At 41.6% G+C, this 243,793-nt stretch overlaps 1 protein-coding gene and 2 long non-coding RNA genes across 52 annotated transcripts; 2 read left to right on the forward strand and 1 right to left on the reverse strand.

The window, feature by feature from the left end:
* On the reverse strand, positions 26,861-243,275 carry LOC100624559 (myomegalin). 50 transcript variants are annotated; one of them, XM_021090649.1, is made up of 48 exons: positions 242,731-243,275; positions 201,317-201,372; positions 196,755-196,900; positions 175,302-175,412; positions 138,815-138,891; positions 135,414-135,537; positions 135,069-135,244; positions 131,272-131,389; positions 101,872-102,009; positions 101,033-101,152; positions 100,713-100,805; positions 100,375-100,587; positions 99,340-99,498; positions 98,110-98,223; positions 97,783-97,920; positions 96,929-97,108; positions 95,618-95,812; positions 92,590-92,757; positions 92,338-92,419; positions 87,728-87,819; positions 86,052-86,168; positions 85,589-85,726; positions 84,679-84,791; positions 83,413-83,540; positions 74,092-74,180; positions 68,671-68,903; positions 65,095-65,530; positions 64,064-64,256; positions 63,069-63,185; positions 61,409-61,937; positions 59,305-59,540; positions 58,251-58,302; positions 56,944-57,167; positions 56,203-56,355; positions 54,468-54,653; positions 50,890-51,141; positions 49,497-49,628; positions 48,676-48,795; positions 45,776-45,965; positions 44,776-44,900; positions 41,088-41,327; positions 32,882-32,998; positions 32,079-32,311; positions 31,078-31,221; positions 29,868-30,006; positions 29,513-29,559; positions 28,597-28,648; positions 26,864-27,854 (listed from the first exon to the last, which is right to left on the reverse strand). In XM_021090649.1, exons 1-48 carry the CDS (start codon positions 242,964-242,966, stop codon positions 27,670-27,672), a joined length of 7,656 nt encoding a protein of 2,551 aa, XP_020946308.1. In that variant the 5' UTR covers positions 242,967-243,275; the 3' UTR covers positions 26,864-27,669. The 50 variants fall into 50 exon arrangements, 44 of the variants coding, with proteins under 44 accessions (XP_020946320.1, XP_020946340.1, XP_020946341.1 ...); XM_021090652.1 differs by having other exon boundaries at positions 26,864-27,910; XM_021090648.1 differs by having other exon boundaries at positions 26,873-27,854; positions 45,776-45,968; positions 242,731-243,270.
* Positions 29,174-48,622, forward strand: LOC110260431. The gene is made up of 4 exons (XR_002343717.1): positions 29,174-29,312; positions 41,620-41,770; positions 44,461-44,538; positions 48,608-48,622. It is a non-coding gene; the product is annotated as an uncharacterized LOC110260431 (long non-coding RNA).
* On the forward strand, positions 48,745-53,244 carry LOC110260432. Its single transcript, XR_002343718.1, has 4 exons — positions 48,745-48,830; positions 49,380-49,657; positions 50,196-50,431; positions 52,578-53,244. It is a non-coding gene; the product is annotated as an uncharacterized LOC110260432 (long non-coding RNA).

Genomic DNA, 243,793 nt, shown 5'->3' on the forward strand with positions numbered 1-243,793 from the left:
TGTGAGGAATCTCCATACTGCTTTCCACAGTGGCTGCACCAATTTACAATCCCACCAAGAGTGTACTAGGGTTCCTTTTTCTCCTCACCCTCTCCAGCACTTACTGTTTGTAGACTTTTTGATGATGGCCATTCTGGCTGGTATAAGGTGGTACCTCAGAGTGGTTTTGATTTGCATTTCTCTAATAATGAGTGAGGTTGAACATCTTTTCATGTGATTTTTGGCCATCAGTATGTCTTCTTTGGGGAACTGTCTGTTTAGATCTTCTGCCCATTTTTGGATGGGGTTGTTTGTTTTTTTGGTATTGAGCTGGAAGGTGTTTATAAATTTTGGAGATTAATCCCTTGTCAGTCGATTCACTTGCAAAGATTTTCTCCAACTCTGTGGGTTGTCTTTTCCTGTTGTTTAGGGTTTCCTTTGCTGTGCAGAAACTTTTAATTTTAATTAGGTCCCATTTGTTTCTTTTAGTTTTTATTGTCAATACTCTAAGAGGTGGATTTGAGAAGATGTTGCTGTCGTTTTTGTCGGAGAGTGTTTGGCCTATGTTTTCCTTGATGAGGTTTATAGTATCTGGTCTTATATCTAGGTCTTTAATCTATGTTGAGTTTATTGTTGTGTGTGGTGTTAGGGAGTGTTACAATTTCGTTCTTTTCCATGTGGCTGTCTGGTTTTCCCAGCATCACTTATTGAACAAGCTGTCCTTTCTCTATTGTATATCCTTGCCTCCTTTGTCATAGATGAGGTGGCTGTAGGTGCGTGGGTTTAATTCTGGGCTTTCTATCCTGTTCCACTGATCTACATTTCTGTCTTTGTGCCAGTACCATGCAGTTTTGAGGATTGTTGCTTTGTAGTATAGTCTTGAGTCCAGGAGCCTGATTCCTCCAGTTCCATGTTTCTTTTTCAGGATGTCTTTGGCAATTCTGGGTCTTTTGTGCTTCCACACAAACATGAAAATATTTTGTTTGAGTTCTGTGAAAAATGTCCTTGGTACTTTGATAGGGATTGCATTGACTCTGTAGATTGCCTTAGGTAGTATATTCATTTTGATAATATTAACTCTTCCAATCCCCAAGCATGGTATATCTTTCCATCTATTTGTGTCATCTTTGATTTCTTTCATAGTGTCTTATAGTTTTCAGAGTACAGGTCAGGTCTTTTGTCTCTTTAGGTAGGTTTCCTCCTGGGTATTTTATTCCTTTGGATGCAATGGTAAAGGGCATTGCTTCCCTAAATTCTTTTTCTGCTCCTTCATTGTTAGTGTATAGAAATGCTGTTGATTTCTGTGTATTAATTTTGTATCCTGCGAGTTTGCCAAATTCCTGGATGAGCTCTAACAGTTTTCTGGTGGAGTGTTTAGGATTCTGTAGGTAATGTATCATGTCCTCTGCAAATAGGGATAGTTTTACATCTCCCTTTCCAGTTTGGATTCCTTGTATTTCTTTTACCTCTCTGATTGCCGTACCTAGGACTTGTAACACTATGTTGAAGAGCAGTGGGGAGAGCAGACATCCTTGTCTCCTTCCTGATCTCAGTGGGAATTCTTTCAGCTTTTCACCATTGAGAATGATGTCCGCTGTGTTTTTGTCATATGTGGCCTTTCTGATGTTGAGGTAGTTCCCTCTATGCCACTTTCTGAAGGGTTTTTATCAGACATGGGTGTTGGATTTTGTCAAAGGCTTTTTCTGTGTCAATTGAGAGGATCATATGGTTTTTATTCTTCAGTTTGTTAAAGGGGTGTATCACACTGATGGATTTGTGGCTATTGAAGAACCCTTGCATCCCTGGGATGAATCCCACTTGATCATGATGTATGATCCTTTTAATGTATTGTTGGGTGCAGTTTGCTAGTATTTTGTTGAGGATTTTTGCATCGATGTTCATCAGTGAAATTGGCCTGTAGTTTTCTTTTTTTGTGGTATCGTTGTCTGGTTTTGGTATCAGGGTAATGGTGGCCTCATCAAATGAGTTTGGGAGTGTCCCTTTCTCTGGGATTTTTTGCAATAGTTTCATAAGGATAGGTGTTAGCTCTTCTCTAAATGTTTGGTAGAATTCGATGTGAAGCTATCTGGTCCTGGACTTCTGTTTGTTGGAAGTTTCTTAATCACAGTTTCAGTTCTTGTGATGGGTCCATTCGTCTTTTCTATTTCATCACAATGGAGATCTTAAGCCTCATCATCCAAGGCCCTCTGAGCTCTGACTGGGATCCTGAGGGAGCTGGGTCTCTGAGGAAAAAGTGCTGAGCTCAAAGCCATACTTGCATTCTCCTGGGCACCTGCAAAGCTACTCCTCAGAGTGTGAAGAATGCAGCCTCTCTGGGGCTGAAGTCCTCCATTTCCCTTTTGCGACCAGCCTCACCTCTCATTTTCTGCCCAAGTTTCCCTGAGCCTGGGCAAGTTGCACAGAAGAAGGATTCCAACAGGTTGTTTCCTCTCTTGGCACCTTTAGGGGAGGGTTCCACAGGGCACAACCTTGAGGCTGTTCACCATGCAGCCCTGGGCTGGAGCAGACCTGGCACCCAGCAGGCACCCAGGAAATGCTCTCCAAAGGATGCACTTGGCCTCAACGTCTGGGGGTGGTGGTTAGACCAAGAATTCTTATGCCACCTCAGTGTTGTAGTCCTAGAGGAACCTTGATATTCTGACCAAGTCTTCTTCCACACTTTTAGCAGCTGATTTAGAACCCGAGAAGAAATTTCTATAGAGGCCAAGATACATGATAGACAGAAATGAGATGCATTTCTGTATGTTACCAATGAGCAATCTGAAGAAAAAAATGTAAGAAAATCCATTCATGGAGTTTCTGTCAAGGTGCAGTGGCTAACGAATCCGACTAGGAACCATGAGGTTGCAGGTTGCATCCTGGGCTCTCTCAGTGGGTTAAGGATCCAGCATAGCTGTGAACTGTGGTGTAGGTTGTAGACTTGTTTGGGATCCTGCATTGCTGTGGCTGTGGCGTAGGCCAGGAGCTACAGCTCCAATTAGACCCCTAGCCTGGGATCCTCCATGTGCCATGGGTTTGGCCTTAAAAAAGACCAAAAAAAAAAAAAAAAAAAAAAAAAGAAAAGAAAAGAAAAGAAGAAAAGAACGAAAGAAAATCAATTCAATTTCCAGTAGCACCACAAAGGAGAAATTATTTGCAAATTAATATACTCAAGGAGGTGAAAGATTGTAGAGTAAAAACTACAAAATACTGCTGAGGACATGGAGAGACAGCCTCCAGGGATTGGAAGAGTCAGTGTAGTTGAGATGCCAGCAGTACGTGAGGTGATGTGCAGAGTCAATACAGTTCCTGTCAAAATGTTTTCTTCTGCACGTTCTAATCACACACCCTTGATCCCTTGCAGTACATTTCCTCCCAGATGTTGTGGTTTTCCTGGCTTCAAGTTTGATTGGGTGTTTTTATTTGTTGTATTTTTTAATCATTCCCATGTGTCCGAGTAACTGTTTGAAGTGATAGAATACCGTTGGAAGGAATGTTTTCATTTTCTTCTCCAGTGATCCTCACATCTGTGTGAGCTCGGGGTCCCTTGCAAATGACGGACCTGTCACCTCATGACAGGACCTTTCTGCTGCCTCTTTGGATACCTCGGGATCTCTTGAGGGAGTGCCAGGCACTGTGAATTTTACCTTGTTGGAGGCTGGATAGTTTTGTGTTCCTGTTCTTGCTGGGCTTTGTTCAGGGATGCATTTGAGTTCTTTGCAAACCATTTGATCCTGTCAGGTCTTGCTTTTATGATGCGCTCCGTGGTCTGGGGTTAATTAGGTTCTGCTGCTGAGGGAGGATCCTCCTGACTACTCCACCACATGCCCTCATGACCTAGCAGGTTGTTTATTTCTATGGCATTGCCCATGGTCGGGGCCAAGCACTGTCTGTGTGAGTGCCAGGCACGGTACTCTCTGATCCTTCCAAAGATCTCCCCCTGACCTTGGGGAGTTTCCTCCCAGGGCTGCAGATACCAGTACTATGTGGAAGGCTGGGGGTGGGGGAAGAAGGGCGGTCTCTGCAGAGCTGCTCCGTCTGTCCAGACTCTTCTTCAGTGTCTTCTGACTTGATAATAAACTGGGACCTTTGTTTCTCCCTCTTCATACTCATCATTCTCATGATTGTATCCCAGGGATCCTGTTTTTCTTTCCTCACCATGCAGAATACAAGAAACGAAGATTCTGAAAAAGAGATGCTGCCTAGAAGAAGGGCTGGCAAGGTGACCTGTTTCCCTTAAGAGTGGGAACTTGGATTGCTTGTTTGTTTGTGTCATTTTCTATCACAGACTGGGGGAGAGCAGAGGTCAGGGGGAGGCTGGAGAAGGCAGCAGGCTTGTGTTTTCCGACCAGAGAGCAAGGAGTGGACTAGCTTGATCCTTGAGAGTGCCTCTGGGCTGAGGGGGAAGCTGACTCTTGAGGGGAAGCATGGAGCTGACAGCAGATGAACAGAGGAGCCCCCAGCTAACTTCCAGGGGGGCACCTCCCTTTCATCTTCTCTTCTCCCCCTTTCCTCCTCCTTTCTCTCTATGCAACATTCAGAAGTAGACACGGAAATCTACTAAGTCTTTGGAAATGTACTTAATTGAGGGGATAGTAAGAGCTCAGAGAATCTCCAGGAAATGTGAGAACCAGGCTGTACAGACAGGAATAAGAAAGGCCAATCAGAGGGAGCACACAGACGGAGCCACACTGTAGCACTACCTGGGAAGGACACCACTGTCCCCTGCTGAGTGGCAACCCCTGTCACTTTGCACAGGTGACACTACCGGCTCTGCACAGGCGACACACCGCCAGTGGCTCCAGTGACTTCTGCCGCACCTGGTCAGTCTTAAACTAGGGCTCTGTAGGTGAATGACACCCGGGGCCTCCTCCTTGAGTCTCTCAACTCACATTTCTCTCAAAAGCTGGAGTCCTTGTGACTGCTGGGGACTGGCCAGCCCTTGGTACTAGACCCACATCTGAGTCCCGAGGAAAACCAAGAAAGCAAGTATGTGACCCAGAGTGTGGGAAGCTCCTCATACATGGGAAGGGGGTTCAGATGCTAGACAGCCTGGCGATGACCGAAGACCAGGCTGTGCCCAGCACCATGCAGCCAGCCTTGTGGAGAATGCCATAATTCCAGTGCCCAAGCCCTCCCCCAGCCCTGTCCCAAACGAACACCCAAACACACGTCCACACCCCAACCTCGGAGTGTGCTAGAGGTTTATCCCTGAGCCCAGCATGATGTTCTGTCATCCAGCGTTACTGAAGTCCTGTCCACTGAGGATGGAAAGGTTTGAAAGTTCTCCTTTCTGGGGATAGAGTAGCTGTTCTAAAGCCATGGTAACAAATAGCCACCAGAGCAGGGTTTAAATCCTCTCTATCCACCAGCGACCACTGTAGGAGTGTCCTGTGGTTACTGTGCCATGTGCTTAGTGGCTTAAAACAATACACATTTATCATCTCAGGGTTCTGGCGATGAGAAATGCAAGATGCAGCTCACTGAGGTAAAGTCAGTGTGCCAGCAGGGTTGAGGTTGCTTGTGAGGGCTGCAGGGCAGACACTGTTGCTTTGCCTTTTCCAGTGTCTGGAAGATGCCCAGGCTCTTGGCTCACAGCCCCCTCCCATCCTCACAGGCCGTCATGGCTGATCAAGTGATTCTCACATCAGGTTGTTCTGACAGCGACTCTCCTTCCTCCCTCTTTCACCTCAGTGTCTGGACCCTTGGGATTCCTTTGGGCCCTCCAGGACCATCTCCCCATCTCAAGGTCCTTAATTTCATGGCACCTGCAACGTCTCTTGGGCCACGTCACATGACATAGTCTCGCGATCCAGGGATTCGGCCGTGGACGTCTGTGGGCAAGCCTTCTTCTGCTAGCACAGCCACTCTCCTGAGTGGACACACCTCTGCAAGCCTGTGGGTCGGCGCCAGCCCCTCCCTGCTGAAAGCCAGCCAGGGGAAAGCCTCTCCCTGCACTGCTTGTGAGGCCCTGCCAGTCCACAGCTGTGCCCGTGCTGGGGCATTTGAGTCGGGGCGAGAGGAGGAGACAAGTCTGTGGGGAGAGGCATCTGAGGCCCCAGGGCCTGGGAGGGTCCCAGGCACCAGAGCTCTGAGCTGCCAAGACCTTCCTGGGGGGAGGGGGCGAGGAGCTGGGGAGGGTGTTGTGAGCTGAGTGTGTGTATCCGACCCCCCACCCCCAGCTCCTATCTTGGACCCTCATTCCCAGTGGGGCTGTCGTTGGAGATGGGGCCTTTGAGGGAGTCCCGTAGACTAAGGTAGATCACAGGCTTGAGGCCCCGATCTGATAGGGTTAGTGTCCTTATGAGCCGAGGCACCGGAGAGCTTGGGCTCCTGCCCTAGCCCAGCTCAAGCCAGGAGAAGCGGCCATGTCAGGACACATGAGGCGATGGCCATGTGCAAGCCAGGAAGGGAGCTGTCACCAGGAAGTGAGTTAGGGGACCCGCCAACCTTGATCTTGGACTTCCAGCCTCCAGAACATGGAGAAAGCACATTTCTGCCAAAGTTACCCAGTCTATGGTATTTCTTTCTTTTTTTTTTTTTTTTTTTTTTTTTGCTATTTCTAGGGCCGCTCCCGGGCATATGGAGGTTCCCAGGCTAGGGGTCGAATCGAAGCTGTAGCTACCAGCCTACGCCAGAGCCACAGCAACGTGGGATCCGAGCCGTGTCGGCGACCTACACCACAGCTCATGGCAAGGCCGTATCCTTAACCCACTAAGGAAGGGCAGGGACCAAACCCGCAACCTCATGGTTTCTAGTCGGATTCGTTAACCACTGGGCCACTACGGGAACTCCCTCTTTTTCTTTTTTAATGGCAGCCTGAGCTGACTAATACAGTGGATTGCTAAGCCAGTGGCGTTACGTAGCTTTTCTACCTGGGCCTTTCTGTAATGGGCCCAGGTTTCGTTCATTTCCTCTACTTCTTCCCTACAGCCCTGCTTTGCCCTTGTTAAGACTCCTCTGTGACTTTGGAGTGGGGAGTGATCATGGGGCTGAGGATTCCATAGGATGATGTGCGACATGCAAGAATGACCTGCACCAAGGTTCTGCTTTCTTTCTTTTGAGCACGTTTGACATCTTCACAAAAATCAGCCTACTGTGAACTGGGACCACTGGATTCAGATTCTGCAGTGACCCTATGACCCCCGTGGCCTGTGCTTCCTCCTCTCCTGGGAGATTTCTGTGCCTTGAACTCCCCAGAAGCACAGAGAAGGGTTTGGAATCTGGAGGGAAGTGTGTGCCTAGCTGTAGGGACAAAGGAAAGACTCCCCAGAGTCAAGGTATGGGAGGGGGTGGGGGAAGATGAGAGGCTGCTCTTGTGGGAATAGAGGAGGCTGGAGGAGGAGATGGAGCCTGGGGTGTGTGTGTGTGTGTGTGTGTGTGTGTGTGTGTCCAGCCTGAGGTCAGGGGAGGTTGAAGAGAGAGCCGAGGCCCTTCTGGGCCCAGAGAGCTGGTGAGGGTGACATTCAAGCTCTGGCCATCCTCCTTTGTCTGCTTCCCCCTCTCCCTCCCCCTCCCCCACCTCCTCTGTCTTCCAACCAGCCTTTTATTGTTTCTAGGTCTCCTTGTCCCTGCTCCTCTCCAGCCCCTCACCCATCCCTGCCAGTCACACACCCAACAGGCCAGGGAAGGATGGGGCTTCCCCAGTGTGAGACGATGATGGAAAATTTTTCCCCACGAAGTAACATGCAGGAAAACCTTCATCTCTGGTCAGGTCCTGTTTAGAGGAGAGAGAATAAGATGGCTGTGCCTGAGGAGCTCAGCCTCCACGGCCAAGCTCGGCAGCACTGGGCTTAGGCCAACCCCCGGGATGTGTGACCAAAAGTCAGGAACCTCTGCCCAGGGACCAGAACATCTGGTTCACAAGATCCCAGGCAGCTCAGTCCTTTGGTGCCTGTTTCTTTAAGGGGTACATTTCAAGGCAAGGGCCTTGGCACTCCTTGATGGCCCCCTTGGGGAAGGCACATGGCATCCCTGTGTTCACAGAAGGGTGGGTTTGAAGACAGCCAGCCCATCTGACCCTTTCTGAGGAACTGAAAGGTCATAGTCAAAGGGTAGTGGTGACCCAGCTGCACCCAGCCCGCCCCCCATTCACATTCTCCACCCTGCTTTTCTGTCTGGGATGCGATACCTACCATCAAGGTCAGGCTACGGTCTGGGGAAGATAAGCCCACAACATATAGAAACAAAAAACCCATCATTGAAAGACACTAGTTCTTGCACAATTTTATGGTCATCATAAGGAAACCTCTAGGGTGTTAATTTGGCTTTGTGTTGATTGGCTTTTTTAGAGTGTGTACTCTGATATGTCCCAATGGTACTAAACTTTTTTGAAATCAGAGGAGTTATTTTTTTCTTTATTCCTATGTTAGTTGGCACCTGAGTCAATCGTGTTGTCATTGGCAGAATAATGGAGCCCCTAGGATGTCTCTGTTGCCTAAACCTGTGCATATGTTCCATCACAAATTGAAAGAAACTGTGCAGATGAGAGTAGATTAAAGACCTTGCCATGCAGAGATTATCCTAGACTATCTGGCAGGGCCTCATGTCATTAAACCGGGCCTTAAAACTAGGAGGCGGAAAAGAAGGTGCGAATGATCCAGGGTGAGAGGGACTCTCCCTGCTGTTGCTGGTTTTGAAGCTGGAGGAAGGGGCCACAAGCCAAGGAATGCGTGTTAGGAAAGGGAAGAGAACCAGTGATACGCTAGAGCCTCCAGCAGGGAAGACAGGCCTCTTGAACCCTTGTTTTTTTAATTTGTTTTTCTTGATTTTTTTTTATTACTCAAATGAATTTATCATATCGGTAGTTGTATAATGATCATAACAATCTGATTTCACAGGATTTCCATCCCACAGCCCAAGCACATCCCCACCCCCCAAACTGTCTCCTCCGGAGATCATAAGTTTTTCAATGTCTGTGAGTCAGTATCTGTTCTGCAAAGAAGTTCAGTCTATCCTTTTTCCACATGTCAGTGAAAGCATTTGATGTTGGTGTCTCATTGTATGGCTGACTTCACTTAGCGTGATAGTTTCTAGGTCCATCTTTGTTGCTAAAAATGCTGGTATTTCTTTCCTTTTGATGGCTGAGTCATATTCCATTGTATATATGTACCACATCTTCTTGATCCACTCCTCTGTCGATGGATGTTTAGGTTGTTTCCATGTTTTGGCTATTGTAAATAGTGCTGCAATGAACATTGGACTACATGTGTCTTTGCGAGTCATGGTTTTCTCTGGATGGATGCCCAGGAGTGGGATTGCTGGATCAAATGGTAGTTCTATTTTCACTTTTGTGAGGAATCTCCATACTGCTTTCCACAGTGGCTGCACCAATTTACAATCCCACCAAGAGTGTACTAGGGTTCCTTTTTCTCCTCACCCTCTCCAGCACTTACTGTTTGTAGACTTTTTGATGATGGCCATTCTGGCTGGTATAAGGTGGTACCTCAGAGTGGTTTTGATTTGCATTTCTCTAATAATGAGTGAGGTTGAACATCTTTTCATGTGATTTTTGGCCATCAGTATGTCTTCTTTGGGGAACTGTCTGTTTAGATCTTCTGCCCATTTTTGGATGGGGTTGTTTGTTTTTTTGGTATTGAGCTGGAAGGTGTTTATAAATTTTGGAGATTAATCCCTTGTCAGTCGATTCACTTGCAAAGATTTTCTCCCACTCTGTGGGTTGTCTTTTCCTGTTGTTTAGGGTTTCCTTTGCTGTGCAGAAACTTTTAATTTTAATTAGGTCCCATTTGTTTCTTTTAGTTTTTATTGTCAATACTCTAAGAGGTGGATTTGAGAAGATGTTGCTGTCGTTTTTGTCGGAGAGTGTTTGGCCTATGTTTTCCTTGATGAGGTTTATAGTATCTGGTCTTATATCTAGGTCTTTAATCTATGTTGAGTTTATTGTTGTGTGTGGTGTTAGGGAGTGTTACAATTTCGTTCTTTTCCATGTGGCTGTCTGGTTTTCCCAGCATCACTTATTGAACAAGCTGTCCTTTCTCTATTGTATATCCTTGCCTCCTTTGTCATAGATGAGGTGGCTGTAGGTGCGTGGGTTTAATTCTGGGCTTTCTATCCTGTTCCACTGATCTACATTTCTGTCTTTGTGCCAGTACCATGCAGTTTTGAGGATTGTTGCTTTGTAGTATAGTCTTGAGTCCAGGAGCCTGATTCCTCCAGTTCCATGTTTCTTTTTCAGGATGTCTTTGGCAATTCTGGGTCTTTTGTGCTTCCACACAAACATGAAAATATTTTGTTTGAGTTCTGTGAAAAATGTCCTTGGTACTTTGATAGGGATTGCATTGACTCTGTAGATTGCCTTAGGTAGTATATTCATTTTGATAATATTAACTCTTCCAATCCCCAAGCATGGTATATCTTTCCATCTATTTGTGTCATCTTTGATTTCTTTCATAGTGTCTTATAGTTTTCAGAGTACAGGTCAGGTCTTTTGTCTCTTTAGGTAGGTTTCCTCCTGGGTATTTTATTCCTTTGGATGCAATGGTAAAGGGCATTGCTTCCCTAAATTCTTTTTCTGCTCCTTCATTGTTAGTGTATAGAAATGCTGTTGATTTCTGTGTATTAATTTTGTATCCTGCGAGTTTGCCAAATTCCTGGATGAGCTCTAACAGTTTTCTGGTGGAGTGTTTAGGATTCTGTAGGTAATGTATCATGTCCTCTGCAAATAGGGATAGTTTTACATCTCCCTTTCCAGTTTGGATTCCTTGTATTTCTTTTACCTCTCTGATTGCCGTACCTAGGACTTGTAACACTATGTTGAAGAGCAGTGGGGAGAGCAGACATCCTTGTCTCCTTCCTGATCTCAGTGGGAATTCTTTCAGCTTTTCACCATTGAGAATGATGTCCGCTGTGTTTTTGTCATATGTGGCCTTTCTGATGTTGAGGTAGTTCCCTCTATGCCACTTTCTGAAGGGTTTTTATCAGACATGGGTGTTGGATTTTGTCAAAGGCTTTTTCTGTGTCAATTGAGAGGATCATATGGTTTTTATTCTTCAGTTTGTTAAAGGGGTGTATCACACTGATGGATTTGTGGCTATTGAAGAACCCTTGCATCCCTGGGATGAATCCCACTTGATCATGATGTATGATCCTTTTAATGTATTGTTGGGTGCAGTTTGCTAGTATTTTGTTGAGGATTTTTGCATCGATGTTCATCAGTGAAATTGGCCTGTAGTTTTCTTTTTTTGTGGTATCGTTGTCTGGTTTTGGTATCAGGGTAATGGTGGCCTCATCAAATGAGTTTGGGAGTGTCCCTTTCTCTGGGATTTTTTGCAATAGTTTCATAAGGATAGGTGTTAGCTCTTCTCTAAATGTTTGGTAGAATTCGATGTGAAGCTATCTGGTCCTGGACTTCTGTTTGTTGGAAGTTTCTTAATCACAGTTTCAGTTCTTGTGATGGGTCCATTCGTCTTTTATATTTCATCTTGGTTTAGTCTTGGAAGATGGTACTTTTCTAAGAATTTGTCCATTTGTTCTAAGTTTTCCATTTTGTTGGCATATAGTTGCATATAGTCGTCTCTTATGATCCTTATGACCTTACAGCAATTGACAGATCAGTCTTGTATTTCTGTGATGTCCGTTGTTACTTCTCCTTTTTCATTTCTAATTTTATTGATTTGAGTCCTCTCTCTTTTTTGCTTGCTAAGTCTGGCTAGGGGTTTATCAATTTTGTTGATCTTTTCAAAGAACCAGCTTTTCGTTTCATTGATCTTTTCTATGGTTTTCTTTGTTTCTATTTCATTGATTTCTGCTCTGATCTTTATGATTTCTTTCCTTCTACTACCTTTAGGTCTTGTCTGTTCTTCTCGCTCAATCTGCTTTAGATGTAAAGATAGCTTGTTTATTTGAGCTTGTTCTTGTTTCCTGAGGTGGGCTTATACTGCTATAAATGTTCCGCTTAGAATGGCTTTTGCTGCATCCCATCAGTTTTGGAGTGTCATATCTTTGTTATCCTTTGCTGCCAGGTATTTTTTAATTTCCTCTTTGATATCTTCAGTGATCCATTGGTTGTTTAGTAGCATGTTGTTTAGTCTACACGTGTTTGTGTTTTTTGCCGTTTTTTTCTTGTTGTTGATTTCCAGTTGTATAGCATTGTGGTTGGAAAAGATGATTGATATGACTTCAGTTTTCTTAAAGTTACTGAGATTGGATTTGTAGCCCAGGATATGATCAATCTTAGAGAATGTTCCATGTGCTCTTGAGAAGAATGTGTATTCTGTTGCTTTTGGATGGAATGTCCTATAAATATCTATTAAGTCCATCTGGTTTAATGCTTCATTCAGGGCCTGTGTTTCCTTATTGATTTTCTGTCTGGTTGATCTGTCCATTGCTGTAAGTGGGGTGTTAAAGTCCCCCACTATGATTGTGTTATTGTAGATTTGTCCTTTTAAGGTTGCTAGCAGTTGCCTTATATATGGTGGTGAACCTGTGTTGGGTGTGTAGATATTTAAAATTGTTATATCATCTTCTTGGATTGATCCTTTGATGATTATGTAATGTCCTTCTTTGTCCCTGAAAATATTCTTCATTTTAATATCTATTTGGTCTGATATGACTATTTCTACTCCAGCTTTCTTTTGATCCCCGTTTGCATGAAATATTTTCTTCCATCCTCTCCCTTTCAATTTGTATGTGTCCCTAGAAGTGAAGTGGGTCTCTTGAAGACAGTAGATATATGGGTCTTGTTTTGTATCCATTTTGTTTGGGGTGTTTAGTTCATTAACATTTAAGGTAATTATTGATATGTATGTTCTTATTGCCATTTTATTAATTGCTTTGGATTTGTTTTTGCTGCTCTTTTTCCTTTCCTTCTTCTCTTGTTCTTTTCTGCCTAGAGAAGTTCCTTTCGTATTTGTTGTAAGGCTGGTTTAGTGTTGCTGAATTCTCTCAGCTTTTGCTTATCTGTGAAGGTTTTGATTTCTCCTTCACATCTGAATGAGAGCCTTGGTGGGTAGTGTAATCTTGGTTGGAGGTGTTTTCCTTTCATCACATTAAGTATATCATGCCACTCCCTTCTGGCCTTCAGAGTTTCTGCTGAAAAACGTGGTGATAGCCTTATCAGGGTTCCCTTGTATGTGATTTGTTTCTTTTCCCTAGCTGCTTTCAGGATTTTCTCTTTGTCTTTAATATTGGACTGTTAGATTAGTATGTGTCTTGGGGTGCTCCTCCTTGGGTTTATTTTATGTGGTACTCGTACTTCCTGGATTTGAGTGAGTGATTCCTTCCCATGTTAGGGAAGTGTTCGGCTAGTATCTCTTGGAATATTTTTTCTGTCCCCTTCTCTCTCTCTTCTCCTTCTGGCACCCCTATAATACGGATGTTGGTGCGTTTCACGTTGTCCCAGAGTTCTCTGAGACTCTCTTCATTTGTTTTCAATCTTTTTTCTCTTTTCTGTTCTGCATCCGTAATTTCTACTAATCTGTCCTCCACCTCGCTTATTTGTTCTTCTGCCTCGTGTGTTCTGCTGTTAGCTGCTTCTAGTGAAGTTTTTTTTTAGTTGTTGTATTTTGCATCTCTTCTTGTTGAAGTTTTATATCTTGTATCTCTTTGGTCAGTGTTTCCTGGAAGTTATCCATCTTTGCCTCCAGTTTATTTCCAATGTCTTGCATCTTCTTCAGCATCAACAGTCTAAAGTCTTTTTCCTGGAGGCTGAGAATCTCCTCCTTGCTTAGCTGATTTTCTGGGGTTTTTCCTTTCTCCCTCATCTGAGTTATAGTCCTCTGTCTTTTCATTTTTATAGGTTTTTGATGTGGTGACCATTTAGAGATAATAGAGTTGTAGTCTCTCGTCCTTCTGGTGTGTGCCCCCCTTGTGGCCAAAGTCTGTGTGGGGGCTTAGTGTAGGCTTCCTGATGGGAGCAGCTAATGCCTGCCCACTGGTAGGTGGAGCTGATTTAATCCCTCTGGTGGGTGGGGCTTAGTCTCTGGATGGGAGTAGAGGCAGCTGTGTGCCTGAGGGGTCTTTAGGTAGCCTGTTTACTGAGGGGTGGGGCTGTGACCCCACCTGGGTTGTTGTTTGCCCTGGGGCTTCTCAGCAGCTGGCTGATGGGTGGGGCCAGATTTTCCCAAAATGGCCACCTCCAGAGAAGGGCACTGCTGCCGAATATTCCCAAGAGCTTTGCTTTCAATGTCCTTCCCTCACAACAAGCCACATTCACCCCTGTTTTCCCAGGATGTCCTCCAAGAACTGCAGTGAGATTTGACCCAGATTCCCATGGAGACTTTGCTTTGCCCTGGGACCCAGTGTACATGAACGTCTGTGTGTGCCTTTTAAGAATGGGGTCTCCATTTCCCCCAGTCCAGTGGCGCTCCTGTGCACAAGCCCCACTGGCCTTCAATGCCAGATGCTCCGGGGCTCTTTCTCCCCGTGCCAGATCCCGACACGTGAGAGTTTGATGTGTGGCTCAGAACTCTCACTCCTGTAGGTGAGTCTCTGTGAAGCAGTTAGTTTCCAGTCTGTTTGGCTTTCCCCCCGGTGGGGTATGGGGTTGTTTATATCGTGAAATCACCCCTCCTACCTCTTGATGTGTCCTCCTCTTTTTCTTCTGGAGTAGGATATCTTTTTTAAGGTTTCTGGTCCATTTGGGTGAAGAGTGCTCAGTCTTTAAGTTGTGAATTTTGTTGTTTTTAGGAGAGAAGTTGAGCTCCAGTCCTTCTATTCTGCCATCTTAACTCTGTCTCCATCTTCTTTATTTTAAATTGTATTTTGTCTGATAGGAGGATTGCTACTCTTGCTTTTCTATAATTCCTTTCTTTCTTTCTTTCTTTCTTTCTTTCTTTCTTTCTTTCTTTCTTTCTTTCTTTCTTTCTTCCTTCCTTCCTTCCTTCCTTCCTTCCTTCCTTCCTTCCTATCTTTCTATCTTTCTATCTTTCTTTCTTTCTTTCTTTTGTGTCTTTTTGCTTTTTCTAGGGCCACTCCCAGGTCATATGGAGGTTCCCAGGCTAAGGGTCTAATTGGAGCTGTAACCGCCAGCCTACACCAGAGCCACAGCAATGTGGGTTCCAAGCCGCATCTGTGACCTACACCACAGCTCATGGCGACACCGGATCCTTAACCCACTGAGCAAGGTCAGGGATTGAACCCACAACCTCATGGTTCCTAGTCAGATTCATTAACCACTGAGTCACGATGGGAACGCCTGCTTTTCTGTCATTTCCATTTGCATGTAATATTTTCTTCCATCCCCTCACCTTACGTCTGTATATGTCCTGAGATCTGAGGTGGGTCTCTGGTAGATAGCATATACATGGGTGTTTTGCATCAATTCAGTAGCCTTTTTCTTTTAGTTCGAGCATTTCATCCTTTTACATTTAGTGTAATTAAGGATAAGTATATACTTATTGTTGCTTTATTAATTTTTTTTGGATTACTATTTCACATCTTTTTTCTTCCCTTCCTCTCTTTGTTGTCTTGTCTTTTTTCTTTTTTCTTTTTTTTTCTAGGGCCGCACCCGCAGCATATGGAGGTTCCCAGGCTAGGGGTCTCATTGGAGCTGTAGCTGCTGGCCTACACCAGAGCCACAGCAATGTGGGATCCGAGCTGCATCTGCGACCTACGCTACAGCTCACAGCAATGCTGGATCCTTACCCCACTGATCAAGGCCAGGGATTGAACCTGCCACCTCCTGGTTCCTAGTCACATTCTTTAACCACTGAGCCATGATGGGCACTCCTTTGTTGTCTTTTCTTGTGATTTGGTGACCATCTTAACGTTATGCTTGGCTTGTTTTTTCTTTTTTATGTGTGTGACCATTGTAGTTATTTGACTAGTGGTTCCCCTTATATTTTGATATATCATCTATATGTGTGCAGAGTTGTTTCTGCTTGCTGGTCTCCTTACTTTCAAATGCATTTTCAGTGTTCTTCATTTGTCCTCTCCTCTTCACATGCTTGCTAGATTAGGTATCATATTTGTCAAGGAGTGATATCCTCCTTTTAAAGTATCTTTGCCTTTACCAGTGAGCTTTTTCATTTGTAATATTCTTGTTTCTAATTGTAGCTTTTCCTTTTCTGCTTAGAGAAGTTCCTTTGGTAGTTGAAGTAGCGCTGGTTTGGAGGTGCTGAATTCTCTTAGCTTTTGCTTGTATGTGAAGCTTTTGATGTCTCCATCAAATCTGAAGGAAGGCTTGGATGTGTAGAGTATTCTTGGTTCTAGGTTCCTCCTGTTTGTCACCTCAAATATATTTTGCCACAGGCTTCTGGCTTGTAGAGTTCTGGTGAGAGATCAGCTGTTATCCTTATGGGAATTCCCTTATATGGAATTTGTTGCTTCTTCCTTATGGCGTATAATATTTTTCTTTGAATTTAATTTTTGCTAATTTGATTAGTTATGTGTCTTGATGTATTTCTTCTGGGGTTTATTTTGTATGGTATTCTCAGTGCTTCCACTTGAGAGAGTGTTTCCTTTCCCATATTTGGAAACTTTTTGGTTCCAATCTCTTCACATATTTTCTCTGGCCCTTTCTCTCTCTCTTCTCCTTCTGGAAACCCTGTGATGCATATGTTGGTATATTTAATGTTGTCCCAGAGGTCTCCTAGACTCTCAGTTTTTTCATTCTTTTTTCTTTATTTTTTTCGGTAGCAGTGATTTCCACGCTCTGTCTTCCACCTCACTTACTCCTTCTTCTGCTTCCATTAACTTGCCATTGGTTCCATCTTCATTATTTTTCATTTCCGCTATTGCACTATTCATTTTGTTCTTTAACTTCTCTAGCTCTTTGTTAAACATTTCTTTTAAGTTTTCAATCTGTGTCTCCATTTTTTTCCCCAAGATCTTGGATCATCTTTACTATCATCACTCTGAATTTTTTTTCAGGTAAATTGCCTGTCTCATCATTTAGTGGTTTTTGTGTGTACCTTTGTCTTAAAGCTGCTGTTTTGTCATCTCAGAGCGTCTACCATTCTGTTTCTCGTCCCCTTGACAGTTGGTATGTAGATGTTGAAGCAGGTGCCTAGTCCTGGAGTTCTGAAGGGTGGTAGTGTACCCAGAGCATGTGTTGGGAGTAACAGTATCATGCCTCTTCTCCTGTAGCTGGAGGCTAGGTTTGTGGAGGACTGTTTCCTTTTTAACTGCTTCAGACTATTTGGCTAGAGTTTGTCCTCCATTTTTGGCTGATCTCGTTGCAGGTGGGGAACTTCCCAGGGTGCAGGAGTTATTCCTCTTTCCAGCTCCCTCCTGGTTGAGCAGGTCCCTTTCCTTTTCTTTTTCTCGTGTTCTTCTCTCTTATGTCCTGTCTGGTTTTGTACTGTTTTACTTGTTCTATCATAAGCTTGAAGTCTTTTGTCAGTTTTTCACAAATTTTCTGCATGAATAGTTCCACATGGCATTCCTGTCCTGGCACAGTGGTTAACGAATCTGACTAGGAACCATGAGGTTGTGGGTTCGATCCCTGGCCTTGCTCAGTGGGTTGAGGATCCGGTGTTGCTGTGAGCTGTGGTGTAGGTTGCATGCGTGGCTCAGATCCCGAGTTGCTGTGGCTCTGGTATAGGCCAGTGGCTGCAGCTCTATTGGATCCCTAGCCTGGGAACTTCCATGTGCCGTGGGAGTGGCTCTGGAGGGGGCAGGAGGACAAGAAAAAAAAAAAAAGTAGTTCCACATGTAGTTGTATTTGTGGGAGTAGATGAGCCTTATGTCCTGCTACTCCACCATCTTAGACCTCCTCTGATAGCTTTATTATGATGTTGGAAGCAAAAGTACATAACCGAGAGCTTTTCCCAAGGAATGTTTAAAGATCTTTATGTAAATATTTATGTTGTGACTTATATATTTTTCAATTAAAGATCCTTAATTCAAGGGAAAAAAATGTACTTCATTTTTTTCATTGTTATTGAATTATGTGTTTTAGGAGTTCCTCCTGTGGCACAGTGGGTTAAGGATCAGGCATTGTCACTGTTGCAGCTTGGGTCACTGAGGTGGTATGGGTTTGATTCCCTGGCCCTGGAACTTTCACATGCCCTAGGCATGGCCAGAAACATAAAAGTAAAAATAGATCTGTATGTTTTAAACTGTGGTTTGCAACCCAACTGCATCAGAATCTCCTGGGGGTGTTTATGTGAAATATGGCAGCTTGTAGGGACGCACACCCATTAAATCTCTTAAGACTGGATCTCAGGAGGTAGTTTCTATAATTTTCACAGCTGATTCCAAGGCACCTTAAATTTAAAAGCCACTGTTGGAGTTCTCGTTTTGGCGCAGTGGTTAACGAATCTGAGTAGGAACCATGAGGTTAGAGGTTCCATCCCTGGCCTTGCTCAGTGGTTAAGGATTCAGCGTTGCCATGAGTTGTGGTGTAGGTTGCAGATGCAGCTCAGAACCTGCATTGCTGTGGCTCTGTCATAGGCCAGTGGCTACAGTTCCGATTCGACCCCAAGTGTGGGAACCTCTATGTGCCACAGGAGCGGCCCTAGAAAATGCAAAAAAACAAGAAATAAATAAATAAAAGCCACTTTTATATTTTTAGACTGGAGATTCTGACAAAATGACACTAGAGTAAACATTCTTTTAAACTTCAAGCATTAGACCCTGAGCTTTTTTTTCATTCTGTTAGTTTTATTCTTTGTTCTATTTCCACCCTTTAAAAAAATCAAAAGTTACTATCTATCATATGATTATTGCTCCAAACCTTTTGTAGTTAAAGGAGAGATATTGCTCTGAAAGTCAACCAGTGAGTGATTAAAACATCATTCTCATTAGAAGCATATTTATTTTTCCTAACCAAATTACCTGATAATTGTCAACGTGCTCCTTTCAAAAAACAGTTCCTAGTATTTTCCCACAAATTATATGAAGTTATTCCTATGTGATAATAACATTATATAAAAATTTTCAGGTCTTGGGTACTTAATATGCTATGAGATACATTTGGTTATTTGGGATTAGGGATGCAAAGAACATGTCTTATTCACCCTTCTTGACTCCCTAGAGTCTAAAAGAGTGCTGAAATAATAACAGGTGCATAAGTAGCACTTGTTTTCCCTTGTCACCTCCTTTCTTTTATCAGTATGGAGTTGGAACACAGAGATTGACTATATGTATGATAAGTTGACCCTTTGATCTCAAAATGTTGCCTATATTTTCTCACTGAGCCTACTTCCAGTGTTGAAGTTGTTTTTTACAGTTCCCCTGTAGTAGAAAGCAAGTGATATATATTAAGAGCTGCAGGGTGTTAGATATCTTGACAAGCTTTTTTTGTTTTTTTCTGTTTATAGGTGCACCTGCAGCATATGGACGTTCCCAGGCTAGGGGTCAAATCAGAGCCGCAGCTGCCAGCCTGCTCCACAGCAACACCCGATCTGATCCACATCTGTGACCTGTGCCACAGCTTGTAGCAGTGCCGGATCCTTAACCCACTGAGTGAGGCCAGAGGTTGAACCCACATCCTCACCGACACTCTATAGGGTTCTTAACCCGCTGAACCACAAAGAGCCCCCTTGAAAGGCTCTTTACGAATGTTATATCATTCTTTCCTCCTAGCAGTGCTTTTTAAAAAATACAATTTACAATATTGTGTTAGTTTCAGGTGTACAACAGAGTGAATATATACGTATTTTTTCAGATTATTTTCCACTATAGGTTATTACAGTATATCAAATATAGTTCCCTATGCTATGGTGTAAATCCTTCTTGCTTATCTATTTTATTGATGCTAGTTTGCATTTGTTAATCCTATACTCCTTATTTATTCTTCCCCTCCTCCCTATTCTTTTTTCTAACCATAAGTTTCCTTTCTGTGTATGTGAATCTGTCTCTGTTTTGTAAATAGATTCATTTGTATAATTTTTTAGATTCCACATCTAAGTGATATACTATTTGTCCTTCTCTGACATATTGCACTAAGTGTAATATTCTCTAGGCCAATCCATGTTGCTGTAAATGGCAATGTTTCATTCATTCTTTCACACAGTAATATTCCACTGTGTGTATGTGAGGGCATATATATAATATAGAACAATCTTCTTAAGTCAGTCATCTGTTGATGGGCACTTGGGTCGTTTCCATGTCTTAGCTCTTGTAAATAGTAGTGCTGTGAACATTGGGGTGCTTGTATCTTTTCAAATTAGTTTTCGTCTTTCCTGAATTTACATGCAGCAGTAGGATTGCTGGATCATATGGTAGCTCTATTTTATTTTCTAAGGAACCTCCATACTCTTCCCCACGGTGGTCATACCAATTTACATTCCCTCCAACAGTTTAGGAGGGCTCCTTTTTCTCCACACTCCCTAGCATGTTTTATTTGTCGACTTTTTGTTGATAGCCATTCTGATACCTCATTGTACTTCTGATTTGCATTTCTTTAATAATTAGTGATGAGCAGCTTTTCATGTGCTTCTTGGCCATTTATATCTGCTTTGGAAAAAAATGTCTATTTAGATATTCTGCCCATTTTTTGATTGGGTCATCAATTTTTCAATATTGAGTTGTAGAAGCTGTTGGTGTATTTTGGATATTAACTCCTTGTCAGTTGCATCATTTGTAAGTATTTTCTCCCGTTTTGAGGATTGTGTTTCATTTTGTTCATGGTTTCCTTTGCTATGCGAAAGCTTTTTAAGTTTAATTAGGTCGCATTTGTCTATTTTTCCTTTTATTTATTTTGCCTCGGGAGACTGAACTAAGAAAATATGGCCATGATTGACATCCAAGAAAGTTTTGCTTATTGTATCTTCTAGGAATGTTACGGTATCATGACTTAAATTTAGGTCCTGAGTCTATTTGAGTTTACTTTTGTGTATGACATGGGAGAGTATCCTAACTTCCCTGATCTACATGGAGCTGTCCAGCTTTCCCAGCCACATTTATTGAAGAGATATATCCTACATTGTGTAGTCTAGCCTCCTCTGTTGAAGATTGACTGTAGGTGTGTGGGTTTTTTTCTGGGTTCTCTGTTCTGTTCCATTGATCTATATGTTTGTTTTTGTGCCAGTACCATGCATTGTTGATTACTGTAGCTTAGGAGTACTCTCTGAACTCTGGGAGGGTTATGCCTCCTCCTTTTTTCTTGTTCCCTCCAAATTGCTGTGGCAATTCTAGGTCTTTTGTGTTCCATATACATTTTAGGGTTATTTGTTCTAGTTATGTTTAAAATTGCATGGGTTTGCATTAAATCTGTAGATTGCTTTGGGTGGTGTGAGGATTTTTAAAATAGTAATTCTTCCAACTTAAGAGCATGGACTAGCTTTCCATTTCTTTGAATCATCTCCCATTTCCTTCATCAGTGTTTATAGTTTTCAGCACATAGGTCTTTCACTGCCTTGGATAAGTCTTTATTCATAAGCTTTTGTAGGGTGTTTTTAAAACAGGATTTTAAATAAGATTTTTTCTTTTCTTTCTGCTGTTTTATTGTTAAAAAAGAAATGAACAGATTTCTGTATGCTTTGTATCCTTCTACCTTGCTGAATTCATTAATTAGTTCTAATAGTTTTTGTGTGGAGTCTTTAGGGATCTCTATATAGACATCTTCTAGTTTTACCTCTTCCCTTTAAATCTGGATACGTTTATTTCTTTTCCTTGGCTACTTGCTGTAGCTATGACTTCTGAATACTATGCTGAATAAAGGTGGTGAGAATGTGCATCTTTGTCTTGTCTGAATTTAGTGGGAAGTGTTTTAGCTTTTCCCTGTTCAGTATTATGTTGGCTGTGGGTTTGTCATAAAGCTTTTATTATGTTGAGATACATTCCCTCTATACCCACTTTGGTGAGTTTCTATCATGAATGGATGTTGAATTTTGTCAAATGATTTTTCTGCATCTGTTGAGATGATTGTGTTTTTGTCTTTCCTTTTGTTAAAGTGGTGTATCATATTGATAGATTTGTATATATTGGACCATGCTTGTGACCGTGGAATGAATCCAACGTGATCGTAGTGAATGATCTTTTTCATGTGTTGATGGATTTGGTTTGCTATTATTTTTCTTCTTTTTTTGTTGCCACAGAACGCATGTGGAAGTTCCCAGGCCAGGGTTCAAACCCATGCCACAGCAGTGATGACACCAGATCCTTAAGCTGCTGTGCCAACTGGGAACTCCAGATTTGCTCATATTTTGTTGAGGCTTTTCTCATCTACATTTAGCAAAGATATTGGCCTGTAATTTTTTTTTCCTTTTTTGGCCACTCCAAGGCTTATGGAGTCCCCAGGCCAGCTACCAGATGTGAGCCACAGTTGTGACCCATACCTCAGCTGCAACAACGCTGGATCCTTTAACCAGCTGTGTTGGGCTGTGGATCTGACCTGCACCCTGGTGCTGCAGAGACGCCACTGATGCTGTGGCACGAAAGCAGGAACTCCTGGCCTGTGATTTTCTTTTTTGGTATTATCTTTGACTGGTCTTGGTATTAGGGTGATGCTGGCTTCATAGAATGAATTTCGATGTGTTCCTTCTTCTTCAATCTTTTGGAATAGTGTGAGAATAGTTATACATTTTTCCTTGGACATTTGGTAGAATACCCCAGTGAAGTTGTTTGGTTTTGCACTTTTGTTTGAAGGAGTTTTTTTGTTTTTTAAATTACAGATACCGTATCACCTCTAGTGATTTGTCTCTTCAAATAATGGTTTTTCTTGACTCAGTTTTGTCAGTCTCTGTGTTTCTAGAAATGTGTCTATTTCTTCTCAGTTGTCGGATTTGTTAGCATACAATTCTTCATAGTATTATAATTTTTTGGATTTCTGTGCTACCAATTATTATTTTTCCTGTTTAATTCCTATTTTTTTTTTTTTGGCTTTTTTAGGGCAGCACTTGTGGCATATGGAGGTTCCCAGCCTAGGGGGCTCATTGGAGCAGCAGCTGCTGGCCTAGGCCACAACCAGAGCACTGCCAGATCCAAGCCCTGTCTGCGACCTGCACCACAGCTCATGTTAGTGCTGGATCCGTAAACCACTGAGCAAGGCCAGGGATTGAACCTGCATCCTCATGGATACTAGTCAGATTTGTTTTTGCAGAGCCATGATGGGAACTCCTAATTCCTAATTTTTATTTGGGTCTTTTTTCTTCTTGGTGAGCGTAGCTAGATATATGTTGATTTTGTTTATCTTTTCAAAAAACTAGCTCTTAAGTTTTATTGAGCTTTTCCACTGATTTTTGAATCATTATTTTATTTCCTCTCTGATCTTTATTATGTCCTTCCTTCTGCTGACTTTAGGTTGTATGTGTTCGTTCTCTCTTTCTTTTAAATGTTAGGTTAGGTTGTTTGAGATTTTTCCATGTTTCTTGAGTAAGGGCCTGTATCAGTATAAGTTTCCCTCTTAGAATTGCATTTGCTGTATCCCATAGATTTTTGAAAGGTTTTGCTTTCATTTTCATTTTTCTTGAGGTTATTTTATTGTTTTAATTTCATCATTCATCCATTGGGTTTTTCATAATGCTGTTTTGTCTCCATGTGTTCATTGTTTTTCCACTTTTCTTCCTGTGACTTATTTCTGGTTTCATACCATTGTGGTCAGAAAAGATGCTTGAAATAATTTCTGTGCTTTTATGTTTGTTGAGGCTTGTTTTGTGACGTAGTATGTAGTCATCCTAGAGAGCATTCCATGCAAGGTTGGAGGGAATGTGTATTCTGGAGGTTTTTGGGATGTAGCATCCTATAGATATTAAGTTCCACTGGTCTATTGTATCACTTAGGACACTTTCTATCTGAAGATCTGTGCCTTGATGTGAGTGAGGTGTTAAAGTCTCCTACTGTTACTGTATTCATGGCAACTTCTCTCTTATGTCTGGTACTGTTTATTTTATGTATTTGGGTACTCCTTATATTGAGTGCATATATGTTAAAGAGTGTAACATATGCACCCAATCCCTTCATTATTAGTGTCCTTCTTTATCTTTCTTTATAGCCTTTGTTTTAAAGTCTATCGTGTCTGATTTGGGCATTGCTATCCCTACTCTCTTTTTTCTTTTCTTTTCTTTCTTTCTTGCTTTCTTTTTTTTTTTTTTTTTTTTTTTTTTTTTGCTGCAGCTGGGGCATGTGGAAGTTCCCAGGCTAGGGGTCGAAATGGAGCTGCAGCTGCCAGCCTACACCACAGCCACAGCAATGCCAGATCTGAGCCATGTCTGCTCATGGCAACACCAGATCCTTAACTCACTGAGTAAAGCCAGGAATTGCACTCACATCCTCATGGTTGCTAGTTGGGTTTGTTACCAGTGAGCCATGATGGGAACTCCCTATCCCCACTTTCTTGTTGTTTCCATTTGCATGAAATATCTTTTTCCATTCCCTACTTTTAGTCTCTTATCATTTGCCCTGAAATTGGTCTCTTGTAGGCAGCATATTGTAGGTTCTTTTTTTAAAAAAAAATCTAATCTTCCACTCTATCTTTGGATCAGAGATTTTCATCCATTGACATGTAATTATTAATAGGTATGTACTTACTGCCGTTTTAATCCACGTTTTCCAGTTGCTTTTCTAGTTCTTCTTTGTTCACTTCTTCTGTTTTTCCTTTGTGGTTTGATGATTTATAGTATGCTTGAGTTCCTTTCTTAGTGGTTTTAGTGAATCTGTTGTGTATTTTTTATTTGTGGTTACTACCCTGGCTTTCAGGTGTGTTGATCTATAACTATATCTACTTGTTTAAACTGGAAGTCATACTACTTCAGGCACATCCTAAAGGATATACATTTTTATACTCCCCTCCCCCACATCTTGTGATTTTGGTGTCCTATTTTACACCTTCATGCTTATCCTCTGTTATTTGTGTTTATACTTGCTTTTACAGTTTTTATTGTTTTATTTATTTAAAAAATGTTTTCTCAGCACATTGAAGTTACCCGGTTAGGAGTCGAATTAGAGCTGTATTTGCTGGCCTGCACCATCTGATCCGCATCTGCAACCAACAGCACAGCTCATGGCAACGCCGGATCCTTAAACCACTAAGCAAGGTGAGGGATTGAACCCGCATCCTCATAGATAGTGGTTGGGTTCATTAACCACTGAGCCACGACAGGAACCCCCACTTTTTATTTATTTATTTTTTATCTCCACTGGCTTATAAGTGATCGATTCTTTTATTATGATTTTCTGTTCCCATAGATTCTTGCTTCTTTTCTATTTATAGAAGACCCTTCAGTATTTCTTTAGGGGCAGGTTTAGCCTTGCTGAATTCTTCCAGTTTTTACTTCCTTGAGAAATTCCTTTTTTCTCCTTCTATTCTAAATGATAATTTTGCTGAGTAGAGTATCCTAGGTTGCAGGGATTTCCCTTTCAAACTTCAAATAGCTGATGCTGCTCCTTTGGCCTGCAAAGTTATATATAGTGGTGTGTATACATATATTCCTTTTCAGGTTCTTTTCCCATACGGATTATTACACAGTGTTGCGTGAACTTCCCTGTGCTATACAGTAGGTTCTTGTTACCTGCTGTCTCTTTTATATATAGTAGTGTGTGTATATTACTCCCAACACCCTGATTTATCCCTCGCTCCATGTTTCCCCTTTGGTAACCATAAGTTTGGTTTTGAGATCTCTGAATCTGTTTCTGTTTTGTGATTTTATTGTGTCCATTCTATTAGATTCTACATATTAGTGAACTCATATGATATTTGTCTTTTGTCTGACTTACTTCATTTAGTATGATAATTTCTAGGTCTATCCCTGTTGCTAAAAAGAGAATCATTTCATTCTTTTTCATGGCTAATGCTCCACTGTGTGTATGTACCACATCTTCTTTATCCAGTCTTCTGTTGATGGACATTTAGTTTGCGTCCATTGTAAATAGTGCTGCAATGAACATTCGGGTGCATGTATCTTTTTGAATTATGGTGTTTGCTGGCTATATGCCCAGGAATGGGATTGCTAGATCATATGGCAGCTCTATATTTATTTTTTTAAGGAACCTCCATACTGTTCTCCACAGTGGTCATACCAACTTACATTGCCACCAGAGTATAGGAGGGTTCCCTCTTCTCTATACCCACTCCATCATTTCTTGTTTGTAGATTTTTTCTTTTTAGGACTGCCCCTGTGGCATATGGAAGTTCCTGGGCTAAGGGTCGAATTGGAGCTGCAGCTGCTGGCCCGTGCTACAGCTATAGCAATGCCAGATCCGAGCCACATCTGCAACGTATGCCACAGCTTGCTGCAACACCAGATTGAAATGGATACTAGTCGGGTTCTTAACCTGCTGAACCACATTGGAGACTCCTGTAGACTTTTTGATGATGGCTATTCTGACTGGTGTGAGGTGATACCGCATTATAGTTTTGATTTACCTTTCTCTAATAATTAGTGCTGTTGAGCATCTTTTCATGTGCTTTTTGGCCATCTGTCTGTCTTCTTTGGAGAAATGACTGTTTAGATCTCCTGACCAATGTTTAATTGGGTTGCTTGTTTATTTGATATAAAGATGTGTGAGATGTTTATATATTTTGGAGCTCAATCACCTTTTGGTCACGTTGTTTGCAAATATTTTCTCCCATTCTGTGGGTTGTCTTTTAATTTGGTAATGGCTTGCTTTGCTGTGCCAAGACTTTTAGGTTTAACTAGGTCCCATTTGTTTGTTTTTATTTTCATTGTCTAGGAGGAAGACAAAGAAAAGATATTGTTGAGATTTATGTCAAAGAGTGTTCCAACTATGTTTTTCTCCAGGACTTTTATAGTATCTGGTCTAATATTTAGGCGTTTAATCCATTTTGAGTTTAATTTTTGTGAACAGTTTTAGAGGGTGTTCTAATTTCATTCTTTTACATGTAGCTGTCTAGTTTTCCCAGCACCGCTAATTGAAGAGACCATATCGTTTGAAGTCAGGGAGCCTGAATCCCTTCAGATTCGTTTTTCTTTATCAAGATTGCTTTGGTTATTCAGAGATCTTGAGGTTTTTAATGACAGTTTGTCTTTTCTGTTTTTACATCCTCACTGTGGTGACTGGAGCAGAAACTGGAAACTAAGCAAAGAAATTTTATTTCTGTATACATATTTTCCTTTAATAGCCACCAACAAGACGTTTTCATTTTCTCTCCCTGACCCTGTCCACCAGTTATGTTAGCTTACACACATACTGCTATAGCAACATATATAAATATGTATGATACATTTATACACACATACAGACATTCTAAAGCACTGTAAAGATACAGACTATGCTTTAGCACAATTGGGGCCCTCAGATATATCACTTAAAATGATCACTGGTTTGCTTTACACAAGACTTTCGGTGGGCTTGGTGTGGCCATCAGTCCCCAGTTCCAGAGAGAAGGTAGGAGGACAAAATGGGACAGTATCTTCAGAGTGAGGTCAGAACACTTTTTTGGAGATCACGAAGGAATAGAAACAGGAGGTACAGGCTGAGCATGAGATGGCATCTCGGAGTCACCTCTCACCACATGGATTCAAATAACTCAGGTGCTGCAGTGTAGACTGATGCCCAGCCTGATTGTGACTCAGCTGTGCTGGCCCCCAGTTAGGTCGTAGGGCCCAGGCCACACTGTCCAGCAGGGCACTGCTGCTCAGTCCTGTGCTTTTAGATCTGCCCAGGAGCTCCAGTGTCGGGACCTCATGTCCCATTCCTAGGAGGCAGGCCCTCCTCCCCCCGAGTTGACCTGCTGAGGATGGGTGCTGAGGTGAGAAATGTGCTGTTGCTGGTTCCCATGCCTTAGGCGTGTTCAGAAGCAGTGTCACGAGGTCCTCTACAAGCTATGCATGTTTTGCTTAGCGCTGGGCCAAGTGGGCCAGGTTATTCCGCAACTGCGGCTGGTTATGCCACAAGTACAGGGAAGGCCCTCTGCCTTTCGCCCTGCCCCACCAGGCTACATCTCTGACTTCTTTCATCAGGTGTAGAGGAGGGGACCCTGGTCCTCCTCAGCAGACAGGGAGCTGTGCAAAAGGCGGGCAGGCCCATCCTTCCTGCTGTTTTGAGTGGCTTCGAGTCTTGTATGGCTCCTGAAAGGCAAGGGTCACGGGACTGGAGTGCATGGCAGAGCCCTTAGGGATTTCACCTGGAGACCAAAATAACACAAAGTAAGAGCCCATTATCAGGCCCTGCTGGTGGCTGACTGAGGCTGGAGAGAGAGCTGAGTGGCGACAGCTCCTGAGGCTGGAGAGAGAGCTGAGTGCTGACATGAGCCAGGAGCACAGTGAGAGGCTGTTAAGACGATGAGCTAAGGGGATGTGCTGAGGTCTGGAGGAGCGCCTGGTGCCACAGGTCAGAGGAAAAGCTTCCCACCGCCTCCTGTGGCGATACCTCTGCTCAAAGCCACTGCACATCAGGTGGCTGGATGCTATGCTCCCCCTTCAGGGACCAGGTCACTCTCCAATTCACTTTGGAGAAAAAGGATGGCTTTTGTGATCTCCCAGGACAAGACGTGCTTGGTATGAAACATGCACATGTACAAACAGCCTGTTGTAGGAAGAAGAGGACAGGGAGGTCCTCCTATTCAGTTTTTGTTTCATTTACTTGATGAGAAAAGGGGCGGGGGGCGAGTCAGCATCATCTAAGTCTAGTCCCACCTCCTACAGATGAGGGGCAGCAGGATCACCGAGACTGGGGCCAGCCAAAGCCACACAGCCAGTTAGTGACAAGCCTGGAATTAGAAACCAGGCTTTGGGCCCTTCCCAATGCCTAGGGGAAGTAGAGAGGAATTCTAAACTGGGGAGCCAGCAGTAAGAGAGGCAGTTGGGTTACCTTTGCTGGGACAGGAATAAGGCTTTATGGAGGCAATCTTGTAAGTGTTCTTCTAAAGAGGCTCAGGAAAGAAAGGAATTCATCAGAGAAAAACAAAAGGAATTATCAAAAAAAAAAAAAAAAGATAAATCATGGCCCAACCCATTTTCATACTGTAGGGTCACCATTCTCTTAGATTATAATTTAGGAACATTCCTAGGAATGCGCTCAATTGCTTATGGCAAAGCTTTAAAGTCCATGGTAAAAGATTTAGTTTCTGTTTTTTAAGCCATTTCTACACCTCAAGTTTTTCTTCAAAGTGGTTGCTAGGCAGTGTGTTAGTGTTTCAAATAAACAGAGAAATGAGCTCTTTCCCTTTAAGGTTCAGTTTTTACTTATTACCAAATTCTCCTTTAGATCAACAGGCCCAATGACCTTCTTTCATGTTGTTGCTTAAAGAAAAAGATAAGTCAAAATCAAATTGCTATTCTTAACCCAGTGGTATGCAGTGAAATCAACTAATTAGGCTGCATCTTACTGTTATTTTCCCCTATATTTGTATAGGAAAGCCCAGAGCATATGACGGGCTTCAGGACCCCTTTACTGGAAGCTCATCAGAAGCAGACCCTATGACCTCTGGCCTTGACAATCAACTGAACCACATTTGTCCTTGGCACAATGGAGAGAGAACTGGAATCAAGAGAGAAGATGATGACAGAGTGAGAGTGAGCCACGAGGTAGAGAAGGTTAATTGGGGTGGGAGGCTGATGGGGACAGAGATAGAGGGATGCTCGTTGAGGCCCTGTGCTCCCACTAGTGGACCAGTAATCTCCTGGAAGGTCAGAGCAGTTCAGGGATTACCTGCAGACTCTGATGACAGCTGGTGATGGGTTTGGGATGAGCTCTATGGCTCTGACTGGTCTAGTAGTTTCCTTACCTCCAAGTTAGTCCTTGCCTTCTTCAAAACATCATGAGTCCTGGTCACTGAAACAACAAAACGGCCCCCAAAGGCAGCAGTTACCAGCAGGGCATTGCCTTGGGTATATGTTCTAAAGGCCGTCCTTTCTGGACACTCGGCTCGGGTCCCCTAAGGTGTCTGTGATATTAGTCTGGAGTTTGTCCCCCACGCCCTCCCTCTGCCTCCCTGATTGCTGATGGCACAGGAGGTTCAGGAATGTCACATCAGTCTCCCCTGTCCCTGAGCCTCTCTGGTCACTGTCCATCCACCGCGCAAGTGGGGAATCTGCCCACCCTCCATTTCCTGTCGCATTCCCCGGCTGGGGGTTACCCACACTGGCTGAAGATGAACTGCTCCATGCTCTCCTTCTGCTGGTTGGCAGTCTTTAGACGCTCGGTCGTGCTTTGAAGTAGACTCTCCTGTTTGGATAGTTTGGTTTTCAGTTCCAGAAGCTCCCTTTTCACGGACTCTCCCTGGGGAGAAAAAGACTGTCAGTGGTCAGAAGGCCTAAAGCACCCTGTGCCTTGTGGCTCTTTACAACCCCAAACAGGATTTTACAATTTTTCCAACTATTTCTGGACTGGGTTCCCCTCATTAAAGCCCTCCAGGTGATGATGGCTCTGAACGGGCCGTTAGGTGGGAACACTGAGGACCTGGCAGCCCCGGTGCAGCTTAGCACAGACGACGCTCCTGTTGTTGCAGAGAATCTGACTCCAGGCCACACGGACATTCCCGGCTATGAACAAGAGCTCAGATTTGGTGCTGACATAGTTAACTCACTTTGGCATCCCAAGTAAGACTTGGCTATTTTAGGAGTATTATGTCTGGGGAGACAGAGCTGGCTGAGAGAGTCAGCAAGTTTGTACATATTTGGGCCAGCCTTAAGATGGCAAAACAACCCCTTCTATGAAATTAGCATCGTTGGGTCCCCTAAGGTGTCAGTGATATTAGTCTGGAGTTTGCACCCTTTTGCAGGGATCCTGAAAGCTGTGTATCCGAGATCACCAACCAGAGAGCCAGCCTGAGATATGAAAGCCCCTGGGGGAGGCGGACTCTCCCTAGGACTGACCCAGAGAAGCTGATTTAAGTGATTTTTCTGGGATTCCAGTGGGTGGCTAAAAGAGGCCAGTTGACTTCTGGTGACATTCTGTGATCCTGCCTGACTATGTGGACCTGGGGGTAAGGTGGGGATGGGAAAGGAAGTATTGATGTTTCAACATGGCCAAGAACTTCAGCTCAGCTAAACTTTGGAAAAGTGAAGAAACCAAAGGTTTATGGGTTACCCGGGCTCTCATGTCTGCCTATTCCATATCTTTTCCTTTTTCTCTTTGATTACTTGTTTGAGGGGTTGTGGGTGGGAGGCGAAGAGATACAGTCAGAGATAGACTGAAATCGGCCATCATGGGGAAGTCTCCCTCCAGGGACACTCCCATCAGCTCCCTCTGTCCCAACTGACCATTTGGCTCCCAAACTTCAGGATGTGCAGACCAAGGAGGCAGAAGGATATCTGGGGGCAGGACCTGTAGACGATGCTGGTTTCTTACCACTTTGCCAGCCAGTGCAGGGCCTTGGGAGCTTGGCAAGGCTGCTCGCCAGAACATGGTGAGGAGGGAGGTCGACTCCTCCAGCCGCTGGTGCAGAGTGTTGGTGCTGCTCAGGAGCTCATGGACACCTTTGCTGCCCATCTCCTGGGAAAAGGGGGAGGTAGCCATGGGTATCCCTGGGGCTGAGAAATCACTTCTTTTTTCCTGAGCATAAGCCTCAGCTTCTTTTGTGAGTGAGGCGCAGACGTGGTCTACTTGACCCTGTGAAATTCTGATCTCAGCAGGAACACCCTATGGCAGGAATTCATTTGATTCCAGCTTCCCCCATACTCTTTAACTTCTAGCCCTGCTTTGTGCTTTAGAATCTGAGGTCCTTAGTTTTTGCACTGGCCCCATCTTGCCCTTCCCTAAATCACAGCTTATGCATCAGATGAGCTGCACTGCTTGTAGGACTGAGGTGCCACTCCCTTTGTCTGGTATTTCTACTCCCCAAAGAACTTATGCACCCCCTGTGGACCTGTTACTTTCCCTGCTTGGGATAACAGCTGACTCTGGGTTCATGCTGTCACTCCCACAGCACGTCCGATATCACGCCTGCCCATATGGATTCAAATTCTCAATTCCTAGCCAACTGACATATTTTTTTTTTCTTTTCTGCCTACAGATGGTCATGTGCAAGCATGGCTTCAGTAGATAATAAGCAAATAAAAGGTACTCAGTACAGCACCACATGTATGTTGACACTTAACATGCTCTACTGATGAGGATGGCAATGAGGATGGCAGTGCTGTAAAAGCTTTTCTGTGGTTCTGAGGGGGATATATCAAGTCAGCTACATATAGAACAGAGCAGAGCTTATAGTGAACTTAGCAGATGAAAATGGAAGATTGGAGCTGGCTTCAGATCTGGAGCATGAAAAGAAATAGCAGGAGAAGGAGCTAAAATCAGAAGAAGAAAGGCCCTGAGGAAAAAGGTGCACCTGAGAGCTATGATATGATTACCTCTGGGCCTGGAGCTTCAAGGCCAGGAAAGTTGCAGGTTGATCTCATGAGAGATGCTATCTTCTTGACCAGCAGTCTGCTCTCCTCAATCTGCTGTCTTAGGGCACTGTAGTCATCAATGTGTCCAATGACATGGCGGCCATGCTTATTGGCAAAGCAGCCGTCAGTAGCATCACCTTCCAGCTTGGGAGGGTGAGGGTTCTTCTTCACTGGAGAAGCATCCAAACCCAGCTCTGAGGAATAATACCACAACACAACAGAATCCACTGTTATTCATAAGCATATTCTCAGTTCAATCCAAAAAGGACATCAAGTAGTGAGAGAGGCCAGAAACAAGAAATCTTGACAGTCTTGGAAAGCACAAGTGTGAAGTCCATAGGTACTCTGGGTTTTATATTCTATAATCTTTCTTATATCACCTCATGATGATAGACTGCCAGGAGGCAGCTTTTATCCTTATCGACCAATAAAGTATTCAGGGCAGATATAATTAATAAAAACTTTTAAATTTGGGGGTTGAGAAGACACAGACAAGGAAATTAAGTTGGATAGAGAGCACTTTTAAGAAGGCAGAGATTATAGTGCAATGAGGCAGTACCAGAGCAATAGGAAAGCCATAGGAGAAAGAAAAATGACAAAAAAAGGCAGCCACAGAAGGTGCAATAAGTAGGGCTAAGGGCCTTGGGACATGCAGAAAAAATCTCTCTAAATTCAGATAATGTACATATAGAGAACCAACTATTAGTTGCATCAATAACTTTCCATCATCACTAGACCCTGAGCCCTGTAGTTGTGCTGTTTACCATTTGTCCTATTGAAGGTTGTGGTCTCTGAGCCAGGAGGAGCAGAAGAAGAGCTGGGGAAGACCAGAGCTGGAGAATTCATGCCCACATCCCGAACTGGAGGGGAGGCAACTGAATCTAGCAAGTAAAGATAATCACAGCTTTAGGAACCCTGGAAAATGCTGCTCCCCAAATGCATGCACAGCTTAGGCTTTGCCATTGGAAATCTAAGGTAACATGACGCTCTTCTTACCTAATCGTCATCCATGTACCCACAGTCAAAACCAATGGCAAATAAATCACTTATTTTGCAAAAGTAAGATGTTCCTATAATTGAAGGGTGTTCCATGAGAAAGTGACTTCCAGTTTGAAAAATGATTAGGTATGTTTTTCTAACCCCAGATTTGAATATAATTTTGTATGTGGTATGTCTTTTACCATGCTTTATAACTAAATAGAAATATACCTAGATATATACACTATGTATATATATATATATATATATAAATATTTCATCAAAGAATGAATGGGTTTATGTGTGATTAAACTCAGCACTCTAATCTCCATTTTGATGAGTGAAATATAGAGTAGTATGAGAAGAATAGGAGATAGAAGCCCTGGTAAGTTTGAGATGCCCTACTGGAGCCCAGGCAGCAAACCTCCAGGGAGGAATTGGAAAATCCCACCAGGAGACTGAAATAATCCTGGTCAAGCAAATGTGGCTTAGAGCCTGCTTTCCAGCTCAGGTCTCTATGCTGGAGGAGAAGGAGGAGTGACTGGGCCAATGGGGCTGAGTCCTGGCTGGTGTCGTGGGGAGGCAGTCAGAAGGGAAAGCCTGGTTAGAGGAAAGATGAGCAGTACTGAGACAGAGCATAGTGAGGTGGAAGGAACAGAGACTGGAAATCAAAACTTCTGCTTTGAATTCTGGGTTGGCCTCTAACTCCAGGAAACTTAGAATGTCTTTTAATTGTCTCAATGCTGAAGTTTTCTCATGTGAAATACAGAGGCAATAAAACCTGTCCTATCTCTGATGAAATTATTTGAAAAAGCACTTGAAAACGTGGTGAATGTTAAAGTACCCTGCACACATAAGGAATAGACATTAGGGAGAGGAGAGAAGATGACAGAGTCAAAGAACTTGAGCTTGCCTCCTCTCAAAAAAACACCAAATCACAACTAACTGCTGAATGCCTGGATCGTACAAAAAAAGATATCCTACATCCAAAGCCAAAAAAGAAGCCACAAAGAGTCAGTAGGAGGGGCAATTTCACAATATCAAATCTCATACCATGTGGGTGCACCACAAACTGGCAAATAATTATATTGCAGAGATTCTCCCACAGTAGTGAGAGGTCTGAGCTCCACACCAGACTGCCCAGCCTTGGGGTCTGGCATTGGGAAGAAGAGCTGCCAGAGGACTTGGCTTTGAAGGCCGGTGGGGCTTGAGTGTGGGAGCACCACAGGACTGAGGCAAACAGAAACTCCACCCTTGGAGGACACACACAAGTTTTATGTGCACTGGGAACCAGGGCACAACTATGACTCCACAGGAGCTCGGGCAGGACCTACCTGCTGGTCTTGGTGTGTCTCCTGGGGAGTTGGGGGGTGGCTGTGGCTCACTGTGGGGGCAGGATACTGGTGGCAGAGGCACCAGGAAATGTTCATCAGTGTGAGTTCTCCCAGGGGTCATCATGTAGCACCAAGACCTGGTCCCACCCAATAGCCTACAGACTTCAGTTTTGGGACGTCTGAGGACCAAAAGCCAACAGGGTGGGAACACAGACCCACCCATCAGCAGACAGCTGCCTAAAGTTATCTTGAGCCCATAGCTGACTCTAAACACACCACTTGACACAGCTCTGGCCATCAGAGGGAAAAGATCCAGTTCCCCCCACTGGTGGGTAGGCAAAAGTCCTCCCACTAGACTGCCTGCACAAGCCCTTAGACCAACCTCACCCACCATGAGACAGACACAAGAAGGAGAATTACAGTCCTGCAGCCTGCAGAATGGAGACCACAAATGCAGAAAGTTAGAAACAATAAAATGGTAGAGAAATACATTCCAGCAGAAGGAACAAGATACCCCCCAGGAAAACCACTAATTGAAGTGGAAGTGGGCAGTCTGCCTGAAAGAGAATTCAGAGTAATGATGATCGAAGATCTCAGAAAGACAAAGGAGGCAGAGACCAAGAAGATGCATGAAATATTTAACAAAGAACTAGAAGATTTAAAGAACAGAGAGGTGCAAATACATTAACTGAAACGAAAAATCAATAACCGAATAAATGAGGCGAAAAAACTAAAAAGTGAGCCTGAAGACAGATTGGTCCAAATCACTGCCATGGAGCAGAATGAAGAAAAGAAAGAGCATGAAAAGAAATAAGAACAATCTAAGAGAACTTTGGTACATGTTTCAGTGCAGAACATTCATACCATGGGGGTCACAGAAGGAGAAGAGAGAAAGGGCTGTAGACTATATTTGAAGAGATAACAGAAAACTTCGCTAACATTGGAAAGGAACCACAAGTCCAGGAAGCACACAGAGTCTTAAAATATGGGATAAACCCAGGGAGGAACATTGCTGAGACAGATATTAATCAAACTGACAAAACTTAAAGACAAAAGAAAATATTAAAATCAACAAGAGTGTGTATATCTATGTGTAACTGAATCACTTTGCTGTAGAGCAGAAATTAACACAACATTGTATATCAATTATACTCCAATAAAAATAAAAGCAACACAGGAAAAGCAGTGAATAACATGCAAAGGAATCCCCATAAGTTATCTATCAGCTGATTTTTAAGCAGAAACTCTGCAGGCCAGAAATGAGTGGCATGATATGTTTATCAAGTGACGAAAGGGGAAAAGCTACAGCCATGAACTCTACCCAGCAAGGCTCTCATTCATATTCAGTAGTGAAATCAAAAGCTTTACAGGAGTACCCTGGTGGCCTATTGGTTAAGCATCTGGCATTGCCACTGCTGTAGCTCATGTCACTGCTGTGGCGTGGGTGTGATCCCTGGCCCAGGAACTTCCAGATGCCACAGGCACAGCCAAAAAAAAATAGTTTTACAGACAAGCAAAAGCTAAGAGGTTTCAGCACCACCAAACTAGCTTTACAACAAATGCTAAAGGAACTCCGGTAGGGGGAAAAGAAAAGGCCATGAGTAGAAACTAGAATATGATAGATGAGAAAGCTTACTCGTAAAAGGCAAACACATAGTGAAGGTAGGAAATCATCTACACACAAATATGATATCAAACTGGAAATCGTCCAAAGAGGAGAGTACAAGTGTAGGATATTGAAAATGCATTTGAAATTGAGGGACAAGTAACTTAAAACAATCGTGTAATATGTACACACACACACACACACACACACACACGTACATAGAGAGAGAGAGACAGAGAAGGGAGACTGCTATATCAAAACCATGCAGTAACCACAAACAAATCTATACTAGATGCACACACATGCACAAAAGGAAAAGCAATCCAAACACAACATTGAAAATAGTTATTGAAGAAGAGAAGAAACCAAGAGGAAGAAAAGAAAAAAGGCCTATGAAACAAACCCAAAGCAATTTAAAAAGTGGCAAGAAAAGTATAGATATCTTTAATTCCCTTAAATATAAATTGATTAAATGCTCCAACCAAAAGATACAGATTGGTTGAATGGATGCAAAAACAAGAACTATATATATGCTGTCTAAAACAGACCCCCTTAGATCTAAGGACACATACAGACTGAAAGTGAAGGGGTAGAAAAAGGTAATTCATGCACACGGAAACCAAAAGAAATCTGGGGCGTTCCCATCATGGCTCAGCAGTAATGAACCTGACTAGTATATCCATGAGGATGTTGATTTGATCCCTGGCCTCACTCAGTGGGTTAAGGATCCAGTGTTGCTGTGAACTGTGGTATAGGTCACAGACATGCTCAGATCCCTCGTTGCTGTTGCTGTGGTGTAGGCTGGTAGCTGCAGTTCCGATTTGAACCCTAGATTGGGAACGTCCATATGCTGTGGGTGCAGCCCTAAAAAAAAAGAACAAAGAAATCTGGAGTAGCAATACTCTCATTAGACAAATAGACTTTAGAATAAAGATGGTTAAAAAAAGCAAAGAAGGATGCTACATATGACAATTCAATGATCAAAGGATCAATCCAAGAAGAAGTATAACAATTGTAAATATATATATATATATATAGGTCTTTTTTAGGACCACACCCACAGCATACGGAAGTTCCCAGCCTAGGGGTCTAATCACAGCTGTTGCTGCCAGCCTACACCAGAGCCACAGCAATGCCAGATCCGAGCTGCGTCTGTGACCTACACCATGGCTCATGGCAATGCCGGATCCTTAACCCTCAGAGTGGGGCCAGGGATCAAACCTGCAACCTCATGCTTCCTAGTCGGATTCATCTCCTCTGTGCCATGACAGGAACTCCAACAATTATAAATATTGCACCCAACACAGGAGCACTTCAATATATAAGGCAAATGCTAACACCTGTAAAAGGAGAAACTGACAGTGGACGATTAACACGATAATAGTGGACGATTAACTCTCCACTTACACCAATGGAAAAATCAGCTAGACAGAAAATCATAAGGAAACACAGGCCTTAAAAGACACATTATACCACAGCAGTCAGAGAAGAAAAAGAAATAAAAGGAATCCAAATGGAAAAGAAGATGTAAAACTGTCATTGTTTGCAGACGGCATGATACTATACATAGAAAATACTAAAGATACTACTAGAAAACTACTAGAGCACATCGATGAATTTGATAAAATTTCAGGATTCAAAATTAATACACAGAAATCTCTTGAATTTCTTTTTTGGTAACAAAAAGAAATCTCTTGCATTTCTATACACTACCAACAAAAGATCAGAGAGAGGAGTTAAGGAAATAGTCCCACTTACCATCACATCAAAGGGTATCAAAAACCTAGGAGTAAAACTGCATAACGAGGCAACAGATCTGTACTCTGAAAACTGTAAGACACTGATGTTGGAAAGCAGTGACACAAACAGGTGGAAAGATATACCGTGTTCTTGGACTGGAAGAATCAACATTATCAAAATGACCATACTACCCAAGGCAATTTATAGATTCAGTGCAATTCCTATCAAACTACCAATGGCATTTTTCACAGAAATAGAACAAATATTTTAGAAATTTTTATGGAAACACGAAGACCTCAAATAGCCAAAGCGATCTTGAGAAAGAAAAACAGCTGGAGGAATCAGGCTCACAGACTTCATACTTCACTACAAAACTAGAGTCATCAAAACAGTATGGTATGGGCACAAAAACCAAAATATAGATCAGTAGAACAGCATAGAAAGACAAGAACTAAACCCAGGCACCTGTGGTTAATTAGTCTATGACAAAGGAGGCAAGAATATATAAGGGAGAAAAGACAGTCTCTTCAGTAAGTGGTGCTGAGACAACTAGACAGCTACATGTAGAAGAACGAAATCTAACATCATACACAAAAATAAATTCAAAATGGATTAAAGACCTAAAAATAAGACTGGATACTATAAAACTCCTAGAGGAAAACATAGCCAGAGTACTCTTTGACATAACCTCAGCAATATCTTTTTTGGTCTACTTCCTAGAGTAATAAAGATAAAAACAAAAAACAAACAAATGGGACCTAATCGAACTTGAAATCTTTTGCACAGCAAAGAAAACTCTAAACAAAACAAAAAGACAACCCACAGAATGGGAGAAAATATTTGCAAATGAAGTGACCAATAAGGGATTAATCTCTTAAATATACAAACATCTCATACAGCTTTACGCAAAAAAAAAAAAAAAAAAAAAAAAAAAACCAAACAACCCAATTAAAAATTGATCAGAAGATCTTAACAGACATTCTTCCAAAGAAGACAGACAGTGGCCAAAAAAATACATGAAAAGATTCTCAACATGACTAATTATCAGAGAATTGCAAGTCAAAACTACACTGAGGTATTACCTCACACCAGTCAGAATGGCCATCATCAAAAAGTCTACAGACAATAAATGCTGGAGAAGGTGTGGAGAATAGGGAACACTCCTACACTGCTGGTGTGAATACAAGCTGCTACAACCACTATGGAGATTAGTATGGAAGTTCCTTAAAAAACTAATAAAGAACTCTCATATGACCCAGAAATCGCATTCCTGGGCACATATCCAGAGAAAACCATAATTTGAAAGGCTACTTGCAACCCAGTGTTCATCACAGCCCTGTTTACAACAGCCAAGATATGGAAGCAACCTAAATGTCCTTTAAGAAAGGATTAGATAAAGAAGTTATGGTACATATATACAATGGAATGTTACTTAGTCATAAAAAGCATCACATAATGCCTTTTGTAGCAATATGTATGGACCTAGACATTCCCATACTAAGTCAGAGAAAGACAGGTATCATATAAGATCACTAACATGTGGAATCTAATAAAAATAATAATACAAAAGGACTTACAAAACAGAAACAGGCTCAAAGATTTTGAAACCAAATGTATGGTTACCAAAGGGCAAATTCGGGGAGGGGGGGAGTGATAAATTAGGGGGTTGGGATTGACATATAGATACTACTGTATATAGAATAGGTAAGTACTGAGCTACTGTGTAGCATAGAGAAATCTACACAATACTTGGAGTACTGAGTATTCCTATATGGGAAAAGAACTGAAAAGGAATGGATCTATGTAAATGCATAACTGATTGACTTTGCTGTACACCTGAAACTAACGCAACTTTGTAAGTCAACTATACTCCAATAAAATTTATTTTAGAAAGGTGAATAGCAAAAAATGGGCATAAGAGCTAAACAGACATTTCTCCAAAGAAGACGTACAGATGGCCACATGCACATGAAAAAATGCTCAACTTCGCTAATTATTAGAGAATTTCAAATGAAGACTACAGTGGGGTACCACCTCACACCAGCCAGAATGGCCATCATCGAAAGTCTACAAACAATGAATGCTGGAGAAGGGGTGGAGAATAGGGAACCTCCTACACTGTTGGTGGGAATGTAAACTGGCACAGCCACTACGGAGACCAGTGTAGAGACTTCTTAAAAAACTAAAAATTGAACTACCATAGGATACAGCAATCTCACTCCTGGGCAAATATCGGGAGAAAGCCATAATTTGAAGAGATACATGCATCCCCAACATTCACTGTAACACTATTTACCATAGCCAAAATATGGAAGCAACCTAAATGTCCATCAACAGAGAAATGGCTAACGAAGATGTAGTGTATCTTCTAAGGTACACTGGAATATTACTCAGCCATAAAAAAGGATGAAATAATGCCATTTGCAGCAATATGGATAGACCTAAGTTTATGATACTAAATGAAGTCAGGCAGAGAAAGATAAATACCGTATGATATCCCATATGTGGAATCTAAAAAAAATTATACAAATGAACATATTTACAAAATGGAAAACAAACTTATGGTTACAAAAGGGGACAGGTGGAGGAGGGATAAACTAGGAGTTTGGGTTTAACATATACACACTACTGTATATAAAATAGATAATCAACAAGGACATACTGTATAGCACAAGGAAGTCTACTCAATATTCTGTAATAACCAGTATGGGAAAATAATCTGAAAAGGAGTGGACATGTGTATATGTATAACTGATTCACTTTGCTGTATGCCTGAAACGAATACAACATTGCAAATCAAGTATACTTCAATATAAAATAAAAATTAAAAAATTTTTAAAGGAATAGCCATTAAAATATGCAGCTGTTAATTGTTGAGCACTTTTTTAAAAATTAAATATACTCGATTTACAATATTGTGCCAATTCCTGCTATGACCCAGTCATATGTATATATGCATTCCCTTTCTTGTATTTTTACTGTATCAGGCACCTGTAAATTATTTCATTTAATGTTCCACATTATATACAACTATGCACAGTATATATTATTACTGTCTTCATCATTTAGATGAGGGAACTAAGGCTTAAATACTTGAGGAGATTAAACACTTTGCCCAAGTAGCAAACTCAGAATCTGGAGCCAGATCTGCCCCTAAATCCTGTGCTCTTACTCGAGGCACTATTCTGAGGCATCTCTGATTTCACCCAGACCTTAAGGAGTGTGGAAGAAGCAAGACTGTCCCTTCCATGACAGACATCCTGGGGACCTCCCCACTGGCTGAGGGCTTCCTGATTCCCTTTTCCTTCCTACCTTGGAAGAGTGGCTGCTTGCTTCCAGAGTCAGTGTTGGCAGGGAAGTTCTGGTTGACGGAGGAGAGGCTGAGGCTGGCTTTCCTGGAGCCACCATCCAACTGCTGTTCAAGCTGCAGTCGCAGGCAGTTGTTCCCCTGAATGCTCTGCTCCAGCTGGCCTCTCAAAGCTCGGATCTCTGCCACCAGGTGGCTCAAGTCACTGCTTAAAGTGACTTGGTGACAGGCATCCCAGGTGTAAGCTGAAAGGAGAGAGGAAGGGTCTGTTTGCATTGATCCCGGTATTTCCAGGCATTTGTCATAACACTCCCATGTCATTCCTTTCTGCCAGGGACCCCACTGTAATCTCAGGGTCCCAAGCAACACACCTGTGACAGAGATGTCTCTCTCCTGGGCAGGGCCTGGCATACACTGAGGTAGCACACACTCCAGTCTGGACCTTTCCCTGAGGCTCAGATGACCCTTGTGTATCAGGGAGGCATGCGATTGGCAAATGAAGTCAAACCTGGTATTCCATCTCCTTGTTAACCCTAGTCCTGCAGGCTAGAGAGCAGGGTCTTCAAGACAGGAGGTCAGAACTGAACTCAAGAAGGGCCGAGGCTGAGGGAGGAGGAGATATGATGACCTCCACACTCAGGGATCAAAGAGGGGAGGAGGAAGACGCCATCAGCTCTTTAGGCAGCAGGTAAGAATGGGAGTGGGGTACCAAAGACCAGAGGTCATGACTAATCTGACTTCTCAGCATCTTGTTTTTTTATCTCCACTCATGAGCCATGGTCCGTTTCTATATACTGGGGAAGAAAAGATCTAAGAAATATTCTACAAAACCACAGTTTCTCATCTAAAAACTCGGACACCAAATGTATTTTTTTAAGCCAAATGTATTTTAAAAGGTAGAACTTGTTTTGTTTTTTAGTATGGCAAGAGGATGCATATGCCATATTAAACATGTGCCCAGGCGTATCTGGGCCACAAGCCTTAACCAGACACATTAGTACTGCTGCAGTGAACTATGTGAATATTCCCACTAAATGGGATAAACGAAGACTATGAATGCTGTATTGTCTCAGTTCGGTTTTGTCACCCAATGAGCGTAAAAAGATTTGAGTTCTTAGTGGATTATGGAGTTAAGGATAAGGGATTATGGCGCTGTAATGGTGGGAACTTTGAGATGAATCCAAAAAGACCTACTAAAAGGGAGAAAGACATGAAAGGGGAGGGTAGTTCAGGATAAAGTTAGTTTCTAGAGACTAGCCCCAAAGTTCCATGATGCTCCTCCATCTCACTTTTTCTAGAAATCCAAATTCTCACAATGTTGCTGTTGTTTGGCTGCACCTGTGCATGCAGACATTCCCGACCAGGGACTGAACCCGAGCCACAGCAGTGGCAGTGCCGACTCCTTAACTGCTAGGCCACCAAGAGAACTCCTAACAAAGTTTTGCTCATTAGTTGAAACTTCTTTCATCTATCCATTCCCCATTCCCCTTTAACTTCTGATTGCATCTTATATTAGAAACTCATCACTTGATGCCCAGAAGAGTATCACTACACCTATTCAGTAAGTTTCCCTGATTGTAATATCTTCCAACTCCAGTATGTGCAACCTGTCTTACCATCTTAAAATTGTGTCCATCATACACATGTTTTACTTGGAATAGACACACTCTTTTCTATTGCCTACTATACAGAATGTAAACTGTCATCCTACTGCGGAGGCCTTCTACATATGGCAGCTCTTCTTTCCACTAACCTGACTTCTCACGCCCTCTGATACAAAGCCCTCCTCTAGGCAGGCTGGTCTCCCCCAGAACCGCTACTTCCACAACTTTGTAGGTGAGCTATTCTACAGCCTGCTGTGCTGCTTTAATCCTTCAAGTTAGAACTTGACGTTCACCTTCTCATCAGAAAATTGTAAAACTCATGGAGTTCCCGTCATAGCATAGTGGTTAACGAATCTGACTAGGAACCATGAGGTTGCGGGTTCGATCCCTTGCTCAGTGGGTTAACCATCCGACGTTGCCTTGCTCAGTGGGTTAACGATCCGACGTTGCCATGAGCTGGGGTGTAGGTCGCAGACGTGGCTCGGAAACTGCATTGCTGTGGCTCTGGTGTCCGCCAGTGGCTACAGCTCCGATTCGACCCCTAGCCTGGGAACCTCATATACCATAGGAGTGGCCCTGGAAAAGTCAAAAAAAAAAAAGATAAAACTCAATCACATTTTATGAATATTGAAATTTGGCTGAATAGTAAAACTTAATAAACCATATCACTTAAGAACTTTTAAATATATGTATAAAAAAACTTAAGAGTTGAGATGTTCAGGGAGTCAACATCACATCCAAAGCAAGAACTGCTTCAGTAGAATCCTAGACAAATCATCCCTTTCTATTTCAAGAGGACTGACTCCTTCACAAATCAGCTGTTCCATCACCAGAAGGCTCGGGTGGGAAGGAAAGCCTTCCTTATGCAGATCCTGATTCCATTGCCCTTCATCCTTTGGCCCTTGTTCAGCCTTTGGGAGGGAAGGGATACAAAACACATCAGCTCTTCTCCACCTGACCGTTGAAGCCAGTTCTTATATTCTTTTTTTTTTTTTTTTTGAAGGAGAAAAAGATAGCTTTATTACTTTTCCAGGCAAAGGGTGCCGCAGCAGGCTAATGCCTTAAAGACTGTGCCCCGCAGTTCTTATATTCTTATGATCTTTTCCAAGCCTAAATTATTTTAGTTTCTTCAATCAGTTTGAGATTTCTGTTCCCTCAACATTGTGGTCTCTGTCTTTATTATGTCCCTTGTTTGTCAATGTCCCTTTTATAAGATGGTGTCCCACTGTCTAACAATATTTCTACCGTGGTCGCTCCATACGGACAGCACAGCTACACTACAGTGGTCTCAGGTTAAGTTAGCTTTTCTAGCAATCTTGGCCTACAGCTTCCTTGTGTACATGCGTTTCTACCTCACTCTCCCATCCTCAAGCCCATGAGGGGCTACAGAGCCAGGTCTCCCCATCTGGTATATCTACACTGATTTTTTAAACCACAGTCAGGGTTTTTTTTTTTTTTTTTTAATCTTTGCTAAATTTCATCACACGGGTGTTAGTCCTCTGCTCCAGCCTGCCTGGCTTAACAATGCTTAGAATGCCTTTTCCCACTGGAAGAAGAATGAGGAAGGATCACAAGATTCTCAAATACTAGAGGGAGCAAATGTCTTCAACAAAAGGTTTAAAATTTAAATCCAGGCTGGATATGTGGGTTCTATACTGTTATTTCTATGATTTAATTTTTTTTTTAATCACTGGGGAACAGTCATGATGGGAGCAGGTTGCCTGCAATACTGGCTGTATGGGTGGAGAATTCATGACATGCGGTATGTTTTCAGATGATGACATGACCAGGACCGTTCTTTGCACTTCTTTGTGAAAAAAAAAATTATTGCATGATCTGGACTTTCATCCAGGTAGGTGAAATCTGACTCTCATGGCCTATGTTTAAGGCTGTCTAAGCAGATCTTGCTCATGTCACCAAGCCCTGTGCTTTGTGTGTGAGCTCCCCTGTCTTCTTATTGAGATCTCCAGTGACTGAGACAGAACTCTGTAGGTTTCCAGCATCTCCACAGATCCCAAGGTAACGACTTTACCAGGATCCTTAGCAAGAGCAGGAAGCTCACAGGGTGCGGGGAGGAGGAAAAACATACCTTTCAGCCCCTTCTTGGAATTTCCATAAAGTGCCTCGTAGATCTGTAGCTCTGACTGGAGGGACTGGAAGAGCTGGTGTTTCTCTTCACACTGTTGCTGCAAGAGGGCCAGCTTATGCTGCAGCCTGTCAGGAGAGAAGCAAGCCTGCAGAGCTGGTGGGGCCACACCAGGGCAAGAGGCTGTGACCCAACTTTTGCATCACAGAATCTTAGACCTAGGTGTAAACTCAGGGGTCCTGGGGACCATCGCTTTTGTTTTGCAGATGTGGCACCAGAGGCTTGGTGAGGTCAAGTAATTTTGCTTGGAGCTATGCCATTAGCTACCATACTTAGGACACACCACCTGATATTCTTACTGCCTCTACAGTGCTCTTTTCCTGTTGACAAGCAGCTGTAGGGTTTCTGCTAGGGACTAGCCTCACAGCTGGTATGTAAGCTCCCTAGGTTATGATAAGACTAATACCCTAAAACTAACGGGAAGCACAAGAACGTATTCTGTCCACAATGTGGTATGCTGAGGCCCTCTCTACAGGGTTTTGCTCTCTCAGCTTTAGAGTAGAAAAGGCATTCTCAGAGAAGTCCTTCCTTCTGCCCAGTCACATGTAAATCTAGAATAGCAGAGGGGATATTGAGGTTTTCAAAAAGGACTCTTAATTGTCTTGCCAATATCCTTTCTCGGGAGTTCCTGTTGTGGCTCAGCAGTAATAAGCCTGACTAGTATCCATGAGGATGCCGGTTCGATCCCTGGCCTTGCTCAGTGGGTTAAGGACCTAGTGTTGCCATGAGCTGTGGTGTAGGTTGCAGATGTGGCTTGGTTCCCGTGTTGCTGTGGCTGTGGTGTAGGCTGGCAGCTGCAGCTCCAGTTCAACCCCTAGCCTGGGAACTTCCCTATGCCAGCAGGTATGGCCCTAAAATGGAACAGCAAAAAAAAAAAAAAAAAAATCCCTTCTCCTAAATCTGAGAACAAGGCTGCCTTCCCTATCAATGGGCTCCCTCTAACCTGGAGTCTTTCTCCTGGAGAGACAGTCGTTCCTCCTGGAAATGCAAGATCTCCTGCTGCTTCTCCTTCAAGTCTTCCAAAAGCTGCTGCCGTTCCACCTTCTGGTGCTCCAGCTCCATCTCCAGTTCTTGAAGCCGGGATTGAGAGGTCAACAGAGCCTCCCTCAGGCATTCTGTTTCCTGGGAGTGCTCTGCTGAGCAAAACACAGGAGTATTTATGCTGTAGGGCAAAGTTCAGAAGGAAGATGAGCCCCAACACAGCCATCCTGATAAAGTGAACTAAGAGGAGCTTATGCTGTAGCTTCCGGGGGAGGCAAAGCAAGTGTCTGCTCACTTTACCTACAAATGCCAATGAATGGGGAACTTCTTTCTTGGCAATGCTTTTGATCCTGCTTTTTTTTTTTTTTTTTTTGGTCTTTTCATGGCCACACCCACAGCATATGGAGGTTCCCAGGCTAGGAGTCCAGTCAGAGCTGTAGCTGCCAGCCTATGCCACAGCAGTGCCAGATCCAAGCTGCATCTGTGACCTACAGCACAGCTCACGACAACACGGGATCCTCAACCCACTGAGCGAGGCCAAGAATCAAACCCGAGTCCTCATGGGTACTAGTTGTGTTTGTTAACTGTTGGAGACCACTGAACTGCTGAACTCTGCAGAAAGCAAACTTGGAATGTGCAAAAGCACGATAAGCCAAGGAATGCTCCTGGTGGCAAAAGCCAGATAAGCATGTCTGCCGACCCAGCCTTCTAAAGTACAGGGTCTCCTGTCAAAATAAAATAAGGGGCTTATATGTTAACTATGTTGTTCTTTAGGCAGCTGCACTACATACACCCTGGATGTATAGGCCTGTGACTTTTATTGCTAGTAGTCTCCCTAAATCTAAGAGATGGCTTAGCCACTCCCCATGCCTATTCTTGCTCACTAATCTAAACAGGTCACTTTCCCTAATAAAAGTCTTGTGGGCTAAAGCCTAGGGGCCTTTGTTCTGTGGAATAGAGTGCCTCCTGGTCCCCGCCCCCTTTTAAAATGCAAAAGAGTCTTCTGTGTTTTTTAGGCCTCACCTTCCCTCTTTCAGGATCTCCTGTTGCCCTGAAGCACAGGACACAGCAGTTGACCACTGAGCTACAAGGGGACTCCCAATCCTCTGATTTAATAGAGCCTGTCTTGCATTTAGAGAAAACATTCTGGTTTCTAATGCTATCTTCTGAGTGCTCACACACCCTCTATGAAATACTCCATTCTTGAGTTTTGCCAAAGATCAACATCAGCAGTACTAGTATATATCATTTTCATCATATTGAAAATCAGGGGTACCTGTTGTCTTGGAACATCTTTCTGATCTTCATGATTCTCAAGGACTATTAATAAGAACTCTGAAAAGAAAGCTCTGGTGCTGTCAGTTGTCTGGGGTGGCATCACCTGGGCCTGGCAGATTGACCTCTTTAAATCTTACTGTAATCTCAGCTGTGAGGACTGTGCTGGTCTTGCCGTGCATACAGTGGTAGTTTAGTAGTTCTGCCTTTTCCCTTGTCTGTATGGCTTCTGTTATTTTCCCGAGCAGTGACCTTTCCTCTGACATTTTTTTACTTATTACTAAAAAAAATTTACTTATTTTTTATTTTACTGAATTTCTTTTTAGGAGTTCCCATTGTGATGCAGCAGAAGCAATTCTGACTAGGAACCATGAGGTTGCAGGTTCTATTCCTGGCCTCGCTCAGTGGGTTAAAGATCCAGTGTTGCCCTGAGCTGTGGTGTAGGTCACAGACACAGCTCAGATCTGGCTTTCTGTGGCTCTGGCGTAGGCAGGCAGCTACAGCTCCTTTTAGACCCCTAGCCTGGGAATTTCCATGTGCCTCTATAAGCCATATGCCATTAAATTAGAAATTTTTTTTTTGCTTTTTAGAGCCACACCTGCAGCATATTGAGGTGCCCAGGCTAGGAGTCAAATCAGAGCTGCAGCTGCTGGCCACGGCCACAGCCACACAGGATCCAAACTGCGTCTGTGACAAATATCACAGCTCATGGCAATGTGGGATCCTTAACCAACTGAGCGAGGCCAGGGATTGAACATGTGGCCTCATGGACACTAATTGGGTTCATTACCACTAAGCCACAGTGACAACTCCAGAGGGAGCTAATTTAGAGATATCTCTTGATAACTTTATCCTTTCCCACAAGCATTCTTTCATTCTGGGTGTAATCCTCTTAGCCACTATTCTTTATGTCTTCTGGCTATTGAACAAATATTTGTAAATAAAAATAAGTTCTAATCAAAAATATATTGGTTTCATTAAGTCAATTAACACTAAGGTCAGCTGCCCACCAGGCCACACTGAAAATGATGCCCATGTACTGATGCCCAATAAATAGTAAGATTTAAAGAGGTCAGTCTGCCAGGACATATTTGTATCACCTCCAGACACAGTCATGAGAATCAGTGACCTAACAGGAGCCTGAGTGTATGAGTAGGCAGTGGAGAGGAGACATGGGGAGAGCAGACCAGCTCAAGGAGGGACACACAGAGCTGCAACAGAGCTTGGAGAACCCGGAGAGGGTGTCTGGGCCCTCAGGCCCCTTCCTTGCCTGGTTCCAGAGTAGCTGTGGGTGGTGGGCAGGTAGAACAGACACTAAGTGGTGGCCAGTTGGCTAGCTAATGACTGAGTATGTGTGGGGAGGTTTGCCCAGAAGGGGTGGGTTTCCTAGAGCTCCTTGTCCCTGAGGGCCCGTGGTTGGGACGTGTTGGGTCCTTTGGAGGCTGAGAAGACCTCTGGGAGTTTGGGCAGTGAGTCTGGGAAGCACTGTCCTCTCCATCTTGTCTCTTTGCTTCCCCAGAGGGGACTGGCATGGCCAGGCAAGAAGGGGCCCAACACTGAACACTCTTGGCAGCTATTGACACTCACCTCTGGAAACGTGACCCAGCTGAGCCCGAAGGCTCTGGTTTTCTTCCCTCAGGACTCTGTTCTCATTGTAGAGCTGAGGTGTGGACTCCAGGCCCGGACTGGAGAAGGTCGAGGGGGATCCTGACCCAGAACATGCAAGAAGGCAGGTTACACAGGTGGGTAAGAGAGGCTCAATGCTGTTGCCCATTCTGCACCTCAAAGATCCTGTCCCAGCCAGCAGAAAACCCCGAGGACTCGAGGCCTGGGCCTGGAGCCTGAGGGGCCGAATGCCTGGCTTGGCTGTGCCTCCTCTCAGAGGGCTCTTTGCCTGCCTGATCTCCTGCCCTGGCTGCAGCTGCTCCGGAGGCTCTTTCCCCTAAATAGCTGCTGCTGTGCTGTGGGCAGGACCCAGGCAGGTGGGAGGGATGCCTGCAAGGGTCAGCAGCCTGGGGGAGAGGGAGGGGAGGAAGCCAGCAGGGGCAGGGGAGAGGCTGGGGGAGGCCCCTGCAGACCTGGCTCTGCCACTAGCCAAGCACAAGACAAGGGTACAGAGAGGTCAGCAGGCAGCCTGTGAGCAGATTAAGGAGGGTGGAGAAGTCAGAGGATTCTGGGGACCAGGCCTGGTTAGTTCTGGCTTGAGGAGAGTTACCTCTCAGCTCAGATGTGTCTACAAAGGAGGAGAATGGTCCTTTCCCCTCCCGCCTTGCTGACTGTCTGTGTGTTAGGAGCAAGTGGAGGAAAGCAGACCTCAGTGCTCTGCCATCTGTGAAGCTCAGCCTAAGGGTGACCTTCAGGAGCCCCCTCATTGTGACCAGGAGTGGGAAGCCCTGGGCCTCTTCTACCTCTTCCACGGGCAGTGGAGCTGAGCCTGTGTTGCAGCTGCTCCCTCAGGCGGTCATTAATACAGATGGACTCCTCCAGGCGCTGGCGAAGATTCCGGATTTCACCAAGATGCTCTTCCAGCAAGTCAGCCCCTGCAGCCATCGCGCCAAGACAGGAGGAGGTGGGAGATGGAGGATTCTGGTCACATGTGGGGCCACGTGGGGGGTGTGGCTTCTCCCTGGCCTCTCAGCAGCTTCCCTGAGCATCACCCTCCTCTCACCTGGGCACCCAGGAGCTGAGCTGACTCTGTTTAAAGAGCCAATTGGCTTCAGATGCAGGACAGTGGGTGCTAAGGCAGCCCCATGGGCCTCTTCCCGTACAGGGGTACCTGAAAGGGAGCTGTCAGTGTAGGTGTACAGTTGCCAGGTGTTGCCCAGGGTTTAGAAAAGCAGCTGAGGACCGTGGAGCTCAGCCTAGGCCCTGGAAAGGGGTGGCCCTTTCCTGAGTTGACCATGAGTGTGGTAGGGAAGGCCTGACCTTAGGATCCTACCTTTGCTCTTACTGCCCCTTGAATGGATGTTCTTTAGCAAGAGACAAGCCCTTCCTTCACCCTTGGAGAAAAGACCTAAGGTAAAGGCTAGTCCATTGTCAGCTCATCCTACCTACGTGGTTAATGACTGGTACTGAACGCTCCCCTCAAATTTATTTTAATATGGAAGGAACAAAGGAGAGTCTACACTGATTCAGGCATCTGAAGCCTGAGGAGAAGGGAGAAAAACACCCCCAAGGAAAGAAGAAAAGATTCAGAGAAGATCACTGGGAGGGATGGTAATGACAGACCACAGCCCGGTGCCTCACTTTGCTCTGGATGCAGCCTTGTCCTGAAAATCACAGTTCTCTTCCTGTTGGACCTTAGCAGCATCCCAGCATTACCTGCAGAGTCACCCCACTCCAGGTGGGAAGATGACCTGACTAGGAGAGCTAGGAGGGAGAGGGGGAGTGTGAACTGGGATTTATTTGTGGGTGGGGAGGTGTGTAGAAACAGCCCCCCTTTCTGTCACAACTCCTGGCTGATGGAGGAATGTTCTGTGAAGGCCCGTGCCTGGCATTCTGGAAGGTCTGAGAGGGAGCAGTGAGGGTATCAGGATGTGGGGAGAGAGAGGCCGTGAAAGTGAGAGCACAGAGGTGGCCCCTGACTTTCTCACACCTCCCACTCTGCACCAAGGGCCTAGGCAGGGAGCATGAAGGATGCACTTCGAAAGGACTAATCATTGATGGGGCCCTTTCATTTTATCTCCTGTCCGTGAGCCAGAGACTAGGGGAGAAATGAAAAATGCCACCTAGGTAGGCAAAGGGTGGATCCTACCTGAGATTTCATTGAGCAATCTGACCCTTCTGGGCTTTGTGCTTTACCTGTGGGTTTGGAGTTGAGCTGATACATGGAGAAACATGAGGACAGGTCCCCATTTATGCTCCCTTTCTGAGGCCTCATCAGGTCCCACTGGCCACTGCTGCCCAGGTGTCCAGGCTCCAGTATTCCACCCAGTTCTGTGGTGCCCCTTGGAGGAGACAGGGGCTGGGCAGGTTTGAGGTAGTGGGAAGAGGTGGCTTCTAAGTGGCTGTTTGGCAGCGTAGCTGGGGAAGCAGTAGGAACAGTGCTTGCACCTGCACAGAAAAACATATGAATGAGAAGCAGTGTATCAGAAGAGAGGGCTCAGCAAGGCAGCATGTGCATGCTAAGAACAGACACTAAAGGGGACTCGTCGGCTAGCAGAGATCCCAGTCCACTGCACAAGGCCAATCAGATGAGGGCTCACAACCCAGAGGCTACAACTCCCACCCCATATACTTGCTAGCAGAAGACACCAGGTGGTAGGGGGTGAGCCACATCTTGGAAAGTCAGCAGTGGACACGGAGAAAAGTCCAGTGGCCCTGTCCTGGCTCCTATGATAACTCCTCATGATAGAGTCCAGGGAAGCTCCAGAAGTAGAACCCACCGGAGAGACAGGGCTTGAGGCTGTGACGGGCTATAGCATTGAGCACACCTGTGACGAGGAATATGTTTCCTTCCCTGTGAGTCTTGCTGTCCCCAGAAGCTAAGTGCCAAGTTTTGCAGTTTTCCCCTGGAGCCGTCAGAGGAGAAAGGGGTCATAAATCCAGCTACCTGTGGTGGCCCCAGTTAGCCCAGACCAGGAGCTCTTTGCTGAGGCTGGGGGAGCGTCTCTGTTAGGAAAGGGGTTATTTGGACTTAATCCACTGTGATTCAAGGAACTGAAATATGTTATCACTCGTGTCTAAAGAGTCATGAACACCCTTCCATGGAGAGAGGGAGGACCTTTCCTTTCATAGGCTGTTGCTTTCATAGGTCCTATGAGATCATGGACCTTCCCTTGAGCCCATCATGTCTGCTTCTCTGTAAAAAGAAGCCCAGCTTGGGGGTGAGAGGAAAGAGGTGGGCAGGGTGGTGGTTTAGGATTTCACATTCAGAAGACTGCTTTTTTCCAGGGCTTATCAGCATGGGCAGCAGAGTAAACAGGTAGCTCCACCTAAGAAATAGGAGTGAGGTCATCATGTCTTCCAACCAAGTGCCCGCCCTACCCCGAGGGATTAATGTGAGTGGCACCTGCCAGGTTGGATCCTCCTCTGTAACTTCCTTGGATTTGCTACAAACTAGAATCATCTGAGACACTGTGAAAACACGTGCTGATGCCTGAGTCCCCAGAGCGTTTGCTTTGGTTGGTGTGGGCTACAGCTTGGGCGCTGGATGTTTAAAATCATCCCAGCTTATTCTAATAAGCAGGAAAGTTTGATAGATATTGTCATGGGCCTCTCCCTCACCAGTTTGCAAAATACTAGGTATTTACTGGGATCACTGGGAATTTAAGAGGGTGATGAAAGATGTAAACATCTAAATTACAGTCAGGATTTTGAAGAGATATGGCCCCCTTACTCCTTCACACCCTCTTCAGGCGCAACCCCATGCAAGACAAAGGGGGAAATGGGTGGTTGTTGACAGTCAGCTTGCTTTCTCAACAGGGTCAGCTTACTTTCCAAGTCTGTCAGTAACAGTGATCAGAATCCTCATTTTCCTGTCTCCTCAGACACACAGTGCAGAGCACATGCCCTGAAACCATGCAGAGATACCACACAGACTCTTACACAAGAGGGTTTTAGCCCCTAGTGGCCTGAGAAGTTGCCATGCACCACTCTCCACTTCGAAGCTTGGTTTAAAGCAAAGGAGGAGCCCTGGTAAGTGATGATTGCTTGGAGAACGCTGTGCTTCCTCAGGCAAAAGAAACAGCTACAAGCCTCCTCACCAAGGCTGGGACCATCCAAACTCTGGTCAGTGACACAGACTGGCTATGACTCCCATTTAGCCCCCATCATCAGACCCTTTCTCATGCACAGTGCTCTCCTTCTGTATTTCCCTCTGGGCCAAGACCAACTGACACTGTGGGAAGATGAAGGAAAAAGAGGGAAGGAAAAGAAAAGTGACCTAGAGAACATTCTTGCCTTTTGTCATGGAACAGATTTGTTATCCATCAACTGTTGGTTCCGGAACTGCTGTAGTGGCAAGTTCTAGGTCGGAGTGAACTGCGTCTTTCTCTCATCTTTAAAGAGAGAGAAAAGGTTGTTGCAAGGGGACCCCAGAATGTCTTCACGAGCTAGAAGCTCTATGCTCTGAGCAAGATGGTAACAAAACCATCCTAGATAGCAAAGGTATAATGGCAACATGGAAGTGGGACTCGAAGACCAAGGTTCAGGCCTACTTCTCTCCCTTACTAGTGGCCTTGAACAAGGAGCTGCACTTCCCGGAGCCTTGGTCCCCTGCTGTGGCTCTGCCTGTCATACAAGGCGAGAACAGGTTGCTAGGTAAGCTTAGCTTGCTGTACCTGCATAACACTGATACCAGAAGGTAACCTCTTAGACATCACTGTCTGCTGAAAGGAAGATGTACAAGCTCTTAGTCTAGCTGGTTCTAGAAATCAAAAGGTGTCAGAGTAGACAGTTTATCCATTCTCATGGCTTATAAATAGAGCGGTCCAAATGACAGTCAGGCCTTCAGGTACACACATTCTCAGCTGTGGTCTTCGGTCACTGGACACCCTTTGCATGGTAACCTGCCATCAATCTCTGGCACACCGAGCTTCTTTACAGGTACAGAGTGTAGTCTGTGGTAATTTCAAACTGATACTAGTTTTTAAAGCACAACTAAAGAGTGAATCCATTATGCAAAGTTCTTTCCTTATTTTAGGCTATAAATGATCACACACATTTTTATGACGGGGCATCCAGCCCATATGTACATCAAACCTTTCTCTAAAAGATGACTGTACACAGTCTATGAATTCTGTGACTTCATAACATAAAAGAACTTTGAGGAAGTTGACAGAATTCACCATCAGATATCACAGCCTGTGCTTCTGGCTCTAGCTGCCCATGTGTTACCTGTGTAGATGTGAAAATTAACCTTGTGCAAGGGGAAGTGGGGTTTGGCACCCTTTTGAATCCCTCTTCTTCTATCCTTTTCCCCCTATCCTGATGATGTCAGGATTTGAAACTTATTAAAAGCATTTCATGGCAGGAGGATATAATGGTGACAGAAAGGATCCTACTGAATGTGGCCATCTTTTTCCAGCCACTTCATCCTGCATAGGCAATGCACAAAACCTCTCGTGCCCTGCCAGTGAACATGTCGCCAGTGTGTCAGGGCTTCAGCACACCTGGTGGAAGGTACCCCCACTGTCAGCTGTGGGAGAGCACAGTTCTAGGACCTGATGAACATATATACCTACGAGATGCACACACGAGAAAGATAACAGTGAATACATTTCCAAAAACAGCAAGCATAGTTCCCCTTCAATCATCCACTGATAATGCATACCCCCGTGTTATTTTTTAACACTCTGCCATCCAGCCAAAGCCATGCAAAAAAAACACAGTGTGGGTCCATCATTCACAAGCACATGAATGCGGCAGGAAGTGCTCACTTTCTCCCAGCTGCTTCTGCAGCATCTGCAGCTCCTGCTGAGCCTCGGCCAAGGAGACCATGGGTGTCTCACAGCAGCCAAGCAGGGGAGGGCCAGCAGAGCTGACAGGCAGGAAGCTGGGTGGAGCTGAGGGCAGTGGTGCCTGGGGAAGGCTAACCCGCGAGGGTATGGATTGGAAATGAAGGCCTAGAAACAGAAAGTTAGGGAGAAAGGAGATACATCATTAGAGAGAAAGGGAGGGAAAAATGGGTGAAAGATTGAGAAGATGAAACCTATTCCCTGACCAGATGTCTCTGTGGGGAGTGTCTATCATTCAACATGGTGATGACTGAGATGGCCAAGGAGAGGCACTGCTACCCAAGAGGCTGGCCTGGCTGACCCGCTCCTCCTCCTTCCCTGCCAGGACTATCCTGCATAAACATACTCATCTTGAAAACACTTAGCTACAGAAGGCAAGGGGGCATTACTGTAACCCAGGCACCTGTGGGCCCCATCTTGCCATCTGGACTTGGAGAGTCTACTGGAACTCTCCCAAAAGCCCTACTAGGGTGCTGCTGCTCACATGTGCTGGTCCTGGCCCCCATGACAAGACCCTCCCTACATCTAGAACTCTTCTGAAAGCAACAAGACTCACCCTCAGTAGGGGAGGAGTATTCTAGGAGGTGTGTGTGTGGGGGGGGATTTGCATTACTAATCCGTGTGGTTCAAGACTGATGGGAACAAATGCCAGAATCCCAAATCAGCGTGTTCATTCACCAAAGGAAAATAAAGGCCTTGGCAAAGGAGCTTAGACGCAATGGCTTGCAAATCTGTCTGCACATTTGAATGATTTGGGAAAAATTCTTAATAGTGCTAGCTGAATAGTTTTCCCTCATGATTTCCTGGTGTAGCTGCTTCTCACTCCTGCCAGAAACTTTGAGCCTCGGCTCAGAAAAAAACTGGACACATTCTTAAGATTTTGGTTCACTTTTCCTCAAGAGAGACAACAGCAGCAGAAGGAAAGTGCTGTTCTTTAGGCACCTCTACACAAGTCCACCCTCACCACAACCACGCAGAAGGCAGCCAGCTGGTCTTGTTGGGGAGAAGGAGAGGAGAACAAGGTTTGCCCTTTCTCTGCCATCACTGGTGTGGAGCTCTCACTGAACAACACACCCCTGGTAACAAGCAGAGGCAGATCAATGAAATGTACAACTCTAACTAGTCTGAGATACACACCATGTACGTATCAAAGACTACCAACCCATTCATGAATCCATGAATGATAATGTAACATGAACAGAGTCTTGTCTGGGGACCCTGAAGCATCCTTAGCTATGAAGTAAGCAGCCCCACCTACTGCAGAGGCTCCTCGACAGATAAAATGGGCAGCACATACAGGGGAGCAGTAGATGGGAATTTCTCTTTGTTCTTTGGCTACAATGATCCTGGGAGAAATATTTTGCGTCTTTGCTTTCCAGGGTGAAATGAGATCAAGAAATGAACATGCTTATTTTAAAATGATTAGCCAACTACTGGTGAAAATTGGTATGCAGTCTGTTGTGGATTATTTATTTTTCTCAAATATTTAAAACAAAGAGTAGCCAAACACAATTAGTAAATTCAGATAGTTTCTTGATTTCATCTAGGATTTGATGCATTTAAGCCCCTGATGGTGCTTTTTATGTCCCTGAAGAAACGTCAAACAGGCAGTCGGAGGAGAGGAGATGAAACCCCTGCCCCGCTGGCTGCTGCATACCTGGATGGGCCTGGCTGGCCTCCTGGGGGGGATTCGGGGGAGCAGGCAAGCTGATGGGATTGCTGCTGGGTTCGGCCTTAACCCCCTGAGATGCACTGGTTGCTGATGGTTTAGAAGACAGTACGGCAGAATGACTTGAGTGATGGATGGAATCTACAAAACCCATGAATGAAAGAATATGTTTGGTGGTCTACAAAGAACTGGAATCTGGCTTTATATTTAACCAGGGGGACCTGGGCTGAGCCTTACTTTCAGGGAAAGCACTAAGCACAAGCCTGTGAGCGGCGTTCATTCCTTCCTTGCAGATATAGCTCCTTCAGTGAGGAAAGCCACCTTAGAGGTGGTAGTGGGTCTCAGAGCCTGAAACCATGAAGATGGCACCTCCAAAAATACCAGGCAAGACACCCACGGATAGTCAGGGGACATGGTTCAGGAACTGCAGCTGGCTGGAGGGATAAGCTACCCCATCGTAAGGAAGGAGCTCAGTCAGATAGATTGTATGCTCAAGAGGCAGTCCTTCTCCCCACTGTGGTTCACCTGGCCCCACAGCATACATATGCTGGTGGAGGCCCAGCCACAGGGGTAACTTGTCGAGCAGGAGCAAAGCAAAGATTCTGACCCACTGGGACCTGTGCTTGGCATGGTTCGGCCCGATACACACCAAGGTGCATCTATAAGGCTTGGCTCTGGAGGTCTCCTCTTGGCCTGTAAAGGTGGTGCCACCCAGAAAGTAGAGGTTACCTGAGTGACCAGGTGAAGCTTTCTTCTCTTCATAGTGTGTGTATTCGCTGCCTATGTCCATGTCAGAGCAGACTTCCAGCTCATCAGACAGGAAGGAGGAGCTGCTGGGAGAGCGGTGGGAGTCAGACAAAGCATGGCTGCTGGAGGGCGTTAGGGACCGGGCGTCCAGCTTGGCCTGTAGGACTTCAATCACTTTCTCCTTCTCCTGCAGCTCCCTGCTGAGCCTAGTGGAATGAAGGAGGATAATGGTGAAACCAAGGTCACTGGACCAGCTGGTCCTGACTCAGGCACATGGGTAAAGCCACATAAGTCAAGGGGACCGTTCCTGCAAAGAGTAACCCACCTGCAACTATGAGTGGAGAGTGGGGCGGGCGCAGAGAGAGGGGAGGCCATAGCTACCGAGTTCACTGGCCACATGCTACACTGAGGACTAGCAAGGAGGCTCTTTAGCCCTCTAAGGCACTGCTGCTTAAAATGTGGTCCCAGTACAGCTGGGTCTGAGAACTGTTGGTTCCCAGTCTCCATCAAGATAAGTTCAGAAATGGAAGGTAAGTATTGAGAAACCCAGAGCAGTGTGGGACTCCCACAATATCCAAGAGTATGGTAAGCAGAGGCAGAGTCATCGGGTTGACTGAGGTACAGACCATGTGTGCCTGTGATGGATTAGAGATGCAAACAAAAACAAAATACTTTGTCCTTCACCACAGATATTTTGAGAAGCACTAAGTGGCCTAAAGCACTCACAATACTGAACTAGTGACTACAAAGGACTCTGAGCCCATATTTTATTGCATATTATAAGATAATACGCAGTGACTCACTGACAGCTGGTTCCTCAGGCGTCGCAGCCTCCCAGTACCTGCCATGTCCAGGCCTTTTTCACTAGGAACTGTAAGGTGATTCTTCCCCCGCCCCCCACCCAAGGAAATCAGGTCGCTATTAAACCAGCTGCCAACTCAACTCAGGGTAAACTGAGTCAGCAAAAAAAAGCACACCCTGGTCTTACACACACAGAGGGGAAGCAGAGGAGATCCTTGGGGGTGCCAAACTAGCTCCCCCGGTTAGTTTACTTTAAGGTCAGACTGGTTGTAGGTTACTAAGCCTGGAGAATAAATATACAAATAGAAATCAACAGAACTTTATCAAAAGAGAGTAAAGAATTAGCTTAAAACAACAGTAAGGTGTTCCACAAATAAATGAATTAATTACAAACAGTTTCCCTCCCCCTCCCCGACTTGTGAAGCTGCAGGTACCCTTGACCCCTTGGGCCGGTTCCTGATTCTTTTACCAGATCTTATTTGAATTACCTCAGGGCCAGCGGCTCAAGTCCAGCTTGATCTTTCTCACTTTTATGATCCTCTGCAAATCAAATTCAGAAAGAAACAGTAAGAAATTAAACAGGTCTCAGTTCACACATTATAAATGCAGGAGCCTATTTGGGAGCAGAATAGTGACGCTCTATGGGTGTCCAGGCTGTGTGGGAGAATGATGCTGGGAGAACTCAGACTGCTTCTTTAGAGAAGAGACCTGCAGGCTCTCCTAAGCTCACCAAGCTGACCTTCCATGATCACCGTCATGACTTTCTCTGCCCTAAATTAATAATACAAAAAAAATTTTCTAAGGCACTTAGCAGCTTCCTCTGGAACATTCCAGCCTCCAAGCCTAGCACAGACTCCCAGATGTACGGCTCTGTGTCCCATCACAGCATTCAAGTAGAACCTACTCCTGCTCTTAGGGGCTGGTAAGCAGCCCTGTTCCACCTCTGCACCTGTGCCCCCGGATGTGGGATGGGTGACCCCCAAAACTGACTCTGCTGTACTCCTCCAGGTGCTCTCAGGAAATTCTAAGTAAAGGATTTAAATAGTTAACAATATTCCTAGCCCTTGTACTATGACATTCAGTGCCTAAACCAAAATGGCATGGTGCTTTGTGTTCAAATTACATTCGTGTATGATACCACAATAACTGAGGAAACAGATACCATGAGGTAAAGTCACTGGCCCACAACAGCTTAATGGCAGCCTTGAGGCTAGAATTTGGGTCTTATAATTCTCAGTTCAGGGCTCTTTCTGCTACAGCGAGGTCCTGTGATCTCTTCTCCCTTTCTTCCTCTTAGCACTGGATGGACTCAGCCTCCTTCCCTAGAGGTCACATTCCATGAATGATGGCATTTTTACATAGTAAAACCCTATGGTTCCTCCTTAGTGTTTCCCACTGGCCAGTCCTGATCCTGCAATGGCTCCTGGAAATAAAGTAGAAGCAGGACCTGGGGAAAAAGGCTGTGGTGGAGGCATGGCAGCCACCAGGGCCTGGAACTGTGGGAGGGACCGAGAATGTCCCAAAGCCCTGTGGCCAACTTACTGGTGCTGAGTTTGCTGGTAAGCCTCTCTGTCAGCTGGCTTCCTTGGGCAAGTTGTTCCCGGAAGCTCTGCCCCAGGTAGTAGTCAATGTCATTGCTCCTTAGGAGGTCCTCAAAAGACTTTACTGTGTCTTTCGCATGCTGGGTAAGAAGATAACAGATACCTCTCCCTTCTCGTATTTTCTGGCGTAGGTAAGAGAGTTCTCGGGCCTGGTCCTGAATCAGGGAATCATATTTCCTAAAGCACAAAAGCAGAGGAAAGAATAAGAATGGGAAAAAGTGAAAATTAAGTTATGAGGCCTTCTGTTGAGATTTTTGAGACCATCTCTAAGGGACTCTGCCACGCTGAATTCTGAACCAAAAGAGGTATTTAAGAGTAAATACTATTCTGACAAACTACTGCATCAAACGACTTGGTGTGCCATTCTTTCTCCACTGTTTCATATATGTTAGTCATGGGTCCAAAAATGAAAAAGCAGTTGTGTGGGGGTAAATACAGTGCCATGTTTTACATCCCGGATAGCTTTAATATAGTGTAGTGCAGACTCACAATTGATACTCAATAAATACTGAGTAGAGACTTAATAAATACTAAAAATCTGAACAGATCTTTCACGTCTTCTATTTCAAAGGCCATCTGTATTTTGGCAGACTGTACTTTGCAAAGATGCCCATTACTCAGGCTTCCCTTCCACATTTTCTGCAAGGTAGGAGTGCCCTTCTTTCATCATCAGGCAGACGTTATTTTCTCCATCTCCTTAAATCTGGGTGGGCTCTGTGACCACCTTGATCAAGATAATACAATGGAAGGAACAGTGTGCCAAGTCCAGGGGTTGCTCTTAATTTGCCTGACAACTTTCACTTCCCTGCTCTTGGAAGCCAGCTACTATGTCGAAATGAAACTACCCTGAGACCACCATACTACATGAGTGAAGAAGCTGGGTCCAGCCAAACATTTCAGTGACTCCAGCCCCAGCCACCGTCTGGTGGCAGCCCACCTGAGAGACTCCTAAGCAAGACCTACCCCAGATAAGCCCAGTCAACCCACATAACTTATTGTTTGAAGCCACTAAGCTTTGGGTGGTTTGTTACTCAGCAGAGACAACCCAAACAGATATTGTGGTGGACATCTACCCAGTGTTTTTCAACACAAAGCATCAATAGCAGTAATGATTATGGCAAATAGTGTTGAAAACTTTAATATATGCTAGGCATTCTTATAAGCACTTATATCAATTCATTTAAACCCAATAACCACCCTTTGAGATAGGTTTTCTCAAGAGTTATAATTTTTTAATTTAATTTCATTGGAGTATAGTTAACTTCCAGTGGTGTGTTAAGGGTACAGCAAAGTGAACCAGTCATACATATAAATAAACCCATTCTTTTTTCCCATATAGGTTATTACAAACTATTGAGTAAATTTTCCTGTGCTCTTTGTACAGTAGCTTCATCTCTTTCTACAGTAGTGTATGTATGTTATTCCCACCCTCCCAATTCTCTCCTCTCCCCAGTGGTCTCACCTATGGTCACCATAAGATTGGTTTTCAAATGATTTTGTTTCTGTTTTATAAATCAGTTTTGTATCATTTTTATTAGATTCCACATATAAATTATATGATATTTGTCTTTGTCTGACTTAACTTCACTCAGTATGATAATCTCTAGGTCCATCCGTGTTACTGCAAATGGCATTATTTCATGCTTTTTTATGGAGGAGTAATATGTGCCATTGTATATATTCCATTGTTTATATAGGTTTTCTTATTATCCTCATTTAATAGGTAAAGAAATAGGCTCAGAAAGACTAAGTAGGTTGTGAAGCTGGTTAGGGACCAGAGCTGGATTCAAACGCAGGAAGTCTGACTCCAGTCTTACTACTTATACTATATATCCTATTGCTTTACTAATACAAGCCTAAGAGGAAATCCCAGGGACCTGGTATCTCCCAGCAAGGGCCACATGTCCCTTCTTCAGACCCAGAGCTACCATTTAAATAGGTGCTCTTCAGAATAATTCTCTCTTTTACCTGCCTGGGCTACCCTACTTCAAACATAAACTTAGACATGATCAATCAAGTAATGGTCCAAAGACTGGCCTCCTTACCCAGGCCACGAGGCTGATCTCAGCTCCTCAGCCAGCTTCCCTTCTGTTCCAGTTTTTGGAAGCTGGGCTTCCAGCTGGGATACCCTCTGGATCAGACTCTCCAGATCCTTTTTAGCCTGAAGCCCTGGGGGGTAGAAAGCCCCTGTGCCATCAGACAGCCACCCTTCGTCCTCATCAGTGACACTGTGCGGTGAAGATCCCTCAAGGGTACCAGCAGCCTTCAGCTTCCGGGGTCTCTCCAGACTAGATGAATAATCGCTTGTAACTGAGAGGGACCGGACCCGGCTCTTCAGGTTTTGAATGACCTTGTTGGCATTCTGCAGCTGGGCCTTCAGGTCTTTGATGTCCTTACGTAGGACACATATGTCTTCTGACTTTCCATATGCCTGGAACTCCTCCGGCTTCCCCTGCTGGTTCTCCAAAGGCTTCTTGCCAGGGGGGCTGGCCAGTGTGGAGCCCAGGTGTCCTTGCTCAGAACACAGCCCCTCCATTAGGACTGTTTTCCTGAGGCTGTCATGCTCCTCACACTCTGAGAAAAAACAAAGACATCCTCCTGAAAAGTCTGGCATGCTGCTGTAGCCACTCCCTTCAAGGGAAGGCAAGTTGGTCATGAGGAAAGTACTTACTAGAGCAAAAGTTGAAGCAGTACTTTATTCAGTTCTGGCACTGTACTAGCACTGAAATATAATATTTCTTTTTTTTTCCTTTCTTTTTATGTTTTTTAGGGAGTAAATCAGAGCTTTAGCCAATGGCCTACACCACAGCCTTTGCAGCATGGGATCTGAGCCATGTCTGAGACCTACACCACAGCTCACAGCAATGCTGGGTCCTTAGCCCCCTGAGCGAGGCCAGAGATCAAACCCACATCCTCATGGACACTATGTTGGGTTCGCAACATAGTGCTGAGCCACAACAGAAACTCTAAACACATTATTTCTTATCCTCACAAGAGCCCTGCAAGTCAGGTGTGGTCACCTTCTTTTCTACTCGATGTTTTTCCTCCTTGATTTCAAGTTGGCAGTTGTCCCTATAGTCATACTGCTTTTTATAATGGAAAAACAATTGTTTAAAACTTAAGGTTTGCAGGAGTTCCCATCATGGCTCAGTGGTTAATAAATCTGACTAGGAACTATGAGGTTGCAGGTTCCATCTCTGGCCTCGCTCAGTGGGTTAAGGATCCGGTGTAGCCAGTGAGCTGTGGTGTAGGTTGCAGACGCGGCTCGGATCCCACGTTGCTGTGTCTCTGGCGTAGGCAGGGGGCTACAGCTCCGATTCGACCCCTAGCCTGGGAATCTCCATATGCCACGGGAGTGGCCCTAGAAAAGGCAAAGAGAAAAAAAAAAAAAAAAAAACTTAAGGTTTGCATATTCCCCTCAAAGCTCATCTGGTTTTGTCATTAATAAATAGACCTTTGTATTTTTTCTTTAATAATTAGTTAGATAGAACATATATAAAAAAACAACATTATGCTGAAAACAAATTGTAGATTTTCAGAGCCTCATTTTGCCCAAACTTCCCATCCCTCTCTGGTCCTGTGTCCCCTTCAGTCTCGAATACTCCCTCACCCCTCCTCCTCATCGGATGTGGGACTGGCCAACAGCAGCCAAATGTGAAGACTGACTCCAGGGAGGGAAGGTGGACCCCACACTCATGCTCTTACCAGGACTGGTGCTCTCCTCCCGTTCAGCCTCATTCTCACTTCGGCCACAAGTCTCATAGCCCAGGTCCTGGAGGTCTACTTGCACCTGCTTGCTGTCCTGCTTCACCAGGGATTCACCTTCTCAGGAAGAGACAGAGGTTATTGCAAGGTATCTGAATTTTCCACATACATGCTCATTCTCAGTGGCACCCCTTAGGGGGCAGGGAGGTCAGATCCAGAGGGGAATAGATGCTTCTTTGTACTTAGATGGGAGGAGAGACCACCTGCTCCAGGCAGCAGGACTTCCCTTTGCCGTGGATGATGTCACCTAAGATAACCTGGGCTTAGCTGGGAGCAGTCATAGTTAAGTCAGGCAATGCATATGATCATCTCTGGAAGCCCCAGGGAAACTAGCAAATGCTTCGTTCACAGGCAACATATTTGAATGGAGCTGAACTAATTCAGAGTTTCAAGACATCTAGATCTGCACTATTCCATAAGGTAGCTACTAGCCACATGTGACTATTTTAATATTAAACTGGTTAAAATCAAACATAAAATTCCAAATTGAATTAGCTACATTTCATGCTCTCCATAACTACATGTGATGTTGATACAGAACATTTCTGTCACTGCTAAAGTTCTTTTAGAAAGCGCTGATTCTAGATCAACAGTGATGATATATTTTTGAAGAATCTGATGTGGTACAAAGAGGAACAGAAGAGAAACAACTAATGTTTGTTGAGAGAGGTAAGGCAGTTTGTCGTTGGTACCAGCAGTCAGCAGATCTAGGTGTTAGCCCATTTCCTCTCTATAGTCTACTGCAAATGTGCTATATTCATTAATTCTTCTCCACCATCTGCAAATTGAAGTTAAGTATCCATTTCCACAGTTCTGGGGTCATGGTCAGGATTAAATTTGTTTTGAGGTTGGGGGAGAAAAGTGAAGTCTGCAAAGCATACACCTTCCCAGGGAGAAGACAGACACTTTGGTGATGCTGAACTTCAAAGACTTACTCAGCATGACTCTGTATTTCTCCAGCTGGTTAGCTTGGGCAAAGACAGTGGCTTCTGATATCAGCAGCTTCTCCTGGAGATCTTGATAGCGTTGTCTGCATTGTGCCAACTGGGAGCGCAGGTGCTTGGTGGATCCCAGGAGGCTAAATTCTGACTGAGGCCCAGGGTCACAGGCCTGGGGCCCGTTATCCAGCTGTGAAAAGAGCCAGCACAGGGGTCAAGGCAGTCTGAGCTCATCCCCGATGCAGGGGTGGCTGCTTCCCCTTGCGAACCCTGTAGACTTTATTCATGTGTCTGTCACAGTATTCCTCCTGCCATTTGGTAGTTTCTGGCTTTCCAGACTGTGCTCCTGGAGATCTGGGGTCATGTTTTATGCACCTCGGTATCTACAGCACAGAGCAAGCTGCCAACTGAATCTACAAAGAGATCTCAGTAAAACTTTGTTGAAGGTTGAAAAGAATCCATCTCTCCCTGGATTCCTGCCCAGTTGTCCTCTCAGAACCCTCTGCTTTCTCCATTTTATTTAATCCTCAACAAAGCCCCCTCCCCGAAGAGGATCCTGAGAACCCCTTCTCAGGCTCAGGAACAGACAGCTGTGATGAGCTGTGGTGAAAATGGCAGTGATAAGGAAGAGATGTCATTATACACCACTCATCTGGCTGCCTTAAATCCCCATGCACCCCTATACTGCATCCTATTGAAGTGATCTGGTTTGGGGCCATTTCCCCCGACCATAATGAGTACCTGAAAGGCAGAGACAAAGTCTTGTCGCCTGCTGCCAATGTTTCATGTGTTATCTGGAAAGTACTCAAATATTTATGGAAAATTACTCATGTAGTATTTAGGAGATAATGCTGTAACGAACCTTTCTAAAGGCCGATTGTGTGAGGAATATTATCACCACTACTTGTGGTGCAAAGGTGCCCCTCCCTTGGTACCTCCTGACCCATAGGGGAGAACTGGTTAAGGTAAAAACTGACATTTACAGCCCTGCTCCAAGGGTCTTTCATTCTGCCTAACCTCACACTCACTTGGTGGGCATCCTCTGTGAGGGCAGTCCCCAGGTCAAGGCTCTGGGGCCTGGGGCAGGACCTCATGGTTACATCCTCCTCTTCTTGGCATCGGTGCTTTCCAGGAGCGCAAACCAGCCCCGTGTTCATCCTGTCGATTTCCCTGGCCAGGTGCACAAGGAGCTCGCGACTAAGTTGACTATTCCCTTCCTTGCTGCTCAGCACCAGCTGTTCTTTGAGGAGGCTGATGATATTGTGGGCGTTCTTCAGTTTTCCCTGGAGCTTTCTGAATTCAGCCTGAAGGCTGTTCTCATTCAGACCCCCTTTGGCAACCACAGTCTCCACCATCACCTCGCCCTTCTCCTTGTCTTCCTCCATCTCCCATCCATCAGACATTGCTTCTCCCATCTGCTCTTTCAGCTCTGCATTCTCAAGGCAAAGGCTCAGCATGGTGTTCCTATAGGAAACATACACAATCAGGGGCCAGGTCCTGGCCTAAGTTCCTAAGAGCTCCCTTTACCCCCAGATCAGTCTATCAGGAACTGAGAGACACCCCAGAGCATGAAATGTTCTCAGGGACCTACAGCAGGACCCTTATTTGATACACAAGGAAACCAAGGCTCAGGAAGAGTTAGAAGTTGCCCACACTCCACAGCTACTTGATGGCAGCATCATCACTAAAAATCTTGGACTCAAGGCACTCAGTCTAGCTGTCCCTTTTTTTTTTTTTTTTGGCCATACCCAACCATGTGGAAGTTCCTGGGCCAGGTGAGCCCACACCATGGTAGCGACCGAGCCACTGCAGTGAAAATGCCGGATCCTTAACCTGCTATACCACCAAGGAACTCCACCTGGTCTGGCTGTCTTTACCTGTGCTTGCAGTCTCATGTTCTTGTTTTCAGTGGTCTCTGGAATAAACAAGGGTACTTATACCGTTAAGAAAATAGTAAAAAGGACACTGCCTGGGACAAGTGTATTATTATTGATTCTATAGTTCTATTAATTACCATCGGTCATTTTTCAATCATTGGATGAGAAATTGGGACCTAGGAACACAGAAGGAATAAATAACACTCATCAGAACTATTCTCAAATATACATAATTATTTGCTTTACATCTGGAGATCATCTTCATGAGGGCAGGGATTCTGCCTGTCTTGTTCACCCTGTATCCTGAGAGCCTCCACAGTGCCTGCTGCATGAAATGTTCATATTTGCTGAGGAAAGAGAATGGACTAAACAACTAATTTTGACCAAGATAGTCTAGATGCAGCCTTTCTGCCCACCAATTCTTTCACTAGGATTGGGTGGAAGCAATAAAAAATATGACAATTTACTTAAAAAGGCAATTCACTTTACCTCTAACACTGACCTAGTGGAGTTACTGGATATCTACATGAAATTACATATGTGGTATGGTTAGCTCAGGTTCTGCAACAGGAAGTCATTTAATTCTGCTTGTACTAGCCACAGACCTGAAGAATACTAACATTAGAAGCATGCTAAACTGAGAACTGCTGCCTAGTAGAGGCAAAGGAAGTAACTAATCCACAGCCTGAAGGACCTGCTGTTGGCTCTGCCCCTAGACTCCGTTTCTCAGAATCCTCGAGTTTTAGAACAGGGCAGGACTTGTCTAGTGCGAATCAAGGATGAAAAGTACTTTAGGACACGGGAAGCAGAGACACTTCCTGGGAGTGTTCCACAATGGAGAAAAGGAGGGCAGGTATTTTGCCAAAACTGCGGTGTAAAGGGGGAAAGAAAGGGGCACGTGTGTGGTATAAAGAAGAATATTTAATATTCAATACTATGTCATACCTCTATATTTGGAGAAAAACCCTGCTATTTCACAATACAAACTAATGAAAGCAATGCTCAGCAAAATCTTCTCAAAAGAGGGGCTGTTAATTACATAGAGTCTATCTTCTACAGTATCAGTGTTTCTTCACGTTGGAGGGAGAGTTAAATCAGTTTCGGGTGAGTAACTCTGGGGAAAAAAAAAAATAATCCATGAGGGCACTACATCGGGTTGGACTGTATATTCAACTGTAGGATCAGAGATGTGCTCTCTGCCTCACAACAGCACAACCCAGTGTACAGGACTTAAGAAATATGATAATGTAGAGTAAAAGAACCTGCATGATTACAAGAGTACTTCAGCAATGAGATCCTACTGTAGAGTACAGGGAAATGTGTCCTGTCTCTTGGGATAGAACATGATGGGAGGGGGGGGGGAATGACATGAGAGAAAGAATGTATAAATATGTGTGACTGGCTCACTTTGCCACTTTTTTAGCAGAAATTGGCACATCACCATAATTTTTAAAAATACAAAAAAATCAATGTCATAGCAATAAATAAAACAAGAGTATTTAAAAAACTGTTTGACAAAGTACATAGTATAGAGGAAAAAGCTTGGAATGTAATCATTGGGAACCAGGGATCTAGCCATAGGCCATTATGCAACTTTGAGCAAGTTACCTGAACTTTTTAGGCCTGAGTTTCCTCAACATGAAATAGGACATTATGATGGATGCCAATGCCCTCTTCAGGGCGAATATTATTCTGTGGTTCAGAGACATTGAAGTGGCACATAATAGGCAGAGAAACAACAGGGTAGGAATTAGAAGTCACGTGTGTGCACAGCTGTGTTCTAAACAGCAGCCCCTGATGATTCTGACCCTCGGAGAGGAATGACTAAGTGGATTAGTCCTGCATTAGCGGCAGCTTCCCCAAACATCTTTTGTGGGTAAGGGGAAGCCATTAACAAGAGTGGGGCCACTCCAGTCAGTGAATAAGCTACTTGCCACTTTTGCAAAGTCAATAAAACAGAAGGGATTATTAAAATTGCTCTTCCATGATTTACGATTCATGCTGCTGAGACAGCTGAGTGGAGATGGAAGGGCCTCTGCACAAATCCTCCTCCTCATGGACCGTTCTGGCTCTGCACACAGCAATGAAGCATCGTGGGGAACAGAAGACTCCCTATGTGTTCCAGTCAATTCAAAAAAAGCAATACTAGTCAGATAACTAGGAGATTGCCACTCATGACAGCCATAGGCATGGCTATTAATGGGCATTTTTATGTTGAATTAAGACCACTTTAGGAGTTCCCATCACAGCTTGGTGGAAACGAACCTCACTTAGTATCCATGAGGATGTGGGTTTGATCCCTGGCCTCACTCAGTGGGTTAAGGATCACAGCATTGCTGCAAGCTACGGTGTAGGTCTAGGGTGCAGTCCTGGGCTTGGATCTGGCATTACTGTGTCTGTGGCATAGGCTGGCAGCTGCAGCTCCCATTCGACCCCTAGCCTGGGAACTTCCATATGCCATACCTGCGACCCTAATAAAAATAAAAAACCTAAACAAACGAACAAAAAACCAATTTATTTGAATAATTTGAAAGATAATTATTGATGATCACCATTGTCCAATATTACTGACTTTTCTAAGAATCTATAGAATTATTAACACATGGAGCCTGGGATGTGGACCAAGAACAATGTGGCAGCACTGATGCCTTGGCTGCAGCAAGGTGAGTCCCTTGGCTACAGTGGCCCCTTGATCGGCAGGCTCCCCTTCTGTGGGGCACGTCCTACCTGATGTGGGCCACAGAGGAGAATCCTGCTTCCTCAATTTGAGCCTTTAGCTCCTTCAGCTCCCCCTCAGCTTTCCTCTTCTCCTCTAAGTGCTGGTGGACCTCAGCCCTCAGGTGGAGCATTTCCTCCTGAAGACCCCTGTTACTGTCCCCTCCTGCCGGGAAAGGGGGTGTGAGAGATGCGCTCTGGGTCTCCGCAGCTGCCAGGCTTTTCTCCAAAGCCACCTTGATGAGCTGAAAGAAAATCGTGGTTTAAAGAAGTTAGGTCACAGAAGAGGATCTAAGAGGAACCTCAGATCACAAAGGCAGCCTTTAATGAGACCGAAAAAGGCAGACATAACATGAACTCCCTGCAAGGATGTCCTCAGCCGTAAAGGGCCCTGGAGACTGGTCTGGGTGGGAGGACACAGCATGCAGGCAGGGAGAACTGCTGCCAGAGGCAGGAAGGGAGATTGCAGAGGTGACTGGGGAAAGGCCACGAGCAAACAACAGATTTAAAACAAATGCAAACAGATGAGGTAAACAGGACTGGAGGGTGTGGATGTTGTGGTTCTTCTCTTCCTGAGGGGTCCTGAGGAGAGTCCCTGGGAGTCTCCTCACAAGTCAGGAAGCATCATTGGCACCACAACACATGAGCTCTTGACTGCAAGAATCACAGCTGAGATCAAAGCCTGAGGTTGTGTGGTAACCCAGACTCCTAGAAGGATGATTACAAGGAAGGGCTCTGGGCGCTGGGAATCGAGAGTCAGAGAATTTAGTATATAGGTGGAGCTACAGGTCAGACAAAGCAAGCTTAATTCCACTGGCAGCAGGAGAACCACAGTTGACAACTGCTGAGAGGTTAAAGTGAGGCCACCTGCCTGGCAGCCAGTTTCACTGGTTGGTTATCAGCCTGTGCTGAGGCTACCAGCCAAACTCTCTCTACAGACCCAAGCACATGGGCAGAAAGCAGAAAGCAGGCAGAAAAAATTTCCCTTTTTTTTTTTTTTTTTTTGAATATACTCTTGAAGTTACTCCTAATGTTTCAACTAAAGCAGATCATGTGGTTTTTTTCCTCAAATAAGTTTTTTTTTTTTTTTTGTCTTTTGTCTTGTTGTTGTTGTTGTTGTTGCTATTTCTTGGGCCGCTCCCACGGCATATGGAGGTTCCCAGGCTAGGGGTTGAATCGGAGCTGTAGCCACCGGCCTACGCCAGAGCCACAGCAACGCGGGATCCGAGCCGCGTCTGCAACCTACACCACAGCTCACGGCAACGCCGGATCCTTAACCCACTGAGCAAGGCCAGGGACCGAACCCGCAACCTCATGGTTCCTAGTCAGATTCGTTAACCACTGCGCCACGACGGGAACTCCTCAAATAAGTTTTTTAACTTTTAGATTTTCTTGTTGTTCGTCTTGGTTTCCTCCCCAGTTTTTCCCATGCTTTTAAAAGTGTAGAAACCAAAACCTGAGTACGATCATCTACACAGTATATGACTAATTATGTTAGTATATGAATTCCTTGCTTATCTAGTCAATATTAATCTTATACCCCAATGTTATATTGGCTTCTTCTTCTGCTCAGTGGCAGCAGTTTGGGGTTTTACTTAACTTCAGGTCAATTTTGACGTCCCAGTTTTCCACCTTTCCCCTCAGCTATTTCTGAGTCATGCTGTTTTCTTTTATCTATGAATATAGTGGCTTGTACTTGTCACAAGTTCATTTTAGCTACACAGAAACATTTCCCAATTATCAAAATCAAAAAAAAGTATTTATGTGCATCTCCAGAAATCATTTGGTGGCCACCTGATTAGGGATGATTTGCAGAATTAAATAAATGCTTTATTCCTTCATGAGGTCAGAAATATATTGAACAACACAGGGCTCAGAAGAGCTTAAATGGATCAGTGATTAAGAGAGCTGCCTGGCTTGGCACAAAGCTACAGACCTTTGGTTTGGACCTGGTAACAATGTGGTAAAATCCAGGCTTCAGGAACGTGGTGGGTCGCTTCATTCATGGCACAGCAGATGAAGCTGTAAAGAGCTGTACAAGATATGCATCCACGTCCAAGAAGAAAGAACTGCAGGACACCAGTGCTCATTTCCTAGGCATCCAGTCCCACTGGGATTGTAAGCCTGAGATTCGGGAGGCTCCTGGGAATGTCCCATCTCTCTGGCTCTGTTGCCAGGCTTAGACTGCTGGCGATCCCTGCATGTGTCACAAAGCACTTGGGACCAACTGAAGGCAGACTGGATGAAACCACTTTTAAGTTTATAACCTCTCTCGTCATTTAAATTATGTGACAATGTCTTTCTATAAAAACCCTGTGCAACTTACTAAACTAAAATAAACATTGCCATCAGGTTTGGATATGGACACATCTTTTCTAAAGCTTAAGGGTTCCTACTGCTTAAAAACAATGTCTAACTTTAATGATACCATCTATTTTTAAAGTGCCTTCTGGATATATGTTATCTTCTTCAATTGATTTAAATGTACATACTTTCTTTAAAAAGAAAAAAATAAGGCCCATGGATTGTTAATACCAGAAAGGACCTTAAGATTGATCTGGTATGTTTTTTTTTACTTTAGAGAAAATAGAGATCAGATTTGTTCTCACACTAATTTTTCATATTTCCATGTCCAAGGGAGCTTACTTTGGCTAACCTATCTTTAAAATTTAAATATAAATGCATGAAAAGTGACTCAGGATCTATCCTTTTATTATTTTTTCCTTTATCATCTATGGAAAATAGTTCTATTGTTTTTCCTCAAAACCGCAGGGCTTCCAGTACACATGGTGGTAGTATGAATCCTTTAGGTCTGCTGTTAATTATGTCTCTTACAGGTTGGTTGTTGTAGCTGTCGTTTTTCAGATTTCCTAATTCATCTATTCTAGTGCTTCCACGGAATATAAGTCAACTTTTTTACGGCTTGTGTTTCCATTTGCTCCACAGAGGACCATGTGCATATCTGATCTCTTATTTGAATAGAGTGGTTTTGTTTTAGCTCTGCTGCTTCCTATCTCCCACGCTATACTTCGTACTCAGACAGCACCGGGGTATTAAAAAATGATCCTTTTTCAAGTTCATCACTGACTTTCTCGCCTTTGCACTTGAATCTTGATTGTTGATTAACTTTTTTTCTGTTGCAAAAGTTCAAATGAAGAAAGGCAATGATTGATTACCCTAGTTTCTTTCACAGAAATTTCTTAGGCATTTATTATAGATCTTACATTTGACTGAGAGTAGAATTTTGTGAGAGATACCTTGGGGGATATTACCATCATGGCCAGATCTGAGAATTCTTGAGGAGGGTGAAACCAAAAATAAAAATGGAGCAATTTGCTTTGGCAAGTTATGTGTTCCTTAAAAAGAAAACAAAGTTGGATGTGTTTGTTAGGGGAAGTGCATGCTTGAGGTAGGAAGGGAGCTTAGTGTTGAGAATAAAGTCTACCTCCTAAGAACACAGCTGGCAGAAGCTGAGAGCTTAGTCTTAAGAGGCCAGTTCCCTGGAGACATGCAAACACATTTCTGAGAACCTGGACACAAAATGGTTATGGCAAAACAAGCTTTATTTAATTGGTAGCAGGAGGGTCACACCCTCGAACTTCAGAAAAGTTGAAGTAAATTGACAATGATTTCATAACCTCCTTCCCCAAACTGAAGACTGATTTTTCAAGGAAAGGTGATACAAAGAAAAATGGTGCTTACCCAAGATATTCTTCATCCAGCAAGTATACACTTTGTCTAATTTATTAAGTATTGCCTACCTATGCCAAGTAACAGGGAAGACATTGCAAGGGAAATATAAACACCCCAATGTAAGGGTTCATTCCAGGGTTGGACTGACTTCAAAATGTGGTCTGGTCATTTCCTCACACTAGGCTATAGGAAAGAAGAGTGAGGAAGAACTGGCTTTATAGAGCAGTTTCCCTGGAACTGAGAATGGGAGTGAAGAATCCCCACAGTCAGGATGTTTTGGACCACATCTGCGGGAAGGTGGCTCTCTTCTTATCTGCATCTCCTGTTTGTTTACTCTGAAGTTAATGCTGTCCCACAGCAGCAGTAACCATCAGTGATCTGCTGATGTTCCAATCTTGTTCTGCCTTAGAGCAGACACTTGCTCAACCTGCAGATCACTCTCTCTTACCAAAGATCTTCAATGCCATCAGGGAGTGAGAGGTGAGGGATCTGTCCAGAGGGGCAGTGGTACACATAATTAAAGCTACAAACATCAGTTAGGAGGACTCAGAAGAAGCTGTTCAAGCAAAAAGAGAAGTGGTACTCATGCAGGAACTCAAGGGAGAAATTAGGGTCATGTGTGTCTAGAGTGACAAAGGGGATCTTGGTGGAAGGTAAAGAAACTGTGATGAGGATGTGAGGTATTGCAGACAAATGCTCATGTCCTCAAGAGCCAAAGACTGTACCAAGCCCTGTGAGATTTAGGGATTGCTCACTTGAGCTCTTTTTGTTGGTTTATTAAGATGTCTCCTTTTTTTCTTATACAGGAACTGAAGAGGTAGACCCAGAAAGCTTCATTTCTCCTACAGTTTTCCCAATAGTTCCAAGGAAGCTATCACTGGAAAAGCCCAGCTGCTTCTGCAGAAGGGCAGACACCAATGATCCATTTTCTTCTTACAAATCAGAGAGTCACATGCCTGGTCCTTTTAGGACATAAAATAGCTCAATGTCACTGGGAAATGTAGAGACACATAGGAGTTCTACTGATGCTATGGCATTACCATCGGTGACTTAGTCTCTGAGGTCCAGGACATTCTACTCTTGAGCTCAAGAACATGCCGGTTCTGATGGTCGGTGAGAACAGTGCTTCAGCCTTGGGTACCAAGTTCTGAGGTTTGACAGGGGCTTGTTTTTGAAGCGTCATCTGCTGGTCACTGAAATGTCACAATCTGGATAGGCTGTCAGGTTGCCCAACAAAGTTCTCTTTCATAAAATGAGACATCATCAAGAATGATTCCTGCTTTGGAATCATTCCAATTCTCTTGGAATTTCTCAGAGAACATTCTCCTAAAGCAGGTCCTAGGCCTGCACCTCCCCAAGCAGCCCTTCGATGACTCCCTGTCTTCTGTGACGTGTTTCAGTTACAAAAGCCCAAGAGGGTAAGTGTCCACGGTCTTGTAAGCAAAAATTCTTCTGAAGCTATAGCTATAGATGGTACATAGGGCAAAGGTGGGGGGTGGGGGCAGGGAGCAGGAGCACAAGATAGAAGAAGTAAAACGGGTGGATTGGAAAGAAAAATGGAGTGCAGGTAGGAGTTGGCGAGGTGGCTGGGGAGCTTGGGGAGGACAGGAAGAAGACTGAGAAGTGGTTTGTGTAAAAAGATAGCTTCTTGCTCCAGGTCCACAAGGACTTCAGGAGACCCCCAGACCCCGAATGCTATGAGCCTTCCACCCCGGGGCCCCAGACCTGACTTGGACTTACCTGCTGGTGGCTATTGTGCGCAGCCTCCTCCTCAATACTGTCGGTGAACTCTGTGCTCGCGTCCTCCGTGTCGTCCCCCGCAGCTGCACCTACAAGACGACCCAGAAGAGAAAGCTGACTCCCTTCACAGATGCCTTCCAGACAGCAGCTAAAATTAGTCTTTTTGCCGTCTACCTCTGATTTCTTCCTTTCCCCACATGCATGGCCCCCTAGCTGGCAGGACTGACAAGCAAGATGGCACCAGTGTGCCAAACCTGTAGAAAAGCCTTCCCACCTTCTCATCCATACTCTTGTACAACACTCAAGCTTAAACCTCAAAACATAAGCCAGCTTGGCCACAGAGACCTGTACGTAAGGAGCAGCTGTCAGAGTGGTTTCCCCTCGGACTTGTTTTGCACTTGTATTCTTTCCTTGCCACTGTCTGGCTATGTAACAACTTTCCCTACTGTGAAATGGGCCCAATGTGACAGCTTTTTTCCCATCGCTTAGTGCTGAGAGGGTCCCTGATTTCCTTGGGATTAGGGCAGTCCTTCTCCTCTCACACTTTTCTACTATTGGAGTCAGTTTTGCGTGGGTGATAACCTCAAGAGGAACTAAGGGTCCTGTGTCCTACAGAAGCTCAGGTCTAGTCAAGACCAATGGCTCAGGATGGTTCAGCTGTTTCCTAACCCCTTCCTCTAAACTCCCCAGCTCCCTCAAGCTCTTGTCCAATGCCAGCATCCTGTTCCTGAAGTGCTTCTTGCACTGCTGTGTGCAGATGGAATTGAATCCACTTTCTTTCCCCAAAGATGAACGCAGTCTCTCTGGGGCACAGGCTTCTCTGACCTGCACTAAGGGACAACCAGCCACAGTTCATCGTCTAGGTAAAAGTCTAGGTCAGCGCCGATCAATAGAACTTTCTGCAATTTTATGCCTCCACTGTTCAGTTCAGTAGATGCCAGTCACATGTGGCTATTGAGCACTTGAAATTTGGCTAGCATGACTGAAGAATTGATTTTTTAATTTAATTCAAATAGCCACACATGGTGGTAGCTACCATATCAGCACAAATCTAGAGCATTTCTTCTCCACATCTGCTAAAATAGCACTTTATCACATTTTAGATTAAGACCTGTGGCCCAGATTACTAATTTCTTCAGAGAGTGTAGGGATTTATAATGGTTAATTCATTTGGACACCAAAGAAAATATACTGTGACGCTCCCTGGGTCTTAAAGAACCCACCCAAGTTAGAGAACCTTGAGATCTAGTTCTGACCCTGCCCTCAGTAACCAACCTGTTAAAACTCTTCTGACCACTGGGTAACTTGGGCCTCCAAGAGATTAGGTGGTTTGACCAAGGTTACATGGCTACTCCTAGAAAAGAGCTGTGCCAAATTGGCAAGTCTTTGGACTTTCAGACAGAGACCACTCACTGTTCCTTCTGGTGACAAATTAGATCTGCTTCCTCTTCCAAGAGCAAACACCCTGCTCCTGATCTCAGATGTCCGTGAATGAAAGGCTCTGAATGAAAAATGAGCTTTTACTACCCTCTGCAGGTAAAGTGAACAGGGCCCGTTCACATCTACATGCCATCTCTTGGCATCTGCAAGTTCATGCCAGGGTATTTGCAATGGCCCAGGCCCACCTCATTAAAGTACTAAAAGCATGTTGCCCTAACAGTTTAATCTTATGTCTTGTTGCCTGATCTTCATCATGAATGGTGGACCAAGACAGCATCCTATTCAATAAAGCCTAGCTCACAAGGAGGCACCTTTACTACTCAGCACCTTTAGACATCTGTGGCAGACTGTGTATAGGAGGGATTTCCAATACTTACTTTTTCAAACCACCCCAGAACCATATCAGTCAGGATACTGGTAGTGTAGAGGTGAATGAACACAATTCCTAAGCTTTGACTGTTCTGGAAACTCACTGAACCCAGGACGCTAATTCACTTGAGGACACCCGTATCCCATATGGTATTAAGCTTACTTTGGAAAATCTTTCCCTGTACAACAATAAACATCAGAACCTTTTTTCATTCTCTGCAAATAAATTGCATTGTCTGAGTTCCCGTCATGGGTTAACAATAATGAATCCTATTAGTGTCCATGAGGACACAGGTTCAACCCTGGGCTCACTCAATGGGTTAAGGATCCAGCGTTGCCTTGAGCTGTGGTGTAGGTCGCAGACAATGCTCAGATCCCACGTTGCAGTGGCTGTGGTGTAGGCCAGCAGCTATAACTCTGATTCAACCCCTAGCCTGGGAACTTCCATATTCCATGGGTGTGGCCCTAAAAAGACAAAAAAAAAAAAAAAAAAAAAAAAAAAGGCATCACCCCATTCAGTGATAGATTAAGAAAACATACTTTTAATGTTGTTTCCCTTTAGAGTGTTGTACTAGAGAATAAGCCTGTGGTTGAAGAAAGTTCAGCTCTGTGAGGTCTGGACCCTCACCCCAAACCATGCTCAGCCCACATTCCACGATGATTCCTGTGCTAGGTTCCAGAAGTAAGGTAAGTGGGGATTTGAAAGGGTGATTGTCACTGGCCTTGAAGGCTTCTGTCTAACCCTTTCTGCCCTCTACTTACCTTTGCAGACCTTTCTGCTGCCACATCTGCATTTCTAGATAATGTTCTCTTCTTAACTCACTCTGGGGCAGGACACCATGATTTTGACTTCATTGGAAGTTGAATGGAGACAAGTCTAAAATGCCCATTTCATCTGGACACTCTACCTCATGGGAGTTTTGTCTTCCTTATTCATTTTTTTTTTTTAGGTAGCTTGCAGTCTGCTATGCGTCCTTCAGGGCAGCTTTAAGGGTCGCTCAGCCCTTTGCCAATTTGAATCAGAATGCTGAAACCTTTTTTGTGTTTGAGGAGTAAAATTTTTTAAATTACAGAAAATATTGGAATAAATTATCCCACATGAGGTCTGAGCTATACATTTACATTAGACATCCCTTTTTCTGTTACCTTTTAAATGATAATAAAAAAATAAAATGGCAATGAAGAACTTCTCTTTTGTGGGGAATACACTTTTCTAGGCTTTTACCAGACAACAAACACTATCTTCAGAACTACGTTGGAGTAGTACTTTAAGTTTCTAATTTAAAGGCACTACATATGGATGAATTTACTGCTTACTTTCGATAAATATGAAAGAAGATGGTTTGCCATCTTTAGAATTTCAGAAAGCTAAGAATCTATCATTCAAATTTAACTTGCTTCTCCAGGTTTTATCTCCAGGACTAAGTCTTACATGCTAGACTAGAAATTTTATTTAAACCTTTTGTTTCAGGCTTTGAAGTTTCTTCTCAAGTTGTTCTTCCAAGTTTCTAGGCTCTCAACCACATGTAATGTAAGTAGTACTAAAACCTCCCTTTCTTAGATTTAGAAAATCATTTTCTACCAACTCTCTGACTCTATAAAGTACACAGAAACAAACTTTTAAAACATAATACTATAGGAGTTCCCATCGTGGTACAGCAGAACAAATCTAAGAACCATGAGATTCCTGGCATCAATCAGTGGATTAAGGATTTGGCGTTGCTGTGAGCTGTGGTGTAGGTCACAGACGCGGCTCGGATCCAGTGTTGCTGTGGCTCTGGCATAGGCCAGCAGCTGTAGCTCCAATTAGACCCCTAGCCTAGAAACCTCCATGTGCCATAGGTGTGGGCTTAAAAAAAAAAAAAAAAAGCAAAAAATAAATTAAAAAAATAAGATACTATAAAATTCTTGGATGAAAATTTACATGGTATACAAACATAAGGCCTTTTTTTAGCATTGAGGCTAACATTCATATTTTGTGCTTTTTAAGTTGAGAATGGCATAATTATGGAGAACATGGATTCTGGAGCCAGACTGTCTTAGATTCCGCTTCTGTCACTAGTTATATGACTGACTTCCGGCAAATGACCTTTCCATAACTCAGTTCCCTCATCAGTTAGTTAATAGTAACATCCACCGCACACACTTGTCAGCTATAAAGGGTTTGCTGCTTTTGAAGTACTTAGAACAGTGCTTGGCATATACTGTGTCCTCAATAGATGTTGCCTTATTATTTTTGTTGTATATTATTGTTGGTAAACTAATCTGTGGGCTGAGGAGCTGAGCGTTGAAAAATGCCATAGAACCTAAGTGTACTCAGCAGAAGAAAAATTTTATACCTAATGTTGTCACTGAATGATCTTGACTGAGTCTACCTGTACTTCTTCACTGGGGAAATATCTGTCTCCCCAACAGGGGGTTTCTGCACTTCGCAGGACAGTTGAAAGAACAGAGAGCTGTCGGAAGAGTACCGTGAACTCTTTGCTCAGGTGCTTTACAAATAGGATTCCCCATCATTAAATAACAACTGCCTTCAAACTCCACTCTGCACAAATAAGCCTTGAGGGGAAGTCATGAAGTATTATTTTGATTCTTCAGTAGTGAGTCCCAACTGGGCGGCAACAAGACCAGTTCCTCCAAATTCTACTCTGTGGTTGTTTCCTTTTTAAGCCATTTATAGGCAGCCAACAGCAAAGGAGTACTATTTCCCCATAAAGTCACTCAGAACATATTTGACTAATTTTGGAAGCGGATTCAAAGAGCTACAAACGAGTTTGCAATGCTAAGAGCCCGGCCATTTTTCCCTTGGTGCCAGGCTCTTACGTCATGTCCTCTGGGCCCATCTCACTTTCACCCCTAGGCATTCTGCCTTCTGCTCATTATGAGAACTCGCACGTGTTTATGTCATGAACCAACTATTGCTGACTTAAATATTATGGCACTACATGAGGTGATCAAAGAAAAAAGGTTCTATCAAACTGCAATTTTACCTGCATCCATTCCTGTCTGGATCATTAGATAACTTTAATATTTCATATAGTCTTCTAGAAACTTCTCCAAGAAATAAAATTCTTTAGCAAGATAGATTCTGATATTGGGACAGAAGTAGCTGGAAAACTGTTGTCTGGAATCAAGCTCCTTTATGGTGTATCATTGTCTTTAAATTGCAACATCTCTTAGGTAACCTTCTAGCTTGTACTTAATTCAGAAAGCAACTATTTTCAGTGATTTAAAATTCTGTAATGTCAAGGAATTCTTCCTGCTAATGATCTTTTTTCTTCAAAAAACACAGGAAGTAGGCCTTTCCAGGATCATATACAGGGATAGCACCACCCACCATAACAACAGGCTTCTCAAATTTCAATCTCTTTCTATTACTGTCCTTCAGCCAAGAGAGCAAGAAAGGGTTTTTAAGGTAAAGGAGTCCATTGCACACTTCTGGGGAAGTGTAATGATGTTACTTCTCGAAAGCAGAAAAATTCAGGTTTCTTCTTCTTCCGAATTTAGTTAAATAAATACAAAGGCATTCACTCATTCCAGAGCCTTATTTGACCTGGAATTTTAGTACAATAATCAATCGACTGATTCTCTTATAAGGGGGAAAAAAAAGATAGGTGCTTTCTCTACTTTTCTCATAAATCTTTTAAGAATGAAACCAAATAGTTACTGTTTAGCCTTTGATACTTTTATTGGATCAGGAACAATTTTTTGTGTCTCCACTAAAGTAGCTGAAATTCTAACAATTTATATATATATATATATTTTTAAAAAACATGCTCCATTCAGCACAAATGTTAACACAGTTTAACACGACACAGTGCTAAGAGGAAACGAACTTCCAGAGAAAAATATACAGCTTGTTTGGGTGGGGAAATAGTCCTAGAATAATCTAGTGCCAGTTACTGGGTCATTTAACATGTCACTTCCTTCTTCATTTAAATTGTTATGAATCAATTGTTTTCAAAAGCCCTACGATCAAATTTTTAAGCAAAAAAAGTAAACCTGCTTTTATTATTGAATTGATAATACTTAATGAAAACAGAAATTCATGGTTTATAAAACATTCTTGTATATACACGCCTCTAAAATTTACAGATTGAGAGAGAGATGGGTATTTCAGAGCAATGATTCTGATAATTGCAAAAGGAAGCACTGTATACTCATGTTATATACTATAAACAAACCTACCTGCATTTGCTATACAATTATGAAGTTCTCAGAATAAGGAAGATGATTTGGTCCATGTACTTAATTAACACCCCTACTCTTCATATTATTTTTAGACCAAACATTTTCTGGTATTACTGAACTTTCTATTTTAGCCTTCTAGCTTTAGCAAGAAGAAAACAGTACAATAAAGATGTTTATTTCTGGAATTTGACTTTAAACAACAAAAAGGGAAAGTAATGCAAAAAGAATTACTGTTACTTTATAAGCTTCATTATTCTTATTTGACATTTGATAAGATTAGTATTGTTAGCTCTACAGTTTTATATTTGCCTTCCACTTCCCATCCTTTATAGGAAGCAAATTATAAATGCTAATTTTTTATTTGGGAAATTCATCCTGGCTCATGTGATTATATAGAAAGAAACTGAGGACTTACCTTCCATCAATACCCAAACTACTTAAAAGCAACATGGTTGTATTTTAATCATAATAAAAAGGTTTAACAAGGATAATGCTCCAAATATCTAGCAGGAGGGTGGCTTAAATCCATATTCCAAAATGCAGTAAGATGCAGAAACTATTACCCCTCAGAAATAAGTCTCAAGTACTGTCCTAGTGACTCAAAATTTAGTTCAGCAAGCTCCCTCCAGTAAGCAGTTTGCAAGCCTCATTCCAGCTATTAAGACCAGAAATCAGTACCAGATTTCAGTCACATCCATGGTACCAAGATCAAACTTTTAATTTCTTCTTTGCCACTAAATCTAAATGTTTTCTAAGGACCAATATCAAAAGTGAATAACTATAGCCTAAGTTACTCTATCTTTTCAGGATCCAAAAGAGGATCAAAATTCACTTACTTTCTCCCCAAATCTATATATTTTGTCAATTTTTCAGTAGGGAGTTGGGTTTCTTATTATTTATGCAATTACCTTAATATTTCTAACACTTAGCAACTGTCCAGACACCTGGGGAAATTCCTACTCTCATCAAAGGATGCTAGAAACAGAAGTGGTAGTTTACATAAATTACTGTAATCATTATGAGCCACTAGAACCCAAATATCACCCATAGTTCAACCTTAACTGGAAACTTATCAATCATACTGGTCTATTAGTAAAATCAAGGGAAGAAATTTCCTAAATGCTTTGTAGTCTTTGATGGGTTGACATTTCTACAGCTCAATTACCCACATCTTAACTTCTACTTTTTTTTTTTTTTTTTTTTGCTTTTTAGGGCCGCATCTGCAGCATATGTAGTTTCTCAGGCTAGGGGTCTAATCAGAGCCTCAGCTGCCAGCCTACCCCACAGCAATGCCAGATCCATGTCTGTGACCTACACCACAGCTCATGGCAACGCTGGATCCTTAATTCACTGAGCAAGGCCAGGGATAGAATCCACAGCCTCATGGTTCCTAGTCGGATTTGTTTCCATTATGCCACAACGGTAACTCTACCCCACCTCTTTACTTCTATAAAGTTACAAAAAGCATTGTGCAGGAATGGGTCACTAAAGATTGGAAGCCTAAGAAAAATAGATGATTCTTCTTATATTTCTCATCTCCTTTCTTAAATGACCTCTTCTCCCTGCAAAGTCCATTAAAACTGGAAAGTATCTCTATAAGAGGAAGACTATCAGTCTTTTGCGAACTACTTAATCAGAGAATTCCAGGGTGTTTCTCCGTATAATATTTTCTTCTCTGTCCATTTTAGAGTGACTGATGCTCTATTCATTACAGGCATGGCTAAGGTTACAGAAACTTGAACAGAATTTAGAACGTAAGCAAACCATGTCAACACATGAAAGTGAAAGAAATAAAAGTTCCATAAAAAAAATGGAGGAAAAAAAAATCACTGTGCTCTGCCTTAGAAAGGGTACTCGATCACATTTATGGTGCTGAAGAGCCTCAATCCCTATGCACCCAATTCCATGTTTGAAAACTGAAATCTCAGCTTCTAATCTAGGAAATTTATATCCAGAAGCAATAACAAACCTCATGGATGAACAATGCTCCAGAGTAATCTTGGTTACTTTTTATATTCTTGACATTTAAGATACCAGAAATGTAATCTCAAGGACCCCTTCCTTACATCTATCTGTCATGCTGCAGTAAGAAAGCACTGAGAAAATGACCAAAACCCACAAAGATCCATGAGATTTCTTTCTAAACTATTCAAACACTTCGAAGCCAGAAGCCTATTTTAATATAGAGAAATGCAAAAGCACTACGAAGTGAAAAATACAGGACTCCATCTAGTGCCGCTACCAAATAAAAAAAAAATATATGAGATAGTCTCCTTTGGCTACAATGAGTTATTTGGAGAAATAATGAATTTGAAGGGGAACATTACATTTGAAATCATCCTTTTATAAAAAGAATTCTGACTCTGGAAGACCTGGGATATTTCTTAAAATTGTGTTCTAACTAAATAGGATGCCCTTGGTTTAAAGGAAAAAAAAATCTAATGTAATTGAATTTGCACTGAATCTAATCTCACTGTCACTCAATAATCAAATCTGAAACAATCTTAGAGATGATGGGTTACTATAAACACTATAATAATCTTCGCCTCTGCTCTTTAATTTGGCCCTCCCAATGCTTGCTGTCTACTATTGCAAGACGTGGATTTGGTTACCTTCTGATAATGATTATACCACTTTCGCAAAATCATTCTTATAGACTCTCCATCTCTCTCATATTGAAACTTGCATTTGATTAAAAAAAAAAACTACTGTCAGGAGTTCCCTTGTGGAGTAGTGGGTTAAGGATCCAGCATCATCACTGCAGCGTCTTGGGTTGCTGCTGTGACGTGGGTTCCATCCCTGGTCTGGAAATTTCCACTTGCCATGGGTGTGGCCAAAAAAACAACACAAAACAAACTACTTTCAAAGAGCAGGAGTTGACTCAATGGCAAAAATAATACACACGCATGCATTTATGACATGATATGGAACATATGAAATGGATTGTGAAAGTGGGGGAGGAGTAAACTTTATTGGCCCATAGGAGGGATGAGGGAAAAGAAGGAAGGGCTGGGAAAAAGAATGAATATGGCTGGGAAAACTAAAATGGAATGATTTGAAATGTGCAAATATACTTCGTAACCTCCACCATTCAACTTAGTTATGTGCAGTGAAATACAGGCAGACTAAAGTGAGTTTCCCTTTGTAGGTGATGCTACTTGTACCAGTTCTATCGTTAGTAAGTCACCATTTAGTTCTGCCAAAGTCAGACAAGGCTCTCTGGTTAGTGCAAACAAGGGTCTCCATCCTGGGCTGCAGTCTGACCCGCCAGTGCTCAGAAGGCATGCTTGTGACGAATTTGCACACTTTCCAGTTCCCCACCTCCAATGGCGGCCAGGGTCTCCAGCCTGCTTAAGCGCTCCAGGCTTCTTCCAAGGACTTCTTCTAGCCGACTGCGTAACACCTGGGCCCCTTCTAGTTCCACCTGCAGAGTTCGGTCTCTCTCAGAGCTGATTAAACATGCCACATGGAAGGAAAATGGATTAGCCAGCAATGTAATGAGTCCACAGATGCTTCCAAAGAGCCATCGGTGCCACTCTGAGCCATGTGACTTTTGAAGTAATTGTTCTCTAGGACACACTAAATGGATGTCGTCTTTGTTGTGGCACTTGTGTTCATGGCTGGTAGATTAGCAAGGCCTGCTTTCTTTAAAGCGTGTCCCTTTATCCTAGATCCTGGACCTATTTGACGTAGAATTACAGTTCTTAATATTTACCTTCCATCCTTACAGTCCACTAAGAGGAATTCCTTTTCTTTTTACTAAAAGGGTTAGTTTCTCAAAACTAAAAACCCAAGAAAAACTAAATGCAAACAGAATCAATATTAAGCCAAGTAGGGTTGCTACTGAAGAGATATGTTTTCTCATTTGTCAACCAAACTTGACAGTGCTCTGAAAAGGAATCCAGTTCACAAAGACCAGGAGATTCTTTAAAAAGTAACACAAATGATCCTATTGTATCCTTCCTCTGCCTTCATTTTCTTCAAGGGGGAAAGGAAAAAAAAAAAACTTTTTAAGTCAACAGTAAATTAGAAAAAACTGAATGGTAAAAGAATAAAAATTAGGAAAAAGGGGTTAGGAGGTAAGGCAAAATGAGAAACAAAAATAAGAGGAATATAAAATGATATAAAATACATGGCCCAAAACCAGGAGGTACAGGAAAATATATTCATCATGGTGGCTGCCAGTGATCCTGGGGTGATATTAGCCATGATGGCAAATACATTTTCTCCGGTGATAGTCAATGAACATCAGTGCCCTTATAGTCCTACTCTTATAATGAAGGAGCCCTTAATAGGCTATAGAACAGAGAAAGGAAACACACATACACTGAGTGATTACTATATTCAAGGCATTATTTCAGAAACCTGACAAGTTTTCTGGTTTGATCTTTGTAACAGCTACATGAAATAGGCACTATTCCCGACTTAAGGGTTAGACACTGAGGCTCAGAGCAGTCAACCCACACAACAAATGACAGACTGGGGAGTCCCAGTAATTGTCCACTTTCTTTTTCTCCACCCTTGTAAATTGTAAGCATCTGCATTTAACGCGGAATTAAAGGAAAAACATTGCTGTCACCCTCTCACCTCTCTGGATGTGCATGGAACTTCACCAGACTGCTATAGAGCTGTCTCTCTGCTTGTAGGGCTTCATTGAGTCGACTCCGTTCATCTACCAGTCCTTCCAGCATCAGCAACAACTGAGGGAAAAAGAATAGAAGCAATATATAAATGGAGACATGAAGCCACAGTTAATCCTGAGAAAGAGGACAAAAGAATGCAGTAGTGTGGACTAAAACTCAAAAAACTATCTCGCTACTGACTTAACCTTTCTATAGTATGTTAGTGTTCAAACCAATGCCACATTATCTTTTATCTTTAAAGCTCTAAAAGGCAGAATTGAAACATGGGAGCAAGAAGAAGAAAGGAGAAAGAAGCCACAAGCACAGGGAAAGAAGCTAAGACACTGGAGTGGGATAAATGGGGAAAGGCAAGAGAGAAACCTACAACAGGACTTCCTAGTATCGTTCATTCATTCGATAAACATTTACTGAGCACCTTCTATGTGCCAGTCTCTGTTCTAGGAATAAACTTACTATCTAGTGTGTGGGGGGAGACATTCATCAGTCACAGATACATGTCATTGTGAGCTATAATAAGTGCTTAAAAAGATGAGCTATGATGTGCATAACCAGCAGAGATGTTTATGTGAACTGGTCGAGATAAGAGCCAGACTGGGGTGAGATGAGTGGTCAGTGAGAGAGATGAAAATGGAGACTGGGAGGACCGCAGGCAAACAAGGTCTTTTTAGAAAGTTTGATATTAAAGAAAGGTCAGATATGAGGTAGTAGTTATACAGGAACTAGACATTAGAAAGGAGCATCTGAGGCTGCTACTGACCAGGTTCTCTATGAAATTCCATCAGCAGAAACATTCCTAAGTAACTGAAATTGACAGCTTTTTCAGTAAAAATAAGGTTTTTATCCCAATAACTTACTTGTTGTCTTCGGTTTCCAGAAGTTTCCTGACCCTGTGATTCCACTGAAGCAACTTTTTCCCGAAGGAGTAAGACTTCTTGGGTCAGGCGTTCCATAGCCGGGATGTCTTCAGGATCAACCAGCTGCATCTGCAGGTCCTAAAAGTAAAAAAACAAGTATAGTAATAAAAATAGTAATAAAAACTGTTCAGCAGAGGAACAACGGAACAAATGCTCCTATAAAAGCATGCCATACTGTGAGTGGGATATTAATACACCATGTGAAGGTAATAATATTAACTCCTTTATGAAATCTTAGCAAGTCTGATATGAGTCAAAGAGAACATGGCAACATCAAGAGGTTCAAACAGTGCATCAAGAAAATAAGCACTGGCAAGGGACTCAATGTATCCAAGTGTGAAGATGCCCTACAGATGTTTGAGCTGTAATGGTTTCCAATAGTCTTTAAAAAGCTTCAAAAGACCTTTATGAGGTCTTCTTTAATCTGTATGTTCCTGGTCAAAGACTCCAGATCAGCAGCCTGCACTTGCAGCTCTTCCTCTTGCACGGCCATCATGGACTGGAGGGCAGAAAGCTCCATCTGTGGAAAAAGAAATCCTGAAGTCAGTGGACAATTTAACACAGAAGTCAATTACATTTTAACACTGAAGCAATTGTTTTTCCATATCATGTCCCTATCAGCCAGGAGTGCACAGGAAAACTAGAATGCTGAGTATTGGGCTAATGGGTCAGATCAATACACCACACTGTGGTACCAAAGGATGTTTTGCGGGAAGTTGTAATGTGGTTTAATGACATCTTCTACTTTTGTTAGCACTACAAAACATACTAAATTTGTTTAATTAATGCTACTTTTAAAAAATGGGGGGGAGCTCCCATCGTGGCGAAGTGGAAACGAATCTGACTAGGAACCATGAGGTGGTGGGTTTGATCCCTGGCCTTGCTCAGTGGATTGGGGATCCGGCGTTGCTGTGAGCTGTGGTGTAGGTCACAGACAATGCTCAGATCCCATGTTGCTGTGGCTGTGGTGTAGGCCAGTAGCTGTAGCTCCAATTAGACCCCTAGCCTGGGAACTTCCATGTGCCACATGTGTGGCCCTAAAAAAAGCAAAAAGAAAGTCACCATTAGCAATGCAAGAATAGATTTTTTTTTTAAATCTAAGTATTTAACTAGTAGATGAAAAATGACAGAATATCTCCATCTTTGCAACCCTTAATGAACCAATGGATATAGGCATCGACTACCAACAGCTGCTAACATCACAGGAGATCACCAAACATTACATACCTCCTGATGGAAGAACACAGCACCACCCAACTCCCACCCAAAGTTAACAACACTGCAAGGCCTAAACTTCCAATGCTGTATCTTCTATCTCTCCTCACTAGAAAGTGACAGCCAAATATTTTATTATGGCAAATTTCACTAAAAATCATAATTACCACAGCTGCTAATATTTGTTAGGTGCTTACTATGGTCTACCCCATATAATAAATGCTTTGCATATAGTTAATCCTTTTAACAAACATAGTGACTCAGCTTCTGCCTACTTTTCCAACATCAAAACCTACCATTTTTTACCTCATTCATGATTTTCTAGACACACTGGACTTTTTCTGCTAGGAATATCAGACTTTCTCTCAACTCAGGGCCATTGCACCTACTATTCCAGCTCTGCCCGAAATATCTTCCCCAGAGTTGCCTTCTTCTCATCCTTGAGTTCTAGCTTACATGTCATCTGCTCAGAGAGTCTTTCTCCAGCCACTTTATCTCAAGAGGTCCCATTCAAGCTACTTTCAATTATTTCCCACATATCACTTATGACAATCTATAGCTATATATTATTTATTGTCTGTATTTCTCCAGTAGAAATTAAATAGGGCCAGGGACTTTGTTGATCTTTATTTTTGGGAGGCCACACCCACAGCATGTGGAAGTTCCTGGGCCAGGGCTAGAACCTGCGCCACAGCAGCGACCCGAGCTGCAGTGACAACACTGGATATTTAACCCACTGTGCCACCAGGGAACTCCTGTTGATCTTGTTCCCTACTCCTCCCCACCACTGGCTCTGGCTTAGAGAAGGTACCCATATAGCTGATGAATAGTAATTTAGAAATTAGGCTTGACTAGAAAACTCACCCGACTTTCTCTCTCTTTTTTAGCCATGAGCTCAAGTTCCTCTTTGGCACTGCTCAGTTCTTTTTCTAGCCCTGTGACTGTATCCAAGTCTCCTAAAAATGAATGCATAGTACAAATTATGATCAGCATTAACCCAATGTGATCTTTGCTGCCTTGCTTCTGAGGAATTTATTCTAAGATATGATCCAACAACAAAACATATATGCACAAGTTATTTGCAATATTATTTTTAATAGCAAAATACTTCAATCAACCTACATGCCTAATAAATAGAATGAATAAAGCATAATATATCCACACAATGAAGTAGTATATATGTAGCCATAAAAAAGAATGAGGAATATCTTTATGAACTGATAATGGAGTGATTTCCAAGATATATCATTAAACACAAGATAGGAAGCTACGTACATCTAGTGAAATATGTTTTATATTAGGAAGAGGAGGAAATAAGAACATACACGTCACAGGAGATTAATCCACTTATTTTTGCAGAAAGAAACACGGGAAGGATAACTCAGAAAAGAAATGGGCTGCCTTAATGGGATGAGTGGAAACAGTAGAGAAAGGATAGGGAAGTAAATGGGACTTCTGAGTATACTTTTATATATTTTTGACTTTGAACCATGTTAATGTTTTATTATTAATGTGTGAAGTTAGTTCAACAATAATGGGAAAAAAAAACCCTAAAATTGAATACAAATAAAAATAAATGGGAGTTCCCGTCGTGGCGCAGTGGTTAACGAATCCGACTAGGAACCATGAGGTTGTGGGTTCGGTCCCTGCCCTTGCTCAGTGGGTTAACGATCTGGCGTTGCCATGAGCTGTGGTGTAGGTTGCAGACGCGGCTCGGATCCCGCGTTGCTGTGGCTCTGGCGTAGGCCGGTGGCTACAGCTCCAATTCAACCCCTAGCCTGGGAACCTCCATATGCCGCAGGAGCGGCCCAAGAAATAGCAATAGCAACAACAACAACAACAACAACAACAACAACAAAAAGACAAAAAAGACCAAAAAAATAAAAATAAAAAAAATTAAAAAAAATAAATGAACCAACGTAGTAAATAGATAATTAACCTAGAGAATTTTTTTTTTTTTTTTTGTCTTTTTGCCTTTTCTAGGGCCGCTCTCATGGCATATGGAGATTCCCAGGCTAGGGGTCGAATCGAAGCTGTAGCCACCAGCCTACGCCAGAGCCACAGCAACACGGGATCCGAGCCGTGTCTGCGACCTACACCACAGCTCACAGCAACGCCGGATCCTTAACCCACTGAGCAAGGCCAGGGATCAAACCCGCAACCTCATGGTTCCTAATTGGATTCGTTAACCACTGTACCATGACAGGAACTCTACCCCAAAGATATTTTAAAAAATTAATCCGAATAATATTTGAACTCAGTATTCTAACTGTATACGCTCAGTGGGAAATATTCTGAGGATAAAAAGAATTATAAAGAAATTTTAAACATTATATAACAGATTTACTGTTTATAGTGGTATTCATGTAGCCATTCTGAAACTATTTTTATGTACTGCACAACTGTATACATAAAGAGATGTTATTATAGGTAATCAGTTTTCTCAATGTTGGGAGAAGGGGATACAAATATGAAACAAGGAGGAGAAAGAACTTGTGCTGTTACGGTGGAATTAGAGGAATCAGTATCAAATGGAGACTGTACACACACACACACACACACATACACACACATCCCCATCCTCAGCTGTGTTCACTTAAAAGGCCTAGAAGCAAATGACATACCTGTAGCTGTAAACCTATCTTACGCCCAGCTATTAGTATATAAATGTCATTACTCACTAGAAGGAACCAGAAAGCTCCTTGAAATAATGAATTATTTCAGGGCTGAGGCAAGTAAAGTAAAAGGTGATCATAGATCATCTTATTATGCCAGAAAGTATGGAACTGCTCACAAACTGATGGGGAAATATCAAAAGGACAGAGGAATAGCTTGAAGGGGCTCCAACTGGCCTAATATGGGATAATCTGGTTGTCTAATGGAATAATGACAGAAATCAATGATAAGATGATTTTTTTAAAGCATCCCCTAGTCCACAGTGATATAAACAAACAAAAGGAGTAGGAAGGGGAGGGAAAGGGCATCTCTTTTTGAGGGGAAGGGTACACCCAGGGCATGCGGAAGTTCCCAGGCCACGGGTTGAACCTGCACCACAGCAGTGACAATGCCGAGTCCTTAACCCGTAGGGCACCAGGGAACCCCAAGAGCATCTCTTCTTTATAAAAGAATAAATACGGGTTCCCATTGTGGCGTAGCAGAAACTAATCTGACTAGGAATCATGAGGTTGTGGGTTCGACCCCTGGCCTCGCTCAGTGGGTGAAGGATCCGGTGTTGCCCTGAGCTGTGGTGTAGGTCACAGATGCAGCTCAAATTTGGCATTGCTGTGGCTGTGGCATAGGCCAGCAGCTGTAGCTCTGATTCAACCCCTAGCCTGGGAATCCCTGTATGCTGCAGGAGTGGCCCTAAAAAGCAAAAAAGATTAAAAAAATAAAATAAAAAATAAAAGAATATACACTACTAAGTAAAGAGGGAAGTTTAGAAACAGAAAATCACTTTTTTAAACTACCAAAGTAATAGTTGGTCCAAGTAGGCTTAAAGGATGCTAAAACCACTAGGTGAATAACTGTGGGAAAGCAGAACTGTCAACATCTCAAGGTATTTGCTGACAGATGACTTATAAATCACAAAGGGGAAAATGAACCTTTACAGAGGAGAGATCTGGCAGGTGCAAGCTTGACCAAATGACTAAAAAATGTCATAGAACTAAATACAAACTGATACCATGTGCTCCTGACACCATGCACTAAGACATCACCCATGTAGTACTCTTGCCAAAAACGTTTAACTTGAATCTAATCATGAGGAAACAATCAAAGCCAAATTGAGGGCCATTAGCTGGTCCAGAATTTTAAAAAATGCCAATGTCAAAAAAGACAAAAAAGCCAGAAAACTGTTCTAGGTTAAAGGAAGCTAAAGAACTATGACAAGTAAGTACAATACATGATCTTTTAGTGGGAAAACCACCAGCTAACAAGAACATTATTGGGAAGTTCCCATCGTGGCTCAGTGGTTTACAAGTCCAACTAGTATCCATGAGGATGCAGGTTCGATCCCTGGCCTTGCTCAGTGGGTTAAGGATCCGGTGTTGCTGTGAGCTATGGTGTAGGCCAGCAGCTGTAGCTCCAATTGGACCCATAGCCTGGAAATCTCCACAGGCCACAGATGTGGCTCTAGAAAGACAAAAGGGAAAAAAAAAAGAACATTACTGGGACAATGGGAACTCCTAATACAGACTGCACATTAGATACTAGGACCATATTAAAGCTAAATTTCTTCTCTTTCTTTCCTTCTTTTGTTTTTTTTCCCTGTCTCTTTCAGGCCACACCTGTGGGCATATGGAAGCTTCCAGGCTAGGGGTCAAATCGGGGCTACAGCTGCTGGCCTATGCCACAGCTCATGGATACTAGCTGGGTTCGTTACTGCTGAGCCACGGCAGGAACTCCAAAGCTAAATTTCTTGAGTGTGATAATTATATTGTAGTTATGGAGGAGAATGCCCTTGCTCTTAAGGAATACATAATGAAGTATTTAGGGATGAAGTGTCATGATGTCTCTAATTTTTAAATGGTTCAGAAAAAAACATGTGTGTATGTGTGTGCACACATGCAAGAAATAATGCAAAAGTGGCAAAATGTTAATAACTGGTGAATCTTAATAAAAGTGTATATGGGTATTCACTGTATTATTTTTGCCACTTTTCTATAGGTTTGAAATTTTGCAAAATAAAAAATTGGGAGAAAGTGCTTTCTAAAAATAAATAAATAAATAATGACTACCTGCTTGACTTATCTATGGGATTCCATAACACCCTACACTATAACACAGACACAAAGTTTTTATATTCTTAAAATCATTAAAAAATGATTCAGAAGTTAATTCTCCAAGTCCACAATGCTTCGTATCATAGCACTGTAATCACCAAGTTACTAACCATGGCGAGCCTCTATTTCTGGAACTCACTGGGTTAATAGATTCTTTGAAGCTTCCCTAGATCCCAACCTTTTGATCTGTGAAATCAAAAGGAGACGCTAATCCAAGGCGCCCATTTGAGTTTTGCTCCCACCATGCAGAGAATTCGGTTTCTTGGGAGTTCAAGGTCTTTGACTATCCCTTGGATGGAACAGAGCTTGGCAAATGAGTCAACGTACACTGCCTACCCCTCCCAACACTGCAGTGGGGGTTATGTCAAGTTACAGTGACATCTGCTTAAGATACCCGGGAGAAGGTGCCAGCTCCATGGTTCTGCTGTGCAGGTCCATATTCCTAAATCTCTGCAAAGCTGTCTGTAAAGAAGAATAAGGATGCGCCAAATTGTGTAGCCAGAGCGATAGCTTTAATTCAATACAAGGTAAGGCCAGTTCTCCCTAGAATAGGTATGTCTTCAGCCTTTCAGTGGAATCCAAAATTATTTTTTCCATTAAAGTAGAAAGAAGAGTATTTTGGCCAAACTATTCGCAGAGGGCTACAGAAAGAAAGACAAAAGGCTCCTTAATGAAACGGAATTTGATACTTACCTCCTGAGGACCTGGGTATGCTGGCATCCCCTTTGGCAGTCAATGAAGTGCTATCATCTCTGGAGGGTATATGCATCAAACCCTAAAATTTGAAGAACCAGGAGATTTAGGAAGACGCGAGAACCATAATCACAATGACAAGGACTTGGGACATTCTCATACAACTTAGTATTAAAATGATCACACTTATGCCTCAGATATAAAAAGAGAATGCAGTTGGCATAAACGTCTATACATGTCTACAGTTCTTACTTGATCAGTCTGCTCTCCAAGATGGGGGCTGATGGAGGTAACTTCGGCTGGTCGGTTAGAGATGAGTGCTTGGGACATTGTGAAATCTTTCCCTCCCAGATACTGGCGCAGGGCCTGTAATTCTGAATTTCTTTCCATTAGGGCTTGTACCATCTTTTCTGCAGCAGCCTGGTAAGGAAATCATACATAACATTAGAAAGATATTTTAATAAAACAAAATTTGTGTTCTGATGTCATTTGTTAGAAGACAACCATATAAGAAAAGCCAGTGGGGCCCTAAGAAATAGTCTTTGCTTTCATTTTACAGGAAGAAAACATAGCCAATGACTGGTAAGAAAGTCTTTCATAGGCAGAATATTAGAAAAATGGAATATTACACATCTATTATAGTGGAAATAATCTGAAATTGGTTCTGCTAGAACTATTGGGCTAAGGTATTAAGATTCTGGTTTGAATGGGGTAATAGATGTTTTTCTTTACTGTGGATACATCTGCCTTTGGCCTGGATGTTCTTTGCCCAAACATTTGGTTTGTTCCATTAAGGTCTTCCTTCTAGCATTGTTGTGGCTCTGGCGTAGGCCAGCAGCTACAGCTCCGATTGGACCCCTAGCCTGGGAATATCCATATGCCACGGGTACGGCCCTAAAAAGGACAAAAAAAAAAAAAAAGGGTCTTTCTTCAAAGGGCAAGCACCATGTTTTGTTTAGTTCTGAGTCCCAGGTACCCAGAACAATGTCTGGCACATAGAAGGCACTCAATATACAGGCATTCAAGACATACTTATTGAATGACTCAGTTACACAGAAACATTTTTATCAAACCACATGATCAGGAGAATCTGAACCTCAAAATCACCAAACCCATTTTATTTCACTTCAAACCCCACAATTTTCTAAGACAGATGATGACACAATAAGGAAAAGATTTAAAACTTTTTTTGTGACCATTAACACATAGAAAGTCTGCATTTAATCAGAAAATCTAGAAATAATTAACTAAGACTAAAATTATTAATGGTAGGAGTTCCCTCATAGCTCAGTGGGTTAAGGATAAACATTGTCACTACTTTGACTGTGTTTACAGCTATGGCATGGGTTTGATCCCTGACCAGGGAACTTCTGCATGCAGGTGATACTGACAAAAAAAAAAAAAAAAAAAAAAAATACTGAGGTATAAGATGATGAATATATTAGCTATATTAGCTATGTTACAGCATCAATTGTCTCTGGGGAGAATTACTACTGTTTTAAACATGAAGTTGAGCTCCTGTCATAATTTCTAAGGGAAATAAAAGAATAACCTTCTAGTTTTAGTGTAAAGTTCAGGCTCTTTAGGGATTTGGACATAACCATCTTAGAGGTAACAGTTTACTTTAATAAATATTTTATTTTATTTTATTTTATTTTTTTGGTCTCTCTTTTTTTTGTTGTTGTTGTTGTTGCTTTTTCTTGGGCCGCTCCCGCGGCATATGGAGGTTCCCAGGCTAGGGGTCGAATCGGAGCTGTAGCCACCGGCCTACGCCAGAGCCACAGCAACTCAGGATCCGAGCCGCGTCTGCGACCTACACCACAGCTCACGGCAACACCGGATCCTTAACCCACTGAGCAAGGGCAGGGACCGAACCCGCAACCTCATGGTTCCTAGTCGGATTCGTTAACCACTGCGCCACAACGGGAACTCCTACTTTAATAAATATTAATTTGCCTTTATAAAAATCTCTGAAAATTACTATAGGCAGAAACAGAGTAAATAATACACAAGATATCTTGTGTCCTATGTATGATCTACCTGGCTTGGTATTCTTTTTCTAGTAGTGCTGTTTTTAGCATTGATCCTACAAGTGTGGTTCATGGATCAATAGCATCTCCATCATCCGGAAGCTTGCAAGAAATGCAAATTCTTGAGTCCTACCTATACCTTTTAATTTCTACCTCTGGGTAGGAGCTTGGGCATCTATGTTTTTAAAAAGATATTCAAGGGATTTGAGAAGAGGATCTAGAAGCGTACAACCATTACTTTTTCTTGAGTTGAATATCTTTTGTAATTTCAGTCATCTCCCAGATTCCATTATTTTATTACCAGTGGTATAGTAAGTATAATGAAACTATTTCTTTCAAATCACAAAGGGGTTAAAAAGAAAACTCAAAGACTTTTTAGCCTCTTGCCAAAGACTTATATAATTCACAATGATTTTCTTAGAACTACCTAGAAGCAATTTCTGCAGCACACAGCAGCATGTTTCTGACAAAATGTATATTTACTTTGGTGGGCCTAAGAATTGGATGAGTGGAATATAACCATCCCATAATATACGGATACATTAGAGAATATTATAGTCAAATAACACAGGCATATGATAAGAATCTAGTTCTGAGAACTGACTAGGGGAATTCCAAGTGACTGGTCCCTGAAATGTAGAACAAGTCAACTATATCAGTCTCTAGCCTTTAAGAGAAAGATATATGGAAATGAGGATAAATTAAGAATTTGTTTTGAAATATCTGTGTACCATTATTTGGAGATTACTATATTTATATTACTATGAGTTGTTTATTCTCATCAGGGCCTTTGAAAAGAACACAATCTTCTTTCCCTCTTAAGATAACTCAGATTTTATACGCATTAAGAGAAAAAATATAAAGTGTACGTTTTCCCCTATCCTGACTGGAAACACAAAATATCACCAAAGTCTTGATATTTTAGAATAAAAACCAAAACATTCCAGAATCCCATATTCCTTTCTGTCAAAATTAACAGAACATTAAGGAAAAGAAAATGCACATGATGAAGTCAACGGCTGGGTACATGTATTATTTAGGCACCTTTCCAAATGAAAAGTGTTCTAGAAATATTTCATACTTTAATGACTGATGCAAAACTATACTCTAGTTAATAAGCTGAAGGAAAAACACTAACAGAATGGACTGTAAAATGACATAAATACACACGTATGAGGTTCATAGGCTTCCTGTTTGCAGACTATAAATGCACTGAGCGATACTTTTCTGGAGTGTGTGTTGATTCTTACTTGGCTCTCCTGCTCCCTGGTGCTCATGGACTGAAGCAGGCCCTGAATCTCCATTTCATATTCCACTGCTTGTTTGTTTCGATCGCTTAGAAGGTCCTGCAGCATCCTCTCCTTTCGCTGTAGACGCTGGCACAGCTCCTCAGCTATCTCACTCTGCCCTGGTCCGAGTTTGCAGAGCAACGTTGCACTAAGATCCTAATACAGAAGGAACAGCATAAGTTTTGGAGGAAAGAATTCCCTCTACTACATATCAAAAAGCTTATAAAAATCTACCATAGAAGAGAGAGCAAGTATGATGTTTTATTCATTTTTGTTCCCCTAGATCTAGCACAGTCCTGGTACATAAAAGACTGTCAATACATGCTCAGTGAAGCAACATTAACCGTAAAGAAAAAACATGGTTCCCATTGTGGCTGAGTTACAAACTTGACTAGTATCCATGAGGATATGGTTTCAATCCCTAGCCTCGCTCAGTGGGTTAAGGATCTAGTGTTGCTGTGAGCTGCGGTGTAGGTCACAGATGTGGTTCAGGTCCCACATTGCTGTGGCTGTGGTGTAGGCCAGCAGCTGCTGCTCCAATTCAACCTAAGCCTGGGAACTTCCATATGCTGCAGGTATGGCCCTAAAAGGAAAAAAAGAAGGGAAAAAAATACTTAGAAGGACAACTTACAAATTGTTTTCTGAAATAAGTCCTTTCCCTACATGCTCAGGCCATGTAAAATCAGATGAGGATAAATGGACACAGTTCATTTATTTCACTTATTTTCTCCCCAGTTTAACTTTAGAGGGGGAACACAAAATGATAAGCTGAAAAAATAACAGGCACTATATTTATTAGCATGGTGATGAAATTCCTATTTTACACTGAGGTAATGTGTGGTGGTTAAATCTGTGGAGCCACACCGCCTGGGTTGTATGGTGGCATCACCACTCTGCTCCTTTGCACAAGTTACTTCACTTCAGAAGTCTGTGTCCTTGTGTGTAAAAGAGGAATAATAGTATGTACCTCCTAGATGTATGAGGATTCAATGAATTCATGTCCATTAAACTCTTAAAACAGTGCCTGACACAGCAATGAGCACCAAAACAAAGGTTAGCTATCTTATTCTAGGTGCACTGCTTACATCTCATTAATTCTCGCATAACTGCTTGAATAAAGATAATTGTTCTCTTGAGTTTATAGGTGTATGAAAAAAAGTCCTTATGGAAGCCGATGACCTGCCCAGGCATAGGCTCAGGTCACAGGTCTCTCAGACCTAATCCAAGACTTAATCACTAAACCAGTTGCCTATAAATTAACTAAAGTCTTGCCTCCACTTCTTTGTTCCTGTCATGCAGAGATGTCTGCAACTGCTGAATGATACTTTCTTGCTCCTTTTGCCAATGGCTAAATTTGGTTTCCATTTCTTCTCTCAGCCATTGGAGGTTCTGACAGGTAGCAGATAACTGTTCCACTTCCAGGCCTTTGGCCCTCAGGAGACTCTCCATACTCTACAGTCACAAAAAAAGCACCTGTAAGTCAGAGCACCACTCCACACTCCTCGGGATAAACAGGAAACCTGACTCACCTTTAAATTATTTCCTAAATTATCCATCAATTTAGCATCTAATCTAACAATGCCATACTAGTCTTTCTTTTGTTTTTAGAAACTCTCATCTAGTTTGTAGAGAGATAAACACAATGTATATGATAAATGAAGTATTCTGGAGGAGTGAAGAACTTCTTTAAGAAGTGGCAGATGGTTAGATAGTCAAGTTCTAAAATAAATACACCAAAATAGCCCAGAGTAAATATTGATATACAAGTGTTCTGATTGTGGCTATAAACAGATATGTACATAATATTAATTAGAAAAACACAATATAGCAGTTGCACTCGAGGAATGTTTATATAAAAGTATATAATACTGACAAGGATTGGAAATAAATTAGAACTATGTATAAAAATTCTCATCCACTGCCGTCACCTACAAAGTTCATAGCAGAAGTGCTAAAACTTTACACTCCCTCATGACAGAACTAATAACTGCTGATTTTGTTTGTGCATTTTTTTTTCTTATAAAGCAAATACCTTAGTTTTTAGAAAGTAATGAAAGGAATTGCCACTTCAGGTTTAGAATGCAGGTGGGAGAGGGATGCCAAGTCCTGACGGATTTTGCTCTTACCTGGATAGTAGCTTCATTAGAGGAGAGAACACCTCGCAGTCTCTCTAAGTCATGATCTCGCTCCCTCACAGCAAGGTGAAGTTGGCGTAGTTCCTTTTCTTTTTCTTCTAGACTGGAGAACTTCTCGTCTATAGCCCGCTGCAAGCAAAGTAAGCATTCCAGAGCTCCATAAGAGTCACTCTTCTCATCACTCTTATTCAGTAATATTCCAAATATAAAGGAAGGGAAAACCAACTCCAAAAAGCAGCTGATTAAGTGAACACCCATATCTCCAGTCTCCCTCCCGGCGGGCGGGATGATTCACAGCATGGTGAGCAAGGTACATACCTCTAGAGCAACATCTCTATCTTGGATTCTTTGCCGAAGTTTCTCAAGCAACATTTCATTCGCATCAAGGGTTTTGTCCGAGTTATCTCGGTACTGCAGGAGTTCCCGAAATTCCTAACAAAACCAAAAAATATTTTCCTTTATTCATTTATTCAGTGTTAACTGAATTCCTACACTTTGTCAATAAATTTGTTAGTGATTCAGGATAAAACAAATAAAATGTGATCACCCCCAAGGGGAACACAGTTTAGCAGAGATAAGAGATATCCATCATCATATGTACATGTGAATGTGTAGCTACCAGGGGAACACAGGACGCACTGTCTAACTCTACCTGAGGGTGTCAGTAAAGTTCTCACCAAAGAGGTTACACTTGCTTGAGTCTTAAAGGACTAGGAGTTACCGAAGAGGCTGTGGGGCCCTTTCAGAGAAAAAGTGGATCACAATGTATGTATATTATGAAAAAAATGTATGCTCAGGGAAATGTAAGGCAATGTGACTAAAGCTTAGAGTATGTGGTAGAACTGATCACTCTCTTCTTTAGTGCTCCATTTTTCCATACAACCTTTATTTTATCATCTAAATAAACTGGAAATTTCTATACAGAGGTCTTCATCTTAGTAGGTGGAAGCAGTGGCCATATCTTCACTTGCTCTTCTACCTACCTGGCACAGTACCTGACTCACAGAGGTGCTTAACAACTATTTGCTGACTATGGCTTAAATCTTTCAAGTCTAGAGTTACTATTTCCTACACTTAACTGTTTCCTACCTCTTGGTTCATGGATTCTATGTTCCATTTCGTGGGAATCCTCCTGATTCCCATCTCTCAGTGTTCTACATGTAGCAGGTACTCAACACAGACAGACTAATATCTTTTTTTTTTTTTTTTTTTTTTAGGGCCGCACCCATGGCATATGGAAGCTCCCAGACTAGGGATTAAATCGGAGCTGTAGCTGCTGGACTACGCCACAGCCACAGCAATGTGGGATCCAACCCACATCTGTGACCTACACTACAGCTTACTCAATTCAATGCAGATCCTTAACTCAGTGAGTGAGGCCAGGGATTAGACCTGCATCCTCATGGATACTAGTTGGATTCATTTCTGCTGCACCACAATGGGAACTCCTTTTTTTTTTTTTCTCAGACTAATATCTTGAGATAATATGAACATAAATTCCCAAGCCAGATAAGCCCAGTTTTAGTGGACATCGTTCTGTGGACTCACCTGAAGCAGCTGCTCTTTGTGACTCAGACTGTGGTTGAGGTGCTGAATGTGTTGCTCTTGGATTCTAATCGCATTGCATTTTTCAGCCTCTAGAGTATGAAGCTGTTGGCTCTTATTCTGCAATTCTCCCTGTAGCTGCTGCAAGGCTTTTCGCAATTCCTGAATTAAACAGATTCCCTTTTTCAAACAATCTAAAATTTTCACATGGTCATTAGATATGGAGACTTTAAAACTTTCAAGGCATAGAGAACAAAAATTAAAGTAGCAAAACGTGCCATCTTAAAATTACTATAGAAATACATGAGTCAAACAGGATATGGAAAATTACAGGAACTGTGGGTGGGAGCAGGATGTAAATTTAATATTATAGTTCAATACTTTTTTTTTTTTTTTTTTTTTTTTTTGCTTAAAAACAGAGTACTAAGTGGGACTCTGTTCCACCACAAACCTGGATCCTTTACTTTACAATAAGCTCCAGGATATAATATGACTACCTATCCTTTTAAATCTTAAAAAAATTGATAGTGTATGCTCTAAGCTAACATGATAAAGGAACCATTAAAGAATTACGTGCTTTATATTAAAAAAAATACATAGCTAATTGTGCATGCCACTCTTCTGACCGTGGTTGTTCTTCCCACTTTTTGGTCCTGCTTTTAGTCATGCTTCAGGAAGAATCTCAGATAATCTCCTCCTTTGTGAAGCTTTCTCTGACTCCCTTCCTCAGCCCCACCTACATGGAGGACCCCTATAAACCTCCTCTACGGTATTTACCAGAGTGAAATTCTGTTTATGTGACTGTTTCTCATACTGTCTCACAAGTAACTTTTGAGGAAGGGGACTATAAGATCTACTCTCATATTTCCAGAACACAGCCCACCACCTGGCACATGGTATATAAGGGCAACAAATGCAGAATTGAATACTTAGAAGAAGTAAGTGACTCGAGGGTTCAACACAAGCTACCCTTATAAAGAGTTACCATCAGGGCAAAGTCAGCATTTACACAATGCCACACAATGATTAATGATTTACCTGGTTATGTTTCCAAGAAGCCTCTTTCTGCTGCTCTCTCTCCTCTGCCGCCGCCTCTACAAATCTCACACAGCGTTTGGCATCAGTCAGCTGCCGTTCTTTTTGTCGTACCACCCTCTGAAGCTTCTGGATCTCAAGCTGGCTGCAGAATAAAGCACTCTGAAGATCAAGCAGAGCCACCTGTTGCTGAGCTGGGGAAGTACCCTCAGAGGTCTGAAAAGAGAGTGGAAATCATTATCACAAGGAGGGCAAGCACTGAGCAGCCGAGAAGACCAGCAAAATCAAGACTATGACTGACAGTTGGGTTGCCCCTCCTGTCCTCCGTGACCATCACATACATGCAGTTGTCCAAGCTGGCTCTGGTGCAGCATTTCTCGAAGCTTTGCCATTGTTTCGTTTTGACCTTCAATCACCTGGTACAACTCCTCAGTCTGAAAATGAGAGAGGGAGTACCAAACATATTAGCCAACTAAATAAACATTCCATTATCTCATCTGTATAGATTTTAGCATCAAGACTACTCCAAAATACCCATTCAGATGACACTATGATTTTTCTGTTAGTCTGACAATATCCATTTCTATAAATTACAGAATTCTTTCTACTTTGATGGGAAAAAAATGTTTCCTCATAGGTCCTTGATGGCCAAACATTTTACCTCGCTTTCCCTGCTTTTCAGAGTTTCCTTGAAGCTTTGAATTGTACTATCTTGCTTCTGAGATGACTGCTGAGCAGACTTTAGTTCACAGCTCATTTCATTCAGTTTTTCTTGAAGAATCTGAATTCAGCAAAGAAAAGCAATTTCTTAGGTCAATGATTTCGTTTAACCTCCAATACAACTAATTCTCAAGTCCTTCTTCAATCCCAGGTTTAAAGGATTTCTCAGGGAATATTACCTTGTTATTTTTTCCCCAATATAGTAACCATTCTAGTCCTAAGTTAATCAGCAAGAGAAAGGAGCGGGAAATATGAACTACTTCCTTCAACACTCTCTTGCTTCAATTCTCACGCACTGTGCTTTCTCTATACTGGCAGCCATACTGGACTCTTGTCCACACAAGTCACTGTGGATCTTTTACATAAAGACCAAGGAGCCACTACAGGACAGGACACAACAAGGGCACACCAGGCCAGGAGTGCAGCATCCCATATTATGGGAATTTTCTTCTAAGCAGATGTTAAAAATCTATGGGCTATAAAGGGGTGAGAAGTTAAACTAAAATCAAAAGCATAAACCTTCTGTCTCAGTGCCTTAATACAGTTTAAAAAAAAATGCATTTAGGCCCAAAAGGCACCAGAAGTTCTGATCTGTGCAGAACAGACTAAAATCTTGATAAGAGATAAAGAAAGAAGTACACTTTTAATCATATATTCCACAGAGCACCAGGCATACAGTCTCCATCTTCCAGGTCCTACTCAGAGAGATTAACAGACTCAGCTAGAGCCAGTCACATTCTCAGGAAACCCTGTGATCCAAGGGCATGGTACCAATCATACCTTGTTGGTGGCCTCAGTTTGCTGGATTTTTTCCTGGAGTTCTGCCAAATGGGAATCAGATACAGACTGCTGAGTTATAGCAGTCTCATCTGAATTCAGCTTTTGTTGTTTGAGTAACTCTTCAGTCATGGTCACAGGCTAGAAGCAGCAGCAAGACAAGTAAGCTGAGTTAAATGTAGCCAACCATACATTTTAATTTTAATCTTCAAATATCTTAGGCATCTTTGGCCAGAGACTTTGAAAACCAGGGTTCTTGTATGGATCATGAGTATGAATTTCTGGAGACAGTCTTCTTCCTTATTGTGAGTGCTGATTTACTTCCATCCTTCCCATACTCCCTAGCTCCCCAACCTACCTTTCCCTACGAGCCTGCACAAACACTATTCAGTTAAAGCAAATTATTCAGAGATTAGAAAGAAGGACTTTTAAAAAATATTTACTTTATCCTATTTTCAGTCAGGCAATTCAAAGGATCAAACTTATACTGTGCATAAGAGAGAAAAAGCTACAGTTCAACTATTTTTCTTACAAACATGCCTATTCACATTACTGGAAAAATGGGTAGATTTTGAATATGGACATACATTAGATAATAGTAGTTTATCAATACTAAATGTCCTAAATTTGGTGATTGTACTGTATTTATGTAAGAGATGGCCTTGTCTTTAGAAAATACATGCTTATTGAGTGTAAAGACGCATAGCATCTGCACCTAATTCTCAAATAGTTCAGGGATTTTTAAAAAAGAGGGTCTAGACAGTGGGAGTGATAAGGCAAATGTAGCAAAATATTAGCAACTGGTGAAACTGGGTAAATATTAGCAATTGGTGAGTCTAGGAGTTCCTGTACTTCATTTATGACATTACTAAGTCTGGAATTATTTCAAAATACAAAGTAAAAAAATAAAAACAAATTTAAAAACCTATGGTGGTCTGAGAAGGAAGTATGTTTTATAAGAATATGAATTCACCAAAAAGATTCAGGAGAGAGAAAAAAAACCACATATATTTGGGAGATCAATCAGACAAAGATAAACTTATTGAACTGTACCTAATATTCATTATGAGCTAAGATACAAAAATAAAACTTGAGCAATTCACTGTGGCATTAAATCCCATCTCCTCTCTCCCTGCTCTGCCCCTCTCCGCCCCTACCCCTATTAGGAACAATACAAATTCCTTAGGAAGAGAAAAAAGGCAATTGCTGTTCATTTTTTCTTTACCTTATACATTCAAATTCTCTGATTACCACCTTCCAGGCAGTGGGGTTACAGCTTACCCTAAATCTCTTCCTGCCAGAACTGGAAGTATAAAGATTTTAGGAAAAAAAAAAAATAAAAAAGAAGAAAAAAAAATCTTTTCTATTTTTCCAGTGCTGTTTATCATTTTCTAAAAACATCTATGAAGTTCCCTAATATGCAAAGCACTGTGGGAACAGGACTGTGGAGCTACATAATAAAAGAACAAGGAAATATAAGACAGTGACAAGACATATGTTGTAAAATAGGGAAGTATGACAGTGTCTATTAAATTATTCTAAATGGGTAGATCTGTGGAAGGTCTCTATCAGGCAGCATTTAAGTGGAGATCTACACATCTACATGATAAGAAGCCAGCTCTGCAAAGATCAATAGAAATAGTCTAGGTAGAGGAACAGCTAATGGAAAAGACCTAGGGCAGCTATGACCTGGGAAAGAGAAAGGCCTAAGTGGTTTGAGAAGCACTTTCCAATAGAAATAAGTGAGCCATATATGCAACTTAAAATTTTCTAGTATCTTTCCTGACTAAAGTAAAAATAAACAGGTAAACTTAATTTCAATAAAACACTTTATTTGACCTAATATATCTAAAATATTATCATACATTCTTTCTATACTAAGTCTTTAAAATTAGGAGTATACTTCACACTCACAGCGTATTTCAGTTTGGACTACCCGCACTTCAGGTATGAGATGAAACAGCCACACAAAACTAGTGGGCAGCCTTGCTGGACAGCACAGGACTAGAGCATAAGGGGCAAAGGGGATGGTAATAGACAATGAGTTAGAGAGGAAGACAGGGGCCAGATCAGATGTGCTTCTGTATACCAGAGATAATGAAGGTGGATTTCATTCTCATTGAAATGAAAATGGACTGCAGTGTTTGTAACAGAGAAGAAATCAATCATATTTAAATTTAAAAAAGATCACTCTAGCTGCTCTGTGCTGAATGTTGAAGAGCACCAGCAGAAATGGGAAGACCAGCCAGGAGGCTGCTGCAGGACTGGAGGGGAAGATGATAGTGGCCTGGATTACAGTGAGAGTAATGGAGGGGGAGAGAAATGGTGGATTTGGATATTTTGAGGATAGTCATTAGGAATGGTTGGTGGGAGAGGGAGAAAGAGAAAAGCAGCAAGGATAACGACTCCTAGAAAAAACTGAGATGTTTGTTGTTCTGGGTATAACAGGCAACCTTGAGTGTAAGATGCATAGATGCCCTGAAGCAATGTGAATTAATGTCACACCATTCGAGAGGTAATTTAACATTTTATAACAATTCTTTTTTTTTTTTTTTTTTGTCTTTTTGTCTTTGTTGTTGCTATTTCTTGGGCCGCTCCCGCGGCATATGGAGGTTCCCAGGCTAGGGGTCGAATCGGAGCTGTAGCCACCGGCCTACGCCAGAGCCACAGCAACTCGGGATCCGAGCCGCGTCTGCAACCTACACCACAGCTCATGGCAACGCCGGATCCTTAACCCAGTGAGCAAGGGCAGGGACCGAACCCGCAACCTCATGGTTCCTAGTCGGATTCGTTAACCACTGCGCCACAACAGGAACTCCAATTCTAACTGATAAATAATTTTATGATTTATTTAATGATAAAACATTCTCTACAAAACTTACTTCCTTGATACAAAACAATTTTCCAAGCAGAATTAAATACAACAGCTTCACATTTTAAATGGCAGAGAAGGTGGCCATATTTAATCACTTTAAGCTAAAAAATCTTAAAGCTTTGAAGGACACTTTATAAACTAACCATCTGGTCCAATCCCATCTTACATTTGAGGAAAAGGAGGCTTAGAGGAGGTAAGTAACTTATCCAAAGTTACTGGAAATCAGGAGAATATCCAATTAAACCAAATGCACTTAGGCTGATAACTTATCTTTCATTTCTATAAACCCACTGCCTACCATAATGCCTGAAATACTGTACAGGACCAAAGTTTTTGCTTAATAAGTGAATAAGAACAAAAACAAAAGTGAATAAACGAAAACAGGCCTGTCCTCTTAATTCCCAATTGGATGTGCTAATCCCTCAGTGGCTCTCTTAGAAAAAAGACTAGATAAGAGATAGAAAGGTAGATGGTTAATTTAGATATTCTGACATCAACTTTAAATCCAAAGAATGCCACAGAAAAGTCCATAATGCATATGTATCTCATCTAAATCCATCCTGGCATGAATAATCACAGCAAATTCCTACTTCTATAAATGTAACATATTGACCTAAAAACTGGAAAATGTTTTTTTCTTTATTCATAGTCCTCTATTATTTTAAATCTCAGGAAAGAATGTCTTTTCAGATAAATTTGCCAAAAGAGCACTTAGTAAAGTCCCACTGAGTAAATAGCTCACAATGAATTCCTGCGAAATGTCAAATACTTAAAACCAATCACCCCATGAAGATTTTGTAGAGCCTAAAATCAGTAATACTTGATTTGGTTGAATCAGTGTTAATCTCTATGCCATCAGTTACTAAAATCATAATTTTAAATTAAGTTGCTTTTGATGCAGGATGAATGCTTTTCAGCATCAGAAGAGAAATGCTTCCAGGCCTAATGTTGCGTAACATAAAATCTTTTCCCGCTAAAAGGCAGTCATTTAGATTTTCTTGATTAAGAGCTCTTTTCTTGACACTTTCCTAGTCATGATAGCAAGTCATAGAGATCAAACCACTATACATTTCTATCCTATTGTTAGTAATAGGGGATGCATGAAAACTATCACTATCACCTAGCATAAAATTAAAGGCCTAATCTCTGACCAGCATCTAATTCTTACACCTAAAGGGCCTCATTGGGATTATAGAGCTAAACTACAAGAGGGATAAATTTATCACAGTCACACAGGAGCAAACCATAGCAATGCAACGTTTGAAATACAGATCTCCTGCTCTTTGAATTTAGATAGAAAAGGAAACACAAGAGCCTTAGCTGACGATGTTTACTAAGGGACCACACCCCTCCTATCATAGCTTTTCTAGTTCAGGGGCAGACAATAAAGAAAGAAAATACCAGCTGGAATAAGGCTTCAAACCTTTCTTTAGGTATATGAACAACCTTGGGTCTTCAGACATAAGTTTTGTAGACAGCATAGCAAATAAATGAACTTGATTATCAGAAAATTAGTAAGCAGAGCTACACTGTTGCTGTTTTTCTTTAATAAGGTAAAGAAAGAAGAAAAGAGATAAAGAGAAAGAAGAAAAGCAACCAGAAGGAATTCTGATGGTGATATTTAACCCTGCATGACCGGGGTAACTAGATTAAACAAAGGAATCAAAATGACCTAATGGAACAATCCTGTTCTTTAGGATAACAGCTTTTCTTCCTATTTGTAGTAGAATTTAACTAAAGGAAAACACTTTTTCTTTCATTTTTTTTTCCTATAAACTAAAAAGAGAACTATCAAGAATAATTTACACTTATTTCTATTCTTTCCCCATTTGTTCAGAGAAAAGACAAAAACCAGTTCACCTTTGTCCTACTTAGCTCTGGTATTGCCATAAAGCACAAAAGGCCTTAAGCAGCTTAAAAGTCAACCAGACTTAAACAGATCCAGGAGCCAAAATAGGCATTTTATTTACAAACACTCTAAGTCTAATTAATCTATTTCCCTCCTTAATTATTGGAAAAAATAGCATAGCAATTAAATGCCATGATTCTTCAAGCTGAAAGTTTTCTCCCTGTCAATGTTTTATTTTTCCACAAACAGTAAAGACTGTAAGCCAGGTGACAGCAAAAAGGTCATACACTACTGTTTTAAAGATCTATTTTTTTTTTTCCTAATGTCTAAATTTAGTGAAGTAAGGGGATTTGCCCTAAGGGTACAGTTACCATATTTTAAATGTGTTCATTAGCTTGACAAATCTCTTTACAGAATTCCTAATGAATCCTCCCCCCCCCAAAAATTCTTACATTACAGAAAGAATACTCTTCATTTAAAATAAGTACTCATTTAATTCAATGTACATCAGGCAATGTGGTCTAATATACAGAATAAAAAGTCTTGGCTGAGAATGGTTAGGAATCTTTGGCTCTGCCTGGGCTAAGTTATTAAACCATGGGCTTTCAGTATCTCTCTCTAAACTGAGAGCCTACATGAGATGATCTTTAAAATCCTCCCCAATTACAAAATTTGTTGAGTCCAGGCACCAAGATAGTATTCTTAATTTAAAATGGAGACAAATTTTCCTCTTGTTTTACCTGTAATTTTCTAAGTCTTTATCCTTCTATATTAGCCATTTGGGGGGGGGTGGCTTATTTCCCACCCACTTTGCCCAGACTACTTTTAGATCCAAATATGAAAACACCATATTTAATTTGTGACATCTATGTCTGCTCACAGAAATACTGTAAAGCCCAAATTTAGCTGTGAAGTGCCAATGAAGGAAAAAGAAGTAATAGAAAAGTATACAAGCTTTAGGGATACTAAACATTCTATACAAATGAAAACATATTTTAAACTTTTTGGTATTTGTATTTTTTCAATTGTCAGAATTGCTGTTTCTGACAATTTTGTACAAATTCAAAACTTTATTTCCTTTTCCTTACTGTAACACAACTTTAATACATAGCAGAACTACTTCTCAAAAATTTCAAGTGACAATAGGCAATTTCATTTAGAAGTTCTAATTTTCTGGGATGATGTTGACTGGTAACAGGTTTTCCAAAAATGCCTTCTAGATTATCCACCTTTGTATTGGTATCACTAAAGAATTTGTATCAAGTAAAACGTGCCAGATGTTTCACAGAGTTTACTGCATGTAGCATTTACTGTTGCTGTAGAAACAAAACAGCATCTGTCAGGTCTCTGTACTTAGCTGAATTTAAAAGGCTGATATGAAATCAACTGGGCAGATATGAATAGCTCAAATTAAGATCGACTGTCATCTTCTAGTTCATTAAGAAACTCAAGAGTATAACAGATAAAACTATCACCCAATAATGGATGAATCCCTACTTAATATCAAGCATCTTCTAATAGAGCTCAGTAAACAAACTGGCTGTAAACAGTATTTGCCTTAACATTTTAAATGACAACACAGGAATTCCCAAGTCTCTTTTATGAACAAATCATCATAGTCTTCAAATGACCTCTTAATTTATAAATATTGCCCAGATGTTACAATATTTTGGTGGGTTAATAGGTTTTTTCCCAAATTTTTACCTTATGCTCTAATCATTCTGAGGCACACATGGGATGAAAGGCTTAATGCTCTAGGGAGTACTAACTAGAGAACTAACTTCCTTACAGAATAGGAGAAGATATTTATCAATCCAAAGATGAAAATCAAAAAAAAAAAAAAGAGAGAGAGAAAGGAGAGGTTGGAGGTAGGAAAAAGAGGCAAGAGGAAAGAATTCTAATGCCAGAAATAAGATTAAATGTCTTTTAATAGGGTAAAAGTGAATTAGGAATCTTTTTTTTTGTCTTAAAAGGTGTGCGATTTTGATAATTAATGGGAAAGCCAATAGATGTTATAAAGAGGATTGTGAAATGCAAATTATCTGAGTGAATCAAGTTTACTAAAAGGGACACAAGAAAAAGGTAAAGCTAAAGTGGGCTCAATGATTATTTTTCTCAAGTCTAGAATATTATTATCCTTTACCTAGACAGAAATCATGTGAGGCCCGAGGCCAGCTAACTTTACTCAGAAAGGCACTAATGCAGCCATTTTGTATACCTGGACCCGAAGTGGCAAATATTCTTCACAGAGATCATCCCACAGCTCTTGCAGGTCTGAAATCTCCAAGGGATAAGTCACAGGTGTCTTGTAAAGGGGTTTCAAAGACCTGTTAAGGAAGCCAGAACTAACTCCATCTGTCATGACATGGCCGAGCCTGGCTCCAGGTGGGCTGGATTTCACTGGAATAGGAAGCTTGCTCCCTCGGGGGCTCTGGATAGGCTTATAATCAAGACCTTTAATCATGCTAAGAACTAGCTCCAGCTTGGGGTTACACGTATGCTGTGAAGCCTGTTCCTCTGAACAACAGTCACACTTTACAAGTTCCTTTGCACTTCTCTCAGGTTCCTCATCCTTTTGTTGTGGAGGACTAGCGTGGACACTTGCATCCAAAGACTCCACAGAGGATCCCGGTGTCTCTTCCTCCATGCTTTCTCCATCTGGGGGAACCTTAGAAATTGATAAATCCGGTGGCCCAACTTCAGACAAAGCTGGTTCTTCAGTGCAAATGCTGGTGGACCACCTGGTAGAAGGGCCACATGAGATACTTTTGGCCACCTTTCGAGGCACCTTACAAATAGCTTCATAGTCAGAATCTGCAACCCGCAAAGCTGCACAGCCACGGCATCTCCTGGGTCGGTTACCAGGGCCTTCCGAAGCATGACAGCTATGTAGCTCCTGAATCTGATCCTCATTTTCTACCCAACACTCAAACCCTGAATAGGCAAAGTCTTCCTGGAGCAGTGCAGAGTATCTCACATCGGGTAAGCCGGAAATGTCAACAGTTCCATTCCCCGCCTTGGTCTCCGGGCCAGTGTCATCGTTATTCTTCCGATACATGCTCGCAATGCAGAACTTGAGGCGGTCCTTCTCCAGCAGCAGCTTCTGCAAGCGCTCAATAGAAAGGGCTTCGATCCGGGCAATGACGGTGTCGAATCTATAGATCCGATCAAGCATGAAAGCACACTTGCTGCAAGCAAACTCACCTTTGCCATCGCGGGAGACATCCTTGCCTAGGACATGCGACAGCAAAACCTGGAGGTTGAGCTTGGATGCTGTGTGGAAGATCCAGCGCCGCTGATTTCCGCACAGCTCCCGGGCACAGATCCTGCAAATCTCCTTCATCTTCCCTCCTGCGGTTACCGAGCTGCCCTGAGGCGACTGCTGCTTGGTGATCACTCAGCGGCGCTTGGTCGCGTTCTGTCTCCCGCCTCGGTGGCCCCTGGCCGGCATGGCACAGCCTGGTGGGTTCCCCACTCTGCAGGGGCGCTCCTATGTCACCCACGCGCGGGCTCTGGGTACCAGAGTGGTCAGCCCCGCCCCTCGGGGAGGGGGCGGACGAGAAAACACTTCAGGGGGATGCTGTGTGACAGCAGCGCAGGCCGCGCACGAAACCTGCCATGTCTCCTCCAGCTGTCTCTCACGCCAGCCACGGTGTCCTCAACGTCCTCCCTTTTAAGCGGGCTTGGTTCACCATACACTGACCGCCGTCCGCGGCTGACGCAAAGGCTCAGAGATTGAGGATCAGATTTCAAGATGGCGCCAGCGACTCGGCGCCGGCGGCCACCCGCAAAGACCTCTGGGAACTGTAGTCCGACAGGCCGGCTCTTCGTTCTGCGCATGCGGGGCGGCGAGTGCGGGCCCCTAGCCTACAAACCCGTCACTGCTCCTTGCCGTAGAGCACAGACCTGGCTCGCGTGGGTTCCGCGGAGAGCAAGACAGATGCCATCCACTGTCAGCCCACTGTCATCTTCTAAAATTTCACTGAAAAAGCGCACCAGTTCCCTCACGGATCCTTCCGCCCGCTTCTGCGGGATGTTCCGAGGCTCTGCGTGGGGAGGAGTAAGCTGAATCCCCTCCCCCTCACTCCACGGGTAGTGCCACGTACTCTGGATGGAGCAGCCTGGCAGCACCACTAGGTACCGCTGCGCGCCGCCTCCCTCCCGCCTGCTGCCCCACCTCCTCTCCCTACCCAGTCTGGTCCCTGGATTAAAAGGCCCTGGGGCTTCAGCAGCGGCGAAGGAGAAAGGGTTGATAAACCAGAGGGAGCAGGTAGGGCGGATATTAGGAGGATCAGTTCAGCCTCTCCCTGTCGGGAGTATCTGGAAAAGAGGACAAATGCTTCTCCCCACGTGATCTTGGGGTTGCGTTTAGCCTCCTGCATGATTTGCCCTTTTTTAGAAAAGAAATAGCACAAAGCAGTCACCCGAGAAAGTCCAACAAAAACCACATAAATGCAGCTGGTTAACCAAGATTTTGAAGATAACAGAGAAAATGAGCTTTTTCAAGAATGTAAACATCTGAGAGTAGATTCCCATCACCAAGTCCTCTTTCAGGTTCAGGTAGACTTCAGGCCTTCTTTTAGGGGTGGGAAAGGGAGACAAACACTAGAACAAAAGGCTTGTTTATTTGAGCAAGCAGTTCCTAGTGTTGGGGAGTGCTGCAATCTGTAGAAGTGGGGCTGAGAATTTCACTGACTTCACTTAGTATCCTGTATTATTCAACATTATCCAGTAGTAAGACACCCACCCTTGGGTGTAGAACTTGGAATGCACGCAAAGAAAGGAGGGAAACTGGAATTCTGTCTAGGTGAAACTGAGGTGTCAACGTCCACTTACAATAAAAAACTCTCTCCCTGGCTTGAGAGGTATCCAGCTTCCAGATGGAAAGGAAAACGGACCCAAGTAATCATTTCCCCAGAGCAGAACATTTATTCCCCAGTTACAGTAACCCTAGATTTCACTAACTTGACCTTGTAAAGTCAGCAACAGTCATAAATATTTCTGAATCTCATCTCCAGGACAGAGCCCACGCTTCTAAACCTGGAGACATTCAGATACTTTTTTTTTTTTTTTCCTTTTTTTGCTTTTTAGGGCCACACCTGCCTCACATGGAGGTTCCCAGACGAGGGGTCTAATTGGAGCTACAGCTGCTGGCCTACATACACCACAGCCACAGCAACAGCAACGTGAGATCCGAGCCATGTCTGCGACCTACACCACAGCTCAGGGCAAGGCTGGATCCTTAGCTCAGGACAAGGCTGGATCCTTAGCCCAGTGAGCGAGGCCAGGGATCAAACCCACAACCTCATGGTTCCTAGTAGGAATCATTTCTGCTGCACCACAATGGGAACTCCTCAGATACTTTCAATGAAAGCTCATAATAAACCCCCAAACTTCTTATTGAGGATTAAACGAGATGATTTGGGGGAAGTGCTTTAACAGAATTTGGCTCACTAAATAATAGTTAATATTATTTTAATATTATAATAATGGGACTATTTTAAAGTAATTTTAAAGTTTGATGGGGGCTCTGCACATATGAAGTTTTATTGCTCTTATTTAATCATCAAGACAACATCTTATCAGCTCCATCATGAGAGATAAGGTCAGTCCTTAGAGCTTTGGGTTTAGTAGGGTACAGAACTTCACATCTGTGATTTCACCTAAATGTGTAGTTCTGACCCCCAAACCAAGAAGGTAAAATAGAGTTCCAAGTAAAACTCACTACAGTGATAAATGAGCTTCGGAGTCAGAAGAAATTAAGTAATAATCTTTGGAATCTATAGTGCTGTACAGAGAGGCAAAGAGTTTCTGGACTTCCACGTCACTACCCTGCCCTACCCTGTCTTAAGTGTTGTCCTAAAGAACAGCAAGGACTCAAAAGACCAAAAACTGCAAATTAAGACATTAATCGAGGCCTCATCTTTGTTAATGCAAGCCATATTTTCCCAATGGGGAAAATGCTAATGAAACAAAGTGCTCTTCAGGAGCAAACTCTAAACAATACTTTGTATTATTCTCTATTACTTAATAAGATTTTGCATCTAACTTGCAGCCTCTAGACTTTAATGACAGTATATAGCTAGTTGACATACAAGTCAGTACTAATGGAGAAAAGGCAATTTCCCATCAAACAATATGTTTCTTCAGTGGTAAAGATCAATATAAATAATTTTAAAAAATGGTAAAGGTCAACATACTGAAAGAGAGCTATACATATCTAGGCTTTCAACAACAGACAGGAATAAATCATTCAACAATCAAAAAAAATCTGAAGATAGCACTCTTCACTCTCAGAGAAAATATTTAGATCATATCTCAAAACAGATAGTAGACTACTAGAACTACTCCTAAAGTGATCATTTGGTATTATAAAAAGATCATTTTTGTATAATAAAACTTGGAAAGAAAAATTAAAAAATGAAGAAAAATTATAAAGTAACAATTCAGTACTTTATGATTCTTATCAATATCGTCTTGGTCAAGATTTTGTATTTGGTTAACACTGGCTACCTATGGGGAGGCAAGCAAAATAGGGAGCTGAACAGGAACATTTACTTTTATTCTATATATCATGTATCATTTGAATCTGGGGCATGAATCTATATTCATATATTATTTTTTAAATGCTTTAAGGTTAGGAAATATTCTATAGTTAAAATGAAGAACTGTGCCAATTTAAGACTTAGAGTCTAAGTGGTAAATCTTGAACCTAAAATGAGAATTTTTCTAAAATATGATATATATATTATATATGTGGACAACTTATATAAACAAAGGTTCACAGGGATATACAAGTTACTAAATCATGATTATGTCTGGAGAGTAGGATTATGGATACCTTTCTTCTTTCCTCATTTGTATTCTATAATTTTCTATAATAAGTATGGATTGATTTGTGATAAGAAAAATATTACTAAGAAAAAGGTAGGATAAACACATTTTCATATATTCACATAATGTAATATTAACCACCAATAAAAAAGAATGAATTCTGATATCCACAACATGAATGAATCTCAAGTGTCTTATGTGAAACAAGCCATTTCAATACATCCTGTGTGATTTTTATTTGTCTAACAGTTTAAAGTCTAACAATTTCTATAATGATAGAAATTCCAAAAGTGGTTATGGGGGGTGAAATAAGGTGAGAATTGGTTACAAGAGGGCACAAAGGAACTTTCTGGACTGATTAAAATGTTCTATTGTTTTGGGTGATAGTTACATGGATGTGTACAATTTTTTTTTTTTGTCTTTTTTTGTCTTTTTGCTATTTCTTTGGGCCGCTCCCGCAGCATATGGAGGTTCCCAGACTAGGGGTCTAATCGGAGCTGTAGCCACTGGCCTACGCCAGAGCCACAGCAACGCGGGATCGAGCCGCATCTGCAACCTACACCACAGCTCACGACAACGCCAGATCCTTAACCCACTGAGCAAGGGCAGGGACCGAACCCACAACCTCATGGTTCCTAGTCGAATTCGTTAACCACTGCGCCACGACGGGAACTCCGGATGTGTACAATTTTAAAGCTCACTGAAAATGCTTTTTCTGTAGATTTTATCCGTTGGTATAGTTCAATTTTAAAAGATTAAAAAGGTGTAAATAATTATAAAAATATATATAGCCCACAAAGTTTAATCTGAGGGATTAAAGTAACCCTCATTCTATCATAAGAATAGCTTTGAAAATTGGGAAGATTAAAATATAGCCCAGAAGAAATTTGATGAAATGTTCAATTGTGACTTTAAATTTTCATAGTTTCTATCCAATGATCTTGGAAAATATTATTTTATATACATATACACACCACACATTTATTTATTTATTTTTTTGCTATTTCTTTGGGCCGCGCCCGTGGCATATGGAGGTTCCCAGGCTAGGGGTCCATTCGGAGCTGTGGCTGCCAGCCTACGCCAGAGCCACAGCAACGCGGGATCTGAGCCGCATCTGCGACCTACATCACAGCTCACAGCAATGCCGGATCATTAACCCACTGAGCAAGGCCAGGGATCGAACCCACAACCTAATGGTTCCTAGTCGGATTCGTTAACCACTGCGCCACGACAGGAACTCCCCACACCACACATTTATAATAGAAACAAAAAACATATTGTTAAGGTGAGACATAAGGCTTTTGTGATGATTTAGAACAAAATAAATACTTCTAAAACTTATCAGAAGTACATAACAAGGGAAAATTTTACTGAGAACAAGTTTCATATTATGATAACCTATAATGAATTAGACAAATGATTAATTTTATATACATGCTTTCTGCCCTCACAATGGATTGATAAGTGCATTCATAAGCACGTGTCTGCTATCTGTCCTAAGTCAAATCGCTTATATCGGGCCCTTAATTTCCTAACCTACAAAATAAAACAATTAATTTAAACAGTGGGTTTTAGTCTTTGGCATGCATCAGAATCACCTGGAGGGTTTGTTAAAGATTTAACAAGTTTTAATTCAGTTATTCTGAGAAGGGGTCCAAGAATTTGCATTCCTAGAAAATTCCTGGGTCAAGCAGCTGCTGCTGAGAACCAGACTTTGAAAACTACTGAATTAGAACTCTCTTATTAAACTGTATTCAGACAAATCTTGCCAAAAGATCAAAGTTCTGCAGATAAATGGAAAACCAATTAATAAAGAATTACATACAAAATTGTTGAATTTAGAGAACTATCTTCCCATTTGGAACAAGATTCCTAAGTATTACTATAACAGGGATCTTTTGCACTATCTCTATTTTGATCTCTAGATTTTGGGCCCTGGGAAGATTCTCCTAAAAGCATAACTACTTTTGTACTCACTCTGTTGTTGTGTTTCTAAGACCTAATAATTCTGATCTGGGAGGGAGTTTCCAAGAGATGGAAAATCCCCATGTCCCAAACCAGTTGTATTAGGTTTCATTACCCTAGTTATGGCATTGGAAACAGCTGTTCTAATTACTAAAAACTATGCCAAAAAAAAAAAGTGATTCTGGCAGAGAATCTAAAGCAAATGAGGAAATACAAGAATGTAAAAATAAATGCAGTTAGGCTTTATGGTAACACCATAAGCATGTGCACGATTTTCCTCTGCTGGTTGGAAATCTTTAAGAAGCCAGAAACAATCATGCTTTGCGTTAATTGATAACAATATTACAAAATACTTGTTTTAAAACCAGATTTCCTGTTCAAGTACAGATTGCAGTAATATGGTTATCAGAAGAATTAATCTTAAAATAGTAAACGTTTGAGTCTCTCAAGTTATTAAATATCCATAGCTATTTAAATAAATTTCAAAATATTTGTTAAATGACATAAGACATGACACCATAAAACTCCTGATAGAGAGCTTAGGCAAATCATTCTCTGACATAAATTGTACAAATGTTTTGTTATGTCAGTCCCCAAGACAATAGAGATAAAAACAAAAATAATCAAACTTACAAGCTTTTGCACAGCAAAAGAAACCATTAAAAAAAAGAGAGAAAACATACGGAATGGGAGAAAATATCTGCAAACAATGCAACTGACGAGGGCTTAACCTCCAAAATATACAAACACACATACAGCTCAACAACAAGAAAACAACCCATTCAAAAATGGGCAGAAGACCTAAATAGATATTTCTCCAAAGAAGACATAGAGATGACCAGTAGGCACTAAAAAAATGCTCAACATCACTAATTACTAGAGAAATGCAAATCAAAACTACAATGAGGTGCCACCTCACACAGGTCAGAAAGGCCAGAAATAATAAATGCTGGAGAGGATGTGGATAAAAGGAACTCTTCTATATTGTTGGTGGGAATTTAAGTTGGTACAACCACTATAGAAAACAGTATGAAGGTTCCTCAGAATTACCATATGATCCAGCAATCCCACTGCTGCATGTGTCTTTTTGATAGCAGCATTATTCACAATAGCCAAGACATGGAAACAACCCAAATGTCTATTAACAGATGGATGGATTAAGAAGATGTGATATAGGAGTTCCCGTCATGGCACAGTGGTTAACAAATCCGACTAGAAACCATGAGGTTGCAGGTTTGATCCCTGGCATTGCTCAGTGGGTTAAGGATCCGGCATTGCTGTGAGCTGTGGTGTAGGTTGCAGACGCAGCTCAGATCCTGTGTTGCTGTGGCTCTGGCGTAGGCCAGTGGCTACGGCTCCAATTAGACCCCTAGCCTGGGAATCTCCATATGCCAAGGGAACGGTCCTAGAAAAAGCAAAAAGACAAAAAAAAAAAAAAAAGATGTGATACACACACACACACACATACATTACTCAGCATTAAAAAAAAAGACAAAATAATGCCATTTGCAGAAACATGGATGCAACTAGAGATTATCACCATACTGAGTGAAGTAAGTCAGAAAGAGAAAGACAAATGCCACATGTCACTTATAAGTGGAATTTAAAATATGGCACAAATGAACCTATCTACAAAACAGAAACAGACTCACAGACATAGAGAACAGACTTGTTGCCAAGGGGGAGGGGGAGGAAGAGGGATGGACTGGGAGTTTGGGGTTAGTGAATACAAACTATTACATTTAGAAAGGATAAACAGAATTCCCATGGTGGTGCAGTGGCTTAAGAATCTGACTGCAGCAGCTTGGGTTGCTATGGAGGCTCAGGTTCAATCCTCGGCCTGATGCAGTGGGATAAAGGATCCAGCACTGCCACAGCTGAGCCACAGGTCACAGCTGCAGCACAGATTCAGTCCCTGGCCCGGGAACTTCCATATGCTGTGGATATGGCCATTAAAAATATACATATATAGGAGTTCCGGTCATGGCTCAGCAATTAAACCCTGCTGGTATCCATGAGGAAGCAGGTTCAATCCCTGGCCTTGCTCAGTGGGTTAAGGATCCAGTATTGAACTGTGGTGTAGATCGCAGACACAGCTCAGATCTGGCATTGCTATGGCTCTGGTGTAGGCCAGCAGCTGCAGCTCTGAATTGACCCCTAGCCTAGGAACCTCCATGTGCTGCAAGTGCGGCCCTAAAAAGATTATATATATATATATATATATATATATATATATATATATATATATATACATAATATATATCTATAACTTAAATGGATAAACAACAAGGTCCTCCTAGGAGTCTAGCACAGGGAACTGTATCCAATCCCCTGGGATAGACCATGATGGTAAACAATATAAAAAAGAATATATATGTGTGTCACTTTGCTGTACAGCAGAAATCGGCACATTTATACTTTAATAATTTTTTTAAAAAAAAACAAAACAAAAAACCCCAAATATTTGTTAAATCAATCAACCAATGAGAAAGAATTTATGCAATCTCAGTATTTTTTCCCTCTGTCTTCAGGGAGCTTTTAGTTTAGTCGAAGAGGAGAGAAGGTACATGCTACAGTTAGAACAACTGGTTGGCAAACTAAATGATTCTGATTTAATGCCAATGTAAATGGAGAAAAAGTTGAGGTAAGTATGAGCTGATACAGGTGAAGGAGGCAAGAATGGGACTTGAGAGGAATCTTAGGATGGAGAAAACAAAGAAAAGGACTTCAGCAGAAGAAAATAACATTATCGAAAGTCTCGGAAGTTGGGTTAAATATGGCGCTAACCTATAGGTGAAGGTAATGGGACATATGAATGCCAGGTTCATCCTATTCTATACATCTATACATATACTCCGTACAGCTCAAAACTGCTCAAAGAACATGTATAAAGGGCCAAGTGAAAGCCTGACACTATGCTACGGAGGCTTTGGCAAATAGAATCTGGCTAATGTTTGAGAAAGGCAAAAGAATTTGGACTTAATGTTATGAATTTGAGCAGAGAATGGGATGATGAAAAGTAAGTCAGGAAAATTAGGCAGCAGGGTGGCTTGGCATTTCAGGGACAGGTTTTGGGATGGTTACAGGAAGACCTGTTAAAAATCCACTGCCGTTATTCATATGTGGGATAATAAAAGTCTGGTATAAAAATGGAAAGAAAGTGGTAAATGTGAGGGTCACTTTGAAGGAATGAACAGCGGGACTTGACAACGTATATGCAGAGAGGATGATGGAAGAAAAAAGGTTAAAATGGAGAAGAGGTTTTTTTGTCTGGAAGACAGGTAGAAAAAAATTGTCTAAACAGAAATGTGGAGGTTGAAGAGTCCAGTTGCAAAATGGTAATTCAACATATGATTAGGGACATGCCAAGTTTAGGTGACTGAGAAAAAAAAACTAAGTTGAGCTCTTCCCCAAAGGAAACACAGGTGAGAGGGGGAGAGAATTTCAAAAACGAGGGGGGTGGTTAACACTGTCAATATCCAGAAAAAGATCAGGAGCCATAAGGTCAGGCATACGATTTTCTACAACAGGATAGACTTGTAAACTAAGGCGTTATTACCTCTAACTCCTCAGAATCCTTCCCTATCAAACCAAATGCTAAATTCTTTTTGACCCTTTTTCTGAACATCTCTTGTGTCCAGAAATGTTGTTTTGCATTTTCCCCATACTGTCCTCTTCAGGTTCTTAAAACCTGAAACTTGAACCATGTAACAAGGCCTTAGAAGCTTACCCCTCTAATCATTCTGCATATTATTTCCAGAACATTCAGTGAAGTTCCATAACTGTCCAATACTTACAGCATGAAATCCAAATCCCTTTCAGCTTATTTCACATCCTAGCCAAATGGTGATGGGGTAAATTAATTAATTTATTTGTGTATGTGTCTTTTTAGGGCTGCATCCATAGCATATGGAGGTTCTCAGGTTAGGGCTCAAATTGGAGCTGCAGCTGCTGGCCTACACCACAGCCACAGAAATGCAGGATCTGAGCTGTGTCTACAATCTACACCACAGCTCACAGTAATGCTAGATCCTTAACCCACTGAGCGAGGCCAGGGATTGAATCTGCATCCTCCCTGGATACTAGTTGGGTTCATTACCACTGAGCCATGATGGGAACTCCAAGACAGGGTAAATTTTTAGATATAGCTATGTTTTGTTACCTGTATATCCCTACCCCTCCCTTTCCTAGTCTTTGGTGAGGCCCTAAAATATTCTCTTGACTTGGGACTTTCTGCAGAGCACAGAGCAGAGACTAAAGTCAAATGCATTTCCTGACTTTGATAAAATTCTAAACCCACTGAGAAGATTAAGCCAGGTGGAGAAAAGGAGAGAGAGCGATGTCTTTGAGGTCAACAAAAGAGGAGAGGGTGAGATTTCACCCAAATTGGGAAGAGACTAGGGGTTCAAAGAGTAACAAGGACCCACCTCCATCATCAGGGCTCTGGGGAAGCAGCAGGACCTGGGGGAGAAGGCACTGGGTGACTTGTAAAAGCTAGACTCTAGGTCAGGAGGCTCCATAAAAGAGTCCAATGTAGCAAGCAGTTAGGGTTGGTAGAACCATGCATGCTGGGGCAGGGGTGCTTCAGTAGTGGGCCAGTGATCAGAGTGGTCTCCTTGATGCTCTGACACCTGATAAAGCCTAGGGCACTTCATTTCGTAACTGAGAAAGTAGGGAGGAGGCAGTACCAAATGAATGTGATTTAATTTCCCACCAGCCTGATTAGAATAGAGACTCAGGGTAGCATTAAACTGTTTTAAAGTAAATGTGAAAAAAAAAAATTGAAAAAAAGAAAGTCAATGTGATATTTCCTGCATAAGTGAGTTCATGAATTCAGAGTTAGTCATACTTGCTATGAACCTTTTGTAGCTGTTCACCTCTTCCTTTTAATTCTATTTTAATATCATCTCATCATTTTCCATCTTTATACTTTATACTAGCAACTTCCAATTTATATCTATTATATTGTGATTTATAATAAAAATACATATTTGGTTTGTCCCCTTTCTGGAACAGAGCTCCTAAAACCCTTGGAATTTCCTAAGTCAGGCATCTTTTGTTATATTAATGAGGTGACTTTTGGAATGCCACTAGGTCACCCAAGGGAGGGCACTCGTTGCCAAAGGAACCCGATCACATGAGTAGAGGGTAGGCATTTTTAGTCCTACCCCAACCTCCAGGAGAGAAAAGGGGCTGGAGGTTGAGTCAATTACTGATAACTAATGATTTGATCAATCATGCTTCTGTAATGAAGCCTCCATAAAAACCCAAGAAGACTGTTCAGAGAGATGCTGGGTTGGTGAACACATGGAAATTCAGGGAGGGTATTGTAGCTGGTGAGGGCATGGAAGCTCCAAACCTCTTCCCACATACCTTGCCCTGTGCATATCTCTCATTTTGCTGTTCCTGGGTTATATTCTTATCCTATAAACTTGTGGTCCAATAACTAAAATGTTTCTCTTAGTTCTGTGAGCTGCTCTAGGAAATTGATTGAACCCAAGGAGGGGGCTGGGTGAACCTCTAATTTACAGCCACTCACCCAGAAGTACACATAACAATCTGGACTTGGGACTGGTGTCTGAAGTCCAAAGTTCAAGGAGGGAATTGTTGGAACCTCCAATCTATTGCTGGTCAGAAGCACAGATGATAATCTGGGATTGGGATTGCTGTCTGAAGTCCAGGGTGGGATAGAGGGACAGGGAGAAGGGTGTGGAGGCAGTCTTGTCAGACTGAATCCTTAACCTGTGGGCTCTGATGCTATCTACCTGGAGATAGCATCAGAATTGAGTTGAATTCTTGGATACTCTACTATGTCTGAGAATTTCTCAGGGTTGTGTAGGAAGTGCCTCTGCTCTCCACACACATGTTAGAATTGATGATCAGAATCATTAGAAGAGTATCTTTGTCCCAGAATTGGCCTCTGAGTTCAACTCTCAAATGACCAACTACCTCTTTGTTACCTGCATCTGTATGTGTTAGAAACATCTCAAAACTACCCCAGGAAAGACTGAACTCTTTTTTTTTTTTTTAAGCCTGGCCCACAACACATAGAAGTTCTGGGCCAAGGATCAAACTGCACTAGAGCTGTTAAACAGCAGTAACCTGAGCCATAGCAGTGACAACATCCGATCTTTAACCCGCTGAGCCACAAGGGAACTCCAAGACTAAACTCTTGATTGCCATCTTTTCCTTACCTATAGTGCTTCACCCTCCTTCCTTCTATATCTTCTATTAAGGGTCAGGAACTGTGGATTGTGGGCTAAATTCAATCCCCATCTGTTTGTTTTTGTAAATAAAGTTGTATTAGAACATAGCCATGCCAACTCCTTCATGTATTCTGTATGGCTGTTTTTGTACTATTATAGCAGATACGTTATAGCCTGCAAAGTCTAAATATTTATTATCTAGCCTTTAACAGAAAAAACTTGCCAAACCTTGCTCCTTGTATTTTTTCAATGTACTTATCACAATTTACATTATTTGTTTATATGATTATTTATCTGTGTCCCTTATTAGAATATAAGCTCCCTGGAGTTCCCGTCATGGCTCAGCAGGTTAAGAATGCGACTAGTATCCATGAGGATGTGGGTTTGATCCCTGACCTCACTCAGTGGGTTAAAGGATCAGGCGTTATGGTGAGCTATGATGTTGGTTGCAGATGTGGCCTGGATCAGGCGTTGCTGTGGCTGACCCCTTGCCAATGAAACAGTCATTGACTGGAATATATAAATGAATGGCTTATTCTATCTTAAAATTTTTATTTTGCTCTTTTGCCTTAGCACAAAACTTCCATTCTTGGTTACCCTCCAATGACCTCCTATCTTAAGTAATTAGAGTTCCATTAACAGTACTTTCAACTTTTTTCTCTTCTACTTGCTCCTCCTTCCAGATTAATCTTCCTAAAACAGATTTCAGAGGGATCACTTTCCTGCATAGTAAGCTGAAGACCTAATGATTTACCCATATTCATAAACTTCTTAATCTGCCATCTAAGACCCTCCGACTCTAGCTTCACCCTATATTTCTAGCCTAAACTCACTGTCTTCCTGCATATACTCACTATGCCAGTTACTGCTTCCTTACCCTGACGTCCTTACCTCTCTCTAATCTGCTTGTAATGTTCTTTCCTGGTCCTCCCACCTCTACCTGTCAAAACCCTTTCCAACTTTCAAGTATGTCCTTTAAGCTGCCTTTCTTAATCCCCTCAAAAGACATCTTCCTCTTCTTTGAACTTTCGAAGCACTTTTTTTATACCTCCAGTAATTTGGGGGTCATTTCTCCATACTGCCTATTCCCTTTCAGTTGGTAAGCACCTTCTGGAGAAGACTGTGCTTCACTCAGGTTCTCTTCTTGTTAGAACAGTTTGTTTCTAGATGTAAGTAAATGATCACTGAATGAATAGATTGATGCCTATTACTGTTTCTCTCTTAATAAAATCCTACTCATTCCTTACAGACCAGAATCTTCACTGCCCACCCCAGCCCATGAACTTTTCCTTTCTCTCCCACCTTGCATTTTGTCTCCATCAGAAACTTTCTTAAATTCCAATTAGATTGTAATCTCTAGAAATCTTACGGGTCTTTGTGTCCCCCTTCCCTCACCTTGCAGTGTCTTGTGCCTTGTACAAGCTGGGTCCTTCCTCATTTTCCACTTCCTTTGCTGCTCCCACACAACTGTCCGGGACATGTAACCAATGAAGGTTATGTCTGGGAGTCAGTGATGTTTAAAGAGGCTTTGTAAATGAGTCTCCAGCTTCAGCATGCATCAGCTTAAGAAGAGGATACTGAAAAGCCTCTCTAAAAAGAATCGTACAAGAAGTTGGCTGGAGCAGCCTGAGCTACTAATCCTGGCAAGGTTTTCAGTCTCTGCCTTGAGCTTTTAGAGCACATTCTTGCCTTAACCTCCATGACAGATCTCTCCATGGTAACACTGGAACCAGTTGGCTATTTTAGGAAATCTGCCTCATTGCATGCAGTGCTATTTACATTAGGTTCCAAATAAGGCCTTGAGTGTCTGCTGCTTTGTGTGAGGAGGAAGTCCTGATGGCTTAATAAATGCCTCTCCTTAATTCTATTGTCCTGTTTCATTTTTTAAGCTAACTGTAGTATAGCTACACATTAATAAATATTGCTTCTATAATACTGGGGAGGGGTGGATGGAGAGAAAAAAGGGAAAGAAACAAAATCAGAATTCCTCTAGACATTCCTTTGCAACTGCATCATCTCCCCCTGTCTTCATACTCTCCAGGACTGGTTTCATTGAACAGGTTCTTTGAGATAAAGCTTCCACAATTCTGCAGAAGGGAATAATAGCAATAACTGGAATGACTGCCAGCTTTTCCCTGCAACTTTGTGGATACCAAGGAAGAGAAAACCGCTTTGTAAATTGCACTTTATATTAGTTTCTGATTCCCTGGTAACGCAGACAAGTTGCTGCAGCATGGAAGCTCCATCAAAAAGCTCCGGAGCACTCGGATCACAACCACATGCTATCGGTCTGAATGGACATGGAGAACTGAAAACAAACATGGTGTGTCGTCAATCCACGGCATGTCAAGTTTATGGCATTTTTTGTTGTTGTTATATAAAGTTAATTATATAATAGGGATTCCTAGGTATTCTACCAGTACACTCCAGCTAAAATGGATGCTGTACAATGTTTTCGTAGAATGGAAAAGGAAAACAGCTAGAGGGATAGTAAAATCAATTAAATCAAATTAGTGTTTATCAAAACTGTTTCTCTTATCTGAAGGAGAGAAAGGCTCTGAAGTAAAACTTCCTGTACTCAGAGATTATATCCCAGTCCAGGCTTTTATACTGGGATAAATGAGAAGTACTACCTATGGGAGGTGGGGGTAAGATGAGTGTTTTTCATTTGGACAATTCAAACCTAGAAGTGCAAGATCTGTGAGCTCCCTTTCTTCTAAGCCTGGCTGTGGTATCCCCAGTTGTGAGGGGCTGGGGGGAGATGGAAGAAGTGAATGGATCTTTTTTTTTTGCTTTTTAGGGTCGCACCTGCTGCTTATGGAGGTTCCCAGGTTAGGGGTCAAATCAGAGCCACAGCTGCTGGCCTACACCATAGCCACAGCAATACGAGATCCAAGCTATGTCTGATCTACACCACAGCTCACAGCAACACCGGATCCTTAACCCACTGAGCGAGGCCAAGGATCAAACCCACGTCCTCATGGATGCTAATCAGGTTCATTAACCGTTGAGCCACAAGAGGAACTCCATGAATCAGGCTTCAGAACTCAAGCTCCTTCATTCCCTAACAGCTATAAGGGGTTTCAGGGATGGCTTTGCTGGAGATGAGGGAATTCTTCAGCCTCTGGAGCAGACTGAGAGATTGAGCTTAGAAAACTGAACTTGTGCCTTTCGCATTATAGAGGTATGGCTCCTGTGGTAAGAAGTGACATGGCAGACTTGCGTTTGAGTATAATATAGTAGAACTAGGATGCTGCTACTGTTAGCAGTGAAGGATAACACCCACAGCAAAAAGCTTCCAGTGTCAAATACAGCAAGAGTTGTCACACAGTACTGTATAGATGAAGTGCTTGGAATTGGTTTTATACTATTCTTTACCTTTATTTTATAGAATGGGCTAGTTGAAAGCAGTTAAGAGCTGTGTCAAACCATGATTTTCTATCTCAAGAGGCAACATCCAAGGAGTCCCACCATTGCTCAGTGGGAACTAACCTGACTAGGATCCATGAGGATGCAGGTTTGATCCCTGGCCTTGCTCAGTGGATTAAGGATCTGGCATTGCTGTAAGCTGTGGTGTAGGTCACAGACGTAGCTCAGATATGGAGTTGCTATGGCTGTGGTGTAGGCCAGTGGCTGTGGTGTAGGCTGGCAGCTGTGGCTCTGATTCGACCCTTATCCTGGGAACTTCCATATGCCTCAGGCGCAGCCCTAAAAAAAAAGAGGCCACATCAAGTGTCTGCCCAATCAGGCCTTCATCTAAGCAACCACCAGGATTGTCTTTCCATAATGCAACTCATAAGCTTTTATTCCCTTTGCTTAATTTTTTCTTCTATTTTTAATTCTTCATTGCCTACAACATGAAGTCCTTAACATGACATTTAGGGGGGTTTTCGGCTCTATGTTCCATCATTCTCCAACGCATCATATATTTGGTAAGACCTGTTACTCTCAATTCTTAAATATGTTCCACACTACTGTGTGTATTGCTCTCCAGCCCAGAATGCCCTTCCACTTTCTGCCTGGTTACTCAGCCTTGAAGGTCCCAGGTCAAGGCTGACTTCCAAAAGTAGAGTTAAATCCTTTCATCTCTGGGTCCTCTTAGCACTGTATTTCTCTCATTTATCACACTGCATTTTAGTTCTTTATGTGCCAATCTCTTATTAGACTATAAACCCTTTGAAGGTCAGGACCCCCGGACCAGTGATTTTTACTGAACAGCCATATCCTAGACTACATTTTGGAAATTTGTAGGGGCATTTTTTGTTTTTGTTTTCCTCACAGTGATGAGTGAGGTTAGGGGTACTATATAACCTGCAATGGGCAGGATAAAACATTTCCCCAAAATCTGAATGACCATCAAATGTTCCACTGGGCACCGACGGAAGCAATCAAACTGTTTACATAATCATCTGAACCTAAGACTTAATTCTGTTGTAGATATGAACAACGTTAATAAACTCTAACACTTCTATGAATTAAACTGCTATGTAAATTAAAGGAGGATTATTTTATGGGTTTTTTTTGAAATTTGCCAAGAATTTCTGATGTTGCCACTTGATCATTACTAATGGCATTGTCACTCACCTTTTCTGAAATGCCAGTATAACATGCCTGTATCAGACTGCTGAAGCTGTGACATTCACACTGACTTTCCATACAAGTATCTGACTATTTCTTTATATCTTTTAATATAATTGTGCTCAAGAATTTACATATTAAAAGGAACATTTTATTATAAGTTAATCTTTTTATATGTTTCATGTAACTCAGGATCTACTTCACTGGGTTGCTTTGAGGCTTAAATTAATTTGAGCTAATACATCACACATTCAGAATAGCATCTGACACAGAGAAAATGCTACAGTATGGCTGCTGTCACTACTACAGAAAAGTTGTTGAATATTCATTGACAAATATTTTAAATTATACTTGGAATACGTATTTAAGAAATCCTATGAGTTTATTTCTAGGCTTTATATTATAATAATCAGAACCATTTGAGTGTAACTAAATGATCCCAAGATGTGATAGAAAGTGCTTCAATTATTTCGGTCTAGAAGGATAAAGTGAGATAATTCTTATTATGATCAATTTTCCCTGAATGATTCACATTCTGTTGTGGTCTTCCTGGGGAGCAATAACACAATTTGACAACTTTGAGTTTGGTCTTTGCCTATAAAACAATTTTTCTATATGCAAGGCTAACAGGTCCAGAGGGAGAATGGTGATCATTAATCTCACTAATGCTGCTATACTTAATAATTTTGTCTTTTTTGCAAGACAAATTACAATGTGAATGAAGTTTGCAATATCTGACTCATTGACCATGTCTTTTTAGCTCTTACTCTCTCCCTTTTTTTTTTTTTTTTTGCTTTTTAGAGCCATACTTGTGCCACACGGAAGTTCCCAGGCTAGGGGTTGGATCCGAGCTGTAACTGCAGCTGCTGGCCTATGTCACAGCCACAGCAATGCCAGATCCAAGCCATCTTCTGAACCTCCATCACAGCTCACAGTAATGCTGAATCCTTAACCCACTGAGCAAGGTCAAGGATCAAACCCATGTCCTCAGGGATACTAGTAGGGTTCATTACCACTGAGCCACAACAGGAGCTCCAGCCATTGCTCATTTTATGAATAGCCTTACTCTCTTTCAGGTTGTTAACACGGTTAATGACAACAATACTTACCGTGTTTTGAGCACTATGCCAGACAGTTCATATATATAATTTCTAATCCTTACACATAGATGAACATTAGGTATTTTTATCCCTATTTTTCAGAGGAGGAGACTACTTGGAAGGGTTATGTAACTTGTCCAAGGCCATATATCTAAGAAGCATTGATGCTGGGATCAAATTATAAAATCTGAATTCGTTCCTTCAATATCATGCTGCTTCCCTAGTTAAAATCCAGGACACTTCATACTATATAGCCCATTGTTAAAGGACGAGGATTCTTTCTCTAAACTGGGGACCTGACTGTATCCTTCCTTAAGTGAGTCTGAACCATGGCTAAGTGTTCTCAGGGTATCACAAAAGTCATTTCAGTGTTTCTGTCTAGGCCATAGAATATAAGACAAAAGTACAGTGACCATAATCATTTCCTTTCTCTTGGAATCTGAACACACATGAGGGAAGGACGTTTTCAGAGGATTATCTGAACGTTCACTAGGACACTGCACTCTCCAGCCAGGCCTCTTTGGACTGTTTTAGAAATGAGAATATTAAATAATGCTATGCACACTGAGCAGTACTTGGTGTCTAATTTTTTTTTTCTTCATAAGGCACAGACCCTTCCAGTAGGTAGAAATTAGGAAATGAGCTGTGGGAGGCTTTCTATCCTTCATATTGAGAGGACCTTCTGTAGAGGCCCCCTATGGCACAGCTTTCCCAAGAGGTCCACCATTGTGCTGACATGTCATCTCCTCAGCTCTCAGGCGGTGGAGGGGTCTGAAGGCAGATACAGGTAATCACCTCAAACCATGTCCAGCCTCAGTCACTTACTTCAGAGTAACAGAGACATATAATCATTTCCTATGAAAATGAACTTTCTGTGAAAAAGGTTGGGAAACACTGATTGACAGAATTAATATCACAGTGTGATCAGGTTTATAAATGTACAAAGAGTTGGGCAACAATAAATTTTTATAGGTACCAGGCAACATTAAAGAAGAGTATCAGGCCTGGGAGCTCCTGTTGTGGCTCAGCCATAATAAACCCGACTAGTAACCATGAGGACACAGGTTTGACTCCTGACCCCGCTCAGTGAGGTAAAGATCCAGCATTGCACTGAGCTGCAGTATAAGCCATAGATGCGGCTTGGATCTGTCATTGCTCTGGCTGTGGTGTAGGCCTGCAGCTGCAGCTCCAATTCAGCCCTTAGCCTGGGAACTTCCATATGCCATGGGTGCAGATCTAAGAAAGCCAAAAAAAAAAAAAGTATATCAATTTAGTACAATATATGACTTGATGCATTTCTTTTGTCTGCTTGCCCAATGTTATTATCCTCTAGATGCTATACTTAACCTTGTTTTAAGCATTCCTTTAGAACAGATCATAAGTCTCTTTGAAATTATAATTCTTCTGTTCTTCTAGTCTGTTTCAAAAACTGATACCATTACAAACGTTGAACTTCACATACCCATTTTAGTGCTTACCAAAGATACTGATAAAGTATGTGGACAGAAATATATCTGTGCCTACGTGTCTGTAAATACAAAGCAATGAGAACGAGAGTGATTTTATTTCAGAATTTACATGAGTATTTTTCTATCAAAGTGCTTACAGTGGGGACTCTACACTTTCTCATGTGATGCTGGACTATTTATAATAGAATGTCAGAGTTACAGGATACTTTGGAAATTATTGGGCCAATTTTTTCCCATTTTACACTTATAGAGGCTGAGAAGGAATGTATCCATAGTCATACAGTTAAGAAAGAATGAATCAAGGTAGAAATCTAGTTCTCCTAATTCCCAGCCAAATTATTTCTAGTTAAAAATGTTACAGAATCTTCCATATATTTCAAAATTATCTTGCAAAAAGCATATGAACTTTAATCTTAACTCATAGCTATCAAGATACATGCATACACATAATTTCCTGAGTTTTTTAACCAGAGCTTTCCAACCAAGACGAATCCACAGTCCAAGGCGCTTACGGTGTAGCCAACCTAGTGATTTCTTCTGCCTTCAATGTGGCTTCAACACCCAGACTGGCCATTTTAGAAGCTCCATCTGCTACATCTTATAAATATTATCATTTGCTATTTTTAAAATTATAATTAATGAGGGAATTTACTGCAAGGACTCAACTTAAAAAACTTTAAAAATGTACAAAAGCATTGTCTTTCTTCTTGTCATAGCTAATGAAAACTATGATTCTTTTTATTATTTGAATTTGTAGCATTTTATTTAATTGCTATTAACTACTTGAGAAAAATGACAAAAAGTCACCAGTTTTAAGCAATTTGATTATGTGGTAAATCATGTAGTTTTCTACATGCTTCTTATTATCATTTGCTATTTTTGTCATGACCCAGGAAAGGTGGGGAAACACTGCTTTAGACTAAGTCTTAGCTCTGCTTTTTTCATCCTGACACCAACCTTTGTATACGTGACTGCTAAATTAAACTGCATGTGTTCTGCTTCATCACTGATCTAAGATTTGTAAGGATACCAGGTAATTATTTATGTTGCTGGGGCACAGATATAGATTCTAGGGTTCCTTCAGTGAGTATCTTTCAATAAATTAAAAGTTGAATGAAGGAAGGGAGTTCTCTCTGAGGTAACCTCCAAGAACAATACTATAGATTAATGCAATGATTTTCACAGCAGCAAGGGTTCTCTCTTCAATATTAAAACCCCACTGTATGTTCTTCATAGTTACACACCACTCAGTGTGGCAGGCAGAGTTCTAAGAGCCCTGTGATCACCTCCTGGTATTCCCTTTGTATAATCCCCCTCCTTGAGTGTGGGGAGATCTCTAACTTGCTTCTGACCAATAGAACAGGGCCAAGGTGAGGAACATTGCTACCTAGTTATGCTATGTTATATGGCAAAAGTGAAAGGGTGTTGCAGATGTAATTAAGGCCCTTACTAGGTTGACTTTTTTTTTTTTTTTTTTTTTTTTTTTTGCTTTTTAGGGCCACACTCACAGCATGTGGAGGTTCCCAGGCTAGGGGTCAAATTGGAGCTACAGCTGCCAGCCTATACCACAGCCACAGCAACATCAGATCCGAGCTGAGTCTGCAACCTAAACCACAGCTCATAGACGTGCTAGATCCTTAACCCACTGAGTAAGGCCAGGGATTGAACCCACAACCTCACAGGTTCCTAGTCAGATTCATTTCTGTTGCACCATGATGGGAACTCCTCAGATGACCTTTTTTTTTTTTTTTTTTTTTTTTTTTTTAATGGCCACATTGTGGCATATGGAAGTTCCTGGGCCAGGGACTGAATCTGAGCCACAGTTGTAGCAACACCAGCTCCTTTAACCCATTATTCTGGGCAGGGAATCGAACTTGCACCTTTGTAGCAACCTGAGCCAGCGCACTAGGTTCGTAATCCACTGTGCCACAGCAGGAACTCCAAAAGCCATCTTTTTTTTTTTTTTTTTTTTTGCTGTGCCATCAGAATATGAAAGTTCTGGGACTGGGGAATCAAACCCGTGCCACAGCTGCTACCCAAGCTACACCAGCAACAATGCCAGATTTAATCCACTGCACCACCAAGAGAACTCTCAGTCGACTTTAAGTTAAATAAAATGGATAATACACTGATGGGCCTGAGAGAACCAAGAGGCTGTCTCTTTTTATTGCTGGCTGTGATGAAGCAAGCTGCCATAACTTCTGCAGTCACACAGAAATATTCTTCCAACAGCCCTAGGGAGCCTAGAAGTGGATCCTTCCCTAAGTGAGCCTCCAGCTGAGAAAGCAGCCCAGCTGATACCTTGGTTTCAGACTTGTGAGACCCTGAGCAGAAAAACCCAGCTAAGCCATGTCTGACTCTTGACCCACAGAAACTGTGGAATAATAGATGCATGCTGCTTTGAACCACTGAGTTGGTAATAATTTATAACACAGCAATAGAAAACATATACATATGCATGTATATATAAAGTAAGGCTTGTGAAAGCATGAAGCAAGTGCCTCAGGAAGTACAGCCCAAACCTCACCTGCACTTCCATGTCAGCTGGCTCCTCTAACAGATGTTGTAGTTGCTGTTTCTCTTGAGATAGCTGTTCTACAAGCTTCTCCTGGGCAGCCAGGCTCTGACTCAGTTCTTCAATTCTTCTGGATCAAAGAAAAAGAAAGAACAATAATTATGGTCATGATATTATTACTAAATTTATATTTCAGCCCATACCAAAGATAACATAGTCCAGTATGGTTTACCTTTTTTTTTTTTTTTTCTTTTTAGGGTCACAGGTGCAGCATATGGAAGTTCCCAGGCTAGGGGTCGAATTGGGGCTGGAGCTGTGGCCCTGCACCACAGCCACAGCAATACCAGATCTGAGCCTCACCCGTGACTTACGCCACAGCTCACAGCAATGCTGGATCCCTAACCCACTGAGCGAGGCCAGGGATTGAACCTGCATCCTCATGGACACTAGTTGGGTTCGTTCTTGCTGAGCCACAATGGGAACTCCCTGGTTTACCTTTCTGAGTCATTAAACTCTTTGATAGTTTTCTTCAGTAAGCCATGCATTTTCTGTCCCAGCCCCTAAAGATACACAGAAATGACTTTTTTGCTTACATCATCACAGGCTCATAGACCTGAAGCCAATCCATGGATCTGTAGACCATAAGCATAAAACTCTTGGAATAAGGGGCCAGAAATTGTGGGGGGGGGGGTCAGTTGTTATTGTTCCATTCAAAAAAAATTATTAGGTAACCATTATGTATACAACTCAATTCTCACTACCAAGTAGTAGGAATACAGAGTTGGAAAAGACACAATCTGCTCTATAGAAACTTAAATTCTTTTGGAGTGTGTGCCAAGAATCTTGGGAATGGGGAGGTACAGCTATATCAACAAATAACACTAGTAGAGTATAATAAATGGTACCATACCAGGGGTGTATACCAAATAGTACACTGAATGTTGCCATGAAGCTAAAGGAAGAAAGATAAAGAAGTAGTCGTTCATTTGACTTGGAGGAGTCTGGGAAAGCTCAGGAGAAGAAAGTTTGAAGACTGGGTTATTCCCCAGGCTCACAGGGAAGAGCTTAAATGAAGGAATGAAGGCATGAGTATACAAGATATATAGGGAAGAGTCACTGAAAGGTAAAAGGGGGAAAGGCTGGTGGGAAGAGACAATGCCTAGAGAAGAGGCTGGAAATTCAGACTAGAATTCAGTTGTCCAAGACTGCATGCTGTGCTGAAATATATATATAAATCATGGGTTCAGGAATTCCCTCTGTGGTACGGCGGGTTAAGGATATGGTGTTGTTTCTGCAGTGGCTCAGGTCACTGCTGAGGCACAGATTCTAGCCCTGGTCTGGCATAGTGGGTTAAGGATCCAGCATTGCCATAGCTGTGGCACATAGGTTGAAGCTGTGGCTCCAATTTGATCCCTGGTCCCCGAGAACTTTCATATGCCACAGATTCAGCCAAAAACAAGACAAAACAAAACCCAAACAAAAAACCCAAACAATTGAAAACCCCCCACGGGTTCAAAATGGACAGTTATTCATCATCTATTATGTGCAAGGCATATCTTGCTAATTCTCTGTAAGTCTTAGAGTACTAGCGACACCTGTCCTCAGTAAATGTGCTGTACTAGATGAAATGTTTCCAATTCTGATTACTGTTCTTGTATAAGTGTATAAGAAGGGGATAGCACCTTGGGAGGAACAGTGTTTGGCAGAAAGGTGAGGGGTACCAGAAAGTCAAGTAGGAATCTCATAGACAAGTGATAAATTCATTTACAGTATGAGGATCAGCTAAGATTAGGGGAGGAGAAAGAATTTTAAAAAGTCTAAAACCATTAGACAAATGCAAGCTGTAACGGTAATTATAATGATAAACTTCCCCATGGTATCTTTGCTAGAACGTCTCTGCTTTTCTCAAGCCTCAAACCTCACTCATCCCTTTAACTCTCAGTCTCTACAGATGGTCTATTCTCCTACTTTACAAATATGTTCAAGACCATCTGATATGAAGTCCATCAATTTATTTGTCAGGTGTGTGTCTGTCCGCCTGCCTGCCTGTCTTTCTTTCTTCCTTTCTTCCTTTCTTTCCAAGCATTTATTGGAATACAGAGATGAGACAGAATCTCAGGGAATCTAGCAGGGAAGATCTGAGAGAAAATACAACACTACGCAGAGAATTGTACAATAATGGATGTATATAAAACAAAAATACAAAGACAATTCTGCTCTCACAAAAGTAATGATTGATGCCTGAATGAGTTTTAAAGAATGAATAGGCGTTCACCAGGAGGGGAAAAGACAGATATTTCCCATATAAGGAAGAGCACGAGCAAAATTCTGGAGACCTGACATAGCACTCTATGCTTCTGGAGACAGTGTGGCCTCAGGGTTTGGATTCCAGCAGTTCCTGGAGCCATGTTACATAACTCTCCAAATGCCAGTTTCTTCATTTTTAAAGTATGATAATTTCTAATTTATAAAGTCTAATAATCCCTATCTCATAGGATGATGAACTTAATGAAAGAATTCCACTTTATGGGAGACTTAACCAAGAATGCAAAATAGTCAGCTCAACTGTATGGTAACATCCAAACCAACCTTAGTCATGGCTATTACTACTAGTCTGGCATCAGTGAGGTGTGAAGAGGTCATGGTAGGGGATGAATCTGGGGGAAATCCGGGCTAACATCCTAACAGGCTTTGATGGCCACACCAAGAAGAATGGATCTTATCCATTAAAAATGTTGCAGAACTTTTTAAATGGCTCTGCAATAACATGATCAGATTTGTGTCTCAAAAAGATCACACTGGTCTTGTGTGTACTCTGTGTGTGTTTTTCACCTATTCCGTTAAATGCCACTTAAGGTTTTTTATACCACTACAGTGTCATGCATCTAAGACTAAATTGTTTGTCAGTTGGATAGTATTGAATTTTCCACTTCAAAATTGCTGACTGATTGAGATGGAATGGCAAGGGAAGGACCAGAAGTACAGAGAATAGTTAGGAAGTTCCTGTAGTAACCGAGACAGTACTGGCCTCAACAACTTGCACTTACCTTTATAAGAACATTCAAGTTCCTTATTATGGCAGCAAAGCCAGCACAGTCAGACCCCCTATTCCCAATACAGCAAACCTCTCACTAGTCTCCCCCAGACTCTCTGGTTATGTAGGACCAATTGTAGGTCTTGAAATATGCCCTTACCTGTGTCTTTCCTCCATGCTACCTCCTCCTGCAGAGAACACTGCCCCACCCCACCCAGTTCATACACCATTTTTCCTAACTCCTATTCATACTTCAAAACTCATCTCAGATTTCACCTCCTCCGGGAAACCTTCAATGGCACCTTGTTCTTTTTTTTTTTTTTTTTTTTTTTCCTTTTTTCTTTTTGGCACTTTGCTCTTTTAGTGTGGAATAGATGACAATCCTACATGTCCCAGAGTGTCCCATGTTACTTCTACTAGAGAACTTATTAAAATTGTGTAACATGAACCTTGATAAGAGGAACTGAGTCTTTCATCTCTGTAACCTTCGAGCTTAGCTCAGTGTCTGGCATGTAGCAGGTGCTCAATAAATGTCAATAAGTGAATCACGTCTCCTGTTTGCCACCGTTTGACCATGGTTCTACTTACTCTACTATAGTTTCCTGACTGCCAATAAGTCAGTTCTGTTAGTGGATACCATTAAAGACACAACCCTAGAAATTCTCTGCTAGTGGGAGCCATAAGTCTTGGAAATGGGGAAGGTCCACCATAAGTCCTTAAAAGGGATCAGTGCAGCTGCAATATTCTCTCACAGCTAGAGCTCCAAAGAACTTACTTGTCCCTCTGCGCCAGGGCCTCAGTGTACTGGTTGGGCCTGACCAGGTCTCCTGGCACATCTTCTCTGTCCTTGGTGACTCCCTTCAGTTTCTCTGAGAGCTCCAGGTTACACTCTTTCTCTGCTTCCACCAGAGCCGCCATCCGGGCGGCTTCATTTTTTGCTAGCCTGGATTCCTGCAAAAAGAATGAACACTATAAGGCCGCAAAGTCTCCCCTAGATGAGGAGTCCATAAGAGTTTAAGAAGGAAAGTGGGGAGGGAAAAGATGAATGCTAGGGGGCAGAGCAGTAGGGAAATCGGTAAAAGAGGACCCCTAGCCATGGAACTGTGGAACCCCTACTCACCTCCTGCAGAAGCTGGATCTTATTCTCCAGGAGCTCGTAAACATGCTCCGTCTCCTGCTGTCTCTCCTCAAACTGGCGCCGGAGCTCAGCTTCATTATGGCTGTTGAGATTCTCCACATCAGCGCTAAAACCACAGAGCATTAGCCGGTCAGAGGCAGTCATGTAATTTTCTTTTTTAATCTTTTCTGGGGCCGCACCCGCGGCACGTGGAATTTCCCAGGCTAGGGGTCCAATCAGAGCTGTAGCTGCCTGCCTACCCCACAGCCACAGCAATGCTGGATTTGAGCCGTGTCTGCTGTATTAGCTAGTCAGAGGCAGTCATACAATTTTTATCTTTTCTGGGGCCATATCCACGGCATATGGAGGTTCCCAGGCTAGGGGTCCAATCAGAGCTGTAGCTGCCGGCCTACACCACAGCTCACAGCAATGCTGGATCCTTAACCCACTGAGCGAGGCCAGGGATCGAACCCACAACTTCATGGTTCCTAGTCAGATTCGTTAACCACTGAGCCATGACGGGAACTCCCAGTCATATAATTTCACAAGTGGACCCATTAAGGTTGTTTCAGTGATTCAGAGACACATTGATGAGAAGAAAAATGAAGGATTTTTTTTTTCCCTCTCCAATTATTTGGGGAACTGCTCTTTTCAACTTTGCAGGTAATCCTTTTAGGAACTCTGATTTTTGTTGCTTGTCAATCAGAAGATACTGCCTCCCTAAGGACTTCATTACCTACAGCTTCAAGAGGAGAATCTTTCATTGGAAAGGGAGATGGTCATCAAATTATTTAGAACTCAGCACCCATGTTCATTACCATCTGTCCCTGGACTCTTCCTTTCAGACTTCTCTCCCAGAGGGCCTTGCTAGTTTCCCCGCCTTTCATTTGAATTTAGTGTTCCTTCCATTTAGACTGCTAGAAAGGAGTATCCATTTGGACAGCCACAGAAAACCTCCTCTCCTGTATAGCCAGTAACCCACAGACCATCCTGAATCTAGGCTACCAACCCAGAGTTCTATCCAGTCTTCCCACGGTCCCATGCAGAAAGCAGATATTTAATATGTGAAAGCTCAGTGTTCTGGCCCAGCTTTGCTTCTCTGATGTCCCTAGGAATGAATATTCAAGCACTAGCATGAAGTGGGTAAGGTATCATCAGCTTATTTTTAGCTAACAACAGCTGCCCTTGGATATCTGAGGATTAGAAATTTGGGAGCAGTATCAGGTGCTGAATGATCTTAATTCCGGTTTGGTTTTAGTCCTGTTTTAAGCCATTTGTTGAGAACCATGGACTATCTTCTTGTTCTTAGGACAGAGAATAATACTTAACCTTTGTAGGCTCATGTAAATCAAAACTGCTCTATCCAAGCCCATATTTGGCCTAGGGGTTTGTATCCATAGTGACCAAGCGGAGCTTCCCTAAGGATTATAGGATTCCTTGATAGTGGACACTACTCAGCACTGTCCCAGAGAGTATACTTATCTTGAGTTCCCATGTCATTATATGGCCTTTGGGGTGGGGGTGGGGAGGTAGAAAGATCTTGGTGGTATAAGGAGCAAGTCAAGAGAATAACCTAAGACCCCCTAAATAGGCAGACCTCCAGAATGATCAACTTTTACTTTGACTCCATATTCTTTATAAATGCAATAGACAACAGCTAATTACAATATATTGAGATTGAAAGTTATACATTTTCTGCGTAACTAGGTTAGCCAGGAATGCCTGATTTAATAGGCAACAGCTGTTGTGAAGTTAGAACCTTGAACTTGATGCTATGTGATGTGGCTCCGCTATTCATTTGACAAGGGTTTAAAACTCTGTATCTTAGTTTTCTCAATTCTAAAAATAGGATAATGCCACCTAATTCAAAGCCAAAATAACATGATTTCTTTTAAAAAGCACTATACAAATCTCAAAATTTGTAACTCAGTTATTATTATTTGTCTTCCTAAAATCTACTGGCTCACTTAATCTCTTAGTAAGTATTGAGTAATACCAGCACACTGTGTATATAGTTGAATCTGGTTTGAGTATTCTCATTTTGCTGGACTATCATTGTAAGTATCAAGAAATACAGTAGAGAGAGAAGGAATGCCAGATCAAATTGAATGTATCCTGATTCTAGGATGTAATCTGAAAATTATTTTTAATAACAACTTCAATAGTACTTATCATTTAAAACAAGTTTTTTTAAATTATAAAAACTATAAATTACAAAAGTAAGCATCCTAACAATACAAAAGCATATAAAGAAAAAAAATCAGGTCTTCTCCCCATCACAAACTCCAATTTCACTCCCTTGATACAGGCATGTTAAAGAGTGTATGTAGCCTGCAGGTTTTTTTTTTTTCCTATGCACATTCAAGCAAACACATGTACACATAGCCAGTTTGTCTTTACCTAAAGAGGTTTATGCTCTAAACATCATTCAGCACTTCTTCCCGTTACTAAGTCTATCAAGGACTTGCCACCAGGATAACAGCATAGAGATAGTTCATTCTTTTTAATGACTGCACAGTATTCCACAGTACATGTATATCAAACTGTCTTCACCCACTGCCCTATGAGAGAATTGTTTCTAGTTTTTTGCTGTTACAAATAATGATGCAGTGGATATCTTTACACATTTATCATTTCATACTCAGGCTTTTATTTATGAGGAAAAGATTCCTTCTAGGAATTATCTGATCAAAGGAAATGCTCATTTTTTACTTTGATAGGTAGCACCACATTCCAAAAATGTCACCACAACTCACACTCTCACTCAGTGAATACTATGAACAATATATGAGTGCCTATTTTTCCCCAACCTATGTCAGCCCTTGATGTTATTAGTAGATTATTGAATGGGAACTTCATAACCTTAGGACTAATGAAGTTGCTAATCTAAATCAATGTCTCCCAGACTAAGTATCAGACAGAGAGCCCAAGGGAAAGAAAGCACATTGTTTCACTTCCTGAATTGGACTTAATATTCAAATGTCAGAGTTAAGGTTAAGGAATTTGGTTCTAAATCTATGGCTCTCCAATGAGGTCCTGCTGTATAGCACAGGGAACCATATCTAATCACTTGTGATGGAACATGATGGAGGATAATATGAGAAAAAAGAATGTATGTATGTGTGTGTGTGTGTGTGTGTAAGTAACTGGGTCACTTTCCTGTACAGTAGAAAACTGACAGAACACTGTAAACTAACTATAATGGAAAAAAAATCATTAAAATAAAAAAAGACTGTATATATATATGTACGACTGGGTCACTCTGCTGTACAGCAGAAATTGATAGAACACTGTACATCAACAGAAAAAAAATCTTGATAAATAAACAAATAAATATTGCTATCAGGTAATGAGCCTAACTCTGGACAGGACCAAGAGTTCAACTAGTTCAAACTGCAACTCACCATGTTTTATCCAGATGCTGTTTCTTGCCCTGGAGTTCTCGTTTCAGGCTCTCTACTTCAACCTTCAGCTCGATGTTCTGAAAAGCACACAGACATTAATCATTCTTAACTCCATCCTGGAACCAGGTTCTTACTTGAATCTTGCCTTAGTTCACAGATTCTCAGCTCAGCTCAGCCCTCTTCATGGACCTTCAGATAAACAGGGAGTCAAATGGATCGGTAACCCAGTCAGAGATGGATGAACTGTGCAGCTTCAGAATTTTCCTGGAGCTGCCTATCTATCCCCCGAACCCATTTATCACCACTTTGGATGGTGAACACTGCCCAAGCCTGTTCAGTCTCTAAACACTAGAAGACAAAATGCATATGAAAATAATTTTTTCTTAATAATATAGGTCTTTCCCTGAAAACCAAATTGTTGTATATAGACCTGTATTTTAAACATACTTAGAGACCTAATCACTTAAAAAAATTGTGCTGTGAACATTTTTTAAAAAAACAGGCTGCCATTATCATCGAACTGGACTTTCAAAAATTGGGTTTGCTTAAGACGAAAGGGTGACTCTGATGGGTGAATCTATGAAGGGAACAATTTTTAAAATTTTTATTATTATTATTACTATTATTTTTGCTTTTGAGGGCTGCACCCATGGCATGGAAGTTCCTTGGCTAGGGGTCGAATTGGAGCCATAGCAACATGGGATCCCAGCTTCGTCTGTGACCTACACCTCAGCTCATGGCAACACCGGATAGCGGACCCACTGAGAAAGACGGGGGATGGAACCCGCATCCTCATGGATACTAGTTGGACTTGTAAACCACTGCGCCACAATGGAAACTCCCTGGGAACAATTAGTTTTTATTGAGGTGAAACAGCAACAAGATTTTGGCAAACAGGAAAAGGAAATAAAAACACCCCAAATGAAGTATGAACAAAAATTTGGTGAGATGTGCATTAAGTACCTGGTGAAGGTGAAGTAGCCTGGTGTGTGACGAGGAGTGAGAAATCATTATAGAAAGTTTACAACTAGTTTGTGAAAGTCATGTTAAGAGGTGAATGGTAATTGGTAGAGAACAGGAACTCATTAGGGAGCTTTAGGCAAAATATTTTCATAATCAGGTATGTGCTGAGGAAGGAACTTTAGGTCTGTGAAGATGGATGAGTTAGGAGGCAAGTGACCAGAACAGGGATAGGGATGGTGTGAGGCCAAAAAGGTACAAGGACAAAGACTCAAAAGACATTTCAGTGGTAGAATCCACAGGGCTTCCTTGTTTGTGGGAGATTCAGATTACACTACAGGGAAAAGCAAAAACAATGCTGAGATTTCTAACATGTGGGAGGGTACGCATCCTATTAACTAAAATAGGGAACAGAAAAAGCAGAGCAGGTTTGCAGGGGAACCTAAGGAGGCATCTATAAATACTGGTTCAGGGATTTACTTTGTTGGAGCTTAGAGCTGAGTGCACAGAGATTTCGGTCCCTGTCCTGATGGAGTTCATTACATAATATGAAGCAGGAAGAATTTTATGAATACTATGTTATGGACTTCATCACATGAGCCTCAGTTTTCTCACAGGTATAATGTGGTTGCTTTATTTTTTAATGATGATAATAATGTCTATTCCACAGGGGACTTTGTGCAGGTTAAATGAGATAATGTACGTAATACACCAAGAACACCTGGAACACTGCTTTGCACACAGCTGCTTAGCAACCTGCAACCACTTCTCCTTCATTCTCAGGCTAACTAGTGCCCTTCAGAGACCTCAGCCCCACCAGGGAAAAATCTTTAGATTTAAAAGGAGAAAAAAATGGAGGATTTACACTATTCAGGCTCTATCAGTTCTAAATAAGAAAATGAAGTCAATATTTGAATTAATTAGTAAAAGAGTCACAGATTTGAAGACTTTAGCATTTATCTATTTATCTGTTTTAAAGATAAGAAAATTTAAATTCAGATGGATTCCTCTAAAATAAAAGCAATAACTGAATCCAGCATTCCACTTTTGCTCCAGCATTTCAGCCAGAGACCTGCTCAGGAAACACTGCCATTTTTTGCCTGATTTAGTAAAATGTGGTGAATTATAAAATTAGGGAATGTGTTACATTTTTTTAACTCTTGAAAGAATACCGTGGAGGAAGTATAGAGGTTGAGAGCATAGACCCTGAAGGTGAAGAGAGGGCTTGTCACCTGTCCTCTCTAAATGCCTTGACCTCCTCATCTAGCAAGGGAGGATCATAATGGTACTTATAAGGATGTTAAAAGACTAAATGAAATGATGCACAAAATGTATGCTGCACAGTTCCGGGTAAGCAGTAAGTATTTAAAAATTGTTCAGATGCTGGAGAGGGCGTAGAGAAAAGGAAACCCTCCTACCTTGCTGATGGGAATTGAAATTGCTGCAGCCACTATCGAGAACAGTACGGCGGTTCCACAAAAAACTAAAAATAGAGCTAACATATGATCCAGAAATCCTACTCCTGGGAATATACCCGGAAAAGACAGACACTCTAATTAGAAAAGATACATGCACCCCAGCACTATTTACAATAGCCAAGATATGGAAACAACCTAAGTGTCCATTGACAGATGAATGGATAAAAAAGATGAAATGTATATCTATACATATAATGGAATATTACTTAGTGATTAAAAAAGGATGAAATAGTGCCATTTGCAGCAACATGGATGGACCTAGAGATTATCATACTGAGTGAAGTAATTCAAAGACAGTTATTATATGGTATCACTTACGTGGAATTTGAAAAAAAAATACAAATGAACTTACCTACAAAAAGAAAAACAGACTTACAGACATAGAAAACAAACTTATGGTTACTTAAGTGGAAGGGGAGGATAAATTAGGAGTATGTGATTAACAGATACACACCACTCTATAGAAAATAGATAAGCAAAAAGGATTTACTGTATAGCACAGAGGACTATATTTAATATCTTGTAATAACCTATAGTAGAAAGGAATCTGAAAAAATGCATATATACATACTTTTTAGACACAAATATATGTAAGTATATATGTCTGAATCACTTTGCTGTACACATAAAACAATATTGTAAATCAACTATAGTTCAATTTTTTTAAAAAAAGTATTCACTATTATTACTTAAAAAAACACAACAATTTACATTCTCTGATTAGGATAGCTGACATTCTCAGCCTTAATCACCTATTAAACTAATAATAGCCATAGAAAGGAAAGAAAATTATTATACCAAAGGTGGAGTATCCTAGACACCTGCACATATGTGCCCAACCTGAGCATCCTTACGTTAGCTTTATCCTGAGATAAATAAAAAAGAGAAATTAAAAGGGAGGAAAGAAAAAAAAAGAATATCTCTAGCATTCTGCTTATTCCATCAAACAGACAATACAGTTTACAGAGTCTGAGACAGAACTGCCAAAACAGTTTCATTCCAACAGATTAGGTCTTAAATCTTTTAATCCATTGTTCAGATGGATCAAGGTAATTTCATGGGTGCTACAAAATCTACCAGGTGGAAATGCAAGGACATTCCAATTTACAGCATTAAATTCTAAACCTCTGCAACCTCCTTCTACACAAAAACCACTGCATAATTAATTACATTTCTCCATTCTTCATTAGTAAATATTCATATGTAAATTGTTAAATTCCAAGTATAGCTGACAGGGATCGGAAATTAATTGCATTTTCTTATCACCAAATCTTCTCAGCTCTTTGTCAAGTTATCTAAGGAAATGTATGTCCTCAAGAAAGGGTGGCTGGGGAGGAGAAGGCCTCTTTTTCTTTGTCCCCAGAGGAGTATTAACCCACCTAACTCAAGGAAAAATCTCAATGATGAAGGTGAAATTAAATGATAAGAAATAGATAAGCTTTCATTAACACCTAGAGCTAGAGGACTTGGCTAACCACAAGTTTACAGATTGACTGTGTTTAATCAGATTTTCTCCTTGTTGGTAGCTTGTTTTGTTTCATGAAACATCACTTGACCAGAATCTTAACACCAATTCACACTGAACACAGGATTCTCCTGAACTGATTTCCACTTTTGTGTTTACTGTGGTTCAATATAGAATTAGGTTAAAAGTGTGAACTGGAGATTGGCATTTACCCGCTGCCTCTACAAGGACTGAATTGTGAGCCGCTGCAGCTGACCTTCAACACCCCCTGAAAGGAGCTCAGGGTGGAGATCAGGAGGGAGGTTCTCTGGGCTCTAAGAAAACTGGCAGAACAGGTCTTCAGAGAGTTAGATATTTTCAGGAGATTTTATGAGCCCAATTCTTGCATCTCCTCATATCTAGAAAAGCACTAAAATCCTTCATGGTGACATCTGCTCCTTATGACTAGGACTAACCTTCTAGAGACTAGCAGCAACCTTCTGCAAAATGTGTGTTTGGTTGCATGTACCTTCGCCTTCACCAAAATCACTTATATTCTGATCTTCCCCCCTACTTCTTTGGAGAGTTTTTCAGAGCTACCTACAATGCTACCTCCTGGGCTACAGTCCTCATTTTGCCCTAAGTAATGATTAACTCTCATCTTTTAGGTTGCGCATGTTTTTTTTTTAAGTCGACCAAAGAAACTAGTAACCAACTACCTGCTTCCTTTCCAAGGATTCAATTTTTTAAGACCCTTTCTTTTTACTTGACATGCTATCTATACCTTTTTTAATTCCAGCTTTGTTGAGATATCATTTACATACTGCACAGTGTAAGTGTAAAGCATACGGCATAATGACTTATAAACATCATGAAGTAAGTTTAGTGAAGATCCATCATCTCATATGAATACAAAATTAAAGAAACAGGATTTTTTTTTTCAGGGCTATACCCACAGCATATGGAAGTTTCCAGGCTAGAGGTCAAATCGGAGTTGCAGCTGCCACCTTACACCACAGCCACAGCAATGTAGGATCCGAGCCATGTCTGTAGCCTACACCACAGGTCATGGCAACACCAAATCCTTAACCCACTGAGGGATCTAATCCGCCTCCTCATGGATACTAGTCAGGTTCGTTACTGCTGAGCCACAATGTGAACTCCCAATTGTAACTTTATAAATTGATCCACTGTTCATATAATCTACAATGTGGCTATCCTTTTTAAAAACAGAAATTTTCAAAAATTTTGTCCTACTAGAAGCTGTGACACAGCGAATCCTAAAAAACCTTTTTTAAAAATCAAAAGAGGAGTTCTCCAGGTGGCCTAGCAGGGATAAATATCCTGATTTGTCACTGCTGTGGCTTGAGCTGGCGCAGGTTCCATCCCTGGCCTGGGAATTTCTGAATGCCTTGAGCTAGGTGCCAAAACAAACCCAATCAAAAACAAACAAAAACCAACTCCCACCCAAGAACAAAAATAAACAAAAAGACAACCCCTGTCCCCAAGTCTCAGAATAGACCCCACCCTCACCATACCTTGAGGGCTTCTCTCCCAGAACCTGAGGCGGAGGCGGGGGGGGGGGGGAATGCCAGCTGTCCTGAAACTGTGCCCTGTCCTCATAGCACCTGGTCCAACTGCCATGGGACTCAAAGGAAGACCTGGGGGTCCTGCTATGGAAAGGACCCCACGTAGTCTGAGGCTTGGGTAGTGCTTCCCAGAGCCTTCCCAACTCTTCCTGAGAGCAGCTCCTCCACCAGGCCCCAGGGGTGGACACCCTGCTCCCACTGTGGCCCTCACCTCACCAGTCACATTGCTGAATGAAGGTATCAATGCCCAGAAAGGACAATTTGCCCCAAGTCACACAGCTAACAGTGATGGTGACAAGCATAAAGCTTTAGATCTTCCTGACTCCAAACTCCACACTCTTTCATTTACTGAAGCCTCCTAAAGACCAAGGTGTAGCCCAGGAGAAGGAAGCTGTCCAGAGAAACCTAGACCAGGAAGAGTATTAGGTAAGTGGTGACATCCACATTATGGCACTAAAGCTTTCTCAAAAGAAGAGGGTCTGCCTCTGGCTGGGTATATCAGGAGTGCGTGCCCCAACTGGTCTCCTGGTACCTGGTCCCACGGCTCAACTCCAGATCACCCAGCATCCAGTGCCATGTAGAAGAGCCCCAAAGCCTCTAGAGATTCACACAAAGTGCGAGGAGATCCCCTCTGTGACTCAGGTCAGCAGCCTCTCCCCACTGCCCAACCAGAAAGGAGACTCCAGTTGATTTAAGACTCTTCTCTTTGAGGAGATCTGGATGTAGAGCTCATTGCTCCTGCCTGCTCACCTCAGGGCCACTTTCTACCCAGCTGATTAGAATCTGGTCCCACATCCAAAAGTCTGAACTAAAATATACTCAGATTTTTTTGTGAAGAGTCAATTAGCTTCAGACTAAAGCTGTCTGCTGGTTCTCCAGTTCTGATACCTTAACCAGATGAAATTATAAAAAACTGCTTAGGAGTTCCCACTGTGGCTCAGTGGTAACAAACCCGATTAGAATCCATGAGGACATAGGCTCAATCCCTGGCTTTGCTCAATGCATTAAGGATCTGGCTTTGCTGTGAGCTGCAACGTAGGTTGCAGACACAGCTCGGATCCCACATTGCTGTGGCTGTGGCTAGGCCAGCAGCTACAGCTCCAGTTTGACCCCTTGCCTGGGAACTTCCATATGCCACACCTGTAGCCCTAAAAAGCCAATTAATCAATCAATAAAATAAACAACTGCTTATTATGGCAACAGTAAAAACAACAAAAATCAAAAGAGAAATGGTTTTGCTTGACCAATTAAAAAAAAAAACTTACTGTAAAATGTATCAATCCTTTCATCATTAGAGTAGAAGCATTATTACCCATTATATTAACGAGGTCAACAGTTTGCACAATGTTAGTGTCCTACTAACATTCCACAAGACACCTGGAGTGGGAGATGAAGAAGTTTAAATTGAAAAAGCATGGTCACAGCCAGGGAGCATTAAAGGCCCTGCTCTGACCCCTGCAGGGCTCTCTCCTCCACACTTATGCTCTTAGCGTAGAAAGCGACTTAACAGGTCTTGTGGGAAATAATAAAGACTTTAACATATATTTCTTTTTTTAAACTTTATTGAAATATAGTTGATTTACAACTATATTTGCGGAAATTACAACATTGTGTTAATTTCTGCTATTCAGAAAAGTGATTCAGTTACACATACATATACATATTCTTTTTCAAATTCTTTCCCACTATGGTTTGTCACAGGATATTGATGACAGTTCCCTGCGCTATAAAGTAGAACCCTGTTTATCCAATCTACATGTAACAGTTTGCCTCCACTAATCCCAGACTCCGGCCCCATCCCTCCTCTATGCTCCCTTCTCCCTTGGCAACCACAAGTCTGTTCTCTATGTTTGTGAATCTAAAATGTATTTCTTATGCTCAGTATGCTTGCAGTCTTGTTGAGAAGAGTAAAATTCCAAGGAATGGATTTAAAATGCTAAAGGTGATCACTGATGAGGAAGTTCAGATACACCCTAATCCGTGGAAGGTTTAATATGTAAGACATACAAGGGTAGAAAAAGACCTCGCAGATGAGGAAATGTGTTATTAAGACAGAAATTTCCATACAATCCAAATGTACAATTGCTGTTTAGCTCACTTATTTTAAGCATAAATATATATTTTTAAATTTTTCTTTCTTCCTTTCCCTTTTTTTTTTGGTCTTTTGTCTTTTTAGGGGCTGCTCCCACAGCATATGGAGGTTCCCAGGCTAGGGGTCGAATGGGAGCTGTAGCCACCAGCCTACACCACAGCCACAGCAACGCAGGATCTGAGCAAGCATAAATATTTAATATAGCAAAACTGTAGAATGGCTTTTAAAATTTCATCCATGGATTGATAAATAAACAAAATGTGGTATATCCAAACAGTGGAATGTTATTTGGCCATAAAAAGTAATGCTATATATTACATCATGAATGAATCTTGAAAACATTATGCCAAATTAAAGCAGTCACAAAACCCACAAAATTGTGTGATTCTATTTTTACAAAATGTCTAGAAGTGGAAAATCCACAGAGAAATAGACTGGACTGCTGGTTGACTAGGGCTAAGGGGGGGATAGGGAATTGGCAGTGGTAGATACAGGTTGGGGGTAACTTTTTGGAGTGATAAAAATGTTCTCAAATTCATTGCTATGATATTTTCACAACTCTGGATATTCTAGAAACACTGATGTGTACATTAAATTGTATATTTTAAATGAGTGAGTTGTTTTGGTATGTGAATTTTATTTCAATTGTTATAAAAAATGTTTCAACAAGCCCGAAGAGGAGTTTCAGTCGTGGCTCAGTGGAAATGAATCTGACTATCATCCATGAGGATGCAGATCTGATCCCTGGCCTCACTCAGTGGGTTAAATATCTGGCATTGCTGTGAACTGTGGTATAGGTCACAGCTGCGGCTTGGATCCCCAGTTGCTGTGGCTGTGGGATAGGCTGGCAGCTGTAGTCTGATTCGACCTCTAGCCTGAGAACTTATATATGCCACAGGTGTGGCCCTAGAAAGAAAAAGAAAAAAAAAAAAAAAGAAGAAATGGCTTTTAGTGAAAGAGATAAAGTAGGGCTTCGCAAGTGGCATGGTGTTTAATGAAGCTGAAGGGAGAACAAGGACCTGGCACATGGAAAGCCCGGGAATAGTGTGGAAAATCCAGTTAGGCTGGTGGAGTGTGATGGGAGATACAGCTGGATCAATAAGGTGAGGTCAAATTTGAGTTGACTCCATTCTCAAGCTGAGCTGTGTAAAATTTAATTGCTAGGCAATTAAAAACCATTAAAAGCTTTTTGATGGAAAAGAGTAAAATAATGTGAGATGTGCTTTAGGAAAAACTTAAATGGTGGAGACACTGAGGTTGGCAAGATGAGTTTTGAGACTCTTTACTCTGATCCTAATGAGAAGGAAGGAGTACCTTACCGGGTGGTAACCATGGGGGCTGGAGGTGGGGGGCAAGATTGGCAAGACATATTGAGATAGCCAGTGCTGATCTTTGTTAGAGATGCTTGAAGGCAGTGTATAGTTTTGCTCTTCAGTTCAGATATAATAATGATGTGCCTGTGTGCTAGACACTGTCCTCACTGTATGTGTGATGTGCAATATGTAATAATTCTTATCACTTAATTATACCACCATAAATTCCTAGGGCTTGGTTTTTTTTTAGGGCCACACTCATGGCATATGGAGGTTCCCAGGCTATGGGGCCAACTGGAGCTCAGCTAGTCGGTTTGTAACCTGCTGAGCCACAAAGGAAACTCCTAAAAGCCATTTGTTATGTCTCTGACTTTTCATAATATTCTTTTTGTATTTCAATGTTGATGCACCATATCATGTTTTGTCTATCAGTCTTTTTACTCTTTTTAATTAGACCTCCTTGGAACAAAGAAAAATGTGGGTATAGTGGAACTGGCCAGGTATGCTGGTTGTCAGCTTACGCCTTTCAGCCTTATGATGCTGGGACATGGGTTTCAGGACAGCAAACCTAGAAAGGCAAAAATCCCTTTCTGCCACTTACTAGCTGGCTGACTTTTTTTTTTTTATGTTACTTAGCCTCTTAGAACCTAATTTCCTCATCAGTAAAATAGGGTTAGAAATTACCTTGAGGGTTGTAGTGAGGGTAAATGAAAAATTTAAGTACCCTGATTCAAATACCTAGCAGCTGTGACTAACCTGAGGCCCTCAGTGTTTTGCACCTGTAGGTGTGGTAAATGCACTGAATCAGGAACAGACAGGTAAATGCAGCAGTGGAATGACTGTGTGTTTGTTGAAGAAAAAGGGGATTGGCTGACTAGTATCCATGAGGATGCAGGTTCAATTCCTGTCCTTGCTCAATGGATTAAGAATCTGGCATTGCCGTGAGCTGTGGTGTAGGTCACAGACATGGCTCAGAACCCACATTGTCATGGCTGTGGTGTAGGCTGGCAGCTACAGCTTCAATTTGATCCCTAGCCCAGAACCTCCAGGTGCCGAGGGTGCGCACCCCCCCCCCCAAAAAAAAGGCAAAAAAAGGGCAGGGGGTGGGATTGGATAATCATGTGTAATTTTACCACAAAAAACTTTCTATTTGAAGCTTTTAGAAGACCTTCTCTGTTTTAAAGTGCAATATTTCCTCAGAGGTATATTACTAACCCATTGAAAATAAGTTGTTAAACTAAGGCATGAAAAGGAAAAATAACTTGCCCCAGGGCAACTCAAGTCCCCAGCCGACTTCCCCCGAATGCAGCTTAGATTTCCGGCCTCCTCTTCTGCCTCTCACCCTCTCCCACAAAAAGGCCAAATATTCTACTCCTGTGCTTAGTGTACTCTGGGAGGTACTAGTTAAGATCTCCAGAACTTAAAATGGTCATTTTAGAGAGAAAGGTGAGCATGGACCAAGCATTAAATAGTATTAAGAAATTATTTTTAAGTTTTTGGGGTACAATAAAAGCATTTCGGTTATGGTTAAAAACAAAGCCTCTCTTGGCTAAGGGCACATTCTAATCTCTTTCCAGATATAGTTCTGTGATGTCCGAGACCTGCTCTAAGGAGTGGGGAGGACAGAAACAGGTACATGGTCCCAGTACTCGGGGACAGGTACATAGGTTCTCCTTTTCTTCTTTTGAAAATTCTCATAATGAAAAGTTAAAAGGTGGAATTTTCATCATGAAAAGGTAGATGTCCATACTCTGTTTTTATTTTTTCATTTTCCCCTCTGGAATTTCCCAAACTATGGTCATAGATAGCAATGATGGTCTGGTGCCCTATAGCTGCTTCTTTCAGCCAATGGACTTACATAAAAAAGCAGTGCTGAGCCTATCTCCTAACACTGAGGGATAAGAAAATAAACCTGTCCTGTAAACCTGGGGGACTCAGAATACAACTGGGGTCACAGGGAAGAAATAAAATTAGCAGAGAATTCTTTCAGAGAGGAATCAGCAAGCTCTCTCTCTCTCTCTCTTTTTTTTTTTTTTTTTTTTTTGGTCCTTTTAGGGCCCCACCTTCAGCATGTGGAAGTTCCCAGGCTGGGGTCAAATCTGAGCTGTAGTTGCTGGCCTACGCCACAGCCACAGCAACTCAGAATCTGAGCTGAGTCTGCGACCTACACCACAGCTCATGGCAACACAGGATCCTTAACCCACTGAGGCCAGGGATTGAATCTGCATCTTCATGGACACTAGTTAGATTTGTTCCTGCTACACCACAAGGGGAACTCCTGCAACTTTAACTGGACAGATTGAACTAACAAAAGCACAGGTCTCTCCCCTCCTCTCCCAGCCTCCTCCAGTCTCCTTCAACTCTCACATTGCCTCACACTCTCTCTTCTCCTGCCTCCCTCCCCCTTGAACTGTACCTGTCTGGTCTGACCATGACATCACTCATTATCCAGCAGCTGTCTTTTCTGAAAACCAGAGTTCTGAGTGATGACGGTTTACGGCAAGACTCCTCTGGTCTTTGATAGTGCTACCCTCTTCACCTCTAAACGAAGGGCTGCTGCAGATGGAAGTCACATCAATGCCCTTGAATGCCACCAAGGCTTTGCCAGAGCTCAGCCCCTGATGCCTTCTCCTTCCTAAAACTGTTGTTCATTACGGTTTAGTTCAAACACCCAACCCCCTGCCCCCAACCCTGTGCTCCAGGAAACTTTCCCCAATCCCCCATTCAGAACTTAATAATTCATTTCTCTTCGCTCCCACTGAACTTTGTTTATAACTAAGGTAACTATAATTTAGCATCCATACTGCGACTCTTCTGAAAGTGGAAAGGCGCTGTCATAACTATACCAGGACAACAGGCAAAACCAGGACTGTCCAGAGTAAACCAGGACTCAGTCATCTGACACTTATCTCTAGGACAGAAGTCTCCTCGCTCTGCTTTGATTAGTTATTTAAAATGTCTGGCTCCGCTTCTAGGTTTTAATATCTGGAAGAGTACTTTGCCCTCAGTAGCTCTCAGTATATGGTTATAGAATAAATACTTTATCATGTCTTGAATTGCTAACTTACATTTTTGTTTTGGTATTTAATTTCACATGTGTGTGTGTTTCAACTAATCTTTAAGCAATTTGAGGACAGGGATTATGTCATATTTCATATCCCTCATAATTTGCTGCTGGGGGAAGAGCAGGCACTCAAAAAAAGAAAAAGAAGAAAAAGCTTGACAGCATACCAGCATCCATTCATTGATAACATCAGCAAGTAAACTATGTGTTGAAGATTAAAGCTTGCCAGAACCAAAGTGCTTTTCAGTGTGCTAAGAGGTGAATCAGGGTCAGTGGGTGAAGGAAATGGGTACTACACTTTTGTAAGAGAGGAGGAAACAAGCAAGGGGGAAGAGACTCTCCCATAGTAGAGTCTTTATTTGGAACGAAAATAAATATGGCCAGATTTTACTCTAAATCAATTCCGTAAACTAAAAGAAGTTATTTTTCGTTTTTGCTTTTTTGGGTCACACCTGCAGCATATGGAAGTTCCCAGGATAGGAGTCGAATTGAAGCTGCAGCTAACCAGCCTATGCCAGAGCCACAGCAACACGGATCCGAGCTGTATCTGTGATCTACATCACAGCTCACAGCAATGCCGAACCCTTAACCCACTGAGCGATGCCAGGGATCGAACCTTTGTCCTCTTGGATACTGGTTGGGTTTGTTACCACTGAGCCACAACGGGAACTCCCAAACTAAAAGAATTTGAAAGAAACAGGGGAGTTCCCGTCGTGGCGCAGTGGATAACGAATCCAACTAGGAACCATGAGGTTTCGGGTTCGGTCCCTGCCCTTGCTCAGTGGGTTAACGATTCGGCGTTGCCGTGAGCTGTGGTGTAGGTCGCAGACGCGGCTCGGATCCTGCGTTGCTGTGGCTCTGGCGTAGGCTGGCAGCTACAGCTCCGAATGGACCCCTAGCCTGGGAACCTCCATATGCCACGGGAGCGGCCCAAGAAATGGCAAAAAGACAAAATAAATAAACAAATAAATAAAAATAAAAATAAAAAAATAAAAGAAAACAGTTTAACAGGAAGAAGAGTCTCAAAAATTTTGTAAGCAGATCCTCTTATAATTCCTGATTATTAACCCAAAGTGAAAAGTAACTCTTAGTGTATGGGTTTTATTAAAAAAATATATTTTTCTTTTTAGAACCATATCCTTTCCAGAAAAAGTATAGTTCACAAATATTTTTTGTTCACAGTGAACTCTTTTCCAGACTTCTCTGATACCACTGGGGCAAATCCATAGCTCTATAAAACACAGTGAAGTACTGGGTATTTTTTTTTTTTTAAATGAACGCTTCACGAATTTGAGTATCATCCTTGCGCAGGGGCCATGCTAATCTTCTCTGTAATCATTCCAATTTTAGTATATGTGCTGCCAAAGCGAGCACAGTACTGGGTACTTTCAAGAGGGGTTCTAGCTGTCCTGAACAAGGGACATGGGGTTGGACCCTACACAATCCCTAGAAACATATTTTATTAGCTTCCAAATGAGTTGTTTTGTAGATGAGATTTCTTTCCATTCACCTGGTTTTAAAGCAAAAATAGGCCCCTAAAGGGTCTAAGTATTTTGCTTTGTCATTAACTGTGTGACCTTAGACTAGTCAACCCCAGGGCTTTATGTTTTTATATAGTCAATTAATTTTTTTTTATTATTATTTTCCCACTGTACAGCAAGGGGGTCAGGTCATCCTTAGATGTATACATTGCAGTTACAGTTTTTTTCCCCCACCCTTTCTTCTGTTGCGACATGAGTATCTAGACATAGTTCTCAATGCTATTCAGCAGGATCTCCTTGTAAATCTATTCTAGGTTGTGTCTGATAAGCCCAAGCTCCCGATCCCTCCCACTCCCTCCCCCTCCCATCAGGCAACCACAAGTCTCTTCTCCAAGTCCATGATTTTCTTTTCTGAGGAGATGTTCATTTGTGCTGGATATTAGATTCCAGTTATAAGTGATATCATATGGTATTTGTCTTTGTCTTTCTGGCTCATTTCACTCAGCATGAGATTCTCTAGTTCCATCCATGTTGCTGCAAATGGCATTATGTCATCCTTTTTTATGGCTGAGTAGTATTCCATTGTGTATATATACCACATCTTCCGAATCCAATCATCTGTCGATGGACATTTGGATTGTTTCCATGTCCTGGCTATTGTGAATAGGGCTGCAATGAACATGCGGGTGCATGTGTCTCTTTTAAGTAGAGCTTTGTCCGGATAGATGCCCAAGAGTGGGATTGCAGGGTCATATGGAAGTTCTATGTATAGATTTCTAAGGTATCTCCAAACTGTTCTCCATAGTGGCTGTACCAGTTTACATTCCCACCAGCAGTGCAGGAGGGTTCCCTTTTCTCCACAGCCCCTCCAGCACTTGTTATTTGTGGATTTATTAATGATGGCCATTCTGACTGGTGTGAGGTGGTATCTCATGGTAGTTTTGATTTGCATTTCTCTTATAATCAGCGATGTTGAGCATTTTTTCATGTGTTTGTTGGCCATCTGTATATCTTCCTTGGAGAAATGTCTATTCAGGTCTTCTGCCCATTTTTCCATTGTTTGATTGGCTTTTTTGCTGTTGAGTTGTATAAGTTGCTTGTATATTCTAGAGATTAAGCCCTTGTCAGTTGCATCATTTGAAACTATTTTCTCCCATTCTGTAAGTTGTCTTTTTGTTTTCTTTTGGGTTTCCTTTGCTGTGCAAAAGCTTTTCAGTTTGATGAGGTCCCATGGGTTTATTTTTGCTCTAATTTCTATTGCTTTGGGAGACTGACCTGAGAAAATATTCATGATGTTGATGTCAGAGAGTGTTTTGCCTATGTTTTCTTCTAGGAGTTTGATGGTGTCCTGTCGTATATTTAAGTCTTTCAGCCATTTGGAGTTTATTTTTGTGCATGGTGTGAGGGTGTGTTCTAGTTTCATTGCTTTGCATGCAGCTGTCCAGGTTTCCCAGCAATGCTTGCTGAATAGACTTTCCTTTTCCCATTTTATGTTCTTGCCTCCCTTGTCAAAGATTAATTGACCATAGGTGTCAGGGTTTATTTCCGGATTCTCTATTCTGTTCCATTGGTCTGTCTGTCTGTTTTGGTACCAGTACCACACTGTTTTGATGACTGTGGCTTTGTAGTATTTCTTGAAGTCTGGGAGAGTTATGCCTCCTGCTTGGTTTTTGTTTCTCAGGATTGCTTTGGCGATTCTGGGTCTTTTGTGGTTCCATATAAATGTTTGGATTGTTTGTTCTAGTTCTGTGAACAATGTCATGGGTAATTTGATAGGGATTGCATTGAATCTGTAGATTGCTTTGGGTAGGATGGCCATTTTCACAATATAGTCAATTAATTTTAATCAGAGTTTCTCCTCTTGCCCATAAGGATTATAATTTCACCTGCATTATTCATCTCTGTTGATGTGAGATGCCTAGGCAGAAGGTGCTCAAATGCAAATCATAAAGGTCCTTAGATCCTCAGGGAGAGAAAAGACTATTCAGAGGTACAGTCCCTGCCTTTCTACAGATGCCAGGCTCTCTTCCACTAGTAAAGCGAAGCTACAAATTAGACACCTAAGTTGCCCCAACATGTGACAAGTAAGTTCACTGCCAAGGAAAGGACAGTAGGGCAGTGTCTCCAGCCTCAGCAACCACAATTCCAGACACTCTCCTGCCAGAGACTGCTCTAGTGTTCAGTCTCCCAAAGAAATGGAAAAAAACCAAGTGGAAAAGTTTTAGTTTATACAATACAAAATAGAAGGATCTCCATCCAAATGGCAGAACTCCTCTGTTCAGATCACTCTTTTAAGCCCAACCCACATCGGGCCTTCAAAGAGGCCTGAAAACAACCCAGCTTCTTCTCAGCTCAGTTTCCCTTGATCAGACAAACACAGACAACCACCTATGAGTAAGCACTGGGGCTGTGGATGAATTCTAAGGTGGTCAGGTATTTGGCCAGACACAGCCAGGGCTCGTGTGTGTGTGCATGTGCGTGCACACATGTGAGAGAGAGACAGAGACAGAAAGTGTGCTCATTGGGCTGAAGACAGGGTATCTAACTTGTGAGATGGTAGCATTTGTTTATTCACTTTTTTTTAAATCAAAAATATTTATTGAGTATCTCCTTTGGATGTGCAGGGCACTCCAGTAAGTACTAAAAAGAGCAAGGCAGACACAATCACAGTCCTCAGGGAATTTATAGCCTATGGAGACAATTAAGTAGATAATTATAGTAGAGTGTGGTAAACAAAAGAGACCCAGAATCAAATAGCTGGTATGGAAATGCACACAGGTGACAGATATAAATAGCAGCAGGTACACAAATCAACACAAGTCCATCCTACAACTCCTGGCTTTAGCCTCCAAAGAAACATTCCCAGACCCAACTCAAGATTTGTCATACTCTGCGTTGCCCTTCCTTTGAGCTCACTGCCCTCCTCTCCTCCACTCCCCGTTCTAATCTTTTAGGGAGGAAGCATGTAAATCTTAAGCTATAGAGCTGCCAAGGGGAAAATAAAGTACCTGGCACTTAGAGCAGTGGTTTGGTAAAACACAAAGAAGAGTGTAGACTTTAGAACTAAGTTGGCCTGTGTTCAAATACTTACTCTCTCACATTCTGTTAGGCTGAATCTTATGAAAGTGCAGCTATTCAACCATTTTTTTTTTACAGTTTCACATAGTTCCACATCGTTCATCCTCTGTATTCTCGAAGTAAATCACTTAACCTAAGTTATGCTTACAATCTGGTGTTTACAATCACTACTTTTCAGGGATACTGTGAAATTTAAATGAAAATGTGTAAATAAAAATATCTGATATATAAGAGGTGTTCAACAAACATTAGTTTCCCCAAAGGTAGTAAGATAAACAAATCATAAGGAGCGATAGGTATTTCTGGTCAACCCTGAGTTTAGGGACCTGAGAAAGATTAAAATGAGGTGTCCTTGGATTCAGACAGTTGGGGAGGCTGTACATATATGGGGAATGGGTATAGGGGAAATTTCTGTACCTTCTGTTCAGTTTTGCTGTGAACCTAAAAAATAGTCTGCCCTAAAAAAGAGTCCATCTGAAAATATGGAGCAAAATACGAGGTATCTTGGGTATGTTTTATTTAGACTCTGAGCTCAGAGGTCCCAATATACACATTGCCTTGGTGCTCTTCAACTTAAACCCTCTTCAGTCACTCTGTTAAAATCCTGGTTGAGTCCCAGAAGCCTCTGTTGATGTAGCCAACTGAGCTGGCAAGTGAGAAAACATACATATAAATACCAGTGATCTCAGCGATTCTCTCCATGTCCCCAGCACATTCTTCAGCAGGACGAATCTCTCCCGCTTGGCTGGAGCCTCTCTGTTCACAAATAGGACCGGCTGGGCTTAATTTAGAAAAGCGCAGGCCTCTTAGGAAAGTCAGGGGTGAGGACACCTTGTGCGGAGACAGGACCTGGCCCCACTGGAGGGGCTGAAACAGATGCTTAGAATGATATGTTTCCTTCAACTACTTAGAAACTGGGATTCAGGGGACCCATCCTGTGCTTTCCCTAACTTCCCTTTGGGCACAGCAGGTATAGAATTTGGATAAGTAAAAACTGACTTTAGAGGCAAAACATATAAAAATTACATTGATTTTTTATACAGATAAATTTGTAAAGAGAAAACCGAAAGCCTACTAAACATTTAAAAATTATCTGTGGCATCTAACATGACCTGACATTTATCACCAAATTTAGCTCTCAATTATGGATAGACACTTGCTTTTATCTACTCTCCAAGAAGAGTAAAGTCACTCATTGATGTTCTGTAAAGTCCAGGACAGTTTTTTGTTTGTTTTTTGCTTTTTAGGGCTACACCAGTGGCATATGGAAGTTCCCAGGCTAGGGGTAGAATTGGAGCTGCAGCCACTGGCCTACACCACAGCCACAGCAACACAGGATCCGAGCCACCGATCCGAGCCGCGTCTGGGACCCTACACCCTAGCTCACAGCAATGAGGATCCTTAACCCACTGAGCGAGGCCAGGGATCGAATCTGTATCCTCATGGATCCTAGTCGGTTCATTAACCACTGAGCCACGAAGGGGACTCCCAGGACAGTTTTTCTTATCTGGACGCTTACACTGCAAAATGGAATCTAAGTTCCAACACCTGCCAGGCACTCCTCCCTTGGAGGCCTAGCTATGTCCTGATGCCAGGTCCTATGATCAAGCAGCTCTTCTGAAGTTATACCTCTGCTTGAGTGAGACCAGGGACAGCACTTAAAATGTATATACTCTAAGCTGTGTCATCCAGGATGGCAGCCATGAGCCACATGCAGCTCTTAAACCCTTAAGGTGTGACGAGTCCAAAATGAGATGTGCTATAAGAATTTCAGACCTAATATACAATGGATTGCAAAGACTTAACCACAACAAAAGAATGTAAAATCTTAATAATTTTTTAATGTTGATTTCATGTTGAAATGATGTCCTAAAGCTGTTTTAATTTCACGTGTTTTTTTTTTTTTCTTTTAATGTGGCTGCTCGAAAATTTTAAATCACATCTGCGGCTTGCACTGAATTTCTGTTGGCCAGTGCTGCTCTACAAAATGTTAGGACAAAGATGTACTGGTTACTGGTTTTAGGTACATCATGTACTGGTTTTAAGTACATCACATGAAGACATGTCCTGACCTGTATCACAATGAACCCTGTGGTATAAGGGCACCTGCAAGAGTTTTATGGGGTTTATGGCATTCCTCAACCAACAAAATACAGAAGTGACTCTAGATAATTATAAGTGAAGCAAAACTATCTGGGGGTGATAACAGGTACCACACTGAAAAAATCAAATCGCAGTACTACTCACATTTTTTTTTTTTTTTTTGGTCTTTTTAGGGCCGCACCTGAGGCATAGGGAGGTTCCTAAGCTAGGGATCGAATTGGAGCCACAGCAATGTGGGATCCAAGCCTCATCTGTGAGATACACTACAGCTCATGGCAACCCCTGATCCTTAACCCACTAAGCAAGGCTGGGGATTGAACCCTTGTCCTCATGGTTCCCAGTCAGGTTCATTAACCACTGAGCCACGACAGGAACTCCACAGTACTACTCACATTATGCCAGACACCAAACTACAAATGTGAGGAGGGCAGGAACCCCCTCTACTTTCTCACCATTGCATCCCCATGGGTAGCACGGCACCAACACACACAGAAGTGCCCACACATGGAAGACGACTACGTATTTATCAAATGAATAAATGTTGTTTAAAATAAAAATATAACCTGATGTAAAAATTCTGTTGAGAATTTCCTCTTCTTATACTGTTTCTTTTCTCAATTTGTTTGCTACTAACCCTTCTCTTGGAGAGACTTCTCAGTCCTAGGAAGAGTTGGAGGTTCACCTGGAGAGATCCAAAGATAGCTGGTGGGTACTCAGGTAGAGGAAACAACAAAGGATGGAAAGGTGGTCTCCTCTCGCATCTGTACAGATGAGCTTCACTTGCAACTTCTAGGTTGTTTGCAATCAATCAACACAAACTTTGAGTTTCTTTTATGGGCTCAACCATGTTGAAGATTATGGTGAAGGGTATAAAGTAAGTTTGAGATCAATCCAACCCACAATGTGTTTATAATTTAGAAGAGGAAATATGAAACATATACATGGAAAGATAATTGCCAGCCATGGAGTAAATACATGCTAAATAATGTATTTGAATTGTAAATACTATAAGAGTACAGACAGCAAAAGATGGTCTCAGGCATTGGTGATGAGGAAGGCCCATGTGAGCAGGTGGAATCTGAGTTGGACTTTGAGTAGGGTTTGAATAAGCAGAGAAAAAAGATATAGGTATTCCAGGTGTGAACAAGGATGTGTCAGCAGGAATTAGCACATGTCAGAGAGGGTGACTCACTCTAGGAACATGTTTGAAAATACACAGTGAAAGAATAAAGCTTGTTTCTGAGCACTGAGAATACCAAAGTAATTTTCCAACAGTCTCCTACTACCATTATCTACCTATCTACCAGCATCTGTGCTCACATACTCTCTTTCTGCTTGTGACCACAGATCAACTATCCATGCTCCTATCTAAAGCCAAAACTTCCACTAAGGCATTAGGTCCCATTCTTTCTATTTCTCAAAATACCCAGATAGTCTCCTCCATCAATATTTCACTTTCTACAAGAAAATTCTATTGGCACGCAAGCATGCTATTATTTATCTATATGTTTTGGTGGGGGTTTTTTTGTTTTGTTTTGTTTTTGTTTTTAGGGCTGCACCTGCAGCATATGGAGGTTTCCAGGCTGGGGTCAAATCGGAGCTACAGTTGCTGGCCTACGCCACAGCCAAACAACTCAGGATCTGAGCCGTGTCTGCAACCTACACCACAGCTCATGGCAATGCCAGATCCTTAACCCACTGCGCAAGGCCAGGGATCGAACCTGCAACCTCCTGGTTACTAGCCGGATTCATTTCCACCGCACCACAACGGGAACTCCCTATTCATCTATCTTTAAAAAATTCTTCTGTGGACCTCTAACCCTTACTAGTTGCATTTCCATTTCTTTGTTCTTCTTTGCAACAAAGCTCAACATAATCAGTCATAGTCACTGACTCCAACACCTCTCCTCCCATTTTTTTGTTAAACCTACTGGAATCAAGCTTTTGCCTCCACCTCAATACCAAAACTACTCTGATCAAGACCACTAATGGCTTTCAGGTTATTAAATCCAAAGGTCAATTCTTAGTCATCATATACTTGAGACAGGAGCCGCATTTCAAAAGGTGGATCCCTCCCTCTTCCATTGTAGGGTTTCTTCATTTGGCTTCCAGGATCTAGACCCTCTTGGTTTTCTTCCTACTTCACTGGTTACATCTTTTCCATCTCCTTTGCTGGTTCTTCCTCCTTCCCCCAAATTATTACTATTGGAGTGAGCCAGGGCTTAGTCTTTGGTCCTTTTATCTTCCCCCTTGGTAGGTCTAATTCTCTTGGTGATCTGTAGACTCATCACTTTAAATACCATCTATGTACTGATGACCCCCAAATTCATCTCTGCAGCCCAACCTTTCCTCCAGAACTTCAGACTTATATATATTCATCCACTTACTTGATACCGCCACTGGAAATGTCTAACAGGTATCTCAAAAACAGAATGTCCAAAATTGAACCCTACTCACCACCCTCAAAAACCTGCTCTGTATGTAGCCTTCCCCATCACCATCCTTCCAGTTGCTTAGGCCAAAAACCCTGACATCTTCCTCGATTCCTTTCCTTCCCTCATATTCCATATCTGATCCACCAGCAGTCTTGTTGGTGCCTCCTTCACTACTTCTCCTCACCTCAAGTGTTATTACCTTAGTCTGACCATCATCATCTCTTGTACAGATGACAGTGGCTTCCTAAGAGCCCTTGTGGCTTCTACATTTACCATTTTATAGCCTATTCTCAACACTGCAACCACAACAATCTTTCAAAAGTCAGACAGGACCGTCACTGTCTGAGGGTCACCTTGTCACTCAGAGTAAAAGCTGAAGTCCTTAAAACTATCTCCAAGGGCCTATCTGATCTGCACCATCTTCATTACCTCTGGGGCCTCATCTCCCTATATTCTTGCCCTTTCTCATGCTACTTCAGCCTCCATGACTTTCCTGCTGCTTCTTTGCCTGGAATATTCTCCTGTCAGTTATCTGTCTGGCTAACTTCCTCATCTCTTTTAAGTGTTGCTTTAAAATCATTTTTCTATTGTATAGCCACTTTGGAAAACAGTTTGGCAGTAGCTTATAAATTAAAATATATTCTTACTATATATGGCCTGATGATTCTATTACTAGATATTTACTCAAGAGAAATAAAACAAAGACCTGTACATGAATATGCATAGCACCTTTATTCATAGTCGCCAATCACAGGACACAACCTGTATGTTCATCAACAGGTGAATAAATAAACAAACTGCATTATATTCATACAGTGGAATGCTACTCAGCAATAAAAAGGAATGAGCTAATGACACAGACAACATGGATGAAACTCACAATCATTATGCTAAGCAAAAGAAGCACAACATCAGAATCTATACTACGTGATTCCATTTATATGAAATTCTAGAGGAGACAAAACTAAGCTAGAGACAGAAAGAAGATCAGTGGTTTCCATCCATCAGAGACATAGGAGGATTGGCACCAGTAGGATACACAGCACCTTTTGTGGATGACGGAAGTGTTTTATATCTCAATGGCGGGGTGGTTGTTGCATGGGTGGATATATGTGTTAAAATTCATCAAACTGTACACTTAATACAGTTGATTTAAATAAAAAGATGAAAGGACAACAGAAACAATAAAGGGAATAGCAATACAAACAGCCACATATGCAGAGGGTGAGTAAGGAACTCTGCATGGAGCTGCCAATCCCGGGATCGTTTCATTGCCCCAGGTCAGCCTTGAGGGCTATAAATGCTGTGATGGTGAAATCTAGGAATAAATCTTCCTCTATCAGTCATTCTCATGTTTGTTTACTTCCCTTTCCATCTCATATCTGTAAACTAAAGTTAAGGAAAGATGTGGGAAAATCACGTGGTGAACAGACTCTGACCAGGTTCCCCACGATCGTGTGCTTCTGCTTCATGCCTCTGTGTAATTCCCTCCCCTTGAGAAGAGCAGGCTGGGTGACTGGCTTCTATCCAATAGCATATGGCAAAGGTGATGGAAGGTCAGTCCTGTGACTGTGTTTAGCTGACTTGCTCTAGAGCTTCCCCCTGCTGACTTAATAAAGAGAGTGACCATGTGGGTAAAGTCCACGTGGCAAGGGAACAGTAGGTGGCTTCCGGGAGCTGAAGTCGTGGCAGCCTCTAGCCAACATCCAGCAAGAAGTCTGCCCTTAGTCCTTCAAAGAAAAAAAAAAAAAATCTGCAAGTAACTTGAGTGAGCTCAGCAGCAATTCTTCCCCAGTCAAGTCTTCAGATAAGAATTCAGCCTGGCCAGCATCTTGGTTGTAGCCTAGTGAAAGCCTAAGCAGAAAACCCAGCTAAGCTGTACCTGGACTGCTGACTCACATAAACTGTGAGAAAATAAATGTATGTGTTTTGAAAATCTCTTTCTAAACGTGACCTCCCCAACCACTCTTTAATGCTGCAAAATGCCCTCCATCCTTATACTTTTTGATGCTCTTACCCTGTTGTATTTCCTCCTCCTCCAGGAGGATTTATCACTTTCTAACATTCTACATGTGCTATTTAATATTTATTATTTGTTGTCTATTTTCTCATGCTAGAATATGAATTCCATGAGGGTAGGAATGCTCATCTATTTTGTTCATTGATATATATGTGGAATATATAATATATATGTCTATTCCAACCACATCCAATGGCACCTAAAACACAGTAGGTGCTCAATAAATATTTTTTAATGAATGAGGACTAATGAATGAGGCTTAATGCGTAGGTTTCAACTTGGATCAAGCTATTTTTTCCATAGTAACACAAGATCCGAGCCGTGCCTATGACCTACACTGCAGCTCATGGCAACGCCAGGTCCTTAACCCAATGAGCGAGGCCAGGGATCAAACCCGCATCCCCATGGATCCTACTCTGGTTCATTGCCGATGAGACACAATGGGAACTCCCAGATCAAGCTGTTTTATTCTTGCAGAGACAGAACATAGCTAATCACTGTCTGTTACATACCGATGTGTGTGTGTGTGTATGTGTGTGTGTGTTTATGGCCACAGCCACAGCATATGGAAGTTCCCAGGCCTAGGGGTCGAATTGGAGCCATAGCCCCTGGCCTATACCACAGCCACACCAGATCTGAGCTGCATCCATGCTCTATCTACACTGCGGCTTGCAGCAAGGCCGGATCCTTAACCCACTGAGCGAGGCTAGAGATTGAACCCACATCCTCATGGATACTAGTCACGTTCTTAACCTGCGGAGCCACAGCAGGAATTCCAAAGGAGTCTTCTAAATTTACTATTAGGTCACCTCTTAGTCTATTCTTCCCCAAATTAAAAATCCCATTCCACTACCCTTTTCTCATAAGCCTCATTTTCTATTTTTTAAGTTCTAATTTTTAATTAAAATTCCTCAATATTATAGAATTTCTGGAGTTCTATACCAAACAACACAAGTCTGACAGGGCAGTGTATGAGGATAAGGTCAACCCAGTTTCTATTACAGTCCACAGGGCCATCTGCACCTGTTTCACAAGTAAAAATAAGGTCAATGCCACCCTTTGGGGCAGATACATCAATGAGACAAGGCCACCTCTTCCAGCTACAATCTTGGTGAAAACCACCATGAAAACGGGTATCATTTTGCTAGAGCACAATATCTTTTCTCTTTAGCCAGACTTTAATTCAAGGTAGCATTATTCACTGAAAAACATCATTTGCATTTGAATGAGTGATTAGCATTAAATTCTAAAGAATGTGCCAAGACCTTGCTTATTAACTGAAGAATTAGGCCATGTAGCTGCCAGGACAGCAGGTACACTACATTTGCTATTAATGTCCAACAGGGTCTTGTGAAAAATGGGGGCAAATTTGTGTAAGATGCATAGTGTAGTACCTGGCAGAGTAAACACTAAATGGATTCCCTCCTTCATAGGGTTTAAAGATGAAGCATTTAGGACTTATTTCCCATGTGCATGTGCAAATATGGGGAAAGAGGAGAGAGGACATGGGACAGAGAAGGACAGGGCAGGCCAAAGAGTAGGGAGAATACAGATACCAAAAGGTGGGATAAGACCTGGGTCTAGAAACTTCTCCTGGAGGTATGTAGCCTAGAAACAGAAAGAGAAGGAGTCCACAGGCTGTTTTCCTCACAACCATTAATTTTCCTCCATCTCGTAACAAGCCCCTTAGGCACTGGTGACACCTTGATAGAAGCAGGGGGAGCAGGAGAGTAAAGAGGGGAGAGAAGAACTAGGAAGTTAGCACTGAGGGCTAAAGAGGCTAGGGAAAGCCTGAGGTGGAGTTCTGGTTCTAATGGACATCACCGGTGGCCCCCTGATGTGGCCCCTACCCAACCAAGCTTTCCACAGCTGGAGGAACCTCTCTGCTCTCACCGCCAGCTCTGCAGAGACTGGAAAGGACTAGGCACTACTCTCCTAACTCTGAGTTCTTTGAGGCTCCAAATGGTTTGACAGCAACCTGGGCTTCTCCATAATCCCATGGCCTGGAAGGGATGGAAGAGCAAGAACAAGACTTCGAATGGAGACTGTTCCCCACCTCTTAAGGGATCTTCTCCTCTGAGCCCCAGCGGTTCACTACCTTCATTTTATCTCTATGCCAGAAGACCCTAGGATCCAGCTCAGGACTCAGGAGCTCCTGACTTTGGAGCAGAGTGATGACAACACACAACGTCATCAACTGAGTTGTGGTACGTGGGCAGAACGAGGCTTATGTTTATATTGAGCATATACTCAGCTTGACTGGGGTAAATCTGGATGCGGGCCCTGATAGAGTAGCTCTAGGAGGGACAGCCACCTAGGTGGGCTCAGAAAGGAACTCTGAAACCTATTAAGGAAAAGTGACCAGGAAGGACTTGCTTACTCCTGGCCCTCAGCCAGTGCCCAGGCTCTCCTGCTGCAGGTCCAGGTCACAGTCTTCGTGATGGCAGCCTCCCTCCACCCACCTGGGGCCAAAGGAGAAGGCTTCCTCCTCAAGCCTCCATGTGTATAAGGCCCAGAGTACAGAAAGGGGTGGCTTCTTGCCCTGCCTAACAGCGGGGCCTGGTATGAGGTCGGGAGATAAAAAGCTGGCACAACAAGGCAGCCGGTGCCTTTCATTCACTCCCAACCTCTTCAAACCGGTCTCTAAATAACAGGGATGATAAGCTGTGCAGGGGAGCCCAAAGTCTGTTCTAAAGTTGCCTGGCAAAAAGCCACCTGACTGTTACTTAGCCCTCCACAGAACGGCATGTACCAAGTCGGATCATTGCTTTTGGTGCGTGGGTGGATTAACTGCTACTTAACATGATGGGGTGGGCCCCGTTCCAGTTTGCACCAGCCCCCACGTTGAACCTTCTCCATGTATATCATCACAGAGCCTCATTCCTCTGGGAAGTGGAACTGCGATGAGAAGGTAAAGACTGGAGCAGGAAGCCAACCCCGTGCCCACCCCACATCCTACCCCCCAAACAAGTTCCTCATGGCTTTGGAAACATATAATGATGGAACTCCTCGGGAAGGGGTATGTAGGCTGAGGAACTAAATATTTTCTTGTGGCAGCAGGCACAGGGTACAGAATCATTTATTTTTTTATTTTTTATTTTTTTTTTCCTTTTGTCTTTTTGTTGTTGTTGTTGTTGTTGTTGCTATTTCTTGGGCCGCTCCCGCGGCAGAATCATTTATTTGTGAGTTACTCTAGCTTCTGCTGTGTATACTCTATTTTAGCTCAGTAGTACAAAGGCGAAGAAAGTCTCAACTTCTGACAAGCATATAAATTCCTTGAACTTCTGTTGAAGACCAAAGAAGTCATTGCAAGTGCCTGCACAAGAAGCAAAGCCTCCTGGATTGTAGTTTCAACTTGACCATTAATTTGCTGGGTGACCTTAGATGGTTTATCACCCTGGGCCTCAGTCTCCCTAACTTTAAAGCGAAGGGTTTATTCAGTAGGAAAAGCTGAGTAAATGGTATATAGGAATAGTCTATGCTATCTTTTTTTTGGCTGTGCCCACAGTACGTGGAAGTTCCTTGGCCAAGGATTGACCCTAAGCCACAGCAGTGACAACACCGAATCCTTAACTACAAGGCCACCAGAAAACTCCATCTGTACTCTTTTTGGAACTGTTTTGTATGCCTAAAGTCATTTGAAAACAAAAAGCTTTCTTAAAATGTGAAAAGGGGAGTTCCTGTCGTGGCTCAGTGGTTAACAAATCTGACTAGGAACCATGAGGTTGAGGGTTCGATTTCTGGCCTCACTCAGTGGGTGTTGCTGTGAGCTGTGGCGTAAGTCACAGACGAGGCTGGAATCTGATATTTCTGTGGCTCTGGCATAGGCCGGCGGCTACAGCTCCAATTCAACCCCTAGCCTGGGAACCTCCACATGCTGCAGATGCGGCCCTAGAAAAGACAAAAAAACAAAACAAAAAAAAAAGTGAAAAGGGTATATAGATTATCTCCAAGATTTCTCTAACTGCAATTCTATGTTCTTATTTATGTCCCTTCAAATAAAAGTAAGTCTCTTTCCAACTACCCAAATATATATCAAAGCAGCATTTTGCCCATGGCTCCTACCGCAGACAAGATGTTGAGTAGCCCAAGCGCAAACCTATTTTCTGCTTTTAACACATCCTATGCCCTGGTCAAAAACTGGATTCTCCAAAGACACATTAAAAACCCTCCATCCACATCCTCTTTGTTCTTGCAAACAAATACATTCATCCAGTTGGGAAAAGCTGTTTCTGGCAGTCCATGCTTACAGAATCTCAGGTTTTCCCTAGCAACTGGGCTAATTATAACTCCAGCTACCTGGTAATAGCACTAGATTTTCCTGACACTGGCTGGCAGTTTTAAAGCCATCTCATCTCTGCTGGCACCTCCCTTCCTGAGAAGGATCAGAGGAGCTGTGAGACGGAGAGAAGGTAAGCAACCACCTGAGTTAGGGGGAGGGCATCCAAGGAGCCTGCCCAGAAGCAGAGAACTCCAGAGCTGGGAGAGGTGTCAGTGTCAACCCCAGTCCTGCCCACACTTTTTACACGTCAAAAACCAGAGGCCCAGAAAAAGTGACTTGTCTTCGCCAGGAACCTGGCAGTCTTCTCGACTCTTTTCCTTCAATCCTCCCATTCCATTGATCACCAACTCCTACAGATGTTTTACCTCCTAAGTACTTTGCAGATCAGCCCCCTCCTCTCCATTCCTGTCACCGTGGCCCTCATTCAGTTCTTCATCATCTCTTCTTGTTGGCCTGTCTGTTCTCCTGATTTCCTACCTTATCTTCCTTGACTCCATCTTTCCCACCCACCAGAAGGATCTAGCATGTGCCTCGCTGCTGAAAGCCCATCCATGACTTCCTAGCCTCCTAAGGATAAACTCTTTAACATGGCACAAAGAATTATACCCTGCATAGCCTTCAGCTTCATTCTATGTCTAGAACTTAAACTTAGCAACACACAGCCACTTAGAATTCGCCACATATATACGTGGTTTCTTCTAAGGTTTTGCTTCTTTTTTTTCATCCCACCATCCACTGACTAACCAATGCTTACTCTTCTTTGAAGACAAAACTCAGGGGTCAACCCCTCAAAGAAACCTCTGTAGATTTTCCTCCCACCTACTCTATCAGTTGGGTTAGAGATTCCTCATTTGAGTTCCCTTATACTTCATACAACCCCAAGTATTGTCTTCTATCCCATGTTATCACTTGTGTCTTACACATCTTTGAAGCCTCCAGCAGGGTACCTGGAATAGAGTAGGCACCCAATTCATGCTTCTTAATGCATGAGAGATCAGCTCTCCATGATCTCTCCTCTGCTTAGCTCTCCAGTCTCATCACCACCACAAACTCTCAATACCACATGTGCTAGTCATACTGAAAGACTTGAATTTCTCCAAGTGCACAATGCTTTTTCATGCTTCTGTGCCCTTATCAATGCTGTCTGAAATGCTTTTCCCAATTCTTTGTTCTGTTACTATTTTTTAAGATTCATTTCAAACTTCACATGCTTGGCAAGGCCTTTCCTGGTGCATTTTATTGTTCTTCTTAGTACTATGCAGCAATCTGCACATATCTGTATGGTACCCCTCATTATAGCATTTTTCTTTATTTGTTAACTTTTTCCACCAGCATCTAGCACAGTAGCTGGCATACAGCAGTCAACAGATGTTTGAATTAATGAATTTATGTGTACAGGCATGAACAAATGAATGGCCAAGGTGATATGGTAAATAAACATTTGAGACAGGGATTTACAATGTTTAGTTTTTTTGTCTTTTGTCTTTTTCGGGCCACACCTGTTGCATATGGAGGTTCCCAGGCTAGGGGTCAAGGCGGAGCTGTAGCTGCCAGCCTACACTACAGCCACAGCAATGCCAGATCGGAGTCGAGTCTGTGACCTAAACCACACTCATGGCAACACCAGATCCTTAACCTGCTGAGCAAGGCCAGGAATCGAACCCACATCCTCATGGATACTAGTCAGGTTCATTAACCACTGAGCCACAACGGGAACTCCTACAACACCTAGTCTTTTAATTCTACAATGCTACTTTTATCAGTGTGTAAACCTGGATGCGTATGGCTAACAGGAAGAAGTGGCTTTGTGATAAACTCATACAGAGATATAAATTATGTAGACATAGTTAAGGAGATAGTTGAAAGTGGCTTAGAATTAAATCAGGCTTTAGAATTTAGTTTTAGATTTGTTTCCTAGTGATTGACAGATATGTATTCAAAGGCAAAAAATGTCCCTTTCCCAACAGGTATTATGACATCTAATTAAAAGCTCTTAAAAAGAATAGTTGTGTGAAGCAAAAACAGGAAAAAAAATAGTTGTCTTTTGTTAAGGATTTTACAAAATTACAAAGTAACGATGACAGTTATGGGAATGTTGCTTTAAAATTTTTCTACTGTCGTAAAACATTCATAACATAAAATCCACATTTTAACCATTTTTAAGTATACAGTTCAGTGGCATTAAGTACCTTCACATTGTGCAGAGATCCATCTCCAGAACTATTTCCTCAACTGACTCTGTAGCCATTAAACAGTAACTCCCCATTTCCCCCCTCCCACAGCCCTTGGCAATCACCATTCTACTCTCCATTGCTATGAATGTGACTGCTCTAGGTACCTCATGTAAGTGGAATCATATATTTGTCCTTTTGTGACTGGTTTATTTCACGTAATATAAAGTCCTTAAAGTTCATCCATGTTGTAGCATGTGTCAGAATTTTCTTCCCTTTTAAGGCTGAATTTAATATTCCATTGTATGTATACACCACATTTTGTTTATCCATTTAGCTGTTAATGGACACTCAGGTTTCTTCTCCCTTTTGGCTAAAGTGAATAATGCTGCTATGAATATGGGTGTACAAGTATCTGTTTGAGTCCCTGCTTTCACTTACTTTGGGTATATACCTAGACTTTGAATTGTTGGATCATATAATATGTTCAACTTTTGAAAGAATTACTATACCGTTTTTCCATAGTAGTGATACCCTTCTATATTCCCAACCAGCTATACATAAAGTTTCCAATTTCTCCACATCCTAGCCCATGTATGTTATTTTCTGGTTTTGTTTTGTTTTTATAATAGCCATTCTAATGAGTGTGAAGTTTTTAAAAAGTTAATCAAGAAACACAAATATTGGTTACAACTAATGAATGAAATTTCAGAGTTCCCATTGTGGCTCAGTGAGTTACAAGACTGACTAGTATCCATGAAGATTCAGGTTTGATCCCTGGCCTCACTCAGTGGGTTAAGGATCCAGCTTTGCCATGAGCTATGGTGTAGATCGCAGATGCGGCTCAGATCCCAGAGTGTTGTGACTGTGGCATAGGCCGGAAGCTGCAGCTCTGATTTGACCCCCTAGCCTGGAAACTTCCATATGCTGCAGGTGGGGCTCTAAAAAAATTAAAGCAAACAAACAACCAAACTCCCTACTTTCTTTCTACTTCTGCTCCTCAAAAGAAATGTGCAAGCATGCCTCAAGGACCTCAGAAAGCTGAGAATGAGGAGTGAGCACACACAGTATATGCAGACCTGGACACACACAGACTAGGTTCATATCAGGCTTCCACAGAACTATTTAAAAATACTTTGGCCAAAGTAGTCCTTATTTCTCTCTCTTTATTTACATTTACCCCTACTCATATTTCTTAAAGTCATATAAATAAAACAGGGGAAAAAAAACTTAGAAAATAGCAGCTAACTAAACAAGGTATCCAACTATATTTAAAAAAAAGAGAGAGAGAACTCTGTTAATATAAGAAAACCACTCACTCTGCAACAGCAGCTGCAACAGTCACTTTAGACAATGGTGAGAAGGTGCACACTCTTTAGTCCATGGCTCCAGGTATACAGGTCAGTGATAATCCTTCACATTCATTGAACATCTAACACATTAAACGTGTCTACACATAAGAGAGGAAGGCTGGGCAGGCATTCATGCCTCCATTTTAGGAAACTAAGACTCAAAGTAGTTAAGGATCAGGCCAAGAATACAGAGCTAGAAAAAAGTAGACACAATTCAAGTTTTCTGATTGAGTCCAAAATTTGTGTCCCTACATCTTGATATTCTTCAAAGATACTTGTCTTTCTGTAATAGCCTTCCATTGGTTCAAGTCATGGTTCCTCAATCAGAGCCTGATGGAGTTCCATGGGACTTCACTGAACTTTGGGGTGCTTAACACGGCAAGCCTGCATATGCACTGTTAATCATATTTCCCAGGGCCTAAAGAAATCAGGTCATGCCTAAAGAAAACCAGGCATTGAGCCAAAGAGAAATTCAATGAAGACAATAGATCTTGAAAGTTCTCATCACGAAGAAAAGAAACTATAACTATGTATGGTGATGGATGTTAACTAGACTTACTGTGGTGATCCTCTCATGATATACACATGAGAGCAAATCATTATGCTGTATACCTGAAACTAATACAGTGTTAGTTATATCTCTATTAACAAGAAAGAAAAATCTTAAAATAAGCTGAATTTAGAACCAGATCAAGCTACAAAGTGTTAAAGATGATAGAAATTTTTGAATTACAACCAATCATACTCATAATAATAATTTCTGTGAAAGCAAAGGACTTTGTACTATTACTAAGTATTGTATTAAAACTTTTAACAAATCCAGCCTTTCTTTTTTTTGAAGAAACATTTGTATTTGAGGGTGACAGTAACTGCTGTAATAGGGACACTTGGATTACAGTATTTTATTTATACATGGGCAAATGAAAATGGAGAATTAAGACAAGTAGGACAAATGGCCCCAAATCCACAGCTGAGGAAGAAGAAACTGATTTGGAATAAAAAGGGGTCCAAATTTAATATGTCCAGCAATTGGACTTATCCGGATAATTTTGCAGTTTCTCAATTTGTCACAATAATGGCGAATATTGCTTGAGGGCTTACTACTATATGATAGGAATTGTGCTGATTGCAACTAAGTGACTCATTTGATCCTCTTTCAAACCCTATTAGATAGAAATTATTACAACACCCACTTCAGCTAAGAGAAATTACAGTATTTGCTCAATTTAACCCAGGTAGCAAGTGGTACAACCAAAACTCCATTCAAGTCTGTCTTGCTCCTAACTCGTAACTACCTAGACCCAGTGATAGAAGAACAGTAGAAATGATGGCAATTTGGTAGGCAAGTAAAATCAGTGGGCTGTTTATCATGATTTTAAAAACGTTAGCTACATCAATAAGCTACGTATATATTTCAAAGTTTGCACAGGAAAAATATCCAATCTCAAAGATGAGAAACCAGAGCTCAAAGGAGTCGGGCAGTTTAAAGGACCGCAAAACAATGGAACACAACTCTTTCAACTGAAGGCCAAGTCCACCTCAACCATCCAACATCGATTATGTCATATTTAAACACTCACTCACTCTGGTCCAGGATGACAACATTCAGTTTCTTCTGACACTTCTGTTATTGGATCTGGCCTTGTTAGATTTTAAATTCTGTTCTTAGAAGGGAAACTTAAACTTTTTTTCAAAGCAACTTGGAGTAATAAATTCACACAAGCTTAACAAATAAGTAGTCATCATGTGGCAAAACACGATGGTGGTTTTACACGCCGTTTGGGGATCGGGTGTTTACTACACAGCAGTGGATTTCATAAATTCCAGGGTTGGGCATATTTCTAGTAGCAGCACACTTGGCTGTCATGAGAAGATGCAGGATTAGATAATCAACAACGATGAGGAAGTCAGCCAAGTTGCCACCCAGAAATTATTTACCAGAGCAGCTGTAGTTCAGAAATGCTAACAAGCCAGTCTCCCTGGGAGTGGGTCTCCTCACAGCATTTTCTCACTTTACTTTGCTCTGGAATCAGGAGCTCCATGTACTGCAATAGTGTCTCACTTTCTTGCTTTATATATTGCCTTCCCTTCAAACTGAACCTACAATTAATATGTGCTACCGAGAGGGGACAGTGATACCTAATCACATAGGTATGTGCCCTAGCTGTTCTGTGTTGAGAGCAAGCAGCCTCTTCCTGGGTGTTCTTAATTATTTACATAAGTTGAAGCTTAAAGGATGATTTAACTTAAACTCTCAACAAAAATGAAGCCAGTCTCACAGAACCAATTCTTATGTATAATTTAATACCATTTTATTTCTGAAATCTCTGAACAGCTTGAAAGAGGGAAACTCTTAACTTTTATATTTACTTGCTTTGAGGTTGATATTTTTAGGTTTTAATATAACTCTCCACTATTATTTATAACCTCTATTAAAATTAAACACTGTAGGAGTTCCTGTCATGGCACAGCAGAAAGGAATCTGACTAGGAACCATGATGCTGTGGGTTCGATCCCTGGTCTTGTTCAATGGGTTAAGGATCTGGCGTTACTGTGAGCTGTGGTGAAGATCACAGATGTGGCTTGGATCTGGCGTGGCTGGGGCTGTGGCTGTGGCTGGTAGCTGTAGCTCCAATTCCACCCCTAGCCTGGGAACCCCATATGCCTTGGGTGTGGCCCTGAAAAGACAAAAGACCAAAAAAAAAAAATTAAAAAAAATAAACATTCTTGTAGCTTTTTCACAACTAAGAATTATGTATATCGACTGCAGTCTCTCCCTCAGTTACATAAAGGAGGACTTGCTACTTGGCAAGAAACAGAACCCTCTTTCCAGTCCTTTTTCCTAAAGTTTCCCATATCTCCTTTCCCTGTGGTCATCATGGAGAAACCCTTGGAGATTACCTCTTACTAGGCCAGTAATTTTTTTACTTAAGTACAAATATCTTGGCAAAAAATGTGAAGTAGTAAAAATATGTAGAATAATAAAATAATTACTATGTAAAATAGACTTTTATTACATATGTTTCACAAACCTTGGTTTTCTTTAAAGGACACATGCATACAGCACCCAAGTTACTGTAGATTCTAATTAGTTGGGTATGACTGAATGCTTCTACTATATTTAAAGAGGAGTCCTTCCAACACTAAAGAAAAATCAAATCTAAGTTTAGTGAGAACAGGGCTCTAAGTTCTTATCTGAACTACCGGACTTGCCAAGTGAGGCAGCCCATATCACTCTCCTTGTCTTTTTGCCAGCATGACTGCTAATGAATCATCCTAACCTTGTAGAGTCACAAAGGGACCAACAAGGATGAACATAAAACACATTTATGGCAGTATCTGAGGATGAGGTTAAAAGAATCAAATCGCTTCCTTATTTCTAAATATCATAATATTCCACTAGTAGGCATATAACTCTCCTTATGTATGATGCTACAAAGTTTACAAAGTGCTATAATACAAGTCTTCTTATTTAATTGTTATGCCTGCTATTTATTCATACTCTCAACAAATAACTGTGTGTGCCTATGGTGCTGTGCATTATTTTTAATGCCAGTTCTATAGGGCCTGGAACAGGTTCAGAGACGCTAAGTAACTCGCCCTGACTGTCAAGAGCTCCTGATCTGTGATTTCCTAATTCTTTGTCCTTTTTCAAAATGGAACTGCCCTGGTTTCCATCCATTCTTCATCTCTACATAGTGTGATAAACTAATTTCAACTAATAACAAGTGTGATATTAATGACTGATAATGGTCCTATGTATTGGGCTTCCCAAACAAGGTCATTTTAACCTAAGCTGTTTTTCAAATAATTAAATGGGATGAGTAATGTGACAGGTGAATGGAACAAAGATATAGTGAAGGTAAAGGAGGGATCACAGTAGTTCAAGATTCTCTAAATCATATGATGCCCGTAGCTGCCTCATTACTCTGCACTAAGACCAAGAAGAGACAGGGCCACTTCTACGTCCTAAATGGGACCAGTGGCAATACTGGAGTCTAACAAAGGGCTGTCGTCTCTGCATGTGACAATTCCTGTGGCCCACTTCCCCCACCCAGCCCCTGTGTAGCTCCTATAATTTTAACCACACTTCTCCAAAGAGCAAAGCTGCCCTCTCACACCCACTCAAGGTGTTCCCTGAAGACTGTTTCCTTAGCCAGGGCAGAGCAGAAGGTGAGATCAAATGACTCAAGCAGTCATTTGATTCAACATTAAAAAAAAAAAAAAAAGAAAGAAATCCTTTCCCTTAAGTTATCTAAGAAATTGCCCCTTCATTCCATCTTGTTTTGGAGACAGTTAATGGGAAAATGTCTCTCCCTTTTCACAGTGAACAAATTCATTCACTATTCCTACTCCAGGGTACATACTGCCACTCGTACTTGCCTCCTCTGCCTCTCTGAGTTACCAACTCTCACTTGGTGATATCCTTCTCAAGCCCTGGAGCTCCACCAAGGTACATCACATAAAAGATGAAAGATGAGTCAGGATCAATTTTAGGAAAATTCAGGTTAAAACATGGAAATCCAGGAAAGACAGAAAATACTCAAGTATTAGTTGAATTTACCAAATAGTGGTTTGGGTCTCATAGACACGAGTTATTCCTCTGATCCAAGGTATTAGCTAGCAGCCTGTATTGCTTCTCTACCTTCTCTCTCAACAGGACAGAGCACACAGAGATAATATTTATAGAGTTCTCTAGTATAAACAGCTGAAAATTTAGAATCTCTGATAAAGTCAGGGGCCACCAGCTCCAGGTCACTCAGGCCACTTTAGGTCCCCCTTGCACAGACACTAAGAAAGGTAAAACAACCAATGTGGCAGCCAGTTAGGAAGCTTAATCCTTGTAACCCACAGCCTAATGTTCTCTTCCCAAGGTGCTGTCTCATCTCACCCTCAACTCAGCCAATTCCCTCTGCCTTCCTTCCCCACCCTACTTACCCACCAGTGGAGGTTAGCCCACTCTTCCAGGGAGACCCTCTCCCACCCCACCCAAGGCCAATGGCTGTTCTTTCCATCAGCACCCTTTCTTCATTCTGAGATGAACTATTCCTAAAGATGAAAACGCCTAAGATTTCTGTCCTAAAATCTCAGCTGTATCATCACCTTCAAAAGCAAACATGAATTTCTCAAGGAACAGAAATGTCCTCAGCCTCTGCCATTTTCTCCAGGGCATCATTCCCTGCGTGCATTGTGCCAGAGCTAGAAGGGCTCCTTCTCCAAGCAAAGTGTGTGACTTGAAAACTACCAGCTTCAGTCACCTCTGGGGCTTGTTTAAAAATGCAAATTTCTAAGCTCCCCCTCAACTAAATCAGAATCCCGGGGTGAGGCACTGAATCCACACTTTAAACCAGCCCCCAAGGGGATTGTTCTACAAAGTTCCACACCAGAATTTGAAAGCCTCTGATTTAATCGAGCTCCGGATCTCTACAGAGCAGGAAAGTAGGAAACAGACACAGAAGAAGTGAAATGGGTTTGTCCAAAGACACCCGGCGTTAAGGTGACCAGGCCCAGCGGGAACCTGCTTCCCAGCCTGATACGCACAGCACGAACTAGGTACAGCTCAGAATACGGATGCGTCCAGCACCAGGCCCCGACGGCGCGGGAGCGGCAGCCCCCCACACTCACCCGCTTGTAGATGTCGTCCCGGCTGGCCTCATACTTCTGCTGCATGCGCTCCTCCAGGAAGTAGATGCGCAGCTTGAGGCTGAAGTTCTCCTTCTTCAGGTCATTGAGGTGCTGGGACAGAGTGCGATATCCATTAGACATGGTGGGCAACCCATGGGGAGGAGCATGCCCAGTCGCCCCCTCACCCCAGGAACGTGGTGCAGCTGCACCTCGGCATGAAGCTGCCGGCTGCTGAGGCTACGGAGACATGGCCCCGGGGGCTGGCGCTCTCTCCCGCACTCGGGACTGGGCTCGCTGCTCTGGGTGCTGGAAAGCAACGCGCTTTCCTTTTTTACCTCGGGAGATATTTGCGGAATCCCTGACAGAGGAACATGCTGCGTGAACGCAGACACAAGTGGTGTAACCCGACTCCCAGCTAGGACTCGGCTGTCACCCTCCCTCAGCCTCCCAGGCCCAACTGTAGGCAGTTAGCAGTTTCTCAGAAGAGAGACAGGGCTGACCCCCAGAAGCTTCCAGGAAATGGAGAATAGGAGTAATCCCAGGTGATGGTGGGGCTGCAAAAAAAAAGAGAAGGACGTGAAGGTGTGCGGTGTGTGTGTGTGTGTATTTAAGTTCCTGGTGGTGGCTGATTAGCACAATAAAACCCAAAGAAGTGTGGCCAGAAGCAAGAAATAAGGTTGCTATAGAGGAGAGCACAAGTGCACAAAATGGCCTACAAAATGGTGACTAGGTATCAAATATCCCCTTTCTGTCAGGTGTGAATCTTAAAGAACAGCTAAGCAGAGAGGTTTCTAATTTCCTCTGATGATCCAGAAGCTCACCTCTAATCAGTTCCTTCATAGTTTTTCTCCCTGGACCTTTCAAGCCCTGAGGCGGTTAAATGAAGAGCTTTTATTACCACGCCCCTGCCCCACACACCTGAGCCACCCCCAATGAAAGGGCCAATCTTCTAGTTCAGTGGAATCTTTGCAAACTCTGTTTATCTGTTACACAAGCTCCAAGAGGCAAGTTCAAAAGCTCCTCCCTCCACAAGATGAGGGAGAAGAGAGGGTGGGAGGTGAAGGCGGGAGGCGTCAGTCTGGAGCCCAGAGATTTCACCCTGTCACTAGTTCTTAACTCCAGCACCTGCCAAATGGAGCCAGGCCCTCATCACCAGATCCTGCTCGGAGAGCAATTTAAGATCCTTGAATGACAGCTGCAACATTAGCAGGAAGTATTATTTATACCACACTGCACAGGACACTGAAGGTGACCAGGAGACAACCCCACAGCACAGATGCAAACACGGGTTCTTGGGTGCTGTAATACTTGCTTGAAACAAATTAATATTAACATCCAAAGTGAAAGAAAAGGTTTATACTTAATTCGAGTACTCATTTCTTCTTCAAACTGCTAGCTCTTCATTCTCCAAAGATTCTTAACTCTTCATAGTAATTCCAATAAACATTCCCTTTGTACCCACAGAAAGGTATGTTGACCATGGGGGATCCAGAGATGAAGACAGTCCCAACTCTTCAAGAGCTATGTGTCCATAGAGATATGGGAGTGTGTGTTTTATGCTATAATCCTCCAGGTTTGTGTTATTCAAACTTTCTACATTTTACCCTGCAATCCAATACATGTGTGCACACACACAACTGAAGTAAAAGTTCCACAAAGTAAAGTTAGCCAAGACTGTGTAGGATGAATTCTGATGTTTTCTATTCCATTTCTCTTTCTGGGAGTGAGTGACCCACTGAATTGACTTCATGGCCCACTAATAAGTTTTGTCTATGGGAACCCAGAAGAGTGATTAATTCTTACTGAGATGGGGACAGAAAGCAAATTTCAACCAGGAGCTGCACTTGTACTTTGAAAGAAAAGTTTGAGTGAATAAAGTAGCCTCAGGAGGGCATAATTAGAACTTAGCATTCTCTAAGACAACGCACTTCTTACCATAGAATGTTGGTAATTTAAGACAATATATCCTCATTAAAAAAAAAAAAATGTACATTTAGGAGTTCCTGCTGTGGCTCAGCGGTAACAAACCTGACTAGTATCCGTGAGGTCTCAGGTTCCATCCCTGGTCCCACTCAGTGGTTAAGGATCTGGTGTTGCTGTGGCTATGGTGTAGGCTGGCAGCTGTAGCTCTGATTTGATCCCTAGCCTGGGAACTTCCATATGCCCCAGGCGTGGCCCTAAAAAACAAACATAAAATACACATTTAAAATGCATTTAGCTATTTTCATTAAATCTGTGCTCTTAGAATAAATGAATGTCATCTAGGCTTAGTTAGAGACAGTAGGGAAAAGAAAAACCTAAATTAAAACTCAAGAAGATCCTTTTCTGGTTCCAACTCTGTTACTAAATAATCTGTTATGACTTTGAAAGTGCACTTCTGCAGAGACCTAACTGTCCTCATTTATAAAATGAAGTGGTTGGAAACTAGGGGATTTTATTTTATTTTAGTCTTTATAGGGCCACACCTGTGGCATATGGAAGCTCCCAAGCTAGGGGTCAAATGGGAGCTGCAGCTGTGGCCTGCACCACAGCCACGGCAATGCCAGATCTGAGCCACAGTTTGCAGCAACACTGGATCCTTTACCCACTGAGTGAGGCCAGGGATCAAACCCACATCCTCACGGACACTATGCTGGGTTCTTAACCCACTGAGCCACAATGGGAACTCCTAAACTAGGTGATTTTTAAGGACCTTTCCTGGTCTAAGCTCCTAGAGGAATAACGTAGTTATTATTACCTCCATTTTCCACAGGGGGAACCAGGTGACAGACTCTAGATTACCGTTTAATTATGCTTTTGATGTCTACTTGGACTTTTTCATCACATAAGATAATTTGATAGGAATTTTATGGAAAGTAAAATTGCATATGAATGCAGATATTCTTATCCAACCTAGATATTTCTTTCTGCCTAGTTCCTTTTGTGCCCTGTGATCCTTTGTTCTTCCATCTCTCCAGCCTCTTTTCTGTGTTTTTGCTGGCTCTTTAAAGCAAGTGCTTAAATAATGGTTAGTACTTAGTCTTCTGTTTTTGTTTTGTTTTTTTTTTTCTTTTCACACTTTCTCCTGTAAAGATTTTGTCTACTTTTAGGGCTAACACTTTTGCCTCCCAAACAGCCCCTAAATCTCCAAGTAAGTTTTCTTAAACAAGATCTAGCCCTACATATCCGACCCTTTGCTAGATAGTTCAACTTGAATATGCCATTCTCACAACAAACCTCATAGCAAAAACTTTTACAGCAATATCTACCATGTCTGCCAGAATTTATCCAGCTGTCTCTTCTCCCTATTATGGCTGAAAACCCCATTATTTTGAAAACAATATTTGTACAACATCCTATCATCTTATCCTATCATCTCCCTTACCTAAAACCCTTCACAGGCATCTCATCACTTAGAATAAAAACCTCATCACACCCCATCAAGAAACCCTGCCTCTTTTTTCAAGCCTTTTTTTTAAAGTCCGAATTCCACCCAAAGCCTTCCCTGCTACACCAGACTGGGAAGACTTCTTCCTCTGGAGCTCCTAAGGCAAATATTAACATTTGGCAAGTGCCCATATGCTGCCTTATGGTATTTATTGCTTTCCTGTTGTCTGAAGGGTTATTTACATCTTTTAGAGATATTTAATTTTCCAGGTGTTTACTTCTCCAACTAGTCTGTAAGCATCCCAAAGATCAATGACTTACATGTCTTTCAATGACTTGCATGTCTTTTTCTATACTCCTGTAGCCCCCACAACAGCCTAGAAGACCTCTCTAGTTAATTCATCCCCACTGGGCAGTTTACAGTCACTTTGATCAGACCAGAGTGTTCTGAGGGCTGGCAAGGCATATTTTGTGTCTCTGTATTCTCATTACATAATATTTAGGAAGCATTTCTGAAATATTTGTTGACTTAGTGAATAGATAAGTACTGCATACATATTTCATTTTTTTGCTGACTTGATTTGTTAAATATGGGATGGCTCACTTATTCTCATAACTTTCCGAAGATATAGAAAAGTTTAACAGTTCCAAAGGAACTAATCTGCTAGAATGGTGATGGTAGAAAAATGATATTTTGGTGACGGCAGGAAAAAAGCGATCTTTTGTTCACTTAAATTTCTAAGTTTATATGCCCATCTTGACCTTTCTCCTCAACTCCAATCTAACTTCCCAAAAGAAATCTCTACCTGAATATAGATATCTCATACTTGTGATATATAAAAATGAATTCCTGATTTTTCCCAGCATATATGTTTCTTCCTCATTGGACCCCATTTCAGTTTGTAACCAGTCAATATTTGCAGTTGTTTGGGTCCAAAACTTTGAGTCATTGAGTAATTCTTGACCTTTCTTTCTCATGCACTTCATCTCATCTGTCTATAAATCTTATTATTTCTACTTTCAATACATATAGAGAATCTATTGACCACCACTGCTACTGGTAACTCTGCCACCCTGGCCTAAGATACTGTGGTTTCTCCCCCAAGTTATTTGAATAGCCCCTTATCTGGTCTCTCCACTCCAACCCTTGCTCCCCTATAGCCACCGAGCCTTTTACAATATGTCAGATTACTTCTCTGCTGGCAACCCCCAACTGCCTTCCATATAACTGAAAGTGAGAGGCTAAGTCGTTTCATGAGCCCGTAAGGCCAAGGGTCCTGCATAATGTGAAACCTCTTTTACTTTTTCCCTACTACTCTCCTCCCTGCTGTAGCTACACACTGCTTCTTCACTGTGCTGTTTCTCAAAAACAGCAATACTCTTCCTCTTTAAGCCCCTTGAACTTGTTGATCCTTCGGAATGGTGAAGCCTTTCTTTAGTTACCTGCATGATTCTCTTCCTCACCGTCTTCAAGTCTTTGATCAAATGTCACTTCCTCAATGAAATGATTCCCCTGTTTAAAACTAACTCATCCTATGCCTCACCCCAGCACTCCATATCTCCATTGTTTTTTTTTTTTTTGTCCCATTGCCCTACCATCTTTTAAAATACATACATATACGTATTTAGTTTATTGTCTGTTTTTCCCTACTAGCATGTCAAATCCATGAGAAAGTCAAGGTTTTGGCCTGTTTTGTTCACTGCTATATCACTATTACCCAGAATGATGCCTGCCACATAGTAGGTGCTCAAAAAACACTTGTTGACTAAAAGAAAGGAGAAATAATAATCTGCTCACTTTGACCTCACTGCATTACTTCTAATAGAAACTCAATCTGTATACAAGACTCTGCCATCTTATAGGATGAAGAGCATTCCTGAAGATCATTTTATAAGTAAAAATAAATTATTCTAACAACCTAATTTTAATACACAACACAGAATCTGAGCTTTGCACAAGAGTTCTTAATAAATGTGGAATAATATACGCCAAACAATAATCAAAGGACAGTATGAACTGCACAAATAGTAAAAACTACAGAAATTGGGAAAGAAAAGCTACCAGAGAAAGTTCCACAGAGAACTGACACTTCAGCTCTCCCTAAAGGATGAATCAAGCTTGTGGAGGCTGAGGGGAGAATATAAGGCAATCGAGGCAGATAGAACATAAGCAAAGGTGGAGGGCCAACTGGACTGAAACAAAGGGGCACACACTCTCCTATAGTGGGGAACCAAGAGGATGGGAAATGAAGAAGCATTTTAGAAAGATCTTGAAAGTTAGAGGGAGGAGCCTGAGTTTGTTCCTTTAGGCAGATCCTGACTCTCAGTTGAGCAAAGGGTGAAGAGGAAGGCAATGAGGGAGGGCTGGCAGCCGCTAAGAAGAATGTTTATCTGTACTTATGTTTTGTTTAACCTGTTTGTGTTTTACAGATTTAACAAACAAAACCACATACACCTGGGCTGTACACACTAGCGCTCCTAAATCAGGGCCTCTAAGAGGTTTTGGATAAGCTCTCCACTGCTTGGGAAATAAATACTTCAAGTTCTTGAGCAAGGGGCAGTGCATCTATCTTTGTTTTTTTTCACATAGGGCACTGAAAATCTTTACTCTTCTCTGAAAATATTTTTCCTAAACATTAATGGCTCTCCCCTTCTCTTTCCTTTATTTTGTCTTCCCATCGCTTCTTGATGTATTAGTCCAGACTGGAAATAAGACTTTAATAAGAGCTCAATCAATGCCAACAATAGTAGGAGGATTATAACCCAGCTGTTGTTATGTCATGCCCCATTAACATAACCAACTGTCAAGTCAGCCTTTAAAAAAAAACTATTTCACATTTGCTTAATCATCTTCAGACCCCCCAGATAGTTCTTATAATGGAAATGCTTGAAAACATATTAATCTCTTACCAATTCCTCTCCTAAAAATAAAGTTCCAGCCCACTAAAAATGATTAACCACCTTAATTGACACATTCTTTTTAAATATGAAACTTCTGCTGCAATTTAAACTCCACTAATTTGATAGCTGTGATAATTCATAGCTTTACATTTCATGAAAAATAAAATTATGATTAAATTACTGAATATGGTAAGCACAGAAACAGAATTGTGTTTTAAGTAACCCTTGACACTTTACTATCCACTTACAAATTAGAAATAAGTATTATCACTATCGTACATATTTATCTAGGTGGAGTAGCACGGAACTTTGAAAAGAGCAATAGCTTTCAAACCACAGGGATCTCTGTTCAAATCCCAGCTCTGCTATTTCCTGGTTGTGTGAATTTGGGAAAAATACTTAATAGTAATTAACTGTAGGAAACAACTAGGAGAGGGGATCCTGTTAGGCTATCAAGAGTGTTGCAATTATATCTGTAATATGAATTTTTTTTTCAACCCGAGGCAAAGACAGTGAAAATAATATGTGTTAAAATTTAGATATTGGGTATATGGACAAATGTTTTATTGTCCTTGGTATATTCTTGTCTGTGAAATAGTTTATTTAAATTAAAAAAAAAAAAAACTCTTTTAAAGGGCCTGAAACTAGGAATTTCAGGAAGGTAGCTATTGACTAGATATAAGAATAAATTCTCTAGTAGAGTTGATGTCATGAACTTATCACCACCCTCCACCTAAACATTCATGCATCAAATATTTATTTAACACTTACATTTATAAGAAATAGGAAATTTCCATCACAAAAAGGAATCGACTAAAAACCACTTGTAAAGTTGTTTATTTTTAACAAGATATTGTTTAAAATCTTCACACATCAGCTAGGGGTTAGTTTTAGGGAATGTTTAAGGTCCTCAACCATCGAGAGGTTCTATGTTTAAAATATATTTTCTCATAGAAACATTATCAGCAAAGGCAGCACCAAAGAGTGAGCTGTCACGTTTTGAAGAATCTCAGAGCACCCCACCAGCTCTCTTACAGCAGAGCCCTAGAGGGTAGTGGGAATTTACCCCATCAGACTGAGTGCTCTGATTTCCTTGTACAGAAAGAGTAAGAGACTACAGAGCACAAAGGATGTGATATTTCCAAGGCCAAAGCAGCAACAACTACTGGGACCTAAGGATGACCCTCGTAGACTTTGCTGTCATATTTTCCAAACAGCATTTTGGGAAAGGCACACCAATGGCTACAGAGTACTTGCTGCTCTTTAGAATCCAGTGGAAATAAAGCCAGGAATGCCACTTGTTTTGAACTGGAGGGAAGGGATATGCAGGGAGGGATGGAGCAGAGAGAAGAGGAGGAGGAGGATGCTTGCTTCACATATAAATATCTTATTTAGAATACATCTATGTATCTGGGAGTCCCTATGCTTTCCTGATAAAGTCTAAGTTGAAGAAATACAAAAGTTTAATTTCTGACTGTTTTGAATAGCTTTGACTTGTATTGCAAAATTAATTAGATACACTATCTTAACAATCACTTACATAGGATTTGACAATAGAGAAAGCACTTCCATATATGTATTGTTTCATTTTATCTTCACTACAACACTGTGAAGTAAGTGGATTAGATATTATAATCCCATTTTACACACAAGGAAGGTAAGACATCAAGAAGTTAGCTGGTTTGCCCATGGAGAAGTGGAAGAGCACAGTCTGATCCATATTTCATATACATCAGGGCCTTAATCATGACACTAGAGGACCCTTGTGAACCTAGCATTCCCTTGCGACTAATAAAGTACTTCCACCTTGATGGAGTCCCCGTCGTGGAGCAGTGGTTAACGAATCCAACTGGAAACCATGAGGCTGCGGGTTTGATCCCTGGCCTTTCTCAGTGAGTTAAGGATCCGGTGTTGCTGTGAGCTGTGGTGTAGGTCGCAGACGCGGCTCGGAACCCGCGTTGCTGTGGCTCTGGCGTAGGCTGGTGGCTACAGCTCCGATTAGACCCCTAGCCTGGGAATCTCCATATGCTGTGGGAGCAGCCCTAGAAAAGGCAAAAAGCCAAAAAAAAAAAAAAAAAAAAAAGTACTTCCACCTTGGGTCCCTGCATATTTTCAAAAAGTATTCTTATCTATTATAGATAATCTTCCTTGTGACCCTAGAGGATCTAATCACCTGAACCTACACTAACCATAGTTTTCTCCATTTCCAAGATGAATAAACCAAAGCTGACCCTCAAAAGACTAAACATAGGATTACTATATGACCCAGCAATTCCACTCCAAGGTATACACTCAAATGAGGTGAAACATATGTCCACATGAGATCTTGTCTATGAATGTTCATAGAAGCATCATTCACAATAGTCAAAAAGCAGAAACATTGCAAATATCCCAAAACAGAAGAATAAACATACAGAGTTTAGGATATCCACACCATGGAATACCACTTAGTCATAAGGAATGAAGTACTGACACATGTTACAACATGGATGAACCTTGAGAACATTATACTAATGGGAAGGAAGCCAGGCACAAAAAGTCATATATTGTATGATTATATTTATATGAAATTTTCTGAATAGGCAAATCCATTGGAAAAGCAGATGAGTGGTTTCCAGGGCCTGGAGAAAGAAGGAATGGGGAGTGACTACTAATGGGTATGATGGATTTGGGGGAGTGATGAAAATGTCCTGGAGCTAGATAGTGGTAATTGTTGTGCAAATCATTAAATAGACTAAAACCATGGAATTATACACTGTAAAGGGGTGAATTTATGATATATAAATTATATTTCAATAAAGCTGTTATTTTAAAAAGAAGAAAGAAACCAGAGCTGGGAGAAATAACATGTCTGGTCCTTTGCCTCTTACAAAGGTTTTTTATTTGTCTTTTTTTTGTCTTTTTAGGGTCACACCTGTGGCATATAGAGGTTCCCAGGCTAGGGGTTTAATCAAAGCTGTTGCTGCCAGCTTATGCCAGAGCCCCAGCAACACCAGATCCCAACCGCATCTGTGACCTACACCACAGCTCACAGCAACACCAGATCCTTAACCCACTGGGTGAGGCCAGGGATCAAACCCACAACCTCATGGTTCCTAGTCAGATTCGTTTCCACTGTGCCATGATGGGAACTCCTACAAAGGATTTTTTTTTAATGATAAAGATTCAAAGTTCAATTCAATTCAATTAAAAGCAAATGGTTTAGGAGTTCCCTGGTGGCTCAGCAGGTTAAGGAACTGATGTTGTCACTTGTTGCGGCTCTTATTATTGCGGTATACGTTCCCAGGAACTTTTGAATGCTGACGATGTGGCCAAAAAGAAAAAAAAAAAAGGAAATGGTTTAAACTGACCATTTCTAGATATATATTAACCCTACTTAGATTATGGGGCCTTAACATAAAGGCTAGATGAAGTATCCTCTGAGTGGTCCTCAATATTGAAAACTCACGGACTGCTATGTTCTATCAAAACTTTTGTTATAATCTGACCCATTCTACATTTTGACACAGGAGAATATACTCATTAGGCTGTTCTGAAGAGTATACATAACTTCTGCAGAACATTCTGCAAGGAAAATGTCAATCAATCAACTTGGTCTTTCCCTCATTGGCCCTTTCACATTGACTCAGGGTTTCTGTCTAGCACTCCAGAAGCCAGCTGTTGATGCCTGCCTCCAAAAGTAGACTTAGAGCTCCAAAAACACCTGGCTTTTTTTTTTTTTTTCTTTTGGGTTGTACAACAAACAAATCTTTTTTCTGAAACTCTGCTTCTGAAATTTCAACATAATCCCTGAAATTTCACAGTCTTTTAAATATAATTTTTTTCTTTTTCTTTTTGGCTGCAATGTGCAGCAGCTTAATGTGGGGTCTCAGTTTCCAAACCATGGACTGAACCCAGGCCACAGCGGTGAAAGTGCGGAGTCCTAACCACTAGACCACCTGGGAACTCCCTTAAATGCTAAAATATTAATAATATTATTCACTTTTCTCCCTTAAACTCAGAAGCATACCAATACCCATGCCCTACACAGACTTTTCTTAAATTAACTGGCCTGGTGGCAAGAGAGCTAACAACAGAGCTCTTACATCAGGTCGATAAATAAACCCTATCTCAGGCAGTGTCACTGTGCAGATAAAAGATTGGGGTTCCAGTGATGTTCCTGTTGCCTTTCCCACCAAAGATACACACCCACCCCACCCCCGATCCTGGAATAAAAAGGTGTCGTCATCGTCACATTAGAGCACTACGAACTATATAAAACCCAAACAAAACAAATAACAACTTCCCTGGCCACTAAAAATAAGAGGCCCAGCCAGAAATAGCGCTGTGAGAGACAGTGAAATGAGCTCCATGGCAGAAACGACAGTTGAGCTGCACTGATGCTGAGAGCTCCCAAGGACTCCTAGGATCCAAACTAGATTCTCCTGCAGTTTGGCCTGACCAGCACCAGCAAGACCTGGTGTTTGTGGACCCAGAATGATTACCTGCTGAATATCTAGTATTTAGGGAGAACATGTCAGTTTATGGCCTTACCTACTTTTCTAGACTTTCAATAGTTCTTTTTCCATCTTCTTCTGGGAAAGAAGGCAATTTCAAAGGCACAATTAGGACTTTTTCTAGGCATAAGAGCTGAGTTCACCATGGACGACCACGGCTGTAGCAATAAGACTTTGACCATGAGCTGGGGCATAATGGGGGACATACAACCAAAGTGAACCTCAACTAACATTCTAGGGCTCCAGCCATGACAAAGAGCCTCCTATTTCTGTACTTGGCTCTCTGTTGCCTCCAGGACTTTTCATGGGTCGCAGCGTCAGCCTGCTAAGTCATTCCTGTTTCCTTCCCACTCAGCTCTGACTTAACTACTTCCAACTATCCCTTAAGGACTTGATTTAAATATGACCTGGTAAAGGAAGCCTATCTGACCCTAAAGTCTGGGTAAGGGCTCCTCCCGAGGGCCTCCTCAGCATTACATATCCACTCTTATTGGATATCTGTTTGACTATCTAGCAATTAGATTAGAGCTCCTTCAGAACACAAAGGATCTCTTTAATTTCTTTGCAAAAATGAAACTCATCTAACTGCTGCACCTATGGCATATGGAAGTTCCCAGGCTAGGGGTCTAATCGGAGCTGCATCTGCCACCTACACCACAGCTCACAGCAAATCCAGATCCTTAACCCACTGAGTGAGGCCAGGGATCGAACCCACAACCTCATGGTTCCTAGTCAGGTTCGTTACCACTGAGCCACCAATCAATCTTTTTAATGATTATAAAAAGAACTCCATGTGCCTACTCTAGTCATTCCCTTTCTCAGAGGATGGCATCAACTACTAGTTGCCCAAGTAATAATGCTTACTATCATTCACCCAAAACACAAGAGGAAAGAAAAAAGCAAGCCTACTATGTACTAGGCACCATACTAATCACTACATCTAGAAGGCAATGAGACAAACCCTGTTTCTGCGATTGTGGAGCTCAGATTCTAACAGAAAAGACAGAGTTTGAACAAATACATCATGTTATTAAAGCAAAAGTGCAAGGTTCTCCAGAAGTTTAAACAGAGTAACAACCTAGCCTGGGGTGGAAATGGAGAGAGGAATTGGTGGAAGGTTATAGTTGGGCTTTCTCTTCCTCACTGGTCATACATCCATCAGTCACTTAGTCCTGTCACTTCTGCCTCTGAAATCTCTTTCACTGGCATCCACCCATGCGTCTCACTGCTATACTGTCATCACCACCAACCTTTGCCTCAAATACCACAGCAGCCTCCTAAATGCCCTCTCCGCCTTACCCTTGACTCCTCTAATCCAGAGTCCATACAGAGGCCAAAAAGATGTGTCTGAAAGGAAAATCTGATCATGACACCTCCCTGTTTAAGAGCTTTCGGCAGTTCCCACAAGGCTCCAGTAAAATTTAAAAGCCTTTGCATAACCTGCAAAGCCCTTATGTGCGCCACCCCCCTGCAATCCAGCCTCAATTCCTAGCACCCATGCTCTAGGATATTAACTTAGTATAGTTCTTTCTCTTATACAAATCTTGATTACACTGTTTTCTCTTCAAGGAATGTTCATTCTTCGACTCCCAGCCCATATTAGTGGCCAATTCTTAGTTTCCTTAGGAAATGTATCCTGAATTCTCCTGCCCTTTGGACCGAGTTTAGGGGCCCAGCTGTATAATGTGAAGAACTCTTTGCTTTTATTGTAATCATTACCTTCTGTTGTAATTGGCTCATCTGTAAACTCTCTGAGGTAGGAACCATGCCTGCCTAACCATTCTTATATTTGCAGTGCCTATGACATTATGTTGTACATAGTAAGCTTTGTACAACATAGTAAAATACTTTAGAAATATTTGTTGAATGATTAAATAAATGAAATGAACATACATTATTAAAAATTCAAATAATTCAAAAAGTTATAAAGGCGGCAAAAAAAAACATGACTAATCCCATCACCCATGGTAATCACAATACATATTTTGGTTTATATCCTTCCAGACATTTCTGTTTTTCTTCCTCAAAATGAGGTCTTATTTAATGGAATATTCACATTATTGTTTAACCTTAAATTTGTTATTGTTAGTATAAACATCCTTCCAAGTCAGTTCATTGCTCTATGATACTCTTTTGTATGCTTACACCATGCCTGAAATAATCAATCCTCACCTTGATGAATAATTAGATTATTTCTAATATTTTTAGTAGGCAAATACTGAATAAACATTCATCCTTCAACACACATCTTTTCACGTGTTCATGCTTAATCACTGTGCATCTAACAGCTCGAACAGCCCTGGTACCTAGGTTGCAAACAGATGCATAAGGGGATCAGCTGTCCAAAGAGAGGCGTACTGAAATTGTGGCTGAGAGTTCAGGTTCTGGAATCAGTACACTGCAGTTAAAATCCCGGCTTTAGGAGTTCCCGTCGTGGTGCAGAGGAAACGAATCAGACTAGGAACCAGGAGGTTGCGGGTTTGATCCCTGGCCTAGCTCAGTGGGTTAAGGATCCAGTGTTGCCGTGAGCTGTGGTGTAGGTCGCAGATGTGGCTGGGATCTGGTGCTGCTGGGGCTCTGGCATAGGCCGGCAGCAATGGCTCTGATTACACCCCTAGCCTGGGAACCTCCATGTGCCACGGGTGCGGCCCTAAAAAAAAGACAACAGGCAAAAAAAAAAAAAAAAAAAAAAAAAAAAAATCCCAGCTTTAGTTCTTCCCAACAATCACTGGAAATCAGTCTTCTCATAGCTTCAGTGTCCCTCTCTGGATAAACGAAAACAATGGTTGTACTAACCTTAAAAGACTGTTTTTAGAACTGAATAAGAAAATGCAAATCAAGTGCATTCACAGAGGTTTGCACATTGTCTCAATAAACAGTAACTGACATAATTATTTTTCTTATTTTACTTTTTTTATTTTTTATTTTTTGGCTGCACCACACCATGTGGAAGTTCTCTCAGCCAGGGACTGAATCCATGCCACAGTTGCAGCCTGTGCCACAGCTGCAGCGGCAACACCGGATCCTTAACCCACAGCACCACAAGGGAACTTCCTATTTTTGTTATTTAAACATTTTATCATTGGAATGGAAATTCCTCAGGGTCCACAGGAAGAAAGATAGAGCTTCTCTTCCTACAGTGAAGAGGAGAAGAAACCAAGTTCTAATAAGGGGACAGAAGGGAGATAATAAAAAAATAAGAAGAATTATTCAAGTGCCATTTTCTCTGTAAAAGTGGTCTTTTCTGTGTTAGTAACCACATCTGCTGGAATTTTCAGGGTTGTTCAATTTTTAAAATTTCATTCTTTTTGATAAAGTTACTTTGTATAACCAAATGTGAGTCAATATTTATAACTTTGTAAGGTTTACATATATGTATGAATACAAATTAGGAAAAAATGTTTTGTCCTACATTGAGGTTTTAAAGACATACATTTGATTGGCAATTATTCTAATCTTGTAATCCATTCCACTGGTGACTTAGATGTTATTTAAATTAAATTTTTTTTTTTTTTTGTCTTTTTGCCTTTTCTAGGGCTGCCCCCGTGGCATATGGAGGTTCCCAGGCTAGGGGTCTAATTGGAGTTGTAGCCACCGACCTACGCCAGAGCCACAGCAACGTGGGATCTGAGCCGCGTCTGCAACCTACACCACAGCTCACGGCAACGCCGGATCGTTAACCCACTGAGCAAGGCCAGGGATCGAACCCTCAACCTCATGGTTCCTAGTCAGATTCGTTAACCACTGCTCCACGATGGGAACTCCTAAATTAAATTTTGTATAATTTAAATTTCTTAGGTCCTCTATCAGAGTGTATACCTCTCTGTGTCCTCTACAGCACTTGAATCATTCCTTTTACTCATAGTTCTTAAGAATAAGTAATTGATTTGATGCCTATTTTTGGCACTGTTGCTTAGGAATGAAAATGGTTGCCCAGGTTTGGTGGAATGACTGTGTGGAATCCTTCTGAAAAGTTACATTTAATAAGAAAAAAATCCTGTGCTTACGATAGCTGAAAGTTTAGAATTTACCCCCTTTCCTTCTCACCTAGTAACTTTTTGAAAGTCTCAAGATACTAGTGAAATCAAAACCAGTCTGTTTGGGGCACTGCAGTTTGAGGAGCTTAAAAAAAGGGAAGAAAGAAAATTCACTTCACCAGTGGCATGCATTTCCCAAGGCTGTAATTACAGAGAAACTCAAGAAGTACTTGAAATAGCTGGGCCTAAAGGCAGCATTGACATGACCCAGACCCACCTAAACCAGAACAGAAACCCAGGCCATGATAACTCAGATCTCCATAAAGGCAGAAAAGTCCCTTTTAGGACTCACTGCCCCCTGCCCCCCAGACTCCAAGGCCCAAGTGGAAAAATTTGCCAGGCTGGGTGGGGCCTCAACAGACTGACTCACTGTGGTTGGACTCAGACTGCCAGGAAAAGCTAGCTTCAGACTATGATTAAGCAAATACTGCAGCTGATTTTGCTGGCACTTTCATGTTAAAGACAACATTATTAAAAATGTGTAAACAGAGAGGGCAGTGGAGGCCTTCTCTAGGCCTTAAGGCCACAAACCCCCACCCCTCCATGACTTTTCTATAGCATTTGCCATTTTGATTCGCTGCATGAACCCAAATTGCACACGTTTCATTAATGTAAACCTCTCCTTCTCTGAACGGTCCTCTTATTTTTCCAAGAAGCTTGACTCTGGGACTTATCGTAGCTCTGCTACTTTACTGCACAGCTTTCTTCAGGTTGCGTCTTGGTCTCTTTTCTCATATCATGGATGTAATATAATGCCTATCTCATAAGCTAGGAAAATGAACCTATAAAGATCTGAAATAAAATATGTTCAGCGTCTAAAAAGTACCTAGTGTATAATAAACACTCAATAAGTATTATTATTAGCTGTTAATATGATCTTAATAAATCCTGTCAAATATTCTAAAAGGTCTCTGCTTTCTTTCCTTACTTAACATTTATAATTTTATCATCCCAGTTTAGGTAGAAAGTTATCTCCCTTTAAACTCACTATTAAAAATAAATATACTAGGAATTCCCGTCGTGGCTCAGTGGTTAACGAATCTGACTAGGAACTGTGAAGTTGCGGGTTTGATCCCTGGCCTTTCTCAGTGGGTTACAGATCCGGTGTTTCCGTGAGCTGGGGTGTAGGCTGGTGGCTACAGCTCCGATTAGACCTCTAGCCTGGGAACCTCCATATGCTGCAGGAGCAGCCCTATAAAAGGCAAAAGGACAATAAATAAATAAATAAATATACTCGACTTCTCAGTTATCTATCCTAAACAATTAATTAATATACCAATACCCTCCATAGAATCATTTTATTTACTGTAAATACACTCAATGAATACCGAGTAGAGGCTAGCAGGAATACAAATCCAACATAACACTCAATCTTCAACAATACTTTTTGGAGTTCTCATCGTGGCACAGTGGTTAGCAAACCCGACTAGCATCCATGAGGATGCAGGTTTGATCCCTGGCCTTGCTCAGTGGGTTAAAGATCTGGCGTTGCCATGAGCTGTGGTGTAGATCACAGATGAAGCTCGGATCTGGTGTTGCTGTGGCTGTGGTGTAAGCCAGCAGCTGTAGCTCCAATTCAACCCCTAGCCTGGGAACCTCCATATGCCACAGGCACAGCCCTAAAAGACAAAGAGACAAAAAAAAAACCACACAAAAAAACAAAACACCAAACCAATACTTTTCAACAAGTTTAGCTTAGTTGATAAACATCTGCTGAGCACTTCCTGTGTACTCTAGGTTCTAAACATTAGAAAGGGATAAACAAGAGGTTTTCTGCCCTTGATTTGCCTGGAGTCAGAGTATATATTTTGAGATTGGAGAGTTAGGGAAAGAAACCTAAAAAGAAAAGCAAACAGAAAACAAACAAACAAAAAACAAAACAAAACAAAAACACCAAAAAACAAAACCCGGGATGTGAACTGAAACTTGAGGGATGAGTAAGTTTTGACCAGGTAAAGAATAGGAGAGAAAGGTATTCTAGGCAGAAGGAACAGGCGGGACAAAGACTTGGAAGAGTGAAACAACTCTGAATTGCAAGAAGTTCAGAATTCATGGAATAGAAAGCACGTGATGGATGACACTGGGAGACAGAATCGGACTTACAGGTTACCCAGGGAAGACAGAACTGCACTCTGTGCCTGGCTATAAATTGGAGGAGCTCACCACACCAGTCCCCCATGAGGCAGCACTTGCATTACCACTAACCTAGGAAGTGCTCACTATTTTAGGTCACAAAAATTACAGTTATGTCCAGGCTCACATTATGAGATGAGGGGTAAGTTCCTTTGTTATTCTTTGTGCTTTTATTTCCTCCCTTGTAAACTGGGGTAATAATCATGCTTTTTTCACAGAGTTGCCATGAGCATTAAGGACAATAACACTGCACTACTTAGAACACTACCCGACACACGAAAGTGATCAACACATGCTGGCTAGTATTATTTGCCGCTCTAGTCACATTCATCCCAGAGATGCTGAAGGTGGGGCGGGCGCTGTAATCAGTGAGAAAGGATATAGGAATGAATTTTTCTCAACATATGAATATGGCATTTGTAAGCAAAATGACCCGATAACCCACCAGGATTTGTAATCATGGTACATAAACTCCATGACCTCCAAAAAGTCACAATTTCTGAGTCCTGGTTTCCTCACTTGAAAATAGGGACAGTGCTTGTTTCATGTAGGTTTATAAAGACAAAATAAGGCAATTTATGAGAAGCACTTAACCCACTTCTCAAATCTACAAATCTAGAAAGAATAGAGATCACTGCATCAGTGGACCTTCTGAGGGGGGAAAAAGTCCCTTTACAACAAAGCTGATGAGTTTTAAAAAATAATAAAATCACCCATTCATTCAAAAAGTACAAATGAAGCATACATAAGAAGCAAAACTCTGGAGTTCCTGTCGTGGCGCAGTGGTTAACGAATCCAACTAGGAACCATGAGGTTGCGGGTTCGGTCCCTGGCCTTGCTCAGTGGGTTAAGGATCATGGAGTTGCCATGAGCTGCGGTGTAGGCTGCAGACGCGGCTCGGATCCCACGTTGCTACGGCTCTGGCATAGGCCGGAAGCTACAGCTCCAATTAGACCCCTAGCCTGGGAACCTCCATATGCCACGGGGGCAGCCCTAGAGAAGGAAAAAAAAAAAAAAGAAGCAAAACTCTTTTATCATGGGAAATAATACCTCTTAATTTACACCTACCAGAGTAAGGTTCAGTAGGGCCATCTGTGTCAGTATTTACGACACCCCCCTCCCACTCATACTGTTGATGGAGGATGGTGAACATGAGAAAAGAAAACTGGTATCTTCAAAACGCTGTTCCCTTTGCCCCTTCTTCCTGCACCAACATAGTGAAGAAAGATGCCATCACTTTAACTTGACCAAGGATGTATTTTCCATAATGTGCCAATATTTATAATTTTAGTCTATTATTTCTTACTCTGGAATCAAAGGCTCTTTTTCCTAGAATTTCCTATAACAACAAATATTTCAGAAGCAATTACATTATTGATCAACTACTTTTTACTGATTAAGCACCTTTAATATTACTTCTTTCCTTGTTCTAAGTCTCTCTTTTTACCTCCCTTGACTAAGTCCTTTCAGGCACTTTTAAGAAAATACCACAGACTGGGTAGCTTATAAATAAGTGAGGTTTATTTCTCATCATTCTGGAAGCTGGAAGTCCAAGATCATGGTGCCAGCCGGGTCAGGTGAGGTTCTCTTCTGGGTCACAGTCTTCTCTTTGTATCCTACATGGTGGAAGGGGCTAGGGAATCTCTCAGGAGCCTCTTTTATAAGGCACTAATCTCATCCATGAGGGCTCTGCCCTCATGACTTAAGCACCTTCCAAAGCCCTGCCTCCCAATTCCATCACCTTTAGGGGTTAGGATCTCAAAATACGAATTTTGAGGGAACACAAGCATTCAGATCATAGCATCTCTCTAGCCCAGTCTTTCATTGGCTCTATTCGTGAACATACTTACCTTCCTTTTACCCAAATTTCCCCTCTGTCTGGGATATTATAATCTCCTTCTCTGACTGGTAAAACCTAACTTGGCCGTGGAGACCTCAGTCAATGTGCAGCGCCTGTGAAAGGCCCTTCTCTGTCCTTTAATTGAACATTCTCTCTAAAGATCTCAGCATACACAGTCCTTATCTTTATGATAAGGACATCTTATACTGTAAGCAATGCAATGTCTGCATTTCCCAACAGACTATAACTAAGAGCAGGAATGGCATCTTTTTTAAAGTGATTGAGTGTTTGTTGCAGGGATAGGTGAAATAAGGATGATGCCATGGTCTGAATGTGCCCTCCCCTCATTCATATGTTGAAATCCTAATCCCCAAAGGCAGTGGTGCCATGTTAGGAGGTGGACCTTTGGGATTAGTGTTGTATAAAAGAAGCTCCAGAGAGATCCCTAGCTCCTTCTGTTGTGCAGGAACATAATGAGAAGACACCAGCTCTGAACCAGTAAGAGGGCCCTCACCAGAAGCTAACCATGCTGGTGCCCTGATCTTGGACTTCAAGCCTCCAGAATTGTGAGAAATACATTTCTGTTGTTCATAAGCCACCTTGTCCATGTTAGAGCTGCCTGAATGGACTAAGACAGATGGATTCCTGGCTGCTCAGCCCAGGCCTGTATCCCTTTGACACCTGCTTCAAGCCCTGGAAGAACCAACCCTTCTCTGGCACGAAACCTGTAATATGTCCCTTTTCCCTTTCTGAGTACAGCTCCATTCTTGATCTCAAGGCTACTGAATGCATCATTTAAACTTTAGAGAAAATATCATGTTATTTAGAATTCTACCATTTCTCAGGGTGGGACATTGGAATGTGTCCCTCTCCCTCCTATATTTTTTTCTAACTAATATATCTTCTAATTTTCAAATTCTTTCATGGAGTTTCTTCACATATTAGGTGCTGTCATTCAAAGTTTACAGAATGGATGGATGGATGGACGAATGGATGTAAGAATGAATGAACAGACGTGTGAGCAGGACACAGCTTGATTTACTGGCAATGACCATTCTGACAAAGAATTGTGTTGGAGCCTCATTGTTTTTTAGTTATTGCTTGACACATAGGGGAGAGAAATTTAAAATCTCTCTCTCTCTCTCTCTCTTTTTTTTTTGCGGGGGGGTGGTTGGAGCATGCAGAATTTGAAGTGGGATCTCAGTTCCTTATTGGCCTTTTCTCTGCATCCTAGCTTGGTTTTTCTCAGTGGCTCCCAGCACTGAGGAGTAAGGACTAATCAGTGATGTTAGATCTGAGTGCTAAGAGAAAAAGACCTAGGGTTCCACACCTGAAAGTCAGCTGACCTCTGCTCATCACCCAGCTTAGCCCATTATTTTCCCTCTCCCACAGCATCCAGCCATCCTTCCAATCAGTTGGAGTGACACCCTTCACTTCTACAATCCAAATCACCTCTCAACCAAAAGGAACGTGCAGGCAGACTGCCTTCCTGGGAGCACCGCAGTGCTGCAACTCTGCTCACCCCTTATGCACTGCAGCAGATGCAAAAGGTGCAAAAAGGGGAAGTGGATGGGATGGCACCACCCCCAACCCTGCCAGCACCACTGCTGTCCAGAGGTTTGGTCTTCAAGAGCCACTTAATAGTCCTGCAAACTCTCTCTGCCTTTTCTTTAAAAATAGTATCCATGACAACTCTGAGTAAAGAAACCAAGAGTAGGCTGTTTAAATTCTCAGGCACATGTTATTTGGAGCATATTCTTGGTCCCACAGCAGGAATGTCTTGTAGGATGGACATTAGGTCCTAGTGAAACATTTCCATCTACAGATGAAGGGAAGACAGGGCAAACTCATGTCAACACTGCTTTGTTAACCCCTTTTTGAAAACGGAGTATTTATTATTTTACAGCAAAAGCTATCAATTCAAGAATGAAAGGAGCCCACGCATTTAGGGCATTTTTACACAGTATTCACAGTGTCCTGATTCATGGGTAACCCCAGGGGGCACCAGAGAACCGTTTCCTTTTTTAGCACACAGCAGTGTAAGACTCCTGGGTGCTCTTTCCAGGCCTATCTTTTCTGCAGATAGGTTCTACTGCGCAGACTTTTTTGGGTTAATCCAGGGCACAGGGAGCTGGTGGGGGTGGAGGTAGGGTTCTCCGTTATAATATCAGGAATTTGGCTTTTGGCCCAATCTAAAGATAAACCTATCAAGATGCAGAGCACTTCAAGAGTTAGATCCAAGCAACAATGCCAGCTTCTGTCGAGAGGCAGTGGTTATGGCTGAACTACTTTATGCTGCAGACAGCATCCAGATTCTGGAGTGGTCCAAGCCAGCAACAGAGGATATAATGCCAGCTCACAACTAGGTCTCCAGGGCTCACTATGGCCTAGCTACAGATTCTCAGGGTGCCGTTTAAACTTCCTGAATTGATCTGACAAGTAAACCAGGAGTAAAAGTGGTAAGACAGAATCAGTGGTACAGGAGGTTTCCATGAGCCCCAGTGCTCAGCACATAGCTACCAGTGCATAAGCTTATTGGGATAAATGCTCTTGAAAGAAACACCGCTATGATAAGAATGCCTTAATCCAGCCTAAGCCATGGGTCATATTTTTATAAGGTGTCACTATCCCCTGGGACTCCTTCCAACCAGGATAACAATTACCCACCCACGTGACTTACCTTCTCAAAGTCTCGAAGAGCCTGGGTCTGCACCTGAAGAGGTCTTTCAAATGTTCTCAAGGAATGCCCAAAGGGGACCTTTTCACCACTTCTCCAGGTCTGTGACTGTACTGGAGGACCTCGATCTTTAGTGTCACTAAGAAAAGCTGCCAGTGGAAGAGAACAGAAAATGTTATATAATAGTGGCATTATATAAATAATGATCATCTCAATAAGCATGTTCCAGCAGAATCTGGTTTTTGCAAAATATGGACTAATTCTAGGCCACACAGAAGCAGTTCACACCACGTAGCCTGTGATAGATCATATGCATAGTAGTCCCCAGTGAAGCACACTCATTTATGTCCATGCGCCTTTGTAACGCAATCTCCTGCTCCTGCCATCAAGAAGTTAGGGTGTATTTCTTACTCCTTGAATTTGAGTTGGCTAAATGACTTACTTTGACCTAGAAAATGTGATGAAAATGTCATTGCTGTATGAGTTGCAGAGACTAGTCTTTTTTGTTGTTGTTGTTTTTGTTTTGTTTTGTGTTTGCTTTTTAGGACTGTGCTTGTGGCATATGGAGGTTCCAAGGATAGGGGTCAAATGGAGCTACAGCTGCTGGCCGATGCCAGAGCCACAGCAACGCCAAATCTGAGCCGCATCTTCGACCTACACCACAGCTCATGGCAATGCCGGATCCTTAACCCATGAGGGAGACCAGGGACCGAAATGGCAACTTCATGATTCCTAGTTGGATTCTGCTGCACCACAATGGGAACTCCTCCAGAGACTAGGTCTTGAGAGGCCTTGCATTTCTGTTCTTGCCTTCCTAGAACTCAAGACCACCATGCTACGAAACCCAGACGACCTTCCTGGTGGAGGAAAGGACAAGTATGGGGGGAATGGGGGCATGAAGATGCCAGCACCAGCTGCTAGAACTTGAGAGAGGCTGTCTGGGACCCTCAGCCCCGGTCAGAGGAAGGCAGCTATTTGAGTGATTGCAGGTGAGAGCAGCAGAAGAAATGCCCAGTTTGCCAACACCCAGGATTGTGAGAAATAATACATCATTGTTATTTTAAACCCCAGGTGGGCAAATTTTTTCTTAAAGGGCCAGATAGTAAATATTACACACTCAGGGGCATCATTTCTGTCACAACCACTCAACTCTGCCGTTATAACTCAAAGCAGACACAGATAATACGTTAGTGAATGAGCATGACCGTGTTGCTATGAAACCTTATTTACAAAAACTGGCAACTAGGCCCATAGGCTGCAGTTTGCTGACCCCTGATTTGTTTGTTTGTTTGTTTGTTTGTTTCTGCACTCAAAGCATATGGAAGTTCCTGGGCCAGGGACTGAACTCATGCCATAGCAGCGAGCCAAGCTGCTGCAGTGACAACAACAGGTCCTTAACCCACCATGCCACAAGGGAACTTCGTGCTGACCCTGTTTTAAGGCATTACATTTTAGGGTGTTTTGTCTCATGACCAAAGATAGCTGAAAATAGCCATATTTGGGGGAAAAAATCAAGCTACTAGCTAAGAAGTATTTTTACAAATCTCTCTACAGAGAATCTTTCAGGTTATTGATAGGAATAATAGCAATTGTAACAACTGACATCTTTAATAGGCATTACAGGTTACTAAATAGTTTTCCATGAATTATTTCATTTATAAAGTTACTGCAACCAGTGAAATAGAATGATGTATTACCTCCATTTGACTAAAGAATAAATAAAGGTTCAGAAAATTTGCTTGCCCAAGATTACATCGCTAAAAAGTGGCAGAATCAATCCCTTTTCCTCTCCATTTAACGTTCCTAACACTATGCTAATACTTAGCACTGTAACAGGCCTGAGAGTCAGGGAAAAACAGGCAAAGGAGCAGAGACACGATCTTTCCATTAACCTAAGGAAGCACCGCCCTGGTAGAAACTAGTGAAGGCCAAGCTGCTCTTAACCCTATGCTTGCCTTAGAGAAGTAACCTTGTGAAAAAATAAGAAATCAGGGCTTCCTTTAAGCATAGGACACAAAGGACCACTGATCAAAGTGGGCTTCAGGTTGTAGACTCAGGTAGAAGACGTAGAAAAATACACCTTTACTTGGCTGAGAAAGAAGCAATGAGCCTTTGTTACCCAACAAGTTTTTTGTTTTTTAATCAGAAAGGATGACTGCTATGGCAACACACTGTGCTCCACAGACAGTGTCAGTGCAGGTGAGAGTGGAATGGGCTCTTGGGGACTCTGTGCTTTCACTGAGGAAACGTTAACTAGACATAGACATACGGGCAGAGGAGATTCTCAGGGTCCAAGAAGCAAAATGTTATCATATGCTCTATTTCTGTCCTGTCCTTTCCTTTTTTTTTTTTTCTCCCCAGCCATGCCTGCAGCAGGCAGAAGTTCCTGGGCCAGGGATGGAACCTGCACCAAAGCAGTGATAATGCCGGATCCTTAGCTGGTAGGCCACCAGGAATTCCTTCCCTCCTCCCCCACCTTTTTTTCCTTTCTTTCCTTCCTTCCTTCCTCCCTTGTATATTCTTGTCTCCTTTCTTCAAAATTAATGGACCATATATACATGGGCACCAAAAGCAAAGGCAACAAAAGCAGAAATAAACAAGTGTGACTACATCAAACTAAAAAGCTTATGTTTAGCAAAGAAAATCATCAGTAGAATGAAAAGGCAACCTATAGGATGGGAGACTATATGCCCCCTCCCTCCCTCTGTCTTTTTGCAAATTTGTCAGAAAGAGTGCAAGAAAAAGTCCCCAGATACTTCAATTAATGTCTCAGAATTAAAAAATAAAAAAATTAAAAAAAAGCTCACAAAAAGAGCATTCCTTATTTTTAAAAATAAATAAAAATAAGAAAGGCAAAAAGGATCAGGAAGATGGTGACAAAGAGAAAGATGAAGGTGAAGATTAAGAAGAAAATAATGATGATAACTAGGGGAGTTCCAGTGCAGGTTTTTTCTTGTCTGAAAGTATTTAACTAGTCATTACACCACTGATTTTAAAGAAAAAAGAAGAACTGTAAGGCCATAGGATTTGTTTTTAAACTGGACACTGTACAATATCTTTTCATTTTCATAAAAATAACTATTATCCAGTGTGTCTTTAGATGGCCCAGTCCTTAATGGTATTTTCAATAGCCACTAACCCTGCCTGGTAGAGCACAGGGGTTTACATTAGGACAGAAATTTAAAGCAGGTTTTACTGGTACACAGCACAAATTAGTTGCAGATAGAGTCGGGTGTTTTTCCATCTTCGATTGCCTTTGATTCAGCTTGTACAGAATAATTGTTTTTCTGTTAATTGTATACCACTCCATGATTTCAAATTAATAATAGTGGTAGTGTTAATAACAATGTTGCACCTGTTTTGTTGATAATTTACTATTTCTCAGTAAACACAAGTGTTTTCATTTAAATAAATTGGAAAAGATATTTTTCCACATTGAGATAAAATTAAATAGGCAATTAAATGGAAGAAAATGATAGAACAACAGTACATTATAGTTGGATTCTTAGGATATGAGGGAAAGAGTCTTCTCTTGGAAGATTTGATATGAATCCTGACCACTTGCTAATTGTGGAAATTTAGGCAGATCTCTGAGTTTTTCTGAGTTTCACTGCCTCTGTAAAAATGGGACTAATAAGGCTTATCTCACAGAGCCTTTACATGGATTAAATGACATAACATATGAAAGTATCCAACCTAATTAATATCTTGCTTAAAGTAGGCATTTTCTCCATGATCCTTCAATTTTTGCCCTAGTCCTTCAATTTTTACCTCAAAATGAAGGATCTTGATGCTCAAAATGAGTATGGTAGGCCCTTAGAATTTGTAGATTTTACATACACAATCACAAAGGCTAATTTTAAGTGACTCCAAAGTCTTAATATCTTCAAACTAAAACTTTTTTCCACATTGTGCATGTGAACTATCTGTGCTTCAGAGCTGGTATGAAAAGGCAAATCCCTTAGCAAAGTAAGTAAAACACAAAGTGACTAGAAGTTTTTGGGGAAAACAGCCCCCAAAGAGAGTTATTTTCACTTTGCTTTTATAATTTAAAACACCTGGCTAATGTTAGTACCAGAATTATGTTATTATGAATACATTAAGAATAATAATAATAATATTTATTGAGTGCTTATTCCTTGACCAGCTCTGTACTAAGGGCTTTTTCTAATCTCACTTAAGAGGTTGACACTATTACTATATTATTATTATTATTTATTATTATATGTATTATATTATTATAATAGTAATACCCATTTTAATGGTATCTCAGAGGTTTCACTTTAGTGGAAGAATCTATTTTAATCATTTTACAAGTGACTCTAATTTCACAGTTACTGAATTGTTAAAAGTATGAAGAGTTCACATAAGTGTTTCAGTTATGATTTTACTGCACTATGCTGGGAAGGTAAGGAATTATACGCTACAGTGGTATGTGCAAATTTGGAAATTCACAAACAGCCTGAAGATTTTACCATGGTGAATTCAAAGGGTCTATAATTTAAGGGAATTATAATCATCAGGAGACCAAGAATTTAGTAAGGCAAGGCCCACGACCTCCTTACCTGCTGTGTGACTTGTTCTGGGTACCATCTCCCCATCATCTTCTGCTAAATAATCTCTGTGGAGAGAAACACATCATTAATTAATGAGATATCACCCCATACAGTGTCCCATTTCTGGGGTGGTGAGACACCTGTTTTTATTTATATCTCCACAAATATTCATTAAGCTGTTGCTATGGATCAGAGACAGTGTTAAGTGCTGGAGATACAGAGGCAAACCCACAGGAAGGGTTCCTATCCCGAGTAAGTACACATAGATAGCCATTGGACAAAAAATTCCACAAGTATTGAATTACTGTTGTAGCGAGTGCTGTGAAGGAACATGCAGAATAACTTAACTAACAGAGACACTCAGAGAAACTCAAAGAAAAGAACACTTAAACTGGGATGAAGAGGATGTCAGCTAGATGAAGAATGAGAACAGAAGAATATTCCATCATGAGGGAACAGCAAGGCCCCTGAGTAGGGGAGGAACTTGGCCTGTTAGGGGAATGGAGAAAGCCAATGTGACCAGACCATACAGGGCCTTGGGGTGGGGGGATGGGTAAGGATGTGAGTTTTATGTGCAGGGCAATGGGAAACCACTGAAGGATTTTCATGAGGGAATGAATGGTAAATGACCAGATTTAGATGTTAGATCATTCTGGCTACTGTGGTAGAGAGGGAATCAAAGTGGATGGGGAAAGCAAGAAGTTCTGATGGTTTTAACCAAGAGAAAAGCGTAGAAATGGAAAGAAGCAAAAAAAAAAAAAAATCAAGATATGTTCAGGAAATAGAATTGACCCAGAAAACTTAGAAGACAAAGTCTATTAATGGAAATGTTAAAAACAACCAACCCACAATGTGGTAGCCAGCAGAGTGAAGACCACCTTCTCTAGCACAGAGGGGCAAAAAAATCTGAAAATGCATTTAACAAATTCTTTTCAAGCACCTATTATGTTCTTAGGCACCAACTTTAAGCTCCACAAATATAATGGTGACAAAAATGCCTGCACTCATGGAACTTACAGGAAAAGGAAACAAGGAAGCAAAATGTATAGTAGCAACAGGGACAAGGTACTATCAACAATGAAAACAGGGACTGGAGACCGGGGGAGTGCTGGAGGTGTGGGGAGGCAGAGCAATTTTAGTAGGCAAGGCTGTTCCGAGAAGCAGTAACATGGGTTATTTGCGCCAGGCAATAACATCGAATGCAAAGGCTCTTAGGAGGGAGCATGCCAGAGCATTTTTGGAACAAGGAGGCCAGTGTGGCTGGGCAGAGTGAGAAGCAGGAGGTGGGGTCAGGGAAGTTAATAGGAAGGCTGGGCAGGGCGCATATTGTATAAAGCCTTTCGGGACACTGAGAGGCATTTAGTCACTGGAGTCTTGTGAGTCAAGAAAAGAGATGAACTGAGTGACGAATGTTTTAAAAGGGCTGGCTACTGTTTTGACAACAGATGGTCTAGGTAGGGGAGGCAGAAACAGAGAGGCGATTGCAATAATCCTATAGAGAGATGCTTTCAACATTTAGCTTATTCCTGAAACCCTTGGGTACTCCTAGTTAATTGTTCTAAAAATAACTCTATAGCTGAAGATTTAGAGGACTTCTCTTTTTAAAAGCCAGAAGACATTCACAGGAAGACAGAAGAGAGCCTGGCATTTGGTTAGAAATAGTTGGTGTTCTTTCTTCGCTGCCACCATGGCTGGATCTTGGCATAAATCTTTATTTCGTTAAGTTGCAGATGGGCATGAAAGTACCAAAGTACCACACAGGGCACATGGACTACACACACTGCCTGGCCATTTATTTATTTTTGCTTTTTAGGGCCATACCCATGGTATATGGTAGTTCCCAGGCTAGGGGTGGAATCCGAGCTGTAGCTGCAGTCCACAGCCACAGCCACAGCCACAGCCACATCAGATCTAAGCCACATCTGCAACCATCATAGCTCATGGCAATGCCAGATACCTGACCTACTGAGTGAAGCCAGGGATCGAACCCCCACATCCTCATGGATACTGGTCGGATTTGTTACTGCTGCACCACAATGGGAACTGCCACCACCTGGCAGTTCTATATTACTCAAAATAGATCACACGCTTGTGGTTCTTCTAGGCCTTCTCTGCCTCTTTCCCTTCTCCACTTCTCATTAAAAGTTTTCCTTGAGAATGAAGAATAAAAGAGAAGAATGTACTACTTATGGATTCCTCTCTGCTGAGAAAAAGGAGGGGAAGGATTTTGAAACTATCAGCTAGAGCAATGTCTTGAAAAATTGTGAGGAAAAACTTATAATTAGCTGCTGTGATTTATGCACTGGATGGATTCCTTTATGCTCAGCCCACAGACCTGGGTAACTGTGCATCTGCCAGCAGGGGCAAGGTCATTCCTCAGGCCACATTTAGCACATCCAACATGTTTTGTTTGGTCAAAACAAGGCTGATCCGTTTCTAACTTCTCTTGCAAAATGATTGGGTCTTGCAATACTGGGCCTGCCTTCCCACATAGAAAGCTAACTTGCTGCCTTTAAATGGAAGAGACATGTTCTCCAGTTTGCCACAGTCCCTGTCACTGCTTATTCTTATAATTCAGCTCATACACCCATTTATGATACTTGCCTGGCTCCTTACAGGTCTCAGGCTATCACCCTGGTACAGATCAAATGCAGACAAAATTTTCATTTCTGCTTTAAGACACAGTCTTGAGTTACCTATTGGCTTCAGCATATAATTCATTAATTTGTGATAAGTCACTAACTGGCTTATAAGTTACTTTTACTTCTCTGGGCGTCAGTCTCCTTAAATATTTGTAAAAGAAATGCATGCGTTTCTAAGGTTTCTTGCAGTAATTACATGATTCTATTCTAATAGATGCTGAACCATAAAACCAATTTTAATACTTTCCAAGGATGGGGGAACTTTCCAGACATGCACTATTCAATTCTCCCTGCTCTGAAGATTTCAATTCTAGATCAGGAGCAAGTTACAACAAGGTGATGCATATGGGTTCCCCAAGATACTTCACCTTCTCCCCCACCCCCCACTCACCCTGAACTGGCTGCCTGCCGGGTATGAAGCAATAAGCGGAAGGGTAGAGAGGTCACTTTGGATGGGTACTGAGTTAATGGGCTTTCTGTATTCTCAGGAGATTTTTTAAAAGTCACTTTAACTCTATTAACAGCTCAAGTTCCCTCTCATATGATCAGTGAGTAGGACTCACTCAGCTGCTCCAAAAGGTTGGTAAGGAATCTGATGCTCCCCCAGAGAAGGGGCTCATGGTTGTAAACACAGGGTTTATGTCTAGGGGATTGCAATTTGTGACAACATCTGATAAACCAAAGTGCAATGAGAATTGGGATATGCCAGAGACAGGCTCCAAGCCTGCCTCCCTACTCCTGACACGTACACAAAGCAGTTAACATGTTGGTAAATTCTTCTGTATTACCCGACTCCAGAAAAAAATTGTACACCCTTGTCCCAGTTTCTCAAATTCAAGCCTTTCTAGATATTTTTAAAAACATCAGTCCATGAATGAGTCATGCTCAGCTAGCATGTGGTTCACCAGGGCAATTATAGCTTTCCTGCAGAGATGACATATAGAATCTTTCCCCAAAAATACCTTACATGTTGCTCTTCTTCTTCTTTCTTTTTTTTTTTTTTTTCTTTTCTGCTTTTTAGGGCTGTACCAGCAGCATATGGAGGTTCCCAGGCTAGGGGTCGAATTGGAGCTGTAGCTGCCAGCCTACACCACAGCCACAGCAACGTGGGATCCAAGCTGCGACCTACACCATGGCTCACGGCAACACCAGATCCTTAACCCACTGAGCAAGGCCAGGGATCAAACCCTTGTCTTCATGGATACTAGTCGGGTTCATTAACCACTGAGCCACAACGGGAACTCTTGCTTTTCTTTTTTAAATGAACTAAACTTTCCTTTAGTAAGCCTCATCTTTTTGCTCTCTGCTTCATCCATCTGTCAGTATCTTACCAATTTCACTAAAATTCCACTTATTAACTTTTTCTGAGACCTCTCCTGCTTATTGGAAGACCCAAGCATTTTCCAAGTACAACCCACCTACCAGCTGTTTGCCCACTTAATTTCTGCACAGTGTATTACTCATATTTTCTCAACTTGCTGCTAAGTAGCTATGAAGATATTGGAATCAAACAAAACATCAACATTCAACATCCCATATACTAGCTTTTCCTACAGTTTTCCAAGGTGACTAGGTTGAGAATGCTCAGAAAATAACTGCTCTACTCGGAGCCATCTGCTACACTCTGATACTCTGATGTTGTCAAACAGATTTCTTCCAGTAGTTTTCTAAGTATGGTAGTTTCAATTATACCAGGAATATCCAAGTCTCTCATTTTGCTTTTCTTGAAAATGGCCATTAATATGGCTCCATTCCAAGAGGTAAGAGGCTCACTGGTCCCACTAGTCTAGTCTTTGGTAACACTGTGGGGAGAGATAGAAATTTGGGTCCTTGTTTAGCAAAGGGTAACAAGATGATGGAGCCTGCGGAGATTTTCTATAAGGCGGCCATAGACCGTCTTTTGCAAACTGCATATTTGGTATATTGCATTGTATTCTGGCCTGTTTAATTTGTGAACTGAGAAAAGCAACAGATTGTGTTAATACACCACATTGTTCGGGAGCAATGGCAAGATGGCAATTCTACAACTTCATTACAAAGCAGGCTGGGCAACAAGTCTTTGAACAGAATGAGATATTGATATCCCAGGACCAAAACCACCCCAAAGTATATCTAAGTAGTTGTTGTCTGTCTAGGCCTCAGTACTTTCTTCTCTTCTGCCTTACCTAATAAAATAATTAATCTAGGACTATTTCTTCCCATGTGAGTGTCCAAACTCACAAAGAGGTGGCTATTTTTCAGGCTGCCTCACCATGGAAATCACGTACACTTGGGCTGTTGGAGTACCACGTAGTCTGACCCCCCCTACTTCATCACTAAGCTAAGGGACAAAGGCCATCTTCCAAACATTTTCTATATTTTTTAATGCATTATTATGTTTTTTAAAATTATACTACAGTGTGATTTACAATGTTATGCCAATTTTCTACTGTACAGCAAAGTGACCCAGTCATACACACACATACACGCACACACTCTTTTTCTTATAGTATGTTCCATCATGGTCTATCCCAAGAGATTGGATATAGTTCCCTGTGCCATACAGCAGGACCTCATTACTTATCCATTCTAAATGTAACAGTTTGCAGCACAAACTCTCAGTCCATCCTACACCCTCCTCCCTCCCTCTTGGCAACCCCAAGTCTATTCTCCATGTCTGTGAGTTTGTTTCTGTTTTGTAGATAGGTTCTATCTTTCAACTTCTTTTTATACAGCTTATTATGAACAAAAATTGAGGAGAAGGAAAAGCAATCAGCTATACCAATACTTAGAGCAAAAACAAACAAACAAAAAACTGGGCCTTGGTTGCTATTTTTAGACTTTTTCATTCCATTTTATAGACATTTATTGAGAAGTTGCTTATATGGCAAAGACTGAAAATATAAAAGTGAAAAAGAAATGCCCTGAAGTCAAGGTGCTTGGAGTTGTACACAGGGGGAGGCAGACAGGATTCAAAGCAATAATTATTAGAATGACAAGATTTAAGTCAGAGGTTTCAGAACATAAATGAGATAGCAATTAATTTTGTCCTGATGGGGAGACGGGTCTAGGAAATCTACAGAAAACACTGAATCTAGGCCTTGAAGGATGGGTATGAATATATAAGGAAACAAGACAAAGGGCCCAAAATAGGAGAATGAAGGATGTGTTCAGGGCTTTAATTTTGCTCCATGCTCTTCCCCACTCCACCCACCCCCATCTAAGCAGGCACTAACTGCTCCTCAGGACCCCTTCCAACTTTTTTTTTTACCTTTCCCTCTCTTCAAGCCTTCCCTACCCACACCTCCACCCTCAAACTCTATCTCTCAAGCAGGAAAGGAAGTCAGGGGGAAAACCATTTCTTCATTTGTACTTCCCTCCTCACACAACATACCTTTATCTAACTCCTTAGCACTCCCAAAGATGATGTAAAATAATGTCAGCAAGAAAGGATTGGGACTAAAATTTGCACTACAGTAAAAATGCCTATGGATACAGATTGTACAGACTGGCAGAGAAGCTGGAGGACTGAAACGCCTGGGGATTTAGGATGGTAGAAAATAAGAGTGAATACTTTAAAAAAAAACACACAAAAAACCCACACTATTTTTACTAAAATGTTTATTCTTCTTTTTAAAAAAGCAAGGAACAAATTCCGATTGGATTCACCTTGCTCTTCTATGAAGGCCCTTGATAAAAGATGAACAACGTAAGGGATATGGCTCTGTGTAACCATCTCAAACACTGGGGAATATGTGAAATCATAGGAAGATTGCTCCAGTTTGCTGTGTATCGGGGTACAAACACACATGCTGTTCTAGTTCCATGTTTTTAAGGTTCATGTGATTCTGCATCAAATGAAAGAAATCCTTCTAATGTTCAAAGACATCTTTTTCATATTTTTAATTTTATCCACCTTCAACCCTTGCAGAGATAAAAAGACCAGAAGGAGAACTGTGGCCTACTTTCTTTAATATGTGACCCTCTAACTCTGAGGATTTTTGAACGGTAGGGTTTCACAAGTGGTGCCAACTTGGAAACAAAGACATCTACAGGTAATAATCTCCAGACTGCCTGTGTGTAACTTTACAGTTCAACATGTTTTCTTACACTGGAATTTTCCTCAACATCAGTCATGAATTAAACGATCATCATCATTATTGTGTAAACTACCACCACCCACCCCCAACTCTGCTAACACCACTTATTGATTGACAGACACTTTCCAGGCATTATCTCATTCAATTCTCACAAAATCCAGTAGGTACTTTTACCCTTATTTTACAGATGAGGAAATAAGAAGCCTAGAAAGATGAAGTAATTTGCCCAAGATCATACAGCTGGTTGGTAGCAAGCCTGAACTTGAAAACTGTATCTCTCCAACTCCAAACGTTTACCCTGTCCAATATGCCCTATTTCTAGCCACACATTTACCAGGAGCCTCCTTTGTACCTGCCTTGACTCCAGGGAAATGAGCTTTGAGAAAGTGAGATGAAAGGAAGGGTGGGCAGAGCTGCCGTGCAAAGGACATGCGATTTAGACTCCTATGCAGACACAAATTGTTTCTTGGGACATCAGCTCATCCCCAGTACACACAGAGCTCTCAATGGAGTATCTGAGAACTGGTATAACAGCTGCATGTGACAAATGAACTAAAATCCTAAAAAGGAAGCGGCAAGTATGACTTTTTACATAGATTCTCTCCTGAAAAGAGAGTCATCCATTATTTTATACTTCCCTATTTCTACCCACATTTCTCCAAATATTCGTGCCTCCCTGAGTCCCTTCTGTAACAACACACAGCACTGTCCCTAAAAGACAAAGGGAATAAACTGACAGGTGGGAGAGGTGATGGAAATAGACACAATCAAAACTGGGAAGGCCATTGGTGAACAAGCTCGGAGACATCTCAGATCTTTTTCTTCTCTTGCCAAGAGAGACACTGAGTATTTCCAAATATTGCCAATACCCTCCATTTGACTCTAGAATTGCAAAAACACACATTCAAATGCAAATAGGGTAGAAGTCCCAGATGCAGAACACAGACTGTTACATAATAAATGCAGTGAGATTATCATTTTTCCTCATCTCAAGACCTATCATTATAATCTCTGCAAGCTAGCATGCTTAATTGGCAAAGCCCCTCAGAACAGAGAGAGCATCTCTTGTGAGTCTCCCTCTGCATGCTGACTAAGTGTGAGCTGACTTGGCACAGATACAGTAACATCCACTTTTCTCCAGTACAGGCTGCAATTACATCCTTCACTCAACAGGATCTGTTCACTGAGAGTAGCTGGGGCCAAATGGAACTCTGGGAGGCAGTTTTCTGGAGGGCTAGGTCCTCAATAGCTACCAGGAGCTATAAGCATCACTGTGTACCTGCAACAACTCTTGAGTTTTATGACCTATTTTGGCCCTGTACTGAGTCTTTATCCTAAAAGAGTGAACATTTTTCTTGCTGCTATTCCTCAAGGTTCAGAGAAACCTCCTAATACTGTAAAGGAAGTTAAAATAATTACTTTCCTCACTTTGCCCTACAAGGTTTTTAGACATGCAAATATATAATTAATTCTATTCCCTGTCCCTGAGACAGTTAAGACACTGATACCATTCTTTTAAAAGAGACATGAACATAATCTGCTTTGGATTCAGCCATACCACTCAGGGAGGGTATATGGTCTCTTCACCCACTTCTACAACTTAGGTTGTGCTTTTTGCTCTTGGTCCTGGCAATACAGTCTCTACTGTTTTCATTAACAACCACTATTCACAAGGTACTGGGGAATGCCGGGGCTGTGGCTCAGTCTATCTCAAAGCCCTAGACCAAACATCAGGATAGAGCAGATTTTTTTCTTCTGTTTTCTCCTACATTTTTATTCACTTAATTTTTTACTTTTTCCTTCCTTCGTGATGTCTGTTTTCAATGATTTTTAAATGCACTCTTTCCGGAAATTTTGGAAAAGAGAAAAATGTATATAGAAAAAAATAATAATAAATGCCAAAACCTAAAGGCAACACTGATAAAAATTTCGCATATTTATTTTTAGCTATTATTTTTATGCCTGTGTGAATTCCACAAAAAGAAATAACATTGAACATGCAATTTTGTATTTGACTTTGTATTACTGAAAGCAGAGGTTGCAAGGAATGCATTTTTAGAGGAAGAGGAAGAATCAGGGGAGAAGGCAGGTGAGAGGAGAATAGCTTCATATTAACCTGCCCGAGATTAGAAGGAATGAATCTAGAGTCTGCCTTCCTTCTCAGTATGATTTTACAATATACTAAGGCTTATAAAATCCCAGAGGATAATAAAATTAACTGAGGGTCCAAGGGTGGAGGACCGATAAGGCAGTGAGAGATTCTAAAGCAGGGCTGAGAATGGTTCAAATAGCTGACCCTGAGGTCTTGGCTCAGTAAGGAGATGAATGAAAAGCAGACCACCTGGAAGATAACGAAGGAGTGACAGAACTGGAGTAAGTTATAAGGTAAACTAAATATTTAGAAAGGATGAGGAGATGAAGGATTTGACCTTGTGGTCAGGGAATATAATTTCAGAGTCAAAGATCCTAAGGACAGAGAATTTGAAGGGAGGATGAGCTACAAAGCTACTTCAGAGTGTACTGAAGTGAATTAGGGTTAAGAAACTGTGAGGCCAAGAGACAGCAGTAATATATACTCATGTCTTATGGCTTGTCAAGCATGTCAGCACCTTGAAGGCAGGGTTTCATATCACTCATTATCATATACCTGTATTGAAGGAGTCTAGATGATAATGGGAATTTTATGCATAGTTCTTAAACAACGAATAAATATGATTCAAACATATGATGGCATCAAGCTTTGGTATCTGCTGTTTCCATTCTACAATAAGGAGACACCTACCAAACAGATATGCACATGTGCCATGCAGGTAATGTTCTCTAGAAAGTTCTTAGTTGAGGGTCTGTTATGTGCTAGAAATATTGCATTATACTGAAAATTTAGAGACAAAAGACAGCCTTTCTTCTAATAAACTTACAGACTATGGAAAATACCAAGTAAACCAACTTGCTGCATGCAGTAACAGAGAAGGCAGAGCGTGCTCTGGCTACAGAAGACACCCAGAAATAGGTTCCAAAAATAATTCCAAAAGGAGGTAATGCTGAAACTAACCTCTAAAGGATAAACAAAATTACCCTAGCAAAGGCAAAGCTAGGTGTGTGGGTGAGAACAACTGGTATATGAAGGCCCACTCATAATAATTTTAGCTCAGGGTGAGTCAGGAGACACTCTACAGCCAGCTCCCTCGGTCTGCTGGCAATAACGGACCTCCCAAGGCACCAATAATTTGGAAATCTGTAAGTAATGCACAGAAAAATCTTTTCTAAAACCAACTCAGTCCCAAACTTTCCATGCTGTCACTTGGTAGAATAAATGTAAATTTATTTCTAAATGTAAATTTCTGCTACAAAGACATTTATTGACATAGTTTTAAAGCAGCATATAAAGAGTATTATACATAATCTCATAACCAAATACAGCATGTATTTTTTTTTCCTCTCTTGGCAATAGACATCCTAAAATGTATGTATAATTTTGATGTAACATGTCCACTTTCGCTTCCTTATACTGAAATTGTTTAATTACCATTTGTTTAATTACCTTCAAGGTGATAAGAGAGATCAATAGCAAGAGTGAAGCATTTTACTCTAGAGAGGGGTAAAAGTTGGGAATGTTTATACTGATCCACCTAGAATTACCCTAGGATATGCCACTTTCTGTCAGTGTGCCTCCACTTCCCCTTCTGCAATAGAGGCACTCAGGTCTTGAAAAGGATATTTAAGTTGAATGAAATTATCGGTCACATTCATACGAGTTATGTGAGTCTAAACCCTAAGCAATTTGCAAAGTATTTTCAAGAACTAGAAGTGTTTGACACTTCTATTTCTGAACATCTATCACTCAAAAAAAAAAAAAAATACCATGGAAGAAGATGCCTTATGCACCTAGAGTGTATCAAGATTTATTTATAATAGTTAAAAATTAGAAAACCAAAGGACTCAGTATAGGGTTATCATTAAGTATTATAATACCACACAGCATGCTGTTTCACATTACAAATAATAATATTCCACATTATGAAATGGAAAATAAAAACATTCTTAAATTGTATGAAATGCGAGAAATCATTCAATTTTATATGTCAGTCAGTGCTTTTCTATAGGTCAGCAGTATTGCTTCCCCCTGGGTCATGATAAGAAGACCAGGTGCAGGTGATCTCTTCCCTAGTTGACCTCAGAGAAGCAAAGGGAGAAAGAAGTTTCTGCAGAATGGAAGAAGCAGAAAAAGACGGGAGATAGAGAGATTAAGGGAAAATGTATTAGAAACTATTGAAGTGCTATGAAAATACAATTTGTTGTTATTATAAATAGCCTATGACTAGCGAAGTGCTTCAGCCATGAGAAAAAAATAAAATGAAATTCGTATCACGCTTGTCTTCATGACCACAGAACTCAGGAGATGTCCCAAGACATAGGAAAACAAGTCCTCAGTGCTGCTGAATGTTTTAAAATAGAATTGGATAGAGCTACCTTGGGTCACTGTGACATCTCTTATTCTGGACTTTCTTCTAACTTTAAATGTTATTTGAATTTTTGCCAGAAACAACTTGTTCAATGTTCTAAGCCCAGTTTGGAATTTTATTTATAAAATAGGGCCCATTTCAATACGAGCAGTGTCCCAGGGCACCCACTGACTGATAGGATGGACACCCCACACAGCCTTGTATAAATCACCCCTAAGCCACCCAGAATGGAGCAGGCATTGAGATGAGGATCAGCCAACTTATCCTTTCAGAGACAGAAACAACCACTTTCCAGGTTTCTGGAATTTTAAACCCAGCCTTAGGGAGTTCCTGCTGCAGTGCAGTGGGTTAAGAATCCAACTGCAGTGGCCTAGGTCACTGCAGAGGCATGGGCTTGATCCCTGACCCAGAGCAGTGGGTTAAAGGATTGCCACACTGTGGCATAGGTTGTAGGGATGCTATCCCTGGCCCAGAACTTCCATATGCCATGGGTGCAGCCATGAAAAAAAAAAAAGAAAATCCAATCTTAGCATGTAAGCTGCAAGAAGAAGGAGGGGGTCCAATCTGATCTAGTAGGTGGGGAGTAAAAAAGAGGGGGTGAAAGTATTGGTTGATATAAATTCCTCAAGCCTAAACCCAAGTATAGGTCTATTTAAAAGTAGATCAGAGTTTGGAAGGCAGATATTCCTCCCCCAAATGCAGAACATTAATTGCTAGAAGGAACTGAATGTTAAACAAGAAATCCAATGTCCAAATATGTTTCAATGGTAGAATTATGAAAAGTAGCATTTTCCTAATAGAAAGTGCTATATGCAAAGCAGCAGCCTCATGGTAAGCAAAGATATCAGAATCAACCAGACCTTCATGCTCCAACGTTTACGTAACCTCTCTAGCTTCAGTTGCCACATCTATAAAATGGGGAGAAATGCCATCTCTGGTTGTCACGCTGCATGAGAGAACAGGACTGTCTACTAACTCACCACAAATTTAAAGAGAAATAAATATCCCTGCTTCCTTTAGGCTGAGAGTCAATATTGAGCAGAATAAGTGCAATAAGCTATCAATGGGTTATGTTTTAAATGCACTATGACTATGGTAAATGGGCACCTTGTCTTACTCAAAAGCTATGCTTTATGTGGGAGAGAAGAAAAAAATTTTTAAAAAATTTAACGTTTGAGACAGAATCACTATTTTTCTTGGCTGTTACTTCCATTTTCCAAATGTTCACAGCCACAGCCGACAACTACAATTAATGTTTGCATTTTATTAAATCAAATTACAGATAAATGGAAAACAAAACTAATTAATTTGCTGTCCTTTTCTAAACTTCAATCTTGAAGGTAGCCCTTAAATAGTTCAAGTTCATTTTTTCTTGAGTTATTTGTTCAGTGAAGTTGTATAAGGTTCATATATGATTTGCCTGACTTTTACTTGGCTTTCCCATAGGCCAGAAACAAGAATATTTCCATGTAAAGAGGGAAGAGAATTAGTAACACCTTTTCCAGCTGCATAATGGCTCTCCAAGGAAGTCCACATTCCTAATCTCTGGAACCTGTGAACATGCCACTTTACATGGCAAAAAGGGACTTTTGGATGTGATTAAGGATTCTGAGATGGGGAGATTATCCAGAAGCACCCCATTGGGCCCAATGTAATCACAAGCATCCTTGGAAGAGATATACAGGAGAGTAGGAAAGAGGAGGGGGTGGAATGAAGGAACAGAGGCTGGAGTGATGCCATCGCTGGAAAGGAACCATGAACCAAGGATGCAGACAGCCTCCCAGACCTGAAAAAGCAAGGAATGGACTCTTCTCTCGAGCCTCCAGGAGAATAATCAGTTCTGTTGACACCTTGATTTTTGCCTAGAAGGCCAGTTTTCAGACTTCTGACCTCTAGATGATAAATTGGTGTTATTTTAAGCCACTATGTTTATGGTAATTTGTTTCAGTGGCAAAAAGAAACTAGTACAAACAGAGACTCTGAAATACCCCCACTGCTCTAGGGAGTTGCTAGTCCAGATAGGCGAATGCTAAACATTTAGTGATAGAAGCAGTTTGTCTGATGGATGCTAGACTGATGAAGTGAGCGAAACTACCTTCATCGTCATGTTCCTTATCATCTCCATGAGCTTATTCCGTTGAAAACTCTTTCCTGATTCATGGGTATCAGTTCCATTAGGGACCAAACCTGCTTTGTGTAAGGCCAGTGCATTCGTGGGAAATTTTGCTATTCCAGAACCAATCAGGCTGTCTCTAAATGATTTACCCAAAGAGTCTGGCAACGGTCAAGCAACACACCTGAGGAAAAATACCCCAATGAGTTGTAGAAGGGTAGATGATGTGCTACTGGGAGTAGGGACATGTAAATTTGAGAACTCAGCTCTGCAGCACTCTGTCCTCTGTGGGTAGACTGGACAAGATAAAGGTTATGGGGGCTCATGTGAAGAGCACCTCAGAGAGGGGAATTTCTGCAACTGCCAAGAATTAAATTTGGGAGTAGAATCATAGTCTTTAACTTATTCATAAGCTTAAGCATAGTCAAATAAGTAGCTGGTTTCAGAAGCAGCTCAGAAACCAATACCTATAAGACTCAATTCAAATGAGGTAACTAAGAGCATAGGCTTTGGAATTAAATAGTTCCAGGCTTTACTTTTTCCATAGCTGTTCTTGTTAACCAAGCAAATTATCTAATCTCTCTAAAGTTCTTTTTTTTTTTGGCCTTAAAAGTGAGCATAATAACATTTCTCTCATACCTAGTAGGGTTATAAGGATTAGTTGAAATAAAGTGAGCAAAAAGATTAACACATAATAAATTCAAGCCTAATATAAATGGGAGCTTTATAGTTAATTTTTATTCTTTGACTCCTCTAAGTTTTGTTTCTCCACTGTGCTCGGAGCAGCCAATGCATATGTCTGCCTGAGCCTCTGTTAGACTTGTAGATGAGAAAGTAAAATCTTACAGGCAGAAACTGCTTTATCCATTGTTTTCTCTTAGCATTCAGCAGAGTGCCTCACCTGTATTGGGATCACATTTAAAATAAATGTTTATGAACAGATCTCAGCTGAATTTAAAAGTATTTGAGACATCAGTGATGATACATGATTATAGGATTTTTCCACCTGTGACCCACTGAGTGGTGAAATACAGTCATACAAGAAGTTTTTTTTAAAAAAGGAAAAGAATAGGGTGAGAAGGATCAGAGTACAAAACACACAGTAAGGTTAAATACTGCTACATGAAGCATTTGCTACAGTTACATAGGCAAGTGTGCTTGCTTGGGTGTAAATACATTTCTTTCTGAGGGTAGGGATTAAAAAAAAGTGGGACATTCTGAGTCTTCCATCTTGTCAACATTTGATATTTTCTGTCTTTTTCATTTCAGTCATTCTGGTATATACATAATGGTCTGGCACTGTGGTACTAACTTGCAGTTCCCAGATGACTAGTGATGTGGAACACATTTACACCATATCTCAGTCCTTTAGACATCCTCCTGACAACCACTTCTGAAAATTATTTGGAAGGAGCCACAAAAGCTGAGCACACATTTCCTATTACCCAGACAGTCTATGTATTTACCTGACAAAAATGTGTACATATGTTCACCAAAAGACACATATAGGAATGTTCATAGCAATGTTATTTATAGTAGCCCAAATCAGAAATTGCCCAAATGTTCATTAACAACAGAATGGATAACTATATTTGATGTATTTATACACAATAGAATCCTATACAGAAACAAGAATGAATGAACTACGACCATGCACAACAGGGAAAAATCTCACAACATTAGCGTGAGTGAAAGAAGCCAGATACAAGAGTACACAGTAGATAGTTTCTCTTACTTAAGATTCAAAACCAAACAAAATTAATTTATGGTGTTAAAAGTTATGACAATGGTTATCTTTGGGGTCACAAGGGCTTTAGGCTTTGCTTTCTTTTCCTTTTTTTTTTTTTTTTTTTTTTTTTTGGCTGTTTTTTGTTTTTTGTCTTTTTTCCTTTTAGGGCCATCCTGCAGCATATGGAGGTTCCCAGGCTAGGGGTCTAATGGGAGCTGTTGCTGCTGGCCTACTCCAGAGCCACAGAAATGCCATATCTGAGCTGCGTTTGCAACCTACACCACAGCTCACGGCAACACCAGATCCTTAACCCACTGAGCGAGGCCAGGGATTGAACCCACAACCTCATGGTTCCTAGTTGGGTTTGTTTCTGCTGCACCAAGACGGGAACCCAAGCTTCTCTTTCTTGATCTTAGAGCTTGTTACATGGGTCTACTTGGTTTGTGAAAATAATTAACTATAAACATGTGATTTGTGATTTTTCTAAACTTATCCCTGAATTTGTCTGAAATGTCTATATCTAAATTTCAAAACGGTTAATAAATAATACTTTTTTTTTCCACACCCACACTATATGGAAGTTTCTTGGCCAGGGGTCTAATCCACGCTGCAGTTGTGACCTACATCACAGCTGTGGCAACACCAGATTTTTAACCTGCTGCACTGGGCCAGAGGTCGAACCTGTGCTGCTGCAGAGATACCACCAGATTTTTAACCCACTGTGCCACGGCAGGAATTCCAATAATACTTTTTTAAAGTGTGAAAAACACTGACAATGAGCAAGAATCCCTGATACACTCATTCTCACTACCATTAAGTGGTCACCTAGCCTTTGCTTGAGTAATTCCAAGGTCAGGAACCTATTTACTGTCCTAGCAGATCATTTGTTGGAATGCTTTCCCTTTGCACTAAGCCATGACTTGTGTTCTAACTGGTTGTTCTGTCCTAAAGGATTCCAAATCTATCTAATCCCTCTGTCACCAACTACTCTTCAAATATTTGAAGAGAGCAACCATACCTATGCCCCCACCCCAACTCTTTACTTCTCTAGACCAAAGAGTCCCAGGTCTTTTGATCACCCCTCAAGTAGGATTCTCAGTCCGCTCATGTCTCTTGATCACACTCCTTTTATCTAGTGATGCTCAGAGCAGAAGACTGCCCTCTAGGAGAGGCTTGTAAAGAGCAAAAAAGAGCAAAAAGGAGAATTTTCACTTGTAAATGTGGATACCATACTTCTTACAATACATCCTAAGCTTCAATTCACTGTTTCTTTAAAGTTCACATTATACAGTTCTTTCCTGTTGAACAATCAGCCCAGGTCTTTTCCACAAGTACGATTAAGCCCCACATTTACCTTCTGTATTAGTACCGTCTGCCCTCTGTTAGGACTCAGGACACACATATGGCCCCACTCCAATTCTCCAAAGCTAAATCTTGGAGATGGAGGCATATCTGTTATGGAAATAGCTCTGAATACAGTCTTTCCACCACCCTCCCACTGAAAAACAAAAATGAATGTCAGAAGACACCATCTCTTATCATAGATGAGCTCCATTTTAAAGTCTACTGGGGGGAAGCAGTGGGATATGGAGGACACACAATTCCACCATGCATCTCCAAAATCTGACCCAAAAGCAGCTGTCATCCCGATCTCAACAAAGCCTGAGCAACGATGGGCTCCCTGGTCTCTTTCTTTCTCCTTTACTCTCCAAGAGTCAGCACCAACTGGAGACTGGAGATGAGCATCTCTGGGCTCTGCTCATTCAGTCTCTTGCCTTTGTGTGACTAGTAGAGGGTGAGGTTGAGAAGGAAAACGTGGCAGGGTAAGGAAGAATCTGGTATTTTTCAAGGTGTCTGAAATCAAAAGTATCTCTAAAAGAAGACCTTGGGGGGCGGGGGATCCCTTTCATCTAGAACAAGGATAAGACAGAGAAACATTTCTACAAAAACTTCCAGGAAGCCTCCTTGGGTATTTTTAACATGAAGATTAGGTGGAAGGGAGATTCATTAAGCAAGGAAAACATCAGAGAACAGAACATGTGCAGGAGAACCAAGAGAATTGGGCTGGGAATTAGGGAGGGGGAGGTGATCAAAAGAGAAGCCTTCAAAGGCCCCTAGTGGTGACGGGCGACCTCTCCAAAAGGGCGCAGGGGGGAGAGGTGGGGCGAGGGAGAGATACCAAATCCGGGAAAACGAGGGTAAAAAGAAGCGGCTCCCCTACCTCGTCCACGTCTGCTCCATTTTCCAGGCGCTGTCCTTACTCGCAGGGCGCCCCTCACCCGGGAGAGGAAGCAGCCTGGGAAAATGAGAAGCCTGGCCCAGGAATCTCCAGCGCAAAGAGCCTTTTCCTCCCCAGCTCCCTTTTCTGTCTGTGTTAGCTGTGAGGAGAGAGGTCCGCTCCCTGCTTTTTGAGAAAACCGATTTGACGTGGCCAAACCTCCAGCGAACGGACACAAGGGAGGGACTGTTCTCGGTGGCAAGCTGGACGCAAAGGAGCGGCGCCCGGAGCTGTTCGGGGAGCCGGGGCCAGAGGCAGCCCGGCGCGGTGCGCGCACACACTCCCAGGCTGAGACACGACTGGCTGGCACGAATTGCTCGGCACCAGCTGAGCTGTCAACCGCGAGGGAGGCGGGGCTCCCCACAGCCAGTGTGCTGGGGCTCAGCCGGCCCAGGTTACACACCCTTCCACGACTCCCCTGCCTGGATGATGTGTTGGCAGAAGAGCAGAAGGCTTAGAGGACTCCCTACCAAGACCTCTGGCCCTCGCCTGTCCCACTGAGGGGCTTTGGAAAAACCCAACCGTCGAGAAAATTTATAGGGGAAATCCTCTTGTGCGCCGGCATCACCCGAAGCACAGGTAACCCCAGAGACAGAGCAGGAGTCTAGGAAGGCTGTAGGTGCGATCCTGGCTGAATGCTGGTGCACACACTAAATGGTCATAAGGTCATGACTTTATTTTCCTAGAGATCTGGTATGTCAGTCTCGCCATGAATTTGGGGACCAGGGACCATCCTCAGGAAGGGAAACATCCTTACAAAACCTTGCAGCCTTATTATCTATCTCTGACATCTATCAGCCGTCTATCTTGGACATCCAGATTTTATGGTACTCTGTCTCCCTGGGTTTCAATTTCCGAAGCACAGAGGATACTGGTCTCTTCTGTTAGCTTCGAGAGGGCAGAGGGTTCCTGAACTTCCCAGAACACTAGAAAAGCTTCAAAATGGTGGCCATCAGGACCTAGAATCTTCCCTGTAACTGTTCAAAGATCATGGGAAAGGGCTCTTTAGGGATGGCACTGCCTGAGACTCTGTACCATCTATTTATGTAACAAAGTTTAGACATGTCAGACATGCTATAATTAAAGTGCTTACAGCCTGAAGCTCCTTTTTATCTCTAAAATAAAACCTTTCTATTAAGTGACATAATCACTGTTATTATTAGCATTGCCACTGACCTTTTTTTAATTTGCAGAAAGCTTTATGGTGCCCACATGTGGCAATGTTGACTTAGTTATATTTGTATCACAGACAATACATTTGAGACCAAAAGGGCTCAAGCTCTCATACAGGTTGTCTTCTACATGGTGTGGCCCCAGTGACATGTCCTCTGAAGAAAAGACCAACAGGAGTTCCCGTCGTGGTGCAGTGGTTAATGAATCCAACTAGGAACCATGAGGTTGTGGGTTCGATCCCTGGCCTTGCTCAGTGGGTTAAGGATCCGGTGTAGCCAGTGAGCTGTGGTGTAGGTTGCAGATGCAGCTCGGATCCCGAGTTGCTGTGGCTCTGGCATAGGCTGGTGGCTACGGCTCTGATTAGACCCCTAGCCTGGGAATCTCCATATGCCAAGGGAGCGGCCCTAGAAAAGGCAAAAAAGACAAAAAAAAAAAAAAAAAAAAAAAAAAAGAACCAACAAATCTTCTCTAGAATGAATTTACTCTCTCAGGTATCCTAAGAATTTAACTCAGGATGGACCCCAGCATGCCTGAGTATTGACGAGACTGTGGGGAGCCTGTATTCTGGGGACAAAGCATCACCATCATCCTGCCTCCCATCATTTAGGTTAGTTCCTGGATTATCAGTACAGAATAAGGGTTGGGAAGGCAGGATAACATGAGAACATTTGAGAATCCAGAAGAAGTATCTGAAAGGCCCCTAGTCTTGAACCCCCCAAACTCAACACAGCTTGTACCTAAGATCAGACTGCTTCTGCACTTAGCATGTTTCCAGGAAATGTTCTAAGGTCCAGTTGGACTTGAGACAAGGCTCAAGCATGTTTCCAGGAAATGTTCTAAGGTCCAGTCGGACTTGAGACAAGGCTCTCACAGGTCACCTGTCTCAAAAAGAATCTCTTGTTGCCTCTGAAACCAAAAAGAAAGAAAAAAGAGGGAGGCAGGGAGAGTCAGAGTTCCATCTTCTATACTAAAGTTAGTATGATATTTAGTTTTGTCTCAAATCAAATTATGGGCTACTGAGTTTGGAGAGGAACTCTGTCTACAGTCAGACATGAGCGTCATGCAAGAAATTAATTAGGTAAACTCTGGGGTCTCAAAAGTAAGGCTAGAAAATACGTACATTTTAAAAATAACTTTTCTATGAAGTTCATAATATAGTTATGAGCTATTTTAGATACCTATTGATATCAATCTCCATAGTATACAAAGAAATTAACATCATCTCATTTCACTTTATATTTCTCAGAATACTAACTAGTAAGTTCCTATTTCATATGCTTGCTTGCAAACCACTGTCTGTAGTAACTTGTCATGAAATCCTGCTGTTGAATCGTTGTATTAATATTCTTTTTGCTATAACAATGCTGCTTAACAAAAAGCTCTCAAATCTCAGCATTGTACAACAAACATCCGGTTCCACTCAAGGATCTGTGGTTCAAATATGGGTTGGTTGGGCATGGGTTCAACTCAGCTCCATGTAACTCTCATTTCTGGATCCATACTAAAGAAGCAGTGGCTACCTGGAGAATATTCTTCTCATGAGAAAGTACAGGAGTGTAAGACAGTTGGCAGGACTTGGACTTGTGATGTCTCCACTCAGAACTGACACATTGTCTCTTCTGCCACGTTTCATTCCCTAAAGTAAGTCACACAGCCAAGTCCTGAGTCACTGGTGCAGAAAAGTGCACTCTGCCCACTGAGCGCAGAAGGGGTGAATATTTTGAAACAATGATACAATCTACCAGTTACTATATGTCATACTTTCTTGCTTTTTGTTAAGCTTTTCTCCTTTTGGGAACTTGGGAACTTTACCCTTCTCATCCTATTTAAGTTAGGTGTGGCATTTCGCCAGTAAAATGTAACTTGCCTTGGCCACTGAAATGTGAGAGGAATTTTTTTGTGGCCATGTCTAAGTAGAATGCACAAGTCTTTAAGAGCTAGTACATACAATTGGAAACTGTCAATTTCCACTGTTATACTGATAGTTGAAGAACAATACTTGTCAAGATGATGCTTTCATCAACTGGGGTCTCTGAGTGACCTTAATAATCAGTGTTCCAGCTGGCTCAAACTGAACATGCAGAATGAGCAAGAAATCACTTTTGTTGTATTAAGTTACTGAGATTTGGGGATTATTTGTTACTGCAGCATAATATGGCCTATCTTGATAAACTCTTTTTTTTTTTTTTTTACTTTTTAATTTTATATATTTTTTAACTCCTTTGGAGACCAAGGCAGAGAGAAGACTATAGATCCCACCATTATGGTAGAAAGTCATAATCTTCCTCCTTGCATATCTCTCCCAGTGTTCTTAACTGGACCTCAAAGAATCTGGATAGATAATGTTGACAAACCAGTTATGTTGTTCTTTCCTGAGCACACTACTTTATAACTGGTTAATTGATTGTGCTTCAGGAAATATATGAATTGATGATATGATACAAAAGTAGCTCTGTCTTCATACTCAGCTCCAAATATTCCAATGGTACTTTTACCTTCCATTTAGTTTTTCGATTTCTTCTCTCTTCCTTCTCCCAAGCTTAATTCTGGGTAAAAAGACTATTGATTTTGATATGGATTACTCCATGAACTGTAAGGTAATAATAAAAATAACTACTTCTAACAAATTTTTGCCAGATTCTCTTCTAAAAGTACTGTATATACTGACACTTTAATCTTCACAATAATGTAATGAGGTAGGCTCTAGTTATCTCTGTTTTAGAAGTGACGAATGTGGGGTACAGGGAGGGAAAGTATATTGCCTAAGTAAACAAAGCTGAGATCTGAAACCAGTTTAGCTCCAAAACATCATGCTTAACCACCCCCTATATGCACTGCTTCCCTTATTTTGGCCCCTAACATTCACTAAGACTTAGGAGAACAATATGTCTGCAATACCTGGCACCTCACTGATTGCGCAGTTGACTCGGGTGACTTGGTTAGATGTCTCCTTTGTCCTTCACAGCTCCATGTCCATCCCTCTAACCTTTGGTTGAAAAAATGTCCTTTACACACAGAGATGAATAGTTCTTCAGGCAAGACTAGAATGCCTGTGGTAGATTAAAGATGCCAATAGATTCTTTCCTTCTGCCATTGTGAGATGGAATCTATTTCTCCTCTCCTTTAATCTGGGTGGGCCTTAGACTTTACCTGACTGTAAATACAGGATTTTCCTATAGGGCACAGGGGGTTAAGAATACAAATGCAGTGGCTGGGGTTGCTGCAAAGGTGCAGTTCTATCCCTGGCCAACACAGGAGGTTAAAGGATCTGGTGTTGCCTCACCTGCAACATAGGTTGCAGCTGTGGCTCTGATTCAATCCCTAGCCCAGGAACTTCCACTTGCCATGGGGTATGGCCATAAAATAAAATTTTAAAAAAAGAATATGAGATGTTAAAAAAGAGGTCTTGCAGCTTCATGCAAAACTTTTGGAGGCACTTGATTTTGAAGCCCTGAGCTACCAGATAAGAAACTCCCATGCTAGAGAAACCCTGTGGAGAAACCCTGAGACTACATGGAGAGAGAGAAGGGCCTAATTGAGCACACCAACTAGCAGTTCTCATCAAGGTGTCAGGCATAATGCGGAAACAGTCTGGGACCTTCCAAATCAGTTCAGCCATCAACTGGACATAATTGAGCAACTCCAGCTGTGGCTATCTGCAGTAAATTTGCCCTTCTGGGTCATGCTAGAATTACTCATCCCCAAAACCATGAAATATAATACAATTTTTTTTTGCATTGAGCTATAAGTTCTGGAGTAGTTTACTAAGTAGCAAGGGATAGCTGAACCATATTTGATACCTTTAAGTGGGGTGTTGCTATAGCAAAAACCTGAAACAAGTGGCAGTGTCTTTGGAACCTGGATGCAGCAAAAGCTGGAAAGACCTCTAGGAGTTGTCAGTGAATGCTGGAAGAACACTGAGGAGACTGCTAGAGAGACTTTGAAGGACAGTGAAGAAAATATTATTGGAGGCTGAAAAAAAATGTCTTGTGTTATGTACTGGCAGAAATTTAGCAAAACCATTTCCCATGAGAATGTGGAAAACAGAAAATGTACCTAATGAACGGGTAGGTCTGGCAAAGGAAATTTTTAGGCAGAATTTCAAATGTACTAATGGATTGCTTTCAACCACATATGATAAGATATGGGTAGAAAGGTGGGCTAAAAATTTTTTTGTTTTTAAGCAGAATTTAGAGGAAATAGAGTCAGGATTTTCTAGGTTCAAAAATCAAATTGCTTCTCATCTTCATTCTCTCCAGAGAGCAAAAGCTTTCAAAACAAGTAGTTAGTTTCAGGGCAAAAATCAATCCAAGATGTAACTTAGACACGTGGTTAAGAACTCAAGAAGATTTAAGTTGATGCCTCATGTACCATTGCAGTTAAACATAGACGCCTGTAAGAATTTTAAGTGGATGCCTTTCCACTAGACAATAGGGGCTTCTAACACTTTTAAGGACTCGTTAGTCTACAACAGCCTCTAAAGCAGTCCAGGGTAGGGAAGAGCTTGTTTTAGAATAAAATGTGGGTGTATCTTTTGTCTAGAGGAGTTGATTGTAAATTGGTACAAAAGATGCCCTAAAAGTTTTTAAGCAGATCATACCAGGATGGACCAAAAAGGATTAAGACAGGACAACATGAAAAGGTACCTTAGGACCTTCAACCTGCTACTGAGAGGAAGCAGGCTGAGAACGTTACCCAGCTGCAAAAAAGGACCATTTCTTATGAAAAATGAAGGACTCAAAGAACGGAACCAAAAGCCTAGAGGACAGACCAAGAGGTCTTCTGATCAAGAGGAACCGTACTGAAGGAGCTGAACCTCAGAAGCCACATCTGTGCCTGAATTTGATTTAGATAGTTGAGATTTTGGACTTCTGACTCAGTACAGTAAATGTTATGAAACTTTTGGGGGTTTGGGGAGGGAGTGAGTAATGCATGTGGTGATGTTTATGGCCAAAAGGTGGAAGATTAAAGATGGTTCGAAATTCTTTGCTACTTCTCCCATTAAAAGATGGGGTCTAATTCTCCTCTCTGAATCTGGGCTGGTCTTAGTGACTTGCTTGACCCACAGAATGCAGTGTGTGGTCATAAATTCTGAGGTTGGGTCATAAGAAGCCTTGCAGCTTTCATCTAGGCCTCTTGACATACTGAGATGCCACGAAAAAAGTCTGACTATCTTGCTGGTGAAACACGGAGAAGCCCTGAGACCACTTGTGAAATACCACCCAGCAATCCACATGAAAGCATCAGGAATCACTTTGATTCTATGCCTGATGTGAGAGAAGTTGTTTTGGGACATCCCGAGCAGCCTTCAGCTAAATACCACCACATGACACAGTGAATGCCACATGAAGCAGACAAATTCCTCATTTGAGACCTATCCAAATTCCTGATCCACAAAACCATAAGATATGATGAAATAGTGTAGTTTTGAGCCACTGTTTTGAAGTATACCATTATGTAGAAATAGATAACTGGAGCAATGCCTTAAAATGTACACAATAATTCTGATACATTATCTCATTCATTCATTCAAAAATACTTATTTAGGACCATTATGTGTCAAGCACTATTCTATATATTAGACATAGTTAAAAAAAAAAAAAAAACCCAGCAGGAGTTCCTGTTGTGGTGCAGTGGAAACGAATCTGACTAGGAACCATGAGGTTGTGGGTTCCATCCCCAGCCTCGCTCAGTGGGTTAAGGATCCGGCATTGCTGCGAGTTGTGATGTAGGTTGCAGACGTGGCTCGGATCTGATGTTGCTGTAGCTGTGGTATAGGCTGGCAGCTGTAGCTTCAATTAGACCCCTGGAACCTCCATATGCAGCAGGTGTGGCCCTAAAAAGCTAAAAAAATAAATTAAATAAATAAATAAACCCAAGCAAAACCATGTTTTCATGGAGTTTATAGTCTACTGGGATAGCTAGACAATAAACAAAGAAATAACTACAATATGCCAAATGGTGATAAACATAATGAAGAGAAACCAAGCAGCGTTAAGAGAGCATTACAGCAAAGAAACCCTCTTTTATAAGTGAGGAAATAGGGCCTCAGAGAGATTAAATGATGGGTAAGAGAAATGGTTCCCAGGTATAAAACTGGAGCTTCATGTGGTGAAAAACTGTCCAATAGAGTTCCTAAATTCAAATATTATCTGTATTAGTGCAGTAGAGGATCCTAATTGGTATAATTGAGGCATGGATGCACATGCCTGGTTACCTAGGGAATGCAAGTAACCTGGAGAGAAAAGGTTATATATGTATGAGTTGAAAGATCTGCCCTTCAGTAGCTGGACTGGAGCAGAGGCTAGGGAGATGCATGACTCTGGGGACTATACAGAGTAAGTGGCAGCTGTGTGTGCCTCAGAGCAACAAAGAACCAGAGCGGCTTATGAGAGATATCCCTTGGTATAAGCAGAAGCATGTGTAATGAGAAGGGAACTTTGTAAAAGATTTCATTTCCTAAATGAACAGGTGGGAGTTGAGAGGTAGCTAATGGTCCTGAGACTTGAATTTATTTCCACAAGCTGATAAAAACTCAGGGACAATTTGGTTACCTTAGTTCCTTCAATTCAACATTAGTTCACCCAATGCTTACAGAGCACATGTTGAGCATGGTGTTTAAAATCTAGTATGGAAAGTGAGGCAGGCATTCATCAGATCATAACACAGATCAGACTGTGTAAGCACTATAATAAAGGCACAAGGAGGAACATAAAGGAGAGAGTGCTTAGTTAATTGTGATTAGAGAAGGTTTCACAAAAAGGTAGCATCTGATAGGGTTGTGAAGGATGCTAGTGACATGAAGGTCTATTATACACTTTAGGATGACAAAAGACAGTGCTTTCATTAACAAATTTAAATTTTCACTTATGGAAGGAGAAATGTTCCCAGTCTCTTCTGAGCGACTGCCTAGGGGTCTGTTCATTTGGAAGAGCCCTGCAGTGGAGCTAGGGCCACTGGGTACAGGAGACTTGGGTTCAAATTCCTGCCCCTGCAGCTATTAATTTCCAGCTTTGTGATTTTGACAAGTTACTTAAACTCTGTGTTTTAGTTTCCTCATTTGTAAAATAAAGTTAATTATAATGACTACCTAATAGGGTAGTTGTGTGAACAAAATGGAATAATACATGAGAAGTGTTTAATTCATTGCCCTGCACATTTTAAGCATTCCATAAATCATAGCTATGCTTTCATTAATGTCTGGATACCAGGCAGGATTCCAACCCTGTATAGAAGTCGTGAATTTTAATTTCAGCTCTGCTTCAAACGACTCTCAAGGGCTAGGCCAGTGACCCACATTTTCCATTTTTCAGCTCTCTGATTTATTATATGAGACCACAGCGTTGGCGAGGAAGCTGACTAAGCTGGTTCCCTCACTTCCTGGATGGACGTTTAGGGACAAAAAAGTGGATATTTCCTCTGCCTTGTATTATTACTCCCTTTATCTCAAAACTTCTCCCCCTGTGATGAGGAGTGTGTATGTGTGTGTGCATGTGTGTGTACTCACACTTCACTAGCTAGCTTTGTCTCTCAGCTGTAACAAAAACCTCAAGGAAAGAAATTATGACCAATCCTTCAGACAGCTGGTGGTAATTTACTCATACAACCCCCCCTCATCCTTTCAACACCCACTATTTATGTGTATCTGATGTTGGTAGAGAGCGATTCATGCCACAAACGTGGTACGTAAATATCTAAGAAGGTGGTTAGAACGGTAGGAAAGGCTTGTGTGAATGACCCGGATAATTCTCTTTGCTATGAATATAGATATTGGGCCCTAAAAATTGAAGGGATGGATGTGAGGGTTAATACATTTCTGGAACCAGAAACAATGCTGGAATAAATTCAACAAACAGCTTTCAAGACCTTCACGACACTTGCACCTGAATCATTTTCCAGGGTGGACAAACAGTTCCAGTTCAAGGCCAAGGAGCATGTATCAGGCAATCTAGGCCACTTGAAAAATCCATGGAGCTTATAACTAAAGGCAGTGTAGGATGCTGGTTTAGAGCTCAGATTGGATTCTGAATTAGGAAACATATTGCTAAGGACAAGGGAGCCATACAGCTATGGTCCCTGTTTTTGTTTCTTGTATCATGCCATCTACTATCTTGTCTCCCCATTGATCAAGGGGGACTTCTCTGGATTTAAATTCTAGTAGACACTAAGAGTCCTTGGTGTTATCTCCTTTACAGATTAGACTGTGTGTGTGTGTATGTGTGTATACACATATATATGTATATAAACACACATATATGTTATGTATATATATGTGGGTGTATATACACACATATGTATATGTACACACGTTGTTTCATAAATATGTATTTTTTCATGTATATGTATATATATTTTCATATATATGTATACATATTTATCTACAACATAACTCAGTTTTTAAAACTTTTGAGAAAAACTTTTTAAATTTTAAACATGGAACAGTTGTCAAAATAGTACAATGAAGTTCTATGAATCCTTCACTTGATTCACTGATCATTAACATTTTGCCATATTTGTTTTCTCTCTCCCCCTCACACACAATTATTGATGAACAATATGAAAGATGCAGAGTCTTCACCCCTTAATAGTTTAGTCTGTATCTCCTAAGAATAATCAAAATTACTGAATTACTATGATGGTGTAAAAGAATACACCATCTCTCCCAGGTCAGCTTTTGTCACTGTTAAATAGAACCTGATTGACATATTTGCATTAAATTACCTCCCTGGTAGTTATTTGGCTCAAAACTGCACAACCAAGAGAACTCATCAAAATAATCACTCCCAGGACAAAGGCAAAATACACAACAAAGACAAATTACCTCTTCTACACTTAGAACGACTGGAAATCAATTTCTTGGCAACTTAGAAAAGCAGTTTGTTCTTTCTTCCATCTGGCAAGGGTTCAGAAAATATTGAGCTACAGCTTCAGAAAGCCTCACACAATTAAGAAAAAATTTTAATGAGAAACATTCCACATTTGCATATGCACTTTTGTTTTAATTTTGATCTTAGCATATGAAAAGCCAAAATGTTGAGCTGTGGAGTTCAGTATCAAACATCTCACAATACAAAGCAAAAAAATGAGGATACCTCAAACAGTCCTTTATGCTTGCAAAGTTCAAGTGAAGAGACTGGCCCTTAGAGTTAATTCCATCCTGGATCATATCAGTTCAGTAAAGGAAAAGACACACCCCACATTAACCACTATGATTCCTTTCAATTAAAATAATTTTTCAATTAGATAAAAATATTTCCAATTTTTAGTCTAGTTTAGTCTATTGATATAACAATAGGTGTAGAAATACTAGCTTACTCTAAATCAAAGGTTGTGATATAAAGAATTATTGCATCCTCTATCTGTTGGCTTTGGTAAGTTCTCAGGAGATGGGGGAGGGAAAAACCAAGGCCAGAAGGTCCTGGTGCTGATGGACTGATTCAACTGATTCAAGCTCTTGATTCAACTGCAAAGGTGTTTAGGGCTAGACCTAAGTGGAGGGGAGGGAGGTACTCACCTGTAAACTTTTAAAAATGTTAAAAGCTCAGTAATCAAGACATGATATTTTAACACATCCGTGGCATATGGAATTCCCTAGGCCAGGGATTGAATCTGAGCCACAGCTGCAGCAATGCAGGATCTTTAACCCACTGCACTGGGCAGGAATCGAACCTGAGCCTCCTGACCCGAGCTGCTGCAGTTGGATTCTTAACCCATTGTGCTACAGTGGGAACGCCTTAATGCAATATTTTTAAAAAGAAAATTAATGCAAAAAATCCATGATGAACAAAACGTCGAAATTTTTACAGATAGGATCTGCTCCTGCGCTTGCATGATCCTAGGAGTCGTGTGATCCTAGGAGTAAGTGCTTTACTTGCTTCCCTCTGCTGGGCACCATGTTTTTCATCCCAGATGGTGTGACAAGAGCCAAATGGTTACTCTCTGGTGCTGTGTTCTGCTGACCTTGTTGGCAACAGCTCTCTGTGCATAATGAACTGCCAGACATCAGGTGGTACCTTTAAGACGCCACAGGGTAAAAGGGACTGAGCCAAGGCCAGCTCCTCCAATCTTCTTCCCAAATAGCTTCAAGGCTCAAGGGAATATTTCTGGGTTTTATAGGGCGACGGGGAGATGGTAGAACTGATGAGAAGGGGAGATGGTGGAAGAGGGGAAAAAAGAACAGTTTACCTCATGTGTTGCTGCTGATGTAACTAGAAGTGAATTTTCAAAAGCCTATCACTTTAAGAAAATCCTGAATTCCTACTTGGCACATGTGTTAAGAATCCAATTGCAGTGGCTCAGTTTGTTGAGGAGGTGCAGGACTCCAATTCAATCTCTGGCCTAAGAACTTTCATATAACTCAGGTGTGGCCATAAAAAAAAAAAAAAAAAAAAATCCTGAGCCCCAACTGTCAGTTTGAGCTACCTGCCCATTCAACACAAAAACCGTTTTTAGTCTTTATGTCACATGAACTATAGTTGGCTCTGGAAATGAAACTAGCCATGCTACATCCTCCATACAGGCTGTAATGAATTCCAGCTGCTTAGGAAACTCCATCAGACTGGAGCCTCTCCTTTGGCAAAAGCTGCTCACCAGGAATACCCAACCTGATCTCCTGACAGAGCAAACCATCTACAAGTGCCCCCTACTGGCAGAACCTATCCTACAGAATCAGCCTTAGAATGTATCTTGTTTGGCCATTAGCTGGAACATAAAGGCCTCAGGTAATCAGTCACCAACACTCCTCCAATGATCTTACACATGACCTGCTTCAACATTTACAGGCCAGGCCCTCTGCAGGCACCAGGCATTTGCATGTTCCTTCAGATGGCCTGCTGGTTCCTAACGTGGAGCACAGAGGTCTTCTTCCTCCTCTCCACCTACATCTGCCTCACAAGCCCAGCCTGCCTTTCTAGGTAGTTAGTCTGGGGACACTTGTGCAAAATTTTTTTAAAAACTGACCCTTTGGGTGGGACACTGGAGTCACAGCTCTGAACCTTAGCCTGGAGAGCTTATCATTTGCCAGGTTCTTGTCAACCCCTCCACCTAGGGCCAAATTCTGCTTCCAGTTTTCTTGTATGGAAGGCAGGGCCCTGGATTTTTACCTAGTTTCCAATAGCTTTATTTTTAGATGTTGGTCCCTGCTTCTTGGGCTCCCTGACATCCACAGGGCAAGTAGGGCCCTGTCCTAAGAGGATGGGGTAAATTTAGGGAAGGGAAGTTTGGAGGGCCAGCTGAGAAGGAGAGAGGTAAGAAGGTAAGATACATGAGAGTCTTCTCAGATTTCACTGAAGGAAAAGTGAAAAAGGCTGCAGCTAATGAAGAGCTGAAGTCAAAGGGTGAGAAAAACTAGCTCATGTGTCAAACTAGAGGAGTAAAAGGAGACCATAAAATTTAGAGATGTCACAAAATTTAGCATCACCATTGAGCCCAATTCTGCTATTTGGCTTTGGCAAACCCAACAACCAAGTACTGACTTCATACTGTTTCTTACGTCTCTGAACTTGTGCTCCTGTGGGTTATCACTATATCTAATCAGCATAACATGCTAGTAGAACGAATAGTTTGTCATCCAGATTTTTGTTAATATCTGAACATTCACTTTCAAAAAAAATAGTTAGATGTTATTCAGAGTAAAAATCTCCTTATATGATTTACATGTTGAAATTCTGTTAAACCTTCAAATATAAAATGGTAATGATGAGTGAAATGATGCAAAAATGAAAATATTTGGGAAAGCTATTAATTTAAAAATCAAGTTATCATTTTTATTAATAACATTACTGTTAATAGTTACTTTAGCTGCATATATCCCCCCCGGTTCTGACTCTCCTAAACCCTGACTAGTCTGAGGGCAGCTCTGCTAATTTATATTAGAAACTAAACTACATGTGTAAGGTGGTCTCCCAATAAATTATCTAAGGCAGAGCTCCCTGGCTGGCACTCTTTTGCTGCAAACAGGTTACACTGTCCAGAAATTGATCCCCTCAACCCTAAGGCATCAGAGAAGACAGCCAGAGCCAGTCACTGCCAACAACATCTCTCAGGGATGCTTGGAGAGCTGACTGAACACACAGACTCAGAAGAGTCTGAGGTTTTTATTGTTCTGAGGATACAGTCTAAAATCTATAACATGACACACATAACTTGACCTCAGCTCTGGTTACACTCCCCCTTGCTTTTTAGTGCTTGATTTGCAATAGCCTCATTCCAGAAGGAAATAAGGGAAGAAATAAATGCTACTTTTTCCCCCAATTTCCAGGAGTTCAGGTAATGGAGGCAGACTGTGGTAGGCAGTCTCTAAGAGGGTCCCTAGTAGTCCTTGATAACCATACTCTTGGTATTGGAAAGAAATTTATTGTAAGTGATTGGCTCATGTGATTATGGAGGATGAGAAATCTTACAATTTGTTGTCTGGAAGCTGGAAACCCAGGAAATTCAGTGGTGTTGTTCTGAGACATAGAAGTCCATGATAGAGTCCCAGGCAGAGGTCAAAAGACGAATATCCTAGCTCAGCAGTCAGGCAGAGAGAGAGCTACTTCCCTCTTCCTCCCATCCTTTTGTTCTATTTAGGTCCTCAGCGGATAGGCTGTGCCCATCCACACTGGGGAGGGTTATCTGCTTTACTCAATCTACTAACTTCACATGCTAATGACATCTGGAAACACCCTCACAGGCTCTCTCCAAAAAAATCTTTAGCCAAACATGCTATCCAGTCAAGTTGACACCTAAAATCCAGTCAAGTTGACACCTAAAATTAACCATCACAGCCTCTAAGTTTTGGGATAATGTACCTGCGCAGCAATAGATAACTGATACACAGACTCCTGAACCTTCCCCCAATCCAAGGTCATCATGCTGCAGAGTTTAGAGATCTAGTCCTCCCTTTTACAATGAAGCCATTGTTCTCTTTACAGTCCAGAAGGGGGAAGAATTCAAAGCACTTATTTAAGGTTGCACAACTGAAAAGTAAATCTATGGTGAAAATGAAGGGAATGCCAAGGAGTACTTTGGTAGGAGCATTCTGTAGAATATACTGCCTAGGCATTCTCTTTCCAGATGTGCTTTTAATTACTACCAAGAATATTTTTTCCTTTTAGAAGATATGTGAAATTCATGAAAACCCTTCCTACTGAGACTACAATAAAGCTGTACATTTTAGTTTTAATATTCAGACGGAGATTCCAAAGTCAAGATTTATCAAGCAAAGAGGCAAAAAGATGTTATACACTGGAATATTATGGAGACTAAAAAGATGCTAAAGCACGGTATTGTTTCTGTTTGTATTTGTTCACGTGAGCATCTCTTTTATTGGTTCCACCCTCTCTGAGTGAGTGCTGTATGGCTAAGGGTGGTGTGCGTGAGCACATGCACAGTGGACAAAAGCCCTCCATTATGTGAGCGCATGTGCCCATTGTTCTGGGCACTGAGCCCAGTTCGCTTTAAGTCTTTGTTATTTGCACAGTGTCCCATATTCTCTTTTGAAATGTGCAATTCATCCAATTTTATTAGCCTGAATATGGAGCTATCTGATGCTTTTTGGATAGATTCTTGCTCATGCCTAGGTACACTATCTCTTGTTTTAAATAGGTCATTCATTTCTCTGCGTTGACCTTCAGGCGTTCTGCCATGTGAATTGAAAGCAAATCTTCACAGGGTCAGCTTTTAATAATGCAGTTTATTATTTTAAAACAGATGACATTTCACACTTATGCTAATTTGGAAACCAGACCATTTTTGTCAAAGTACTATCAAAGGCTTTTTGTTGTTGTTGTTTGGTTTTGACTTTTGAGCAAAAGAAGATCTAGGTCCATTAAAAAGAAAAAAATGTTTAATGCATACAAGATGAACAAAAATAATAACTCCAGTACACATGAAACAAAAATGTAACACTACTTCTACCACTGCGCAACTGTGTCATCTTGTCAAATTATTTTACCATTCTATAAAAACAGAGATAATAATAGCACCTTGGAGTTCCTGTCGTGGCTCAGCGGTAAAGAATGTGACTAGTATCCATGAAGACATAGGTTTGATCCCTGGCCTTGCTCAGTGGGTTAAGGATCTGGTGTTGCTGTGGCTGTGGTGTAGGCCAGCAGCTACAGTTTTGATTTGACAAGGAGCCTGGGAACCTCCATAGGCCGCAGGAGCGGCCCTAAAAAAGACCAAAATAATAACAACATCTTTGACTCAGAATTGTAGTGAGGATTAAATGAGACTATGCTTAATCATTGCTTAAAATATGACCTAGCATGGAGCCAGTACTCAACAAATATTATTAATAATACAAATTATACATGTAATAATGATAGCAATAATGCTGCTGCCATGTATGTCAGTGATCAAAAATTTAAATCACAGAACTCTGTTTGGAATGCCTGTGAGATCTAGTACAAACTCCTTATACTTACAAGCCTGCTCTGCAAACAAGACTGTGAAAACAAGTACCTTGAAGAAGGGGCTGTGGTGTCCTGAGGCAAACATCTCCCTGCCTGCTACCCCCTCCCACCATGAACCCTACACTGTCTAGTCAACATATGCAACCCTCTGTGAAGATATTTTTTATATTATCCAGGGTCTTCTCCATGGGCGTGACCTTCATCCCTTTGTCCCCTCGTCTAAACATCACCATCCCCACACTTGTGGGGGTAAAACTTCAACTAGGGTTAAACAATAACACCTCAATCAGGAGTTTCAAATTCAGCTTGATACAGAGACTCTGACAATGGAGTTTTTCTCTCCTTCTCGCAATTATTTTCTGTGCGGGTTTTATTTTCAGTGTCTGCAGGGTAGCAAGTTATCTGTCAGCAGGCCCAGGCCTACACTCTCTGTCAGCTTTACATCCATTAGAAGAAAGGGTGCTCTGTCAGGAGAACCCTGAAGAACCCTGTCTGGACTAAGTTGAGTCAATGCCCATCCCTGAATTAATTCCTAAGGCTCTGGGGAAAAATTACTTTTTTTTTTTTCAATTGACATTCATTTTTTTTTTTTCTGTTTTAAGACAATTTTTAGACCAATTTTAGATTTAAATTACTCTCTCTCTCTTTTTTTTTTTTTTTTGGCTGTGCCCACGACATGTAGAAGTTCCTGGGCCAGGGAATCACCCAGGCTGCTGCAGTGACAATGTGGGATCCTTAGCCCACTGAGCCACAAGGGAACTCCCATTCAAATTACTCTTTTTCCAAAAGGCCTATGATACCTCCTTTTTAAACTTCATTCCCCTCATTCAATGAACCAACAAATCCTGTTGGCTCTATCTCCAAAACATATTTCAAATCTGTTCTTACCAGCCCCAAGGCTGCCGTCCTGATTTAAATCACCATTTTCTTTTCTTTTTGTCTTTTTGGCATTTCTTGGGCCACTTCCACAGCATATGGAGGTTCCCAGGCTAGGGGTTGGATCGGAGCTGTAGCCACCAGCCTACGCCAGGGCCACAGCAACACGGGATCTGAGCCGCATCTGCGACCTACACCTACACGGCAACGCCAGATCCTTAATCCACTGAGCAAAGCCAGGGATCGAACCTGCAACCTCATGGTTCCTAGTCGGATTCCTTAACCACTGCGCCACGACAGGAACTCCCACCATTTTCTTATATTTATACTACTTACTGGAATAGTTTTCAAAGTAGCCTCCCTGCTTCACCTTGTGGAAGCACTCTTTCACTCTTCTACTCCTAAAGTCTGTTTTACAAGAGCAGAGTGATATTTTAAAACATTTTCCAGATCATATCACGTTCAAACCCTTCATTGGTTTCCCAAAACTCTTAGAATAAAATCAACTTCTTACTATGGACTACAAAGTCTCAGGTGACCTAGCCAGCCCACCTCATCCCCCTTAGCTCTTTTATTCTCTCTTACTCTCCTTTTGTTTAGCATGTTCCAGCTGCCCTGGTCTTCTTTGTGCTGCCCATACATACCAAGCTTACTTCTACCTTAGGGGTTTTACCATCACAGTTCTCCCATCATCTGCTTTTTAGCCAATGATACTATTTTACTTTCCTTGTAAGCCTTATTACTATCGGAAGTCACTTTATCTGTTTATTTATTAACTTGTTTACTGTTTTTCTCCTTAACAGTCCCACTACAACTTCGTTAAACTTAAGCTTGTGAAGGTAGAACCTTTATCAGATATTCCAGCATCATTCTATTCTTCATTCTATTCTAGCATCTAGAATTATGGCTGACATTGCATACATACTTTTTGAAGATATGAATGAACCAACTTTGACTAAGTTTCTAAAAAGAGGATACTAGAAGAGGAGATCCTCAGAATCAAAGTGAAACCGAGCAGTGCCCTACGGGGCTCCTGGGCACAAAAGTCTTTCTATGTCCCCCATTTCTTATTTTTAGGAAATGGGCCTCATTCAGCCTCCATGGCCTTCCCTGAGTTTCAAATGGCAGGTTCAGATACTTGCTGATCAGAGAAGGGATGGGCTGCAAAGACAGGGAGGAATAGTCAAGGAACAATAGTACCACCTTGGGGTAGGGTCCAGGTTCCCCCTCCAGGGATATACATAATGATGTAGGCATCTTAGATACCTAAGATAAAAGCTATATCCCCTATGCCTCTTAATCTTGAGGTGAACAAGTGTTAGAAAAACAAGAAATGGGGGACAGAGAAAAGTTTTTGTGCCCAGGAGCCCCACAGGGCTCTGCTCGGTTTCAAAATGAACAAGTGAAAACTCAAAAACAAAACAAAACAGGTTCAGAAGGGGCAGAAGTAGGGGAAGCAATTAAAACCTAGATAGCAAGAAGAAACCAACTGGTCCCAACCGTGTTTTCCACTCTCGTGTTGCTCCATGAAGATGCAAGGTTCACACAGAGAGGTACGTCATACTACTGTGGGTTTCATTGCCCTCATGGATCTAGGAGAGAGCAGGTACCTTAATAGACCGTCCCATCAAGACTTTCATAAAGCAATGGTGAAAAAAGTATCCACCAAAGGAAATGTAAGGTTATTATCCAGAGTAAGGAAGAATGAATAAACATCCCCACAGCAAGCCCCCGCCAAAAAAAAAAAAGAGAGAAAAAAAATGTTTGTAATAATCCATGATGTGATATCTTGTCATTTAGAAGACATCCACTTTAATGTAAATGTATGCTTGAGAAATGCAAATGGTTTTAATATTAACCTGAATCAAAGAAAGGCAGAAAGATATATCTTTTGAACATCTACTCAAAACCATATAACACACTCAAAAGATATGCTCTTAAATGTTTTCTCTTTCTTATGCTTCAGAAAAATTTAGTAGTCAAGATAAAGTTCTATAAGACACCTCCTTTTGGATGTACCACGTGAAAGTAATTCATTTACCTGATATACATTTCTTCTACCATAGTATCTCTCAGTAGAAGACCTTAGTATTCATTCCACAGTTGACCTAGAAATTTAAGAGTAATCCTTGTTTCCTCCCTCTTCTTTGTTGCCCACTCTTATTGATCAACATGTACCATCAATTCTACCTCAGAAATTCTAACTATCCCTTATTACCAGTGCTACTATCACTCCCTAAATTCAGGCCCTCATCACCTCAGACCCTGAACCACTTTTAATAGCTTGCTAGTTATCCCATCTCTTTACTCAACCCACTTTACTCCATCTCCCACACAGATGTCCCACTTAGGATTCTAACTAAAAGATCCAACTACATCAGTATCCTGATTTTAAACCTTCCGTAGCTTATCAAAAGCAAAACCCCAACAACCTTTGTGTCTTGGTTGGAGTGACAGAACACAAAAGTCTCTCTGAATTATTTATCAATGCAACAGTTCTTTAGTTCAGTGATTCTCTAAACTTGCTGTACATGAGTTATTCTGAACATGAGGCTAGAGCCTCATTCGGAAACAGATTTACTTGGTCTGGAGTGGATCTTGTACATCGGGGTTTTTTTGTTTTTTGTTTTTTGTTTTTTGTTTTTGTTTTTTGTTTTGTTTGTTTGTTTTTTTGTGGCTGCACCTGTGGCATATGGAAGTTTCTGGGCAGGGCATCAAATACAAGCTGCAGCTGTGACCTATACCACAGCTGCAACAACACTGGATCCTTAACCCAATGCACCACTGCAGGAACTCCCCAGTTTTTTCAGTCTACCCAGGCAATTCAAATACGTAGCCAGGTTTGAAAAATACAATTTAAAAGATACCAGAAAGATGTTTTTACTTCCCCAAAACATGAAGTAACAGGATCCATATTCACTGCCACTCAGCCTTGATAGAAATATTAAAACCTGAACAGAATATATATGAAACAAAGATTTTCAGACACTGGATATTTGGTAACACAGATAGTGATCCAAGAAACAAAGTGAGCCACACAACTGTCCTAGTTTTCTCCTTAGAGACAGTTTAAAGTTGGTAGTGGTAAGAGAGGGAACAAAGGCAGAACCTAGTTATTTCCCTAAATTGAGAAAAAGCTAGGAATTTGGGAAGGACAAGGTAGCAAGAGTTCTTAGAGAATAGTACCAGAAAAGAGAAAATTCCAGAGATCTGCAAAGGGGCCCCTTTGAGTATTCAGTTATATACTGATCAATATGTTTGTACAAGGGATCTAAGGCTGAGGTAAGAACCATAGGAGAGAATCAGAGGGACAAACCTCTTGGCTCACACAAGCCTAAAAACAGTTTGTTTCTCCAGCAAGAGAAGAAGAAAAAAAAAATCATAATTCATGGGATACTGGGTAGAATACTCAAAAGAGTGTTAGCCCAGTGGAGGGGAAAGTTATAAAACGTTTCTTTGGTTCCACTTAACAAACCTTAAACACAAGACCCCAAAGGGACAAATGTTTCCAAGCAACTTAAACCATGTCCCATAATAAAGCCCAAGAATATTTACAAAAATCAAAATTATCTAGCATCCAATAATAAAATGCTCAATATACATCTGTTCAGATATTTCTACATATACAAAGAAGCAGGAAAACACTACTCAAAATGAAGAGAAAAATCAATCACTAGAAACACACTAGGAACTGACATGATGTTAGAATTTTAAAAAAATTATTATTATTATTATTTTTTTTTGTCTTTTGCTTTTTTCAGGGCCACACACCCACGGCATACGGAGGTTCCCAGGCTAGGGGTCAAATTGGAGCTGTAGCCATTGGCATATACCACTGCCACAGCAACCCAGGATCCGAGCTGCATCTGAGACCTACGCCATAGCTCATGCAATGCTGGATCCTTAACCCACTGAGCAAGGTCAGGGATTGAACCTGAGTCCTCAAGGTTGCTAGTTGGGTTCATTAACCACTAAGCCACTATGGGAACTCCTAAAATATTTTTATAACATTCCATAGAGTCAAGAAGGTAGAATAAAGATTGATCAAGTAAAGATTGAGCAGGTAAAGACTGATCAATAAAGATTGATCAAGTAAAATATATGGAAGTTAGTTTTTTAGAAGACACAAATAAAACTTAGAGATGAAAAAGCCAGTATCTGAGATGAAAAATAAACTGAATGGAATTAATAGCAAATTAGACCTTGCAGAAGGAAAAATTGGTGGACTTGAAGACATAGGAATAAAAATAATCCAAAATAAAACAAAGAGAAAAAAAAAGACTTTTAAAAAACAACAAAGCATTAGTGATCTGTGGGAAAAATTCAAGTGATCTAATATATATATATATATAACTGGAGTCCCCCCAAAAGATGTTAGATGGGGGGGATAAAAATTTTTCAGAGAAATAATGGCTGAAAATTGTCCAACTTTAATGAAAACTATAAACTCCACAAAAATCAAAGCAAAAGAAACATGAAAATAACTATTTCAAGCTACATTGTAATCAAATTGCTTAAGATCAGTGATAAAGGGAAAATTTAAAAAGCATTCAGGAGGAAAAAAAACCATTATGTACAGAGGAACAAAGAAAAGAATGAGAGCAGAAGTCTCATCAGAAAAATTACAGTCTAAAAGACAGCAGAACATCTTTAAAGGACTGAAAAAAAATACAATTACCTAGAATTCTGTAACCAGAAGGGCAGACTTCTTGTGTGTGCAATATGTATAATCATACAGGGTACTATGCTAAGAATTGTTTAATATTCTGCTCTTGATGGCTTGAAATTCTTAATAATTTTGAACAGAGGGCACTATATTCTCATTTTGCATCAAGCCCCCACAAATACTATATGCAAAAAATGAACCTTGATCAGTACCTTATAGTACATACAATAGTTAATTCAAAACGGATCATAGGCCTAAATGTAAAACATGACTATAAAACTTCTAGAAGAAAACAAATATTTTTGCGATCTTGGGTTAGGTAAAAATTTCTTAGATATAACATTAAAAATAAAAAACCTTAAAAGAAAAATTTGATTGTTTGGATTTACTTTAACAAAATATTAAAAATTTCTGGTCTTCAAAAGACCCTGTTACTAAAATGAAAAGACAAGCTATAGACCGGGATAAAATATTTACAAAGTACATATATAATAAAGACCTGCATTTAGAATAAAGAGATCCCAAATTTAACAAAAAAGCAAACAACTCCATAAAAATGGGCACAAAATTTCAATGCTTTACCAAAAACATATAGGTCATGATATCACACATGAAAAAGTGTTCAACATCAATAGTCAATGAGAAATGCAAATCAAAATCAGAGTCCCATATCCAGTTGCCATTAACCAAGTGGTTTATATTACCAGCATGAAATATGCTGGGGCTATAACATGGTTCTCCAACCCTGCTTCCCTATTCCCATAATGAATTTTACCTAAGGAAAGCAAGCTTGCCATCTGGAATTTCAATTTTACAATGAAGACAGACTGGCTCAGAGAAGAGATATGCAGACACCTGAAACAGTCATAAAGATTCCCAAGCCATGTAGACTATGACTTGAAAATATTAGCATCTCAGAATAAAAGATGGTGTACATGAGAAGAGAGGTTGATCATTAATGACACTCATCATCCAAAGAAGGAAGAACCCATCATATCCTTTGATACTGTTTGAAGCTGTGAATTTTTTAATTCATAATTGACTAATTAATTCTCTTCTAAATTCAAGTTACATAAACAACCTTTCGTTATGATTTGGCTCCCAAATGTGGTGAGTATGCCAAAAGACCTCACTGAAATTAAAATTTTTTTTAAAAACAGGGCCTAGTTCCCTACGATGTTAGTTAGAGTCACTATAAATTAGTAATTTGCCATTCTGGGTTTACATAGTAGTTCTGTAGATTTGTTTAATGATAAGTCTGAGAAACAGACTGAACAAGCTAAAGCACAATTTCCCTGGAACTCTCAGACCTGATTTTTTAATTTTTTAATGAGGGTCAGAGTAGCACCAACCTCAGTGAAATTTCTGACACTCTTTCATTTGGGTATTCCTTAAGTCTTTAAAAACATTTCGAAACTCATCATATCAACTAAGAGATTTGTCAGATGAATAACTGTTAAGAAAACAATGAAAGCATGTCATCTATTTTAACAATTAAAGCACAATTTAGAGAAACTAATTCTAACCCTACAATTTTTTGTTACCAAAGACAGAAGAAAAATCGTATCTTTAGGATAAAAAGTCATGACCCACTTAAAATTTTGCAACTGCAATGTTTCTTTTGATGAAAAGAGTCCACCCCAGCATATATAAAGTAGTTAAGAAGACTTTAAATTATAAATATATATTCAGATTTTTGTTTCAGGCTTTTTAAAAAATTCTAATCTGTGAAAAATATTCAACACATCATACACATTTTAAAAAGTAATTATGTTTCGGCTAAAAATTAAATAATAAATACTTCTTGCTTCATTCAGTCTTAAAAGCAGTAATTTATCATGGGTTTCTTAATAGAAATGTGATTCCTTTAAGCACTGTTAACTGAATAGTCTGACTCTTTTCTCAAATAAACAGTGAACAGTGTGAAGAATAAAGTGTTTGTGAATAAATTAAGTTTCCTAGTTCACAAATAGAACATTGTCCTGAACACAAAATGCAGATCCCATTAATATTTAATTCTATAATTAATACTCAAAAGATCCAAATCCTGATTTCATACTTGGGAAACAAGCCTAGAAAAATGAAGAAACTTTTTTCACATCCCAGTTAGTTAATGGCAGCTTAGATACATACTGAAACCACTACTGTCTTATAGTTTGATTTACGGGTTCTAGCTTCCCATAAAAGAATAAGCTCAAGATGCTCTGACAAGGAAATGTTCATTTAAAAAAAAAAAAATGTCAGCAGCACAATCTGTCTCTTCTGCAAAAAAATCGTATGCATGGCAGATTTTCATCCTGCTACTGCTACATGAAGAAAATTTGGGCCTAATTTGTCGGGTCTTCCAAGCCAGAGCAACGGAAGTGACTGGGTTTATTTAGCTGGGGCTGGTCCTGCTCGCCAAGCATCATCCAGCCAACAGGCAAGGCTCCAGCTCTGCAGGGGAAGAAAGGTAGCCTAGAAAGAAAGAACCATCGTCAACTCCCACCCTGCTGTCTAAGATTAGGGTGGGGGTGGGGCTGGGGGGGGAATAAGGCAGTGAGTACTCTTTTAATAGTACACCCACACACATTAGCTTTATCTTCTTTTACTATCCCTAGTGCTTCCAGCCTGGCATGGCTTTCTGATCATGTGTTCATCTTTTCTTTGACTCGACTCAACCGGCGTGGCCTTCAACCTCATCTCTACCAACAAAGCAGTTGTCTTCAAAGCAAAGATCTTGGAGGCAGAGACTGGGTTTCCTGAAGATTTAGTCCAGTACAATCCAGAGCCACACGTGTATTTTAGGCAACTCCCCACTGCGTCTCCCCCGCCCCCCATTACTTCCCTGCTTCCAGCCATGCTCTCCAACCTTCTCCAAGCTAATGTCACTCTGCGCCAACCCCTCCCAGGCGCCCGGTCTCTAGGCCCTGGGTCCCCTACCCGAAAGCCGTTCTAACTGTCGCAGCAGCGGGCGCTGCCACTCCCTGCGCAGTCTGCAGCCTCCCGGGCTCCCGCAGTGCGCTCACCTCATCCAGGGTGCGGCTGCGGCAGCTGCCTCTTCCTCCTCAGCCGCTGCTGCCCAGCTCCCTGCCGGTTCGGGATGCCACCGTTCCCGGCCGGGAGACTGTCGCGAGGACTGTGGGGTTCGTGCCAAGTCCCTGGACCAGTAAGGCGCGTGGTGCGCCCGGCGGGACGCACGACAGCAGCAGCCGCAGTCGCAGCAGCGGCGCCGGCAGCAGGACCCCTTGTCAGTCCTCTTCATGGATACCCGGGGCTGAGCCAGCGCAGTCCTAGTTACCCTTCCTGCTTGATTTTCCTAAGGTCCTCCCGCACTGCCACGGAGCATCCTTTGGGCGTGGATGACCACCCACTCCAGTTGCCACTGTCGTGGAGGAGACCTGGAAGGACCAGGCCTCCTCCGCCGCTGCCTCTGCCACCTGCTCCGCCCAGATTTTTCCGTGCCTCTCCCACAAACACCCGCCCTGCCTCTTCACCCAAGATCATCTCCCCACTCTCCCTCAACCTGGAGATCTTTTCATTCCCAGACCTCATTCTATTTTTTACTTCCTCTCTGCTCCACTGTCACCGTCTTCAATATCCAACCTCACAAAGTTTCCCCTTTTCTCATTCCCTTTCTCCATATTTTCCCGGTTTTTGTCCTCTATCTTCCAAATCAACCATCCTCTTATAGTATTCTTTCCTCAGAGTCATTACTTCTCCAAGTTGTTGGCAGCCACCTTATCCCAGTTTTCCCTCTTTTTTCCACTTATAAAAATCTTTTCCTTTCAATTTCCCCTTTCGTTACTATAAAAATTTTCTTTCAAATAATCTCAATTTTCCTTTCGGTTGAAACTTTCTGACAGCCATTTTTCATGAAGAATTCAGAGTAAAGTATATATAGCTTGGTATCCACCATCAGGTCAAAGGGATGTTTTCAAGGTTGAAAAAAAAAGTTCATAGGTCAAATAAATCTTTCCCTAAATGTTTGTTCTGAAAACACTTTTCTTCTATTCCACAGCATCCTCTGAGTCTCCAGCAGAGGAAAATGCTTCTGCTGCTCTATTCTATACAGAAGGGCCCCGCTTACTG

The sequence above is a fragment of the Sus scrofa genome, chromosome 4, assembly GCF_000003025.6.
Source record: "Sus scrofa isolate TJ Tabasco breed Duroc chromosome 4, Sscrofa11.1, whole genome shotgun sequence".
Taxonomy (NCBI): domain Eukaryota; kingdom Metazoa; phylum Chordata; class Mammalia; order Artiodactyla; family Suidae; genus Sus; species Sus scrofa.

Bases quoted from the DNA above. Each gene is read 5' to 3' on its own strand.
- LOC100624559 (XM_021090644.1), bottom strand. From the start codon at position 109,935: ATGAAGGAGATTTGCAGGATCTGTGCCCGGGAGCTGTGCGGAAATCAG. The intron at 86,169-87,727 runs GTGAGTTTTCTA...CTTTTTCCACAG, and splicing joins AAAAAGAGAGAGAAAGTCGG to ATGGAGCTTTCTGCCCTCCA. The intron at 28,649-29,512 runs GTAAGGAAACTA...GAGCCTCTTTAG, and splicing joins AGGCAAGGACTAACTTGGAG to AAGAACACTTACAAGATTGC.